General features: G+C 50.1%; 9 protein-coding genes across 18 annotated transcripts in view; 5 read left to right on the top strand and 4 right to left on the bottom strand.

Moving 5' to 3' along the window:
* LOC119524837 (RIMS-binding protein 3A-like) overlaps positions 1-2363 on the bottom strand; it is a 4945-nt gene extending 2582 nt beyond the window's left edge. The window contains exon 1 of the mRNA XM_037823469.1: positions 1-2363. This exon is cut by the window's left edge and continues 2582 nt beyond it. Within this exon, the coding sequence (XP_037679397.1) occupies positions 1-2363 (2363 nt within the window).
* A 6554-nt stretch (positions 2364-8917) lies between these two features.
* UBE2L3 (ubiquitin conjugating enzyme E2 L3) lies at positions 8918-55227 on the top strand. The gene is made up of 4 exons (XM_037823569.1): positions 8918-8975; positions 24905-25000; positions 47446-47632; positions 54371-55227. Exons 1-4 carry the CDS (start codon positions 8949-8951, stop codon positions 54523-54525), a joined length of 465 nt encoding a protein of 154 aa, XP_037679497.1. The 5' UTR covers positions 8918-8948; the 3' UTR covers positions 54526-55227.
* A 3280-nt stretch (positions 55228-58507) lies between these two features.
* YDJC (YdjC chitooligosaccharide deacetylase homolog) lies at positions 58508-61005 on the bottom strand. The gene is given in 6 exon segments (XM_037823618.1): positions 58508-59806; positions 59899-60076; positions 60231-60330; positions 60498-60605; positions 60607-60664; positions 60775-61005. Coding segments are annotated over 6 exon segments (960 nt in total). The 5' UTR covers positions 60939-61005; the 3' UTR covers positions 58508-59454.
* A 1751-nt stretch (positions 61006-62756) lies between these two features.
* On the top strand, positions 62757-66874 carry CCDC116 (coiled-coil domain containing 116). The gene is made up of 5 exons (XM_037823468.1): positions 62757-62953; positions 63079-63223; positions 63738-64262; positions 64390-65025; positions 66073-66874. Exons 1-5 carry the CDS (start codon positions 62757-62759, stop codon positions 66814-66816), a joined length of 2247 nt encoding a protein of 748 aa, XP_037679396.1. The 3' UTR covers positions 66817-66874.
* A 7246-nt stretch (positions 66875-74120) lies between these two features.
* On the top strand, positions 74121-75968 carry SDF2L1 (stromal cell derived factor 2 like 1). The gene is made up of 3 exons (XM_037823623.1): positions 74121-74325; positions 74649-74845; positions 75572-75968. Exons 1-3 carry the CDS (start codon positions 74130-74132, stop codon positions 75851-75853), a joined length of 675 nt encoding a protein of 224 aa, XP_037679551.1. The 5' UTR covers positions 74121-74129; the 3' UTR covers positions 75854-75968.
* A 6045-nt stretch (positions 75969-82013) lies between these two features.
* On the top strand, positions 82014-88481 carry LOC119524835. The gene is made up of 6 exons (XM_037823467.1): positions 82014-82235; positions 82347-82470; positions 84198-84412; positions 84958-85028; positions 85331-85435; positions 88307-88481. Exons 1-6 carry the CDS (start codon positions 82014-82016, stop codon positions 88479-88481), a joined length of 912 nt encoding a protein of 303 aa, XP_037679395.1.
* Positions 88482-89987: 1506 nt separating this feature from the next.
* Positions 89988-136250, top strand: PPIL2 (peptidylprolyl isomerase like 2). 4 transcript variants are annotated; one of them, XR_005214897.1, is made up of 22 exons: positions 89988-90115; positions 91715-91764; positions 92398-92443; positions 94593-94655; positions 95617-95668; positions 113860-113911; positions 116199-116290; positions 117421-117510; positions 118388-118463; positions 119626-119786; positions 120612-120687; positions 121271-121377; positions 121625-121714; positions 121856-121889; positions 123115-123232; positions 128766-128822; positions 129375-129447; positions 129540-129602; positions 129704-129843; positions 129982-130101; positions 130541-132812; positions 133742-136250. XR_005214897.1 is itself a non-coding variant. In XM_037823679.1 (21 exons), the coding sequence occupies exons 1-20, from the start codon at positions 90084-90086 to the stop codon at positions 130076-130078; spliced, it is 1569 nt and encodes a 522-aa protein (XP_037679607.1). In that variant the 5' UTR covers positions 89988-90083; the 3' UTR covers positions 130079-130101; positions 130541-136250. The 4 variants fall into 4 exon arrangements, 1 of the variants encoding a protein (XP_037679607.1); XR_005214898.1 differs by having other exon boundaries at positions 130541-133280; XM_037823679.1 differs by having other exon boundaries at positions 130541-136250.
* On the bottom strand, positions 131723-158611 carry YPEL1 (yippee like 1). Of its 6 annotated transcripts, XM_037823686.1 has the most exons (6): positions 158548-158592; positions 158161-158265; positions 150785-151067; positions 136315-136358; positions 135641-135749; positions 131723-134616 (listed from the first exon to the last, which is right to left on the bottom strand). In XM_037823686.1, exons 3-6 carry the CDS (start codon positions 150899-150901, stop codon positions 134527-134529), a joined length of 360 nt encoding a protein of 119 aa, XP_037679614.1. In that variant the 5' UTR covers positions 150902-151067; positions 158161-158265; positions 158548-158592; the 3' UTR covers positions 131723-134526. The 6 variants fall into 6 exon arrangements, with proteins under 6 accessions (XP_037679614.1, XP_037679609.1, XP_037679610.1 ...); XM_037823681.1 differs by lacking the exon at positions 131723-134616 and having other exon boundaries at positions 135529-135749; positions 158548-158603; XM_037823682.1 differs by lacking the exons at positions 131723-134616; positions 158548-158592 and adding an exon at positions 158415-158503 and having other exon boundaries at positions 135529-135749.
* Positions 158612-170953: 12342 nt separating this feature from the next.
* On the bottom strand, positions 170954-265332 carry MAPK1 (mitogen-activated protein kinase 1). Of its 2 annotated transcripts, none has more exons than XM_037823677.1 (9): positions 265183-265332; positions 206666-206848; positions 204858-205047; positions 198760-198876; positions 192453-192567; positions 192050-192181; positions 182744-182853; positions 180812-180937; positions 170954-175543 (listed from the first exon to the last, which is right to left on the bottom strand). In XM_037823677.1, the coding sequence occupies exons 1-8, from the start codon at positions 265299-265301 to the stop codon at positions 180821-180823; spliced, it is 1083 nt and encodes a 360-aa protein (XP_037679605.1). In that variant the 5' UTR covers positions 265302-265332; the 3' UTR covers positions 170954-175543; positions 180812-180820. The 2 variants fall into 2 exon arrangements, with proteins under 2 accessions (XP_037679605.1, XP_037679606.1); XM_037823678.1 differs by lacking the exon at positions 265183-265332 and adding an exon at positions 211741-211884.
* Positions 265333-282950: the final 17618 nt, after the last annotated feature.

Below are 282950 nucleotides of genomic sequence, written 5' to 3'. Positions count from 1 at the left end.
TCAGGCTCCAAATCGTCCATCTCGCTTGCCGTGTCCATGTCCGGAGCAGAGTAGGATGGCACCGTGGCCCAGGCAGACTCCCTATCCGAAGAGGATGTGGACTGGGAGCTGATTTTCTTGGCCGGGGGCCCGGAATCTGGAGGCTGGCTGTCAGGGACCCCGGCTGGCACTTGGGGGGCACTGTCTGGCTCCCCGAGGGCAACCGGATTTTTAGATAGGGAGGCTTCCTTCTTCTCTTGCTGGGAGAGTGTTTGGTCTTCAGGCCCCGGCTGGGGCTCCGGCCTTCTGCTGCCCCTGGCTCGGGACTGGGGACCCTGGGTGGCCTCTGGGGGCTCCTCGGGTGGGCGGCCAGTCTGGCACTGCAGTGCCCGCATCTCCTCCCGGGCAGTCTGGAGATCAAGCAGGGCCTTCTGCAGGTCGCGCTGCAGCTGCTGCTGCCTGTCCTGTCCCCGCGCTGCCTCTTGCAGCAGCTGCTCCGCCAGCAGGCCGGCGGCGTCGCGCTCCTGGCACGCGCGCTCCAGCTGCCCGCGCACGTCGCTGTTCTCGGCGGCCACTTTCTGCACCCAGTCGGCCTGGGCCTGCAGCCGCGCGTTCTCCTCGGCCAGCCAGGCCCCCTCGCGCAGCGCCGCCTGCAGCTGCGTCTCGGCCTCCTCGCCGCGCCGCCGCGCCGCCGCCGCCTGCGCGCCCAGCTCCTGGCACTCGCGCCGCCGCGCCCCCAGCTCGTGCTCCAGCGCCTGCACCTGGCGCCGCGCCTCCTCGCAGGGTGCGCCCTGGCCGCCTCCCGGGCCCGGCTGCAGCGTCAACTGCTTCTGCAGGCGCAGCACCTCCCGCTGGGACTCGCGCAGCAGCCGGTCCAAGTCGCCCACGCGGAGCCACTGAGCGCCGGGGGCGCCCCCTCCAGGGAGCGGGGCGCTGCAGAGGCCCGGAGCGACGCGCGCCCGCAGCAGGTGGCACTCCTGCCGCAGCTCTTCGATCTGCTTGTCTTTGGCCAGCAGCTCGCTCGCGTGCTCCGCCAGGACCCGGGAGCGCTGGCGGGCGAGGGCCTGGCACAGCTCCAGGCCGGCGCGGCTCTCGCCCGGCACCGGCGCGCTCAGGGCCCGCAGGTTGGTTTCCTGCAGCTTGCGGGCCCGGTCCTCCAGGCGCCGCGCCAGGCCGGTCAGCTCGGCGTTCTTCACCTTGAGCCTCTTGACCTTCTCGTCCCCCTCGTCGGGGAAGCCAGCGCGCCGCAGCTGGATGTTCTCCTCGCGCAGGCCCGAGCAGCGCCGCGCCAGCACCTGCAATGCCTCGGCCAGCTCCGAGTTCTGCTTCACCAGCTCGTGGTAGTCCCGATCGGAGTTCAAGGGGGTCAGGGCCTGGCAGGGCTGGCTCTCCGCGCCTTCTCCTACCCACGGCTGGCTAGGTTTCCTGGGCGCCGTCGCTGGCGGCTGAGGGCTTGGGGAGCCCGGGGTGGAAACGTCTGGCGAGGAGGCCCGCTTCTCTGGTTCGGGGGCCTTAGGGTGACTCTGGGTGGCGTCGAGCGAGCGGGAACGCGCTGGAGCCAGGGAGTCGAGGGAACTGGCACGCGTAGGGGTGAGGCCGTCGGGAAATTTGGGGCAACCCTCCCGCACCAGGTCGAGGGAGCGGGAGCGGATGCGGGCGCCTGTGCTCGAGTTCTCGGCTGATCCAAGCCCACAGGTGGACTCTGGGGGGCGGCGAGGGGCGCGGGAAGTCTCGGGGCGCGGCTCCTTGGAGGAACGCCCGGCCTGGGAGTCGGGGGGCTCGGGCAAAGCGGGGTACCAGTGGAAGTGCTCCAGGATGTACTTGAGGAAGAGCTGGCGCTCCACGTCGAGTGCCGCCTGCAGGTGGCGGATGCGCGCGGCCTGCTCGCCGTCGGTCTCCCAGCGCAGCTGCGACAGCACCTCCTGCAGGCGACAGCGGCACCGCGCGGCCGCCCCGTCGGGCGCCGCCGGGCGGCCGCAGTAGCCGCGGTTGACCAGCTCCTCCGCCAGCCGGCGCTGCAGCTCCCGGGCCTGGCGCACGACGCCATCGCGCTCGCGGTGCAGCAGCTGCTGCAGCTGCCGCAGCTCGGCCTCCTTCCAGCGCAGCAGCTGCCGGATCTCGGCCTCGCGCTCCCGCAGCATGGCCTCCTGCAGCTGCCGCAGCTCCCGGATGCGCTGCGCCTCCCACTTGGAGCGCAGCTGGTCCGCCAGCTGCTGGCGCTCCCGCTCGGCTTCCTCCCGCAGCTGGCGCGTCTTGGCCGCGAAGCGCCGCCGCTCGGCCCGCCCGCGCGCCCGCTCCGCCTCCAGCTCCGCCCGCAGCTTCTCCAGCTCCCGCCTCTGCTCCTCCAGCGCCGCTGCCGTCGGGCCGGGCGAGTCCTTTGCCATGGTGGCCGCGGCCTGGCCCAGGCCGCCGCTCGCCAACGGCCGCTGCCGCTGCCACCGGGGCCGCGGCCAACCGCTCCGCGCGCCCCTCCCGGCGAGCCCTGGGGTCTCCGCGCGCCCCTTCCGCCTCTAGCCGTGTTTCCCCCACCCCCATCCCGCCGGTGCCGTGGCCGCCCCCTCCAGGCCCTTTCCCTGCCCCTGGCGCCATGTACCCTGTGACCCTCCCTGCGCACCCTTCCGGGCACTGTGCAGTTTCTGCCAGGCCAGGGTGCCCCGTGGACAGCCCAGGCTGCTTGCTACGTACCGAGCCTGGAGGAAGGGCAGGGGGTGTGGGTCGAGATCGTGGCTGGGGTGCGAGGGGGTGGGATCTGGCCCTACTGTTGGGGTTTGGCAGGCCTGTTTGGCCTGTGTGGCTGGAACTGCGGCAGGGTATGGCCTCACCTGGGGGTGAGCCCCGGGCCCCTCCCTAGGGCAGCGTGCATCTGGTCGTGGGTTGCATGCTCGCTGGGTGTGCCCTTCCAAGGATACCTGCCTTCCCCGGTTCCTGGGGAAAGGAAAGACTTCTACAGAGAGCCCAAGTCCCGAGCTGTGTTTTTCTTGGTTCATCTTTACATCATCCTGCAAGGAAGCTCAGAGAGCTAACAGAACGTTCCAGAGTCTCACCGCCCAGAAGTGGCTGAGTAGGGGATTCAAAGCTGTAAAATTCTGCCTCCGGGGTCTGAGGTCACAGCTGGGGGGACTCTTTGCAACCTTACTCCCTAAGGAGCTGCAGGAGAGCGGGTCAAAGAACAGCAGGTGCTGGAGACAACAGATCGGAAAAGCACCCAGAGAAGCGAGAAAATGCAACCCATGGGCCCTGCCCAGTCCACCCCACCCCACACTGCTTCCTGGATACCGCAGGAGCCAGAGAAGCTTCCATAGGGCACTGTGGTCAAGTGGCTAAGGGGTGGAGGTCCTTGAAGTCAAACAATCCTTTGGCCTCCTGCCCTGCCTCCCTCCACACCCTCGTCTGTAAAATGGGCTAACACTGCAGCCCACTTCTGGGCTGGGGGCCCCACGTCTGTTTCCTCTGTGCGTGTAGCTTTGATGAGGTGAGAGACCACGGCACCCCAAATGGGGGGATGCTCCCTGGTCCGTAGTGCCCTCTGTTTAGCCCCACCGCCCTCACTCACTGCTAGGGAAGCTGAGCTCTGCGAGATGGGAAAGCTCAGAGAACATGGGTTTCCTTCCAGCCTGTGCCACAATTCGGCTCCCTGCCTGACCACCTACGTGGCTTGGGGAGATCAGGAGCCCTAATTAAACAGGGGCTCCTCCAGGCCCTTCTTGCCCCTGGTTGCTGTTCTGGCTTGCTAATGCTGCCAGTTTGCAAAACACCAGACACGGATTGGCTTTTATAAAGGAGGTTTATTTGGTTACACAGTTACAGTCTTAAGACCATAAAGTCTAAGGTAAGGCATCAACAATCGGGTACCTTCACTGGAGGATGGCCAATGGTGTCTGGAAAACCTACTAGCTGGGAAGGCATGTGGCTGGCATCTGCTTGCTCCCAGGTGGCATTTCAAAATGGCATTCTCCAAAATATTGCTTTTGGGGTGTTTCATCCTCTCTTAGCTGCAGCTGCTCTTCAAAATGTCACTCTCAGCAAGTGTGCAATCTTCAAAGTGTCCCTCTTGGCTGTAGCTGCGTCTGGGCCTGTGTGGCTCGTTTTAAAGTACTCCAGTGATCCAATAAAGACTCATCCTGAGTGGGTGGGGCAACACCTCCATAGAAATAATCCAATGAAAGTTCTCACCCATAGTTGATTGAGTCACATCTCCATGGAAACACTGAATCAGTAGGTTCCAACTTAATCAACAGTAATACATCCACCCCCACAAGACTGCATTAAAGAATATGGCTTTTTCCGGGGGACATAATACATACAAACCAGCACAGTTGCCGAGAGGCTCATAGGAGATGTGGTGGATATGGGGGGTCCATACCTTCTGCTTCCAGATGTTAACCTGGGGTCACATTAGAAAGCCCTTTGCATCTCAGTCCATGGTGAACACCACAGGGCTTCTTGCAACTCGGGCTCTGCTTCTCTGAGGATGGCCATCTAACACCAAGCCGCCCACACAACCCCCCAAAATGAATTCCCCTGCCCCACCCAGCCCCGCTTCTGCGAATGGCCTTCCTGGATTTCTCCCGGGGCAGGACAAACAGAACGACAGTATTACACAGTAATTCCCCAAGGTGGTGGGGCATCTTTTTAATTCCAGATTTAATTTATTCATTAATTCTTATTTACAAACTCTCTGTATGCACCAGTTGAAAACTCCCCGGTCTGCCTTCCCCTGTTCCCTGATAATCTCTGAAGTCTCTTCTGTCTCTGAGAATTTGCTGTTTCTAGTGACATCCTGCAATATGCACCTTGCTTTTTTTATTTGGACATATATTCAAACTTACAGGACCATTACACAAATAAAACAAACCCCATACAGGGAATTCCAGTATATCCCCACCCCACCCCCCAGATACCCAAATCCACAAATTTTAACTATTTTTTTGAATTAAATTCAGTTTCATTGAAATATATTCACATACCATACAATCATCCATGGTGTACAATCAACTATTCACAGTATCATCATATAGTTGTGCATTCATCACCACAATCTATTTTTGAACATTTTCCTTATACCAGAAAGAATCAGAATAAGAATAAAAAAGAAAAAAAAAAGAACACCCAAATCATCCCCCCATCCCACGCTATTTTTCATTCAGTTTTTGTCCCCATTTTTCTACTCATCCATCCATACACTGGAGAAAGGGAGTGTGATCCACAAGGTTTTCACAATCACACTGTCACCCCTTGTAATCTGCATTGTTACACAATCTTCTTCAGGAGTCCAGACTACTGGGTTGGAGTTTGGTAGTTTCAGGTATTTACTTCTAGCTATTTCAATTCATTAAAACCTAAGAGGTGTTATCTATATAGTGCTTAAGAATGTCCACCAGAGTGACCTCTCAACTCCATTTGAAATCTCTTAGCCACTGAAACTTTATTTTGTTTCATTTCGTATCCCCCTTTTGGTTAACGTGTTCTCAATCCCACGATTCCGGGTCCAGATTCATTCCTGGGAGTAATATCCGGGAGTCACAACTCCCCAGACCCTCACCACCCTCTACCCTTTTCTTTGGTGTCCCCTGCTCATGCACCCCCTCTAGATGCGGTGTACTTCCCTCTCTGAACCTGGCCTGAGGCTGAGCCTGTGAGCACCCAGACCCTGTCCTGATGAGAAGGAGAAGCATAAGTGGGAGCAGAAGGAAGTGATGGAGGACATAGAGGAAGGTACCATGCTGACGGGGAGGCTCAAGCTGGTGACCAGGAAAGGCCGGGTCCGAATGAATAGAGACTGGCTGAGCAGAAGCCAGCTGGTGGGACCAGAAGCAAGGTTTGCCAAAAGGAGCAATGAGGTTTTATCCTGCTTGGGGTTTGTTGGGATTCTCGAATGTGCATGTTTGTGTCTTTTGTTAAATTTGGGAAATTTTTAGCCAATATTTCTTTGAATACTCCTTTTGCCCCTTTCTCTCTCTCTTCTTCTTCTGGGACTCCCATAATGTGTTCATTGGTACATTCGATGGTTTCCCACAGGTTCCTCGAGCTCTGTATGCTTTTTCAAATTCTTTTTTTCTTTCTGCTCCCCAGCCCAAATCATTTAAACTGTCTCATCTTCAAGTTCACCGATTCTTTCTTCTGCCAGCTTCAATCTGCTGTTGAAACCCTCTAGGGAGTTTTTCATTTAAGTTATTGTCATCTTCAACTCCAGTAGTTCTGTTTGGTCCCTTCTTAAGATTTCTATCTCTTTCTTGAGATTCTCACATTGTTCATTCATGTTTTCCTGATATCCTTTAGTTCTTTCTCTGTTTTCCTCTATCTCTTTGAACATATAGAGGATCATTCAAAATTCTCTACAGTATGTTCAATGTCTGTTCTTCTCCGTTAACGGTTTCTGGATTTTTATCTTGTTCCTTTGGATGGGCCATCATTTCCTGTTTCTTTTGTTTGTCTTGTCATCTTTTGTTGCACCCTGTACATTTTAATATTTTAAAGTGTTAACTCTGGGATTTAGTCCCTGAGTTGTCTGTTTCTTACATTTGTATCCTGCTAGTGATATGACAGAGATTTCCTTGTGTGCCAGGAGCTAACAAAACCAAATAAACCCAAGCAAAAAACAACTTTCATGATCTTTGCAAGTTGGCTTCGCATTGGCCGCTGCTTTCCTTCAGAGTTTAGCTCTCCTATCAAGCAGATCAGCCCAAGGTGAATGAGAGGTGCAGGGTCCTCTTTTCTGAACCTGCATCTTGTCCTGGGCTTGTGCTTGTTCATGACCTTAGTAATTCCCCAGTTTACAGGAATTCAAATGCCCCTTCTACTCCCTATAGAATCTCTCCCCCTGCTGACATAAAAATATACATGACATAAAAAATCATTTTAACCATTTTAAGAGGCCAGTTCTTTGACAGTAAGTTCATTGACAATACTGCATAACTTTGATTACTATTTCCAGATTATTTCATCATCCTAAAACAAAACTCTTCCTCATCTAGCAGTAATTCCCCATACCACCCTCCCGCCACCCGTCATAACCACTACTCTACTTTCTGTCTCGATGAATTTGCTTATTCTAAATATTTCATGTAAGTGGAATCATACAATATTTGTCAAGTTGTGTCTGGCTTATTTAGCTCAACGTGATGTCTTCAACGTTCATCCACGTTATAGCATGCACCCGCACTTACCTTCTTTTTACAGCTAATATTCCAGTGTACAGATACGCCATATTTTGTTCATCCATACTTGGGTTGCTCCCACCTTTTGTCGATTGTGAATAATGCTAGTATGAACAATCTTGTGCAAATACCTGTTTGAATCCCTGCTTTCAATTCTTTCGGGGATATACCTGGGAGTAGAATTGCTGGGTCATAAGGTTCTCCCACCATTTCTTAAAGTTGCGTTTTCTTGATTTAGCACTCACCCAATTACTGCAACCCTTTAATTGTTTTCTGGAGTCTCAAGGAAGATGGTGCTGCCAGTTTTTGCTAGTTGTTTGGAGATTCTGCATGGGAATTGAACCTTGGAGCACTTATGCCTGCCATCTTGGTCAACCAGAATCTCAAGCAGTGATGGTTCTAGAAGGAAGGGGCCTTGACAATTGGGCAGCTCCTCCACTGGGAATGGGTATATCTCCCGCCTGCTGCTCAGAGCCTCAGTTGTCCACCCACAAAGTGGACGCGTGGGAGCCATCTTGCAGGGTGGTAATGGAGATGAAGAAAGATGATGCAGCCGGGGCTTGTTCTCCTGCACTCGGCCGATCCCTGTCCCACCCTCTGTTTCCAGTTTAGCACTTCAAGTTGTACTTCCCCAACTGGCTTGGAAACCATATTCTTTATATGACCGGGGCCCACTAAGTGCCAGGCCCTGTGCACACAGTAGGACCATGGCGTCAGTCTCCAGGCCCGGCTTCCAATCACCCCTCACTAGGAGTCTGTGGTCCATAAACCAAATGTTAATTGAGCACCTCTTTGGTGCCAGTCCTGGGCATAGATAAAAGGCATGACGCTTACCACTCAGTCCCTACTACATGTGTTCTGAACCTGCACCCTTCTTTCTGCCTTCCCCACCACACCGAGGTCCAAACTACCATCACCTCTTTGCGTGGATTATCGCAAGGGGCTTGTAAGTGGACTGCGCTCTCCTTATCTCCCTGTCTACCCCCATTTTCCATGCTGCATTCAGAGTGGCCTCTTTAAATCATCCATCTGACCATGTGGTCACCTCTCATAGCATCTAGAATTCAAGCTGAACCCCTCCCTTCCCACCAAGTCCTCCACTTGAGCCCCTCTGCAGCCTCACTCCCGCTAATCCTTCTTACTCCACTCTGCCCCCCCTCCATTTCTATCTGTCACCCCAGATGGCCTCGTTCCCACTGCTGGAAGAATTCTCCCTCCAAGTCTTCAGGTCTCTCCCATCAAGGGCTCTGGAGCTAGCAGCCCAGCCCGGAACAGGAGCCAGATCCGCTCTTAGTTAGCAACGTGACTGTGGGCAAATCACTGGTTCTTATGCTTCTGTTTTCAGTGTCATGGGATGTTAACAGTAACCTTTCCATAAGGTGGTTGCAACGATTAAAGAGAATTAAAGCACTAGGCGGACCTGGCACTTTTTAAGTCCCAGTGTTGGCTATTATTATTTGCATTATTTGCTCAATGAGGCTTTCCTGGCTTCCCAATGGAAAGTTACTACCGTCACGTTCATGTCACGTTCGCTGTGCTTCCTAGTTTATTTTATGCAGCCGATATTTATTGTGCACCTACTATGTGCCAGGCGCTGTTGGTGACTGCCACCGGATTGCCCGCTCCAAAAAGTAAGGCCTCTCCCTGCCCCGCCCCCCGTAGCTGGGCGCCCGGCTCACAGTAGGCGCTTTCCGCCCGTGCGCATGCGCCCCCTCTCCCCGCCCGCCCCTCCCCCGCTCCAGGAAGTGCGGGGGCTTTAGCCGCCCGGGCCGCCGCGATGCATTCTGGGGCAGCAGCAGCACCAGATCCAAGATGGCGGCCAGCAGGAGGCTGATGAAGGTAAAGGCCATTCTCCGGCGCCGCGGGGCGGGGGGCGGCGGCGGGGGGTCCGGGCCCTCCGCGGCGGGCCGGGGCGTCTCGGGGCGCGGCCGGCCGGCCTCCCGCCCGCCGCCGCCCCCCGCCCCCCGCCCTCGGGCCGCGCGCCGGCCGAGGGGACTAACGGGGCCGCCTAGGCCGCAGCCTGGGCGGGAGCGCCAGGCCGCGCCGGGAGTCGCCGGCGGCCGCGGAACCCGACCCCGGGGCGTCCACGCTGCGCCGGGAGCCCGGAGCCCGGCCGGGACCGGGGCCGGAGGCGGCGCTGGAGTGTGGGGGGGTGCCCGGCCGGGAGGGAAGGCCCGAGCCCCGGAACCCCGACGGGGGAGCCCGCGCCGCGGGGCCGCTCCGCCCTGGGCCGCAGCGCTCGGGAGCCTCGGGCTGGGGACGAAAGTTGGGTCTGTTAGTTGGTGGGTGCCAGCAAACTGTCGCCTGTGACTGCAGGATCACACGCCGGGCAAGTTCCAACTCCGCGCTGAGAAAGCGTGGGGCCGGCCCCGATCGCGGCGTGGTTCCCGTTCCCCGTCTCCTTTCCCGTGCGCCACTTAGTCATCCCGCTCAGCTTTCCTGATGGGGTGAAGCAGAGGACCATTTTCCGGGGGGGGGGGGGGGTTGATGGGCGTCATCAAATCCAAACCCGCCGAAGTTCATAAAAATAACTTGGGACTTGGCACCCCCCCCCCAGCATTGGGGATCCCACTTGGCTAGCTGGCTCCCCTGGAGAGGAACCCCGATGCTAAATGGGCTTATCCCTCCCCACCCTTGGATTTGCCGGCGTCCGCGGGAAGCGACTCCTCAATGTTTGCGAGTCGGCGGCCCGGGTAGCGCTGCCTGGCTGCAGCGGGCCGGAAGTGAAAAAAAGGCCCAGGAGCCGGTTTCCTGAGCGGAGCTGAAGAGCTGGAGTTTGTCCTGGGCCAAGAATCGCTTGATAGAAGTAGACGTTGAACTTGGGAGTCCCTGCCTCCCAGGGAATGTTTCTTTCCTTTTGTTCTCCGATGGCTAGGGATAAAATTGGGAGTGGATCTAGATACAAAGGAACAGTCAGCACAAGCCAGACCTCATCTCTGCTCGTCTTGGTTAGTGACACTATCTGGTCCCCGGTCGCCCAGATTACAGATAAACTGTTATCGTTTATTTACTTGCCTCCTCTGCTCCCCAATTGCAGTCAGCCATTATGTCTCCTGGGAAGATTTCTTGAGTACATGCTTGCTTTCCTATCTTACTGAAATTACTTGACTCCATAAACTCTCCTCTCATTTGCACTCCCAGTTGAGCTGCCTCCTGGACTTCCCTTCATAGGCTTGACAGTTCCTTTTTTAGAGCAAATGTTTAATCCTTTCACTTGCCTTTATAAATACCTCAGTGGTTTTATTGTCCCGGGCATTTAATCGTAACTTCTTACTTGGCATGCAAGATACCTGCTGAAAGCAGTTTGTTCGGCTGCACCTCCTGCCTCTTGGTTTTTCCTGCTGCCCTTGCACCTAATCGAATAGCTACAGTTTTTCCAAGCTTTGACTCTGTGCAACTCTGGGCTTCATGGGCATGATCACATTTAATCCTCCCTGTGAAGTAGATGAGAAAATAGAATACAGAGAGCTGATTGCTTGCCCCACGTTAGCTGGGGGGAGAGAGAGTGCATCTGCGTTCACTCTCCTTGAGATAGGCTGCTCTCCCCTTACCTCTTCTCTCTTCCAGAGTCCTGGGGTAAACTGAGGCCTTTCCCCCCACTCTTGTTCAGAATACTGGTGTTTCCTTTTTTGGGTGACCACAGCACTTCTATGTTTCTATTTGAGCATCGTGACAAGCTGACTTGTGTTGCAGGCTGTCCTCCCCAATGGGTTTTGAGTTCCTCAAGTGCAATACTCTTGATCTAACACATCTTACTATCCTATAGTCTAGCCTAGTTGACCCAATTTGGTGTCCCCACGATCCTAGGGGTCTCCGAGAGGAGTTTTTGTGGTTTTTGAATTATACTTGTGTTTCCAGAAAACTGGAGCTCAGAAAGGATACGTGAACCGGAATCGCGTTCTTAGTAAATGCTAGGTCATTTTCATAAATTCTTTCTGATCTTCTCTACAGTGCAAGTTAGTTTATTGTCATCTTCATTTTGCAAAGGAGATAGTTGTGAGGCTTAGATAGGTTGGAGGTTTCCCTGAGGTGGAATATAGTATAGTAGTGGGGTGAGTGAGATGCTAGGACTCCCGAGCTCCAAATCCCAAGCTCCATGCCCCCGTCACGCTGCCTCCATTACTGTCACCAGGGCCACATGGATGAGCGGGACCAGTTTCTTTAGTTGTGGTTGGGAATTCTTTCATTCCATTGCAGGAAGGCCTGCTAAATGATGCTGGACATCAGCTCTGAGAGTCAATGTGTAATCTTGGTTAGTTAGGGGGGAAAAGAAAGAAAAAATATTAATGCAGGTTGATCAACAGAGCCTTTCAAATATATGGGGTGGAAATTTTTTAAAAGGGATTTTTCATGGTCAAAATTTGGAACTTAGTTCCTAGAACCTTGCCTTAGGCAGAGCAGGCAAACAGATGTTGAGTGAACAAATGATTTACATCTTAAAGCACTTTAGATTTCTTAAAAAAAAATCTTTTCCGGGAGGCTTTGAATCGAAGATTTCTTTGTAACAATGGACCCTCTGCGAGAGCGTAAAATACATTGTTAAAAGTAGAGTGATTTGCATACATTGAGCTGAAAAGTTATTTTAGGCAAAGTGTGGATGATAAAGTTCTAACTTGGCACTCGACAAAAAGATTGACCTTTTACAGAGCAGTTTTTTATTTTTGGCAATTACAATGTTAATAAAATATTAAATACATTTGAATTTGGAAGCAGCGATTTCGGCATTCCTTGATGGCTACAACCTCTTTGTAGCCATTGCATCAGTCAGGAGGAGAAATGGCTACAAAAGTGAAGCCTGAAGGTTTCACCTAAGGGAATTGGGTTCCAGTCTGATCATTTCCTTTTAGCATCTTAGTAGTACATCTTTCCCCTCAGGGCCCTCCCATTGAATGTCTTCCCAGAGGTAAGGAGGCACTTTTCTCAGGGGGAAAATTCGTGGACTGAAGAGGGGAGGGACATTTTATTAGTTATTACGGTATAACCGGGGCCATCAGGAATGGAGGTTTGCGGCAGTCTTTTAACACTACTTCGATAACTATTTAGATAACTATTTAGATAGGGAGTTTGCTCAGACTCCATATTGTGTATTTTCTCCCGGGGCCATAATCGCATGTGAGTGAGTGGGAGGAGTCGCTAAATAACAGATCATTCCTTGGAAGGCTTGTAACTAAGCAGTGAACTAATTTGCCCTTGAGTTCAGGTTTATATTCTTGGGGGCTGGGTAATTAATAGGGTAAAACGATGAGTGTGTTTTGTGTGTTGTGTGTGTCAGGAGGTGAGGGACTTGACAAGGACGTTATGCCACCGTACATGGTCTAATTCCACTGGATTTGGGAATTACTGCATTTTTTTAATCCCAGTACATGCATTCCAGAAGTTGGGACTATTTTGGCCCCCTTAATAATATTCTTTGTAAATTTTTCTATTCGATGGATGGGACAGGTTCTGGGAAAGAGTGTACTCGATTATTGCGTCATTTGGGACCTTTTCTTAAGGTATCTACTAGAACAAAAACACCTGTTTCAGAGAACCGGATCTTTCTGATCTTGTTACAACTCTCTAAATTAAGACACTATTGAGTTAGCATTTTATTATTCCAGTACGGACAGACAGTAAGCATTCTACTGGAAAATGTCATTAAACAGGGTCCCTTTCTAAAACTATAAAAGTTTCACTCACTAAATTTGTTCTTCAGAAACTTAAATCCTTCAGAGAGCTCCTATGCCAGCCAAGTCCCAAAACCCAGAGGCAACAGCCTCTTCAAGAATATCAACCAGATGAATGTCAACCAGATGTGTCCCCTTCCCCATAATGTCGACACCCCTTTTCAACATGAACAATTTAGGGTGGTCACTGCCTAGACATCTCTGAAGATCGGGAAGGTGATTAAACTAGAGGAAGTGGTAGCAACAGACAAGATGGAATTTAACAAATAATTATGAACATTGAATATATAATTTTCTTATTCTTAGTTGCTAGGGTGTTAGAATAGCTAGAAGGAAAGAATTATAATGGTGGAACTGTAACCAAAAAGCATTATTTGAAATTTGCTCTATAGTACTTGTTAAATCATACTTTGAAAGTTATCACCTTTTTGCGTATGTGTTATAGTTCACAATAAGGAAGTAACTGAAACTGTGGAACGCAACCCATGACATTCTTTGAAATTTGCTAACTACTTGTTAAATCATACTTGGAAAATTGTCACTTCTATGTAAATATATTATATTCCACAATTTAAAAAATATGAATCATTCAACATTCGAGAGATTTTTCTCTTTTCTTTGTTATAACAGTCATTTAGGAATTAAAACTTAGAGAACCACAGAGACATCCCTCCTGAGCCCAGACTCTCGGACCAGCCACCTCAAGATTTCCTGTGGTGGTTCAGAGACCTTTAGGCATCTACCTTCAAGCTCGCCCCGCACCTCCCTCCTCATTGTGGCACTTCTTTTCCAGTTGTGTAATCAGTTGCCCAAGGAAAACCCTGGGGAGCCCCTCTCAACCCTTCTTCCCACATCTAGCCCCTTCCCAGAGTCTGCTGAACCCCGCTATTGGTCTCTTCTCTGCTTGCCTTTTCCCCATCCACACTGCTGTGCCCTCAGATCGGGCCGTCTCCAGGGCACCTGCCTGCCAGGCCATCCCTCCTCTGCCCCGCGTGACTCTGAACTGTGGGATTTGTGTGTGGAGCTTTAGAAAACTGCACGGGTCCAGGCCCTGCCCTCAGAGACTGGTCAAGAACAAGGCTGGGACTCTTAAAAAATCCACGTTCCTACATGTTTTCAAGGCTGATCCCTGCAGCCTTCTCTCCCCTTCTTGCCTGTGGGATCCCCTAAACACAGCACGCACTGAGGCACCTGGGTAACTTCCTGTCCTTTAAGACTTGGCTGGGGGGTCATCTGCTCTGGGCTCTGCTCTTGAGGAGCCTGGTAAGGGAGAAAACTGACATGCACTTGGACAAAGAAATCCTCGTCTGTCCGCTGCAGGCTGGACGTCTGCCGAGGGAGTCCTGGAGCCCAGGGCGGGGAAAGGCCTTCTGCCATCGAGGTGCAGGTAGAACATGGTTGGACCTCTAAAAAACGAGTAGGGTTTGGGCAGTTAAAGAGGAGAGGGGCTGGTGGCCAGCGAGGCCGGTCGCTTTCGTCCCCCGCCCTGGCTGTGGGCAGTGGCTGTCAGGAGCGGCCTCCTTGGTCTCGAGGCCCTGAGGAGCATTGGAGACCGTGTGCCTACCCCGCAGTGGGGCTGGTGGCTTCTGCCCTTGAGCTGGCCCCTCCTCGAGTTTTCCTCCGGCCGGCCCCTGAGGTGCTTTCCAGAAGCGCTGGGGAACTGGCCTGGTTTTACCCAACTGCTTTGGCGTATCCAGCGCACCTGACCCCAGCAAGGGCAGCTGCCGAAAGCACTGTCTCGCCAAGGTGGGGCAGTGCGGAGGGCAGCGCTGGTGGGTTGTGGGGTCAGCTGTACGCTCAGCTGTGGCACCCCGGAAAAGGAGGAGAGGCAGGCCACCCACTCAGGGGTGTTCTCCCTGTGTGCGCTGCCCACAGCCGCTTCCTCTCGGCTCATTCCTTCAGGAGCACAGCCATCTGGGGGGAGAATAGAGCTGGGGTTGAGAGGTCAGGTTCTGGGGTTTGAATCTGAACTGGTCCCCACTTCTTAGCTGTGGGATCTGGGCAAGTTCCTTAACCCCTGGGCCTCACCTACATCATCCGCATGTGAGGGTTAACGGTTAATACATTTATCAATCCTAAAAAGAGCACACGGCACCCACGTTTCTCAGCTCGGGAAGGGGTGAGGGTCGCGGGGTTTGAAGGCAACTCTCGAATACGTAGTTGCAGTCCCAGAGATAGTGCTGTTTCTGTGTCTCATTTAGCCTGGAACAGAAAGCTGGGAAATGCTTCTGGCGGCTGTCCACGTCCTCCTCCTGGCTCTCTCCACAGTCTCTTTAGAACTCCAGAGCTGCCTGGAGCCTGAGGGAGCAGACTCCGGGGGCCTCCGATACAGCCCAGGAGTCTGGGGGCTTGGAGGGCACCTTCGCTGGCTACTGGCTAGCGCCACGGCCAAGCCCCCTGCCCAGTTCTCCTTGCACCCAGGGCCTGCTCCTGGCTTTTGGGTGGCAGTTTGGGGTTTTTAGGGAGGGACAGCGTGGAGAATAGGAGGGTTCACTTCAGGATCGGGGTTTGCCGGGGTTTTGGTTGTGCTGTGTTTGAACAGTTCTGGGTCGGGGTTGATAATTTTCTCCATTTCATCAGCTTGTCAGGTTTTCTTGCACCTTCCCCCGAGCCTAGTTCGGCAGAGGGGTGAAGGGCTTGCCCGGCAGGCACAGCCGCAGCCAGAGCAGCCGCTGATGTCAGAGCCAGCGCCTGCGGTGGGGCTCCCCGGCCTCCCCAGCGGGGACAGTGCCTCTGTCACGGGTGGGGGAGAAGGTGGGACTGGGAGGTTGAGTAGCGTCTGAGCCCCGGCTGAAGTGGCATTTGGAAGTTGCTCCAAACCTGCATACCCCACAGGAAGAAAACTCAGCACACAGCTGGCCAACCCAACCCAAGGAACACGCGTGAGTCTAAATGCCAGTGTAACACGTAACATCTCCGCATGTCCAGGTTTCAACAAGAGGTGACAAAACTCGCGAAGAAACAGGAAGCCGTGGCCCAGCCAAGGAGAAGATTAAAGCATTAGAAAACACCAGTGAGGGGGACAAGAACTGGGACATACCCAAACACTTTGTTACTTTCTTTCTTTATTTTTAATACGGTTTTGTTGAGATATATTCACATACCTACAGTCATCCACAGTGTACAATCAGCTGTTCACAGGACCATCATATAGTTGTGCATTCATCACCAGAATATACTTATGAGCATTTTTCTTACTCCTAAATAAATAAATAAATAAAAGTAGAAAAGAGCACCCAAAACATTCCATCCCCCTTTCCCACCCTGTTTTTTATTTATTTTTTGTCCCCATTTTTCTAGTCATCCATCCATACACTGGACAAAGATACCCAAAGACTTTCAAAACATGGCCCTAAATATGCTCAAAGAGCAGAAGGAAGACATGGGCGAAGAACTAGAGGAAATCAAGAAAATTACAGATAAACACATAGAGACTGTCAGTGGAGAGGTGGAAATTATGAAGAGAAACCAAAGAGAACCGAAGCCCACAGGAATTGAGATTAAAAATTCCCTGGAGAGTATCGGTGGAGAGGGGGTTGGGGTAGGCTGGAGTTCCATGTATGGGTTTTGTATTATTTTTGCAACTGTCCTGTAAGGTTGAATTTATTTCAAAATAAAAAGTTAAAAAAAAAAAATTCCCCAGAGAGGTTCAGCAGCAGATTGGAGTTGACAGAATTCACGAGAACTTAAGGAAAAGCCGATTGAAATCACTCACCCTGAACAGCAGAGAGGAGAATGAAGAACGGTGACCCTCTGGGACATCATCAGGCAGGCCAGTATGCACATTGTGGGGGTCCCAGAAGGAGGAGAGAGAAAGGGGCAGAGAGAAAAGTCAAAGAAGTAACAGCTGAAAACCTCCCAAATTTATCGAGAGCATGTATATAGACATCCAAGATCCTCATCGAACTCCAAACCAGATAAACCCAAATAGACCCGCACCACGCCAGATTATAATCAAATTGTTGAATGTTGATGAGAAAGAAAACTCAGTGCATGAAACCTAAGCTGACAGAAGGATCGCGGTGAGTCTTAGGGCAAACAGATCCTCTGTGCTTGCTCATCCTGGGTAGAGCTCATTGTTGGGTGCTGGCGTGGACAGTTTTGAAGAGGTTTGGCATCCCAGCCCTCAAGAAGCTCTTGGGCTTGGGTAGGGGGATGGTCACTGGCTGCTGGAATGCCAGGCAAACCCCAGACTCTGAGCTGGGGTCTCGGCCCTGGGCCCACGAGTCCTTCAGGCCCGAGCCAAGCACTGGCCCCGGTCAGATCCTCTTAGAAGCTTCCAGAAGCAGGAGGAGCGTAGCGTGGTGATTGGGCAGCAGCGAGCCGAGCACACTTCTTGATTTCTGCCTTTGACTCGTCTGCCTCGTCACCTGATTTCTAAAAAGAGGATAGTGAAACTGCTTCGCTGGGTTCTGAGAAGAGCTAGTTGAGACAGTAACTGAACGTCTGGTGGCTCGTGTGTGGCTGGCCCGGGGAAGGAGTGATGCGCAAGCCTGGGTCCTGCCCGCCCTTTTGAGTGGTGACTGAAAGTGGAGCCTTGCTCTCAGGAGCTCTACAGCCCCCCACTTAGATTAGTAGCATATTAAGGTACTTGTGCGAGTTGGGAAAGTTTGTCTTGTCGTTACAATTAGTCACTTTGCATCATCACAGAAAAGCAGGAAGTCGTCAGTGTCCCTGCCAGTCATGCAGCTGGTGTCTGATAGCTCAGTTTTCTTTAACTGTGATCAATACTGCACTTTTTCTTTCTCTCGAATGTCTGGCTGCATCCGGCAGGGTTTGTTTTGCTGTGGTGTTGTGAGATGGGGAGAGCCTTAGCACGTGCCATGCCTTCTGAAGCAGAAGCAGCTGGCTGTGGAGGGCTGGGCAAATACCGCGTGTGTTCGTGCTGTTATCCCTCTAAATGTTAGGAGGTGCAAATCCAGAGCCAGCGAAGTCCCCCCAGGACCCTGCACAGGAAGCGAGAGCCCCTGCTCTGCTCCTTTCCCCTGGAAGTGTCCACCACCCTGACCCAGGCTTTGCGCTGAGATGTGCACGAAAGAGCCGTTCTGGCTCTGGCTCTAGTTCTCGTCCCACCTCTTTAGTGGTTCTCTGATTGAGCCTCCCTGAGCCTCCGTCTTACCCTCTGTGAAATGGGGCTGATGGGCCAGGCTTGCTGTGAGGTTCAGATCCGTTCCGTGGATCGTTAGTTGGAAAACGCTGTAGAACGTTCTTGTACTCAACTACTGTTTTGTTACGCTGCGCCTGCCTCCCTACCGGTGCTCTATTTCTGTTCTTTGGAATTTTGAAATGTTGACACCCTGAAGAGGAGGGAGGGCGTGGAGGTCATGTGCTGTTGGCAACTTCCCTGCTTTGTTTTCTGGGTTGTTCTGAAAAGTTACCTTTACAACCATGAACATGCTCAGTCTCATTGAAGGCCTTGGGAGTTCTGCTCCCACGCCCGCCACGCGTCTGTGTCATTTATGTAGAACAGAGGAGCACTTCCATGCCTTGAAACGATCTTAGGTTTTAAGAAATGTGGTGACAGAATTATTAAAGGAAATGAAACTGACGTTCATTGAGTTCTGCGGTGTGCTGGGAATCAAGCATGTGAGAGAATGTTACCTGTAATTCTCAGTGCAACCCTGAGAAGCAGGTTTTATGCTCTTTTACAGTGGAGACATAGACTCAGAATCAGGTGGTTTGAGGACCCCCTCCCTTGGGGGGTGCGGAGCAAGGGTGGGGACCCAGGCCCCCCAACTCCATGGGCCCCTTCTCCAGAAGTTCTAGCCCGCTGCCCATTTGGCGGCCATGGTGGCGATCGCCCACCAAATCAAGATATGATTTGTGTGCATAACAGATAAAAAAGTGTTGAGGAGAATGACTGGGGACTGGAATATCCTGATTTTATTGCCTGTAGAGATTTTCAGGGTAGGGAAGGGTAAAACGGGGCAGAAAGCCCCAGGAAGCACGATTCACTGTCTTTTACACTCAAGGAGAAGCAAAACAAACTTAAACTGGGCCTTGGATCCTTCCTTGCTGAGCAGCTGGGCTGGGTGAGCATGGGGATTCTCCATCAGGGCTGCACACGCCGGCCACCTGGGCACGTTCCCCAGGCAGGTGCCCGCCCCGCCCTGGGAGGCCAGCTCCGTGGGTCTGGGGTGGGCCGAGCACCCCCACCATGTGGGCACCGAACACCTCCCACACCTGGTGGCTTCTACCTCCGAGGTCTCTGCAGACATGTCCCCCACACTGCCTAGTGCAGCCCCAGCAAGTGGGTGGCCAGTCTCCCCAAGCCCACAGGAACATCTGGGGCGAGACCGCAGCCTCCTGCTCTCTGACAGGGGGCTCAGGCCTTGTGGGAGTGACATGAAGTGCTGGAAAGTTCTTCTGGCGACGAGCCGAAAGCTGCCTGAGATAACTGCCACTTACTGGCCCTGATTCTTTGTCTTCACTCACGTAGAAAGTTGAGTCCTCCTTTTGCAGGTGACCCCCTTGATGGCTTGAAGACAGCTGTCACGTCCCCTTTCAATCTCCAAATCCCTGGTTCTTTCGATTGTTCCTGATGGGACATGGTCTGCATGATTCTGGTTCTCCTGAAAAGCTTCCTTTTGGTTGGTTTTCTAATGTGTAGTGCCCAGAACTGGGCTGCAGCGCCTGCTTCTGAGTAGCTCAGGGCAGCCCGGACATCAACGCGACACAGCTTTTGCTTGGCTGGCCCAGTCCTCAAACCGCTGCTCGGCCTTGGGTCCCAGGTGACGTGCAGCCCACTGGTCACTGTCTCTGTGGAAGAAGTCCATTCTGTGAATCAAGGTGGTGGTTGGCTGTCAGGGGCGGTGGGATGGAGCCTTTCCAGGCCCCCAGCAGGTGAGCATTTGCCCCTGCCCTGGGGCCTAACCCTTGACCCCTGACCCCACGTCTCTCAGCTTCCATGTCCCTCGTGAACGCTTGATTCCCTCCTGGGGTTCTTCATCCGTTCCGCAGTCTCCCCAGCCCTTCACCCAGCGTCTGTTTATCCGTCTTGTTCGTGAACATCCTCGTGGTCGTTGAGAGAAATGAGCACCATGTCTAGCCAGGGCTCGGGGGCTCTGTAGAGGAGAGGACATTTGAGGCAGACCCTGGAAGAGGGGCGGATTTTGGACAGGGGGCTGGGGGTGGGCAGGGCAGAGGGGAAATCCCTCCAGGAGATGCTGGGAATGACCCAGAGGGAGGGAATCATCAGACACGGTGGGATTCTGCACCGAGGGGTCCTGATTGGGATCCGTGGATGGGAGAAAGGGGGAAGTCTGCAAGATTTTTTTTTTTTAATTTTAACTTTTTATTTAGAAATACTTTCAAACTTACAGGACAGTTGCAAAAATACTACAAACCCCATACAGAGAACCCCAACACAATCCCATCCCCCCATATACCAATTTTTATATCCTGCCACATTTGCTGTACTGTTCTAGCTGTCCTTCCGTTTGTCCTTCAGTGTATTTTCTGAACACTTGAGTGTAGATTGTAGACATCATGCTCCTTGAACACTCGATACTGCACCATGTATGTTTCCTAAGACCCAGAATAGTTGGTCCATGGGCTTATATAACCACTTAAGTACAGTTACCGAGTGTAAGAAATTGAACATTGATACAACACTAACAGTCCATATTCCAGTGTTTTCATCTGTCCCAATAATGTCCTTTTGAGCCTTTTCTCCTCCCTTGTTAGATCCCGTCCGGGATCATGTATTGTATTTATTTGTCATTGTTTGGTTCCTCTTCTTTTTTTGGTGGTGGCATCTATACAACAGAAACTTTCCCACCTCAACCCCTCCGAAGCAGCCCCTTCAGTGGGGTTAAGCACCCTTACGATACTGCAGTGCCCTCACCACCTTCCACTGCTAGAACTTTCCCCTCTCCCCAAACAGAACCTTTTCTACACATTCTGCATTAACTCCCCATTCCCCACCCACCACCCTGACAGCCTGTTCTCTATTTCCTGTCCCTATGAGATCTCACAGTCGCCGATATTTCCTGTGTCGTTACCATGGGGCTGAAATTTAACATCCTGAACCCATGACCATCTTGTTTGGTTTGATACCAGCTTACCTTCGATCGTGTACGCACCTCATATTCCTCTTTTTGTGCTTCTTGTCACAAGTTACATGTTTATGCATGATACGTTAGGAACCATCGATTGGTCATTACGTTTCTTGCATTGGCCTTTAGATCCCGTAGGAAATAAAAAGCAGAGTTCAAGTCGAAGAGACCATGGTACCGACACTTAGATTTACCTGTCGTCACCCTCAGCTCCACGAGGTTTTCTGTGCACACTTTCTGGGGAGCGGGGCCCATTGCTTCTGGCATTTTTCAGAGGACCCTGCTACAGGCTCTTCCTTCCCCACTCCTGAGGGCTTCTCACATCTTGTACGAGGGTTTCCTGGGGGAGATTTTGAACAACTGCTTTTCCAGGCCCCATCCCAGAGCTCCCAGAAAGGAAACATGCACGCGCGCGCACACACACACACACACACACACACACACACCACAGAAAGGCTCTGAAATCCTTCACACACATCTGGAGTGTGACAATGGCAGTCCTCAGCACCCCCTCCTCTCCAGGCGGGCTACAGGCGCCAGTGGCAGGGACACCTGTCCAGTTGCTGCTTGCTGAGCTGTTGGGCCTTAATCCATTCTGTTGTTGTTGTTGTCTTTTTTTTTTAATGGAAAAATCAACACGGTGAATCTTGTGGACGTAGGAATGGAGTTACACATCATACTGCAGTGCCTTAATTCATCTTTGCCTCCGGGGGCTGGAGGCAGTGGGCTGCACTGCACCTTTTGCCTTCTGGAAAAGCCGGGCAGCACCCTTGGGTTCTTCAAGTTCTCCCTTCCCTGCCACCTGCTGCTAGGCTGAGACACTGACCTCCCTTGAGGTGTGGGGCAATGCTCTCTCCCTAGCTCCTCACTGGCTCGGTTCTCTCGCCTCTCTTTGCTCTGCTTTGTCGGGATTACACCATCAGCCCCAAGCAGCTGACCTGGGCCTGGTCCTTCTTGCTCTGAGCAGTGGCCGATTTTGCAAGCACCTGCCATTGGGGGCTTTGGTCTCCCTGATTGTTCTCCCCGAGTCCTTTTCTCCGTCTTTCGTAATAACCTTTTAAAGTGTCACTCCTTGAGTTTACAGCCATCTCTTTAAATTCCTTCTTCCTTTCTTCATTATCAGGATCAGTCCCAATTAGAGGGGCAATATTTGCCTGTAGGTTTGCCACCCCTCTTGGACAGTCTTGCCCCTTGGATCTCAGACCTTGAGAGGGACCCATATTTTCCCCGAACGACGTGAAATCCAACTTCCTAAAGGCGTTTTCCTCAGTGGAGGTGCGATGGACGTTGGGGGCTAAGGGTGTGTGGTTGCAGGACCCTCCTGGCCCCTGGGCAGCCCCCGTGGTGCTTAGCCGGAAGCACAGAGGACCTTGGGACCCCGGGCGGCTGTGGCGTCACTGTGCTGGCATTTAAGGGGCCTTTGAGGGCCAGTGACACCCTGTCAGGAAACTCAGAAGGGGAGGCTGGCGTTCCCCGAAAGGCACGGGGCTGGTGTGCTCGTCTGCTGGCTGGGCTTCTCTCACTTCTGCCTGATCTAGTTCCTTCTTGTTGGGTAGCATTGTGCGAAGGAGGGTGTCTCTTCTGTCTCGGGGAGTTTGATTGCACGGCAAGCTAAGTTAGGGGTTCATTAGACACCCCGCTTTGGACCAGCGTGGCCCAGTGTGTGTCTGTCCCAGTAGAGCAGTGCTTTCCCCCTTGGCGTGTGGCTCCGACATCAGAGCACCGGGATGCATCCCCCACACCCCTCCACACTGCTCCCCGCTCCTCCCCTTGGCTCTTGAGCAAGACTAACTTCCCACTGCCGTCCTGCAATCAAGTCCCATCTTGTCATGTTTGCGTAATTCTTGTGAAATTTATCTTCTTGCATGTGTTACCCCGACTTCTTATTGTTACTGTGTGATTTCTGCAGACATAAAGTGTATTTGTGGATTATTTAGAAATTTGTTTTCTCCTAAAAGTATTGGATACCTTCTCCTATGGTGTCTTTGGTGGTTGTCTGGTTTTAAAGTTCTGTGTGTGTGTTTTTTCTTCCTGGCTGGTGTTTTGTTTGAGACATTCTCGCTAGCTTGGTAGGACTCGGGACTTGGGTGTCAAGGTGTCTTCTGTCCCTGACAAGAATCTTAATCAAGGATCTTAAGCCAAGGACCAGAAAACCAACATACAGCTTTGAAACCGTATCTGTGGAGAATCCTTCAGATCCCAGATCCTTTTAACCCCTCGCACAGCCCCGGATTCCCATCCATCCTCTAACCTGGTCACTGAGCAAAGGCTTGAACAGAACCAGATTGAGGGCTGTGGCATTGGGGCTTCGTGCCCCCCACCCCCTCGCCTGCCCCCCCTCTGCCCCATCCCCCCAGCCCTCCCCCACCTGCCCCTTCCCTTCGGCCCTCCCCCCTGCCTGCTGTTTCCCTCAGCCCTCCCCCTATCTGCCCCCCACCTGCCCCGTCCCCTAGCCCTCACCCCCACCTTCCCCGCCCCATGCCTGCCCATTTGTAGGGGGAGAGGGAGGGTTGACCTGAACCTGCCCAGGTGTCCTAATGTCCAGGGGGCATCTAATGGGGAGAGGGAGTGAGGGGCATTAGCAGGAGGACTGGATGGTGTTTGCCAGTTTTGGTGGCTTTCGGGTTCCATGCTCTCTCGCGCAGGCTCAGGACAGGGGACCAGGACCCGTTGGGCCGGGCCAGGCCAGCCTTCCCCTCCCACTGCAGGGCATCCCCAGCCGTGCCCCCAGCATCGTCCTCCCCACGCGTCTGGTCGCTGCCTGGAGATGGGCTGGTTTCCCAGCAGCTGTGCCTCTCTCCTCTCCCCGTGCAGCTTGTTAAAAATCCCGAGGTGCAGGCTCCACCGCAGACTGGCTGGACCAGAACTCCTGGGGCTGGGGCGACAGGCTGGCACACCCCATCCGCCTCTGTCCTCTGTCCTGTGCTCACTCGGCACGGCTTTCAGCTTGTAGTGCTCGCGCCAGTTCTGCGTGCCCCCCATCCTCTGTGGAATGGTTCCTTCCATGCCTGTGTTTCCCCGTGTGTGGCGGGAACATGGGCTGTGGAGGGGCTTTGGGGCCTGATGTGGGGCTCGGTGCCATCGTGAGCCGCTGCATTACCCAAGGGAGGCCCTTCCCCAGGCCTCGAGCAGGCGAGAGGGGTGGGCTGGGGAGAAAGCAACGGAGAGGTGGGCGCGGCTGGGCGGGGCGCCTGGGAACTCAGAAGGAGAGGCACCTGAGAGCTGTGGAGGTGGATACGTGCCCTTGGACGGGAGGTGACTACAGGGCTTGGGATTGGGCACATCACCGCCAGGGTCCGCGGGTGGAGGACCGACTCGGGCAGGTGGGCCCAGGTGGGAGCCCGCTGGGTGGCTCGGGGTGCATTGCCTGTTGGATGTTCACCGAGGGGACTTGGGGGCACGGGAAACGCCAGGCTGGTGCAGAGGTGGAAGCCAAGGGACAAGACCATTCCGGAACCGAAGCCACCTCGGGGAGGGCCCTGCAGTCCTTGCGGCTGTGGTGCCTTGTGGGGGAAACGGCATCTGCTGTGTCAGCTCAGTGAAAGTTCCCTGTCGCCCCCAGGCTGGACGGCCGTTCCTCTGCTGTGTGCCCAGGCTGAGGCGTGGTCCCTCTCGGGTAGGAAGCCGTGGGTCTGCGTCTGAATCCTGTCCCCGGTCGTCGTGCATCATCCGCGCCTGGGGCTCCGCCAGCACTTTCCCCATCCCCGTCGGAAGCAGCCCGGTTGCGTAGCCTGTTTCTGTGCCCCTGTTCCGAGTCTGGCCCAGGCAGGTGGCTGGGGGCACAAAGGGAGCGAGGCCACCAAACTGACGAGGAGCCGCTTCGCCGATCTGTCCAGTGGGACAGAGGGGCGGGGGCATCGGCCTGGGGCGCGGGCACCCACGAGACATCGCAGAGGGGACGCTCCCTGCCGTCCGTCACCACCTCCTCCGTGTCCGAGCGCTCGTCATCCGGGGTGCCATCCGCTAGTTTGCGGGAGTCAGGAGGGGTCTGGATGTGTGGTCTTTTCCCCAATTTGACACCCCTTTATGCTTTGTTAATCAACAGGAGCTTGAAGAAATCCGCAAATGTGGGATGAAAAACTTCCGTAACATCCAGGTTGATGAAGCTAATTTATTGACTTGGCAAGGGCTTATTGTTCCTGTGAGTATTGAACGCTCCCTCGCTTCCAGATGCTTCCGTAAGGTGACGCGTGTCCTGGCGGGCTTCTCTCTCCTCACTCTTGCTTAGGTTGTCAGCAGAGGAACCAAAGTGGGCCGTCACTCTGGGGTGACAAGTTAGGGACCCGAGTGCAGGTTCCCCGGGTGGACTCATGTCTTCTCACTGGTTTTGTAAAGTTTTCGGGGTCCTGAGCCTGCCTGATCTGGGGGAAGGACTGTGTGTCTGCCCCTCTCTCTTCTCTGCCCTGCTTCTGTCTCCTTGGCTCGTTTATCAGGACAGGGTGTCCTTCTCTGACCTCTCTTGGGGACAGCTGGTGCATCCGTCTGGAGCTTCTCTTTGCTGTCCCTCTTAGTTTCGCTACTGGGGCTCTGTCCCTCCGGGTCCCCGTATTCCAGACTTGCTTCCCGGCACCCTCAACATGGGCCTCCTGTTTGCCTCGGAGCGCTCTCCGTACTCGCCCCCGTGCTCCCCTGCCCCGGCGTCTGCCCCCACAGCGCCAGCTCCCCGGCTCCATCTGCTCTTGATAATGCTTTCCGTCGACCTTTCTTTTCCTTCTCATGCCTTGGATTCCTCTTCCCGTCCTCACTCCAGCTTGCAGTCCCTTGTCACTCTCCCCTCCTGAAAGTGCTTCGGGCTGCCCCCCTGAGCTCCTCACACCCCCCTGCGTCCAGGATCCTGGTGGCCTGCCACCCCCCAGCGTGGTGACCCTGCTCCCTTCTTGCTGTCCTGCTCCGCTCCACCGCCTCCTGACTCCTTCACACAGATCTCGTGTTAGTTTGTTTCTCGGGGACCCTTCCAATAGCATCGTGGGTCATCGCCTTGGTGAAGGGGTCCCCCATCTCTCTGTTTCATCCCTGACCCCGCTCCTGGGGCTGCATCCCCTGCCATGAGGCTGCCTCCCGGAAACCCGGCCAGCCACCTGGGCTCATGGCCACACCCCTTGGCATACCACACCCCTCGGCATATGTGAGCTCCCTCCCGCCTCTTCACGCGCCCACCTTCTCTCTCCCTGGGCATTGCCACCCCCTGGTGCCCCCAGCCCGTGGCAGCCTCAGGCCCTTACCCCACACTCAACCCTGCCCTGCTCTCTGCCCTCCCATCGCTGTGTAAATCCGTTCTCATGGGCAGGTTTGCTCATTTGCCAAAGCTGACTACGAACATAGGGCGTGCTTATTGGCGATACTTTACGGTTTATTTTCATAGTCATTTGGACAACTTAGAGGAAGATGTGCTTTGTAGAAAATGCTCAGAGATTTAAAATCGGGAGCTTCCTGTTTTTGAAGATGAGTTGTCTAATTTTTCCCCTGCTTGGCGGTGGTGGGGTGTGAGCACCAGGTGTGGGTGGGTGGGGAGCCCCTGATGGGGGTCGACCTGAGACCACAGCCCTCACCTGCTCAGGGGCCTGTTGGGGGCCAGGTGGAAGGACAGCCAGGGCCACCCGCCACCCACCCCCTTTCTAATTGAGATTCTGTATCTTCATGACAATTCAGAGGTTACAGTGACTAACCTGTGGAGTTTTTGAAAAACGACAAGAATGAATGGGATGCTTTTGAACGTTAATTGGAAAAGTTGGGCAGTTTATACCTGGGAGCCCGCAGGCCCGTCCGCTTTGCCCTGTGCCCACCCAGTGCCTCCCTTTGGCTTCATGGTGAAGGAGCCTGTTGGCCAGTGGGAGAACGTCTCTGGAAGCCAGAGGTGGGCACTGGCTGCTGGAATACACGGTGGCCGGGGTGGGGGCTCGGGCCTGGAGAGAGGAAGCCGCAGGCCCAGGGCCCCTCTTGGGCCTCGATTCTTCCTATGATCACTGTGGGGCCCTGGGTGGTGTGGGGAGCGTCTGAAGAATGCACAGCTTCCTTTCCCCAGAGTGCTTGAGACCTTTTGGCTGCTGACCTGCCCTGGGTATCCCACTGCACCCCGGGCTTGGCGACCCAGGTGGGTCTGCTCACGTCCCGGGCTGTGCTGGAGTGGGGGCCTGTTCCAGTTTGCTAATGCTGCTGTTATGCAAAATACCAGAGACGGATTGACTTCTCTGCAGGGGGTGTATTTGGTTACTAAGTTAGTTTTAGAGCCATAAAAGCATCCCAACCAAGGCATAAACATGAGTACACCTTCACTGGAGAAAGGCCATTGGCATCTGCAAAATCTCTGCCAGCTCAGAAGGCACGTGGCTGGCGTCTGCTTGCTCCCAAGTGCATTTCAAAGTGGTGTTCTCCAAAGTGTCTCTAGGCTTAGCTTCTCGGGGCAAGCTCTGGGCTTGTACCTCCTAAGCATCAGCAAAAATCTGCTTTCAATGGCCGTCTCCAAAATGTCTCTCTGAGCTGCAGCAGCGAGTTCCTTCTCTCTGAGCTCTTACAGGCCTCCAGTAAACTAATCAAGGCCCACGCCTCCGTGGAAATAATCTCATCAAAGGTGTCACTCACAGTTGGGTGGGTCACATCTCCATGGAAACAACCTAATCCAAATATCCTACGAGATTGGATTACAAGATCATGGCTTTTTCTTGGGGGAGATAACATATCCAAACCAGCACAGGGACCACCTACCCCATCCCTCCCGAGTCTGGAGCCGGAGTCGGGGGCCATCTACCCCAACTCCCCTGAGCCCGAGGGAGCAGCTCAGCCACTCGCAGTCCCGGGCTGTGGTTCCCAGAGGAGGCACACAGAGCCCCCCTGACGGGAGGTGGGGCGAGGATGGAAAGGTGTTTCCTGGGTACCCTTCGCTGTCACCGTGCCCGTCCAGGGCTATGCCCTTTAAACGGGTATTTTTATATAAATTTTTTTCATCTGAAATTCAGAAGTGAAGTTGAAGGAAGAATATATTAACCGCAATCCCATCGTCCAGAAATCCAGTTCAGTGTGTTTTTGAGCACCTGTGCCTTGGGAACGGGGCTACGGTGGTGAGCCTTCTGGAAGCTTCTAGGCCTGTGATGTCTACGCGTAACCTTCCAGCGTACTTCCTCCCAGCCTTTTTTTTCACACAATTTTTAGTAGACCATTTGGGGGCTGGCTTCATTTAATAAATATTTAGTCATTGCAGTGAAACGCTTTGTGAGCACAAGTTTTAACAGGTACACGTGGCCCACAATACTTGTACAATCATTTATTTAATTATTCCTTGTATGGCAGCCGTTTAGATGGTTGCCCACAAACGTCTTTATGTGAAAATCTTAGTCTGCATCCTTGATTGTTTATCGTAGAGTCTCATCTCAAGATAACATCTTCTGGTCATATCACTCAGATGCCCGTAGGGTTGTACAGTCAGATTAGCTTCCAGAAAGTCCTGCCAAGCTCTCCTGCTAGCACTGTCCGCACTGCCTGCTCGTGCCTTCGAGGCCGTAGAGGTTGCCGGGTGTTTTTAAAGGGGATTCTGTGCCAGTTGCTGGCCCCTCTGCCCAGGCTGGCGTCCCAGCCTTGTCCCCGGCTGGCTCGGGGGTCTCGGACAGGCTGCACAGTTTGTCCCAGCGCCCTCACCTCTACAGTGGGGATAGTGCCTCACCTCCATGGTGGTTGTAAAATTAATATGTGAAGCATGGGGCTCTCTCTCTTTTTTTAAAATGCAATTTTATTGAGATATATTCTCATAACATACAATCATCCAAAGTGTACAATCAGTTCTCAGTATCATCATATAGTTGTGCTTTCATCACCGTAGTCCATCTCTGAACATTTTCATTACTCCAAAAAATAAAATTAAAATAAAAAGAACTATCCGAAACATCCCATTCCCTTCCTCCCTCCACTGTTCGTTTACTTTTTAAAATACAGTTTAACTGAGATATATTCACACACCCTACGTTCATCCACAGTGTACAGTTGGTTATTCACAGCATCATCAGATAGCTGTGCGTTCATCACCAGAATCAATTTTTGAACCTTTTCCTCACTCCATAATAAAAATAAAAGCAAAAAAGGACACCTAAAACTTTCCATCCCCCCCATCCCACCCTATTCTTCATTTACTTTTTGTCCCCATTTTTCCACTCGTCCATCCATACACTGGATAAAGGGAGTGCGAGCCATGGCTCTCTTAAGGTTCCTGTGTGGCTCTGGGGAAAGCCTGGGCATATGTAACACAGAGCCTGTGCAACAAACACTCAGAAAGAAATCGTTGTTGCCAGTTGGATGATGCTGAAGGTTCTCTTTCCAGTTGCATTTTTAGATCTGTTGTGACAGTTGGAGTGGTTTTTTTTTTTTTTTTTTTCATTTATTTCTTGACTGCTTGTATTTCCTCTTGTGAAATTTGTTTCTTCTCTTTGCACATTTGTCCACTAAGTTAGAATTTATGTCTTTGTCTAATTGTAGGAATTCCGCATATTAATCCTTTGTATCTGGGGAAAGTATTTTTCCATGTGCTGTTTTTCTGTGTTCAGAAATTCCTAATTTGCAAGTTTTTTTTTCTTTTTTTTAACCGGAAATGAGTGGATTTCATTGAAGGCCATGTTACCATCCACAAAGTTTTATAATATGGTTTTCCAAAATGGCCTGTTTATTAAATCTCTTTTTGCTTTCTGGATTAATCTTCCTTGATGGCTGGACTCCTCTTAAAGTATTCTGTTGCATTAACTCTGCTAGTCTTTGGAGCATTTGCATCTGTGCTCATGTCTGAGAGAGGGTGCTGGATTTTCACTTTTGTGAGCTAGGAGAGTTTGGTAAGATAGTGATACTGGCTTCCTGTCCCATGCAATTAAATTTGTTTTTAAATGTAATTTTGTTGAAATGTATTTGCATACCATATAGTCGTCTAAAGTGTACAACAGTTGTTCAACAGTTTAATCATACAGTTGTGTATTCAACACCACAATCAATTTTTGAACATTTTCATTACTCCAAAAAATAAAAATGAAAATTATAAAAAAAATGAAAGTAAAAAAGAACATTCAAAACATCCCATACCCCTCCCTCCCCCATTTACTTTTTTTTTTAATCATCATTTTATTGAGATATATTCACGTACCACGCAGTCATACAAAACAAATCGTACTTTCGATTGTTTACAGTACCATTACATAGTTGTACATTCATCACCTAAATCAATCCCTGACACCTTCATTAGCACACACACAAAAATAACAAGAATAATAATTAGAGTGAAAAAGAGCAATTGAAGTAAAAAAGAACACTGGGTACCTTTGTCTGTTTGTTTCCTTCCCCTATTTTTCTACTCATCCATCCATAAACTAGACAAAGTGGAATGTGGTCCTTATGGCTTTCCCAATCCCATTGTCACCCCTCATAAGCTACATTTTTATACAACTGTCTTTGAGATTCATGGGTTCTGGGTTGTAGTTTGATAGTTTCAGGTATCCACCATCAGCTACCCCAATTCCTTAGAACCTAAAAAGGGTTGTCTAAAGTGTGCGTAAGAGTGCCCACCAGAGTGACCTCTCGGCTCATTTTGGAATCTCTCTGCCACTGAAGCTTATTTCATTTCCTTTCACATCCCCCTTTTGGTCAAGAAGATGTTCTCTGTTCCACGATGCCGGGTCTACATTCCTCCCCGGGAGTCATATTCCACGTTGCCAGGGAGATTCACTCCCCTGGGTGTCTGATCCCACGTAGGGGGGAGGGCAGTGATTTCACGTTTCAAGTTGGCTTAGCTAGAGAGACAGGGCCACATCTGAGCAACAAAGAGGCATTCGGGAGGAGACTCTTAGGCACAAATATAGGGAGGCCTATTTAACTGAAATATATTCACACACCATGCAGTCATTCAAAGTGTAAAACAGTTGTTGACAGTATCATCATACAATTGTGCATTCATCACTACGATCAATTTTTGAACATTTTCATTACTCCAAAAAATAAAAATGAGAATAAAAATAAAAGTAAAAAGAACACCCAAAATGTCCCATACCCCCCTCCTCCTTATTATTCATTTACTTTTTGTCCCCATTTTCTACTCATCTGTCCCTACGCTGGGTAAAGGGAGTGTGAACCATAAGGTTTTCACAATCAGAAGGTCACCATATAAGCTGTATAGTTAAACGATCATCTTCAAGCATCAAGGCTACTGGGTTGCATTTTGATAGTTTCAGGTATTTACTTCTAGCTATTCTAATAAGCTAAAAACTAAAAAGGGGTGTCTATATATAACGCATAAGAGTAATCTCCAGAATGACCTCTTGACCCCATTTGACATCTCTCAGCCGCTGAGACTTTATTTTGTTTCCATTTTCTTTCCCTTTTTGGTCAAGAAGGCTGTCTCAGTCGCATGATGGCATGTGATTAAATTTTCATTCTTATTTTCTGTGTTCTGATTTGAGAATTTCTGCTTTTATGTCCCCCATAGCAGGGAGGGCAGCAATACTACAGCCCTTTTTTATTGACCATTGTACTATTCAGTCTAATACTATGACCAAATAATACTGGATATACTGCGTTTTATTTGTCTGTTCATTCATTGATGGACATTTGTTTCTACTTTTCAGCTATTGCAAATAATGCGGCTCTGAGCATTGGTGTATACTTATTACGTAAACATGTTTTCATTTCTCTTGTTTGTATACCTGTGAGTGGAATTACTGGGTCAAAGGGTAATGAGGTTTAACTGTTTGAGGACCCGCCAGACTGTTTTCCAGAGTGGCTGCAGCATTTATGTCCCCACCAGCAGTGTATGAGTGTCCAGTTTCTCTGCATCCTTGCCAACACTCGTCCTTTTGATTCTAGCCACCCCAATGGGTGTGAAGTGGTATTTCATGGTGTCGATTTGCATTTCCCTAATGACAAGTGATGCTGAGCATCTTCTCATGTGCTCAGTGGCCATTTGCGGATCTTCTTTGGAGAAATGTCTGCTCAGCTCCTGTGCCCATTTTTTTTTTTTTTCAATTGGGTTATTTGCCTTTTTAGTATTTGAGTTGTAATTATCAGTCAGGTCAGTTTTTCTTTGCTCACAACTTGTTTTATCTTCACTTGGATGCCCTGGAATTGAATCCTGCCGCCTCGATTGGCTGTGAGGCCCTGGTACCTTCCGCTCTTTTAGCCTCTATAAACCATGACTGGTGGTGGGGCATCCAGAGCTCTAGAAATATCCTCTCTTCTGTATACCAAGCCCCAAGCTAGTTCTGAGTTCTCAGGTCACTGTGTTCCAGGAATGTAGAAGTATCATCTTGAGAGCTGATTTTGTAGTCAAAAAGAAGAGCGTCTGGTAGTTCGGCAGTTCAGTTGCACACGTTTCAGGGCTGCTCTCTGGCAGCTACTGGGCTGATGGAGAAGAGGGTCATCAGAATGCAGTGTGGGCTGTGCAGTCCTCAGGACAACAGGAGCCCTCCCTCCGATCTCCCGCCGTGCTTCGGGCCAGCATTGGCCAGGAACTAGGAAGCAGACAAGTTTGGTGGCCTCTGGGCGTCACTCACAGATGGGCTCAGAGGAGCCAGCCCCAGGAGGCAGGGCCTGGGGCCCTGGATGGCCTTGTGCTGCTGACCTTAAAAGGGGGGGTCTTGGGCCTGGTCACATCTGTCTTGGGTCCCACCAGGGATACAGGTGGGCTTGGGGGCAGGGGCCTGTTACTGGAAGACGCTCCGATGGCGGTGTCCCTTGTGGGCTGGGACGCAGGGCCCTGGTGTCACGGAGCATTGTCTCCCGTCAGTCTCCCTCTTCCTGAAGATGCTTTCTCCTCGGGCACATCCACGGCAGGGCTGGGGTTTGTTGGCCTCCCCCAGGAGGACTGGCTGACTCGTGCCTGACGGCTGGGGAACCGGCTGCGGCTGTCTGCCTGCCTGTCATCACAGTGGCGGCAGCAGGGGGTCTCCGCTCTGAGGAGTGTTACCAGATGCAACTAGGGACACGCGGGCTCTCGGGCTCAGTGCAGCAAAGGGTGTTCTCCCGGGGCAGGGCTGTGCCGGAAGCTTCCGAGTGCTCCGTCCGATGTCATAGTATGTGGAACTATGGGGTTTGGCTGGGGGCTGGTTTCCATCTGCGGGGCAGCGCATGAAGCCTTGGGGACAATGGACACTGAGTTTTTGTGTGGTGCGCCCTGCCACTGAGACATGCATGCTGTGGGTGTCCTGTGGGGGCGGGGGGGATGTGCTGGTGGTCTGGGGCTCCTGGAGGGCCACCTGGAGGAGGTGCCAGCATGCTGGCGGCCCCCGCCCCGCGTCCACTGCCGCTCTTCTCTCCTGATTCGTCCACTCTGGTGGGAGGGCTGCTCTTCGGGAAGACCCTGGGGTGCGGAGAAGAAGGGCTGTCTTCTTTATTCGTTTGGAATATCTGCTTCCTCGGAAAGGGGAACTGTGCCCACCGTCCCCCCAGGGCCCAGGGGCTGTCTGTGCACCTGATTCAGAAGTGTTGGTGCCGCCTGCAGGCTTGCTGTGGAATAGCAGGGACCCGGAAGTCTCCGTTCTTCTGCTCCTTGTGAAGGGTCACGAGTTCATTCATTCATTCATTCATCCATCCATCCTTGCCTGCCACAAACATTGCCCAAGTACCTTCTCTGGGCCAGACTCTGAGAATAGAAGAGAGAGAAAGCCAAGACCCTGCTGTTGGAGCACAGTAACTGGCGGGAGGGAGTAGGGGCGAGTGGCCTGGCCAGAGCCAGCCAACCCCTCGTGGGTGCCGAGAATGGAGGCTGAAGCCCAGCGTGATGGTGGGTCCGGCACTCCAAAGGCCTGGCAGGGCAGATCGAGGGGTCTCTGGGGGTGCAGGGGATGAGGGCTCTCGGGGCTGCCGTGGGCTCCACACAGAACTGGGCCGGTGCAGTGGCCCAGCTCCCTCTGCTGCCCCCTCGCCACCCCTGCCCTCCGGCTCAGACATGCTCACGCCCCTCCTGCAGACATCACGGCCTGCAGCTTCCTGGGTGGGGGCTGCGCCTGCTTTCCTGCTGTACCTAGGTGGGGGCCAGGGACCTCTTGGGAAGACACGGTAGCTTTGTTTTCCAATGAAACAGTGTTTGGGGATGTAGATGCTGCTGCAGACACCCATGCTAATGTCGGCAACTTCCTGTGTCCCCGTGAAGTGGAGTTGGGGTCCTGGGCAAAGGAGCCTGGTCGGAGCCACCGTGCCGGGGGAGGACGACGGGAAACTGACTCGGGAAAGGCGGTTACCCACAGACACCAGCACGTTTGGGGGTCCATCTGGGCAAAAGGGGCGGGAGGTCTGTTTGCCGGGTGCTGACTCCAGGCCTCTGTTGGGGAGACGACTGGGCAGTGGGTTTTCTCTTGGGCCTGCCACGTTCCATGTTTTCTCCTGTACACATGGATCCTTCTTATAACGGAGAATGCTGTTTCAGTGAACAGAGAAACCTTTGCTCTCTCTTGGCCCACCTTGGCGGTGGCCGCCTTCTCCCGCCCTCCTGGCCCAGGGCCCACAGCCTCCACTGAGTCAGAACCTTAATCTATCAAGCAAAGTTTTAATGCCTTGATTTTCTGTTTATGACTAACCCTAAAAGCGTGCCGAAGTTAGTGCGTTTGGATAGCTGTGACAGTTGTGCCTTCTCCCTGTCACCCGTCCTCTCTTTTCCTTTGGCCTCTGCTGGTTGGAATGATGTTCTTGATCAAAAGTGCCTGTGCAGTGCCGGGTACCGTGTAAACATTCCCATGTGTTAGCGGGCGTTTTATCTTCCCTGCCCACCTTCCTGCCTCTAGGGGTGCACTGGAGACCTTGCAGTCCCTTTCACCTCTCCGTAGCTGGGTGTGTAATTCCTTTCCATGCTGTAACCCCAACTTCTGGAAGCTGTTCTTCCTCCTGTGTAGAACCCACGGCACTTGCAGCCTGTCCCCACCAGGCCCTTCCTCCCCTCTTCCTGGGGGGCCGTCTCCCTAGGGGTGCAGCGCTGGCCTTGCTCACTCTCCATCCCCTTCTCCCTTCCTCCACCTGCATTAATGAGGCCAGATTTGAGGAGCCCTGCTTTCCGACAAAGAGCTTTTGCTGCCGACCTCGAGGTACCCCAGGGCTGGTTTTAGGGAAAGGAGTGGGCCCTGGCGTTGACCGGGTGCCAGGCACGTGGCTCTGGCTAAGGAGCTGCAGCGGGGCTGCGCTGTGGAATCCCTGGTCCCAGACATTGCGGTGGGGCTCCACCCCAAGGGCGTGTGGCCCGGCAGAGACGGGGCAGTGTGGAGGACAGCCTCTGCACCCCAAGAGTCAGGGCTGTGGGCAGCTTGGCTCCAGTCATGGGAAGCACTTGCAGGGAGTGTGTGTAGATGTGCAGGAATGGGGTCGCCGTGTGCCCCGTGTGTGCCCCGGGGAAAGAACAGACCATGTGGCAGCTGGTTGCGCAGTGTCTGCTGGTGGGTTTTTAAAATACTTCCTCATAACTTCTGTTTGGGTAAATTTTTGGTGTGAATGTTATATATTATGAGAAATAACAATAAGGTTACTTCCATTCTTGGGGGGAAAAGTGAATTATGCCGAGTGGTACGTGTGGCTGTGTGGGATCAGAGGTGTGAGTTCCTGTTGTGTTCAGTTAAAGGGGGATGTGACTTTAAATTTAGATATCATTCGGAAGGTAGTTGACTCATGAAAGATTGGAAAACCAGTTCTAAAAATACTCTTATTCCTGCTAATACTTATTTTCAGAGGGAATTGAATTCTTTCAATGCCGGAGTGTTCATGGCCAAAGAACTATAGTACGCAAAGAGCTTAAGACTCTTAGAAGAATACACAGGTGAGAAACCTTTATAGCCTTGGATTGGTAATGATTTCTTAGATATCAGAGCAAAAGAATGAGCAACCCAAGGAAAAAAATAGATAAAATGGATCTCACCAAAATTTTATTTGTGAAAGAACTGTCAAGAAAGAGAAAAGACAGCCTACACAATGGAAGAAAATAATTGCTTATCGTATATATGATGTGGTTTTAATATCCAGAATATATAAAGAACTGCTACAACCCAAAGACAAACAACCCAGTTTTAAAAATGGGCAAAGGACTTGAACAGACATTTCTACAAAGATTTATAATTGGCCAAGTAAGCACATGAAAAGATGCTCAGTATCATTAGCTATTAGGGAAACTCAAATCAAAACTATAACGGGATACCACTTCACACCCACTAGGGTGACTATGATTTAAGAAAAGAAGTGATGGCAAGGATGTGGAGAATTAGGAAACCTTATACATTGTTGGTGGGAATGTAAAATGGTGCAGCCACTGAGGAAAACAGTTGGACAATTCTTTGGAAAGTTGAGCATAGAATTGCCAAATGACCTGGCAATCCCATTTCTTGGTGTATGCCCAAAAGAATTGAAAGCAGGGACTTGTTCATTGCAGCATTGTTTACAAGAGCCAAAAGGGGGAAACAACCCAAATGTCTGTCACAGATGAATGGATAAACAAAATGTGGTGTGAATATTATTCAGCCCTAAAAAAGAAAAGAAATCCTGCTATATGCTACGACACAGTGAACCTTGAAGACATCCTGTTGATTGAAGTAAGCCAGACACGAAGACAAATGTTGTATGCTGTGGCTTATGTGAAATACTTAACGAAAGCAAATTTCAGAGACAGATAGTAGATTACAGGTTACCAGGGGCTGGGGGAGAGGGGATGGTGAGTTACTGCTTAATGAAAGCAGAGTTTGAGGTGGTTGAAAATATTAGGGTAGTGGGCATTAATAGTACAGTATTGTAAATGCAGTTAATATTGCTGAATTGCACTTTTGAAAATGGTTAGAATTGGAAAATTGGAATTGTCATTAATAAAAAGTTAAAGAAAGATCTAGTTCAGTTCCTCTGTGGCATGCCGCGTTTCAGTTGCTTACCAGCCACGTGTGGCCAGGGACTCCCATTTCTGACCACATAGATGCAGAACCTTTCTATATAGCACCTGGGAAGAAAGTCATCCAAAATAAGTCAAAAGGAAAGTACATGAAGGATTTATAACTATTTATATTTGGGTAACATGTAAACCATCTAAATGTACAGCAAAAGAGGAAATAAAGTATTCTGCAGACATTAAAAGTGGACCTCCTGTAACTGAGAAATTAGGATTGAGGGGATGATTATGATGACCAAATCATTATATAGATACTCGTTTATTTCCTGGTATAATCAAGTAGACTGGGAGAAATACCTAAAACTGAATTGTAATCCAGGTGCCTTGATCTCTGATAATGGTTGTATGGCCTTGATCTCGTGCCCTTGTGGTGGTAAACACCTTGAGACTGACCTTCACTTGTCCATTTTATCCGGTTTTTCAACTTTAGTCTTATGATCACTAAAAACAGACCCTAAGGTTTATTTATGAAGGGCCTTGGGTCAGCCCAAAGCTAACCCACCCAAATTCCAAAACTATCTTGATAACCGAAGCTGGAGCTAACCAAAGTGGGCCTGCCTGACATGCGCAGTGGCTTAGACTTGAACCCATAAGTGACCCACACCTCATTATAATACTAAAAATCACACCCATCATCATATTAAGGCTGACATTTTCTTACATGCGTTCTGAGGCCAAGCATGTCATCAGTCTGCATGCTCAGTAGTCAGATCACCTCTAATTATGTTGTCTGGAGCCATTGTGCTCATTTTCCTAAAACCTGCCCATCTTTTTTTATTAAATTCAATTTTATTGAGATTTATTCACACACCATACAGTCATCCATGGTGTACAATCAGCTGTTCACAGTACCATCATATAGTTGTGCATTTATCACCCGAATCGATTTTTGAACATTTTCCTTATACCAGAAAGAATCAGAATAAGAATAAAAAATAAAAATAAAACAGAACACCCAAATCATCCCCCCCATCCCACCCTATTTTTCATTTAATTTTTGTCCCCATTTTTATACTCATCCATCCATACACTGGATAAAGAGAGTGCAATCTACAAAGTTTTCACAATCACATTGTCACCCCTTGTAAGCTACATAGTTATACAGTCGTCTTCAAGAGTCAAGGCTACTAGGTTGGAGTTCGGTAGTTTCAGGTATTTACTTCTAGCTGTTCCTATACATTAAACCTAAAAAGTATTACCTATATAGTGCGTAAGAATGTCCACCAGAGTGACCTCTCGACTCCATTTGGAATCTCTCAGCCACTAAACTTTATTTGGTTTCATTTCACATCCCCCTTTTGGTCAAGATGGTGTTCTCAGTCCCATGATGCCAGGTCCAGGTTCATCCCCAGGAGTCATATCCTGGGTTGCCAGGGAGATTTACACCCCTGGGAGTCAGGTCCCGCAAAGGGGGGAGCCTGCCCATCTTTTTTTTTTTTTTTTTTTTTTTTTTAATTAATTCAGTTTCATTGAAATACATTCGCACACCATACAATCATCCATGATGTACAATCCACTGTCCACAGTATGATAACATAGTTATGCGTTCATCACCACAATCTATCTCTGAACATTTTCCTTACATCAGAAAGAACCAGAACAAGAATAAAAAATAAAAGTGAAAAAAGAACACCCAAATCATCCCCCCATCCCACCCCATTTGTCTTTTAGTTTTTATCCCCATTTTTCTACTCATCCATACACTAGATAAAGGGGGTGTGATCCGCAAGGTCTTCACAATCACACTATCACCCCTTGTAATCTACATTATTATATAATTGTCTTCAGGAGTCCAGACTGCTGGGTTGGAGATTGGTAGTTTCGGGTGTTTACTTCTAGCTATTCCAATACATTAAAGCCTAACAGGTGTTATCTATATAGTGCATAAGAATCTCCACCAGAGTGACCTCTCGACTCCATTTGGAATCTCTCAGCCACTGAAACTATTTCGTCTCATTTTGCATCCCCCTTTTGGTCAAGAAGATACTCTCAGTCCTACGATGCCGGGTCCACATTCATCCCCGGGAGTCATATTCTGCATTGCCAGGGAGATTTACACCCCTGGGAGTTGGGTCCCACATAGGGGGGAGGGCCACATCTGAGCAACAAAGAGGCACTCGGGGAGACTCTTAGGCACCATTACATGCAAGTTTAGACTCTCCTTTGTGGTAATGAGCTTCATAAGGGCAAGTCCCATGCTCGAGGGCTCAGCACATCAAACCACCGGTCCCAATGATTGTGACAACATCATCACCAGTCCAGGTGAGGATGTCCAACACATCTGCACCTTCCCCCAGATCTTCGGGGCTGGGGAGGGGGAGGCTGTAAATATATTTTTTATTGTCTGTCCAAATTACTCTGGGATGTGTCACTATTTCACTCCAGCCTATACTAACCTACCGTATCTCACTTCCTATTCAAAGTTCCATGCAATTGTGGTGTTTGAACAAATCGAGTGTAGAGTTGTACCGTTTAGAAAATTTAGATCCTGTACCAAATGGATATCTCTTCCCTTGGTCTCACATGGAAGTTGAAGTTTTAAAACACAGTCAGTTTCAACCTTTACCCTTTGGCTTGGCTTGCCCTGGTCTTAACCAGACCTGCTTCATTCATATCACTAATTGAAGTCTGGGCTCTTTTTTAGCATTTTTTTTTTTATCTTCATTTTATTGAGATATATTCACATACCACACAGTCATACAAAACAAATCGTACATTTGATTGTTCACAGTACCATTACATAGTTGTACATTCATCACCTAAATCAATCCCTGACACCTTCATTAGCACACACACAAAAATAATAAGAATAATAATTAAAGTGAAAAAGAGCAATTGAAGTAAAAAAGAACACTGGGTGCCTTTGTATGTTTGTTTGTTTGTTTCCTTCCCCTATTTTTCTACTCATCCATCCATAAACTAGACAAAGTGGAGTGTGGTCCTTATGGTTTTCCCAATCCCATTGTCACCCCTCATAAGCTACATTTTTATACAATTGTCTTCGAGATTCATGGGTTCTGGGTTGTAGTTTCATAGTTTCAGGTATCCACCAGCTACCCCAATTCTTTAGAGATAGGCATTACAATTCAGGGATAGAGTTAACTGCTGTAAGAGCTTACAATCTAGGGACTATTACAATTATTATGTCCACATTAGGCTATGTTCTAAGATTCAATTCTGAGTTTACACATTGTAGTTAGTCCATATTGGTGAGGCATCATCCCTCTCACCATGTTTGCTCCAACACTTTTACTCCTGTATGTATATTTTCCTACAATTTTATAGTTATATTCACATACCATACATTTATCCACAGTGTACAGTCAGTTGTTCATGGTATCATAAAGTTATACATTTATCACCAGAAGCAGCACTTGAACATATTGATTACTACAAGAAAAATTGTTTTTTTTTTTAGCAATAAGAAAAAAATGATAAAAAGAAAAATAACATGTCATACAATACAATATACTAGTAAGGACAGCAAATAACACCACTACCAAGAATCCCGTATTCCTCCCCTATATCCCCCTCATATACATTAAGCATTGGCACATTGCCTTTGTTACATTTAATGGAGGTATATTACAATGTTACTGTTGACCATAGACTCCAGTTTGCTTTGATTATGTTTTTTCCTGAATACCATCCCCTTTTCGACTCTCTACATGGTTGACATTCATTTACTTTCCCACATGCAAAAACATTTTTATATTTGTATATTTAGTAACAGTCATTGGCCACTCCAGTTTTTGCCAAGTTATACAGTCCCAGTCTTTATCATCTGTCTTTACCTCTGGTGTCGTACATTCTCCTTTCCCACCTCTTTCAGCTTTACTCACAGACATCTTTGTTCAGTGTACTTACAATACTGTGCCGCCATCACGCAGTATTATGCTATCTATTTCTGGATCTATGCAATCAATCCTAAATATTTTGTAGTCCTTCAGCATCAAATACCTGCCCATCTTTTGATGCTATAGATCTATCAGAATTATTACAGTTTGGGAAGACAGGTTTTGGGGTCAGTAAGCCATCTGATCCCCTGCTTTGCGTCTAGCAATAATCTCTCTTTGAAACCCCGGTGTCTCAGGAATTGGACATTTGAGCACATCGGACAGAGAACCCCCCACTTTCACCTGGTATCACTAGCAACACAGAAGGTACATATTATAGGTGTATACATGGGGTGTTCAGAAGAAAGAGCCAGACTCTTGATCCCCTTCCCCAAACTGGTTCTCCCCCCAGCCTGGCCTTTCCAGTCAACAGTACCGCTGTCAGCTGGGCCACGCAAGCCGGGAGACCAGCCGAGAGGGCCCAGATGGTGCCGGGTGCTAGAGGGTTGCTGGAGGGTGAGGAGCAGGCGGTAGGGGCTGGAAGGCCGTGCCACACCCCACTTGCCACTCAGGAGCCACTGACCTCAGGCAAGTTCCTCGCCTCTGGCCCCATCCCCTCATCTCCAGCAGCAATATGCCTCCAAGGGTTGCTGGGAAAGGACATGAGTGGACATGGGTTGGCACAAAGCGTATAATCAGTGCTTGGTAAGCTTTGGTCTCTTCTGCTTTACACGCATCTAGAAGGCAGTGTGGAGAAGTTTGGATTCTTAGGGCAAGAAATAGGGTGTGTAAATGTTTTCTTTCTTTTCTTTCTTTGTTTTCTTTTTTTCTTGCTGTACTGCTTATAAAATGAGTGATAAAAACACCTTAAAACCAAGGTCACTTTCTTATACAAAGGGAAAGTAGATAAACAGTCTCTTGGAATTTAGACCTTGGTTGAATGAGAGGTTTTAAAAAGTACTTGGTTGGGTTAACCACCTGCAGCACCATCAGGAAGAAGTTAAATGTAAAGATCATGCACTAATTTAGAGCCTATAAAATTATAAGAGGAAATTAATTTTATATCTCAAAGAGATTCCTTGATACAACAATATTAGCCTAAGAGAGTGCAAGGCATCTCGATTAAGGAAGGACTGACTCAGAAAAACACGGCTCAGCATCATGTGGGAAGATTAAAATGCTGAAATCTTCAGTTAGTTTGATGGTAAAATGATGCTGAAGCTTGTTCTTGAGTTTGAGGCAAATTCCTGAAGGGTTGGATGTTTTTCCAACATCAAAACCATGTTTTTTCCTTAACATCCTTATAATTTCTAAGCTGCCTTCCCAAAGGACAAGTTTAGCTCTAGAATGTTGAAAATTCAGTAAGTGGAGCACTAGGCCTTTATCCAGTGGGTATCTCCTTGTGTTTAACCTTTTTATTGTGGTAAAGTATGCCTAACATGAAAATAATTGAAATCATTTTTCAGTGGACAATTCTGTGACATTAAGTACCTTGACAATGTTGTGTAACTGTCACTACTTCTCATTTCCAGAACATTCTCATCACCCAACCAGAAACTCATACCCACCAAACAATAACTCCCCATTCCTCCATCACCCTAGTATTCTGCTTTGTCTCTCTCAATTTTCTTATTCTGAGTATTCATATAGGAGCAATCAGGTAACTTGCCCTTTTGTGTCTGGCTTATTTCACTCAACATGATGTCTTCATGGTTCATCCATGCTGTCACATGTATCAGAACTTTGTTCCTTTTTATGGCTGAATGATACGCCCCTGTATGTGTGTCACATTTATTTATCTGTGTACCGGTTAATGGGGTTTGAGTTGCGTCTGTCGGTTGGAGGTTGTGTATAGTGCCGCTTTGAACCTCAGTGTACGAATATCTGCCTGAAGTGCCTGTTTTCATTTCTCTTGGTTCGACTGCTGGGTCATTTGGCAATTCTGTGTTCACTTTTCTGAGGAACTGCCAAACTGTTTTCCACAGCGGCTGCACGTTTTACATCCCCACCAACAATGTACCAGGGTTCGTATTTCTCCAAATCCTTGCCAGTGCTTATTTTCCATTTCTTAATACCCAACCACGTGGTTGTGAATAAGTATCTCGTGGTTTTGAATTGTTATGTCTCTTACAGCCAGTAAACTTGAGCATCTTTTCATAGGCTTATTGGCCACTTGTATCCCTTCTTTGGAGAACGTCCTCTGCTCATTTATTGTTTGTCTTTTTGTTGAGTTTTAGGAGTTCTTATATATATTCTAGATATTAAATCCTTGTCAGCTTGTATGATTTCTAAATATTTTCTCCCATTCTGCAGTAGGTTATCTTTTCACTTTCCTTCTAATGTCCTTTGATGCCAAATCTCTAATTTTGATAAAGTGAAATTATCCATTGTTTTGTTTGTTGCGTGGGCTTTTGGTGAGAAGTCTAGGAATCCATTGCTGAATACAAGGTCCTGAAGATGTTCCCCTATGTTTTCTTCCAGAATTTTTACAATTTTTAGTCCCTCTGTTTAGGTCTTTGATCCATTTTTGAGTCAGGTTCCGTATATGGTGTGAAATAGGGGTGCACGTTGTTCACCCTTGGCATGTGTATATCCGGTTTTTGCAGCACTGTTTGTTGAAGAGTCTCATTGGGTGGACTTGGCACCCTTGATAAAAATGAGTTGGCCATAGGTTTGACGGTTTATTTCTGAACTCCGAATTCTGTTCCATTGGTCTATATGTCTATCCTTATGCCAGTACCATACTGTTTTAATTACTGTAGCTTTGTGGTAAGTTTTGAAATCAGGAAGTATGAATGCTCCAACTTTGTTCTTTTTCAAGGTTTTATTGGCATCTCAGGGCCCCTTGGAATTTCATATAATTTGAGGGTCAGCTTTTCCATTTCTACAAAAAAGGCTGCTGCAATTTTTAACTTTTATTATGAAAGACTTTCAAACTTACAGGACAGTTACAGAATAACACAGACCTCATACAGAGAACTCTGGCTGTCCCTATTCCCCCATATGCTGAGATCCCCCAATTTGCCTTGTCTATCTACCTACCTGCCTATTTTTCAGTCTGTTTCCTGAACCCTTAAGTGTAGATTTTATACATCGTGCTCCTTGAACACTGAATCATGCCGTGTACATTTCCTAAGAACAAAGATACTCACTTAGTTAACCTAAGTGCAGTTATCAAGTTCAAGAAATTTAACACTGATATAAAGCTTTCAATTTAAATCCCAAGTTTTTCATTTATCCCAATAATGTCCTTTAAAGCCTTTTCTCCTTCTTCATTAGATCCTGTCCAGGATCACATATATGGCATTTATTTGTCATTGTCTTTTTAATTGCTTTTTTTTAAAAAATTGTGGAACTATATGCAATATAAACTTTCACATCTCAGCCCCTCGCAAGCACACCCTTCAGTGAGGTTAATCACAGTCACAGTATTGCAGTGCCCTCATCACTTTCCATTACTAGAACTTTCCTTCCCTCCAAACAGAAACCCGAAGCCCATGATGCATTAACTCCCCATTCCCCCATCCCCCACCCCTGGCAGCCCTACACTAATTTCTGTCCCTGTGAACTTGCATATTCTTCAGTGTTTTCTTTGCAGTTACAATAGAGCTTAAATTTAACATCCTAAATCTATAACCCTCATTTGCTTTGACGCCAACTTCACTTCAGTAGCCTGCACAAACTATGTTCCTCTACCCCTGCTCCCCCGAGCTTTACATAGTTCTTGTTGCAGTTTACACGTTTATACCTTATGAGTCCAAAACCACTGATTTATCATTATATTTTATGCCTTGGCCTTTTAGATCTTGTAGAAAGTAAAAAGTGGAGTTAAAACTAAAAATACAGTAGCACTGACATTTATATTTACCCTTGTCGTTACCCCCACTGGAGATCTTGATTTCTTCATGTGAGCTTGATCTGCTGTGTGTTGTCCTTTCCTTTCACCTGGAGAACGCTCTTTAAGCATCTCTCATAGGGCTGGTCAGCTTTTGTATATCTGGAAATGTCTTAATCTCACCCTCATTTTTGAAAGACAGTTTTGCTTGATTATAAAATTCTTGGTTGCCTTTTTTTTTTTTTTTTCCTGTCAGCAGTTTAATAAGCCATCCCACTGCTCTCTTGCCTCCATGGTTTCTGACGAGAAATTGGCACTTAATTTTATTGAGACTCCATTATATGTGACACTTTGCTTCTCTCTGGCAGGCTTTCAGAATTCTCTCTCTTGGGCATTGGACAGTTTGATTATAATCGGTATGGCTTGGGTCTATTTGGGTTTATCCTGTTTGGAGTCTCTTGAACATCTTGGATGTGTACATTTGTTTCTTTTGCTAAATTTGGGAAGTTTTCAGCCATTATTTCTTTGAATATTCTCTCTGCCCCTTTCCCCCTTTCTTCTCCTTCTGGGGCTCCCACAATTGTGTATTGGCTCTTGATGGTGTCCCACAGGTTCCTCAGGCTGTGTTCACTTTTCTTCATTCTTTCTTCTTTCTCCTTTTCAGACTGGATGACTTCAGTTGTCATATCTTCAGGTTCTCTGATTCTTTCTTCTGCCGGTTCCAATCTGCTGTTGAAGCCCTCTATGGTGATTTTTATGGTATTGTAGTGTCTTCAGCTATGTTTGGTTATTTTTCATACTTTCCGTCTCTCTATTGATACTCTCTTTGCCTTCTTCTATCATTTTCCTGATGTCTTTATTTCTTTGTCCATATTTTCTTTGAGCTCTTTGAGAATATTTAGGACTGTTTTTTAAAAGTCTTTGTCTGGTATGTCCCAGGTCTGGTTCTCCTCATTGATAGTTTCTACTGTCTTAATTTTCTCCTTTGCAATCTTGTTGAAACCTGGACATTCTGATATTTTAATGTGTTATCGCTGGAGTTTAAGGCTCAGAGGCACCTGTTCCTTCAGCTTGTATCCAGCTAGAGTTATCACATCACAAAACTTTCCTTGAATGCCAGGAGCTCTCAACAACCAAAGGAGGAGGACAAGAAAACACCTTTCCCAGTCTTTGCAGACTGACCCGGGGGCTTCTCTCCTGGGAGCTTATCTACCCAGCGAGCCCAGGGAATGGCTCCAGCCCAAGCCTGGGCACCCCCTGATCCCTTCTGAGCTGCTGCTTGTCTGGCTCACGTGGCCGTGGCCCTAGGAGTTCCCCTGGTTACGTGGGTACACGTGTCCCTCTTCCCTGGGAATCCGTTTCCTCATGGCCCCAGCCGCCGTCCCCTGCCCTCGGCATCCACAGCTGGCCTGCTCCCCACTTGTGTTCCGTGGGGGAACCCCATGAGCCGCTTCTACACGCAGGCCAACTTCTGGGGCTACGAGACCCTCTGGCCGCCACCGGACAGAACAGAACAGGCCAGGCCCCCGTGCTCCTGGCGTGTGCTCCCTGCGGCCGGGACCAGGGATCCACACTGAGATCACGCTGTTCCCAGCTGCCTCTTTCTTGATTTGTCTCTCGTCCTGTTTCTGCCATCCTTTCACTGTTTCCTGGTGCTTGGAGAGAGATGTTGCTGCCCATCTTTCTGTTTGTTGAAAGCTTCTGTTGGATACGGAGTGCTGGGGCTTCTTACTTGGCCATCCTGATTGGGGCGGGGCCTTTAGGGAATTTCTTTTATTTTTGTTACTGGGCTTTGAGCTCCTCACCAGCCACAAGTCGTGCAGGAAAGCTATGTTTTCCATTGCTGAAGCACTGTAAATGACAGTGATTTTTATTTAGCCAATAAAATTTTCATTCCCCCAACAGCAGCAGTAGTCTCTCAGCTTCCCCCACCAACTCCTTGGTAACTGTGGTTCTAGCTCTCCTAGAAACGTGGAGCGGCCTGGGGTGGCCCGACGGGACAAGGCCTGGGAAGGGTCTGCTCCCCCTTTCCCTCGAGACAGGGTTTGGGATGAAGATCATTTCCTCGTCTCTCACGGATGTTGCGGGTTCTCCTCGCGCATAGGCACACTCTGTCTTCATGAGCATCCTGAGATGGGGGTGCCGCCCCCTGAGCCTGGCCCCCGCCCACCCTTCCGGCACCTGCTCTCCTGCTGCCTCTGCCTGGGAGGCCTCTCCAGCCCCCCAGCCTTCCCTCATCTTCCCTGTCCTTCAAGGCCCTGCACCGGGCCGCCCTTCCCCAGGGAGGGGGTTGAGAGCTGGCACGTGCTCCCCTCACTCCGCACCAGAGGATCTCTGCACCCTGGGGAGAGGACGCCATTGAGGTGGGGCTCGTGGGAGCGGGCCTGAAGTGGAGCTGCCAGGAGGGTTCCTGGGCATTCCGGGAGGCCTGACCTTCTTTGAGATGGCGACATGGCAGGCCTGGAAGGACCCAGGAGAGCCGGAGTAGGGGGAAAAGGCTGCACGGGGTGGAGGGCCTCGTACTGCTCTGGAGATGGGGGTGGGTGTGGAGAAGCCAGAGGGGGGCTCTCCTTTTCCTCGAGGCGTGTCTCAGAGGTTCCTGGGGCTATCAGGTGTTGAGGCCCGCCCCCGGGGCTAGATCTGGGGTGGCCCTCGGGATGAGGGGGTGGGGCCTGGCTCTGGCCCTGCTCGGTGGTCAGCTGAGGACCATCTCAGCCCCCTGGGTCCAGCCGGGCACGGTTCTGGGCTGCTCTGCTCGCAGGAGTCCAAGCTTCCAGAATTTGGAGTCTGGGCCCACCTCTTTGGTGTGGTTCTTTACTGTCTCACATCTTGCAGAAAGGTAAAGAGCTTTAGTACCTCTGAGCCCAGGACTGCGATCTCAGGCTTGGGGGATGGATTGCCCTAGAAAATAAGATGGTTCCTGAGGTTGCCCTGCAGGTGACAGGTTACTCACCGCTTGAGATCAGTCAGTGTTAAGTGAAGAGACCATCCCCCACTTGGGTGCAGGTTTGTGAGCTGAGGTGTGTTTATTTTGAACCCTTCTCTTTCAGGACAACCCTCCATATGATAAGGGGGCCTTCAGAATCGAAATCAACTTTCCAGCAGAGTACCCATTCAAACCACCGAAGATCACATTTAAAACAAAGATCTACCACCCAAACATCGATGAAAAGGGGCAGGTCTGTCTCCCGGTAATTAGTGCTGAAAACTGGAAGCCAGCCACCAAAACCGACCAAGGTAAGACACACTGTGTGGCTTTCTTGATGGCGTCTTCTGGGACAGTGTGACAGTGTCCCATGCCTGGACATGGTCCTGCTGGAGTGGACACAGAGCTGCCACTGTCCTCTCCGTCCACGTGGGGAGAGCACGGCTCGGTGAAACTCTTGACCTGTTCAAGTGTCCGAGGAGGTCCTTTCTGTGCCCAGCCCTGGGGTGCTCAGAGCCCAGTGGGGACACACATAGACAAGTCCACAAAGGAGTGTGGGGCTGCCCAGAGGGCTGAGGGGAGCAGGGTTTAAGGTGGCCTCCCATAGCCGTTAGCACTTGAACTCACGCTTGAAGGAAGAAGGGAGTTTGGCAAGGGCCTTCCCGACGAAAAGGGCACTCGCAAAACCCTGTGGGCAGGCAGCAAAGTGCCCTGACTCGGGTTGGTGTTTGTGGTGAGAGAAGGGGGCGCAGGTCAGATGAGGCCTGAGCCCTGAGACGAGAGCACACCATTGGCTTAGCGGGCCTGGAACTCTAGAGTTGGCTGTGGGTGTGTGTGCCCAGGTGCTGGGGCATCTGCCTGAACGTCCACATGCTCATTTTTTCTGGGAAAGAGACTAGATTCAGGACTGTTGTTGGCCTCCTCTTGTCCCTTGGAAGTAATTAGACTTTGTTTTGGACAGTATCTAGTTTTTATTTCTTCATTCCAGAAGTTTCTTTTGAAGTCCTGAATTACCTGAGAGCAAAATAAGGTCTGCTTAGATCAAAGAGAGTGCTCAAGCTGGGGTTTGAGGGGGTACAGGTGGAATTTTTCAGTGACTGATAGCCGTTTTTTCAGTGGAAACCCTGGAAGTTGAAAGCCCTTCACGAGAAAAGTGGCACCTCGCTCATTTGAAATAATGACAGGGGAAGTCAGCATCCCTCGAGGAGCAGCGTCCATCGAGTCTGTGGTCGAGTGGTAGGAAAGGAGTGGCATTAACCTTCAGTCAGAACAGAAAGCTCTCCAGTGGACGGGCTGTGTAGAAACCAACGCCATAAAAGCCTCTCGAAGTTGTTCCTCGGTGCACGTGTCTGATTTTCTGTAGACATTGCTCTTTTGGAAGCATTTGTTCGCATGCCTCATCAGCTCCTTCCACAGCTACCCGGAGGCCTTGCCGAGTTCTGTATTTTAACCGCCATGAGCAGGGAGGGGCCGCCAAGGGGGACGAGGCCCTTGTCCGAGAAGGAAAGGAGAGGTGGAGTGAGGGCAGGGGGCTCGCAGGATGTGGAAGCAAGGAAGAGCCCTGGGCCAGCTCCTGGGCCCGTTGCTCCGGGAGGGGCTGGGTGAGGATGCTTCCTGTCTCAGTTTCAGATCGGGGTGCACAGCCAAAATGCTCTGCTCTTCCCCAAACGGCCAGATAACCTAGAGGAGGCTTCTTTTGCTTCCGTAAAATTTACTGGTCCACAATTCAGGCTCCCTAGGGTAAAAATTTTGGTATGGGTTCTGTTCTGCATTGCAGTGACAGACAGAATTGCTGTGTTCTGATTTGGGACAGTTTAGGATTTCTTTCTAGCAAATCGTGCTGTCCGTTTTTCCTGACACGGCCTGGCTCCCTTTCTCACACGCATCCAGAATGTTGTCCCCAGCTCGTCATGCCACGCTCCCGTGTTTCTTTCTCTCTTACCGTGGCTTGGAGCACTGTCAGTTTATTAGTTCTCTTTCTGTGGGGTGGCTGGGCTCAGCCGGGTAGTTTTAGTGCTGGTCTCTCCTGAGCTCTGGGCCAGGGCTGGGATATGCCAAGCGGGCCTCCCTTATGTCTGTGGCAGTTGGCATCTGCTTGGCACCTCGGGACACCTGGAGCTCTCTCACGCTTCATGAGTTTGGAGCGTTCCTCTCGCTTCGTAGCCTGGTGCCCTTGGTTCCAGGGCAGAGGCAGACACTTCCAGGCCTCGAACTGGTGCAGTGTCACCTCCCTGAACTCTGTTGGCCACACAAGTCCAGACTCAAGGATAAGGAAAATAGACATCCCCTCTTGCTGGGAGGAGTGGCAAGGTCACTGTGCAAGGGGTCTGCAGGAGGGGAGACCTGGCTGTGGAGGCAGGAGAGGTGGGCACTGATGCCGAGGCCCGTCCTGGCCCCTCTGGGCCATCCTGGGGCGGGCGGCTACCCCAGACATGCTGCTGCCTCTGCCACTCGGCACACTCTTCATCTGTTGGGCGCCTGGTTTTTCTGCCCCAGTTTCCAGGCTGCTGGTCTGCTACACACAAAGTCTGCCTTTTTAACTGCCTTGTCGTGCCTTTCGTTCATTTCATGGACACGTCAAGTACACCTGCACTCCCCACTGGCCCAATTTAGCACCCGCTCGCCGTCTTCCCAGCATTCCCATGGATGTCCCCACTCAGGTCCAGCCTGGCCGCCCTGTTCGAGGCGTGGCCTCCAGCCCGCTTCAGTCAGCCACAGGGGTGTCCTTTGGTTGGGCCGTAGACCAGCTTCCTTTCCAGTTGTAACCCCGTCAGAGTGTCATAGATGAGTGTTTCTGTTAGGTAGGTGCAGAGGATGGCAAATGTGAATTAAATGTTATTTAAAGCAGAAAATTAAGCATCAGGGAAATGTACATCAAACCACGTTGAGATGCCACATGGAGTCACACCCCCTGGGGTGGCTGCCCTTGAGAAGGCAGACAGGAAGCAGTGCAGTGAGGACGTGGGGAGACGGGCACCCTCTGACACTGCTGCTGGGAAGGTCAAATGGTGCCGCGGCTTTGGACAAGTCTGTGCCATTCCGCAGGCGGCTAAGCAGTGTTCATAGGATCCAGCAGCTCCACTCCCAGGTGGAGGGAAGTAAAAGCTTATCCCCACGCAAAAACTTGTACACGATGTTTACAGCAGCATTATTCACAATCACCAAAGGTGGACGCAGCGTTAGTGTCCATCAGCTGAGGAGTGGATAAATAAGCTGTGCTGTAGCCGTGTAGTGGAATATCATTCAACTCTGAGTGATTCGTGATTCATAGATGCATCATAACATGATTCATGCCGCAACCTCGTGCCAAGTAAAAGCAGCCAAGACACGAAAGGCCACATACTGTGTGATTACGTTTGTGTGAAATGTCTCCAAACAGCAAATCCATAGAGACAGAAGACGGGGTAGTGGACGGGTGAAATGAGAAGTGACCGCTAATGGATACAGGGTTTTGGGGTGGTGAAAATGTTCTGGAATTTGATAGTGCCGATGGCCACACATCTTTGTGAAAACAAGAAAACCAGCTAATATACTTGAAAAGTGTAAATGCTTTGTTATGTGAATTCCATCTCTATTCTGAAAAAGGAGTGAAGAAACATTATTAATTGAGCAAAAATATCATGAGAAGTCAAGAAACAGTTTAGGCAAAATTGAACCAAACAGAAAGGTGGCAGGAGTTTTCAGTAATAATACCAGAAGAAGAATGTAAAAACTAAATTTACCCAGCATTGTCAGGTTCTAGCTGAGATCTTGGCACTGGGGAAGGGCTTCATTGGTTGTCTGATGAAAATTGCCATGTAAAGTACAGTCAGTAACAAAGGCAGCGTATTTTGAATATGTATGTACCAAACAACCTAACAATCAAATATGTGAAAAACCAAACATTTTCGTAAACTGAATGTTCTAATACTTCATACACTATCATTTTGTAAGAAATCAAGTAGATGTAATTTAGAAAGAGAACTCGAGCAATATAATTAATAGGATTAATATGCATTGGAGTACCTTCCGTGGAAGACTGCTTTGGGCTGGCTGCATTCACATTTTATTTGTTCAGAGTGGTGCATCCTGTATCTTCCCAACACCATGAAAAAATGGAAAATTTACAGATATCGTTTATATCCTCTTTACAAAGAAATGGTCAGTGAGAATGAAAGTGAGGAAATTTTATAGGCTTCCTTCTCTAGTCATATTAAGGTGAGATTAGTTAACTTTTTAAAAAAATCATATTTTTTATTGTAGAATATAACATATATACATAAAAGTGACAACTTTCCAAGTGCAATTTAACAAGTAGAGAGCAAATTTCAGAAAATGTCATGAGTTACAGTGCCACAATTTCAGCCATTTCCTTATTGTGAAATCTAAACATACATGCAAAAAAAAGTAATAGCTTTCAAAGTATGATTTAACAGGTAGTTATATAGGAAATTTCCAAAAATGTCATGAGTTACAGCACCATAGTTTCAGTTATTTCCTTATTGTGAAATGTAACATATATACAAAAAGGTGATAGCTTTCAAATTACAAATTAACAGGTAGTTATAGAACAAATTTCAAAGAATGCTATGGGTTACAGTTCTACCATTTCAGTTATTTCCTTATAGCTATTCTAATATCCTAGCAACAAAGAAAAAAATTATATAGAGATACAGTATTCATAATCCTTTGTCAAATTCCATCTTGTCTGTTCTACCCCTTCCTCTAGTTTAGTTTAATCACTTTCCCGATCTTCAGGGATGTCCAGGCAGTGACCACCGTAACCTGTTCATGTTGAAAAGGGGTGTCGACATTGTGGGAAAAGGGGACACATCTGGTTGATGTTCTTGAAGAGGCTTTTGCATCCGAGTAGTTAAAATTTGATGTGTAATTTTTAAGCCCCTACATTTTGGACGAAAAAAAATACTTCAGAGGGCCCAGTTGGATCAAGGAAGAGATCAAGAAACCAGTGCTGGTGCGTGTGTGAAATAATAGTGAGTGTGCTATCCTAGCCATGAAACAGGACGGGATGGGGCCACAGTTGTGGTTTGAAAAGCCGGCATAGCTCTGGGTGTGCTACCTGGAGAAACAAGTTAAGCTCAGCTGAAGTTTATTGTAATTTAGCTGAGGAGGCAGAAATGAGGAATTGTTGAGATCCAGCCAAATAACTAAACGTAGGTTCTGAGACAGATAGACTTGCAACGCGAGTGTCTTTTGAAAAGCACGTCTTAATAATTAACAAATGGTTTTACTCTAAAACGTGAAGTTACCAACATGCTCACAGAGAGAAGCAGAGAACCTGCACGTCCGTAAGGGAGTTTCGGAAATGCTGAGGCGGCGGCTGAGTCCCCTGTTACAGAACCGTCTCTGATCCTGGAAAAAGGCCGAGGCCCCGTGTTTGTGCTGGGAGGCAGAGCTGCTCAGGGTCAGCAACAAAGAGCCGGACGGCGGCCTCTCCCGTCTGCACGTGGCGTCCAGGTGACACCCCTCCGGGAGCCGGGCGGCTCTCTAGAGAGGCTGTGACCCGTGTCCTCTGGCGAGAGCGTCCTTCCCAGGGCACTCCCTGCCCGGTGGTCACTTGATGGTTCCCTGACGCACGGCTGCTGCTTTTGGCAAATGGAAAGTGATTTCCCCTTTTGAGTTACTAGTAGAACATTTCCTTTCGTTCTAGTACTACTGATATTAAAAAGTGGGGCGCTTCAAAGAAACACAATGACTAAATAATAATTTACGCTATGTATGTAGATACATGGCAGACAACGTTACGTCCGCAGTTGAAGTCAGAGAAAAAGGAACAGAATACCTTTATCGCCGTTTATGCCCAGCTAGGCAAGAAAGGGTAAATCTAGAAATAAAGAGAGGTATTCCTCGAGCATCTGCCACCCCTGGAGCGACAGTGGGGTGCGTGGTGGAGGAGGGGACACACACGCACGCTCCTGCCCGTCACAGTCTACCCTCCTTGCTCAGCCAAGATCCCGGCAGCCATGCATGTGCCCCCCTCCATGGTTGCTGGGATGCCCCGCTGTCCCCGGTCTCACCTGGTGACATGGCTGGGTCACGCTGGGGGGCAGGTGGTCCTTGGAGCCTAGCCAGGAGAGTTTGTGCCTCCCCCTGGTGCTGTTGGTAGGTTGTGCCTTCTGCAAACGGCTGTGTGTGTGTGACTTGGCCGCCCTCAGCATTTAATCTGTTCCTCGTGTTGGTGGGTGAGAAGTGTGGGTCCCCCTGAAGGAAGCTGTGGTGTTGGCCGTCCCAGGGGAGAGATGCCTTCCTGCTGGGAACGTGGCAGCGGGAGGTGTGCTGGGTCCTGGTGGAGGGTCGGGGTGAGTGTGGAGAGGAGTGTGTGGGAAGATATGGGCAGTGGCCTGCACACACACACACACACACACTCACGTGCATGCTCTGCCTTCTCTCTGTCCCAGGGCTTGTCTTCCAGCACATCTGCGACGTTGCTGCACTTTGGGGGAGCCCCTGAGCCACCCCTGGGACCATCAGCCTCCCGAGGGCAGGCTGGGGATGGGGGGGTGGGGGGCAAGGTGAATCTCGGCTGGTTCAGAAGCTCCCAGGCCTCTGCCGGGTGGCCTTAGGTATCTGCCCGCTGCAGGCTGTCCACGCGCAGCCCTGGCCCTGGGTGCAGGGACACACACATCCAGCCCCCACTCTCGAGAAGCTCAGCAAGTGTTCATATACGCGCACGCACGTGTGTGTGTGTGTGTGTGTGTGTGGTTGGGGGGTGTCGGTTGCCTGGCCTGGTGACTCTGGGAGTGACGGGGCCAGGGCCTCCCCGGGGTGTCAGGTCAGGGAGGCTTCCTGGAGGAGGGAGCGTCACTTTGAACACTTCTCCTAAGGTCTTGGCTGCTTGTTGTCCATCCCACTCCTAATTTCCAAGATGAGCGGGGGTGAGTTCTGGGGGTTAAAACTTAGGGTGAAAGGCAGGCTGCTCTGTGCAAAAGCACAACTGTGACTAGTAACTAGTGCTAGTAACTGGTTTCCGTCTCCAGGATCGGCTGCCCCTTGTCCCCTGCCCCTCGTGAGCCTGCTCTAACCGCCTTGCCTTGTCCTTCTCTTGGCAGTCATCCAGTCCCTCATTGCTCTGGTGAACGACCCCCAGCCCGAGCACCCGCTCCGGGCTGACCTCGCCGAAGAATACTCTAAGGACCGTAAAAAATTCTGTAAGAACGCGGAAGAGTTCACAAAGAAATATGGGGAAAAGCGACCTGTGGACTAAAACCTGCCGCGACTGACTGCAGCCAGTGTGAGCAGAGACCCCAAGCCTTGCATCCAGACAGCCCGCAAAGCAGGACTCTGTGGAGAATTGACACGGGCCGCCTGGCGTTCCGTTCGTGGCAGTTACTAACTTTCTACAGTTTTCTTAATCAAACGTGGTCTAGGTACCTGTAAAGAAAGGATTAAAAATTTAAGATGTTCTAGTTCTGCTTTCTTTGTTTTAAAAATCACTGCTTCAGTCTACTTCGAAAGAATTGTGTTTCTTTTCTTGTCCAAATTGATCTAAAATCTTCAAGTTATTTAGCCTGTAAGGTTTAAAAAAGACAAAAGTTGTGTTTCCCCCATTCCCCACCCTTGCAATTCCCACTTTCTCGCATTCAGTTTATTTTTCACTTGCTCACTTCCCCAGATCTGGGTCCCATCTCTTCCACAAAGGAGAAGAGTCGGCTCTGGCATTCCTGGCATTTCTGATGGCCTCTCCTCTCCCGTGGTGCACTGCCCGGTGTGAGAGTTGGTTCAAAGTCTCCCGGCTCCAGTTGATAATCTCCTTTTTAAAAAATAACACAAGCAACAGCTCACCCCACCCTGCCTGCCCCCATCCCATCCCCACCAGGACATAACAAGGGAAGCCAAGTTCTTGTAAAAAAAAAACCTGGCTGATGTTACCACCATGCTGTCTGTCGATTAAACGGGCAAACCCCAACATCTGCGTGTGTCGTCGACTTCCAGCTTGGCGCCCAGCCTGCTCGGGAGCCCTGCAAGCCACAGGTCCCGGGGTGACCCGGGCGGGAAGGCCTGCCGCCGAGGACGCTGTCCACACGTGTGAGGAATCTCCGAGGCCAGAGGCTGCCACTCCTCTCGCCAGCGTTGTAGCTGCTAACAGTGGTCACTGCAGACAAAGCTCAAGCCGGAACAGCCATTCAAAATGCCAGGCTCATCTGCCACCGAGCTCCCGCTGGGGGTGCCGTGGAGCTCGCTGGCTCTCCAGCGCCTTGGTGTGGCAACCCCACCACGACCTCCCTCGGCACGCGTGACCCTCCGCGGTCAGGATTGGCAGGGCCCGGCCCGCGTGCAAGATCGCCTCCCCTCCCCTGCGGACTCGGCCTCTGTGGAAGTCGCCCTCCACTCGAGGCTCATTGAACCATATCCTTTAAATGGGTTTTATATTGTTTTGATTGCCTTTTTTTTTTTTTATGTAGAAATAAAAATTGACCTTCAAATTTATTGTCAGGTGACCGTGTGAGGATTTGAATGTTAATGTCTTTTCAAAAGCAGGTGGGCCTGTCCCTCAAAGAGTAGAGAACACGTTCCCTGGAGGCCCCGTGCTGTGGTGTCACCAGCTCTGCTCGGCCCTGGTGGCTCCCTCTTGACCAGCGGGGGGACAGTCCTGTGGAGAAGATGACTTAAAGAACTTTGCTTCTGTTTTCACTTTCGCGCCCTAACTGGAGACCTTTCTAGGGCTTTGCCGACTCGCAGGACAGCTTGGCTTTAACTGTGCCGGGTGAGGAGTGGTCCCGGAGCCGGGGTCTGCCGGGGCAGCTTCTGGAAACTTCGTGTGCCTGGGGATGGCTCGTGCGTCCGGGACGGCGTTTCACTCCCTCTCGATTTGTAATAAAATGCCAAGCCCTGTCAAAAAGCCGTCCCAGCAAACCACCATCGCTTCCCGCCACTTCTCTGGACCCAGAGACCCTGCCTCTCTCGGAAAGCGCCCCGCCTCTTCGTCTTTCCGCCGGCGTGGCCCTGCCTGCCTTCGCCACCTCACCCCTCTGCTCGCCACGCCGGCCCACCTGTGTGCAGCATCCTCTCAGGGACCCTCAGTGCGGGCTCTCGTCCCCCTCCAGGGTTCGCCCGCTCAGCAGAGGCCTGGCTCTCGGAGAGTCGCCGAGCCCCTCGGGCTCGGAGCACACGGCTGCTCCAAATCTAAAAGGCTGTGTCCTCTGGAGAAGGGGAGCTGCTGGGCGGCCGCCGCTGGCCCGTGCCCACTCAGGAATTCGCACCCGTCTGCTTCCTTGGAGTGTGCCCGGTCCCCGCCCTCCTCCCGGCCCCCCACGCCACCCCTCAGTGGAGAAGAGGCTTTCCAAGATGCCCGCGACCCCCATCTGCTGTCCTGAATAAAAGCGCTCTCTTGACACCCACTTTGGACGTGTCGATCGCTTCCTTACGGGGCCTGTGCCTTCGGACATTGGGGCAGGGGGTGTGCTGTGGCCCAGGACCCCCAGAGGGCCCCGGCGAGTGTCTCGGGTGGGGAGTGGGACTTGCACGTGTGGGCACAGCATCTCGGCCTTGTCAACCCCAAGCCGGTGAGATGATGCACATCTGGCCCCAGGGAGCACGGCTCTCTCTTTTTTTAAATCATGTTTTTTTAAGTGTAGGATATAACATATATACATAAAAGTGATAACAGTGCAACTGCAATTTAACAAGTAGCAGTTTTCAAAGATTGTAGGTTACAATTCCACAGTTTCATTTATTTCCTTGTTATGAAACATTAACATATGCAAAAAGTTACTATCTTCTAAAACATGATGTAACTAGTAGATATACAGGAAATTTCCAAAGTTGTTATGAATTATAGCACCATAGTTTCAGTTATTTCTTTATTGTCTAACATATACAAAAAGGTATAGCTTTCAAATTATAGTTTGACAAGTAGCTATATAACAAATTTCAAAGGATGTAATGGGTTAGTGCCACCATTTAAATTTTTTTCTTTTTAACCTAATATCCTAGCAACTAAGGAAAAGAAAATTATATAAAGATTCAGTATTCATAATCCTTTGTTAAATTCCTTCTTGTCTGTTGATGTTCTTGAAGAGGCTGTTGCCTTTGGGTTTCGGAGCTTAGCTGGTGTAGGGGGACTCTGAAGGATTTGTTTCTGACGACGAGCGTGGCTTTCTTGAACAAGGTCACAGAACTGACAAGAGTGTCCTTGAGGTCAGAGGCTAGACCACTTCCTCTGTGACCTACCCCAGGCAGCCCCCTTTCCCAGCTCCCCTGCGGCCCAAGCTCCCTGTCTGGAACTGGACGCCGCTGAGGCCTGCACTTCTGAGCCAGGTCTTCAGGTCCCCGTGGGAACAGCCTTCCCCGGGGTGTCCTCACCAGGGTCCTTCCCGCTGGCCATTGGTGGGACACCCTCTGTTGAGCCCCTGCCACAGCCTGGCACTCTACTCCAGAGCAGGCCCAGGGACACCATTATCCTTAGTTTTACAGAAGACGAAACTGAGGGTCAGAGCGGCTTGTCCAACGGCACCTGGCTAGCGTCTTCACAGTCGCTGTGACTCGAGCCTGGCACTTTCCACCAGTCAGCCGGTTCCTTGTGGGGGCTCCCTTCCAGCCCAGATCCAGCCACAGCACCCCCCTCCCTGAGCAAGGGGCCCCTAAGATACCCTCTGGCCTCCCTGGCCTTCCTTACTCCACTATTAATGGTTCAGCTCAAAATATGTGCCTGCTTCGTCTCTTGTGCCTGTGCGCACCGCAGCCTGGCTCTGTCACCCTCCTGTGCCCTGAAGCGCCTCTGTCAAGGGCCTTAGGACATCCTTGTGGCCAAATCCATGGGCAGACAGGCTGGCTGTGTTCCTGCTTGCTTCATTTGGTAGCACCTCCATGCTCCACCCAGGGAGGTGCAGGGAGCAGTCTCCCCTCGCCACGCCCTGCATGCCCGGTCAGGGGCAGCACAACCCAGGCAGGAGTGGGGCTCAAGGGTGGTCCCCCAACCCCAGCACCCCACAGGGGCCCTCCTTGAGGCCCAGGAAAGGGAAGTCGCTTCTCTGGAAAGCGTTGGGTAAGGAAGAGTTCCCTCTTCAGCTCGACGCTTTGCTGGACTTTCCAGTTGCCACCGAGTGTTACCAGACTGTGTCCCTTGCAGGCCCCCCGTGTCCTGGCTCCCCGCTCTGGCGAGCTGCAGAGCTGGCCTGAGGACTAGATGGGGAACTAACGGCCAAGGAGTTTTGCCCGGGCCACCATGTGCAGCACGTTTGGCCTAAAAAAAAACACCCCCAGTCTAGCCACGGCCCCTCTCTCCATCTCTAAGGTGGTCCCCCAGGTCTGGCTCATTCACAGCCAACCTGGCCCCACCCCCAGCCCCCCAGGAGGAGAAAAGGGGCTGGAAGAGCCAGGGTCAAGGGTGGGGTGCCTGGGGCAGGAGAGCACTCTTGGCACCCTAAGAGGGGGTGACAGTGCCTGCCTCACAGGCAGTTTTACGGGAAATTAAAGGAGACAAGGAGCAAGACCAGGTGGTGCCCAGTACCTCCCCATCCTCCAGAGCAGAGCCAAAGTCTTGGTGCTCTGGAGAATCCCCTGCCCCGTCTGCTCCTGCAGCCCGGGGACCCCAGTACAGTGGACACCCACACATCACCAGGTCCAATTACCATGGAAGGCAGCCCTCTCCTAGGAAAATATTAAACACACTCGTATGAGCTTAGAGTGTCTGCTCAGATCATCCCCTAGGATGGCAGAGGGCTGCCTACTTAGCAGGAGTGATTTCCTTTTTAATCGAAAACTGAGTCGTGTAACATGCCTCCCAAAAGGCAGCGGGTTGATTGAGACAAACCAGGGATCTGCTTTGCTTCGCTTTTCTAGAATATTGACTTGGTTTGGGGCAGGTTCTGTGTTCTTGTTTCTTGGACAAGTTTATAAACTTGGAAGTCACAGGTGATCTTTTATTAACAGCCACCGCTCCCCATCACCCTTAAGTCACTGCAATGTTTACACAGTAACTTTAAGGGGCACCAAACTCTGGGTAGGCCCCACCTGCAGCCAGAAGGAGCTGCAGAATTTGTGGGGGACACTCTGGGCCATGAGGGTGCAGCCTCCGACCCTGGAGGTGCCAGTCCTCGCTCCAGGCTCTGCTTTCAGGCTGCCCCGTTGCCCGTTTCCCTGGCAGGCCCTGCTTCCCAACCGAGGAACCTGCATGCGGGGCTGCCCAGCGGGGTCAAGGCGGGGAGCTCTCCAGGGGCAAAGGGGCCCACTCCTCGGGCCTCTTGATGGCCAGCTCGTCGAGGGCGCAGAGCTGCACGCCGTCCTGGGCCAGCCGCGCCCGCAGCGTGGGCGCCGTGAGGACGCGCAGCTCGTGCAGCCGCTCCCAGGAGCAGGAGAAGGCATCGGGGCCCTCGCCGCAGCCCCCGGCCGGCGGCTCGCTGGGGTAGCCAGGGTGCGCCATCAGCTCGGCCGTCAGCGCGTGGCCCAAGGGGACGCCCTCCAGGGCCCGCGCCAGCGCCCTGGACACGCGGCGCGGGGACATGTGGCGGCCGCAGGTGCTCAGGCCCACGAAGGCGTCGGTCCACCTGCGGGCGGGGACGTGGTCAGCGACCCGATGGGCCCGATTGCCGGAGAGGGCGGGGCCTGATCGCCGGCCCGGGACCCGGGGGGCGCTCACCGCAGGCCGTGGCGGGAGAAGGGGCCCACGGCGGCCCGGGCGTCGCGCTCCACGGAGCAGGCGAAGGCGCGCGCCGCGGCCTCCAGCCACGCGCAGCCCCCCACGCCGCGCTCCAGCGGCAGCCGCGTGAAGCTCACCCCGGAGGCCTGCAGCGTCTCGGCGAACACCTGGCACACACCTGCGGGCGGGGCGGGGTCAGGCCAGGCCCCGCCCCCTACGCACACCTGTGCGCACATGCACCCCCGCCCCCACCGCCTAGGAGGGGGCCCCCTCCTCCGCCTGGGAGCGGGTCCCCCAGTCCCCTGGCCCCGGGCGCACTGCACCCCGTTTACCTGGGAGCACGTGCACGTGCTGGTGCCCGTCCACGTGGGTGGGCTTCCGGCCCATCAGCTCTCGGAAGCGGCTCAGCTGCGCCTCCAGCTCTTCCCGCACCTGGAGGGGGAAGGCAGCCTCCTGAGGCGCTCTGGGTGGGATGGGGTTGTCACCCGGACGGAACCCTCCGCGGGGCCTTGCCTCCGCCCCCGCCCTTGCTGAATCAAGATGCCCACCGCTCCCCAGGGGTTCCCCGCGAGCATCCCCCCGCAGCCCCGCCTCCGCACCTGGGCCATGGCTACAACTCCGGCCGCCACCGCCTCCCGGAACCCCATCTTGCCGAGGAAGAAGCCCTCGGGGCTGAGCAGCGACGACGCGCCCGGGGCGAGCGTGACCACCACAGGGGCGGCCCTCCGACAGGTTGGCGTGGAGGACCCGTGGGAATGCACGCTGCCTGCGGGGGAGCGCGGGCGCGAGCACCGGCATCCCCCGCGGGGCCACCCCCCCCACCCCGGCCCGGTCCCCAAGGGGATCGCCCCCCTCACCCCGACACGCACCCCTCACCTGCGGGCCAGCTCGGCCGCGCTCTCCGCGGTGGCGCCGTTGACCAGCAGGGACACGCTGGTCACGGTCCCGGCCAGGAAGGCCTCCACGATGCCCTCATCGCGCCGCGGGCAGTAGCCAAAGTCATCGGCGGTGACCACCAGCCGCACGCGCGCGCCAGCCATGGCCTCCGTCACCCTCCCGCCGCCCCGCCGGTCCCGAGGGGGAGTGGGCCGCGCCGTCCAGCCCCGGGGCCCCCGCCTCCGACGCACACGCCCGCCCCCGGTCCCCCGATCCCCGCCGCGTCGGCGCCTTTGTCCTCGCCCCCTGGCGGCCCCGCCGGGGCTCTGCAGCCACCGCGCCCGCCCCGAGTCTCCTGCAACGCCGAGCGCTCCCTGGCTGCAAGCGCCATCAATTTGAAACAATCTAGAGAAAACAATGCGCCCTGCCTTCCCAGGCATCATCACTGTTAACTTTCTGGGTGGTGTCCTTCCAGTATGTTCCATGAGCAAATACTCTTCCTCCACGCAATGGATCTTCTGTTGTTTTGAGAGGATGATGATGCTTTCTCCATCTTGTGACATAGTCAGAGCTTTGCCAGTGACTAAGAAACTTTTCGTGTTTTTAGTAGCCATTCATATTTCTTTTTCAAATTGCCATTTGCAAAAGCTCTAAGTAATAAGAAACTGGGCCTTTTCTGTAAAATGTGTGATTTTGCTCAGTATGACAATGGCTTTTCACTTTTGTTTATTATGTGTTTTGGGGGATTGAAAAATAAAAAGGTGAAGGAAACCCTGAAGATTAAGGGCTTGGTTTAAGAAAGCCCTGTTTCCGTCTCTGGAGCTCTGTGCCAGGCTGTGGTTTTACATATGTAACCTCAGTTTTCCTCTAGGGCCCAGAAAGGCTTTCCTTAGCCATGACTAAAAATAGTCACTGTGGCTGACCGTCAGTTTTTTCATTGTGATGTAACCACACTGATAATCCGTATGGCAGGTACGGCCTTAGTGTCCAGTCTGTGAAAGCTGTGATGTCATCATTCCTGTCTTACAGAAGAGGAGACAGAAGGTCAGAGAGGACCAGTGTTTTGCCCAAGGTGACCCTGCCAGGAGCGGTGGGACTGGGGACTGGCCTGGGGACTCTGGGGCAGAGCAGGCAGAAGGACAAATGATACCCACATGGGGCGTTGGCAGAGCCCTTCACCCGGGTCCTGGCTCGGGGACCTGCGTTCCGAAAGCTCACCCTGACATTGGGGATTGGGGGTTGAGGGTAGTCGCCTCAGTTCCGGCCCCGGTGGAGCGCCATCTGGTGGACACATAAGGACCAACCCCGAGTGGCCGAAGCGGGGATGGGGTTGGCGGTGAATCCCCGTTGGGGCTGGGGGGCCCTCCGGGAAGGCTCCTCGGAGGAGGTAACACCCGAGCGGGGTACGGCCTGCCGAGGAGGGGAAAGCAGAGGAGGTAGAGATGTCCGGGGCTCCTAGGGGAGCCGGGTGTGTTGTATAAAATATTTAACCCCCACCCTGCCGACGTGGGAGGCGCTGAACCCCACTTTCACACGAGGCTGCACCCAGCAGATCCAGGCATGGAGCGGGGTGTGCGATTTAGAGCAGGGGCTCTTCCCACCGCGCTCCGGGGGGCCTGCGGGAGGGGACAGGGCTCACAGCGACCCTGGGCGTGGACAGGAGGCCCAAGGAGGAGGCGGAGCCCCAGGTCTGGGGGAGCTCCCGGGGCTGCGAGGAGAGCCTCACACCCGCAGCCCGCGCGCACCCCGGACTCTGCGCGAGTGTGGGCGGGGCCCAGTCAGACGCTCTGGGGGAGGAGTCCGGGTGGGTCCCGCCCCCAGCCATTGTGCCGAGGGGGGAGTGGCCCGCTGTGAGCCAATCAGGGGTTGGAATGCAAATGAGCCGGCGGGGCGGCGGGGGGCGGTGCCCGCCGCATTGTGTCGCGGGGCCTTGACCGCGCGCAGACGGCGCGAACCGCGCAGAGGGTGAGCCGGGGCGGCCCATGCGCGGTGGGCGGCGAGGGGGGCGGGCCGGGACCCCCAGACCCAGGCCCCAGAACCCAGGCCCAGACCAGGCCCGGACCCAGGCCCAAGCGATGGCCGGAGCCCCGCCTGGGACCCAGCCTCCAGGGGACCCAGCCCCGACGGCTCTGGACGCGCACAGGCCGCAGGCGCTCCGGGGCCAGGAGACGCGGGATGCGTGAAGGCCTCGGGGTGCGGGGGAGCGGGGGGGCCCGCGGATCCCGGGACCGCTGGCCGGCGGAAAGGACGGACGGACGGACGTCGGGGTGGGCCCTCACGCCGCCTTCTCCCCTCCTGGCGCAGAGAGGAGGCGGCGGGTGAGCGGCAGAACCCTAGAAAGCCCAGGCGGGGCGGCGGGGCCTGCCCCCATGCACCACTGGCCAGGTGTCGCCACCACTCGGGATACTTGGCTGATGACGAGGCTGGCCACACCGCGCACATGGCCCGGGTGAGTGTGTGTGGCAGGGCCTCAACCTGGGGGACCCCCCTGTGAGCCCCCCACCTGCCCTCGGGCTACACCCCAGACCCCTGCACCCCCTTCACATTTCCTGTGGACCTCCTCATCCCCGTGGAAACTCCTCTGATGGCTAGTAACCTTCAGTCTCAGGCTGGTGTCCCCCGGACCTCCAGTGACCCAGGAGGGGAGTAGACTGGGACCCCAGAACGGGCACCTGGAGACTACTTAGGTCATAGAAGCAGCCCTGGGCTTTGGGGTTCCCTGGCCAGGTTTTGGCATATAGAGCATAAGGTGTCAGGGTGTCTTCACGGTGACCCATTTTGCAGACGAGGAAATTGCACCTCCAGTGGGACCAACTTGTCCCAACCAAACCCAGGGCTGCCTGATTCCAAAATGCAGCTCCCTTGTGTGCACCCCGCCCAGCTTCCCTGGCCCTCGGGGGTTCCCAGGGACCCCCTATGGTGCATCCCTGCCGACTGTGACATGCCTGTCTGCTCAGGTGCAGCCACCCAAAAAGCCACTGTTCCCGGAAATGGGGCCGGCCTCCAAGCGGGGCTACGTGCCCCACCCACCGCTGCTGGACAGTCCAGGGGGCAACCCCCGTCGCCACCGCCCGCGGGGCCCCCAGCCCTTTGGCAACTTCCTGGATTTCCTGACCGAGGGCCAGGTGTTGGACAGCCTGCAGACGGTGGTGGAGGAGGCCACCGAGCGCGTGGCCGCCATGAAGACGAAAGGCGGGGTGCCCCTGGTGGAGGTGCAGGACCCGGTGGAGGAGCCGAGCCGGCAGCGGGCCCGGGTGCGCCCCAGCCTCAGTACGGTGCACCGGCACTGTGTCCGGCCAGGCCTCTGCACCGGGCACCCCAACAACTACCCGTCCCGCTCCAGCTCGGCGTCTGACTGTCGAAGCAGCCTCTCCGCCGGCTGCCCAGGAGACCTGGGTGCCCGCGGCTCTGGCCCGCTGCCACCCATGAGGGACCGGCTCCTGCTGGAGAAGAACCTCAAGCGGCTGCTGAAGCTGGAGAGAAAAGGGGTAAGGTCTGGGGCCACAGCCCCAGGGTGGGAGGCAGAGACCCCCCAGCCCAGAATCCGGGGCCAGGCCTGGCTTTGTTGCCAGCTGCTGGGCATCTCCCAGAAGCCCCCTTGCCCTCTCTCCACAGAAAGGTCTCAGCCAGTCCTACTCACAGAGAGGCTCCCTGCCCTGGGACTCACTGGGCAGCCCGGCTAGCGGCCAGTGGACCCCGGAGCAGCCCCTGTCCTGGTTCTCGGGGCTGCTGGGCTCCAGCTCGGGCTCGCCCGAGGCGTCAGAGCTGGGCCCTACTGAGCGTGAGCTCATCTTCCTCAAGCGTGAGCTCAACAAGGAGATGCAGTCGTGGCTGAGCCGCCCGGAGCTCTTCGCCTTGCCCGGCTACTGCGCCCTCCGCGAGCCACATCTCACGCTGGACTTCTTGGCCAAGCACCGTCTCTTCCCCACCCTGCAGCAGGTGGTCAGCCAGGCTGTGGGCAAGCTCAGCGCCGCCCGCCGCCGCGACGGCTGTCCCCTCTTCCCAATGGCCACCGCCACCGCCGCCGCCACCACTGCGGTGGACGCGGATCCACTGCCCGACCCAGAGCTCCTCGACTGCCCACCCAAGAGGAACCCTGCCCGGGAAGAGCCTTACGAGCCGCTCCCCACCACGACCTCCAGCCCCAAGACAGCTGAGAGAAGGAGCACCAAGACAAAAGGACGGGGCAAATTCAAGGAAGGGGGCTCCACTATAGCGGACACCCAGGTGGCTACCAGATTCAGGCTGAAGGTGATACCCACAGAAGACTCCAAAGGTCCCGGGCCCTCACCGCCACCCCCTGTGCAGGAGGCATCTGACCCAGAGTTCCGTAGTCAGAACCCCACCCTGCCCACCTCCGCATCCCCGAACCGTAACCAGACGGCCCAGCCCTGGCGCAGCCTGCACCTCACGCTGCCCGGCCCTGGGGTCGTGGTGGACCTGCCTGCCGGCCAGGCCCAGCTCTCCTCCCCAGTCGAGCCTGCATTTGCCTCCCCCTACTTCTTCTCCTCACACCTCCTCCCCATGCGCTCCCCATCTGACACCCTGAGGTGCCCGGAAGTGATCTCCGTGGGGGCGGGGCGGGGGGGCTCGGGGACGGATCTCTAGGTGGGGATTGGCTCCCTCATGTGCCACTCCTGGCCTGGCAGCTGTCATCACCAGGTTTCTTTCCCCACCCTGTGGAAACCTCCTGGGCAAGGGGGGACCGGGGATCTTGGCCTAATAGATGAATAAAGGCTGTTTTTTATTCTGGGTATTTTTATACATATATATATATATTTGTATGTGGATCTCGGGAGGTCCTCCCACAGGTGCTGTCCCTCGTGGACCACAGAATTATCTCAGAGAGGGGCCCCCTCCAATAAAGCCCTCTATGCTGGGGAGGGGAGGTTGCCCAGGAAGGGGACTTAGGAGACGGAGGCTCTGCCCTGATAGGTCCTCAAAACAGGCCCCCCTGCCCACCACCCATCAAGGCCCAAGCACACTTCTCTGCACCTGGGCCTTGGGTGGAAACTTCTGGAAGCTCAGGGGAACCTGGGTTGCTGAGGCTCATGTTTGGCGGTGTGGTGGGTGTGACGACGTGGGGAGTGTGAGGGTCAGCCGAGGTGCCCAATGTGTGCCTGACGGCTGAGCGTGACGGCAAGGCCACGCCACGAGTGTGCTAGGGTGGCGTGTGTGCAGGGAACGGGGGAGCCGAGTGGTTGACGGTGGTGGGTGCTCCAGGGCTTTGAGGGCCCTCACCAGGCGGCAGGAGTGGGAATGACGTGTTTCCTTTCTGCCCCCCCGGCTGCCGTCCAGAGCCCCCATTTCAGGTTCCTGAGGAAGAAGCAACTGCCCTCCATCTCATCCAAGTCGGAGGCGTCCCACCCCTCTGACCCCTGGTACAAGGAGCTGGTCGACTATCTGATCGAGCAGGCCGTCTCCCTGCTCATCTACAAGTACAAGTTCGAGAAGAACCTCTCCAGGCAGCTCGGCTTCATCTCCTTCCCTGTCACCGAAGCGCTCATGGACCTCCTCCTGGGCTTCAAGAAGGTGAAGGGCTCCCATATCAGCCTGTCCTCGCAGATCGACTGGACCTGCCTGCTGCGCAAGCTGGAGGAGGCCGAGTGGGCCCGGCGCAACTCTCAGCAACACGGCTTGCAGCGCAGCACGGAGCCCACCTCCTTGCTGCCTGAGCCGACCACCGAAACTGACCGGGACGAGGCCACGGAGACCAACATTACCGTCGATCCAGAGTCACCTGACCAGCAGCTGCTGGCCCTCCAGGAGCCCACGGATGGTGGGGAGGAGGAGGACAACAGCTACGATAAGGAGCGTGTGGGCTCAGTGGACCCCAAGCTCTCCGTGACCTCGAGCACCAGCCTTGGCTCCATTCCCCACAAGTCCAAGGAAGCGGCGAACATCCAGGATACCGAGACCAGTGACAACCTCGAGGACAGTTACTCCTTGGGGGATGAGGGCACATCCCAAGGGCTCCCTGAGGCCACGGTGGAGTCCGTGTCCATGGCCTCCACAGAAGTGGGTCACGGGGAGCCCCCCTGACGTCCCTGTGAGCCGCACCCAGCACTCGATGCCCTGCTCCTCCTCCTGCTCCGTCAGAGCTGCTGCCCACCCCATCTGGCACCCAGCCCTGAGCAAGGGTCAGAAGGAGCCGGAAGGCCCAAGAGAAGCTTTGCTGAGTCTCAGGAGAGCCAACAGGAGAAATAAAACTTGTGTTTATGGAGCACAGTCTTCTTGTCCTGAGATCGCAGCCTCTGTTTCCAATCCCTCCATACCTGCCCCTGGGCTCCCTGACAGCTGGCCGGGCTCTGGCCTTCCTGAGTGCCTGACCCAGATTTACCAACTTCTAACATTTCCCCACATTCACTATGTCACTCTATCTTTCTATCTCTATCATTCTATCTATGTCTATTTCTGTATTATCTAAACATTTTCGAGTAGGTTGCAGACATCATGATCCTTGACTACTTAATCCTGCTATGTGCACTTTCTACAAACAAGGATATTCCCTTATGTAATTATCTTAAGTGCAGTTATCAAGTTCAAGAAATTTGACATTGATATAAATCTTGCGGTCTATATTCCATCCTTTTCTATTGTCCCAATAATGTCCTTTCAGGCATTTTCTCCATTATTAGATCCCATCCAGGATCATGGATTGCATTTAATGCCATGCTGTTTTTTGCCCTCTGGGCTGCGTGGCTCTTCCCTCTAGACTCATCCTCCTGGCTCTCGGTCCCCACTGGCGTGGGATGCTGTGCCGTGGGGGGTTTGCTTCTGGGTCTCTTCTCCTGCCAGGATCAGCTCCCTCCTCCCCCTGTCTAAATTTTTGTCAAATATACCATAAAATTTGCCACTTTATTTTTTTTTTTTTTTTGTTAAAGTAGTCACAGGTTATAGAAAAAGCATGCAGAAAACACCAGGTTCCCAGCTACTCCCCGACACACACAGCTTTCCCTAGTATTAACACATTGCATTAGTGTGGTGCCTTTGTTACAACTGATGAAAGAATATTATATTGTACTTTATAATTATAGTCTATAGTTTATATTAGGATCACTGTACTGCAATCCTGTGTTTTTCAAATCTAGTGACATATATACAACCTAAAATTTCAGCCTTTTAACCACATTCAAATATATAATTCAGTGCTGCTAATTACATCCATGCTGCCATGTTACCATCACTGATATCAATTACCAAAACTTCTCCATCTCCCCAAAGAGAAGCTCTGTACCCATTAAACATTAACTCGCCATTCTCCCTCCCCAAGTCCCCTGCTAACCTGTTACATACCTTCTTTCTCAGTGAATTTGCCTATTCTAGATATTTCCCATAAGGGGAATCATAACGATATTTGTCCGGCTTGTTTTGGAACATGGTGTCACAGCTCCTCCATGTTGCACGATGTATCAGAACTTCGTCCCTCTTGACGCCTGAGTGCTATTCCATCGAACGGACGGACCATGTTTCGTTTATTCATTCATCTGTTGGTGGACGCTGGAGAGGTCCCAACCTTTGATGGAGAAACCAGGCTTCCACCCTCTTGATGCTCCTTTGGCTCCCCTTCTTTTTATGTCCCAGCTCCCTCCCAAGAATCTGGCATTTCCATGCACCCCATCAGGCTGTGGATTGGCTGCCTGACACACAAGGCTGACTTGCGGCCCGAGTGACCACATACAGGCCTGGAAGGGTGGACAGTTCTCTAGAAGTCCCTTAGGGCTCAGCCAGGGCTGTGACTGATGACTGTTGTCTCCGAGGCTCCGTGGGGCTGCTCGCCATCCCCGGACACCAGCTCCCGTCTCCCCTCTGCCTTCCTAAGGCAGTCTGCTTGCCTGCCCCTCTGGCAGGGCCTCAGGGGTGTCTACCCATGGCGATATCCTCTTCTGCCTTCCCTGTTTGAGCTGCCAATAGCAGGGAGCTGGGCTCCCTCCCACCTCCCTCTGGAGCCCCATCCCCGGTGCAGGGAGGCCAGGCCTGCTCAAGCCAAGCCTGACCACACTCGGTGGCCCAGGCGTGAGGGCACGGCCACCACAAAGCTCCCTCCTGAGCTGGGTGGCGAGGCCCCTTTGGCACCGTGCCCATGGTGGGCAATTTGGGGAGGAGGACTTTCTCGGCCATCGATCCTATGGTGCCTGGGTCAGGGACTCATGATTTCCCTGGAGCCCTTGTGGCAAGGATCTTTTCCTTGTAACATACACACAGCTCAAAATTTCCCATTTGAACCATTCTCACATATGCAATTCAGTAGCATTAATAATATTCCCATTATTGTGCCACTGTCACCAATATCCATTACCCCAACTTTCCCGTCACCTCAAAAATAGAATCTGCACCCATCGAGCAATAACTCTTCCTTCCCTCTCTCCACCCTGGTGGGTAACCTGTAACCTATACTACCTGTTTCTATGAAACTCACATCTTCAAGGTATTTCCTATAAGTGAGATCTTGGTTGTTTTGTCTCTGGCTGCACAGACACTGTTTGTTGGTCCAAGTGGATCCCTTTTCCAAGCTCAGCTGGGCAGATTCTGTTCTTGGACACTGCAGAAAGGATAGATTGGGAGATTCTGTTTGGTTTGCATTGATCACCAGAGACAAACTTGAATGGCGGAGAGCAGCCACCTTCCCACACCTGCCCAGAGAGGTGGAGAAATTCTTGTCAGCAGAAAACAGCCAAGAGCCAGAGCTCAGGGAGAGAGAGAACAGCTGACCCAAATCCTGCAGCTTCTCAGTTCCCATTGCCAATTCCTTGAAGGAGAAGAGAATGGATTCCCAACCCTAAGAAGTACACTCCTAGGGAATATCCCAGGGGTGGATACAGCCTCTTTGAAAACCACCGATCGACTGTGCTAGAGACAACTCTCCTTAGCTCCTGTTGCAACAGCTATCTAGTGACGTGTAACAAACAGTTCCAAAAATGTAAGTGGCTTCCAATGAAACAATTTATTATTTGGTGTGATTCTGAGGACTCACAGGTTCTCTGGGCAGTGGTGTAGGCTGAGGTCACTGGTGTGGCTGGTGGGAGCTGAGCTGAGGCTGAGGGAGAACATTCCAGATGGCCCCTCACCCTCCAGGGTTCCTCTCACGTGGCCTCTTGCCATTCCGCAGTCTAGCCTGCACTTCTGTACAGCATGGCGGTGGGCTAATGGTCAAAGCCAGTCGTGATGACTCCCCAGATTCAAAGGGAGGGGAAGTGGACTCCATCTCTGGACACTAGCCTCCCCACTCCTCCAGCTGATTGCACCATTTGTAGCCCCTGGACCCAAGTTGAGTTGATCAGACTCTTTCTTGATAATTAGAACCCAAAGTCAAAGAAACTGTGGCCAAAAGTGAAGGGCAGTGGACCTGCCAGGATCAGCCCTGAGCACCTGTGCCTTGGGTGAGCCAGTGAAGGTGGGCTTCGGGGGGGGGGATGCACGAGCAAGAAAGAGGTATTAGAAGCCACGAGGCCCCAGGAAAGTCAAGGCTGAGCCACACTGGCTTCTCCCACTTGGGTTCGGGGCTCTCAGCTCTGCTTAGAATCCTGTCTTTGTCTGTCACAGACAATGTCAGTGTCCTCTGGTCCTAAGTGCAATGGGAAGCTGTCGGTGGCTTTTGGCAGAGGACTGGTGTGATCTGATTTCCACTTTGAAAGCATCACCTCTTTCCTGGGTGCAAGATGCAGGGGGAGGGTCAGAGTGGCAGAAGCCAGGAAGCATCCTGCCAGCACATTCCAAAAAACTGACCGTCACATCCCATGAGATACAGATGGCCAAGTGTCTGCTGCTGCCCGGCAAGCTGGCCAAGCGTGCTGTGTTGGAGAGTACCAAAGCAGTCACCAGGCACACCAGCTTGAAGGGCATGCAAGAGATGCCCGGGTTTGGGGCCAGAACAGCTGGGGAGTGGAGGACTTAATGAACAAGAACCAGAAGACTGGGGGGTGGAGGATACGAAGAATTCTGGGTCCCAATGAACTGTAGCAGGACTCATCCCAGAAGGGGAAACGGGGAAAGATCCAGCCCCAAACCACCCCTCAGTGGGGCTGGTTGTGATTCTGAAGAAAGAGTGCACTGGTTTGGATGTATTACGTCCCCCAAAATGCCATGTTTTTTGATGCAATCTTGTGTGGGCAGAAATATTAGTGTTGATTAGGTTGGAACCTATTGATTGTTTCCATGGAGATGTCATTCAATCAACTGTGGGAAAGATCTTTGATTGGATAATTTCCACGGAGGTTGTGCCGGTTTGAATGTATTGTGTCCCCCACATGCCATTATCTTTGTGGTCTTGTGGGGCAGACGTTTTGATGCTGGTTAGACTTGCTTGGAATGTGCCCCACCCAGCTGTGGGTGATGATTTTGATGAGATGTTCCCATGGAGGTGTGGCCCCGCCCATTCAGGGTGGGCCTTGATTGGTGGAGCCATATAAATGAGCTGACTCAGAGAGAGGGAACGGAGTGCAGCTGCGAGTGATGTTTTGAAGAGGAGCAAGCTTGCTAGAGAGGAACGTCCTGGGAGAAAGCCATTTTGAGGCCAGAGCTTTGGAGCAGATGCCAGCTGCCTTCCTAGCTAGCAGAGGTTTTCCGGACGCCATTGGCCATCCTCCGGTGAAGGTACCCGATTGCTGATGTGTTACCTTGGACACTTTGTGGCCTTAAGACTGTAACTGTGTAGCGAAATAAACCCCCATTTTATAAAAGCTTATCCATCTCTGGTGTTTTGCATTCTGCAGCATTAGCAAACTAGGACAGAGGTGTTACCCCACCCATTTGGGGTGGGTCTTAATTAAATCACTGGAGCCATATAAAAGAGCTGACAAACAGAAGGAGCTCACTGCTGCAGCTTAGAGAGACATTTTGAGGATGGCCATTGAAAGCTGATGCAGACATTTTGGAGAACACCATTTTGAAATGCAACCTGGGATCAGCAGACGCCAGCCACGTGCCTTCCCAGCTAACTGAGGTTTTCCAGATGCCAGTGGCCTTTCTCCAGCGAAGGTACCCGATTGTTGATGCCTTACGTTGGACACTTAATGGCCTTAAGACTGTAACTTTGAAACCAAATAAACCCCCTTTATGTAAGCCAATCCATTTCTGGTGTTTTGCAAAATGGCAGCATTAGCAAACCAGAACAGAGGCACAGAACATGGGGTGATCAGCCTTTCAGCCTTTATGAGGGGATTTTACTTACCGAGAGCTACAGGTACCTTGCGATGGACGATGAGATGACACTTGAGTGTGTCTGTGCCCACGGCATCAGCTCTACAGCTTATATATGGTTGAGAAACAGAGATGGCTAAGTGAGCACATCTTGGGAAAACACTTTGGTATGTGCTCTTTTCTCAAAACAAGATGTGTTCGGGGGGGGGACAAAATTAATGCATATTGGTGGGCTTCTGGGGTGTCTGAGGAGTGCAGGGGCGAAGTCGACTCTTGATCAGGTAGGAGGTGCTCTGTGTACCACACAACATGTTGATTTTGAGATGCCTATAAAGGAGATGTCCGTTGCTTCCAAGATCAAACTCAAGCCTCTCTCCCAGTCCTGTACCAGAGGCCCCTCAAGTGTGGGATCTGCCAAATCCTTTAGCCAAATAGACACCCTAAATGCAGAAAACATCAAGATGCCCTATCCCGTAGGTAATTCAAAATAAAAACAATATTAAACACGAAAAATACCAAACTAACTGGTTGCTAGAGTTCAAGTGGTTTTCTCCTGGATTTTTCCAAATGCAAAATTCTGGATAATTTCATTATATGTGAATTTTTCTCCCTGCAACAGGTAATGCAGCCCAGAGCCGATTCCCCTGTGGTCCCCAGCACAGGGCCTGGAGGGTAGTCAACAAGGATGCTCCTTGGATGAATAAATAAACAGTGGTGTAAATTTTCCTCCCTGGCTCACTGAGCTGGCAGCCAGACTGGGACCCTCTCATGTCCAGGAAATCTGGGATTGCCAGACAGCCACTCGGGCCCTTTTTCTCCTTGGGCTCTGGATTCTGTTGGGGGAATGTAATTAAAAAAAACAAAAAAACAAAAAACTCCCGTCAAAACCAGAAAACCTCTCTACAAAAGTAGAGGAGAAAGCAAACAGTTTCATTGTTGAACAAGCATTAAACCAGAATGTGATGTGTTTCACTGGCAATCTGCTAAAGAGACTGCAGTGAAAGAAAGGCAGATACAAGCCAATTGTATAAATGTTCTCAAGATAAAAGATAACTCGTCTTCAAGTAAGATCACCACTTTTCATGTATCCCTAAAATATATCCTAAATTCACCTGGCCATTGGGGTAGCCAATGCTTGGTTGATTGCCTTTACCCAAAGGAAAAATAAAATTTATCGTATCTGTGAGACAGGAGGTAGATTTGTAACCTCAGTTGTACCCTTCCATGGAAAGTGGGTGATAGGGGCGCTATCTTAAACCTTGATAATTCCACTTCAAAGAGATGGCTCCCAGGTCCTTGAGAAGGATATCCTGAATTATAAAGCTGGCAGGAGTTTTATTTAGCTTTTTTTTTTTTTTTAAAGATTTGCATACATCTCAACGGAGCAGAGGGTTCTAAAGAAAATGTTCTAAAAAAGGAGCGTGTGTGCATCACCAGGGAATCTCTTTCCCATTTTGCACCAGGGAAAATTATTATTATTTTCTGTTTGTATTTACCCTTCCAGTTCTTAGAACAACAGCTCTGGGGTTTTCTGGTGAGAACCTGCCCTGATCCTTAACCACAGCTCCCTGCTGCCCTCTGCTGCACGATGGCCAAGTGGCCAGGGAATTCAGAAACCTCAGGGTCCAGTGACGGAGGTGACCCAGTGTCCGACAGTGACTGGGAGGCTGATTGACCCCGGGGTCGACCCCGGGACTAAGAGACCAGGCGATTCAGTAACTTTGGGGTTCATTGACTTAGTGACCTGGAAACCCCAAGCCCCTGCAGCTGCGGGCTCAGGGTCCGAGGGAGGGACTGATGACTGAGGGCCGGGGTAGCCAAGGTCAAGGGGCTCCGGGGTCACGATCCCGCGGGCCCTCGGACTCCCGGGCAGGCGTCGGGGCTCAGCAGCCGCCGCGCCCGCGCCCCTACGCGCGCCTCCACGCTTTCCCCTGTTTGCCACCGCCCCCACCCTTCCCTTGGCACTCATTGGCCAGTCCTCGCCAGTGTGGACCAATCAGAATCCTCCTCGTGTCTCCGGCCCCCTCCCAGACACTCCTCCCCGAAAGCCGGGGGGGCGGGTCTCCTCCACGCCGGCCCAATGGCAGTGCAGTCGGAGCGCCGCGCCGGCCGCCGATTGGCTGTAGCGGGCTGGCGCTGTCAGAGCGGGATTGGCCGGGCGGCGGGACCCGGAAGCGGCGCCAGGGGCTCGGGCGACTGGAGCCGGCGCCGGCGGGATGCGGAGCGCGGCGGGTCGGGACCGGGGCCGGGCTGCGGGGCCGGCGCTGCTGGGGCTGCTGCTGGCGCTGGCGCTGCGGTCCGGCGGGGCCGCCCAGGCCGGCGCGGGGCCGGTGACCTGCGGGTCGGTGCTGAAGCTGCTCAACACGCAGCACCGGGTGCGGCTGCACTCGCACGACATCAAATACGGATCCGGTGCGCGGGGGCTCGGGGCGCCCGCCGATGGCGCCTGGGGGGCGCGGGGCTGGCGGTGGGGTCCGCGGGGGTGGGGACGCCGGGGGGCGTTGGGGGATTGGCAGCGCGGATGGTGTCGGGGTAAGGAGATGGGGGGGAGCTGCAGGCCAAGAATTTGGGGTGTGGGGGGGGAGGTCAGCCTGGAGCCAGGGGTCGGGGCTGGGGGCCGTTGGGGTCGTCGAGGGGAGTTGGGGGGGATCAGATTGATGGCGACCCAGGGCTGGGTGGGAAGGGTCCAGACCTGAGGCAGTGTCGCCCCCATCCCCGCACCCACCCACCCCCAGGCAGCGGGCAACAGTCGGTGACGGGCGTGGAGGCGTCGGACGACGTCAATAGCTACTGGCGGATCCGTGGCGGCCCGGAGGGCGGGTGCCCGCGCGGGGTCCCGGTGCGCTGCGGGCAGGCGGTGCGGCTCACACACGTGCTCACCGGCAAGAACCTGCACACGCACCACTTTCGGTCGCCACTGTCTGACAACCAGGTGAGGCCCCAGCCTGGGGGCCTCTCAGAAAGTGGGGTCCCCCCCCCCCAGCTGGGATGGGTGAGTGGGCATAAACGTTGGCAGAACCTGGAGTTCCCAGCCTAGATGCCTCCTCTCACCTTACTCTGAGCCTCAGTTTCCTTGTCTCTCAATTGGGAATTTCAGTTCAGAAATGTTTACTGAGCATCCCTCTGGGGAGACAGTGGTGACTGTGCAGGGATCCTGTCCCCAGGAGCATCTAGGGGACAGAAAAAGAGCTCTGTCCGGATAACACCTCTCCTGGGGGCAGTGGAGAATGGGAAACATCACAGGGAGCTCTCAGGCTGGGCGGTGAAGGATAAGTAGGAGTTCTCTGGCACACAGAGGGGAGAAGAGCTTGTGCCCAAGCAGGGAGGTGATTGCAGCTTGAGTGGGGGTGCTTTTGGGGAGTCAAAAGAAGAAAAAGTTTAAGATAACTAGAGACTTTAGCTGTCAGCCTGGAGGGTTGGAGTTTTGGCTGAGGGTGGGTCAGAGGGGTGAGGATTGGCGAGCATGGAGGAGAGAGAGAGAGTTGGGACACGCAGGGATCTGTTGGAAGAGCCCATGTTTGGGGTGCTGGGGTGTGGGTGGCTGTGTCCCACTTGCAGCTGTGGAAGCTGGGGCTCGGGGAGCTTTCGGGCTAGCAGCTGCAGGGGATTCGGAGTGTCCTCTGCAAGTGACTGCTCCCCCACCCCCCCACTCTCCAAGGAGGTGAGCGCCTTCGGGGAAGACGGCGAGGGTGACGACCTGGACTTGTGGACGGTGCGCTGCTCGGGCCAGCACTGGGAGCGAGGGGCCGCCGTGCGCTTCCAGCACGTGGGCACCTCCGTGTTCCTGTCTGTCACCGGGGAGCAGTATGGGAGCCCCATCCGGGGGCAGCACGAGGTGCATGGCATGACCAGCGCCAACACACACAACATGTGGAAGGCCATGGAGGGGATCTTCATCAAGCCCAGCGTGGAGCCCTCCGTGGGTCACGACGAACTCTGACCACCTGGATGGGTGGATGAGGGCGGGCAGGGTCCCGCGGGGCCACGCTTGGTGGGGACTTTGGGTATGGGGGGGATCCGCAAGTGCCTTTGTGATTAAAGAACGTTCTTCTGTGGTTGTGGTTCCCAGTGAGCCGGCCAGGTGCACGGCCTGACCCCCGAACCCCGCCAAACCTTGCCCTCCAAGGCGGATCCACTCTGGAGATCACAGCCCCTCTGTCCGCCCTTGGGTGGTCTGAAGGAAAGCAACCCCGGTTCCCCAGTCCCTGCGCTGCGTGAACCTTCCTGTTTAAGAGACAGGGCCAAGGTCTCGGTTGGTTGAGCAGGACCCCTACTCCCTGACAGCCGGGATGGGGCCCAAGCTCCAACCCCCTTCTCCCTTGCGGTGAGGCCCCTGCCCCTCTCATAGAACCCTGCCCCTGGCAGTTGAGACCATCTTGACACTTGTCATTGATCCAGGGCTCTGAAAATCTGCTGAAAATTAGCATCATGTGTTTCCTGGCTCTTGGAACAGACTTCACTTCTGGTGCTTTCCCCCTACACAAGCCCACTCAAGCATCTGGTATCTCTGGCTCCCACCGTGGCCTTCCCTGGTCCGAAGGAGATAACAGGACTTCATCCTGAGGGAAGGCAACTGCAAAGAAGGGTGCAGAGCCCTGAGGGCTTCCTGGAAGAGGAGGCACAATTTGGGTGGGCAAAGCATGGGGGCTAGAAGACAAGCACAGGGAGACGGGAAGGTGACACTCAACAGTTTTGCTGGTGCACGGGTGACCTCTAGAGGTGAGGGCAGAGATTGCAGGCTGCTCGGATTAGCTAAGCCCCTCCAGGTTGGGGCTGTGTAGGAGGGGGCTGCATAGACTTGTTGGGAGAAGGGACTTGAAGGAAGATAAAACACAGAACCCACAGAGAGGCTGGGAATGGCAGCTGGCTGGAAGGGAGGTTGGAGCAGTGTGGACAGAGCAGCGGGCATTAATCAATTTTCCTTATTAAAGAATGGGGGTGGGATGGGGCAGGGGGAGAAAAGCTCTAGCCAGTCGTGAGGCCTCAGGGGTGGGAGGGTGACTTGTAGGCCCCTTCCCCACCAGCTCCTGCTCTGCTCAAACTCAGCCCCTGGCCACTCCATGGCCAGCCTTCTCGAGCTTTCTGCAACTCACCTCTCCCATCACCACTCCTTGCAACAAGGATTTGAGTGCTAGGACATTCTATGGGAGGTGATTCCAGAACATACTGGTAGGAGTGTGAGAGGGAAAGTGAAGGCAGCTAAGGAAGGGTGCACAGCCAACCATGGTGCAGAACTTGCATCAAAGTTCTCCAAGGGGTGAGGAAGAGGTTACTTAACCACCAAACTCTCTTTATTCGTTGGTCGAGAGCTGGTGGTTGTGATGGTGGAGTGGGGGGCACTTCTGCTTGCCCCGCGCTGAGCTCTGGCTAAGGCACTCCTGCAAACCAGAAAAAACCCCCAGGCAGAGATGCAGGTGAGCAGCCTTTCTGTGCAGGTGGGCGCCCAGGGGATGTGGGAGGTCTACACCTGAATCCCCAAGAAGCATTCTTCTGGTGGAACCTGGCACCTCCAGGCTGTGATCCTCTATCCCACATCAGGAAGTGAAGTGAGGAGCATTCATTGAGAGCAGAACCCAAGAGTACTCAGCTTGTAGGAATCCCTGGGCAACTGAGGCCCAGGGAAGCAGAGAAGATGGCTCTGAGCAGAATGCAGGACCAGATAAAAAATAAAAACAGCAGCCAGCAGGGCTCACTTTTATTACTAAGCGCCAGGCGCTGGGCCAAGGATTTAAATAGCGTCTCATCTGCTCCTGGCAACAATGCTACAAAAGCAGGTTCCATGATCATTTCAGATTTTTCAGAGGAGGAAACCGAGGGTCAGAGAAGCTACGGAACTAGCTTCAGGTGACGCTGCTGCTAAAGATTCACAACCAGTTGAGCTTGTCTCAAAACATGTGCTCCTGCCGCTGGACTGAGAATAAAATAGGAGGGGTCCGGGAGGGGTGCGCACCCCTACTGGAATTGCAGGGGGCCCGGGCTGAGTACATCCTTCCCCTTCACCAGCCCAGGCTTGGCGCTCAGTGAATGTTTATCCACAAGGCGGGTTGCAATCACGCGGAGACCCAAGCAGACAGCCCCTCCCCGTCCCTCGCCCAAATCCATAAGGTCCCCCCAAGACTCAGGACAGAGCCTCGGCAGCCCAGCTCTACCCCGATGGCTTCCGGCAACTCTTCACTCGCGTCCTGCCGGTCGGAGTGGGGGGTTTGGTGGGGAGGGGGCGGCCCCAGCCCAGAAGCAATCTCAGCACCCCAAACCGGACAGCCCGCGGGCCCCGCTCGGCGGAGGGCTTGGCCGGGGGTTGGGGTGGGGGTGGGGTTCCCGCCTCCACCCCGGGGGTCGCAGCCCCCTCCCCGGGTGGGCTCAGCCCCGCAGCCGCCGCCCCCTGCCGGGCTTTGCAGGCGCTCCGGCCCGCGCCGCGGGAAAACTCGCGGCGATTGGAGCCGAGAAAAGGCGGGCAAAGCTCCTTTTGATAAGTTATGAATGGGGAGAAAGTGCGTGCGCGTAGGACTCATTGTTAAAACCCCGGAGCCCGAGCCTCGGCCCCGGCCGGGCCAATCGGAGCCCCGAGGCTATTTTGAAATCGCTGCCGTCTCAGCCAACCCGCGGGCGGGAGGCGACGCCCCGCGCCGGCGCCGGCCAATGAGCGCGGCGCTATGCAAATGAGCCGGGGGCCGGCCCGCCGCCTGTCAGCCGGTTAAAGATGGAGCCGGCGGGCGGGAGGGCGCCACGAGGTCCGGGGTCGTCCGGGGTGGGACCGCGGGGGTGACGGCGGCGGGCGGCGGGCCAGGACCCCGCTCCCGTTCACCTGCAGCGTCCCGCCGGGCCCCAGGCCGAAGGGGCGTCGGGCCGCGTGAGTAGCGGGGTCCCGGATGGGTGGGGGGTCGCGGGCAGGGCGGCCCTCCCCGGCGGGACCGTATAGAGGGGCGCAGTCGGGACCCCCCTCCCAGCGGGTTGTCGAGAAGGCCGGGGAGCCCCCTGTTCCTGGGCACAAGAATCTGGGTTAGGACCGAACACGGATCCCAAGTCCGGGTAGAGGGGCCAAGGATAGGGGGGCTCCGGGGTGGCGCTGACTTTTGAGGGCGGGTCAGGGCGCGGGGTCGTCGGGCGGTACCCACCCCGGGCCAGGCCACGAGTGGGCTTCGGCCTGCAGCGGGAGCATGGACCCCTTTCCTTTGTGTGTGCGCCCCCTCCCCCGTCTGGCCCATCCGCCCGCCTCCCTCCAGTCTGGGGTCTCCCCCCACCCCAAGACTCTGGCCCAGGAGGGCTTGGGACGGCGATCGCGGGCATATTGGGGAGGGTCCGGGTGGCCTGAAGTCCTGAAATGGGGACCCTCCCCCCACCCCGATGTCCTGCACCACGGCTCCGGCCCCACCCACCCATTCTTGGATGAGCTTCCCGCCCTGCTGGTAAAGGGGGCATTGGGGATCCCCCCCCTGCGGGCCCCAGGCGCTCTGACGAGATTGCACTACTGTGCTCCGAGAAGCAGTGCAATGATATTGTCAAAGCATCCGGGACCAGCCTTGGGGAGCCCCTGGCTCAGCACCCCCACCCCTGCCCTCCTCTCCTGGGCCTGCTGGCCCTCCCCTCCCCCCCTGCCCAGCTCGCTCCCTTCCCCATGGAAACTTGAGATCCCGGCCTGGGCAGGGGCCTCCCGGGTCAGAGGGCACCCTTCCCCCAGACAGAGGCCCCGCCCCCACCCCGGAGCCCGCATTCCAGACCCCAGACCTCCCTGGACCACCGGGAGAGGCGCTGCCAGGCTTGCCCGACACTCTTTCCCTGTTGCACTACTGTGGGCCGCTGGGAAGCAGTGCAATGATGAAAGGGCATCGGTCAAGCCCTGGCCCGACACCCTCAGCGCCTGGGAGCCAGAGGGTTGGCTCCACATCCCCGCCCAGGAAACTGAGGTTCCCGGATGGTAAGTGGGTGCCTGGGACTGGTGGAGAAGTCAAGGATCACTGCTTTGCATGGAGGGTTGTCCCGGCCTGGGGCCCTGCTCAGCTCTGATTGTGTGCAGGTAAGCCAGACCCGGCTCTCCTCGAAGGTTCTGGATGGGGGGTTTGGTTGGGAGCAGAGCAGAAGTTAGGGTGTCCTGTCTCCCCGGAGCTCAGCAGGAACAGCACTCTCTGGGAGGATTTGGGATATGAAGCTTGCAAATGGTGCCCATCACCCAGCTGCCAGCTTGTTCTCTTACAGGGAGATGTGTCCTGGGCCTTCAGGATGGGCTATGTGTGGGGTGCTTGACATGCCCCCCTACTTCCAGCTGGAACGAGAGGGAGTTGGTGCTGAACTTCCAACGAGCCTGGCCCGAGGGGTGCCCACAGGGCCACCTCCACCATCTAACCAGGACTGCTGTCCACTCCGGACCTGCCACAATGCCAGAAGTTTCCATATGTCCAGTCTTGCCAAGAGGAAGCCCAGGCCTCCAGAGGGCTCAGAAACACCCCTCGTCTGGGGCACACTGGGATACTGGCTACACCCCAACCCTGGAGGTGGAAGCCCTGGCACCCACGGAGAGGATGATGGACAATGACACATGTCCCTTCGCCGCCTCGACCTGAGCCATGGGGTTCCCCGACTCAGGATGACCCTCCCTCACCCCCTGCCCATAGGCCCCCTGCCCGGGGAGACTTGGGATCTCAAAGCTCCACTTAAGTGCCTTCTCCGGGCCCCCTGGCACCCAAGGGTCCCTCTGGCAGAGTCTATTGGATCACAGGGCTGCAGCTCCCGTTCCTTCTGACACGAATAAATGTATAAATTGTGAAGTATGGATTTCAACAAGACGTAATATGGGGTGGGGGCGGGCCGCTTGTCCAAAGTGTGATTGACTCAGGGGCTTGTCTTATTTGAAAAAGGGACATCACATCCTATATATTATAAAGTGTCATTCTGTAAGTCTCAGAGGTGACGGGAAGAGCAGAGGTTTGAACCCAGATGTGTCTGACGGAGCCGATGCTAGGTGCACAGAACAGACCTCATCCGGCCTGGGTCTCCACCACTTTGTCCTCTCCTGGCTCTCTACCTTGTGCTCTGACCTCGAGGGTGTGAGTGTGTGTGGGGCCGTGGGGGAGTGAATGTCATCTGCTCTGTTGAGGGCTGGTGGCTTGGAGGTGGGAGGTGAAAACCATCGATCGAGGGGACAGGGAAGACGCTGTCCTGGATTCACGTCCCTCCTGAGTGGCTAGCGTGGATGGTAAGCAGCAGAAAGAGGGTGAGCGTGTGGGGGGAGAGGCAGTGTGCGAATCTGGGTGAGCTCAGCGAGAGGTGCCCGAGACACGTCCCAGGTGGACACCTGGATAGGGCTTTGGGGGGAGGCGTGAGCCTGCCCCGCTGATTTGGGTTGGGGGAGACAGCTTCTGGGATGTAAGCAGGACCTAGTGGGTAAGATGGAGAAGAAAGGACATCGGAAAGGAACCGGAGGGGCAGGAAGGAAAGGATGCTGGGAAGAGCCAAGGGTTGAGCATAAACCCAAGAAGTAGGGGTGAAGGGAGAGGACAAGCTGGGGAGAGGCGGGTTTAATGCTGGATTCTGGGAAAGAAGGAAGGGTAAGGAGTTGGGACGGGGGGCGCGGCGTGGGGAGGCCGGAGGAGGGGTGGGGGGCTTCAAGAAGTGGGGTGACACGGGCCGCCCACTAGTTTCCCCCGCGCAGCCCTGCGCCCCGCGTTCGCGCCGTCGGCCCCTCGCAGGCGCCAGGGCGCATGCCCGGAAGGGCTGGCATTGTCACGTGCGCCGCCGCGCGGGGTGGGGCCGCGCTCCGGGGCTCGGCGGGGATTGGCTGGAGCCCGTGCGGGGCGGGGCTTGCGGCCTTCCCCGAGGACCCTGCGGCCGCCGTCGGGGAGAGAGCGGGTGCGCCCCGGGGGGTGGGGATCCCCGACGGACGCGCGGCCCCCGGGCTTCGGGAGCCCCACCTGGACCCCGGACCCCCGTTGTCCTCGGGAACCCCACCCAGACCCCAGAAGCCCTGCCTCGGGAGCCCCACCCGGACCCCGGTCCCCAGCCACAGCCCAGCGCGCGCGGGCTCCTAGGCGGCTGCAGGAGCCCGCCCCGACGGCCCCTCCGCCCCCCGCAGGCCGCCCGGGCCCGCCAGCAAGCCGCCCCCCGGGATGGAAGTCCTGGACGAGTTTGACCACGAGTTCCCCCAGAGCGTGACCTTCTGCGAGCCCATCTCCGCGGAGGCCTTCGAGAGGCAGGCGGCCACCTACACGGAGCGCGCGCTGCGCCGCCTCTTCCGCAGCGTGGACCGCAACCCCGCGCTGGCCGAGCGGGTGGTGCGCAGGGGCAAGCAGGCCGAGTGCGAGCAGCGCGGGCTCCTCTCCTTCCTGCGGGTGCGGGGCCGTGGGGGCCGGGGGTGCTGCAGGGGGGCGCGCCCCCGCCGCCGGTGGGCTCACGTCTCGCGCTTGCCTCCCTCCCCGCCTCCCCGCGCTCGGTGGGCGCAGGCCAAGTTCTTCCACGCCGTCCAGGGGGAGCTGAACTGCTGCAACCGCGTGGGGGCCCTGGAGCTGCGCCAGCGTCTGGAGCGCCTCAAAAGGCGCATCCACCGCGTGCATCTCTACTCCCAGGGTGAGGCCCGCGGGGTGCTGGGGTGACGGGCCCGCCCCCCATTCTCTGGGTGGATTTGCCTTCTCTGGGCCCGGGCTTTATGGGGGGGTGGGGAAACAGGGAGGTGGGGACGAGCTCCATCTTTGGGAGAAGATTCAAGGATTCAAGTCCAGTTTTCCGATGGGGAGGCCCCACTTCCCCACGGCCAGTCTAACCTCTTGGCCCTTTTTGTTTGTTTGTTTTTAACTTAAATGCTTACTTTTAGAGTTTTCCTAGCGAAAATTAACAGACACAAAACTAGAGAGTACTATAAGCACCCCAAGATCCGATTACCCAGCTTGAGCGCTCTCCCCAACTTGCTCTATTTCTTTCTCCCCACCCCCTTTGTTTTTTTCTGGAGCGTTTAAAGGGAAATCTCAGACATAAATTTCCCCCTAAATACCTGAGAAGGCATTGAAATAAGAAAAGTCGTTTTCTTATATAGTCTGGATGTCATTGTTACTCCTAATCGTTACCCCTTGATGTCAGCTGATTCTTAATCCATACTCCAATCTTCCAGGTTGTCCATGAAATTCTTTTTTCTACAGTTGGTCTGTGGACACCAGGATCCGACGAGGCCCACATGATGCGTTTGGGTGTTGGGACTCTTAGGTGGCCATCGGATTTTTGGGTCCACACTGGGACACTTGTGTGAATGTTGGGGCAGTGTGGACAACTGTGCAGGGACAGTGGCTATCAGTGGGGACCGATGGTCACTTCTGCTTGTGTTTCATAGCCTTATGGGTGGAATGACCCCTCTTTCTCCATGCCCTTGTCTTTCAAATAACAGTGCGTGTTGTCCTGGGAGCACCTCAGTTTATGGATTTATTTGACTGTAGTCAGGTCCTGGTGGAATTTGCCCGGTTTCCCGCTCACTGTATTTCTCGGACAGTAGCTCTAAAGCGTTGATTAGACTCAGGTTCCTTTTGCTGCATTTGTGTTGGGTGATCACGCCTTGCTTTTGGGCTGCTTGGTTCCTTCTTTCCGTATCACCTTCCAGAGACCCAGATCACACGGGGTGGGATCCAATCTCCCATGCTACTCAGCGTGACCCTCCACATCCATGTTTCATCTGATGGCTGGACTGACACACGTGCAGTTCTTAAACCCAAGACTGCAGAGATAGCTTCCGGGCTCTTGATCCCAGGTTTAGGGGAGAGGAAAGAAGCATGGGGAGGTGAGTCAGCGTGCTCAGGGTCACGTAGTAGTCAGCCTTGGACTTGAACTCAGGTCTGGGTTGCTCTGGACTTCGGCTCTCAGCTCCGTGTGGTGGTTGCACGAGGAGCTCTTTGACACCTGCTTTGCTGGCAATCTGCAGCTTTGAGCAGTCACGACAGCCAGCCTCTTTGAACACAGGAGGAAGACTTAAAGCTGAGAGAGGGGAGCGGGCTGGCCCCAGGGTCCTGCCCCTCAAAGATGCCTTCTCCCCGGATCCTGCCTGCACTTGGCATGGCTGGAGTCTCACTTCCGCTCATGAGATGGGGACAGACGTGCCCTGGCTCCCTGCGGTTGTCGTGGGGCCAGCGAGGTGATGCATGTTGGCGTCTGGCGGCCGTGGCTGTAGTTATCGTGACACAGTACTTTGGGGTCCTGCCTCCCCTCCTAGGTGGAGGGACGGTGTGCAAACCTGCTCCCTGCACGGCCACGTTGGCCCCGCTCTCCTGCGTTCTGGCCGTGGGGGCGGCCCTCACCGTCACCTTTTGTCACAGACGCCAGGAAGAAGAGAAGGAAGCCCAAACCGAAGAAGCCAGAACCCATCCTCCGGCGGGAGCGGGCGACCTCCCCGTGCCTGCCACCCACCCCGCTGCCACCTCTGCCTCTGCCGCCACCTGCCACCACCATGGTCTCCGTGGTGGCCTCGTCTCCGCCCGTCTACACCATGCCCAGGGTGTTTGGCCCGTTCCCGTCGCTGCCCAACAAGTCGGTCAGTGGACTTGTCCCCCCCGCCAACTTCAGGTGGAACGGCCCCCCGCCACTCTCCCGGGGCCCAAACCAGCAGTCCTTGGAACTTTCCTTTAAGAAGCACAATCCCCTCTGCAGACAGTCCTGGGAACTGCGGAGGATAAAGCAGATAGAGGGGGGCAGCTCTCCTGGAAGGTGGGAGTGGGGATTGAGGACACACGGCTTCTAGATCATAATCCTGGGGTTCCCAAAGGAAGGTGGAAAACCATGCCCAGCCCCCTGTCCCCAGTTCCATCTTGCCTCTTCTTGGGGATCTGGCTGCCCACGCCAGCTTCTGATTCCTGCTGATCTGCTGCATCTCACTTCAGGATGCTTCCTCCTCCAGGCAGCCCCCCATCCATCGCCCAGCCTGGGGTCAAGCATGTCCCCAGTTATTCCCCCCACCCCGCACCCCCAACACCGAGCCCAGGGTGGGCACAGACGCCTGGCACAGGTTCTCTGCCTAATGTTTTTCTCCCCAGTGAGCCCTCACGAATGTTCCTTAAGACTTTCCTTTGTTTCCTGCAGATGGAGAAATTGGGAGTTTCCAGTTCCGAAGTGAAGTTAAAGTGGACTGGTCTGTCATCCAACCCCAAGAGGTGGAAGGAATTTAGTCTGGGCTCAAGGGATGCTGGAAAGGAGCATTTTTTTGTTTTCTTTTTTTGAGCACCTACTCAGTTGCCATCTCTTCCCCCATCCCTTGGTTAATCTTCCTGGCAACCCTGAGGGGTTGGTTTTTCTCCCCGTTTTATGGGGATGAAACATTCTGATATGTAACAGAATCACTGTACCCATTTCCTAGGTGTAGACGGACAGACACTGAGGCTGTGGAGGAGCCCCGGGCAGAGCCAGGCCAGCGTGGGGGCCCAAGGCTGATGCCACCTTCCGCCCTGTCTTGCAGGCACATGGTCGACCTGACGCCGTTGGTCCTGAACCCCAGAGGCTTCCATTTTTCCTATCTGTCGGGCAACGGCACGTGCAAGCTCCAGTGTCCTCGCTTCCCCTGGTGAGCCTGCCTCGGCTGCTCCCCCAGGCCGGAACCCACCGTCCTGGCCCTGGCCAGCTCCCCAGGGAACCTGTCCCCTCCCCTGCGTCTGATGGCACCGTGGCAGTGTATACAAGCATCGGAAAGAGGCCCACTGTTCTGGTCCTTTCCACTTCCAGAAACCACCCTGCGGATGTAATCAGGGGTAGCGGAAAAGCCGTTCACCCTATTGTCTAATTGTGAGGAATCGGAAACAATCTTCCCAAAATCCCAACGGGTCTGTGATTTGTACACGTGTGTGTGTGTTTTTGCAAAGTAAGGATTTACTGAACGTGGCTTTCATCACCTGCTTTCTTTACACGTGCTGCTGCAAAGCATTTCTCTTGTCACTGAATGTTCATTTTGTGTTTCATTGCATCAGGTGACTTTATGTAAGACCCTCACATGTTTCTGCAAAGACGATTTTAAATTCTCAGCTAACAGAGTTGATCCGAGTGTAAGCCAACCTTTTAAAACTGATCCTGGCTCTTGTAGTTATGAAGGGATATTCAGTTATGATTGCTAGGATGTATGTTATATGTTTATCAAAAAGCCCGAAGTAAAGAGACTGATAAAATCTGATGCCATCTGGACTTGAGGAAGAGATTCTCATTTTTGCTATTAAAATATTATAAATTGGGTTAGGCCTTTTTATTTTAACAGTTTTATTGAGATGTAATTCATCCATCAGACAACTCACCCGTTCAAAGAGTAGAAGCCAATGGTTTTCAGTATGTCCACAGAATTGTGCAACCATCATCACAACTAATTTTAGAACATTTTCATCACCCCAGAAAGAAACCTTGCACCTCTTAGCCATCACCCCTCAACCCCTGGGCTCCCAGCCCTTTCAAATAGACAATTCAGTGCTGTTTGTTATGGTCACAGGGTTGGGCGAGTATCACCTCCATTTATCACCAACGTTTTTCTATCACTTCAAACAATCTCTGTGCCAATTAAGCAGTAACTCCCCATTCCCCACCCCCAACCCAGCACCCAATAACTTATAATCCAATTTCTGACTCGGTGAATTTGCTTATTCTAATTATTTCAGTGAGGTCATACAATATGTGTCCTTTTGTGTCTGTTATTTCACTCAACGTGATGTCTTCAAGGTTCATCCACGTTGTTGCATGTATCATAACGTCATTCTTCATTTTTTACGGCCAAATAATATTCCACTGCTTACTGTATTTTATCCATTCGTCTGTTGATGGACATTTGAGTTGCTTCAGACTTTTGGCAATTGTGAATAATGGCACTCTGAACACCGGTGTGCAAATATCTGTTCCAGTCCCTGCTTTCAGTTCTTTTGGATATATGCTTAGAAGTGGGATTGCCAGGTCATATGGTAATTCTATACTTAACTTTCCGAAGAACCGCCATCCTGTCTTCTACATTAGCGGCACCATTTTACATTCCCACTAGCAATGAATACATGTTCTTATTTTTTCACATTCTCTCCAACACGTGATTTTCTGTTTTTCTAATAGTAGCCAACCTAGTGGGTATGAAATGGCATCTCGTGGTTTTGATTCGCATTTCCCTGATAGCTAATGATGTTGAGCTTCTTTTCATGTGTTTATACCCATTTATAATATCTTCTTTGGAGAAACGTGTATTCAAGTCTTTTGCCCAGTTTTCAATTGGGTTGTCATTTTGTTGTTGAGTTATTTTTACATTTTATTTGAGACTTTTGGATACAACCTTTACTGGCTGTGTAACACAACCTGTGGTGTGTGTATACCATCACTTACGTTGCTCCACTGGGAGACACAGGATGTTTTTCTAATTTTCTAGTAGTGTGGTTCATGCTGTGATTACTATCTTTACGTGCAAATCTATTCCTGATTTTCACGTTAGTTCTTTAGGATTAATTCCCTGAAGTGGAATTACAAGGGAGAGGGTATGGAAACTTTTCAAAAGAACTATTTTTTTTTTCAAATTCATTAGATGATTTGAAAACTACTCAAAAGCTTAAAGTAGATACAGAAATCACTTATTCCCACCCCCAGAAATAACCACTGTTAACATATAACTATATTTATGTAGGCTTTTCCCATGGATACACGTGTATACATAGAGATAGTAGTTTTTACATAGTTGAGAATCTCCTGTTACTCAGTTTTGCAGTTTCTTAGTTGGGTCTGGACTGTGAATTTCTTCCCACACCATTGAAAATACCTTTAAATTCAATGATGATAAGCGCAAAATGTTCTATCAAATGGATGGAACGTTATTTACTTAACCGTTCTTGTTGACATTTTTCACTGATGAGGAAGTTCCCTGGCTCTTGGTTCACATTGCTTCCTGAGGGAGCTGTGCTGTCATCGGGCCAGCTCCAACAAAATGGCTTATTTTTAATTTGTTTGAAAAGATTTACAAAAGCAGGAGGATATATTCCAATACAGAATACGAGTAAAGTAAACACAAGAGCCTCCCTCGTTGGGAAATGCTGCTAAGACTTGGCGTGTACCCAAATGTTTTGTCCGTGCACACATACACACGTGACTACACCGGTAAAATTGTTAACCAAGGTAGGATCATTTTGCAAACCCTTTCCAGCAACTTGCTTTTTTCCCATTAGTGTGCCATCTTGAATGCCTTTACTTGTTGGAATATACGGTTCTAGCACATTCCCTTGAACACCGTGTGGAGTGGATCGATTTGATTCAACAAGCTGATGGCCAGATTGTTTCCCGGTGTTTATAATCATAGACCTTGCTGCAGGAACAGCCTTCAACCCACATCCAGGGGAGAGATTTATGGAAGTCGAAATGTGTCCCAGGGTGGCAGTGGCCCAGTGTGCTGGCGCCCCACCTCACAGACATTTCTTGGATGTCTCCCGTGCAGGAATCCCCACTGTGGTGGCTCCCCCAACACCAAGGAGGCTCCGTCCCCACCACTGAAGACCTCCATCTTCACCCCGCCAGTCCTACTGAAGTTCCAGGCCATGCCCAGACCCAGTGACGACTCGGAGAACGATTTTGGCAACACGGAGTCTGTGCCTCATGGCAGGAGCCCTTGACCACTTCCCTGCAGACGATGGCCCTAGGAACAAATAAAATTCCCGTGGAGGTGCCTAGCTCGTGCTGGGGGCTGGGGTGCGGGGCTCCCTGGGTGATTTTCCTACAAATGGCCCCTACACCCAATCTTTGCTGGTGCACAGGTTTAGAAACTGTGATGTGTTCCCTCCCTGGTGGGAAAACGAGAGCTGGCGTGTCCCCACCTTCCTAAGGAATTTCAAAGCTACAGGATTCTTTATTGTCACCCTACAGGCTGACCTTAGAACCAAACCTGCTTGTGAGGTGTGAGTCGTCGCTCAATGCTTGATCGAGCCCTTGTGTGTCTTGCACTTTGCTCGGGAATGGAGACGATGTAATAAACCAAGAAGTTTAGGTCCCCTGCCCTTTAGGAGCTTACTTACATCCATCCTCCAGAGTGCACGTATGTGGGAGGGGTGGTCAACTAGTACACGGGTACATAGATCAAATCACTACAAGGTGACAAATTGCGCTAAGTCTTATGGGAGCTGTGAAGGGCATGTTTGGGGAGCGATCTGGGATGGGGTGGTCAGGGAAGCTTCCTCTGAGGTGTCATTTGAGTTGAAATCTTGGGGGCAAGAATGAGCCAGCCATGCAATGAGAAAGGGTGAGGACAACTGGTTTGGGGTTGTCTTTGTCTTCACATAGCACTGACAAACCAAAGGCTTGCTTTTTCCCAGGGTTGGTAGCCCTCTGGCTGGCTGGCAATCCTTGGGATTCCTTGGCTTTCTGTCCTATGGCAATGTCCTCCTTCTTCTCCGGGTTCCCCCTGACTTCTGGCTTTGTGTAAAGCCCATTAAGATCCATCCTGCTTCAACTGACCACACCTTAACTAAAAATAATGTTTCCAAAGGCTCTATTTACAATGGGCTCACGCCCACGGGCATGGGATTCAGATTAAGAACGGATTTGGTTCATGGGTGCATAATTCAACGGACCACAGGGCTACCTGGGTAGCAAGGAGAGTGGGGGAAGGAATGGAGATAATGGTGCTTTGGCGGGCCACGTTAGGCTCATGTGATCAGTGGGTACCCAGGTCGAGCTCAGGGGTCTGGAGTGGGGGGATCCCGGTGCAGGACCAGCCGGCGCCTGGGGGACGCGGGGACCCAGGCTGCAGCTGGGGACCCCTGGAAGTCCTGATCGGGTCGTGGGGAGGGGTCCGGTGGCCCCCCGCCCGCTGGATTTCCGAGGGAGAGAGGCCGAGTGGGCGGTGAGAACCGGAGGAGAGCGAGTGTGGACGGCGCCTTGGAGCGGAGCAGAGATGGGGCGAGGCTGGTGGGACTGGGGGGCTCCGGGCGGGTCCGAGCAGGGATGCGGCTGAGCCCGGGCTGGGAGCGCGGGCAGGCAGGACAGACGGGAACAAACGGACACACTAAGCGAAGTCTAAGAGGGATAACCGGAAACGCGCCTGCGTCCATCGGGCATGCGCGCCCGGCACCGGAAGCCCGCCTCCCGGCATGCCCTGCGCCCGCTTCCGGGGCGGGGCCCGGAAGCAGTTGTGGCGCGCGGGTGAGGTCCGAGCGGTTCGTCGCGGACTTGTGCCCTCTTCAGCCCGTCTCGCCGCCGCCGCCTCCTCCACCTCCGCCATGGGGAAGCGACAGCACCAGAAGGACAAAATGTACGTTGAGGCGCAGCCGGGGGTGGCGCCGAGGCCCAGCCCGCTCACAAGCGAGCTCCTGTGGGTCCCAGGGCCCGTCTCGAGTGTCACCTCCTCCCGGAGGCCCTCTCCTCTCCCCGGGCGCGGTCATTACTTCCAGCCCCCGCGGTCTCCCCGCATCGCGGCTCTCAGGCCGTCGGCTGTGGACGCTTGAGCGCCGCCCCTCCCGGCTCCGCGCCGAGGCCCCTCGCTTTTCACTCGAGAGCTGTGCCCCCCAAGTTAGTCTCTCCCGCGTCTGCTTTTCTCCTGGTTCACGCCCCAAAGCGTATGCACCTGCTGCAGAGTCTCCCCCATTGAAACCAGCCGACCCTGCTTGGCCCCGTGGACGCTTCCAGCTCCCACCCTGTTTCTTTGAATCGTTTGGTAATAAGATGTAAAGCATCTGCGTCTCCTTGGCTGTTTTTCTGCTTTCCCTGGAAAGCACCCCATTTGGACTTGACCCCTCACTGCTGCTCTTGTCAGGGTTTCCAGTGGCTTCCGTGCTGCTGAATCTAATCAGTCCTCATTTCGTTGTATTTGCAGCCTGTGACTTACCTCTGATTCCTTTCGTTGGTATCCGGGATACCACGTGCTCTTTGTTTTCATTCTACTTTGGTGGCTTTTCTCAGTCTCCTTTGCTGGACTCACTGCCCCTCTCCCAGACTCCTGTTAGTTGGCGTGCCCAATGTCTCTTCTCTATCTGTGTTCTCCCAGGATGATCTCACTCGGTGATCCTGGGCTTGTCAAAATTGGCTGCCTACCTGACACCCCCCACTTGGAGGCTTGATAGCTCAAATTTAATATGTCCAGAATGGAACTCTTAATTTCCAGCCCCTGAACCCGCTCCTCCTCCACTTTCGCTGTCTCACTGGTCATATGCTAAGGCCAGAAGTCTGGATGTCAGCTTTGATGTCCCTTTCCTGCAGCTCTCTCAGCTCTGACCCTCCGTCTATTGGCAGGTCCTGCTGGCTCTTGCAGGAACAGACCACTTCTCACCTGTCCACGGCTCCAGTTCCTTCTTGGACCTTTGTAGTTGCCACCTTGTGGGTTTTTCTGCTTCCTGTCTTGCTTGTCCCCCAACACAGAGCAGCCAGAGTGATCCTTTTTTGGATTTTGTAGATCGTAGCAGGGCCCTGCTCAAAATCCTCCAACAGCCTTCCATCCTGAGAACAGATCCAGAGTTGTCTCTTCCTTCACCTGTGTCACTCTCCAGTGACGTCCCCTTTCTTCTGGGGCACGCCTAGCTTTTCGCTGCCCCAGGGCTTCTAGGTGTGATATGTCTGCTGGGCCTTTTGCCTGGAAAGCTCGTCCCCCAAATCTTCACGTGACTTGCTCCTTCTTATTCTCAGGTGTTCTGTCAACCTTCAGTTCATCTTCAGAGCAAAGCTAGACTGTTGGCAGTTGTTGACTAGTTTGTCTGTGAATCCCCCAGTCTATTGTGTTCAACACTGTGTGCCTGGCACATGGTTGGTGTTTGATAAGCATTTACTGAATGAGGGAATGATTGTCATCCATGAATTCTAAAGACTCTGCCCTTTTTCTAAAGGGTATAGTGGTGGTAACTCTCTCTCTCCCCTTCAGGTACATTACCTGTGCTGAGTACACTAACTTCTATGGTGGCAAGAAGCCAGGTAAGGCATTAGGTCTCTCTCTAACGCCAGGGGCAGCTTATTAAGGAATGATGTCTTCACTCTACAGTGAGCCTGTAGAAATTGACGAGAATGCAGGAACTATAGTAGACAAATGGAGCGAGGACCCAGGCAGCTCATGGAAGAGGAAATGCAGCAAGACATACAGCAAAACATTTACTCTCAGTAATGATTTTTTGTAAGATAGTTTAAATTATGTTTTTTTCTCTATCAATGAAGAGTCAAGAAAATAATAATACCCAAAACTGCAGTAAAGAGAGCATTCTATCAATGAAGAGTCAAGTAAACCATAGTACCCCTTAGCTGCAGTCACACATTGCTAATGGGAGTAAAGTGGCACAGTTGTCTTAGAAAGCAAAGCACTAGAACACAAGCCTTCCTCAGGATTGTAATGGAAACCTGTTGTAGTGGCTTAAACAAGTGTATTCTTTTTCCTGTCCTTTTGGAGTACCTCGTATAACTTGGGTATAGCTATTAAAAGTGTTTTCATTTACAGCAGTTGCTGCACTAGTGGATTTAAATGGTCTCTTTCTTAAAATGTAATTGAATTGTTGACGGGAGCACATATTTGAAATTTGTTTACAGGATGCATTTTGTTTTTTCTATTTTAAACAGATATCCCACAAACGAATTTTCGTCGTTTACCTTTCGACCACTGCAGGTAAGATCTTTAAAAGTTTACTTTTCCCTGTGTTTATTCTCTGATACTCAGTTGTTTGATAAAAAATCCGATCCTTGGAGATCCAGTTGTGGGCTCTGTCTGGGTTTCCCCACCTCGATCTTCCCCAAACTGGGAGAAGCTGTATCCAATAGTGATAACTGCAAGTGATTATTTTCTGCCCATTGTGTCTGTGTTCACGTGTTGTCGTTTTAGCTTCATTCCACCTGCCTCATCAGGTGGAGCTTGTTGCTAAGCCATTTTTACAGGTGTCATATCCAGGAAGTGGTGCCACTGAGTCTGGACCCAGCTGTCTGACTCCAGGCCTCACCTTTAACAAGATCCCTACAGTCCAGATTCTAAGTAGGAGCAGCAGCAGTGACACTAAAAATACTGGAAGGCCCTTCTCCCCGTCACCTGGGAACTTGGATCATGAGTGGGGGTGGGGGGGACCCGGATGCGGAGCCATTGAATGCTTCTTCCCGACCCTCATGGCTATGTGAGCAGAAGGATGCGGCTCTTGGAGAACAAAGGAACCCCCAGAGTGAAGGGACCGTGGGAGTGGGCAGATCAGGTGGTCCTGTGGACCTGTGTTTCCCCAAGCGTGAGGCTTAAGGGGCTCCCTGCCTAGCGCAGGGTCTCCTGGAGGCTCTTGAGGATGTATGTGTCCCCACAGGCCCCTCTGGGTGAGCCTTGACCGTGCAGTGCGAGGAGGGCAAAGGGCTCTGTGCCCAGTTGTGCAGCCCCCCAGGGGGCCTCCCCTGGATCCACCCAGGCCCCCCGCAGCCTCCCATGCAGAGTAGAGAGGCCCTTTCCACTCACCAGCACCTGCAGGGCAAGTGGTGAGGCCCAGGCATCGTATTTTTAACCAGGGTGCCTCCCCACCCCCACCAGGTTTGGTCACTCAGGTTTTTTTGTCACCTCGTAGGAAGGAGGTCGTACCCAGGTTGAATATGGGGCTCAAAGTTGTGGAAGTGATTTCATTCTTGATTCCCAGTTCCTCCAAAGGGCCTCTGATCTGTGTGTGACCTAGTTTTAACCACCTTGGGTTACGGGTAAAAATGTGTTTTGGAAAGTGCTCATTCAGCTCATGCTTGGGAGGAGTCACATGGTCATCATCCTGGCATCTGGAGCTTGCTTTGGTGCTTGGTCCTGCTCTGGGTCAGTCACCAGCAGCACCGCCACCACTGCTGAAGTTAGACCAGATAGTTGTGCTGGAGAGGGGGGTGGTAAGGTGGCCCAAAGGGGGCTTTCCAAGGGGAGGACCTGATCGTAGCCTGGCAGGCCCAGCTGCTGGGGACCGACCTGTGCTGACCAAACTCCTAGGTGACTGATGTACAAACCAGAAGCCAGGTCGTCCAGGAATCTGGATGGCTTGGGCAGAAACCCCATGCAAGAACAAAGGGTATTGGCTCAAGGAAGTCACCAGGATGTAGTCATCTTGTGACTCTGCTCTCCCTACATTGGCTTCTTTCTTGCCCACCCTCTCCATGAGGTGGGAAATAACACATGACAATTCTGGGCCCGAGCATGCCCCTCGACCCCCGTGTCCATGTCTCGGAAATCACTGAGTGCTCCCGGCGACGCACGTCCTGCCTGATCACATGCCCACCTCTTGGACCCAGCCGTGGATGGGGAAATGTGGGGGGACTGTGTGCACACTGGCCCCACCAGAAGCTCTGGGGATGGGGAAGGGCCATTCCCAGTGCAAAGCTTGGCCCACCTGCCACATGAGGTTTCCGGAAGTGCCGGCTGTGTCTCCCCAGGATCACAGCTGCAGTCACCACTTTTGGACTTGAACACAATAACAAAACAGTTACGCAGCTCAGCTGAGGACGCAGAGGGGCCTGGCTGCGGGCTCCCCAAGGCTCCCACAGCACCTCCCCTGGGCCCCTGGCCTTGTGCTGGCCGGCCGGTGATGGGGGCACAGACTGGGAGCTTCTCAGGGGCAGAGTGGGGTGGGGTGGGGGTCACCTCTGGTCCTGTCACCCAGCTCAAGCTGTGCCGTGGAGCTCCAGGAACGGCTGAAGGGATGGCGGAAAGTGGGGGAAGCACGGGGAGGTCACAGGAGCTGAGCGAGCATGGCTTGCTCAGTGCACCATGTGACCCTGTGCTCAGCGGCCGGCCAGGAGTGACACGTGTCCTCTCTCAGTCTCTCTCTGCAGCCCTTCGTCTACCCAGTGTGCACCCCCGAAGGCGTTGTCTTTGACTTGCTGTGAGTTCTCCCTGAAATTTTGAGGTTGTTGACACCCACTAAGGAAGGGGAGGTTGGGCCAACTTGAGGGCTTGAGGCTCCAGACCTGGACATCACCAAGGTCACCAGGCCCCGGGTGGGTCTCTTGGGGGTCCCAGGAGGGGCTGCCAGGGCCTCGGGGATCTGGCAGAAGAGCCGCTGTTTTCCCAGTAGATAGGTGCTGCTGGGTCTCCCTGGAGTGGGGTCCCGTGGGGGCTTGTGAGTCTAATCGGCACATCTGTACATTTTTTGGATTTTTTTTTTCATGGAGTATCTTTGGCTTTTCAAAAGCAGAGCCGTGATTAAGGTGTGTGCCTTTCCAGTGCTGTTTGGGAGCATTAATGCCCCGTTTCATGTTCCAGCAGCTGCCAACCAATATAATTTTCTCATGTTTCAGGCTCATTTTAGAAAAGGAAAATACTACAAAGCAAAAAGGGAAGTTTTACCCTTATCCCACTATCAGAGATAATGTCACTTTTAATATTAGCACTTTTCTTTTTCTATAATTTTACTTATAATAACACAGTTAGGATAATACTGTGAGGATGGTTTTGGATCCATTCTTCTGTCAGTTATGATGAAAGACTTTTTTCCCCCTACATCATTGAGATTTCTCTGTAAATATAATTTCTAATGCTGGCCAGTGTTTTCATTGTATGAACGTATCAACGTTTATTGTCCTTTTTTCCTCTAGTTATGGTTTTTTGTTATTTATGTACAACTATAATAAGAATCCTGAACGTACTTTGAAACCCATTTATCCAGAAGTAGTGCCCACTTTTTCTGACGAGGCAAGGAACCTTCTACTTGGCTCCTGTTATTGAGAGAGTAGGTGGAGCTGAACACTTCCCAAGACTTCCCTGTAGCCAGCCCTCTGGGACGCGGAGGAGCTAGCTGGCTGAGCCTAATACTGTGGCATTATTTGTGTTCTCTCACCCCTCAGAAGCATCGTGCCTTGGCTGAAGAAGTACGGGACCAACCCCAGCACCGGAGAGGTGAGTGGCCATGCAGGGCTTTAAGTGACGCTGGTGAACACTCCTCCTGCCTTTGATTTGTTCCGGTGGTTTCCGGGTGCCCACATGGATGAGGTGGAGAACCATTTGCGGGGCACAGCAGGAGGGGCTCTCTTTTCCCTCCCAGCCCACACACCCATTCCTCTCCGGAAACATTCCCCACCTGCGCGTGTGTGCCCAGGTGTGTACATTCCCTGCCTGGGCTGTGGGCGGGGTTCTGCTGCTCCTGGCTTGACCTGTCGGCTGGAGGGTCTGGGGGATCTGCACTCGCTAGTGCAGGATGTGCTCTCTTACTCCTTGCTGGCTGCCTGGAAGTTCTCCACGTGGGGTACCATGTGGTTTAAGTCGGGTGTAGTGAGCAGCAGTGGGGTGGGGAGTGTCCCCGTGGGGGCTTCGTGGGGCACACGGGCAAGGATCTGGCTGGAAATGCAGGGTCAGAGGGTGGCTGCCTTTTAGTTTTAATAGCTTTTGGCAAATTGCTCTCCAAAGAGGTGGCACAATTTTGCATTCTATAAGTGGTAGGGAAAAGAAAATGCCTGTTTTCCCACACCCTCAGTAACGCTGGATATCATGTTTTTATTTTTAACTTTTTAATTTTTAAATAATTCAAACTTACAGGACAGTTGCAAAAATAATACGAACCCTAGACGTAGAACTCCAGCATACTCCTACCCCCAGATACCCAGATCCACCAATTTTAATATTTTGTCACATTTGCCTTATCTTTCTATCTTTCTCTCCACCCACCTGTCCATCCTTTCCTTCATCTGTCGCTCTGCCCATCCGTCTATCTGTCTTTCTAAACACTCGAGAGTAGCTTGTGTGCATCGTGCTTCTTGAACCCTTAATACGTCCACGTACATTTTCTGAGAGGGTTGTGTATTATTATTATTTTTTAATTTTTGCTAATCTTTCAGGCACAATTTTCTGTTTGTGTTTTTATCGCAAGCTAAGGTTAAGCAGCTTCAGGTGTGCTGTGCGGACAGGTCCAATGTCGTCAACTCTACCACGCAGGAAGAATATTCCTGGATCAGGGTCTTCAAGCATAATCATTGTTTCACCCCACCAAATGCCCTTACTATCAGAAACTTGTGGTTTTCCCATATTTTAATCATCCTCTCTAGTTTTGGTCCCTTTGCTTCTCAGAGCTCTCTCTCCCCTCATGCTTCAGTTCAAATCTGTTTCTTCATTTGTTCCATCGCACTCGTTCGTTCTGGAAGGAAGAGTTAGTCCTGTGCTGGGCCTGACGGACGGGGCAGAGGCTGTGGGAGAGATGGACGCCCAGCGTGTCCCTGAGAGGCTTCCCGAGGGGCAGTGGGAGGAAAGAGGATGGGGCGGATGTCCCCCTTTAGCAGCACCATTTAAGCTGATACTTGGGGACGAGAAGCCAGCCGAGAGAGTCGTGTCACAGGCCGGGAGGAAGTATTGGAGGGGTGTGTGTGTGTGTGAGAGGCTCTGGGCAGAGTTTGGGGTGCCCAGGAGTCTGGGGAAGGCCATGGGATGGGAGCAGCATAGCCAGGGAGATGGCAGCTGATGGGCAGAGCCTGTTTCGGGGGCCTCGAAAGCCCTGGGAAGAGTGGGTGGCTCTGGGAGGGTGTCAGGCGGGAACGTGTCATGGTCAGCCCTGGGTTAAAGGCTCTCTCTGGCTGCGGGAGGAGAAGGGAAGCTAGGGGACATGGGCCAGGGGTGGCAGAGGAGATGGGCAGAACAGCCGAAGCCAGGACGGCTCTTGGAGATGAGACAAACGGGACTGATCCATGAGGCAGGGCCTCGGCGGAGACCTTCTGCTGGAGAACGCGGAACATTCCAGAGGCTGTGAAATGGTATCTCCTTGTGATTTTTTTTTTAAATAATCTTTCCAGTTAGAGAAGTTGTCGGTTTATAGAAAAATCATGCAGAAAATAGAGTCTCCATATATCTCCCGAATCATGAACTCTTTGCATTAGCATGGTAGCTTTGTTACAGCTGATGAAAGAGTATGACTATAATTGTATGGTAACTGTAGTCCATAGTTCACACTAGGGTTCACTGTTTGTGTTGTACAGTTCCACAGGTTTTTCTAAAATTTTGTATTCTAATAACACGTATACAACCTGGAATTTCCCCCTTTTAACCACATTCAAATACGTAATTCAGTGCTGTTAGTTACGTTCACGATGTTGCGCTGCCATCACCACCATCCGTTACCAGAACTTCTCCATCACCCCATCTGGAAACACTGTACCACTAACTTCCACGCTTTCTCCCCACTGTGGCCCCAGGTAGCCTGTACTTTAGTATCTGACCCTGTGAATTTGCTGATTCTGATTATTTCGTATCAGTGAGATTGTGTGATATTTGTCCTCTTGTTCTGGTTTCTTTCACTCAACATGATGTTTCTGGGGTTCTTCCATATTGCCGCATGTATTAGAACTTCCTTTTCACGGGTAAATAATATTCTGTTGGGTGTGTAGACCACATTTTGTCTGTCTGTTCATCTGTTGATGGACACTTGAGTTGCTACAACCTTTTGCAGTTGCAGATAATGCTTCTGTGAACATTGGTGCACAAATACCTGCAGTCCCTGCTTTCAGTGCTTTTGGATATACAGCTAGAAGTGGGATTGCTGGGTCATATGGGCATTCTATTCCTAACTCGCTGAGGAATCGCCAGACCCTTCCCCGGCAGCTGACCCATTTTCCATTCCTGTCCATGATGGACGAGGGTTTCTATTTCTCCACGTCCCCACCAACACTTGTTATTCTCAGGTTTTTTTGTAGTGCCCATCCTAGTGGGTGTCTGGGGGACGCGCTCTGTGGTTTTGATTTGCATTTCCCTGATGGCTCATGACGTCGAGCATCTCCTGGCCCAAGCTTGATGGCCTGAGCTTGAAGACAGTGAGCCGGGGGGTGGCCAGCTCAGCCTGTGGCTCAGACAGTCCCCAGTGGAGACTGATGTGGAGATGATCATTGGCAAGGCTCAGGGTGGCCCGGGTGCAGGGACACCTGCGGGGAGGGAGCCCAGGCTGGTAAGAGGACACGAGCACGGAGGCCGGGCAGCCCACTTGGCGAACCTGGCCTGTCAGTGGTTAGGCCTTTATTTAGATTGTGGTCTTGTCATCTATTTTGTTTTATTATAGTAAATCATCAGCATGTTTATAAGGGATTCTAGAAGTTCATTCACAACTTCAGTTACACAGCATAAGACCTGAAATGCCTCCGCTTAAACACTGCCAGCCCTCTTCAGGTTTTGGGGTGCATCTTGGAGTGGAGGGCGGGGAGTGCCTGTATCGGACCCCATTACTTGCCCCTAATGTTGGACTTGCTTGCGTTGACCTCTTTCCTTTGGCTTGACTTGAGCACCAAGCGTGCTGAGGCGATGGAGAGTCAGGACTCCAGAAAGTTCCGGGGTCCCCACATTGGAGCCGTGGGTGGGGTTCCGGGCAGACCAATGGCCAGAGCCAGAAGGGAAGCAGGCCCAGGAAAGGGAGATCCTGTGACGGTGGTACACCCCAGCGCTGGGCCCGCTGTCCTGCAGCCCTCCTGCCAGTTGGGGAGGGGAGGACTCTGGGTCGTCTTCAGGTGAGGCTTGTGGTTCGGCAGCATTTTCCATCCCTCCCCTTTGAGGGAAAGAGCAAGCAGGCAAGGAGCTGAGTTTGCGGAGGGTGCTCCTCTCAGGTCAGCTGCGAGGGTCTGCTGGCTTTTCCCTTCTCAGCTGTGGGTGGTGGGCTGCTGCTGGTGGCCGCACTGCCTTGGCGGAGGGTGTGTTCTCTCGGTTGCACCCTTCCTCAGTCTTGGCGATTTGGAAGGGTCCGGCAGTGTTTTTCCACGCAGTTTGCTGTTGGGAGCCACTGCGGGCTCCTGGGGTCCCTGGGGAGAGTCCTCTGCAGTTTTCCTGGAGCGCAGGCCCCCTTGCTGCCCGCCGGGGGCTCCAGGACATTTTCCTGGGTGTCATCGAGGCTCTGCCTGCCCCTGTGGTACAGCCCAGGGCCTCCACTGCTCTGTGTTGTAGTTTCTGACCATGAATTTGCATATTCCATTTAATTCATGTGAGAACCTGCTATAGTTGTCCTTTTGTGTCTCGCTTACTTCACTCAACGTGATGTCTTCAAGGTTCATCCCTGTTGTCACACGTATCAGAACTTCATTCTGTTTTACAGCCAAATGATGTTCCATTGTATGTTTATATCACATTTGGATTATCCTTCTTCCAGTGATGGACACTTGGGTTGCTTCCACCTTCTGGCAGTTGTGAATAATACTCCTGTGAACATCAGTGTGCACACGTCTGTTCAAGTTCCTGCTTTCAGTTCTTTGCATGAATTCCTACGAGTGGAATTTCCGGTTGATATGGTAATTCTGTACTTGCTGAGGAATGGCCACAGTGTTTTCCACAGTGGCTGCATTATTTTATAGTCCCACCAGCAATGTAGAAGGATCCCTGTTTCTCCACATCCTCTCTCTAAACATTATATTTTCCATTTTTTTTTCAGTAATAACCATTCTAGTGGGTGTGCAGTGATATTTCATTGTCATTTTGATTTGCGTTTCCCTCATGGCAAACGATGTTGAACATCTTTTCATGTGCTTATTGGCCATTTGAGTATCTTCTTTGGAGAAATTCAGATCTTTTGCCCATTTTTAAATTGGGTTGTTTGTCTTTTTGTTGAGTTGGAGGTGATCTTTATATATTCTGGACATTTACACCCTTATCAGCTATATGGTTTCCAAATAATTCCTCCCATCCTGTGGGTAGTCTTCACTTTCTTGATACAAGTCCTTTGATACACAGTTTTTAAATTTTGATGAGGTCCCATATAGCTGTTTTTTCTTTTTGTTGCCCATACTTTCTGTGTAGTCTATGAAACCACTGCCCATCACAAGGTCCTGACGATGTTTCCCTATGTTTTCTTCTAGAAGTTTTATATTAAGGTCTTCTTATATTTAGATCTTCTCCCCATTTGTTTTCTACATGATGGTTTTATTTTTATTGTTTAGATGGCTGAGTTATAAATCCAGTAGTGTGCAGTCATTCCATAATCTTTAATAGGCTTACCTGCAGTAACATTGTGACTGTTCCGTATGGTGGTTTGCCACACGGTACTTAGAACAGCTTTATTGTATTTGGTCTTCAGGTAAATAATAAATGCTTAAAATTCCCTAAATATAACATTTGAGCCATTTCATTCCACCAGGAAATCACAGGTTTTTCCTCTTTAAAAAACAAAATTAAATTCCAAATAACTACATTTAAATATATAATGTTATGATGATGACATTAGAAAAATGTCTTTCTGTTTTCTTGGCGGCTCGGCCCTCACTGCCCGTAACTCTCAGGAAAGGCGAGTACTTTTTGTCCTGAGGTGCGAGGGCAGAAGCGACGCCAGGCCTTCCGCTGCCCACTCACCTCTGCTTCCTTTCCTCTCGCTTTTATTTGGTGGAGAGAAGGCAGCTCTGGGGCCAAATTCGGTTCAGGAAGCTCGAGGGGGATTTCCTGTGGGAAATCAGGAAACAGCCTGGATGTCTTGCACACCCATCTGCTGGGTGCTGGGTTCCAAGGACTCCTCCCCGTGAGCAGCTTCTGCTCCGCCCGAGCGGAGGAAGGGACAAGGGGCAGTGAGCGGATCCCCCAGCCGTGCTCGCATGGGCCAGCAGCCAGCCAGCCCCAGGAGCTGGGTGAGCCCACCTGAGATAGCCAGAGACCACGGAGAGGTCTTTGATCTTCATTTGAAAAGGGTGTGTGGTCAAACATTGGATCTTTTTTCCAGACAAATAGTAATAGCTATAGTAATAGTAGTAATAGTGTCGTTTTAAACACACGCAATCCTTAGTGAGACTTGTTTTAAGGAAGAGTGGAGAATTATGCAGGGGACAAAGTCAATAAAGAGAAACAACGAAAAGTAGCAAGAAAGAGAGAGAAACTGAAGTGTGAGTTCCTGCCGCCCGGCCCGGATCCTCGTGGTACAGTGGCAGGACACATTCTATCGGGACATACCGCGGCCTCACAGCAGCTTCGTCTGAAATCTCGCAGGACCGTCACAAGCCAGCCTTTCCATAGGCTGAAAACAAACAGCAAACACAAAAACTGCATTGTTTCTTTTCCCCAAATGGAAAGCAAGCACCATGTGATTCCAAAATTTCCAGAGGAGAGCTGGGAGGGATTTGAAATGTCAGCTCACATTATTTTGTTAAGAAAGAGAAGTACCCCTCAAAATATTCTAATTCCACGTTTCACAAAATCCAGTCTGCCTCCCGCACCTGCCGTGGTGGGTCACGGAGGGCTCCACGCTCTTCCCTACCAGGCCACCGCCTTGGGAGGCCTCTCGCTCACCTGAAATAGCCACAGACCACGGAGGGAAGCAGCTGGGGTTTTACCGTCATCTCAGTGGAGCCCTCAAAAGCAGACGGGGTGCCCGGCCGGGGAAGGAGCCCACGGCTGCCGCACGAGGTTTGTGGTGTGTGGTTTTTCTGAGTGTGATTTCTATTTTTAAATTACGGAGTTTTAAGGCCATCTGGGTTTCGTGTGTTCGGTGCTGAGAGGTGAAGTCAAGCCCAGGGCCCCACCGGATGAGGCCGTGCGCCACCTGAGAGCAAATGTCTCCTGTTGGCACCACAGTGCTGGTGCTCCTCAAAGGATGAGGTGTCTCCCAGGCTCTACTCCGGATATCCTTTCCCCTGCACGGCGGTGACGACGCTCTCCCTGTCCTCCATCTCCATCTGCTTCCGTCCCAGCTGCTCCGACTGGCTGACGCTTCGTGGGCAGGGAGGTCGAGCCCCGGCGTGGGTCACCAACACGTGCAAGGCTTGCAGCCGCGTTGTTCTCCTGTCCTTGGGCCGTGACGGTGATGGGCACAATGTGAGTCCCGTTCTCAGTGTCAGCTTTTACAGGGAGCTGGTGCTGGCTTCGAGCAGGGATAGGCTCCGCTTTTACTTTGACTTCCTGGTGGTCTCCGCTCTCTGCAGCTCTGCTTTAGGAAGGGGGCCGTGGCTGCTTGGGCAACCACGGTTTGTCCGGCCACAGTGTACATGTTGGCAGGGGCTGGCCCAGCCACGCTGGGGTGAGGCCGCTGGTGCCTGGGGACCATGTGGACCGTCTGCAGCATGGGCTGCTGGGAAGACGAGGCTGCTACTGTGGTGGTGACGGGCGTTAGGGACCGCGGCAGCTGCTGCTGTACAGTTATTAAAACTGGCCGATTAGAAAGAGTGACACCTGCAGCGCACTGGGGAACCATGACTCTTGGAGGATGGCGAGTTGGGGATGTGGGGCTCTGGGGGGCTGGTGAACCTTCCTGTGAGAGGCTTTTGGGGGTCTACGTGCCATCAGGGTGGGCAGACAGCTCTCCAGCATGATCAAGAGGCTGGGGCACTTCTGGGAAACAGGATCCAGAGGGGTTTAAAGCAAGGCCCACCCCTGGGCTGTCTCTCCTATAAGCCAGCTCTCTTGGCTTGCTTTCTGAGGCAGGATCTACACTCCAGCAGGAGCCTTTGCCTGATTCTTCCTAGGAATGTGGCACTGTGGTGAAAGAATGATTCAGAGAGAGACTGTAGTGGGTTTAACTCTGCCAGCCCTTATCCGCCATCCTGTGGTACGGGTAGTTTTTAGTGACGTGTGTATCAGTTCCGTTTAGGGTGAGCTGTTGATCAGGAGCCATCGTAGTCGCTTGCACTGTTAGTTGTGCCTGGGAGTAAGGTGACTTTGAGTCATCCCTTGGGCTGTCTCCTCCTGAAGCTTCCTTTTCATTTTCCGGCCTTGAGATCAGGTGGAATTACTTGGCCCATTTCGTACCCCGAAGACCCCTATCCACGGGAGCTGGGTGGGCAGGAGTTTGTTGAGCTGATTGTCCCCGGGGGGGACGGCAGGGGGCTGCTGAGGTGGGCCATGGTGTCTGGAATGTGGATGGTCTGGGGCTGCACTGGACAGCGTGGGGAATGAGATCTCGACGTTTGAGCTGGGAAACCTGAGTGCACACGTGCGGCAGCTGCAGTGGCTACACCGCACGCCTCTGGAACACGCCAACCACAAACACGCCATTCTTGCCAAGGCAGTGCAGGTAGAAGTTGCTGCTGGTGCCGTGTGTGGCCAGGGCTGTGCGAGGCCCATGTGCACTCTCTGCCCCTTCCGTCCACTCGGAGTTGATTTCTGGATATGGTGTGAGGTAGGGGCCATGTTCATTCTTTTGCATATGGGTATTGACTTTCCCTAGTGAGTGAGTGGATATGGCACCCTTGTCAAAAATCAGTTGGCCATAACCAAAAGGGGAAAGATAAATGAAACAAAAAGTTTCAGTGGCTGAGAGATCTCAAATAGAGTTGAGAGGTCATCTTGGAGGCTATTCTTAGGGATTATGTAGGTATCCCTTTTTTTAGTTTTTAGTGTATTGGAATAGCTAGAAGGAAATACCTGAAACTGTTGAACTGCAACCCAGTAGCCTTGATTCTTGAAGACAGTTCTATAACTTTATAGTTTATCCTGTGTGGCCATGTGATTGTGAAAACTTTATGGCTCTCCCTCCCTTTATTCAGTGTGTGGACAGACAAATAGAGAAATGAGGACAAAAAGTAAATGAATAATAGGGAGGGATGGTGGGTATGGGATATTTTGGGTGTTCTTTTTTACTTTAACTTTTATTCTTCTTTTTTCTGTGTGGTGATGAAGATGTTCAAAGATTGAGTGTGGTGATGAATGCACAACTATATAATGGTACTTTGAACGATTAATTGTACACCATGGATGATTGTATGTATGTGAATATATCTCAGTAAAATTGAATTAAAAATCAGTTGGCCATAGATGTGAGGACTTATTTCTGCACTCTCGGTTCGATTCCATTGTTCTAAATGTCTGTGTTTGTGCCAGTACCATGCTGTTTTAATTACCATAACTTTGTATAAAGTTTTAAAATCAGCAAGTGTGAGTCATCCAACTTTGTCCTTTTTCAAGGTGGTTTTCGCTATTCTGGGCTCCTTATCCTTCCTTATGAATTTAAGGATCAGCTTTTCCATTTCTGCAAAGAAGGCTGTTGGAATTTTCTTTGGGATTGCATTGAATCTGTAAGACTGCTTTGGGTTGAACTGACTTCTTAATATTTATCTTCCAGTCCATGAACATGGAATGTTCATCCATTTGTTTAGGGCTTCTTTAATTTCTTTCAGTAATGTTTTATAGTTTTTCTATGTTTAAGTCCTTTACATCCTAGCTGAAATTTATTGCTAGATATTTGATTATTCTAGTTGCTCTTAGTAACTGGAATTGTTTTCTTGATTTCCTCTTCAGACTGATCACTGCCGGTTGTAGAAACACCCCTGATTTCACTATGTTGATTTGGTACCCTACCACATCGCTGAATTTGTTTATTAGCTCAGGTTGCCTTGTTGAGGATTTTTCAGGATTTTCTCTATCTAGGATCATGTGTTTGCAAATAGGGTGAGTTTTACTTCTTCCTGTCCAATTTAGGTACCTTATTTATTTCTTTTTCTTGCCTAATTGCTCTGGCTAGAACTTTCATCTCAGTGGTGAATAACAGTGGTGACAGTGGGCATTCTTGACTTGTTCTTTATCTCAGGGGAAAAGCTTTCAGTCTCTCACCATTGAGTACGCTGTTAGGTATGGGTTTTTCGTGTATGTCCTTTATCATCTTAAAGATATTTCTTCTGTTCTTAGTTTTTGGAGTGTTTTTATCAAGAGGGGGTGCTAGATTGAGTGTTTTTATCAAGAGTGGGTGCTAGATTTTATCAAAACCTTTTCTGCATTGATCGAGATGGTCATGTGGTTTTTCTTCTCCATTCTATTGATATGGTGTGTTACATTAATAGATTTTCTTATGTTGAGCCAGTCTTGCATTCCTGGGATAAATCCTGCATGTTCTTGATGTATCATCCTTTTACTGCACTGTTTGATTCAGTTTGCTACTATTTTGTTGAGGATTTTTGCATGTTTATTTGTAAGGGATATTGGTCTGCAATTTTCTTTTCTCATGATATCTTTATCTGGTTTTAGTATCAGGGTGTTGCTGACCTTACGGAATGAGTGTGGAAGTGTTCCTCTTGAATTTTTTGGAAGAGTTTGAGCAAGATTAAATGTCAGTTTTTCTTGGAATGTTTTGTAGAATTCAGCAGCGAAGCCATGTCATTCTGGGCTTCTTTTGGTTTGGAGGTTTTTTGTTACCGATTCATTCTCTTTGCTGGTTATTGGTGTGTTGAGATCTTCTATTTCTTCTTGAGTCAGTCAGTGTAATTAATTTGTGTGTTTCTAGGAATTTGACCATTTCATCTAGGTTATCTAATTTATTGACAGAGTTGTTCATAGTGTCCTTTTATAAACCTTTTTATGTCTGTGGGGCAAGAAGTTAACGTCCCTCTTTTCATTTCTGATTTTATTTGCGTCCTCTCTTTTGTCTTCCGTTGTCAGTCTAGCTAAAGGTTTGTCAATTTTAATGATCTTTTCAAAGAACCAACTTTTAGTTTTGTTGATTCCCTCCATTGTTTTCTTTGTTTTCTATTTCATTTTTCTCTGCCCTAATCTTTGTTATTTTCCTTCTTCAGCTCACTTTGTGTTTAGTTTGTTCTTTTTTTAGGCCCTCTATTTCTGAGGTAAGGTCTCTGATTTGAGAGCTTTTTTTTTTATATGTAACCATTTAGAGCTATAAATTTCCCTTTCAGCACTGCGTTTGCCACATCTCTCAAATTTTGGCATCTTGTGTTTTGTTTTGGTGAATTTCCGTTTCTAACTCTGCTATTGATTTGATTTCTATTTTCATTCCATTGAGGAATGACTGTTGTGCACTGGAGAAGAATGTGTATTCTGTTGTGTAAAGTGCATTAAATAGATCTGTTATATGTCTGTTTACGGTATAGTTGTATTGTATACTGCTGCATAGTATGTTCTCAGTCCCGTGATGTTGGGTCCAGATTCATCCCTGGGAGTCATATCCTGCGTTGCCAGGGAGATTTACACCCCTGGGAGTCAGGTCCCATGTAGCGGGGAGGGCAGTGAGTTCACCTGCCAATTTGGCTTAGCTAGAGAGAGGGGCCACATCTGGGCAACAAAGAGACACTCAGGGGAGACTTAGGCACAATTATAAGCACGTCTAGCCTCTTCTTTGCAGTGACGAGCGTTATAAGTTTCCCTGAGCTTTTTTTTGTATAGGAAGTTTTTTTTTTTAATGCATTTTTTTGTGGACTTTAACACACATATATATATACACACATACATATATAAAACAGTGATAACTTTCAAAATACGATTCAACAATAGTTAGAAAGCAAATTTCAAAGAATGTCATGGGTCACAGTTCTACAACCTCAGCAGTTTCCATTATTGTAAAATATACATACAGAAAGATGTCAACTTTAAATATACAGCTCAACAAGCAGTTATACAACAAATTTCAAAAATTGTCAGGGGTTACAGTTCCACAGTGTCAGGTCTTTCCTTATTATGCAATATAGGATATTTTGAAGACTTTGAAAGCACAAGTCAAGGAGCAGCTACAGAGCAAATTTCAAAGGATGTTACAGATCCCCCATGTTATTTACCTCCTTCCAGCTATTCCAACACCCCAGCTGCCAAAAATACATATAGACACACAGTTTCAGTATTCATAGACCTTTGTTCGGGCTGATCTTGTTTGTTGCTACCCTTCCTCTCACTTACTCTCCGTCTCCATCTTCGGGGGTGTCTAGGCAGTGAACACCCTAACTTGTTCATATTGAAAGGGGTGTGCACAGTATGGGGAAGGGGGCTGCATCTGATTGTTGTTGTTTTTTTAATTTTTAAATAGATTTAATATTTAGAGACACCGTAGGTTCAACACATTGTGCAGAGAAGACAGAGTTCCCATATACTACTCCTCATCCACACACACATTGCTTCGTTTTAGCATTTTGCCATTAGAGTGGTATATTTGTTACACCTGATGAAACGAGATTGATACATTGTTATGAATTAGAGTCCACTGTTACATTCAGGTTCATTCTCTGTGTTGTACTTGTCTCGGAGTTAAAAGTGCAGAATACATGTATCCACCACCGCAGTATCTCACAGAATGCTATATTCTGTTCATTTTATTGCCCAAGAAGATGCCTTATGCTCCACCTATTTGTCTCTCCCCCAAACCTCTAACTACTGATCTTTTTACTATCTCTGTAGTTTTGCCTTTTCCAGAAGGTCCTGCAGTTGGAATCACATGGTATGTAACCTTTTCAGGCTTCCTTCTTTCACTTAGGAATATGCATTTAAGGTTCCCCATGTCTTTTCATGGCTTAAAACTTCACTTTTTTTTTTTTTTCCCATTTTTTTTTTAAATTGTAGAATATAACATGTATAGATAAAAAGTAACAGCTTCCCAAGTGCAGTTTAATCAAGTAGTTAGCAAATTTCAAAGAATGTTATAGGTTACAATTCTAGTTTCAGTTATTTCCTTATTATGAAATATATATATATAAAAAAGATAATATCTTTCAAGATATGATTTAACAAATAGATACATAGGAAATTTCCAAAGTTATTGTGAGTTACAGTACCATAGTTTATTTGCTTATTGTGAAATACAACATATATACAAAGAAGTATAGCTTTCAAATTACCATTTAACAAGTAGCTATAGAACAAATTTCAAAGGGTACTATGGGTTACAGTTCCACCATTTCAGTTCTTCCCTTCTAACCTAATACTGTATCAACTAAGAAAAAGAAAATTATATAAATATTCAGTATTCATAATCCTTTGTTAAATTCCGTCTTGTCTGTTCTCCCCCTTCCTCTAGTTCAGTCACTTTCCCGATCTTCAGGGATGTCCAGGCAGTGACCACCCTAACCTGTTCATGTTAAAAAGGGGTGTCGACATTATGGGAAAAGGGGACACATCTGGTGGATGTTCTTGAAGAGGCTGTTGTCTCTGGGTTTTGGGACTTAGCTGGCATAGGGGCACTCTGAAGGATCTAAGTTTCTGATGAATAAACTTAGTGAGTGAAACCTTTATAGAGTCTCAGATAGGGATCCAGGTATTCTTTAAGTTTTTCGGGACTACAGTTGATCTGGGCTTATACTGTGGTCATTTGGCATATCTAGGTGAAGCTCGCATAGTAGTAACCTCCGGGACAGCCTCTCGACTCTGTTTGAATTCTCTTAGCCACTTAAACCTTATGTTGTTGCCTTTCTTTTCCCCCTTTTGGTCAAAAAGGCATTCTCAATCCCTCAATGCCAGGGTCAGGCTCATTTCCGGAATCCACGTCCCACGTCACCAGGAAGGCTCACTCACCTGGAGGGTCCTGTCCCGCGTTGTGGGGAAGGTGATGAATTTATTTGCAGAGTTGGGCTTAGAGAGAGGAAGTCCGCATTTGAGCAACAGAAGAGGTTCTCTGGAGATGACTCCTAGGCATAGTTACAGGTGGGCTCAGCCGTAAGTTTCACCAGAGCAAGCGTCAAGATCAAGGGCTGGACTTCCAAAGCAGGGGCTGCTAGGTTCACAGCATATTCTGTCCTTGACACTCCAGGGTGCTAAGTTTTGTGAATGCCTCTTTAGCATCAGTGGAGGAGATCTTGTGATTCTTCCCTTTTAATTTGTTAACATGTTGTATTTTCTTGTGTGGAACCACCTTTTGCTTTCCCAGAATAAACCCTACTTGGTTGTGGTGTATAATTCTTTTAATGGGCTGTTGGATTTGATTTGCAAGGATTTTGTTGAAAATTTTTGCATTTATATTTATTAGGGAGATTGTCCTATAGTTTTCCTTTCTTGTATCTTTATCAGGTTTTAGTATAGAGTGATATTAGCTTAATAGAACGAGTTAGGTAGTGTTCCTTTTTCTTTTTTTGGAAGAGTTTGAGCAGGTATGGTGTTAATTCTTTTTGGAATGTTTGGTAAAATTCCCCTGTGAAGCCATCTGGCCCCAGGCTTTTCTTTGTAGGAAGGTTTTTGATCGATATATGTCTGTTACGTCTAATTCATTTATCATATTGTTTAGGTTCTCTATTTCCTTATTAATCCTCTGTCTGGTTGTGCTGTCTATAGAAGAGAGTGGTATATTGAAGTCGCCCACTAATATTGTAGAAATTTCTATGGCTCCCTTGTTTTGCCAGTTTGCTTCATGTAATTTGGAGCGCCTTGATTGGGTGCATAAACTTTTATGATTGTTATTTCTTCATGGTGAATTGTCCCTTTTATTAATACATAGTGTCCTTCCTTGTCTCTTATGATGTCTTCGCATTTAAAGTCTGTCTTGTCTGATACCTGCTTTCCTTTGGTTACGACTTGCGTAGAGTATCTTTTTCCATCTTTTCACTTTCAACCTATTTGTATCCCTGGGTCTAAGATGAGTTTCTTTTAAACAGCATATAGATGGATCGTATTTTTTAAATCCATTCCGCCAATCTGTATCTTTTAATTGTGGAGTTCAATCCATTAACATTCAAAGTTATTACTGTAAAGGCAGTTCTTGATTCAACCATCTCATCTTAGGTTTTTATTTGTCAGATCTGTTTTTTTTCCTCTCTCTTTTTATCCTTTAAGTTACCCTAATACTCTTCAGTTCTGTGCCCTTCTCCAGAACTCTTTCTCTCTCTCTCTCTCTCTCTCTTTTTTTTTTTTTTTTTTTAATCACGAATCTCTCTTTGGTATTTCTAGGAGGGCAGGTCTCTTGTTGACAAATTCTCCCAGCATTTGTCTATGAAAAATTTAAAATCTACCTCATTTTTTTAAATCATATTTTTTATTGTGGAATGTAACATATATGCATAGAAGTGATAACTTTTCCAAGTGCAATTTAACACGTAGTTAGAGAGCAAATTTCAGACTGTTATGGGTTACAGTTCCACAGTTTCAGTTGTTTTGTTATTGTGAAATATAACATATATACGAAAAGGTGGTAACTTGCAAATTACAGTTTAACAAGTAGCTATAGAACAAATTTCAAAGAATGCTATGGGTTGCAGTTCTACCTTTTCATTTCTTTTGTACTTCAGTTTTGTACGACAGCTTTGCTGGATAAAGAATTCTCGGCTGGCAGTTTTTCTCTTTCAGAATCTTAAATATATCACTCCGCTGCCTTCTCACCTCCATGCTGACCGCTGAACAGTCAGTACTTAGTCTAATGTTTCCGTTGTATGTGGTGAATCGCCTCTCTCTTGCTGATCGGCTCTGCTCTGTGTGCCCCCTTTTCCCGAGGGGAGCGTCCCCCAGGCTCCCTGAAAACCCGGCGCCCGCAGCGGCCTGCCTCAGGGTCGGGAAATAGGCACTGGGCACCGCAGCGAGGTCTCTGCATTTGGGTAAACTGAGTCTGCTAGCTCCCTGGGCCCATGCAGGAGCTCCCAGCTGCAGAGCTGAGAGGGAGGATCCCCCCAGCTGGCTGTGGCAGTGGGAGTGTGGGAGAACACGGCTCCCCTGCCGCTCAATCCAGCTGCTTTGCCGTCACGATGGAATAAATGCACCCCGCCTTCTCAGTCATAATCTCTCAGCTTTGTCATCCTTGTCCTCCCTGTACAGGGTGGAGGGCCCTCTCTGGCCGCTCGTTTTCTGCCTGCTCTCTAGTTGTTGCATGGAGGAGTGCGCTCTGCCTCTGCTAATCCACCACCCTCCCAGAGGACCTAGCATTACTTTTTATTCATTTGCATTTTAGAACCTGTAAGAAATAGCAAGTGTAGTGACATACCAAAAATGTGACAGTAGTTCTGGTGTGTATCATAACCCATGTGGTTACCTCAGCTTTTGCTTGTCTGGGAAGATCTTGATTCCACTTTCATTTTTGAAAGAACATTTTACCAGATACAGAATTCATGGTTGGCAATTTTTTTTTTTTTTGCTTTCAGCCATTGTGTCATCCCACTGCCTTCTTGCTGCCATGGTTTCTGATGAGAAATCTGCACTTAATCGTACTGAGGCTCCTCAGTTCCTTCTCTGTGGCAGGTTTCAGAATTCTCTTTAGCTTTAACTTTGGCATTTGCGAGTTTGATTATAACCTGCTATGCTGTGGGTCTATTTGAGTTTATCCTGTTTTGGAGTTCATTTGGCATCTTGGATACGTATATTCCTGTCTTTCATTAAACTTGGCAAGTTTTCAGCAAACATTTGGATATTCTTTCTGCTCCTTTCTCTTTCTCCTCCTGGAACTCCCACAATGCGTATAGGGTGTGCTTGATGGTGTCCTACAGGTTCCTCGGGCTCTGTTCACTTTTTTTTTTTTCTCTTCTTTCTTTCTGCTCCACAAAGATTTCAGTTTTCTTGTCTTCAGGTTCTGTGATTTTTTTCTTTTGCCAGATCCAATCTGCTGTTGAACCTTTCTAGGGAATTTTTAATTTCTCTCAGTGTGGTGTCTTCAACCCTCTTTGGTTCCTTTCATGCTTTCTGTCTCTCTAATCAGTATTCTCTCTTTGTGTTCATCTTTTATTTTTCTGATGTCTGTTGGTTCTTTGTCCTTGTTTTCCTTTAGCTGTTTGAGCCTACTTAGGACGATTTTAAAAAAAGTCTTTGTCTGGAATGTCCCAGGTCTGATCCTCCTCATGGATGGTTTCTCGTGCTTTAATCTTCTCCTTTGCCTGGGCCATCACTTCCTCTTTCTTTGTATGTTTCATAGTAATTTTTTGTTGAAACCTGGACATTTTGGTATTTTCGGGTGTTACCGCTGGAATTCAGACTCAGCAGCATCTGTCCCTTAAGCTTGTGTCCAGTTGGTGTTATGACGGAGCTCTCCTCAATTGCCAGGAGCTGACAACAACAACAACAACAACAACAACAGCGGAAAGCAGAAAAGAAAACACCTTTCCTCGCCTTCTATGACAGGCCTGTGTGGGCACTCTCTCCCTGAGCTCGTCTGCACAGCGCGTCCAGAGAAAGCTCCAGGCTCCTGATCGCTCTGGGCCTGTGGCCCTGGGAATTCCCTGGGTTTCACAGACACGAGTGTCCCCCTTCCCCAGAAGACAGTCCCCTGGTAGTCCCAGGCAGCTGGATGTGACGGCCTCCCCCAAGGTTCTGCAGGAGGGCCCGGGGCGCCACCCCCTACCTGCTCGGCAGGTTCCCCAGGCCACCAGCACACAGCCTGGGCCCAGCGTCCCTGCTCCCGGTTTGTGCCCCTCTGCTGCTTCCGGAACAGGCACCGGGGGTCTGCCCTGGGCCTGGGGGCCGGTCTGGGCTGAGCCGGGGAGGGCTGGGGGCCGCCAGCGGGGTCACCACTTCCAAGTGGCCGTTCCCTGGACTTGCCGCTTGCCCTGTCACTGCCATCTTTTAACTGTTTTCCGGAGATTTGAGAAAGGTGCTTCCTCCGTTTCTTGCTGGTTGTTCAAAGCTCCTGTCGGGGTGGATCTGCTGTGTTCTTCTGTTTGGTTTCTTTTTATAATTTCTCCTTTTCACAATTCTCATGTCAATCACTTATCGTTTTCCTGATATCCTTTGGTTCTTTCTGTGTATTGAAACATATTGAAGATTATTTTTTTTAAAATCTGTGTCTGGTATATCCAAGATCCACTCTTCTTCGATGATGTTTTCTGAAATTTTTTTCTTGTGCCTTTTGATGAGTCACCCCTCTCCTTGTCCCGGGGCTCCCTGCAGCCCACCCTCCCTTCCTCTCTCTGCCGGGACATTTTTCCTTTATTGTTATTAACATTTCCCATTCTGGAAGAGGTGAGCTGCAGGCGGATCACAGACACTTTGGCAAATAAGGGTTCCACGTCATCACTGAACGCAGGCACTCTCAGCATCCTGGTGTCTTTGTTCCTTCTTTTCCTTCCACTCTAAGGTGATATTTGCCCTAAATATTCATGCAACAGAGTAGTAGGGTGAAGCCAAGTACCCACCACCCAGCTTAAGAGATGCATTTGTCTTTTCATTTCACTAATCGTTAAGCATAAAAAATAATGTAAACGTTATGAAAGTAGGACACAAACCTGTACCCTGCAGCCTCCTGCCGCAGCCCCGGGGTGACCCCGTGAACGGGGTTGGGTGTGGGAGCATTTGCAAGCCCCTGCTCAGAGGCTGCGGGTGTCACCTGTCAAGACCACCGTGTCCCCTGCTCCGTGTGGCTCGTATCCTGGTCAGCCCCTGGGGCCTCTTGACCTCTTTCTCGTTCTTGATTACAGCTGAGTAGGGTTAGATGGTTTCAGCGAATTTCCCCAACTCCCCTCCCCACCCCAACTTCATAGCCTCAGAATTTGTTCACAGCAGTCACTTGCTGATTAATAATTAAAGGCTCTTGCTTCTTCCTCCAGAAACTCGATGGGAGGTCCCTGATCAAGCTGAATTTTGCAAAGAACCAGGAAGGTGAGTGGTTCTTTCACAGGCACTGCCAGGGGTGGGCCCGTGGAGCCCAGGCCCCTGCCCTCACCCAGTTCTCGAATGGAGTCGTTCATTCCTTTCTGATTGAACCAGACACCTGCATCTCATTTCTCAAAAATGGTGGCGTGAGTTTGTCCTCGAGGCCCAGGTGTTGGCCCTTCTTCCCAGAGGCGGCCTCGGTGGGCTCGGCTGGGCCTGGTACCGCTGGATGCAGAAGCTGCTGAGACCGGGTCGCTGGGGCTGTGGACCCAGGGCTGGCAGAGGGCCTGTGACCATGGGCCGCCCGGCGGATCTCAGTGCTGCTCATCAGGCCCCAGCCCTGGTGTCCTCCAGGTGTTATTGTTCTCCCACGCCCCGTCTGGCCAGACGCTTGAGCAGAGCTGACAGGCCCCCCAGCCTCTGTCCTGAGCGGGATCCTGCTCTGAGTTTTTTGCGTGTTTGGCACAGCTCCTCCCCCATGCAGGTGCTGGGGAGCAAGTGGTTGTGTTCACTGATGGCGGATGTTCTGGGCAGACACTCCTCCAGTGGCTCCCGGGGTGCCGGGTTTCCCGGTGGGTGAGAGGTAGCATCGTGGGGAGGAAGAGGCAGCACGGTGCTTCGTCGGCTGTGGAGGCGGGGGAGCCCCGTCCCATCCTGCTCTGGGGACCGAGCCCCAGGGCCTCTCCCCTGCCTGATCGGCTGCTCTGGAAGGGCCGTGGCAGGTAGTTAACCCGGCGCCTGCCTGCTATAAATGGCAGAACAGGGGAGGCCCCACCCCACAAGGAGCTGACATTTTGGGGGGAAGAAACTGGAAAGCAGTGACCATAGGTGTCAGGTGCCGATTTGCCATGGACAGGTGTAAAGCAGGAGGAGCGGAGAGGGTGGGAGGAGGGTGTCCTGACCAGGAGAGGCTTGGGCGGAAATCGAGGGGAGGGGAGGGGCTGGGGGACACCTGGGCAGGAGCGGCCGGGGCAGAGCCCCCGGGGTGGCGTCGAGGGGGCCAGTGTGGCATCCATTTCACTTTTCCGGCTGCTGCACAGGCCGTACAGTGAGTTGTCTCAACAGGGATTTACTGGCTCACGGTTTCCGAGGCCGGAAGGCTTGTTTCCTCCTGGGGTTGGGGTCTTCAGGCTGGCATCAGTCTTTGGGGTTCCTCGGCTTCTCTGTCCCATGGCACTGCGCGTGGCGGCTTCTCTCTCCTCCAGCCTCTGGCTGCTCCCGGGGCTTCTCCTCCCGTGTCCGCTTTCCTTTGCCGTAGGGTCATCAGCGATATTGGGGTTAAGGCCCCCCCCGTTCGGTGTGGGCACCTTGACTAAACGTCTTCCAAGGTCCGACTCACCCATGGGCCCACACCACAGGACCCGGGGTTGGGACTGGAACCTGCCTTTCGTGGGGGCAGGATTCAACTCCAGCAGTGCCCCCGCCCCGTGTGTGTGTCTGCCACGTGGCTTCGTTACCGTCTGCTTACTGTATCTGTGTCCCCACTCTGCACCCACCTTAGACCATTTTGAAGCAAATCCCAGGTGTCGTATCATTCCATGCCTAAATAATTCAGTATGTGTCTCTACAAGATAAAAAAGGTTAAAAAAAAAAATAGCCACAATACCCCTATTGCATCTAAAAATGACAGGGCTGCCTTACCGTCCTCAAGTATGCCTTCAGCGTTCAGTTTTCCACCGTTATTATTTTTCTACAGTTTTCAAAACAGGATTGATTTAAACAAAATCTAAATGCCTGTGGCTGGATGTCTGTCAGCCTCCTCTCTTGCAGGTCTCCTCCTTTTTGGAGGCTTACTTGTCGGGACTCGCTTGAACAGGGGCCTGACTGCGGGGTGGGGAGTGGACCGGGCAGGGCAGGCGGCTGGCGGGGGTGGCAGCAGCCCTGGCTGTGGTGAGGGAGGTCCTCGGTGCTCTGAAGGAAGAGCCCATGGGCTTGCTGGGGGCTGCTGGGGGCTTGAGAGGTGGAAAGAGCAGTGAAGGATGAGCTTCTGGGAGGAAGGACAGGCCATTTCCTGAGGCAGAAGGACATCGGGACGAGGAGACCAGGGCTGGGCTGTCGGACCAGACTTCCCCGAGGATGGAGATGCAGGGTTGGGTCTCGTGGGGTGAATAGGAGGTCCCTGACGGGATGGCGGGAGGGGCTTGAGCTGCCCCTGTGGCCCTGCTCTGAGCTTCCACCTCTCTCTCTCACCTGGGCCCGGCGTCCCTCGTGCCCTGGCCCTGCGACCGCCCTTCTCTGGGTGTTTGGGAGCCCAGGGTGGTGGACTGGCCTCTCATGTGTGCCTGCTCTCCAGGTAAATACCACTGCCCGGTGCTGTTCACCGTGTTCACCAACAACACCCACATTGTGGCTGTCAGGACCACTGGCAACGTCTACGCGTATGAGGTGCGTCCTTGGCTCTGAGGCATGGGAGAACCGTGGGCTCCGGGGCGGGTGAGAGCCGTGGGCCTTGGCCGTGGGCTCTGGGGCGTGGGAGAGCCGTGGGCCTCGGCCGTGGGCTCCGGGGCGGGTGAGAGCCGTGGGCCTCGGCTGTGGGCTTCGGGGCATGGGAGAGCCTTGGACCTCAGCGTGGGCTCCAGGGCGGGTGAGAGCCGTGGGCTCCGGGGCGTGGGAGAGCCGTGGGCCTCGGCCGTGGGCTCCAGGGCGGGTGAGAGCCGTGGGTCTCGGCCATGGGCTCCGGGGAGGGTGAGAGCCTTGGGCCTCGGCCGTGGGCTCCGGTGCTGTGCAGTGAGGCCCGTCAGATGTGCTCTCTGGAGATGAGCTTCAGCACCCCGAGGGCCGGCACCAGGTGGGCGCTGGGTCAGGTGGGCCTCGTGGGGTTTCAGCCTGAGAGCTGAGCTGCCAGGTGTAGCCACAGCTCTGCCAGGCAGGTGTCTGCTCTCAGATGAGGGAAAGGCCGGCTTCCCTGCAGCCTCCAGAAGCGGCCTCTGGGCTTCTGGCTGCTGAGCAGGGCTCCTGGCACCCCAGAGGGCCCTCCCCAACGTCTTCCCCAGCAAAGACCCTCATGAACCAGACCTGGGGGAGAAGGCCCAGCCCCAGGGCTGTGAGGGGCTGTGTGCCCACCTGCCCGCTCGGCTGTGGGAGCAGGGTGGGGAGAGAAGGTAGCTGCATTGCCACAGCCCACCCTGCTGAGGGAGGCGAGTGTGTCAGCAGAGGGACAACAGCGCAGTGGGAGAGCTGTTCTCTGTGCCGGTTCCCTCCTCAGACCTGGATGTTTCGGGGTCCAGGCTGGGCTGGCTCTGTTCTGTCCACTAGACCATGTGTGCCCCAGGGGCTGCCCGGGAGGCTGGGTGCCCGGGGGCCTCACTGAGCCCTGTGCTCACCTGTAAACTGCTTGATGAGAGCCCCCGGGAGGCATTTTGCTAAGAGGGCCGAGTCCGAGTCAGGGGCCTGCTGGGGTGGGACAATCTGGCGAGTGCCCTATCTTCTCCCACCCTTTCCCGGCCTCCCTGCTTCCGGGTTCCCATGCTGGGGTTGGGACAGGCCCTGAAACGCCAGCTTCTGCCTGGCTTTAGGCCGTGGAACAGCTGAACATCAAGGCCAAGAACTTCCGAGACCTGCTGACGGATGAGCCCTTCTCCCGGCAGGACATCGTCACCCTCCAGGTGGGAGCCCCCCCCCACTGCCACGGCCCTTCCTGTGGGGGCCACCGCGGAACCTTCACTGGGCTCCCCCTGCCCGGCCCGGTGGTCTCCTCTGCCAGCCCAGGGCAGCCCCCGGCCTTGGCGTGGCTGCCTCCTCACTCGGACCCCACCCGCCTGTCTTCTCTGGAGCCCTCGCCCCGAGCTGGGTCAGGGCCCTTGTCTCTGCCCCCAGAGTCATGTCGTGGCACAAGAATGGCTGCTCCGCAGGCCTGGCTCTCTTGCCTCCCCGAGAGCAGGGGCTGGTGGCTGTGTACCCCAACACCCACACAGGGCAGGCTGCGGGTGTAGGTTGTCCCCAAGCACGTTCACCGAAAGACTGCAGGAAGTTAGAGGGATGCCCGGGTGGCCTGGATGGCAGCCGTGGGCCAGGCCCCGTGATGGCGCACACAGGAGCTCCAGCTGTGTCTGCTGGTGGTTGGGTCTGTAGCACAGAGGGCTCCCCACCCTGAGGGCCCCGAGGTATCCATGGGGTCCCTGCTGTGAAAGCCTGGGGAGAACGGCCTGGAAGTGGCCCCACATCTACCCACCTTCCCTGACCACAGGTGCTCAGAGCTGTGCTCCCAGGACGAAGGGGACACAGCTCAGGCGCAGCCGGCCAGTCTGGGCCACCGTCCCATCCCCACCCCTCCTTGTCCTCATGACCTCCCCCCGCCCTGCCCAGGGTTCCCCAACCCTCACCCGATCTTCCCTGCTCGGGCCCCTGGGGCCTCGTGCTCTCTCCTGGCCCCTTGGACCCCTCCGTGGCCCCTGCCCGCGGCTGCCGGCTGTGAGGCCTGTGGGGCGGGCACCCAGCCCCGAGAAGCAGGTCACTCTGCCGCGTGTTTCCTCTTCGCTGCAGGACCCCACCAATTTGGACAAATTCAACGTCTCCAACTTCTTTCATGTGAAGAATAACATAAAAATGACAGACCCAGGTGTGTGTGTCTGGGAGCTGGGCGGGGCAGGGGGGTGTGGGTGAAGCTGGTCCTTGCTCCCCGGGCTGAGCCCCTCCTTCCCCTGGCCGCTCCCCACTGTGGGATCCTGTGGGTGACGGGTGCCAGCCGGGGCGGTCAGGGGCCTGGGGCCGCACAGCCGATGAGGTGGGGGCCGGGCAGCTTCTTTCCCTCTCGGGGCCCCCCAGACCCCCCTTTGCTTCTCAGGAACCATCCCTGCCCTGGTTCTCGTCCCCACATGGGGTCCCTGGGAGGGTTGGGGGTGCACATGCCACTCAGCCCGTCTTGGCCACAGGATGGGGCCTCGGGGTCGGCAGCCCTCCCTTTGCCCTGTCGAGGCTGGGGCTGGCTGGCAGCTTCCACTGCCCTCCCGAGGTGTTGCCTCAGTTTCCCGTACCCGCTGCTCTCAGCCCCCTCCCTGTGGCCACCTGGGCCCTCAGTCGCCCTCGCCCTGGCATGCTGCCGGGCCTGATGGGGGCACCCTGAGGGGATTGTCACGTGCACGGCCACAGGCTCCTTGGCTTAGGGGTCAGACAGGCCCTCGAGCTGCCAGGCACTTGATGAGTTGCGTGGCAGAGTCTGGCGCCTGAGCCTGGTGGAGAGGCAGAGCTGCGGGCTCAGGCCTGGCTTCCATTGCCTCTGGTGGGTGGGCTGCCCCCGGGAGCCCCTGTGCTTTGAGACAGGTGCTGCTGTCCTCAGAGGGTGTGATGGGCCCGGCAGGTGGGGTGGGTAGCCTCAGCCCCTGAGTGGGCCCAGATGGGCATCTCACACCCAGAAAGATCCCAAACACTTTCATTGTTTTAAATAACACTTTCAATTATAAAAGCAGAACACATAGCGTATGTAGAAAGATTGGAGTATACAGATAACGCATAAGGAAGAAACAACGAAGCGTCCCCAGACACCCCCAGTCCCCCCGAGCGCTGGCTGGGGACAGACCCCGCGGCTGTGGGTGGCACACGCCAGCCTGGCTCTCACCTCCCCGGGCTGCATGTGCTCGGGTGGCAAGTGGGCGTCTCTGCCACCTCCTGCTGCACCGCTGTGCCCGGCCTGGCGGCCCGTGGGTCCACTGCTGCCTTCCCCTCACACGTCCCTGGGCGAGTCCCTCGGGCTGGGCTGCTCAGGGCCTTGCCGTGTTCCGTAGATGAAGAAAAAGCCAAGCAGGACCCGTCTTACTACTTGAAAAACACCAACACTGAGACCCGGGAGACCCTGCAGGAGCTCTACAAGGAGTTCAAGGGGGACGAGATCCTGGCCGCCACCATGAAAGCCCCCGAGAAGAAGAAAGTGGACAAGCTGAATGCCGTGAGTGGGCCCAGACCCCACCTGGTCCTGGGGAGGGGGCCGTGGGTGCACTTGGGGGGAGGGCAGGGTCAGGGGTGCTTTACCTGGTGACCCAGCAGTCTCGGGGTGAGTCTGGGGTGGCCCGTGGGAAACAGAACTGCTGCCCTGGCCAAGCAGACCCCAGGGGAGGCAGCAGGATGTTTCAGGGCTGCTGGGGGCCCGCCCTGCACCCCATAGTCAAGGCTCCCAACAGATCTTTGGGGGACCCCGAGCCCCCGTCAGCTGGGAGTGCCTGTCAGCCCCAAGCCCTCCCTTCCCTGGTGAGGCAGGGCCTGGGGGGCTGGGGGTGGCAGGAGGGAGGGGAGCCTGCCCCACTCGCCCACGCCCACCCGCGCCCTCACCGGCTGCCCTCCTGGGCCTGTGCAGTGGCCTCTGCAGGAGCCCGGGCAGCTCCGTCCCCCTGTCCTTGTCTGGGTCCCCCTTAAAACGTCAGCTGGGAAAATCTGCTTGTGTTTCATCTCCAGGGTTTCACTGGGCATGGGGAGAAGTGTCCTCTGACGCTGCACAGGGTGGGCCCCTTGTTTTTGGGGTGCAGTCTCCCATCCTGCCTGGCACACCCCGCACCCTGGTTTCTGCCCCCTGCCATTGTGCCCCTTGTCTGGGGGCAGCGCTGGCACCGGTTCCTGCCAGGCCAGTGCCGGCCGGGCCTTGTCCCTTGTGGGGGCCCCCGTGGAGCCAGTGGGCGCGTGGTGGGGGCCTCCTGGGGGAGAGGCCGAGTGCGGGGCTGGGATGGGTGACGTGCCCTCCCGGGGCACTGCTGCTGTACCCACGGTGCCTCTCCCGCAGGCCCATTACTCCACGGGGAGGGTCAGCGCGTCCTTCACCTCCACCGCCATGGTCCCTGAGACCACGCACGAAGCAGGTAGCCGCCTCCGCACCTCAGTCCAGGGTGACGGGAGAGGGAGCCCAGAGGGCAGCGGGAGAGGACGGTGCCCGGGTCTCCCAGATGGCTCAGCAGAGGCAGGCGGGGCCGGGCCCTACCCGAAAGGGGTTTCTGTGCTCAGCCTGCTCGGGAGGCCTCCCCATGCATCCTGCCTGCCAGGGCGCCCACCTCAGGCTCCAGCCAGCTGCCCCTCTGGCTTCCAGCCTCCTGCATCCATCTGCTCCCAGGCCGCCCACGGGCACCTTGCCCGCCAGCCTCTCTTGCCATCTTCCCAAGACCCTCCTCCCGTGTCCTGGCCTGTCCCAGAGCCCCGGACCCTTCCACTGCCACCCCAGCCAGCTTCCAGGCTTTTCCATCCGCCCTTCTAACTGCCGAGACCCTCCCTGTCCCAGGCTGCCCAGATGAGCCTTGGGCTCCGACTTGGTGTCACCCCAGAACTGGGCTTGCAGCCCAGGCTACACGCCCGACCCCTAAGCTTGTTTGTGCAGAGCCTGGGCCAGCTTCCCTGGGTGGGGTGCAGGTGGCTGTGGGGTGGCAGCTGAGCTCAGGCCCTCTCCCACAGCTGCCGTCGACGAGGATGTGCTGCGGTACCAGTTCGTGAAGAAGAAGGGCTACGTGCGGCTCCACACCAGCCGGGGCGACCTCAACCTGGAGCTGCACTGTGACCTGGTGGGTGGGCGGCCCGGGGGCCTGTGTCTGACCGTTTCGACAGCCAGATCCCCTGGGTCTCGGCGCTGCAGGGGTTTGCCCTTTAGCTTCCAGGCCCTTCCTCAGCCTCCCTGGGCCTGCTCTGAGGGCTCTGGGGCTCTGAGAGGCAGGCGGCTGCCTGTCTGCTGCGTGATGAAGGCCCCGGTGGCCGTCTCAGCCTCCTTTTGACTTCTGCCTGCTTCACAGAAGCATCTGGGCTGTTTTGCAGACTCCAAAGACCTGTGAAAACTTCATCAAGCTCTGCAAGAAGCATTATTATGACGGCACCATCTTCCACCGATCCATCAGGAACTTTGTGGTGAGTGAATCCTTGGCCACTGGCCTGGGGGGCTCTGTGGGACGCGGGGCCTGGGGTGGGGAGGCCTCAGCAGAGTCGGGGAGTGGGCAGGAGCCCCTGGGTAGCGGAACATGGCTGGCTTATTTGCTTCTGTTCTCACAGATCCAAGGGGGTGACCCCACCGGCACAGGCACAGGTAGGTGCTGGGGCTGGCTGGTCCCCCTTCCCGGGACAACTTTGGCCGCCCTGTGGGGCATTAGGGGAGGGGGACACGCAGAGACCTCTGGATGTGGACTCAGGTCACAGCTCAGCGACGAGGCCCGTCCCTCAGTGCTCTCAGCTGTGACGGGGCTCTGAGGTGGTCGTTGGGCCTGAACGACAGTGGGGGGCTGGAGCATGTCGTGCCCTCCGTGGGCCCTTTCGGGGGCAGTGGGGAGCTGCATTGTGGGTCACTGCAGGGGCAGGTCTGGTTGGTCCCGGCTGCTCCTCCTCGGGTGCCGCACGTGCCAGCGGGGCGTGATTCTGGGGTGGCGCCGTGTGTGTGGACGGCCCGAGCCAGGCCAGGCCAGCCTCCAGCCCACCCCCGGCAGTTTCTGTGGAGCAGGGTCACAGAAGCAGGCTCCTGCCAGGAAGGCCTGAGGGACCCCAGGGTCCTCCTGCTGCCGTCTAAGTGCCCACCCCAGGTCGGGGTGTGATGGGCATTTTTTGACAGAGGGAGTCAAGGGCTAGAGAGAGGCAGGCCTCTCCCCACCCTCAGAGCCCACCTCACCTGTCGGCTCTGGCCAGGCCCTCTCCCCGTGGGCCACTCACTCTCAGCCACGTGCCTTTCCTTCCTGTTCTCTGGGGTCAGGCCCCACTCGGGGACTGGGGGGCAGGAGAGTGAGCGGTGGTGCCTGCCTGTCAAGGGGTGCAGGGCCTGGGGGCCTGGGGAGGCTGCGGGTCAGGCAGGGTCAGGGGAGCTTGTGATGAGGCTACCCCAGGGCCTGGGGACCGCAGGAGGCGCTTGTTGTCAGCTGGGGCCCGTCGCTGCTCCCGCTGAGTTCTCCAGGGCAGGTAGTGACACGGATGAAATGAAAGGCACCCAGAATCAGTGTGATTCAAACACGGCAGGACGGGCCAGCTGTCCTCATGGCCGTCCTTTCAGCGTTGCTCACTTCTGACATTGGAGGGCTTTTGAGGCTTCAGCAGGGGAACTGGTCTCTGCACAACTGGCAGGCAGAGTTTTTAAAATATGCAAAATAGATACGTCCAAAAAGGCCCTGAAACGATCCGAGCCTGCCCTGGGTGGGGGGAGCAGGCACTGCAACAGGCCTTGCAGGAGGCGGTGGAGACGGTCGGGCAGGGTGGGCCCGGGTCTGCCGGCGAGCTGGCCCCCTCCCCTGGCGTGGGGTTCACCCACCGCGGTGCTCTCTCCCTTGCAGGTGGCGAGTCGTACTGGGGCAAGCCCTTCAAAGACGAGTTCCGGCCTAACCTCTCGCACACGGGCCGGGGCGTCCTCAGCATGGCCAACTCGGGGCCCAACAGCAACAAGTCACAGTTGTGAGTCCCCCGCCGTGAAGGCTCTTCCTCTCCACCCCCGCCGTGAAGGCTGCCCTTCCCTTGAGCCCAGTTCCCAGTGTGCAGCCCGGTGGTGGGGAGAGGAAGGGGTGCCCCTCGAGCAGGTCAGCAGGCAGGACTCCACCTGGCGATGGATGCTCGTGGGAGAAGACGGGGCAGCGTCTGCCCAGGGGCTTCAGAAAGTCTTGGATGAAGGTGGGGTGGGGAGTGAGGAGACAGTACCAGGGGCAGTTCAGCACGTTCACAGTGGAAACGAGACTGTGTGTGGGGCAGGGGCTGCCCACCAGGCACTGCAGGGGAGTCCTAACTGCCGAGGGACGCACGGGGGCTTCAAGGGAGATGTGACGCGGCTCGGAGTGTCCTGGTTGTTGTGGATGGGACCTGCGTGTGAGTGCGAGGAGGCAGCCTGGAGCAGGAGGCAGCCGGCTGGGGAAGGGCGTGCACAACCGCGAGACAGGAGCTGGAGGGAGACCAGGAGGGCCTGGTGGGCGGCCATGAGGACGGGGTGGAAATGGGGCTAGCTGGGAGGGGCAGGAAGTGCATCTCAAATGTTTCAGCTTCAAGCCCGTGAGCCCCCAGCTGGGCTGCCCTGGTGGATGGTTTGGTGCCGATCGGGTGGGCGTAGGTGAGATGTTACGTATATAGGGTCATGTCATCTCCAAATGGGAAGTTTTACTTCCTTTCCAACGTGGATGCCTTTTCTGTCTTTTTCTTGCCTAGTTGCTTTGGCAGGAACTTCTGGTACAATATTGAATAACAGTGGTGACCGTGGGCATCCTTGTCTTGTTCCTGGTCTTAGAGGGAATTTCATTCTTTCCCCACTGAGGAGGACGTTAGCTGTGGGCTTTTCATGGATGCCCTTTATATGGTTGAGGAAGTTTCCTTTTCTTCCTGCTGATATAAGGGTTTTTATATAGAAGCTATACTGGCTTTTGTCAAATTCCTTTTCTGCATCGATTGACGTGATCATGTGTTTTGCCTTCAGTGTGTTAATCATTATTACATTAATTGATTTTCTTACGTTGAACCAGCCTTGCATACCAGGGATAAACCGATTTGATCGTGGTGTATATTTCTTTAATATGTTGTTGGATTCAGTTTGCTAGTATTTCGTTGAGGATTTCTGCATCTGCATTCATAAGAGGGATTGGTCTGTCATTTTCTTGTGGTATCTTTATCAGGCTTTGGTATGAAGGTGATGTTGGTCTTGTAGAATGAGTTAAGCAGTGTTCCCTCTTCAGTTTTTTTGGAAGAATTTGAGCAGAATTGGAGTCAGGTCTGCTTGGAATGTAGGTTAGAATTCCCATGCAAAGTCCTGGCTTTCCCTTTGTTGGGAGGTTTTTGTTTGAGTTTTTTTGCTTCATCAATGGGAATGGATTGTCTTGGGGCTGTGGAGGCTGGAAGGCTGGCTTCCTCCTGGGCCGGCCAGCAGTCCTGGGGTACGTGGCTTTCCCATCACGTGCGACATCCTCTCCTTTCCTTCCGGGTTCTGTGGACCAGCTCCCTGTGGCTTTCTCTCCGTAAGGCCTCCGGTCATGGATGAAGCCCTATCCTGACTCAGTTGGCCACATCTTACCTAAAAACGTCTTCCAAAGTTCCTTTTTATAATGGGTTCACATCTACAGGAATGATTAAGATTAAGGACACATCTTTTTTTCTGGAGTACATAATTCAATCTGTCAGAGTGATGTCAATTTTCTTAAAAATGTAGCTTTGATACCATTTTTAAAAATTATTTTCATACTCATCTCAAGGTTTGCTATCATAAGAAAAGACTCGCTGGATTGAGATGTATAGGTCCTTGTCAGTGTTGTTTTTTTTCCACACATCTTTATTTTCTTACTCATCTGCCCACATACTGGATAAAGGGGGTGTCCGTCACAAGGTTTTTACAATCACACGGTCACAGGGTAAAAGCTGTATAGTTACACAATCATCATCAAGAATCAGGGCTAACGCATTACAGTTCAGGGTTTTCAGGTATTTCCTTCTGGCTACTGTAATACCCTAAAAACTAAAAAGAAAAGTCTATAGAATGAGTCAGTAGTCATCATCACCTGTTAAATCCTAACTTCTCTGTTACAACTCTTTGTTGGGAGGTTTTTGATCACTGATTCAATCTCTTTGATTCAAATCTCTTTACTAGCAGTTGGTTTTTGAGATTTGTTTTTTGCATCATTGTAGGTTGGTTGTTTCTAAGAATTGGTCCATTTTATCTAGGTTATCTGACTTATTGGCATACAGTTCATAGTATCCTCCTAGAGTCAGTGGGATCTGTAGTAATGTCCCCTGTTTCATTCCTGATTTTTGCAATTTGTATCTTCTCTGTTTTTTCCTTTGTCAGTCTAGCTAAAGGTTTGTCAATTTTATTGATCTTTTCAAAGAACCAACTTTTGGTTTTGTTGATTCTCTCAATTGTTGGGCCCAATTTTTGTTAATCACTTTGAAATACTTTTTTTTAAGCCTTTGGCATCTGTGTAAGTGAAGTTGGCCTCTGTTTTCCTTTCTTGTGTGTTCTAAGTCTGTTTTTGCTATCAGGGCCATACTATCCTCGTTGCCTGTTTTCCGGAGCAATGTGGAGTGATCTCTCGCTGCAGTGTTGGATGGAATTCACCTGGCAGGGGCCTTTGTGTTCCAGTGTCAGCATTTCAACTACGGCTTTAATGGTTTTTGGTCTAGTCAGGTTTTCAGTTTTTTTTAAAGTCAGCCTTGGTAGATTCCTTCTCAAGGAGCGTTGTCATTTCATCCAAGTGTCGTACATTATTTTAAAAAATCTTGTTCCCACTTGTTCTTTTGTCATTTGTTTTACCTTTGCCCATTTTCTTTTTTAGGTGGTTCGTATTTTTCTTGTCAAGAGCTTTGTAGATCTGATAAGTCATCTATGTTCCAAATGTTTTTTTCCCAGATATTTTGACTGAAAGATATCATATTTTTTAAAACATTATTCAAATCTGTCTCTCTTAGAGTTTGAGTTTTCAGTTGTATTTAAAAGCCCCTTCCCTCACCGTGATTGTAAATGTGGTTTCTTGGAATTTGGGAAGGTTTTAAGTTTCATTTTGCACATCTATACGTTATTTTTGTATAAGATGGAAGTGGGGCATGTTTTTTCTTCAGATGGATAGCGAGGTGTGCTTGCATCATTTAGAAAATTCGTCTTCCCATTGGGTTCTGCTTTGCTGTCAGCTGACACAGGGAATCAGGCTGTCGAGTTGGAGAGCTTGGTGTCTTGTCTGCACAGGTGGGGCCGGCGTGCACTGCTCCGGGTCCTTCCTCACTGGTGCACGGGGGGGTGTGGACATGGAAACACCTGCTGTGGTGACTTGGCCGAGGCGGCTCTCCTGGGGGCCGGGGCCCATCGATCCCACACATCCCCAGCCAGGCAGGCAGCAGGCCCCCGGCATCTCTCTCTCCCTCCTCCCGGGCTCCGTTCCGTCCACCTCTCCATCGCTTCACCATTGGTGCCCTAACTGGATTAGAGCGGCTCCCTCCAGCAGGTTCTGCTGGGCAGGTCCCCTTCCTGTTTTTGTGATTATTGTCATTATGTTTCTCTTTTCTCAGTTGTTTATTCTCTAATGTGAACTTTAAGAACTTTTTTTTCCTAAAACGTGGCCCTTTCTCTGAGGATTCTAATTGGAATTGACCTGGCGCCTGTACCTGGAGGACAGATGTGCATCCCACAGCTTCCCTCCGAGAGCGCAGCCAGCCTCTCCCTCCGACTGTCTGGTTCCTTTCAGAGCGGCTTCCGGCTTCCCGTCCCGGGGCCCCGTGTCTTCCTGGATACGCTGCTCCCTGAGGACTTCGTCATTTGTGGTATCATCATACCTGGGATTCCCTCCCTGTTTCCGGTCCTAGGTGATTACTGCTGCTGTAGAGAAATGTCTGTCCAGGTCTCTCACACTTCAGGCAGAGCTGTCTTGGGTCTTCCAGCTCTTCAGGCCTGTCCACGACAGGCAGTGCCCTCTTCTGTTTCCCGCAGCTCCCGCCAGGCCTCCCCTGATCCAGGCCAGCTTACATGAAGGAAGCGGCTCCTTCCTTTTAAGGGTTTTGCCGTCTGATAGGATTTGTTGTTGGGCTTCTTTATTTTGGGGGGGGTGGGGGGGGTGGTTACTGAACTTCAGGTACCATTTTTAGCATCTGCTGCTGTGATCACATTATGCTCTGTTTTTCCCGTGGAATCTGCGGTGGCCCCACTGGGTTGAGCAGTCGCGTCAGGCCTGGTCTCGCATTGCCTTTGTGTTCCTGGAATCAGCCCTGCCTGGCTGTGGGGGTGGCAGCCCCTTCTCATTCCCTCTTGTTGGGCCTAGGAAGGATTGTCTCCTGTTTCCGAGGAGGCTGTGTCTGTCTCTTTGTGGGGTGGTGGTTTGGGGTCACCTTTTGTTTTTTTATTTCTCTTTGGTTCAAATAGGCTGTAAAACCACTGCAGATCTGTGGTGCCCCCCCCCCCCCCCGTTTATTTCTCACATCCTTTTCTGCTCTCTCTGACAACTCTTCCAGTCTTTTCAAGCCGGCTTCAGACTTTATTTCTGTTGTCTTTATTTTCCCATTCATTGGTATTTTTTATTTCCCTCCTGTTTTCTTCCGGTTTATTTCACTCTCTTTCTAGCTTCTGAACTGGGTTAGAAATGAGCAGCAGAAGGGACATGCTGCTGGGAGCCTGGCTTTGACACCGTGGAGGGTTGTCCAGTGGCCCAGCACGTGGCCGGGCGCGTCTGCTTGGAGGGGCGGGTGCCCGGGGGTCGGTCAGCTTATCCATCCTGGAGGATCTCCGGCCTCCCCAGGTGCTGTCCCTGCCATTTGGGGCAGCCCCGGCTCTGGGGACTGGATCACCTGCCCCGCATTCACCTTGGGCCTTCGTCTCCTCGGATCGCTCTCCCTCCTTTCACTCTCAGCCATCAGAGCCGTCTCTCTGAGGCACAGTCCTGGATTATGGCGGCCTCCAGTGTGTCCCCAAGGGGCCGGTTGTGTGCCACGTCCTCTTCTCTCTCGTCTTGTGCTCCCTGTTTACTCTTCTGTATGTTTCCTTTCGTTCCCTCCTTTTTTCCTCCTCCTGGTTTGGAAGTTAGATTTTTTACTTCTAGGCAGATGAGAAGCGCATCCAGTTGAAATCTAAACTGAGTGACTCCCCCTCCTCCCAGACAAGATCCGCAGAGCGCGGTTGCTCCGGCCACCTGCCCGTCGATGTGTCGGTGGTGGTGGGTGTTCTGATTCCGCCCCATCTTGTAGCTGCCACATGGGACGGTGTCGTCTGCCTGTTCTGTGCCTATTGCCGTACCCGGGGCCCGGACCCCGTCCCCTGTCCTCCTTGCCTTCACCACCTCCTCTCTCCTGGTCCAGGTCCTCCCCAGGCCCCTGCACTCGGCTCTTCCTGCTGGGGCTCGGCACAGCCGGGGGCCCTGGAGCGGGGCACCTCCCTGCACCCTCTCCCTGGGCAGGGCTGGGGCACACCCGGTGGACGCACAGGCCCGGGTTCCAGGGCGGCTTGCGTCCCTCCTCACCCTCTCGCCTCCCCTCCCAGCTTCATCACCTTCCGCTCCTGCGCCTACCTCGACAAGAAGCACACCATCTTCGGGCGGTAAGAGGAGCCGCTGCGCGTGGTTGGGAGTCGCTTGGCCCGGGGTGGGGTGGGGCTCCCTCCCCGGCTGGGGCCTTCCCTGCCCTTGCCCAGCCCTGAGCCTTACGCTCACCTCACCTGGGTTCCCGTCACCCCCGGTGGAGGCTGTGGCCTGGGGACGTGGCCTCTCCCGGATCTGCACCGCGTTGCAGCCCTGCTTGGCCGACTACCCCCGGCAGCCACCTCCTCTGCTTGCTCACCACCCCTTCTTCTCTGGGCCAAATCAGAAACTTGTTGTCCTCTCGTCCACGACCGGTTGGCCTAGTCAGCTTTGTGGACACACGGCCTCTGCTCACCTCTGCGTGGTGGCTCACGAGCAGCCACGGTCAGTGTGGAGACAAGGGGATGCAGCCGTGTTCCGGTCAGGCCCCCAGGCTGTGGTGTGCAGGGCCCGGCCCACCTCTCAGCCACCAACTGTGGGCCCCGTGCCTGTCCCAGCCCTGCCCGCGCCTTCCAGGCCTCCTTCAGGCTCCCAGCTGGCACCGTCAGACCTGCCTCCACCCTCTCCCGCAGGGTCGTGGGGGGCTTTGACACCCTGACAGCCATGGAGAACGTGGAGAGTGACCCCAAAACTGACCGCCCTAAGGTACGTGCCCAGGCAGAAGACGGGTTCCCTCCTGCTCCTTCCTGGCTACGGCGGCCCCCTCTGACCTGACTGTCCCCCTGCTCTGCTGCCAGGAGGAAATCCGAATCGACTCCACCACGGTGTTCGTCGACCCCTACGAAGAGGCCGACGCTCAGGTGGGGGCCGTGGAGCTGCCGTGGGGGCCGGGGCTGGGCGTGCGGGCGGCACACTCGGAGCCCAGCGCTGTCCCGGCAGCCACAGCCCTGCTCCCCCACAGATCGCCGAGGAGCGGAGGAAGACGCAGGAGGAAGAGGAGGCCCCGGAGACCACGGCGAAGACCAGCCAGCCCAAGGCGAGCAGCCAGGGCCCCCAGGCCTTCCGCCAGGGCGTGGGCAAGTACATCAATCCGGCGGCCACGTGAGTGTCCCAGCGATGCCAGGGGGCAGTTGGGGGCGGGGAGGGCAGGGCAGACCTGGGCTCAGTGCTGGCCGGCGAGGAGGGGCCTCCCCGGGTGTGTGCCTGGTGGCAGCTGGCACCCGGCTCTTCTCTCGGTAGGAAACGTGTGGCCGAGGAGGAGCCATCCAGCAGCACGGCCATACTGGGGGCCAAGAAGCGGCCCAGCCGGGGCTTCGGGGACTTCAGCTCCTGGTAGTGCAGCCTGCGGCCCCAGGCCTGGTAGGCATGCCAGGCTGGGGGCCGGGCCCAGTCCCTGAGCATCCGGAGGCCTGCCTGGACCCCTGCTTCTGAGCATAAGAACCCCACAGGCCCCCGAGAGCCCACCAGCCTCCCCAGCCCCTGCCACGTGGAGTCCAAGGCACACGCCGTCCCAGGCAGCACGTCTTGGCGGCCAAGTTATTTTGACAGCTAGTTTAGCAAGGACAGTGTCCTGATTTTGTCCTTCCTCCATTCCTGTCACCTCCTCAGGGGGGCTGTTTGCTCAGTGTGGCCCCTGGAACCTGTTGGAAACATGGATGCTTGGGGCCTGCAGGTTGTGCTTTAAACGAGCCCCGTGGCATCCGGGCCGGAGCCCTGGCTTGGCTTTCAGGGCCCTTTTCTGAGCCTGGCGCCCCTCCCCACCGGCTGCCTTCCCCTAACCGTGGCTCATCCCTTGCAGGTTCCACCAGCCGCCGCCGCCTTCCCGGTCTCCTTTGTCCAGCTGGCCGTCTGTCTGTCTGGAGCCCACCCTCCCCCCATCGACCCCACGCCTCATGCAAGCAGCCGGCCCCACTGCTCCTGGAGAAGGACCACCAGGCCCTGCAGGGGCGGGAACCCAGGCCCCCTCCCCTCTGGCCTCAGATGTAGCCTTGCTGCTCCCAGGGGTCTGTCCTGTGCTCGTAGACCCCTGCTCCCTTGTCACCTGTGCTCAGTGGCTCCTGGGCCAGCCGCATGAGCAGTCCTGAACTTGAACCCTCCTGTGACCCCATTTTTCTGTAAAACATCTTCAAAATGATCCTTGTCTGTCCTCCGTGCTTTTCCTTTGTTCTTTAGCCTTGCTAATCTGCCTTCTGTCCTCTGGACCTGCAGAAACTGCTGCCTTGGGTCCTGCCAGAGGCTCCTCAGCCGTGCCAGGCACTGCTCACCTGTCCTGCAGCCTCGGGCCCTGAGCACGTCCCCTCCCAGCCCACCCAGCCCATGCGATAGAGATTCTCACTTCGGCTCACCTTCTCCCTCAGTCCAACAGCAAGTCTCTGCCACTCCTCCTCCTAGAACGTGTTCTGGTGCCAGAGCCCTTGGCTCACGCCTGGGTGTCCCCCTGAGCTGCAGGACCCTCAACTGTCTCGCTGTCTCTGCCCATCACCTGCATCCCACAGCTGCCACATGATTGTCATAAACGCATCGATCCTTGGCCATCTTGCTGCAAACCTGCTGTTCTGCACTGAGCATGAGCCCACACTCCTCACCTGCACTCGGTGCCAACCCTTCTCTCCCACGGAAACACGGCTGGGGCCTCTGGGTCCGCTGAGGGCTGGCACAACCACTCCTCTGTGTTCCTCACCCCCAGCAGATGTCTGGGCATCGCCCACGTGCACGGGTGCAGCCACTGCCCACAGGCTGCCCGGGAGGGAGAGTGGGGCTGGCCCAGGCCCAGGAAGACTGGGCGACACACAGACGCCCCAGGCGAAGCAGTGGCCTGAGCCTGCAGCCCGACAGCAGTGGTCTCTGCTGTTTCACTGTCTTCTCGCCACCGAGGCCCGGGATGCAGCGGTGAGCCCAGCACAGGGAGAGGAGCCAGCTGCTCCCGAGATGGAGGGCAGCGCCCGGTGTGGGCTGGTGCTGGCACTGTTAGAAACGAGACTTCATCTTCGAAAGCTTTATTTTCAATCTCACAGATACAGAGAGGATCAGAGGCTGGCAGGGCCTTCCCCGTCCTGCTGAGGCGAGCTGCAGGTGTCCCGGGCCCGTCCCTGCCGGCCGTTCCACCTGGGGGGCCTGGGGACGCCCCCCCCTTGCCGGCCCTCGATGGCTCAGACCTGCTGCTCAGGACAGAGGCGGCAGCACCGGGCACCGCTTCAGAGCCTCGGACAAACACGTGTTTACATTTCTACATTTCAGAGCTCAAATCCCAGTTTTTTTAGATATACATCACTTGGATTTTATAAATACCTGATGAGGTCATCAGATCAATTAAAGAACTTGTGAAAAAATTCCCATTTCTGATCCTTTCTGATAGATGCCATCAAGAATAAGTGTTAGGTATAAAAATACTATATATATATATAAAATGGCAACAGAACTGAACTAAAACAAATTGCTCTGCCACTATAGTGTCTTAAGTTAAAAGGTTTAAGTTAAAGACATAATCCTGGCATCACCTTCTGTTCTTAAGGAAAAAGTGTTTTAAATAATTTAAGTAGGACCGGATGATGGCTGTTGTTTAGAGATTTAAGAGGGCGGAACGTTCCAGCACGCGCTCCCCAGCACGCCTGGTGGGGGGGGTGTTGGGAACCCCACTTCCCTGAAGCCAGCTCCTGGTGGGTTCATTTGGTTTAAAAAGGAGCTTGGATTTTGCTGAAGACCAACAGAAAAAGTGATAAAGGTTTTGTTGGCATCAATTACAAAAACAAATACAAATCGAGTCAAAAGATCACCAGTAGAAAACTGTGTCACCACGAGAGACAGTACAAGAAACCAAAGTGCTCACAGCGAAGGAGCCGCAAACGCCCGGAACATGGAAAAACTCTCACATGTATGAAAATTGGTCATTTTAGGAGAGTCTCTTCAATTTAAACGGAACATCTGGTTGAAAAGAGGTCAGCAGCCAGCACCGGGTCTGGACACGGCCCCCCAGACTGCCCCCTCCAGTCCCTCGGCACCCCCGGATGTAGCACGGACGCTAAACTCCCTCTTGGAAGAGAGACTTGAGTAGAAACAAATGTCAATTTAAGGTAAGTTTTCAATTATTTGGTACTCATTGCTCCATCAAGGAAGACGTCTTTGTGTCTCAGTCCCTCCAGAGCCCCGAAGAAGGCACCGGAGCCCGCAAGCTTGGCTACCGCACGTGCCACCCCGGCTGCAGGGTGGAGGCCTGGCCAGCAAGGTCACCCTGCCGTCGGGGTAGCCGCTCTCGAAAGCCTTAAGGCTGGGTGCCATCGTTAGAAACGGGGAACGCACTGGGACAGCCTTGTCTGCAGAAGGGAACCGACAGCGAGAGAAGCTTACAGAGCTGGACACAGATTTCCTCCCCTTCCCAAGCTGGAGGCGGCTTCAGCAGGGCTCTCTCCCGGCCTTCACCCCTGCCGGGCCAGGGGCTGGGAGAGGCATGGGCTGGCGAGGACCTCGGAGAGCCCAGAGGGGCTCACAGTCTTTCCCCATGGCCGTGGTCGTCATGCTCGGGGCCAAGAGAAGGAAACTGGGTGAGGATTGTTTCCCTGATCTGTCCCCAGCCAGCTGCACTCGGCTCCCGAGCTACCCCGTGTCAGGGCCATGACACTGGGCTGGGGCTGGGCCCACTGCATGTCCGTCTCCCTCAGGGCCTTCCCCTGCCCCTCTGCACCCCTGTGCCAGCACCTGTGGCAGCCATGGGTCAGGCCCATCAGTGAAAACCTTGAAAACGAGAGAACTAGGGCACCTGTTCTCTACAAATCGGCCCCGGCGTGCCGAGACCTCCTGTAGCGGCCCCAAAGGGCCCCGGGTCCACACCACTGAACCAGGCAGCACGGGGAGAGCTTCCCCGGCAAACCACACACCCTCATTCACAAAGTTTAAACCTATCTTGCAGTTGTAAGCTTTTCTGAAAAAACTTGGGGGGGGGAACCCCACAAAAGTTCTGGCCTCTCTCATATGCAAAAATGATTCTTTTTCTTTACCTCCATAGTGGGAAATGAAATCCGATTTTTACTCTGTCCAGTGCATTGAAGTGTAACTACACAGAACCAGCACAGCAACTTACCAACCCGTACGTTGTGATCCCCCTTACGAGGGGAGCCCCAAGGCCAGAGTCCTGCCGAGACCGGACACGCTGGCAACGCCGCCGTCCCACAGCCAGTTCGTGTGTGCACCGGTGAGGAATCTGCTGCCTTAAATCAACGTTTCCATCAGACGCGCTTCTCTAGTTACAGCTCCTCTAAAAAGTTACCAGTGATGACCTTTGTACGTTTGAACAAGGCTAAAAAAATACCCTTGATGTATAAATTCACTGTTTCTGGAAATTTCCTAAATGAGCACTACTGTCCTTAACAGTTCATCTGCCAGAAGAACAACACATTTGTCCTTTTGCGATGGAAAAAAAAATGCTTGTGAGCTCCTCCCTCTGAAGAGGGAGCGGTGGGACGTTGTCTCCAGATATCCTGCTGAACAAAAGCAGGCACAGCCAGAGTCTACGTTAAAAGGTTAAGAGAAGGTATCAGCTAGACAGAGGAGTCATCAGTTGGTTATCTTTCTGTAGAGCTCGAGGAGTTAGGAAAAGGTCATCGGGAAACTCCAGGAACGACCGTGCACACGAGGGGGTCGCAGTCCGGAGGGGACACCTCACCCGAGGAAGGGGCCGCGGGCCTGCAGTGTGCAGCGCTGGGGTCCAGTTCAGGAAACAGCGTCGCCGGGTGCCCCTAGGCCTCCGTCTCGGCTCCAGTCTCTCTCACAGAATCGGACGGAGCTCTCACTCTACTCCCAGCCATTGTCTTTGATCATGTGGGCAAGCTCAATAATAAACTTGCCTTCTTTATATTTCTGACTGCTCTCAAAGGCGTGTTCCTTGAAAAGAAAAAACAAGTAGAGAAGGTTTCAGGACAGACTCTTTCATTTCTCAACTGCATAACCCTCTTGGCAGAAGGAATACATTGCAGCGCTGTCTGCACGCGGCTGCTGGCTGCGTGGGTTTGCTTGTACTTGTCCTGAAGTTACAATTACACACAGAGGAAAATGTTAATTCAACTTTGTGGACTGAACATCTAGACCTTGGGCGAGACATTCCCTTCCAGGAATTCATCTAAGCAGATCAGAAGCCCTCCTCAGCCGGTCCCTGCTGGATGTGCAGCCCGCTGTGGAGAGGCACACGCCGGGCCTGTCCTGGGAAAGGTTTCTGTACAGGGGACCCAGACAGGGAACCCCGGGACGGGCCAGGGGACAGCCTCTTGCCGGTCCTGACCCTAAGCTGCAGAGCACCCACCTGACAGGGAGACCAGGAGAGGTCAGGGCGTCAAGGAAGGAGCTGAGGCCGTGACCTGAGGCCACCCAAGCTGGGCGGGTCACGGGGGGCCCCTCGCGCCTCCCTGATGGGCAGGAGGAGGTGAGGCATGGCCCAGCACTGCATCCTCATCTGTCTCGGGCAGGGAGGGGCCCAGGAGTCTCCAGCAGGGTCTCCAGCTGGCTCCCAGAGAGGCTACGTCCCCAGGGCTGCAAAAAGCAGTGCCACCCTGGCTACCGGCTGCACCGCGCGCATCTCTAGACGGGGAGGCCTGGAGAGTCCTGCCGGGGTCCCTGCCCCTGGTTCAGTGGGGCCCTCAGCGCCAGAGGGCAGGGGCTGCAGGGCGAGGCTGCTGGAGAAGCGGCCGTGCCCACCGTGCCCACAGACCGGCGCAGCGGGGACACTGGCTTTGTGTCAGCCCCCGTGACAACACGCATTTTTTACTGGCTTTGAAAGAAGTTGTTTTAAATAGGTTTTCTTTGACATGACCTAGCACACTTCCTTGCAAACTAATATGGTGTCCCCCTGTGATGTTTTATCTATTACAGTAAATCCGTGCATTCTTTGAAATGTTAAAAGACGGTTACTCACGTATTTCCAGCCGAGCGTGGTTTTGCAGTTTTCACAGTAGATGTCCGCGACAGCGTGTAAACCAGTGAGGAGGACCCTCTCCTCTGCGGGCCCGCAGCCCACGTTCACCCTGCGGGGAGAACAGCACCCTCCTTGGGCCTGCCCCCAGCTGCAGCACCCCCCCGCCCAGCCCCGGCCCATCGGGGCGCTGCCAGCTCCCCACCCGCCTCCTGCCTTGGGTGGTGGGTTCCCAGCTGGTCACCGGAGATCAGTGATACACTTTTTCAGCAGTTTTCCTTCCCAGCTCCCCACCTCCCCTCCCCTCTGCCCACCAGCGCCTTTTTATTTCCCCACAAGAACCCCAAGATGGGATAGGATGTGAGGGGATGGCCACAGTTTCGTTGTAGCCTAGTAAAAATCATGATCTGTTGACAATGAAGAATGATTAAACCAAAACGTTGGGGGGAACTAAATTCTCAGATAAAAGAATTAAACTTTCGTGGAACTCCAAGGCTAGGGAGTTAGCATTCTTTAAGATCATAAAAGACACTGGGTAATTCAAGATGAGTGGTGGAACTCAAATTATTAAAAGCTGGAATTGGTAAATAAACAATTACATGGATGTACAAAAGCAGGGCGTGTGCTTTGACAGTAAGTGGACACGTCTACAAATCCACTGACAAACAATTACTCACACGGAATTGAAGAGGTAGGCGCGTCCCTGGCTTCCCTGAAAGGACTGCAAGGAAAGAGGTTATGAGATTTGTTACGGTAAGACCAAAAGCCACGGTGAATTTTGCATTAAAAATCCCAGCCCAAGACGCATCCGAGCTTTTCCCATGGTCTGCACTGACATACTCACCCAAGGAAACAGTATAAGCTAAAAAATAGCTCAGCGTAGGTTAACTATTCTTAAAGTCAGGTGATTAAATGCAAATCACCTCCCTGACATGATCCAGTGGGTCCCAAGACAGATGGCCCAGAACTTCCATTCTCTCCCAGGAAGACGAGGTCACGCAAGACAGAAGGGCTTGTCGGCAACGTGCCGGCACAGTGACCGCACAACAGGACTGGCCTCAGAAATACTCCCAGATGTGCAAACCAAATAAAAAACACCATCACCTTAGCAAACATAAGATGATGAGGAGACTGCTGATTGGAACCCAATTTGACAGTATCACAACGTCGAATGCACACCCGTGTGACCTGTTTCTAAGAATTTACCATGAAGAACAAACCAGCTTCTGTGCATAAGGATATGTGACAAGAATGTCACCACTGCAGGGTTCATAACAGCAGAAAACTCGGGAGACGCCTACTCGTGAGAAAGCGAGTAAACGAGCACCCACGTTCAGCCACCAAGAGGCGAGCGGAGGCCCCTCAAGCAAGACGGCAGAGCGAGGGCTCCAGGACAGAAGCTTTAAGCAACAAGAACTGGAGAAACGTTTTTCTCCAATCTCCAGAAAACAAAGGGTCACAGTAAGAGGACAATTGCAGGATCAAGAAAAGGCAACTTAAAAATGGGCCCTTGCTGGCCCCTCCCCCCGGGGTAGTGCCCCCTGTGTGGTCCCCAGGTCCGGATGTGGAGGGAACACGGTATCTGCTGTGCACATCCCAGAGCAGCTGTGTGTCTCGGCTAATCCATCTGGGGACAGCTGAAAGGCTGTCACATCCCAGAACTCGCCCTGGGCCTAGCGGCAGCTCGTGGAGCCCTCCGAGTGGGCAGTCAAATCACAACTTGCTGAATGAGGACATTTGTATCCCTGTGAAAGATGGAATTCCTAGGACCACCAGCCCATGCCCAGGACAAGACATGTATGAAAACAGACTGTGGAAGACCCTACACATCACCTTGGGTGATCTCTAAATCCACAATTAGGGTGGCTACGTTCTGAAAGAGGGCACTTGTGCAGGCCAATCCACCAAGCCAAGGCTAGGAAAGGGACTTTTTCTTTACTTTTCTTTTTTGCCCCTGGCATTCTAGGAAGTCTCTGTCATAACACCAGCTGGATAGAAGCTTAAGGAACAGATACCTCAGTGTCTAAATTCCAGAAATAACACATGAAAAGATAAAAATCTAAGTGCAGTAAAAGGTAAAACAGAAAAGATAAAAGGTAAAAGAAACTGAAAACACTAGTCTGTGCAAAGTAGAAGATGAAAGCATTAGAAACCATCAGTGAGGAGGACTGCCTGAGACATACCAGAAGAAGCCTTAAAAAAAAATGGTCCTACAGCAAAAGAAAGGGGTCATTACCGAGAGACTGAAGATGCTAAGCTGTTGGCTTTGGGGACAGAGGCAGGACCATGAGCTTCTAGAAGCTAGAAAAGCAAGGAAACAGCTTCTTCTCTAGAGCCTCCAGAAGGAACACAGTCCTGCCAACATGTAATTTTAGGACTTCTGACCTCCAAAACTGTGAAATAATAAATGTGTATTGTTTTAAGCCATTTGTGATAATTTGTCACAGCAGCAATAGGAAGCTATTACAAGTATAAACAGTTTTTATGGTGGTTTATACCATGGCTATTTTTCTTCTGTTAAAAAACAGGATTTATTTTGTTAAAATACATTTTTAAATGATATGTGCATTAATATTTGTAGTCCAGTATTACTTCACCATTTAGATGTCATAAAAAAACAAAGTGCAGTAGAATTTAATATGTTTTCGGATTAAAAAAAAAAGGTCTTAAATATGTTCAGAGAACTAAAGGAAAACACAGACAACTAAAGGACATCAGGAAACCTATAGATGAACACAAAGAGAATATTAATAAAGAGTTAGAAATCAAGGAGAGAAAGCAAGCAGAACTGAAGACCAGACCAGAGTAACAAATTAAAAATTCCCTAGAGGGGTTCAACAGCCGATTGGAGATGGCAGAAGACAGAATCAGTGACCTTGAAGATCAGACAATTGAAATCATCCAATCAGATACGCAAAAGAAGAAAGAATGAAGTGAACAGAACCTGAGGAACCTGTGGGACACCATCGAGTCCCAGAAGAAGAAAGAGAAAAAGGGGCAGAGAATAATCAAAAGATTAATATAACAAAAGACATGATCATACACATGAAAGAGCTCCACAAACGCCAAGCAAGAGAAGTCTAATCAGAAAAATAGCACGGCCTATTATAATCAAACTGTCAAATGGCAAGATAGAATTCTGAAAGCCACAAGAGAGAAGAAATACATCATATAAAAAGTAATCTCAATAGGACTAAGTGCTGATTCCTCCAGAGAAACCATAGAGACAAGACCGCAGTGGGGTGACATATTTCAAGTGAGGAAGGGAAAAAAAAATTGCTAACCAGGAATTCTGTATCTGGCAAAACTGTGTTTCAAAAAAAGTGAGGACAAGATTAATACAGTACCAGATTAAAAAAAATAATTAAAAAAAAAGGCTGAGGGAGTTGATCACTGCTAGACTGGCCCTAGAAAAAGTAGTGAAGGCAGCTCTTCAGATTCAAAAGAAAAGGCTAGACAGCAGATTGATGCAGCATAAAGATCTCCAGTAAAGGTAACTACACAGGTAATCATAAATGTCAGTAATATTGGACTTTATTTTTGGTATATAACTCCACTCTGCTTAATAAACAAATATGTAATTTGTGACAAGAACTATCTAAAATGGGGGGCTAGAGGGGTACAGGAACATCGTTTGTGCATGCAACTGAATGAAGATGGTGTCGGAGCATATGCGATTGTTAGAGATTTAGGATATTTAAGCTCCATGGTAACCATAAAGTTAATGTCAGAAAAATATTCACAGAAGGAAGAGAAGGGATTCTAAAAAATTCACTGCAGTAATGGAGGAATTCAGGGACCAAAAGGGTATGAAACTTACAAAAATACAAAGAGTAAACTGGCAGAAGAAAGTCTTTCATGAACAGTAATTACTTTCAGAGGCAGAGATCGGCAAAATGGACAAACAAGCATGATACAACCTTATACTTTTTACAAGAGACTCACCTTAAATTGAAAGACACATGTAGGCTACAGGTGAAAAGATGGAAAAAAACATTCCATACTAACGATCAAAAGAAAGCAGGGGTGGCCATACTAACACCAGACAAAATGGATTTGAAGTTAAAAAAGGTTAAGATGGACAAAGAATGGCACTATAGAATGAGAGAAAGTTCAATTCATCAAAACAATACAACTCTGATGAATATATATGCACCTAAAAACAGAGTTCCAAACAGGTGAAGCGAATGTTGGTAGATCTGAGTGGAGAAATGGGTGGTTCTACATTAATAGTAGGAGACTCCATACACCACCTTCACAATGGATACACCATCTACACTGAAGATCAATAAGGAGAACGGAGGATGAGAATATAATAAACAAACTAGACGTCACAGACATACATAGAACATGTCACCCAACAGCAGCAGAATACAAATGATTCTCATGTGCACACAGATCATTCTCTAGGATTGACTGTGTTAGGTCACAAACAAGTTTCAATAAATTTTAAAAGATTAAAATCATAAAATATTTTCTCTGACCACAAGGGATTGAAGCTGCAAATCACTGACAGGAGAAATGAAAAAGCCACAAATTTGTGGAATTAAACAACATAAACAACATACTCTTTAACAACCCATGGGTCAAAGAAAAAAAAATCACAAGAGAAATTAGGAAATGCCTTGAATAAGAACACAGCCTACCCAAACTTACAGGACTCAGCCGAGGCCGTGCTCACAGGCAGATGGTGGAGCAGCGGACCTCCGGGACTCAGTCCCTGCACCAAAACAAGTGGCGGGAGCTGTCTGAATCAAGCATTTTGGGACTCGAGTCTAGTGGAGCACTGTGCAGCAGCCAGGGAAAAGCAGGAAAGTATTAGTGACTTTCACCCTCCCTGCCGCGGACACCGTGCCTCATCCCCATGACAGGCTGCAGAGGGGACTGTTCAGACTCTTCCAAAAAAAAAAAAAAAAATAAGAAGGAGGGAATACTTCCTAATTCATTCTATGAAGTCAGCATCACCCTAATAACAAAGGCAGATAAAGACTTCACAAGAAAAAAAAATTATGGACCAATACCCCTTATGAATATAGATGCAAAAATCCTCAACAAAATACTAACAAACCTAATCTGACTGCACGTCGAAAGGATTCTAGACCATAATCAAGTGGGAATTTTTCCAGAAATGCAAGGGTAGTTCAACATAGCAAAATTAATGAATGTATTGCACCCCATTGGTGGAATGAAGGAAAAAATCCCACGTGATCATTGCTACTGATGCAGAAAAGACATCTGACAAAATCCAGCACCCTTGCTTGATAATAATACCAAACCTAGGAAGAGAAGGGACTTCCTCAATATGGTAAAGGGCATATGTGAAAAACCCACAGCTCGCTATCCCTATTCACTGATGACATGATCCTATATCTAGAAAGCCCAGGAATATCTAAAAGAAATCTATTAGAGCTAATAAATGAATTCAGCAAACTGGCGGGGTACCAGATCAAAATACAAAATCAGTTGTCATTTTATATACCAGCAATGAATAACCTGAAAAGGAAATCAATAAAACAATTCCGTTTATAATACCAAGAATGTTAAGGACTTATGGACAGAAAATTCTAAATCATTACTGAAAGAACTTAAAGAGGACCTGTATACATGGGAAGCTATTCTGGCTCACAGACCAAAAGACTTACTATCATTAAGATATCAACACTAACCAGAGTGAAGTACAGATTTAACACAATCCCAGTCAAAATTCCAACAGTCTCCACAGATATGAAAAAGCTGATTATCAAATTAATATGGAAGGACAAGAAATATTGAAGAGCCAAAACCATCTTGAAAAGGAAGAACAAAGTTGGAAGACTCACAGTTCCTGATTTCAAAATTTATTACCAAGCTATAGTAATCAAAACTGTGTGGTTTTAGCACAAGGACACACGTATATGCCAGTGGAATAGAAATGAGAGTCCAGAAATAAATCCACACATAGATTTCTGAGAAGGGAGCCAAGTCCACTCAATGGGGAAAGAAGAGTCTCTTCAATGAATGGTGCCACAAAAACAAGATATCCACATGCAAAAGAATGAAAGTTGACCAAAAATTAATTCAAAATGCACCAATGACCTAAAAATAGAAAACGCTTAGAAAAGGAAAAAAAGGAAATATCCTCAGGACCTTGTATCAGCCAATAGATTATTAGATTTTACACCAAAAGCATGAGCAACATGCTTAAAAACTTTTGTGCAAAGAACATTATCCAGAAAGGGAAAAGACAACCTACAAAATGGGATAAAATATCTGGAAACCAGACATCTGATAAGAGTTGAATATCCAGAATATATAAAGAACATGTACAACTCAACAACAAAAGACAAACAACCCAATTAAAAGATAGGCAAATGACTTAAACAGATAATTCTCCTAAGAAGATACTTAAAAGGCCAAATAAAAACTAAAAGTCCTCAATATCATTTGCCATTAGGAACACACCAATCAAAAGCACAATCAGGCAGCACCCCACACCCACTAGGGCGGCTGTTGTAACAACTTAGAAACTAAGTGCTGGCAAGGATGCAGGGAAACAGGAACCTTAGTACCTTGCTAGTGGGAATGTAAAGTGGGACAGCACCTGTGGAAAACAGTTTGGCAGTTCCTCAAAAAGTTAGACACAGGGAGTGAGGACTGCAGGGAAGATGGCGGAGCAGGGAGCTCCAGGAATCAGTTCCTCCACCCAGACAACCATTCAACGGGCAGGAAGTGTTTCGATCAACTACTTTGAAAGTCTGGAGACTAGTGGAACACTGTGTGTCATTCAGGAAAGAGTGACAGGAAGAGGCTGGTAAACTGCCATAATATGGGGCTTTTCCCCGCTGTGCGGCATGGGGACCGCTGCCCGGGCTTCTCGTCCTCCAGCACCTGGGTGTGGCTGGGGTCTCATCACTGACCACTGCCTCGGATCAGCTACTGCAGGCGGCTGAGGGGCTGCTCGGGGGGTGGCCATTGTTCTAACCCCCTTAAGTCAGAAGTGGTAGAATTTTTTTCTTTTAAACCTTTTGCTCTTTCCATTCCCTAGGGTACAAAAATAGTTTGGAAATGCCACAAATTGGTGGCTCCAGCCCTGCACAGAACAATACAAAAAACTTTGCAATCCCAGAGGACTGGGAGAACTAGATTTCTAGAATTATTACACCATAATATTCAGAATGTCCGTTTCAACAGAACATTACAAAACACATAGAGGGAAGGATGATCCATTCAAAGGAAGAAAGCGTTTGCCAGAAACCAACCCCAAGGAAGGTCATACATTAGAACTGTAGTCAAAGACTTGAAATAAACTGTCTTATGATCAAGGAGGTAAAGGAGTCCATAAACAAAGAACTAAAGGAAATTAGGAAAACATTATCTGAATAAAATTAAGAGTTAGAAATTATAAAAAGGAACCAAACAAAATTTGGAGCTGCAAAGTACAGTAATTGGAATGAAAAAGTCACTAGGTGGATTCAACAGCAGGTTTGAACAAGCAGAAGAAAGGATCAGTGAACTGGAAGACAAGGCAATTGAAATAATCCACTGCGAGGAGGAGAAAGAAAGAATAAGAAAAATGAGCAGAGCCTGAAGGACCTGTGGGACAACATCAAGCCTACCCACGTACACATTGTTGGAGTTCCAGAAGGACAAGAGAGAGAAAGGGGAAGAAAAAGTATTTAATGGAATAACAGTTCAAAACTTCCCCCATCTGATGGAAGACGTGAATATACATATCCAGGATGTCCAATGAATGCCACGCAGGATACACTGTAAGATCTACACCAAGATATGCTAGAGCGAAACCGTGAAAATCCAAAGACAGAGAGAGGACTGGGAAAGCAGCAAGAGAGGAGCAACTTGTCACAATCTCCCTGGGGATCCCTTGAATAGATGTGGATGGGCTCCTCATCAGAAAACATGGAGGCCTTAAAGAAAGAAACTCAACCAGGAATTTCATATCCAGCCAAATTATCTTTTGAAAATGAAAGAAAATTAAGACATTTATTTTCATTAAGTTGAAAGAGTTCATTACCAGGAGACCTGCCCTGCGGGAAATGCCAAAGGGAATCCTTCAGGCTGAAATAAAAGGAGACTATACAGTAACTCAAAGCCATAAGAAGAAATAAAGAGCAGTGATAAAGACAATTACAGAGGTAAATAGAAAATCCTTTATTGTTGTCATTTTTGCCTTGTAACTGCTTTCCCCTTCTTTTATGACTTACCGGGCAAATGTGTAATGCAACACTCTGGTCACGCAATGTACAAGGATGTAATCTGAGAGGATAACAATATAAAGGCAGGGGGTGGAGCTACTTAGGAGTAGAGTTTGTGTACTCCCAAAACTATGTTGATCCTAGTTGCTATTAGTTTAAAACGTTCATTATAATTACAAAGGTAACCAGTAAGAAGATAACTAAAAATACAGAAGGAAAAAAGGGAATCAATATGATACACTAAAGCAACCAAATACAAAAACAGATATAATGGCATACTTGCAATGGACTTTTTAGATTTTACACCAAAAGCACAAGCAATAGAAGAAAAAAAAAAAAATAAAATGGATATCAAAATTAAAAACGTATTTGTATGGTGTGTGAATATATCTCAATAAAACTTCATTAAAAAATTAAAAACATTTGTACAAAGGACATTATCCAGAAAGTGAAAAGACAATCTACAGAACAGGAGAAAATATTTGGAAACCGTATATCTGATAAGGGTTTAATATCCAGAATATATAAAGAACTTCTACAACTCAACAATAAAAAGACAAACCACCCAACTAAAAAATGGGCAAAGTCTTACCAAAAGTAGTCCCCAGATACCTAGGTCCCTACCTGATATTCTGTAAGAGATGCACTCACTAAGTTTTATCTTTCAGAAACTTAAATCCACTAGAGTGTTCCTATACCAGACAAGTCCTAAAACCAACAGCCTCTTTAAGATCAACAATCAGATGCAGCCCCTTCCCCATACTGTCGACACCCTCTTTAATATGAACAAATTAGGGTGCTCACTGTCTAGCACCCCTGAAGATGGAGAAAGATTAAGTGAGAGGAAGGGGTAGAAACAAACAAGATAAGATTGAACAAAGGTCTATGAATACTGAAACTTCATATAATTATATATACATTTTTGGATGCTGGGGTGTTGGAAGGGCTGGAAGGAGGTAAATGGTGAAACTGCAGCCTATAGCATCCCTTAAGATTTGCTCTATAGCTGCTCATTAAATTGTGCCTTGAAGGACTTCACCTTTCTGTATATACCTTTTATTGCATAATAAGAAAAGAACTGAAATTGTGGAACTGTAACCCATTAACAATTTTTGAAAATACCTATGACTGCTTGTTGAGCTGTATACTGAGAGATGACACCTTTCTGTATATATATTTTACAATGGAAATGGATGAAGTTGTGGAACCGTGACCCATGACATTCTCTGAGATTTGCTCTCTACTTGTGAAATCATACATTGAAAGTTACCACTGTTATGTATATAAATGTTAAAGTTCACAAAATGGAAAAAAAAATGGGCAAAGTGGAGAACCTAAGATGGTGGCTAGGAGAGACAGGGCAAAAAAACACCTCCGTGAAAAATACTAGATAAAGCCAGAAAGTGACCCAGAACACCAGTTCCAGCGATGCACCAGCCGGACAAGGTCTGCTAAATCCACAGGGACCGTGCCCTTGGTGAAACCAGGATCTGCCTTCTGAAACGAGTGAGTGAGCCACTGAATATCCGGCAGCCGTGCTGTGGCGTGGGGAAACTGTGGGTTGGTGTTTGGAGATGGACTAGTTCTTTTTTAAAAAAAAACCAGGAGCGGCTGCAGATACGGCAGCAAGAACCGTACAGTGAAGTGCAGTGGGAACGGTCTGTGCGAACGCCTCAGTAGCTCGTGTGGAAGATAGCCTTTCACACGCCCACTGCTAATTGTCTCGGAGCGAGGAAAATAGAGGTTAGCCAAAAGGGGAAAAAAAACCACGCCCCTTGCAGCCATCTTCCCAGCGGGCTGGGAACACTCCTGCCCGGCCCTGGAGCCCCGGACCAGAGCTGCACCAAGGGGCCCAGTGTGACGGGAAGTGTTTCCCACAACACCACACACATGCCACAGTATCGGGCGTGGACAGTGGCCTTTTGTGCACCCACAGCTGGTTGTCCCGGAGCTGGGAAGACGGAGCTGTGCAAAAAGGGGGAGGTTAACACGCCCCATTCAGCCATCTTTACAGCAGGTTGAGAGCGCCCCTGCACGGCCAGGCGGTCCAGGGCTTCCCTTGAGGGACAGCACACACTTGTGACATAGCACAGCCTTCCCTCAGCAGAGGTCCTGGAAGAGCATGGCTGAGAAGGGGGGCCCGCTCGGACATCCCAGGGATGCTACGTCAGTGCCGGGGACTTGCGGGTCAGCAGCAGAGAAAATCCGTGGTGAGACCGAACTGAAGGCTTAGACTCTTGCAAGAGCCTTAAATCTCCAGGAACACCTGGGAGGTTTGATTATTAAAGCTGCCCTCCCTCCCTAACCACTCAGACACACGTCCCACATTCAGGGCGGACAGCTCCAACAACATACCCAAACTTGGTGCGCCAATTTAACCCCACAAGAATCAGACCCCCACACACGACAAAGACAAAGTTGGGGAGAACTGACTTGAGGGGAATAGGTGACTCGTGGACGCCATCTGCTGGTTAGTTAGAGAAAGTGCACGCCACCAAGCTGTAGGTCTGACAAATCAGAGATTGGGGTTTCAATAATCCTTCATATCCTAAAAGAACACTATCAAGTCAAGCAAATGCCAAGAGCCCAAAAACAACAGAAAATTTTAAAGCATATGAAAAAACCAGACAATATGGAGAACCCAAACCCAAACACCCAAATCAAAAGATCAGAAGAGACACAGTACTTGGAGCAATTGATCAAAGAACTACAGACAAACAATGAGAGCATGGCACAGGATATAAAGGACATGAAGAAGAGCATGGCACGGGATATAAAGGACATGAAGAAGAGCATGGCACGGGATATAAAGGACATGAAGAAGAGCATGGCACAGGATATAAAGGACATGAAGAAGAGCATGGCACAGGATATAAAGGACATGAAGAAGAGCATGGCACGGGATATAAAGGACATGAAGAAGAGCATGGCATGGGATATAAAGGACATGAAGAAGAGCATGGCACGGGATATAAAGGACATGAAGAAGAGCATGGCATGGGATATAAAGGACATGAAGAAGAGCATGGCACAGGATATAAAGGACAGAAAGAAGACCCTAGAAGAGCATAAAGAAGAAATTCCAAGAGTAATAAAAAAATAGATGATCTTATGGAAATAAAAGAAACTTGACCAAATTAAAAAGATTCTGGATACTCACAGTACAAGACTAGAGGAAGCTGAACAACGACTCAGTGACCTCGAGAACCACAGAATGGGAAAAGAAAGAACAAAAGAAAGAATAGGGAAAAAAATCAAAATAGACCTCAGGGATATGATAGATACAATAAAACATCCAAATATAAGAGTCATTGGTGTCTCAGAAGGGGAAGAGAAGGGTAAAAGTCTAGAAAGAGTATTCAAAGAAATTGTTGGGGAAAACTTCCCCAACCTTCTACACAATATAAATACACAAAGCATAAATGCCCAGTGAACTCCAAATAGAATAAATCCAAATAAACCCACTCCAAGACATATTCTGATCAGACTGTCAAATACTGAAGAGAAGGAGCAAATTCTGAAAGCAGCAAGAGAAAAGCAATTCACCACATACAAAGGAAAGAACATAAGACTAAGTAGTGACTACTCAGCGGCCACCATGGAGGCGAGAAGGCAGTGGCATGACATATTTAAAATTCTGAGAGAGAAAAATTTCCATCCAAGAATACTTTATCCAGCAAAACTCTCCTTCAAATTTGAGGGAGAGCTTAAATTTTTCGCAAACAAATGCTGAGAGATTTTGCTAATAAAAGACCTGTCCTACTTCAGATACTAAGGGGAGCCCTACCGACAGAGAAACAAAGAAAGGAGAGAGAAACATAGAGAAATTTAACAGACATGTATAGAACATTACATCCCAAATCACCAGGACACACATTCTTCTCTAGTGATCACGGATCTTTCTCCAGAAGAGACCATAGGCTGGGACATAGAACAAGCCTCAATAAATTTCTAAAAATTGAAATTATTCAAAGCACATTCTCTGACCACAGTGGAATACAAATAGAAGTCAATAACCATCAGAGACTTAGAAAATTCACAAACACCTGGAGGGTAAAAATGAGGGGGAGATGAAAACATTCCCAAATAATCAAAAGCTGAGAGACTTCATCACCAGTAGATCAGTCCAATGAGAAATGCTAAAGGGAGTTGAGCAGGCTGAAAGGAAGGGACACTAAACAATTGACTGAAACTGCATGAAGAAAAAAAGATTTCCAATAAAGATCACATGGTAAATATAAATACCAATACTACTGTATTTTTGATCTGTAACTCCACTATTTACTTCCTACAAGATCTAAAATATATAAAGTGTAATGATAAATCAGTGGTTTTGGACTCAATGTAAAATACATAATTTTTGACAAGAACTATATAAAGGTGGGGGAATGGAGGAGTATAGGAACATAGTTTATGTGTCCTATTGAAGTCAAGTTGGTATCAAAGAAGACAAGATTGTTATAGATTTAAGATGTTAAATTTAAGCCCCACAGTAAACACAAAGAAAGTATCAGAGAATATGATCATAGAGATGAAAAGATGAGTATGGGTTATGAGAAGTGGGGGAAGGGGCAGTGGGGAGTTAATAAGAAATGAGTGTAGGGCTGCTGTTTGGGGTGAAGGGAAATTTCTAGTAATGGATGGTGAGAAGGTGATAGTATTGCAGCATCTTAAATGTGATTAATCCCACTAATGGAATGCTTGGAAGGGGTTGGAATGGGAAGATTTATGCTGTATATATGTTTCCACAATTGGAAAAAAAGTCTAGATAGATAATGACAATTAAATGCCATAGATGATCCTGGATGAGATCTAAGAATAGAGGAGAAAAGGCTCAAGAGGACACAACTGGGACATAAGGAAAAAAATGGAATATAGATTGCAAGCTTTGTATCAATGTTAAATTTCTTGAACTTCTTAACTACACTTAAAGTGATTACATAAATGAATATTCTTGTTCATAGGAAATGTATATGTGAATTACATTATTTGTTCAAGGATGTGTGCAACTTGCTCTCATATCTCATGTTCACAAGACAGAGCAACAGATGATGGGTGGTGGACAGGGAGGGAGGGAAAGAGAAACGGTGAAGTGACAAAATATTAAAGTTGGTGGATCGGGGTATCAGTGGAGGGTTGGGGTATGCTGGAGTTCTGTGTATGGGTTTGTATTATTTTTGCAACTGTTCCTGTAAATTTGAATTTATTTTAAAAAAATGGGCAAAGTATTGAATAGACATTTCTCCAACAATGATATTCAAATGGCCAATGAATATATGAAAAGATCAACATCATTAGCCATTAAAGAAATGCAGATTAAAACTACAAGATACTACTTCACACTCACTAGGGTGGTTATTACTTTAAAAAAAAGAAACCGGAAACAGTAAGTGTCGGCAGGGATGTGGCGCAGCGGGACCCCTCTCATTACTGGCAATGGAAAACGGGGCCGCCCCTGCGGAGAACAGCTTGGCGGATCCTCGGAAGCTCAACATCGAATCACCACGTGACCTGCAACTCCACTCCTTGGTTGTACCCCAGAACCGAAAGCAGGGACTCGGACAGACTTTCCTACACCAGTGTCCGTTCCAGCCTCATCACGATCATCAGAAGGCGAAGCAACCCGAGCCCTTCAGTAAATGAACGGCCGGACCACGAGTGTCCTCTCCAACCGTGACGGCATCAAGCTGAGGGAAACCAGCCGGCCACAGGACAGACGCTGGGATTTTGCTTGCATGAGGGACCTAGAATAACCAGATTCATGGAGACGGACGGCACAGTGCGGGGAGGACACGGGAGCCGTCGCCCGGGCAGCGTGAGCTTTGGTTTGGACGATGCACATGGCCTGGAGCAGGCGGTGGTGAAGGTCACGGGGGATTGCCAGTGCCCCTAACGTCACAGAACCGTCCGCTTAAAATGGTCAGAATGCTCCAGTTATGTATGGTTCACCACAATTAAATACATGATTTCTAAAAAGTAAGAAGTTAAACCTGGAGCTACCACATGACCCGGCAACCTCCCTTCTAGCCAAAAGGATTGAATGCGGGGGCTCGGACAGACATTTGCAGACACTTGCACGCCCATGTTCATTGCAGCGCTGTGCAAAACAGACCTGGGTGTCCATCCAGGTGAACGGACAAACAAACCGGGCTCCCTCCGTGCGATGGGCCTCACTCAGCCTCAAAGAATGGAGTTCTGGCGTCCGCCACCACATGGGTGAACCCAGAAGGCACCACGTCGAGTGAAATGTGTCAGGCCCAGAGGACAGACACCCTGTGACTCCACGTACACAAAATAACTAAGACACGCACATTTGTGGGGGCAGGAGTCGAGTGCTGGCCCCCGTGGCAGGGGAGCGGGGAGCAGCGAATGCGTAAGGGGTGCAGGGGTCCATGTGGGGCCAGAGAACCTTCTGTAACTGTCCTGTAAGTTTGCAAGTATCTCAAAACAAAAACTTTAAAACCATTCTTCATTCCCTTCTGTGTTACGCCATTTCCACAGACACTCTGCACCTCCCTCGTTCCTTCCACAGCCTCTGTTTTTACATTAATTTTACCGCCCTGACCAGTAACCAGGTCACCTGGCTCGTCGTCACCTTCCGGAGTGCCAGCCGCCCCTTCCGGTAACCTCCCCGCGGTGCCCGCGCCCTCCCACCCGCCGGCCTCCCCTGCCTGGCCAGACTCGAACCTGTCCCCTCTCGCGTCCCGTGCCGGCCCAGCGGGTCCCGGGGAAGGTCCCTGAGCCGCAGACGCCACGGCGGCCCTCCCCACACACAGGCCGACCGCTGCCCCTCGGGGCCCGGCCTGCCCACGCCACGTCCTCAGGCCGCGCCGCCGCCAGCAAACCGCCCTCTGCGCTTTCTTGAACGCGACAAAGGGAAGATGACAAAAACCTGCCCGCGCGTGCCAAGATCACGGCCACGGTTGTGCGGCCACACCTGAGGACGCCCACTTGCCTTGGAGATGAGCTCGTCGTGGGCGGCCAGGTGGGCCCTGCAGTGGATGCAGCTGTAGGTGCGGTGGCAGCTGGGCAGGTAGGCCTGGAACGTCTTGGATCTCGTCATCTTCACCATCTCCGCCGGGCGCGGCGCTCACGGCTCAGGGCTGGCGCTGGGGGGGCTGTGGCTCTGCTGGACCTTCCGGTAGGAGAGACACCGGAGCACGCAGGCCAGGGTGGTGGTGGGCGCGAGGGCCTGCAGTGGTGGCCACCGCGGCGGGAGGGGACGGGAGCGTCACGGCCTGCGGGCGGAGAGACAGAGCCACGCGCTGCGGGGACGAGGCGCACGGGGGCCACGGGGGCCACAGGGTCAGAGGACGGGCGGGGGACGGGGCTGGGGCCGAGGTCGGGTTCTCTCCTGCTGATGTGACAGAAGACGAGGACCGGCACCTGGGCAGCATCTGGCCGTTCTGAATTTAACTGGACGTAGCGGGCGAGCCACTTACACATCCAAATAGTATGGAAAAACCTTTGCTCAGGTCCCCACCAGCCCAGACGTGGCTCAGTGACTCGGCACCGTGACAGGCACCGATGCGAGGGCGGACGCGGTGTAAAGCCACCACGAAGGAGTCACGTGTCATCAGAAGAGGGGGAGAGACAGAGCGAGCGAGCGAGCGACTCAGCACCACTGACGCCGAGGGGCTGCTGCCTTGTTTTCTGGGCAACTTCTCAGTCTCCTCGGGACGGGAGCTCTGTGGAGGGTCGGGCACACGGGAGCAGGCTCGGGAGCAGGCTCAGGAGCGGGGCTCCCCCGGCCCTCGGCGAGCCCAGGCCCAGCTCCCCTCCTCCAGCCTCCCCCAGAGCCGCGGGTCCTCACCCCGGTGCACGCTGCACTTCTCCGACCCGGGGACGAGCCAGCCCCACCTCTGACAGCTGCCACCTCCCGCCCCCCACATCCCACCGAAGTCCCTGGTCCCACTTGCCTGGAGACCCCCCGGACTGGCGCCGCCCTCTGCACCCCACCTTCCCTGCAGGAGCCCCCGCCCCAAGTCGACCTTCTGCTCTGGCCCCGCAGCCACCTTCCCCAGCTCTCCCAGGGAGCCCGACCTTCCAGGACCTTCTGGCTCCTTCCAGCCTCACCAGCTCTCGCCTCTGTGCTCACTGTCCCCAAAGCACAGCTCACCATGCATTGGGGTCAACTTGTTAAATTTGTGAATTAAGTTTTAGACAGAAAACATGTCTGCAAACCAGCGAGCAGGTACGACACGGGACGGTCACGTGCCCACCGCCCGGTGCAGGCCCCGCTGGCTCCCCAGACCCTGCCCGCTCACTTGTCCTCATCCCATGGCCGCGTGTCCCCACCATCCCGATCCCTACAGAAGGGGCCCGTAGCTGGGGCAGTGCCCTCCTTTTCCAGCGTCCCTCGGGCTTGGCTTGGACGGCTTCCAGGCCTGGCTGCCCCACGGCACGCAAGGTGGGGACTTTGCCGGGAGAGGCCTCAGCGCGGAGGGCCCGACACGGAGGCCGGGCCCAGCTGCAGCGTGGAGGGACGGCCGCATGTGTCCCCGGGGCCAGCTGGCAGGGGTGACACGGGCCGTCCCCCGGGCTCCACGTGCCACGGCAAAGACTCGCCCCGGAGAGCACCGTGCACGTGTGAGCTGCTCACGCTTCCTCGTCGGCCCTTTTCAAATGTTCTGCTGCAGCTTCTCTGGGGTTGCTGAGCCTCCGTTTTGCTCTGTGGGGGCACAAGGCCTATTCTGAAAACTAAAGCAACACATTGTGGAGAATTCTGAAAACCTGAGAAGCTGGAGGCCGACACCGTTCCCGTCACACGGACGGACGCGTACGTGCACGACGGATACATTTCAGAGTGTGGGTGCACTGATGGGCCTCACGTTCTCCGAGAGAAAAAGTCCAACTCCAGTAAAACTAAAGTCAATAAGGTGCTTACAAGGTACAGTCCAAGTAAAAAGATAAAAGGTAAATGAGAAAAAAAAGATGGCTTAAGATTTAAATCAATTTCCATTTGTGAAGTGATGATGGGCCGAGTATCTGGACCAGCCTCCTGCTGAGAACCACCGAGATGCTGACGCAACAAAAAGACATTTTCCTCAAGGCGCCAGGGAAGGACACGCAAGCAGAAGCCGGAGCGAGACGGGACCGTGGCTGCTCCTTCCTGAGAGCACACGGCGCTCCCGCCTCGGGACCGAGCCACGTCCAGGTCAGATGCCGCGAGGCAGCCCTTGGGGGCATCCACAGCCCGGATGCTCACAGACCAGGAGGCCAGCGTGGAGGGGGCGTCCCCACCCCACATCTGAAAAAGGCCCATGAGGAAGTTTTCAAGGACAAGGAGCAACATGGTGAGAAACAGCCAAGCACTCGAGGAAAACAGGCACCATGAGCAAGAGCTGGCCGAGCCGAGCAGAGGGAGAGCCACGAAGACGCAACACTAACGACCACACACGGATTAGGTGACTCCTCTGCTTACAGACCCCGAGGAAATAAACCACAAGCCTGAACATGCAGGCCGGGAGGGCAAACCACAGAGAGCGATGTGCAGATTTCGGGAAAAACAGACAGTACGTCTACAAATAGCCAGCATTAAACTCGACGGGTTTAACAGCAAGTGAGATGGATGAAATGAGAATTGTTGAACCGGAAGACAGATCAGAATAAATTATTATTTCATTCATAAAGTGGAAAATATGAGTATTAACTAAGAGGCCCAAAGGGGAGCGGGAAATTATTTGTGTGGCCGTGTAGGAGGGGAAGCGAGAGGAAAATGGGGCAGAGGCATTATTTGAAGAGCTGATGAGAGGATTTTCCTGAATTGATGAAAAACACCAATCCACAGACTTAAGAGGCCCAGTGAGCCGAGCAGGAGAAATGAAAATGCAGCTACCCCTAGACACACCCTAATGACAGTGCAGAACATCCAAAAAATAAAAAAATTTAAAAATTTTAAAAAACTAAAACAATAAAAGCTGCAAAAGTATCCAGCAGGTGGAAAGACAACATTCTCTACAGAACAACTTTTGCAGCTAGAATACTGGAACCCGAAAGGCAGAGGGAGAGAGAGTTTATCTTGAAGGTTCCGAAAGACAACACTGGCTGTCCCAGAATTCCGTACCCAGTGAAAACATTCAAGACCAGGCCCGCCCGCCAGCGTGGCTGCGGTTTACCGACGAGTGCTGGAGGGGATGCGGGGAAACCGGAACCCTCACGCGCTGCTGGTGGAAACACAAAACGGTGCAGCCGCTGCGGAATCAGGGCCAGTTCCCCAGAAACAGAGACTGACCCCGTGGCTCGGCAGTTCCGCTCCTGCGTGTCTTTCCCAAAAACCTGCGAGCAGGGACTGTGAACGGGGGCTGCACGGTGATGTGCGTAGCGGCGTTACTCACAGAAGCCAAAAGGTGAATGCGTGAAATAGGGGATAACCGCGCAATGGACAGGAAGGAAGGAAGTACCGACACCTGCTACGACGTGGGTGGCCTTTGAAGCTACGACACTAAGTGACAGAAGCCAGACTCCACCTACACGAAATACCTGGAAAAAGCAAATGCAAACAGACGGAAAGTGGCGCAGAGGCGAGCAGGGGCGGGGGGAGTGGAGAGCTGGGGTCACGGACGGAGGTGACAGCAGCACGACACGGGGAACGTGACCGAGCGCTGAGCTGTGCGTGTGAAGGATGGTGACGAGGGAAACTGTAGGACGTATATATGTGACCACAGTTAGAAAAAGACGAGAGAGCTCTGTGAACGGGTCCAGGTCTGTAGGTTGTGGTCACCTCCCTTCTGAAGGCAGCGACACTGAGGAACAAAACCCAAACCCAGCGGTTCCCGAGGCCGAGGGGGACGGGAAACGGTCGAGGGCTCCGTGGACTTCCCTTCCATCTTTAAACAACCCTCGGTCCCCACCCCACAGACGCTTCGAGCTCGCGCCTCTCCACCCCCTACCCCACCGCCTGTCCGTCTCTCTGTCTGTTCTCTGTCCTTCCGTCTTTCTTTCCCTCTGCTTGAGCAGCTCGCGGTGTCCCTGGGCCCAGGCGACGGCACGCACGAGGCCGGGTGAGGCCAACTTCCACGGAGGCGTGCTGATGTCGCAGACGTACGCAGATGCTTTTGTGATTGAAAAAATGTATAAATTTGCTCAGGCGTTACCAAACTCAGCCGTTTTCATCTGTGGGCATGAAAGAGACTCAAGGGCCCCTTACCGGAAGATTCTCCGGTGCCCTGGACCGCCTGGCCTCCAGAGCCCACCCCGAGAAGGGGCCGTGACCCTGGCTCGGTGGATTTACGTAGACAGGGCTGAGCTTTAATTTGGAAACCAGGAAAGCAGACGGGAAAAGGGCGTCTGTGCCCTGCCCTGGGCGACCACGAGCCCCCGTGAGACGGGTAAGACACTGTGTGGACGGGGAAGCCGACGGGGCAGCACGGCGTGCCGGGATTAAAGAGATGACGCAAAAGCCACAGAAAGGGCCGCCAGGACCCCAGCACTGGGGAAAGATGGACAACAGATACCACCACCAGGTGACAAGAGACCAGGAGTGGACGCCCGAGCTGTCCTCGCAGATTCCCAGGCGAGCCCTGACGAGTTGACAGTGACGCCAAGAGGAGAGTGGTCCTACGAGGCCCATCATCCAGACGGGGAGACTGAGGCCCACAGAGGACAAGTGGGTGAGCAGCCAGCAAGCCGCAGAGCCGGGGTTCCAAAGCCGGGGACTCTGCACCCCAGTCCGCGATGCCCACAAGCAGGAGCAGATGCTCAACTTGGCTGATGGACACCAACGAGAGTCCCGCTGATACCCACTTCCCGCCTCGCAAGTTGGAAAAGAATTTTTTAGAAGTCCAGGACACCACCGGCAAGGGCCCCCGAGATCTGGTGATTCGGGGGCACCCAGACACAGCACTGGACGGAGCAGTTCTGCCTCAGTTTACCCTCCAGGCGGACAGGTCCCTCCCCACCCGGGGAGGAGCTGATTGTTACAGTAGCGCCTGTAACGTAACAACAGAAGATTAGAGACGCCCTCGAGTGTATCCAAGAGGGGAGCGTCAACCAGCGATAACCAATAAACGCTGAATGCACCGGAAACCTCGTCCCGGACGAGGGGCACGGGACAGGCAAGGAAAGGGCTGGGAAGCCGTACCCCAAAGGCCGACAGCCGGGGTACACTGCTTTCCGGCAGCACTAGCTGCCCCTCTAACTGCAGGTAAACTTCCACCCTCCTTGAATTACAAGACAAGGGCACCCACCCCAGAGTGCTCCCCGTGCCCATACCTGCCTCTTGGGGGGCACACAGGGGGGCCGGCTCCCCCACCTCCAGGGCGCGTGGCCCGGACACCACGGTCACCGTCTCTCCCGGCCACAGCCCCCACCTCCCTGCAGAGGAAGGTTTTCACACCGAGCCTTACTTTTCTAAGAACCTTCCTTTTTGTTTCCGGCCACTGGCAACAAAGTTTCCCCAGCACCGGGGCACATCCTGGTAGGAGGTGAGGCTGAGGGGCACCACTGGCGAGAAGACGGGCAGGGCTGGGGGACGGCATGCTCTCGGCCCCCCTTTCCAGTCCAAAGGGGTGGGTCCCAGACCCAGAAGACTGGGTTGGGGTGGGAGGAAAGCGGTTTGCAGGCTTAACCTATTCAAGCACCTGTGAAATAAAACGCAAGCCCACTGTGCAAGCCCTGGGTGAGGGCACGGAAAGAAGAAACCAGAGCAGAGCCGCAAAGAGGAATCAGAAGGTGGGGGGCAGGTGAGGGGCAGGTGGGGGGTCCCGCAGGGAGGTGTCACAAGAGACTGGCACCCAGACAAAGCTGCAGGCGAGTGTGGCTCGCTTCGAGTGTTTTCCAGGGTTTGGCTCAGCGTGTGCCGTGCATTCGCTGAGCCATGCAATCCGGGCTGTGTCCCCTTTTCTGTGAAATGGGGTAACGGGCATTTTGCAGGGTCTCAGAGAATTGAACAAGATGTCAAGGGGGGAGTATCCTGGGTCCGAGTTGCTGCATCTCACGAGGGTGTGCAGGGGCCGGGCAGCCGCCTCCCGTCACTCTTATGGAGCAGTGTGTGTCCCCAAGGGGAAGCCTGATCCTGGCTCCAAGCTCTGCAAGTCTGGAAGGTTCTAGAATGGGGGTGAATCCCTTCCCCAGCTGCGGATGACGGAGAATCAAGCTGGGAATTTCCCTGTGAACGTTGCCAGCTGAGCGACTGCAGCAAGGCACGTCTCAGCTGCCTCTTATCCCAGGCAGAGTTGATTCCGCCTGGCACAGCCCTCTGGAATCCAGGGTCCTTAGCCTTCCGTCTCAGGGCTGGCCAGAACTTTTCCCAACCTCCCCACCAATCCCTCAAAAAAAAGTCCTACTTCCTCCCTGGGAGCTTTGCTGATTATCAGATCTAACTCCTTTAAATTAAAAAAAAAAAAAAAAAACTATAAACCCAAATGAATCTCTAAAGAAAAGTGCCAGAGAATGGCCTCTTCCTATTGCTGCTTCAAATTTCAAGTCATTGTCTGTTTCTGTCTTTTCTTTTTATTGGGGAAGAAAAATAACCTCAAATGACACGGCAGCCCCCCCCTTCCTGCTCCCACCCCTCCTGCACCTTTTCATGGGGTGCCCTGGGACTTGGTGGGGACAAGCAGGAATTAAAGGTGAGACGTTAGTGCAGACAACACAGAGAAAGAGCTCTGCAAATTTGAGCACTTTGCACAAGGAAAGACAACGTCCGGAGTTTAGCGGAAAGAACGCGCCCATGTTGATTTCTCCAGTTTTGGCCGATGTGCCACGCGACACGGACGTCACCACGGGGAAACCGGATGGGCAGCCTTCGGGCCTGCCCGTATTGCCTTGGCAACTTCTGCGTAAATCCAGTCATTCCAAAATAAGTTTACTTAAGTCACAACTGCTCAGATCTGTAATTGGGACTTATCGGTTACTATTATTTTTGTAAGCGTCCAGCACGCCCGACCCTGTGCTCTATACTGGGATAAAGTAGGATTCTGCTCCCAGCCCCCAGGGGTTCTTCGCACCCCACAAGGAGACCCCCCCCCCCAGGTGAGGGGCGTGAGCACAGGGGCTGGGAATCCCCAGTATCAGTGGCCCTTGGACAAGCCGACACCGCCTCCAAGAAGCCCACCGGGGATGCATGATTATACGGCTCAGGGACACCAGGTGGGAGCTCCTGGCACTGGGCTTCTGACGGGAAGCAGAGCCTGGAGGGCTCCCGGGAGGAGGCAGGGGGCAGCTGCTCAGGTGAAGCCCCTGGAAAGGGTCCCCGGAGGAGGTTCAGCCCTGGCCCTGGGGCTCCGGGAGGAGTTTGGGGAGAGCGAGGGGCGGCAGGGGCTGTGGGGAGAGAATCGCGTTCTTGCAAAGGCGACGCCAGGTCCAGGTGAGCGGGTTTGGGGTGGGGACCTGGCTGTGGGCGCAGGGCCTCCTCCACGGCGGCGTTCCCGCGTCCCCTCCCGGCGAGGCTGGAGCAGGGCGTGTCAGTCAGCGGCAGGACCGGGCGGCGGGGCCCTGCGGGCAGGTTCGCGGCCTCAGGTGTCTGCGGTCGGTGCACCACCCCTCCCCGGGCCCGGGCCGCGGGTGGGGGGACCGGCGGGGACGCTCCCGCCGGCCTGCAGGGGTCCCCGCCCCTCGGGGGCCTCTCCGTGCGCCCTCCTTACCCCCGCTGCCCCGTGGCCTCCCCCGCGGGGAGGGGAACCTGTCAGTCTGCTGGCGCCCAGAACTGGGGGTGTGCGGGGCCTGGGAGAGGGGTCCGGGGGATCGGGCGCAGCGCCCCCGCGGCCCGGTACTCACGCCCATCCGCCCCGGGACGCGCTCGGCCGTTGGCGCCTCCGCGGGGCGCGCGCCCGGGGCCCCGCCGCCCGCCTTTGTTGTGGCGCCGCCGCCAACGGCCCCCGGCGCGCGCCCGGCCAATCAGCGCGCGCCCCGCCCCGCGCGCGCCCCCGCCGCCCCCCGGGGAGGGGGGAGGGGCCGGGGGCGCACGTGCCGGGCGGCGCGCCGCGCTCCCATTGGCCGGGCCCCTCGCCGAGCGCGCCCCGGGGAGGAGGCGCCACCGCGCAGCGCAGCACGCAGGCGCCGGGGACCCCCCCAGCCCGGCCTCTGCGCGCTCGCTCTCTCCTGGAACCCCACATCGGGCCCGCCGGACCCCTCGTGCCCCCCCCAACCCGCTAACGCGCGGCCGTGGTGGTCCCACAGGCTTTTTCAGGCACACGCCGGAGAGCCAGGGTGCGCTACAGCGTGCGCAGCCGGGTGCACACATTAGCCTCCTGCAGCCCGGGTTCTCCTCGGGTGGGTGTTATTTTTATACACAGGAACATTTCGGGAGCAGATCTAGGTTTACAGAAAAATTGCACAGAGTGGAGATCTCGTACCCCCTCGGCCCCGCACACACACACACGTTAACATCTTGCATTAGTGGGGGGCACTTGTTACAGCTGATGAACCAAAGTATTGATACATTTTTAGTAACTGGATCCACAGTTTACATCGGGGTTGGCTCTGCGGGTGCAGGTTCCGCAGGTGTTGACAGTTATGTGATGTCCCCGGTACTGTATCTTACAGAAGAGTTTCATTGCCCTAAAAATGGTTTCAGCTGCATATTGTGAATGCAGTGAGGACCACTGATTAGCACACCTGAAAGTGGTTAAAATGGGAAATTTTGAGTTGGGGATATGTTACAAGTAAAAAGTTAAAAAAAAAAAAATAGCCCCATGCTCCACCCAGGAATCTCTGCGGCACACCTGCCCCTCTGTAGCAAATACTGATCTTTTTGCTTTCTCTGTAATTTTTTCCACAATGTTATATGCTTGTAATCATACAATACCTAGCTTTTTCAGGCCGGCTATTTTAATTTAGCAGCGTGTATTTAAGGTTCCGCCATGTTTTTTGGTGACTTGATAGTTCATTTCTTTCTTTTCCCCTTAATTTTTATTGTTAATATATATACAATAAATAATTTCCCATTTTAACCAATCTCAAACGATAGCTGATTTCTTTTTATCACTGAATAGTATTCCATCCTGTGAATGTGTCACAATTTGTTTATCCACTTGCTTATAGAGCATCTTGGCAATTTGGGGCAATTAGGAGTAAAGATGTTATCAACATTTGTGTGCAGTTTCTCTTGTGGACATAAATCTTCTACTCCTTTAGGTAAATACTTCGGAATCAAATTGCAGGATCACTGAAAGAAACTGTCAAACTGTCTTCCCAATTGGCTGTTTTGCCCTCTCACCAGCAATGACTGAGATTTCTTGTTTCACATCCACGTCAGCTTTCGGTGTTGTCAGCTTCTGAATTTTAGCCATTCTAACAGGTGTCTGATGCTATCCTATTGCTTTAATTTCCGACTCCCTGATATGATGCCGAGCATCTTTTCACATGCTTGTTTGCCATCTGTATATGTTCTTTGGTGAAATGTCTGTTCAGCTCTTTTGTCCATTTTATTTATTCTTAGATACTTCCCCTTTCCCCTCCCTCCATCCCAGGAAACCTCTATGTCTGCAATTTTGCTATTTCTAGTCATCTCTTACAAGTGACATCATACAGTATTTGTCCTTATGTGCCTCATTGCACTGAGTATAATGTTTTCAAAGTTATTCCATGTTTTTTTTGCAGCAAGTCTCAGAACTTCATTCTTTCTCATGGATGGATTCTATTCCATTGTGTGTATGCACTGCATCTTGTTTATCCATTTATTTGTTGATGGACACTTGGGCTGTTTCTACCTTTTGGCGATTGTGAATAATGCTGCTATAAACATCGGTGTGGAAGTATCTGAGACCCTGTTTTCATTTTCTTTGGGCATGTACCTAGAATTGGAATTGCCAGGTCATGTGGTAACTCTATGTTTAACTTTTTGAGGAACCACCAAACCGTCTCCCATAGCAGCTGCACCATTTTACATTTCCAGCGCACGAGGGTTTCTGTTTCTCCACATCCTTGCTGTGGTGGTTTGAAGCTGTATGTGACCCAGAAAAACGTGTTCTTAAATGTAATCCATTCCTGTGTGTGTGGAGCCATTGTCAAGAACCTTCCGATGAGGTTACTTCAGTTTAGGTGTGCCCACCTCAATCAGGATGGGTCTGATGCTATTTCTGGAGTCCTTTATAGGAGAATGAAATTCAGACAGAAAAAGGGAAAGCCACAGAAGCAAGAAGGTGAACTCAGAAGAGAAGGGAGAGACCAGGAGACAGCGCCATGGGCCTTGCCACATGACAAGCTAAGGACCCAGGATCGCCCCGGAAGCCACAGTCTTTGGGGAGAAACCATCGCCTTGATGATGCCTCGATTTGGACTTTTTTTTAGCCTCAAAACCATTAGCAAATAAATTCCCATTGTTTAAGCCGAACCATTGCACTGGTATTTGCTTGAGCAGTCTAGGAACTAAAACACTTGTCAGCACTTGTTATTTTCCATTTTTTAGAAAAATAGTAGCCATCCTAGTGGTTGAGAGGTGATCTCTCTCTGTGGTTTGGATGTGCATTTCCCTAATGGCTAATGATGTTGAGCTTCTTTTCAGGTGCTTCTACTTATTTTAATTTTATTGCCAAACTTGTGGTCACGGCCCTCTAAGTGACCTCACTGCACGCCCGCCGGCCTTGGCCTGTGTCTACCACCCACTACCGTCCTCGCCACCCTCCCTCCCCCAGCCCCGAGCACCCCACCTGCTCTGGCTCTGTCCCTTCAGCATCTCAGGTGTCTTCCAGTCCACCAGGAGACACAGCCCACTGTCCCTTCCACCTGGTTGTTGTCCTCCGTCCCTCCTGTCCTCCCTTCCCCCTCAGCCCCTCTGCCACCTGGCAGCCACCGAGGCAGACGGACAGAGGGGAGGCCAGACGCAATGGCTGTTGTCCTGCGGCAACCCCAGACCCACTCCCCTCTCCCGTCCGTTCAGGTCCCCTTGCTCCTGGATGGCGATTTCCTGCCTCCTCACCCTCCACTTTCCTGAGAGCATGGGAACAACCGGGAGAAAATTCCTCCTGGCTCCCGCCCCAAAGCCTCCCCCCACACCCCGCCAACCTCCACCCCGTGACCATGCACGCTTGGCTCGTGCCCCCCGCCCCGGTTCCCCTGCAGGGCCACTGAGTCCTGTTCTGACTCCTTGACTCCCCTTTCCCATCCGGACACTGGATACGCCATAAATGTCCACTCCCCTGGCCTCACCTCCTGCTTTCGGGGTCCCACCCGACCACCCCCCCCAACATGCTGTCCAGCCTCACATCTGCGCCCGGGAGCATTTTGTCCTCTGGCTGCTCCTTCCCAGGCTTCCTTCCCCTGGGCTCTGGGACCCCCTGGACCTTCCCCACATCCCCTCACTCTCTTCTCTCTTGATCCTGGAGCCCAGGGTGGGAACCTCGGGCCTCTCCGTCTCCCCTCCCATCACGGGGGATCTCATCCAGTCTCGGGCCTTCAGATGCTGTCCCCACGTGCTCCCTGCCCCAAATTCCAGGCGTGGACACTGAAACCTCACCTGGAGGTCCAGGAGGCACCTCAAGCTCAGCAGGTCCCGTTCAAGCCACAGCGTCCATCATCTCAAGAAAGGGCGCTGCCGGCCCTCCAGCTCAGGCTGCGAGCTTGGAGCCCTCGATTCCCAGCTCAACCCACAGCCCCTCGGGGGACGCCAGCTCCTCGGAAGTCCAGTCGGCTCCCCTGGCACCCCCCGGGCCTGAGCCACTTTCTCCTCTGCCCCGACGGCTGCCAGGGCTGACGTGGTCCACGGCCGGCAGTGTCCCCTCCGCGTGGCCGTTCTTTGTGGATTGACTCTCTTGGGATGGAAGGCAGGTGTGTCACGCTCAAGAACCTCCACTGGCTTCCAGTTTCACCTCGAGTCAACGCCACAGTCTGTGCAGTGGCCTGCAGAGCCCCACGCCAGCTGGCTCCTGCCACCCTCTGACCCCATGGCCTCCCTTCTGCCCCCAGTCTCCCCGGCCTCCCCGCCTCTCCTTAGACTCGCCCATGTGCTCCCTTCTCACAGCGGCTTTGCACTGTGTTCCTGCCCCTGGACACTCCTCTCCCAGGCCCGTCTCGATTTGGGATTCAGCACAAACGTGTCCTCATCGAGAAGCCACTTCCTCCGTGTGGTGGAGACCAGCAGCCCTCACCCACCAGAAACTCTCTCCCCTCACCCAGCTTTAGTTTTGGTTTGTTGTCCATCTCTCTGCTGGGGTCCCACAAGGCAGGGACGCGGCTTGTTCTGTCTGCATCTTCAGTGCTCGGGACGCTTGCTGAGTGACTACGGCAGGGCGGTTGAGCTCTGACGGTCTGAGATGCCGGGCACAGATGCAGTGGCCAGGAAAGGCTTGTCTTCCTCTTGAAGCTCAGCTCTTTCCTCTGAGGAGAACCCACGGCCCTGGAGAAGACAGCCCTGTAGAGGAGAAGGGACACGGAGTCGGGCTGGAGAGGGCAGAGGGAGTGAGTGGCACCACAGCTTCCCATCATGTTCTAAAACAGCAACCGGCGCGGTGTCCACGGACTCAAAGCCCAGCCTTTAGGTGAATGGAGCCGGTTACATATTCCGGAAACAGATGCTACGTGTCCCAGTTTGCTAAAGCTGCCGTTATGCAAAATACCAGAAATGGATTGGCTTCTATAAAGGGGGTTTATTAGGTTAAAAATTTACAGTCCTAAGGCCATAAAAGGGTCCGAACTAAGGCATCAACAAGAGGATACCATCACTGAAGAAAGGCCGATGGCGTCCGGAACACCTCTGTCAGCTGGGAAGGCACGTGGCTGGTGTGTGCTGGTCCTTTGCTCCTGGGTTCTGGTTTCAAAATGGCTTTCTCCAAAATGCCTCTGTGCTTCTGTCTCTCTTAGCTTCCCTCTCTCAGCTCCTGTGCATCCTTGCTTGTTCTCCCAGGGTGTTTCTCTCTAAGCGTCTGGGGGTCCTTTCTGAGCTTCTCTGGGGTGAACTCTGGGCTTCATCTCCTAGCTTAGCATCTCCAAACGTCCTTCTGTCTGCATCTCCCAGTGTCTCCAAGCGTCTGGGTCTATATCAGCTCTTAGCTTCTCCTGGGGGCAAACTCTGGATTATATGTCTTAGCTTCTCTCCAAACTGTCTCTCCCAGCTTCTCTGAGCTCCTTCTTTCTGTGAGCTCTCTTAAAGGACTCCAGTGATCTAATAAAGACCCATGCAGGATGGGCAGGTTCACAGCTCCACAGAAATAGTTTAATCAAAGGTCTCACCCACAGTTGGGTGAGTCACATCTCCACGGAAACATTCAATTAAATGGCTCACCCCACAAGATTGGATTAAAAGGTCATGGCTCTTCTGGAATCCATAAGTTTCAAACCGGCACAATGGGGATCTAGAAGATCCAGAATTGCAATTGGCCGAGTGCCCCTTGGAGGCTCTCCAGTCCCCATACAGCCGACACTGACCTTGATGGAGGGGCTTGAGCTGGGACCTGGGTACAGAAATGTACAAAGCACAGTCAGCCTGCCTGAGATGCTTCCAGTCTGGCCGGGAGCCGCAGCAATTCTACAGGGTCTTTCAGCCTGCCCTCCACCCCGACATCCTGCCTAAAATCCTGGAGTTGGCCAAGAGCAGCCATCCTGCCAAGGTGCGATTTCAACGTGCTGGAGTATTTGCAAGGTACTTAAACTCCCCGGCCCCCAATCTGCCCAGTGAGGGACTGGGGTCGGTAGTCTCTGCAGCCTCTTGAGTTCAAAAATTCCATGATTTTCCAATGGTTTCCTTTATCGTCTTCCAGCCCCTTCCTAAGTCCACGGCTGCTGTTGGCAAAGCAACCACAAGCCGACTTAGGTTCTTTCCAAATTAAACATTTTCCAGATGAGGGCTGAGGAGAGAAAGGAGTGAAAGCAGGGAAGACATGAAGCTACCGATGGGAGCGGTTGCCACGCCGTCACGCCGTCCATGGGGCCTGCCAACTGCCAAGTGCCGTCTCCATTTTTGCTGCCAATGAAGGCGTCTGAGGGACGATAAGGACCAGCCTCCTACGGCGAGGCGGAAAAAAACAAGCAGGTGTTTTCATTAGAAATAGAACCCAATGACAGGGGATGTGTGTTTCAAGAGTAGGCATTTGCCCAACATTCAGGATTCCTGGAAACGTGGATAAATCGCCGGGGGATGTGGTAGAAGGGTGGACGCTAGGAGGTATGTCTGGGAGGGAGCCGAGAGCCTGGAGTTTCTAACAAGCTGAAGCTGGCCCAAGCCCACCCTGTGAGCATCAGGTTTTAGTGGGGGGCCCCAGGTGGACAGCAGACGCCCCAGGGGCCATCACCCCAGTGGAGCGGACTGGAGACCACCGGATTCGGAAATGCACGTGGGATTTGTGCGTTGCAGGATCAAAGCAGCAGGGAGGCAACGTGGAGGAACCTAAAACTCTGGTAACTGCTGGAGTGGCTTGCACAGTTTGCTGGAACATTCCCCAACGCTGGGCGTGGAGGTTCTTTTGGCTTGTACAAATAACGCTGGTGTAAGCAGCTCTGGACATGTGGCTTTTCCCTTTTGAATTATTGTCTTGGGGGAAAAAAAAATCCCGGTAATGGATTTACTGAGTCAAAACACATCTTTTCATTTGACTCTGTCCCGATATTACGGGCAGCCCACGGATGTCACGAATGTGATTCAAAAAGAAATATTTTAGTTGTGGTAAAATACACATAACCTAAAAATCAATTTAGCCATTTGAGTGGCTAATTCTGGGACATTAAGTACATTGTCAATACGGTGTAACTTTCACTACCCATTTCCAGACTATTTCTATCATCCCAAACCAAAACTCATGCTCATTTTTACCAGTAACTCCCCATTTCCCACACCCCCACCCCTGTAACAACTCTCCTGCTTTCTGTCTTATGAATTTGCTTATTCTAAGGATTTCATGTAAGAGAAATCCTACAATTTCCGTCCCTTTGTGTCTGGCTTATTTCACTCCGCAGGATGTCTTCGAGGCTCACCGCGTCGTGGCCCGTCCCAGCACGTCACTTCTTCCCACAGCCGAGTGATAGTCCATCGTCTGAACAGACACGTTTTGTTTATCCATCCACCTGCCGGCGCTCGGGTGGCTTCTGCCTTTTGGCTTTTATCAATAATGCTGCAGTGGACATCGGTGTACAAATATCTGCCTAAGACGCTGCTTTCAATTCTTCTGGGCGTATACTTGGGAGTGGAATTGCTGAATTCTATGTTTAACATCATGAATGTGATTTTTTTTTTTAATTAGAGAAGTTATGGGTAGTGAGCGTGACTTTAGGTAAAAGCCTCATCAGGAGTGGTCCCTTCTCCGGCCTGGGTTTCGTGTCTTCATCACGTGCCTTCCTTCCTTATGATCTAACGCCCTGTGTCTTAGACACTGCCTTGCCCCTCTCCCCTGGAGACTTCAGTCTCTGTCTCTGCCACCCCGCTGTCCTGCTCTCCGTGCAACTTGGGCTTGAAATCTCTGATAACTCCTCTAACAGATGGGCTTTTTTGAGGAGTACTTCACCCACTCGGGAACTGCACCCCCTCTTTGGCAGGCCCCAGGGCTGGGTGTCCTGACTCCCCAACCCCCCACCCCCACCCCCGTCTACCCCAGGGCTGCTTGGGGCCCTTGGAACTTTCCAGCGTACACCCCCCCTGCCTGCAGCTCAGCTCAAAACCCTACGTTGTGTGGTCACACTGGCCTTTTTCAATTCTTCAAAACGACTTCTTGGGGACTCCAACGATGGCGCCCCATTTTCAGTCCTCTCTTCTAATTCCTCTGCAGTGAGTGGCCCACACACGTTTCATTACTTAGGACGAAGCTCCATTTTCCGGCAACTTCTGCTTTCCAAAGCAACTCACGTCCGCCGTCGTCACTGACCCTCAAACACTGGTGTGAGGTGGGCCAAGCAGAGCTGTGTCCTGCAGGGGAGTTTAGGGTCTAACTGTCGTGCATAATTTGTAAATTACATGTGGCCAGAATAACCGGAGAAAAACAAGCACTGCCACAACTCATCTTTTACTAGACTCCAGTCAACCTCTGCCAGATTCCATTGCACTCGTTCATCGTTCCATGAGCAATTTTCCATCCCCATGTCACAAAGTTTGGCTTTTATGATTTCTCTTATGGTAAAAAAAAAAAAAAAAAATGTGTGTGTGTGTGTGTGTGCAAGAGGACTGCAGCTTTAATTTGCATTTACAGCACTAGATGCTTCTCCCCCTGGAAGCAGACTGTGTTCTTGGTTTGGCCTTCAGTCGGGACGAGACGACTTCACCATCAGGCAAGATGCTGGTGGCCACGAGGTCGTCTGCCCCGGGGCTTTGGTCTGGGGGGAAACCCAGCCCTGTGCACGCTCCACTCACACGTCCCAGTTTGTCCAAGGCCAGGGGTCTTCTCCAGCTCCCGCCGTTCGGGAGGCATGTTGGAAGGGCATCGGGAAAGCAAAGCCACGGATGAGCGAGTGGGCACAACTGCCGGGTCTGGTGGCGTGAGGAGCTCCTGGGGGATTTGAGAACCACCATCAGCGGGAGACGCGGACACCCCGTGAGCTGCTTTTGAGATTTTGCGCAGGTGGGGTGGCATGTGGGAATCCTGGATTTTACACGCGATTGTTCTGTGAACAATTTATCTACTAAAAATTAAGAAAAAGACTTCATGCATATATTAAGTCCTGGAAAGTGGAATAATATGGTCTTACATAGAGCCTGATTTTTGCACAAACAGAAGAAAGCATCAATGGAAACAGGTACAGCGGAAGAATGTTCCGGAATGAGCAGTGCCTCTGTGTAGCCCGTCCACCGACATCACATCTCCCAGGATGTGTCTGCTAGTTTAGTTTACACCCCCTGCCCCCCCAGGATTACCAGGAGTGTGCTCCCTGAAACTGGGGGCTGCTGGGATGACTCAGGCCGTGGTCTGGGGAGGGGTCCGCTCCCCCACACTCCCCTCACCCTCCTCTCACCCTCCTCCAGGTGGCTCCAACCTGCAGCTCCACCTGTGGGCAGGTGAGGGGGTCTCCCTGAGGCCTGGAGGATGGGGGTGCTGGAGGGGGAGAGCCCGGAGCAGCTGGGAGTGTGGGGCACCTCGGGAAGGGGCTTCGTGTGAGACCACCATGGCCAGGTGGGTCCGGCTGCTAGCGGGGAGGCAGGGACGTGGTCCGGACGGCAGCGGGGTGTCCGCCCAGGCCGGGATGGTCCTCCGGGATTCTGACACGGCTCTGTTTCCTGCAGGAACTAGAAATGCACATCTGTCACCTCCAAGGAAAAACGAAAAGCAAAGCAACCAAAAGATGATAAGGAAAGGGGAAGATGCCGTGCGGGACCCTCTGCAGCTGCAGCTCGACCCGCCGTCTCCCAGGCCTCACGCCCACACAGCACAGCACCCCAGTTTCTCCAGCAGAGAGGCCCAGTGAGCCCAGCGGTGCCAGAAGCTGAACTCCTCCAGGCTCCTCCGTGCATCCTCGGGAGGGTCCACTCGTACCAGGGCTGGTCAAGGGCTACGTCCAGTGCCCGACCACCACCGAAGGGGGACTGGAGCATGTGTCTGTCTGTCCTTTTGTCCATGGAGAGCCCATCTCCCCAGCTTGTGTCGTTAACGGGAGACGTGTGGCTTCTGTCCCCCCACCCTGGCCTCCCCAGGTCAGTTCAACCACATCTCACCTTCCTGGGAGACAGGTGACCGCTGTAACCCACCCCCGGGTGCCAAAGGCCTGCCGAAGCCCCCGGTCTCGAGTGCGAGGGTCCACGTGGCAGCCAATCTAAGGAGCCACATTGAACCTGGGGAAAAAATTCTCACCGAACCTTCCCACTTTGACGGTCCTTTTCTGGGGAACCCTTTTGTCCTTTAGAGAGATGTCAGGCAGAGTTAAACTGGGCCCTGCCCCAGCTACCCCTGTCCCCGGGTCCTGGGAGGGACCCTGTGTGTGCTGGCTGCACCCCCTCTCGCCGAGACCCCGGCTTCCGTCATTTGTGATGAGCGAGGCAGGAGCTAAGGCTGTTTCTCGTTGGTCGTGACACCATCTTCCTGTCCCCCCCGGCCCTGGTTCCCCGACCCCCCCAACTTCTTTTAAGTGTTCTTTGTTGTCTGCACGTTGCCAGGAGCAGCTGGTCCCCTTTCAGGGTTATTCTTGAAAGCCTGGGTCCCCCACTTTCAGGGCTGTGCCCCTTTGGGGACCCTGTGCCTCCTCCCGGCTTCCTTCACCCCCTGGGACAGGAGTTCTTGCTGGACGTAAAACTCTTTCTCCTCTTTGAAACCCGTTTTGGCCCAGCATTTCCTTCTCTAACCAAGAAGGAGTGAAAGACGGAACGGCCCGGGCTCCGCGGTGCAGGTTTATGCCTCTCCCTGGGTTCTGCTGTGGTGCTTTGGTTCCCATGGGGAATTCACGTCAAGCTGCTCCGTGGGAGGGAGCCGGATCCGGCTGCTGGGCCGCCCACCCTGGCCGCCTCGGAGCAGGTAAACGTCACCGATTCATTTCACGGAAGGGTGCCGGGGATAAAAATATTTGACAACCACTGCTCTGTGGGATGTGCAAGTGCAAGCAAAGGCGTTCAGAGGCATTTTGTTTTTTTAAACAGTTCTTTAAAAGAAAGGAGCCTTGGCTTCTTGGAGTCATGTTTGTGTTCTCCTTTGGGTCCTCCTCCTTGTGCATGGGGTTCAACCCCGCAAAACCCACATTTTCTAGCCCATGGCCAGTAGGGTAACACTTTACACTAGTGTTTTCAAGGGAAGGAGTGGCAGCTCTGAAAAGGATGTGAAAGCATCCTCCGGGGACTAGAAGGAAAAAGGGGCACGCTGGTCTCCAGGGTGTCGACGGCCCCTGGGTCCTCAGAGCTGGCCTGGTGGGAACCACATGACGACAGGGGGCCCACACCGCCACCCCGCAGCCAAAGGCCTCGTCTGTGCCCCGTGCACACCCCCACGTCCGTGTGTGCGACGCGCCACCCACGAGGGGCCCTGCCTCCCGCTGTGTCCAAGGCTGATGGCCAGCTTTGGTTACCTTCTGGTCTTGCTGAAGAGGGCGGCTTTTGAGAGGAATCCTCTCCGGTACCCACCCGGGTAGCAGCTGCTGCTGAGCACGGAGCTGAAACGGTGCCAGCTGGCTCAGGGCAGGGGCCTCGCTGCCAGTCGGTGAGGGGACAGCATCTCCAGGCTGCTGTGGGACGGCAGAGGGTCACCGGAAGAATCTCCTTAGGCTCCTGCCTTTGGAAAGAAGAGAGAAGGTGCACATCAGGAAGGTGAGGGGCGGGGAAGGAGCCAACAGCGGAGAACTTTTCCAAGGGGACGGTGGCCCCAAGGCTCTCCAGTGGTCCCCTCGGGAAGACGGAACTTGGCTTTCAGAGGTGGGATTCCTGGTTTTCACACTCTGTGGTAGCCGTTCAGCTTGTGGATGCAGACAGAGATTTTGATCACACGCCCGATAGCTGCCCTCCCTCGGAGCCCAGTGCCCCCAGGATTCCCTGGAAGCAGGGGCTGTGCCCCTCCCCCCCCCACAGCTGGCCCCAAGACAGGCACTACCCGGTGTTTGCTGACTGACCTGGGAGCCGATGAGCAGGCCAGCCCGGAGCCAGGCAGGAGGAGACGCACACGATGGGTTTGTTCCACTGGGCGACTCGACAACTGAAATTGAACAGTCTCTTCCTTCCGTGCTTCTGCTACCAGTGGACAGGGTGTCAGAACCCAGATGGGTGCCACGTCCAAGACGCTGCCTCAGTTTTCCTGTTCTCTCCCCATCCCTTCAGGAAGCCCCATGGATACAGTCAGACTCCTGTTGTGTTGAGAGGAGCGTGAAGGACCTGGATGTCCCGGGGGTGTGACCGTGGCCCCACACCCGTCCACCCCACCCGCCAGCCCTCGCCAGCGCCACCTCATGTCCGTGGTCCTCGGCTCTGCCCGGCCCTGGGCACCACCCTGACCGCGGATCTGCACAGCTACGTGTCCTGCCTCTCCAGGGGAGGCCCTCTCTGCGGCCGATGGCCCGTCCCTCGTCCCTGCTTCTCAGGGTGGACCCCTCATCTGACTCCCACCTCCCTCGAAAGACTCCCCGGGGTGCGGGCACAGCGTTTCTCCCTCCCCCCCCAGAGACGGTGTCTGCAGCCACCCTTGGAGCCAGGCTCAGGGAAGGAGGCCCCTCTCCTTCGAGGCCCATGGCTGTCGCCCCCACTAGCCCTCTCCCTCCATCTGTTGCTCTTGGGGGTCTACACTGCCCACCCTCACGCTGCCCTGTCAAGGCGAGACGCTCATCCCGAGTCAAGTGGAAGAACGAGATTAGACTCCCATGCCGAGCAAGGAAAGGACTGTTTTAATTGCTTTCTACAGAACGTGGACGCCAGCGAACAGTGTCCCCCTTTCAGAGAGAAAGCAGCACATGCCCACGAGTGTTTCAAATACCCACCCAAAGCGTCCAGTTTAGGCTGGATCAGCTCATTTTCCTGATGAAGTATCTGACGCATCTGCCTTTCTCGTACTTAACAGAGCACAATTACTTCCGTTAGCAGACATTTTAGTGTCATTTTGCATCAAAATTTTAAAAAAAGCATTTAGGAGGATCTGCCATTTATGAAGTGTGTTTTTTAAGCATTTACTATGTGTAACACTTTAAATATATTTATAATCTTCACCGCATGCAAGGCAAGAAACACTGGTTCTATTTGGCAGCTGAGGGACCAAAGTGGAGACAGGAGCTCCGAGACGCCCACCACCCAGTCCAATTCTGAATCAGTTCTCTGGTTCCAGAGTCTCTGCTCTTTGTGTAATACGACATCAAAACGTCCTCCAGTGTTTCTGTCTCATAACCAAGTCATTACTGATGCCCAGTACTGACCAAAGAGCCAAACATCCGAGAGTCCTTAACGTATTCCTAAGTGACTTCTTGGTCTGGAAAAAGGGGCGCCCAGGGCATGTACCTCAGGTATGGGTTGCTCGGGCTCCACGAGAGGAGGGGGCCAGGGCATGCCCTGGGAGGGTCCCCAGCCCGCCTCCTTCCCCTTGGACCCCGAGGTCTAGAGAACCACCTGGAAGGACCTGATGATGTGGAAACCCCCTTCTACTGCTGAGGGCTGGATTGGGGAGACACACTTATCTGGGAAGTACTATAAGAAAGGGCTAGACACTTTCCTATTTTCACATATGAAATTCCAATTAAACTATACACGCACAGAACTATGTTATTTTGGTAATACAGAGACACAATTTAATGATTCTAAGTTATTATTTTTTTTTTGTAGTTTTCTTTTTTTACAAGTCAGGTGCCATAAACATTCAAATAATCCATCGTTTAAAAAGTACGTTTACAACATCAGAAGAATTAGGATGAAATATAAACCTTTCTACTTACAATTTTTATACAGATTAACCAAATCACGAATGCCACAAATAAGTGTTAAATTGTAACAATATAATGAATAAACATTCAGCTTCTTAATAAAATCTTCCTTTAACATTTTTAAACTTACCGTTATACTAAATAATCTAAGCAGGGTTCTGGGGTACAATACCAGAAGGCACCAACAGTACAAAGCAGATACGAAGCAGTTTCAGAACTTTCTTGAGTGCGCTATGTGGAGCAACAGCACAGAAAAAGGCAACGAGCTTTAAGTCCACCTGGCGCAGCCCTTGAGAATATTCTCTGAATTCCCAGGCCTTCCTGAGCCGTCCTGTGGCGCGATTACAGGAGGAGGGAGCACGTGTTGGCTTGGCTGTTACATGCGTCTTATCGTCACTGGATGAGTCTTGAACGTCAAACACCAGCATTACAAGTTTAAAGCATGGATGCTTTAAGAATGTGTAAGCAAAAGGATTGCTCGGATTTTCAAAACCACAACATTTACAAAAATATTTCCCTTAAACTTGGGATTGCTCCAAAACAGTGATTTACAAATATAAAAGTATCACGGAAGGGCCCAAAAGCAGGGGTGCATACGTGTGTGTGTGTGTGATGACATACGGTCAGCATTCTATAGAAAAGTCACCAATTTTAAAACCGGATCAACACAGAAGCAAAGAAACATCTGGATGGCTGAACGCCAGGCACAGGCAGAGAAGGCAACACCTTTACGAGTCCTTGAAGACCACTGCCAGGCCCTGGGGGGCTCCCGAGAACAGACAGTTCCCTCCACAGCCATCGCCCGTGCGTGAAAACAGGAGTCCGGTGACCGTGCCATGCCCGGTGGCCTCCGAGAGCTTCGAGGACGCGGCCAGCAGGGCCGGCCTGACCGACTCCTTCAGCTGCACCCCACTCCCGTGTGGACAGTTTGTTTCACACGAATGACAGGGCTGGAATGTTTCACCTGGGGATCTTTGCTTGCATTTTAGACACCAAGAAAACCATTAGTCTGAAGGCTTATCTGACGCATGACTAATGGAGGCGTTTGGTATCACCAATATGAATTTAGATGACCTAATCTCTACATTTTTAGAAATGTAAGAAGATTCAAAATGAGAAGCCTATTACACATCATAGCTAGTACTTTTCACGGGACAACCGCAGACCTGTTAAATTACATTTGGCATGATCAATAAAAAGCACACAACTTACGGCTACGGTGATTCCAGAATGCGGCTCGTGGTTTCATGCCAATCGGGTGCCATAGTGACAGCAAGGGGGGCGGGAAAGAGCTCTCGGTCCCAGGACTCAGCCTTCCTACTTAGAAGGGGATTGCAAAATTAACTTCATGGCAACACTGACATTCCAAGAAAGCATGAAGAAACAAGAGTAATTAAACAAACGGTCAGTGCTCCTTTTAAATGAAAACCGACCTCTCCCGGGACCAACTCAGTCAGGCCTGTGTGTTGTCCGTGCTTTGCGCCCTCCTCGGGGCAGCCCGGAGAAGGCAAGTGAACACATGGACTCCAGGGCATGGGTGGTTCAGATTTCCGAGGAGCCAGAGGTCCTCGTCCGGCCACCAGCATCCGGGCCGGGGGCTACGGCCTGAGGGGCGCCCGCCTGTGCCCAGTGCCTGCTCTGGGGAAGCAGAGACAAGCCCTCTTTAGAAAGAACCAGAATCCAACCCGAGACATTTGCCTTCTTCCTCAGGGTTGGAAAGAGTGTTTTAGCCCCATGATCTGGAAAAGGGAAAACGTGAGAATCGATTCTCTGCAGTGCAGCGGGAAAAGGACCCTACCGGATTGACTGCACATTGTTGCTGTTCTGGGTAAACCCGAGTGGGAGGAGGGCTGGGGTGGGGAGGTGAGGCCCAGCAGCACTTCCGTTCTAAAGCAGAAGCTGACCGTGCGTGGCCGTGCGGACACACGAGCCAGAGGAAACCACCACTGAACCTTAGCATGAATGAGGAGAGAGAAGATGTACATTTATTTCCATGAATCACAAGTGCATTTCTGATCACAGTAGCCCATTCTCCACTGCTGTCAAAATCAAACAAGAAAAAAAAGGACAGCTGAGAAACGAAAAGTTAAAAACAGAACTGTTTTTCCTAAGTGACTGCTGGAGAGCGTTTTCTGTGAACACAGCTCGGAGGTGACAGGTTTTCCGTCTCGGTCACAAGGCATGTGGCACTCGGATGGTCGTCTCTGCACAGGGAGCCGCGACGGCCATGCGAGGGCACGGGAAGCACTGGACGGGGCGGGGTCCTCACCACAGGGCAGAACGGGGTCGAGGGCGCAGTGCAGGGATGGGACACCGAGTCCACTCCATGGCTCACAGGGTCGGGGGCAGATCCTTGGACAGGTCGGGAAGGGGGGGGACAGCTTCAGACGTGACCTGGTGCCAGCGTGCCACGACGGCCTTTACTCGGCGGGGTCAGAAATGTGGGCGCGCTTGACAACAGAGACGCCTTCATGTCACAAGCTCACGGAGGCTGATGAGAGATTATCTTGTAGTTGGAAAATGAACTTGAGGTGCTGACATGCTGTTGGAGGAAAGGGGTCGTACACTCTCTCATTTGAAGACGCAGTGTTCCTCTCGGCCGACTCCTCAGGCACTGACTGGGCACTGAGCTCCCGAGGACTGGCCCGACAGGCGCCTGGGGCCCGTCTCCTACCCTCCTACCTCCCCAGAAACTCCCCCGCACAGTGTCGGGGCCTCTGGACCTCTCGCTCCAAATGCTGAGTGAAGCCGCCACGTTGAATCTCTTTGTGTCATTCTGGCAAACACTCAGCACCATGCACAGCACACATTTTGGCAAGTGTTACACGTCTATAAATGATACAGCGAATCATAGTACACCTACTGGGTGAAATTGCTGGGTGCTGGGTGCAGGGTACGTCTTCCTTTTTAATTGGAAAAATGACCGAATCTTCTAGAAGCTGGGCAAACAGCACATACCTTAAATATGTTAGGGACTAACGTGAAAGTACGGCTGGCAAGCACCCCCAGAGGGTTTCCGAGATGGGTGTCCCCGCAGCAGCCTGCCTCGTGACCCAAGGGCGTTTGCACGACTCCTGCTCTGAGGAGACGGCTGTGGTCGGAAGTCCAGGTGCACACGAGGGGCCGTCCCGGACTTACAGTGCCCTGGGCAGGAGCCTCCCCGTCACAAAGTGGGACCCCAGTGGCAAGGAAAAGGCCTGTGTCTGGCGAGCCTGCCCGGGTCAGCAGGGTGGCGTGCAGGAGAGGACTCGGAAGAGGAGGGAACCACTGCATCTTTCAAACCAGAAAGCGATTAGTGACGGAAGCAACGGCGAGCAGCAGGTGCGCCGGAGCACACACCGCCACTGCCACCGCGGTGACACACAGGGGCAGGGACACTTCTCTGGACTGAAGGGATTCTCTGAAAGCATAAAAGCCACAACTACCAGAAACCACCCCTCAAACAGCTCAGGGGAGTCAAGGTGGAGAAGCCGAGACGGGCTGGAGACAGGCCAGGGATCAACAACTGGAGGAACTGAGCACGGCGAGTCCTCGGAGCCTCGTCCTAGAGAAACAAAAACACACTTCGGTGGGTCAGTGCCGGCAGCGTCAGGAGAATGGGAAAGGGAAACTGGGCAGCTCGGAGGGGCCGGGGCCCTGCCCTCCCTGCCCCCCTCCCACGCCCGTTGCCCCCAACCCGGCACACGCACACACCCAGGCCGGCTGCAGCGCCCCCAAGATGCCTCGGTCAACCACATGCCTACCCACCCCTCCCGCGTCAGAACTAAGCTGGAAGGTCTTTGTACAGTAACGCATCTATATACAACAAATCTCCCGCCTCTTCCTGCTCTCAGCAAGGCTCTTTCTCTGGGTGACCAGGTGGGTCAAACTCAAGCACACAGAAGTGGAAAGTGTGTTGTTGTAATGCTCAAGTTTTCTCTGGCTGGAACAAAGCAAAATAAGCAGAACGAGGCCCCAGCTGGCAGCACAGGGCCGGCCGGCTGGGATTCTGGGAGGGCAGCGAGGCCGGCACGGTTCCCAGGGGGGTGGAGACGGTTTGGACCCTCAGGTCAGAGGTCACCGGGTGGCTCCTTTCCTGCCGGCCTGTCTGGGCAGCCCTGAGAACCAGTGCCCTGACTGGGGTGCTGCCCCTGCACGGGGCCCACCTGGCTCCCCGGATGTCTGCAGGGGGCCGCGAGAGGCCCAGCAGGAGGGCGGAGGGGCACGTGTGGGAAGCACACTGCCCCTTCTTTCCAGCCCCATCGGCCCTCACCACTTGCAGCCTTGTCACCCCTGCCAGCGGGGACTTGTGGCTGCGGGCCTGGTGCTGTGTGTTCCCGGCGCTTTCCGAATGCAGCCCCAGGCTCCCCTCCCGGTGTCCAAGCCACGATGCTCGGCACTGGGTCCCGGCCCCTCTCCCAGGGGCAGGCCAGTCAGAGGCGGTGCAGAAAGAGCAGAAGGTAACGGAACTTGGGATCTAGAAGACATGGATTCCCCACCTGGCTTCGCCACTGATGATGCACGTTTGTGAGCAAATTCCTTACACACTCTGATCTTCAGTTTCCTCAGTCATAAAGCTGGGGACTCCACCGTCTTCTGACAGTGCTGCTGTGCTACTCAGAATGAAATGTTCACGAGAGAACCTGGCCTCTGGTTTAATAAATGCCTCCAGCTCCACCTACCTCTGGATTCACTTTTACACTCTAGTTGACCAAATTATAATCCCAGATTACTCTGAAACGCATAGAAAACGTACGAGGGGTTGATAGGTGGAAAGAGGAATTAATAGACTGACATGGAAAAGTGAGCTCGGGAGATGCTAAGTGTAGAATCTAGGAGTGGGATGAGGGTGCCCACTGTCAAGTCCCCTCAACTTTTCAGAATAGGTGAAAATTGCCTTGAGAAACTTGGTCCAGAGGGGCCCCCTCAGCGTCCGTGTGCCTCAGGCACCCCCAGAAGCAGTTAACTGGAAGAGCGTGGTTCCCCAGCGGCCCTCCACGGGACCACCACACCATCCGGGGTCTCCGACTGGGGGGCCCAGGGAGAGGCTCTGACCTGTCTGAGACACCAGCTGCAGAAGCTGGCAACCGCACGAGGCCCCGAAGGCCCCCCCGATGTCTCCCTTGGCCCCCTGCCCTGCGTGCTCTCTAGGGTCCCCTGCTCGCCAGAGTCACCTCACGTGACCCCTGGGAACCCCCAGCTACCAAGGGGAGTCCGGGTCCTCACCCCCAGGCTGCCCATGTTCACGTCCCCCCGTGCCTGTCAGCACTTACCCCCGGACCCCCAGAGGCAGCTCAAGCCCCGCTTCTGAGCTGTCCCGAGCATGCTGCAGCCCCCCGCCCCTGCACCACACCCTGTGGTATCCATTTCCTGCTGGCAAACTGCGGGAGAGCCAAGGCCGGGTCGTGCGTCTCGTTTCCCTCACACCTGGCACCAGGAAGGGCTCGACGCTGACGAAATGCGTGATGAAAATCTGACAACCACCCAACCCCAGACCCTCCCTCTCACCGAGGGCGTGCCCGGTGCCGTGTGTCTGTCCCCCCACCAGGCTGCATGGTCCTGAGGCCACGTCTGGGCCCTGCCGGTTCTCCTCCCCCACGGGGCCCAGCACCGAGCAGGAGTGAGGTACATGTGACCCGGGACTGGGAAGAGATGGGGGAAACCGGGGTCACCCACGGGCCTTGGGACACTGGCCTCCCCAAGGGCTGTGAAGGAAGGAAAGCAACAGAAGGGAGGACGTCGGGCCAGGGCCGGCAGGCGTCGGTGGAGGGCCAGGGAGTGACTACTGCGGGACTCGCAGGACACACGGGTTCTCGGCTGCAACTACCCAACTCCGCCCGAGGCCAGGCCCACCAAACTTCACTCACAGAGCCGGGCCGGGCAACCGCACCTGGTGCACAGACTGGCTGAGGGGGCCCTGGCGCCCCCGAGAAGGGAGCCTGGGCTCTGGGGAGAGGAAGCTCCAGACGGACCGGCACGGCAGCTCAGGTCCAGGACTCGGGTCCAGGTGTGGAAGCGGCCGGATCCCGGGGACAGGCTTTCCGTCGGTGAGTGTGCAAGTCACGCTATTTCATGAACACTCCCTACGAGACCACCGTCCCGCCCGTCCCTACGCTGTGCTCCCCGGCCCCTGCTCACCCAGGCTCCCCTCTCACTCACACACTTCCTCAATGCCTCACTCTGGTTCGGGTTTGTCTTTTCGGGGTGTCTCCTGGCAGCCCTGGGATAAGCACAGCCTCGGGGGGCAGCCGCACCCCTCCCTGCTGCTGGGGGTCTCCAGGCTCTGCCTTCCCCGTCTCCTGACAGCACCATTTCTCCCCCACAGCCTGACTCAAGTCAAAAGCCCCTTCTGCCAGGAAGACGAGGGGTTTAGGTTTACTGATCTTCCCGTCCGCATTTCCCCCTTCCACCCCGCTGCTCTAACGTGAGACTCCCTCCCACCGTCCCTCCGCCTGGCCCGGGAACCCCTTGCCCTGGAGGCTCTGCTCGTCATGACCCTCCAGCCTCACCTTTACCCCCCTCTGCTTTCCCTCCTGCCGAGAGGCACCCGGAAGCCTGCCGAGCGCCCTGCTGGCCGTGCTTGGTGCTGGCTCCCGGGAGGGGCCTCTCAGTGGCAGGCACTGACGGGAGAGCCCTGCTCTTTCCTGTTCCTGCTTCTAGAGGGACATGTGGTCTCCAAGAGGAGCTGGGCTGCTGGGGCCTTCGGGGCATCTGACAGTGGCAGTGACAATGTGAGGTGGCTCCGGCACCCTGGCCCCCAGTGTATCAGAGGCCGAACAGACCCCTGGACCCCTCCTCAGCGGTGGTAACGGCTCGACCAGCCACAGCTACGGCAATGCTGCAGACCCCACACCTGTGCCGTGACCGAGGACCCCGCTGACACCCTCTTCCTTTCGGGCCTTCAGCTGGAGACTGGGGGCAGCAGCTTCCTTCCTGCAGCCGGCAATCTGCAGTAACCCACCTGACCCTTTCTGCTCTCCAGCCCTTTTAACACCTGCTGACCAATTCCCATGCCCTCGGCGGGAAACACCTAGAGCAGCTCCTGCTTTCCTGCTTTCGGGCCTGGGGGCTGACCGAGACAGCCACCCAAGGACCAGCCTGAGCCGCCACCTCCGGACACCAAGAGATGACCACAAAAGGGAGCACGGCACGGAGAGCCAGCTAACAGCGACCCCGTATGACACGGCCACAGGAACTGCACTGCAGAGTAACCCGCCGGTCCCGTGACCCCGCCCGAGCCACCCCGGCACACCAGGCCCACCGCATGGGCCCTCTGGGGGACACAGCCTCCAGCTCCTCTCTGCGGGCTCTGTCCACAGCCCCCCTCCATTGACTGCTCCAGCCCTCGGCCATCATTCTTTACCTCATTGTGCATTTCTACAACCCCAGTCTCAAACCCCAGTCTCTCTCCTCCTGCCACCTGTTCTCTGAAACTGAGATTTGTGTTTCCTTGTTTTGAACACTTAAAAAAAGAAAAAAACACCATCTACCAATCTCATCACATCTCCCACCACATCTCAGGACCGAGGCTCCCACAGCTTCCACGCAGGCCCAGGGAAAGCCCCCCGGGGCCAGCTCAGCCTCCCCGCTCCTTGCTCGGCCTGCCCGCGCTCGCGGTCTACACCAGGCAGGGCCTGGGCCACTGTGCACAGCACCAACCGCATACCTGGGGAAAGACCCCTGACTCGGCGTCCCCTTTCTCTCTCTCATCAGAGGTGGCAGGTGCAGAGGGCTCCGGGACACCGTGGCTGTGCTTGCCACGGGAGGGAGGGAGTCTGAGGCTAACCCTTCCCGAGAGAGGCTCAGGTGCTGTAAAGATGCCCCGGGACAGGCCAGAAGAAAAGGACGAGAACCGAAGTGGACCGATCCATAACATCGAAACCATCACATTCGCTATCCTTGAGGGACTTCTAGTTCCCAAAAAGAAGGGAGGAGGGGAGGAGAGATATTCCTACAAGAATACATATTGCTTTCTAAATGATTTTTAATTCTAAATTTGGAAAAGAAAGAGACAAAATGACAGACCTCTCGTGAGAAGGCAATGTTTAAAGACTCAGATTAGAACGCCACCCGAGGCCAGTGCCCATGGGGTTTCCCCCGCGGAGAACGCATCAAACCCAGAAACACCCTCTTCACACAGCCGGTACCACGCGCTCTTCTAAAACAGGAAGCCACGCTACAAACCCTGCGTCTTGGTAATGGCCCCCACGCATCTTCCCTTCCTACTCCTGCGATGTGCCTCCCCGTTCCTTCTCTGCCTGTTTCCCTGCTCTCTTCTTGGGTGATTCTTCCCACACGACCACTGTCCTCCTTTCTCTCTGTGGCTCTGTCCGGACGGGCTGCCAGGGGTGCACTGAACTCGGGCAGGTATCAGATACAATTCTAAGTTCTCGAATCTTAGGAAAAAGGCCTCTGCACCCCAAAGTTATACATTAGAATTTCTGAACACTTAAAATGCATGAAGTGAAAAAACAAGTATTTCAGTAAGGAAAACCTCAAACTTGTTTCCACAAGTTTATTTTCACAAAAATCTGCTTTAACCTCTGCGTGAACACCCAAGTCCCACTGCAGCTATTATTCTGTGAAATGCCACTTCATTTCACGTCCGCTTCATGTGGTAATTTATAGGTAACTATAAACTGCCAAGAACGAGAGATTATCTTCTGAACAACGGTGAAGAACAAAGTCGAATCAGTTTCTCCAGCTTTAAACCATGCAGCAATCAGTACTACAAAAGCTGTGTTAAAATGATTTTTTTTTCTTTTAAATCTCATTTAAACTTATCCTCCCTCTCCCGCGTTAGGGTTTACCGTATGGTCACAGTTCTGGGTACCTGACAGATTTAAGATCTGTATCCTGGCTGGAACCTGGCGGTCTCTTCGAAGATGAGTTCTTTGAGTTTTTCCTTGGGCAAGTCATCCAATTCCATGTCAAACTTGAACGGTGCTTCGGCAATAGGCTTTAAGGAAAAAAACAGCACATTTAACAGGCAAAAGGTGTTCCAGTTAAGCAATGATGTACTGATCCATAGCACCACCAAGGCTTAAAGTTCTGCAACTTATGCGACAGGGTTAGCGTCCAATCGAAAGCAAAAACTGCGCCCAGCGCCCCTGCCCTGGGCCCACCGAGGCGACACTTCTCCCAAGTATCAGGAAAAGCACGGAGGCCACTCGGCTCTTCCACGAGTTTTTCTGAACACATCACAGATCCTCGAATAATTTTCAAATATAAATGCGAAGGCACTGAAAGTTAAAACAACAGAAATCTGCCTGAAATTGGAGGGGGGTGTATGTCCATACACTCAAAACCCATGATACAAAAATATATGCATTTGCTTAAATAAATGACGGTAACTTTCTACGGACACACCAAAAATGAGGCTGCAGAGAAGATGGGAAAATGCTCATGTTTGTGTTAAGCACAATGAAGCCTACTTTATTTAAAAAAACTAGATAAAGTGATGAAGGACTGGGAAGGAAACAGACCAAAATTTTACCAATAATGACCACGTAACAGGATTAAAAAGTTACCTTTCTTGTATTTTTCTGCAAGTTCCTATTGTTTTTTTTACCACGAACCCTTAGTCTATGAATAACCTGTTATTTAAGTATGTATTTGTCTATTTATATCAAAGACAACTGGACACAACTGTGACCACAATAAAATCAATCAACCATGGAGCATTTTCATCTTGTGATATCACCGCCCCACCCTGGGCCCTCTGATCTCTCCCCACGCCCTCTCACCCCGCTTCTCTAGAGGAAGGCTGGCCCCAAACGCTGCCCTGAGCGTCGGCCACCAGGAGGGGAAGAGGACGTGTGGACACACAGGACGAGCCACTGCCTCCCCTGCTGGACGGCTCCCCGCAGGGCTATCCGAGGCTCCCGCGCCGGCTCTCCTGATTGACCACTGCCCACCCTGATCGGGACGGGGGGATGTGGGGAAGCCCCGGCTCGCAGGGCAGGGCCCGAGCACAGGCTGCCCACCACACGGGGGGCATCTCTGCCGGCCGCCTCAACCGCTTCCAGGAGGAGGGGAGTCAGGGGTGACGCAGCGGCCGGCTAGCAAACACTTCCTCTTTTTCACTTCTGTCTCCTTCCTCCTTCATTCATCGGCTTTTGGGGTCCGTTTCTCCTGTCCTACTCCATTCTCCCTCTTTCAACAACAGGACTGGGAAGGCTTACTGTCTACGCATGAGGCAACCAGAATGATCCAAAAGTCTGGTTCATCTTGCATTTTTCTGGAGAACAGAGTTGAAAACTGAACCCCCAGAGGAGCCAAAGCCCTGACGAATGAGGCCTGCCCTCGAGAGGACACTGAAGAGCAGTCTCTCCACCCGGAGCCCTGAGCGCTCTGGCGACTCTCCCCACACCTGGGCTCACCATGTCTCAGCTGCCTCAGCCTCCTGGGTCCCCCATCCATGGCTGGACCCTGGGGCGGCACCTGGGCCTCCCTGCTGGCCGCCCCTCCCCAGCAGGCAGCCCCCTCCTCTCCATTCTCAAGCCAGATCTCCCTCCCGCCATGACAATGGCCTCCCTGGACACTGCCACCCTGCGCCCCTCACGGGGAAACTGCTCCCCTTTACCCATCCCCTCCCCTGCTCCCACCCCGGCTGCAGGAGGCCTGGAGGAATGTTTCCAGGACAGAGAGCAGGGGCGGAAGCTGGGCTTGTCGGGGAGCCTCGCCCAGTGCCGTGTACCTCGTGGGGCAATCAGCGCACGGCACAGGGCCCCCCTGAGAAGCAGCCGGAAGCCCGGGCTCTCACCTCGTCACTTGGGTCGTAATACTGCTCCAGGTACGGGTGGGCCAGAGCCTGCTCTACCTCAATCCTCTTGTGCGGGTTGAACGTCAACATTTTATCCAGCAGGTCCAGAGCTACAGAGAGAAAATGGTTCACGACAGTGAGGGGCAGAAGGAACGGTCACCAAGATACTTTCCGTCTCCAGACACGTCAGCCGAGCCTCATCGTGGGGAAGCAGCAGCACCCAGGGTGCCTTTGTCCCTCCCGCCCCCCGAGGCCCTGGGTCGAGGCAGGTACTGACCACCTGACAGTCAGACCCCGAGACTCAGCCACAGGCCATGGAGCCCGAACGTGCAAGCACCAGGATTCAAACCCAGATCTGCCTCCAAAACCCGGGCTTTTCCCAAATCAATACTCTGCTTTGCAGGCATCAAAAGCAAAGTTTTAGGCAAGTGCGTCTCTCAGATCCACACATAGATTGCTATGGTCAATCTGTCTCTCCACACACGGAAAAGGCCGGGATGCCGAGGCCAGAAGGAAGCACCACTGGCCCCCTGCTGGGTCAGCCTCTGCCCTCCAGGCCCTGGCCGAGCCGCCGGGAACGCAGCATGCCCGGCCTACTCTGCAGCCTGGAGCCTTTCTCCAGGGCTAAAATCCTCTCCCGAGCTGGCCCACGTGTGGCAGCACGGTGCTTCCGTTACGTGGAGAGGGCAGCAGTTGGGAGTGAGCGTGGGATCTGCGTGGACTGACAGGGGTGGCTACCGAAGAGGTCACCTGCTGGCCTCCGAGAGGTGTCCAGGATCACCTCCAGCCCCAAGAACGGCCACAGGGCACGGCGAGCAGCGGTTGGGACAAGAGTTAAGGGAAATGTGACAAAATGACTCTTATGTTTAGCATCTGGAATAGGTGTCAAAGAGAATGCATACATGCTAGAAAATACATTATTATTCTGGCCAAGAGACAGCAAAGGGAGAGTCTTTTAAAAATATTTTATATCTCCTTGCTCACAGCCCAAGGCACCCCTGAGAAATCCAAGGGCTCAAGAAACACATCTGAAACCTAACAAGTCTGCAGAATTACCTGCCAATATAAGGAACACACATATTTCAAGACTGTAGTGACACTAAAACAGAGCAAAATAAAACAAGAACAAAAAACAACTGGCATCTGTTTAAAAAAGCTCGTTTTCTTACAATGATAATTTCTTACTAGGTTATCTGAACATGGAACCATCAACCTCATTCACCTGAAAATTAGCACAACCTATTAGGCCCTAACAGAATGAGGTGTTTCTTTTACAAGCAGTTTTACTGAGATATATTCCCATACTATGAAATCCATCCAAAGTGTACGATCAGTGGTTCACGGAATCATCACAAGGTTGTATATTCCTTGCCACAATTAATTTTAGACCAGTTTCCCTACACACACACACACACACACACGCACGAAACACAAAAAACAAAAAGACAACAACAAAAACAAATTCCAAAACCCCTCAACACATCCCATACCCCTTATCCACCCCCCATTATTGACCCCTAGCCTATAGGTACATTTGTCACTGTTGATGAAAGAATATTTAAATGTTACTGTTAACTGGAGACCGTAGTTTGCAGGAGGTATATTTGCCCCCATATGTGATCCTATTATTAACTCCTTTTAACAATAATATAAGTTTGTTCTCATTCATGGATGAACAATTTTATATTTGTGCTGTTTATCAGTTACTGTCCACCGCAGGGCTCAGCGTGGTACACAGTCCTCCCTTTAATCCTCTAGCTTTCCTTCTAGTGGGATACCTGACTCTAACGCTCCCCTATCAACCATGTCACCCACATAATTCAGTGCAGTAATTTACACTCACCATATTGTGCTACCACCGCCTCTGTTTCCCAATATTTAAATCCAACCTAGTTAAAAATTCTGCACACATTATCAGCTCCTCCGCTCCTGAGAATGTTTTCTTTTTAAAGCATCATTAAATAATCAAAATGTAAAATTCGTGATCAGTTGAAGAACTTCTTATGAAATAAGTTTCAGTCATGTCATCGCTAAAGCACTCGTTTTACCTTTGAAGTTTCTGTTCAGGTGCCGGAAAGTCAACCGGGATCTCCAGTGGAGGCCGAAGAACCGCGGCCCGGCACAGAGGGGCCGACCCCGACCGGTCACTTCCCCCGCTGCTGCCACCACAGGGCCACCCCACACCTCCAGGACAACAGGAGATAATCAATAAGGCAAACCACACATTTCTCTCATACCGAGAAAGTCACCAAGACCTTTCTCGCACCTTAAGTGAACTGTAAAAAAAAATTTTTTTCAAATTTGTTTTTGCTTCCATCTACCTTTTTGGTACACATTCACAAGTGTACGTTAAGGAATTATGGAACGGTGACACTTTTATTTACAAAGGCCTTTTCAGGGCACAGAAGGTTCCTGGGGACCCAATGTGCCCAGCAGAAGAGGTGGTGAGTGCCGCAGCCGTGCCAGTGCTGGGGTGGGGTGGCCACGGCGGTCCCACAGCTCAGGACCTCGGTCAAAGCCCAGTTCCATGGAATACCTGGTAGCGGGTGAACCCGGGACTTGCCCCTCCATGAGCTTTAGATCCAGTTATCTGTAATACTGGTAATAAAACCCACCACAGCCCCTGCCCCCAACCAGCTCAACCCAAAAGAGCCCCCCGACATTTCCCTAAGGCCTCTCCTGGGGGCAGGTTGAAGGTCACTTAGCCTTTTGTCCCACTAGACACCACCTGGGTCAGGAGAGCCCAGGCGGGCCCGGCCGCGTGCATGACCTCTAAACTCCCCTCCAAATCCTGTTGGTAGTAAAGTGACTACAGAAGCACATCACACCAGTTGGCTGTTTTGCAGCTTGGGAATTTCTATTTGAAAAATAAACGTGTCTGCAGCCTCCTTTTACTGCAAGTGCTATTTCTGCATGATCCCCAGCTACAGCAGGGGACAAGGAGGGACGGGAAGCAGCCGGCAGGAGTGCCCAGCCCTCCCCTCTGCAGCCCACCCAGCCAGCAGCCGGCACCGCCAGGCCGCCCGCCACCAGCCCTGAAACAGGGCCCGCTTCCTTGGCTGCAGGTTTTGTCTCCCCTGAGGGCCTGGGTCACATCCGACCACCAGCCCTGGTTCCTCCTGCTGCCCTCCCAGAATCCCACACCTTCTTAACTTCAGAAAGACTGTAGCAACCCGGGCCCCTGCTTTCATCTGGTCCTGAAGTGTCTTTTCCTTCCTGTTCCAGCCCGGGCATGGAAGCAGATGATCTGGTGGGCTCTCGGGTCTGCACCTGCCCAGCAAAATCCCGGTGCTGGACCAACGCAGCGACTGTCCCTTCTGGACTCGGTGGCTGAGCAGGACCCGAGGAAAAGACCTAACTGCCACTGAAAGAGGGGACCTCACTTTTTTTTAATCTCAAGACTCCTTTACACTCTTAAAAAATTGGGAGTATTTAAAAAAAAAAAAGCCAATGCAGCTCAGAAGGCAGACGACTGCACAACTGCCTTCCCTCCGGGAACCCAGTGTACTCAGCAGGCACTTGGGGATGACTGAGTAAGATTACTAGTCTCTGCCGCTTCATCCGGGACACTCGAAAGGGAGGCTGGCATCTGCAGTTGGAGGGATCCGACCGCCACGCGTGCCCTTTGGGGCCACGGCCTTGATTTGTGTCAGGGGCCAGGCTGCTCAGCACTGAGTCTGCACCAGGAGTGCAGATGTCAACACAGACAATGATGTAAGTAACACCCTATCATGACTGTGAAAACAGTGTTAACCTCACGGTCACACTGAAGGGGTGTGGGGGACTCTCAAGACTGGGTGCCTCACTGCCTTGGGAGCTCCAGGAGACCCCTGGTTGGGCCCCTCCTCTACTCCAAGGTCCTTCCCACTCTCATCACATGCGCCAGGCCCATCCCGCCACTCACCCTCACTCCTCTCCGAGACCACCAGGCCCTCCGTCCACCGGCTCCACACACGTGTACCCACCTTTTCCAAGATAGCGGAGACCTCTTGCTATTCAGAGCTACCCTCCCTGTCGTGTGTGCCACTGACTGTGCCTCCACTCTCCATTTCCAGCGCTCCACTCACACTCAGGTCTCAGGACCCCTGACTCGGAAAACCTGCCCCCATTTCTCCGCCTGAACCCTACTAGACTGTTCTGCTGCACGGACACTAACGAGCATGCCCTCCCCCTAGAGTGCCTCTCCCGCTCTGGGAAATCACAGTGCTACTTCTTTTCTGCCCACTCTCCATTCTTCGAGGGGCCCTCTTCCTCTTCTAGAGCCCATGGAAGGTTCTCCAGGTTCTTACCAGCTCATTCTCCCACCTTTTCAAATCTTGCATGATTTCCAATGCCAGGTGCTAAATAACTCCCGTATCTATCTTTAGCCCAGAACTCTCACCCAAGCACAACGCCCTCTGGGTATCAGCACACTGGATGCCCCGCAGCCCCATTTATGATGACTTCATGTCCCTGTCCGGGCAATTACAGGGCATGGACGGCTCTGTGTCAAGCTGGACGTGAACTGCTGAATGGAGATGAGCTTGTGACATACAGGAACAGAATTATTTTTATTTAAAAAGAAACAAAACCAGAGAAAGAAGACCTCACGTCTCCTGGTTCTGCCCGCTGGGGCGCCTGCCCACGTGCCCTGCCTGTGCTGAGCGTGCCCACATGCCCGTGCTCCCCTGGCTGGCCAGAAAGAGGCAGCGAGTGTGCACCCCGGGACCTGGGTTGACACGATTAACAAACAGATGGGTGTGAGCCTGGAGCTGCTGGTGGCTGCGTGGCCACCTCAAGAAAAGAGGCTGCCCGACGATACAAGACAACAGAGGACGGCAACGCCGGGTGACGGAGAAGTCCAGCACCTGCACTTCTGGACTTCTCTGTGTGAGCGCTGAAAGTCCTTCGGGCCTGAGCCAGGCGGCCTGTCGTGTGGAATGAGAAAGGACCCACCAAACCTGCCCCTCCAGTCCGTGTGAGCCACCCACCCCTGCTCCCTCGGCCCCACCGCCCGCAGCCCCCCACTCACTGTGGGAACTGCTGCCAACGTGGGAAGGTTTTTCACTCATTTAAGTGGGTGAATCATAAGTTACTCAACCATTTGATCAGCAACCGGCATTTTGGTAGTGTCTAAGGTCCAGCAGATGTCTTAAAATTTAACATGGCCCAAACCGAACTCTCACCCTCTGTCTCCCAGCCTGCCCGTCCCATGGCTCCCCGCGCCCGGGGCTTCTCTCTGAACCCTGTGCTCATCCTTCTCCGAAGCCGGGGAGTCCTCCCTGCTCGTCAGACACTGGGAAGGTCAGTGGGAGCACAACATCGACAACTAATCCTTCACTTAACCTTCCTACTTCTCCTCCGACGGAGGAGCTGGTAGGAACTACCATATGCTCCGATTCTGAGTTAAGAAGTTGTGGAATGGAGAAGTTCAATAAGCCGTCCAGAGTCAAAGCCCAAGCTGGAACTCAGAAAGCAGATTCTAGAACTCTGCTGCCTGCAATGTTACCCCAACCTGGATCCTTTAAGTATTCCTCAATTTAGTACATTTCATACTTGTTACTGACAGCTGACTGCTCTCATCTTTTTAAAATTTTACACCTTTATGTGCTTCAATCTACTGTCATCTCTGCTTTCTTGGTTTGTATGTTTTTAAAGCTTAGGATGACAGATCTTTCTCCATGCAGAGATCAGAAAATTCCAAAATACACTAAATATTTAGTTTTTAATGGTACAGTTTTTAAAAAAGCATTTAATCCTCCATTCTTGTGGAATTCATTTTGACATGAGTAATAATCTAAAATGATTTTCTTCCAAACAGCTATCCAACTATTCCAGCACCACCTGCTGAATAATAATTTCTTCCCCCTCACTGGAGTCACTCTGGAGAGATTCCTCAACTAGACTCCTTTGAAGAAAAATCTACAACACTACTGGTGCAAGGGACTCAGTAGCTGGCAACTTCCAACACACATGTAAGAAAATATTCAACCTATCTCTCAATGAAAGAAGACCAAATTAAAATGCCACTTCCCCCATTTGGCTGGCAGACCCAAAAGTCCAACACCCAGAACTGAAGAACAAACACCACGCGACAGAACTGCCAAACCGCCCAAGACTCAGCCAGTGCCATGCAGGCCAGCCGCCCCCGAGAACGCCTGCTTCCCCACAGCCCTCGCTCAGACACGGCGGCCTGTCAAACTCTGTCATGCTCGCTGCTCCGAAGAGTGAATAAAAAAGGGATTATTAACCTTTCAGTCTACACACCTTGTATTATGAGTAAAAATGAATACCTTTTCCTATATTTAAGAGACATTCACGTCAACTTTTCTGTGAATTGTCATTAACCTGACCTAAAAGCCCCAGTGCTTTGGCTTCAAAGCTCTAACTCTTGGACTCCCGGTCTCCTATTCATTTCTGTCGCTCTCACACACACGGAGGCCATCAGCTCCCTGTGGGTGGGTTTGCAATCAGTCCAATTGCTGTTGTGCGTCTGGGGCCTTAGAGTCCTTGACAGCACAGAACAGACGCTCACGTGTATTTATTAAAGGAAGGAACGTATGTATGTCTGTTGAAGTTAAAAATGAGGAGCAACCTGGTGGCAGAGGACATGCGACCACAAATTCTTTGCAGCTCCTCCACCGAAGCGGGCGGGTTTCTTTCTCCACCCCGCGAATCTGGGTGGACCCCGTGATCTGCATTAACCGTAAGAATGTGACTGAGGTGTCACTGTTGTGTGACCCACCTCAAGGGGACTTGGGGCTTCTGCCTCGACGGGCCACGGCCCAGCCCTGTTCACTGCAACTGCGCAGGGGACCGACTGCAGACGGCCCAGCAGCCCCACCGGCCCGGGGCTGTGGTTTTAAAGCCCTGAGGTTTGGAGAGGCCTATTAGGCAGTGAGACAGCGGATGTGAACCCAAATGGCCAATATGACCGTTACACACTTATGGGTCATCCCTTCCAGGGAATGCTGCCGAGCCCCACTCTACAACCACAGCTATGCCAAGATCTCCCAGATATGGAAACGAAGGAGCCGGAGTCTTGAGATCTCAGAATCGAGACCCACAAATGCCAAAGGTGCGGCTATTCAAGCAAAACCTGGAGATGCGGGTCCTATTACCAACCTCATTTTACAAATGAGGAAACTGAGGCCAGAAAGCTCAAGCGGGCTGTCCGAGGTCACACAGAGGGTCCGGGCTGGGCTGTGGAGGGAAGCCGGGAGCTGTCCCAGTACACACGGCTGCATCATGGCTCGCCCGGCCCCGCCAGCTCCCACTCCTCCATGTCCCTTATTTCATTCATGGTCCCTCCCCACTTGTTTTCTTACATTCACCCAACACTCACACTCCAAAATTAACTTCCCAGATTCAAGTGATGCTAATCACTATCTGAATGAAGCAACCTCAAGGGTTCAAGACCTTAGTTCACCTAAGGAAAATAAGCTACAAAAGTGATTTGAGTCAAATCACAATGGATTGTAGAAAAGAGGAGGAGATGAACGGAGAAGGGAAGGCTGGGGATAGAACCAGCTACTGCAGAGTCTTCCAGAAGCAGCGTGGCTACGTATTTACACCTCTTTAAAAAGGTAACAGAGGAAATAAGATTGAGGTGATAGCTTAGGAAGATCCAGTATACAAGCCAATCTATTTAGTCACGTGAACCATGCATGTGAGAGCCTAAGAAAAAATCCCGCTGTCAGAACGCATTACATAGTTACACCAAGGAGGCAAAAGCTGAGCACGTTTTAGAATGGCAAAATGTTACAAGTTATTTTGGTTTTCTGCTAATTAAGAGTATTTCTTATTCTTTAACCTATTCTTTCTATTCTTCAAACTGCCTACAATGATACTATACTACCCTTGTATCAGAAATTTTAGAAGATTAAAAATACAAAACATAAGCCAGATCTATATACACAGAAAGATGTGCAGTACACAGTGCTATTAACCATGACGTTCAGGGGACATGTGTAAAAGAATTTCACCTTCTCAGTTAAAACTGCCTATGATTATTAGAATTTTATCAAAAAAGTAACTAATATACTTGCTTTGAAAAAGTAAATTTTAGGTAAAAACAGACACACATATACAGATGTGCATGCAGGAGGAGGAAAGCAGGACAAGCCCCAGGGGCTGGTGAGCTGCCACCTCCCTGGCCCCCTCGCCCCCTTGTAAGGAGCCCTGGGGTTCCTCTGGGCCACCAGGATGAGCCAAGAAAATCTCCCTATTTGCTAAAGGGTCAGTAATCCAAGATACTCACAGGTTCCTGGGATGAGGATGGACGTCTCATGGGCGTGGTAGGTTCATAATAATGTGAAGTTTTAAAAAATGGCTGCCTGTCTAAGTGACTAGATAAAGTGGATACAATTACTAAACAAAGTGAACTGGGGAGGGGGGAAACAAACGACCACATCAAACAATAAGACCACTTCCTCATCTTTTCTTTTCTGGACTGTGCTTCTGGGGTTGTACGTAAGGAATCCTCTCCTAACATAAGGCCATGAAGACTCCATCCTCTGACTTCTTGAAGTTCCATCGTTTCAGGCTTTACGTTTCGGTCTGTGTTCCATTTTGAGTTCGTTTCTGCCTAAGGTGTGAGGTATGGGTCAAGTTCACTGTTTTGCACATGGACGTCCAACTGCTCCGGCACCATCTGCTGAAGGGACTGATGCACGCAGCAACATGGAGGAACTGAAAATGCTTTATGCTGGCAAAAGAAGCCAGAGACAAAAGGCTGCACTGCACACAATTCTGCTTGTATGACATTCTGGAAAAGGCAAAACTATAGGGACAGAAATCAGATCAGCGATTGTCAGGGGATGGAGACACAACTGCCTCCAAAGGAGCACAAGGGAAGGTTTGAGGCTGATGGAAATATTTCCCATCTTGACCGTGGTGGCTATGAGTGCACAGGTTTGTCAAAACTCAGACCTGCATGCCTAAACAGGGAGAATTCTACTGTTCTGTACATTGTTCTTTGATAATAAAAAGAGTCACCAAATGACGACGAAAACCAAAAAGGTGTAATTATTATTTTGTAGGCTCCTCGACTTCCAGAACCCTAAAACTGTGAACTTAATCCAAGTTAAAAAGCAGCAAAGAACCCAAAAGGTGGAAAGTGAGACAGTCACCCCAGACACTCCCATGCCTACTGCCACTGCCCCCCAAGAAAAGGGGAAGAGAAGCAGTGAGGAGCGAGCACTACACCAGGCATCACCCAACAGCTAACGGAGCAGCGACAGGCTAACTGCGAAGGCCAGTGACCCGACAGTGTAACAAATAAAACAAAAAGCTAAGCCTAAGAATCATCATCAAGAAAACATTTACCTTTGGAATCAGCATTCGGGAACAGCCTGTTCCACGGCACCTTATTTTTGTGGGGAAGAGAGAGCAAATAGTTTCTAGCTTTCAAATTTATTATACAGTTCAGGTCCTCCTGTGATGGGGATCCAAGAATACCTGCAGGTGAAACAAAAAAAGCAACCCACTGCACACCATCAGCTGGGGACACAAAGAGCCTGGTAATGCCTTTTTACCACCTCCCAGTGCTTACCTTTCTTAACAAATTTCTTAAAAAGCATCTTTAACATTTTCAATCGGAGAACGTTACGATTCACGTCTATCTAAAGTTTAGCTCCGAGCACTTGTCTCGATTTAAAGCCGCGACTCTGAGGGACACCGTGGGCAATGCACCGAGCGAACGCGGTTCCGGACGAGCCGGGAGCCTTACCCAGAATGTGGTTGAGCTGGTCGAGATAATGCTTTCCCGGGAAGATGGGCCTGTTGGAGAGCATCTCGGCCAGGATGCAGCCCACCGACCAGATGTCAATGGACTTGGTGTAGCCCTGCGGGAGAGAGGGACAAGGTCAAGGAGGATGTCTGCAGGGGCTGAGCTCACAGGCGACCGACACGACAGGCACGCGGCTCAGTCTCAGCTTCCCCTGCGGCGCTGTGACTCAGAAACACAGGCAGTATCATGACAAAACAATAATCCGGGTTTCTTAGAAAGTGCTGAAAAACCAAGATGATTGGATTTTATTTCTTCCTTCAAAGTTCATTATCCTATTGTTAGATTAGAATTTTTGAAAGTATACTTCATTCCTTTTTCACAAGGTTTGAGGGAAAGAACTAGAATCCTCATAAACCGGAGCTGGAAGAAGGAAAAAGGAGTGGTACTCACTGCTGTGGCCCATTTACTCATTCCCAAAACTGGAAAGAAACTCAAAAGAGGCACTACTAATGGGGAAAAAACAAGAAAAAAAGAAAGGGCACTGCTAGTCTTCTATTTGGAAAACATTTTCAAAAGAATCAAGTTAAAAAAAAACCTTGACCTTGGGGGTGAGGGGTACTATGTGCTGGCTCCATTGTATTTTGTCAATTCCTATTTTCAAAATTCTCATCTTCTTTTTCTATTGGTTTTTCAGGTATAATTTTTGTTTAAAGAAATTCTGCAAAGAAGCAGGGAACAATCATCTATCTCACACAACAGTGTAAAAATAGATATACGGTGTTAAAAAAAAGATGTTTCTCCAAGAAATGTGAGTTTAATAGTATGGAGATGCTATAAATGGAAGAAGAAATGTGGAGAATAGCTAGAAAGAAAAAACTTCAAGCCATTAGGGTAGTAAAGTTTAGGGAAACTCTGGGATACTTTTTTTGGAAAATGAAACAAGCTAAGAATCAACGGTCAGATTACAGTTACGATGAAAGGAGGTTGAATTTTTAAATAATTCCTTCCCAAATTCTTGTAATCCAGAGTAACAGTCGCTTTGGGCCAAGGCTATTTTAAAAGGGGAACGTTTACAGCACACAGAAAATAAGTAACTCAAAGGAACCAAGGCCACTCCAGGAGCAGTGCAGGGACAAGCCAAGGTGGCTTGGAGCAGCTCGAGTCAGAAACCAGGGGAGCACCCAAGACGAACGGGACGTGACCAAAGGGGCTCCGCTGGCCAGATCCGGGACAATTTCAACATTAAAATACGCCTGGTAAGAAAGGATTACAACCCACTGAACAAAACAACCAAGAATAAAGACAAGAAGAGAACTAAAATACAGAAGGAAAGATGAGCGTTATAAAACCATCAGTGTGTGGTAAAGCTAACGGGTGACTGTTTGATGAAGAGGATACTCACCTAATCCCAAAGCTCCCACCACACTTCATTATGAATTACAAGGGGGAGAAGAGGTGGCCTACGGTGGTGACCCGAAGGACACTGCCCTCACCAAAGGACCAACATGGGCGCAAACCGGATGTGTCTCCTGACACGGCACACAGAGAAGAGCAAAAAGTCGTTTTCTGGTGTCCGTACCACAAACGCACGGCACAAGCCTGAGAGGCGCGCTGCCAAAGGGCTGACCCGCAAGTGCCAGAGGCACCAGGGCCACGGAGTGACCCCTCCAGAGTGGAGGGGCTAAAGAAACACGGCGATTCAGTGCTTGATCCTGGACCACGCCGGAGAGAAGCCAGAAGGGTCATTATTGGGACAATACCCCAAATCTGAATGTGAACCGTGCATCAGACACTGGATCAATGTCCAATCTCCTACTTTTGATGACTATGCAGTGGTCCTGTTAGAGAATGTTCTAGCCCAGAGGCAGGCTTTTCCAACCTCCAACCACTGACACGTGGGGCCAGATTCCCCTCAGCAGTGGCAGCCGTCCTGGCACCATGGGCTCTTTCAGCACCCCTGGCCCCTACGCACGAGAAGCCAGTTAGCGCCCCTGCCACCCCCACTATGACAACCAGCAATGTCTGCAACACTGCAGAACTCTCAAATGAGAGCATGTGTAATGTACGTGCACAAGCACACATGGGGAGAGAACGAGAACTCAAATGGGGCAAACGATACACAGCTGGAAGGAGTTCTCTCCAGCAGTCCTCCAAAGGTGGTTCAGAAAATCTACGGAACTGGTTCCCAGGGGATCCAAGAACTACTTTCAGAGCACTACCACAGGCTTTCTGCCTTTTTCACTCATTCTCTCAAGTGTACAGGGGATTTTTCTGGAGGCTACAGAAGTGTGATATCGCCCATGAAATGGGACAACATTTGGAAGATCTGTATAACTCAGGGAACCAATATTTTCCAAATAACTAGTGCTTGATGTTAGAAAATCACACATGGGGGTGAATGCAAGGTGTACCAGTGGATTTCAATAAAACACGAGTCCGAAAAGCTCACTGGCATGTTTTCAGATCCCACATAACAAACCTTTAAAGAAACTACCACTTGTTGAGTCCTGGTAGAAAATCAAAGAGTAGTCACAAGTAGCCAAAAAGTCTACTACAACAGTCCCCCCTTTCCAATTATGTATCTGTGTGAGGATGGATTTTCTTCATTAACTTTAACTAAACTAACATATTTAACCGAATGATACAGAACCAGATGAGACTCTTCTTTTAAATCAGATATGAAACTGTTACAGTAAAATGAATTAATACATGTCTTTCAAGTTTCAGTTTTAATTTCTATATGGTAAATATCAATAGGCATAACCTATGCAAACAAATGCTGCTTGGGGTCTCTGATGAGTATTATGAGATTAAAGGGATTCTGAGGCCAGTTCTGAGAACTGCTGTGCCCACTTCTCCGCAGGCTGAAAGGGCTGTCAAAATAAAATGCTGCACACACACACACACACACACACACACACACACACACACACAGCGCTGCCGGCTTGCCAAAACTGAGACAAGAAGTATTTAAAAAATAACCATGATAGTGGACAGCACATTAGACAAAAAACAGACCCATGAGTCCACAATTGTGCTTTAAAACTAAAGGTGGGAGAGCGAGGAAGAGAAAGGGGAAAGAGAAAGCGCCTCCTCATGGGGAACGCCAGCGAGGAGCTGTGGAAGGGACACCACCCGGGAAATACCATTTTGGAACCCCCCAAATCATAACCAGTGTGGGCTACACCCCTGGGTGAGGGGCTGCAGGCACACTGGGTGCTCACACGCACGCCTCGGAGAAGCGGGGCTGCTCTCTCTGGTGCACAGGGTCCAGGACGTGCGCCATCTCGGCACGAGTGACTGCACTCCGCAGGGAATTCACGTCCTGGAGCGGGAGGCAGGCGGGAGGACTGAGCCGGACGGGGAGGGACGCACGGGCTCCAGCAGGCGAGCACAGGGCGCGAGCCCCGATTAGACCACGGACTGCAAAAACCACCACCGCAAAAAAAAAACAGCCGTGAAGAACTTTTTTGGGGGACAATCGGGAAACTTGGGAATGGACTAACGTGCTGGATTGGCTCAGCTATGCTCAGGGCAATAAATGGGAAAAGACCCCCTTTCTAAATAAGAGTTATGCCTAAAGAGTCTAAGGATAAAATTTTGGTTTGTGAAGTGTCAGATGGTTTGACAAGCGGGAAGAGAGAGAAGAGAAAGAGGAGGGGAGAGAGAGAGCAGAGAGGGAGAGAGAAAGAAGGGGAGGTAGGAGGAAGGGAGAAGAGGCAAGAGAGAGAGGAAGCGGAGAGAGGCAGAGATGGACGGACGGGGCGGGGATATACGGCCAGATGTTACCGCTGGCGATCCCAGGATGGGGACTAGGTATTTGCTGGGCTCTCAGTACTATGGGCTCGAACATTTTCTAAATTAATAAAAATAAAATAAAAAAAAAAACCAATGAATACACTGCTAGAAATAACATTTCAGGCTAGAGGTACAGCAAATGAAAAAGAATTATGAAAAGTTTAGTGGTTCCTCAAAAAGTTAAGCCTAGAACTACCATAAGGCCCAGCAATCCCACTTCCAGGTCTGCAAATTGAGAGCAGGGACTCAAACAGGTATTTGCAAACCGGGGTTCACAGCAGCATCATCTCAATGGCCAGAAGGTGGAAGCCACCCAAGTGTCCATCAACAGATGAACGGATGAGCAAAATGTGGTGTATACACGCAATGGAATATTATTCAGGTGCAAAATGGAATGACGTTCTGATACATGCGACAACACGGATGAACCTTGAAGACCCTGTGTTGAATGAAATAAGCCAGACACGAAAGGACAGATACTTATATGATTTCACTCATATGAAATAACTAGAATACGTAAATTAAGAGACAGAAAGATGATTACAGGTTAGCAGGGGTGGGCTGGTGGGGAGTGGAAGTCAGTGCGTAATGCATGCAGGGCTTCTGTTTGAGGTGACACAGAAGTTTTGGTAATGGTTGATGGAGAAGGTAGCACAATATTGTCAACGTAACACCATCCAATTATATGCTTGGGAGTGGATGAGGTGGGAAATTTTAGGTTGTATATTACTAATTTTTTATTTAAAGGAGACCAAACAGACAATAACAGTTGTATATAATATAAGATCCTAGGCTGGATCTAGACACGGAGGAGCAAATGGCCAGAAGGACATTACTGGGACACTGGAAAGAATCGGAATACAGACCGTAAGCTTTCTAGCAATATTAGATTTCTTGAACTTGACTACTGTACTTACTATGGTTACATAAGCAAACATCTTTGTTCTGAGGGAATGTACAAGGCAGTGTTACATACCAAAGGAGCATGATGTGTGTCGTCTACTCTCAAATGCTTACAAAACAGAATGATACAGCAAACCCATCAAAATGTTAGAAGTTGGTAAATCTGGATATATGGGTAGAGGGTATATTGGCGTTCTCTATGCTGCCTTTGTATTATTTTTGCAGCTTTCCTGTAAGTTTGAAATTATTTCAAAATAAAATTAAAAAAAATTTTTTTAAAGCAGCCAGGGGCAGAGGGATGGAGGGATGGACACTCAGTTTTCTCCACGGTGGACCTGAGGCGAGGGGTGAGCTGGTAAGCCAGTGGACACAGAGCCCCTCTCCTGGGCCACCTCCCCCTGGGGGCAGCTCAAGTCCACATGGAGGCTACAGGATGAGGATGGCACCAGGACAAAAGGCACAGGGATGGCTTTCCCGTACAAGCAGCACCAACACTGCTCGCTCCGGGTGTGGGACAGCTGTCCTGGGGATGGCGCAGGGAGAGAACATGCTGGGTGGGGTTATTTGTAATCCAGAAGAAGAAGAGAATCAACAGAGCATTTTCTTCTTTGAAATATCTGTTACACCAAATCCTTCTTTATAAGGGATTTCACTTAATGGAATTTTACTTTCATAACTAAACTTAACAAATGTAGGATATTTTAAAAAAAAACCAAAAACCTGCCTCAAACAAATTCCATTTCCTCATGGGGTGGCCCACCCCAACCCGATATGCTCGGAGGAGGCGAGGAGGGCCGGAGCCCACTTCTCCTGCTCCTCTGTATGTATCTTCGTGTTACAGTATTATGGGAGGTGGAACTGAGTTTGAGACTCTCAAGTTCTTGAGAGATGAGATAAAGGAAGTTAGCAGGCCCACCTCATTCCCTGATTTTGACATGTTACTCATATAATATTTGCCAAAGCAAATGACATATTCCGCTCACTCTCACTCTCCAGCGCAGACCTCAATTTTCACAACCTGGCTCGCACCAACGAAGATGTCACATTTCCAATTCTCTTGCTCTCACAACCACTGGATCCCTTCTCGTGGCCCAGGCCCAGGCCGTGTTAGCGGAGCCTGTGTTCAGCGTGGCGGCCTCTCCACAGCCACTGGCAGGTGCGGAGGGACACACATCTTTGAAAGCAGGACTATCATACAATTTTGGAAGAATTTATAAAATACATTTAGCAGTGCCTATTCTTCCCACACTCGTCTTCTCTTGAAGTGTGATAACTTACGCTACCATCTTGCTCAGAAGCACCCTTCCGTCTCAGGTTAGGTCGGGTCCTCACGCAGCAGGCCTGGCCCTGGTCCGTGGACGCACACGCAATTAGATACCTCGGTCACCTCACCACAAACCAGGCCGTGCCCGCAGCAGTCGCCGTGGGACAAGAGCTGCCACAGGTGGGCCCTCCAGGGGCTGACCGAGGGGTGGGACACAGACCACCTACTCTGTCGATGACCAGAGCCCAAACGCTCAGTGACCAACAGGAGGCTTCAGGGCAGCGCCCTGGCTGTGGCAGGCAGGCCGAGCATCCACGCCAGCGGCAGGAGAGCCGCCCTTACCTTGGAATTCAGCATGATCTCCGGAGCCCGGTACCAGCGCGTGGCCACGTACTCCGTCAGGAACCCCGTGTGATCGTGGTCCGGGTCTGCGACGCGGGCCAAGCCGAAGTCGCAGATCTGAGGGAGGGAAGGAGAATCCTCTTAGAGTCTGGTCAACTGATACCAAAGCATCCCAACCACAAGAGTGACCACGGCAGTCACGACGACAGTAAGTGGTTGCTGCCGTTTCTAGGTGGCAGGCACTCGGCTGGGAACTCGACAAACTCATTTGTGTCATTTAATCTTCACACCAACCTGAGAGGCAACGACAACAAGCCACATGTCAGGGATGAGGAAATGGGCGGCAGGGCTCTTGAACACTACACGTTCTCCACCCTTTGTTACCTGCTCGGGCCACTGCAACCTCACTTAGTGCACGTGACAACAACTGTCCCAGGCAGGGTCACCAACGGCCATCCCAGACCCTTTCCTGGTCCCCTCCTGCTGGAGCCCCGGGGCCTGTCTTCCTGCAGAGCAGCTTCTCCATTTGCACCTGTCTTGTTAGTTCTCAGACTTCACGTCCTGCTCTTCTTGCACCTTTTCATGAATGCAGGCATTTCCAAAGGTTCTTCCTGCTTTACTCCCCTTCCGTGCAAACTCACTCACAAAGCTTAAAAAAAAAAGTTGCACATACTGAAGATGCTTCTCCAACTTCCAATTTGCTTGTGACCCACACAAGTTACCTGCTGGCCTTTCACCCACCTGGTCATCCAAATACCCTGCAGCTGCCATGTGCCAGGAATGTTGCCAGGCACTAAGGGATATAAAATGCTATTATAAAGCACTTAGTCAGCATTCAGTTGCCCCTGAGGACCTAGCCCGAGAAAGGCAGGGACATGTTGACAAAGCCAGGACAGAGGATGGCAGAAGGCAGCCTGGCGGGGACCAGCCTGGAGGCCTACTGAGTTAACCCAGCCAAGAGGGGATAAGGTCCTGAACTCGGGCCATAAAAACAGGGAGAGAAAGAGGGGACAAGTCTGAGAGGTACATGCAGGACCTGGAGCCCATCCGGACAGTGGTCTGGGTTTGGGTGCCTCGTCAGCACTCAAACTCAGGAATTCGGAAGGCTCCCGCCCCACTAACACATGTCCTTCCCTAGCTCTCCCCATCCTGGTCAAGGGCACCACCATCCAGCCCCTTGGCTACCACTGGCACTGCCACTCGCTCCAACTGTGGAATTTAAAAAAGCTGCCCCTATCTGCATGGCATGATGGCCCCTTCTTCTGGCACACAGCCACTGCACCTTCAAAAGGAGCAACGACCACATCTCCTCGTTACTCTTCCACGGGGATGCTCCTGGTTGACTGGTAGGGAAATCCTGTGTCCTCTTCTGCAGCTCTCACAGCTGACTCTCCACCTTCCAAAGGTGGCTCGCTTGCTGCGGCCATTACACGCCCTGACAATTGGGGGTCTGGCAGAGGAGCTGGCAGATGAATGGCCATAAGCTTTGGAAGGAGATTACGGGAAGTTCTAGCTTTTGCTTGACTGAACTTGAGGCTTTCGACGCACCTGTACCCCATTTGTTTCTTTAGAACCCTTCAACCAATTCCCGTGGTGCCAACTGTAGGAAGGCGTCCCAGCATTCTTGTGCAAATGGCATGTGATCCCATTTGGCATGGTTTCCAGCTCAGAGAAGCAAAGAACCATCTAGTCCTTTTACATCTGAAAGGGAGTCCTCCAAGCCACACAAAGCCACCTCTGGTCACACTGCACCATCACCAATCCACTCAAATTCTACGTGGCTTGCATTTTTCAATATTATCTGTGACCCACTGTTTCTCTTTTTGCTGGGCTGATTTGACTTCATCTTTCGCCTCACGTTCAACCAAAGCTCTCCACTCAGTCCGACGTGTGGTGCAAATGGACTGCACCACGTTTTGAAGCACGAGGTCAGAGAAGAAATACTGCACCTGGACAGCAGAGCAAAACCAGGGCAGATCCCAGATGGTGACCCCAGATCCTTCACCACCCTCTGCCCAGTCGGCTTCAGACTCGACACACAGCTTTTTGTGGCTCAGCTGAATCACAAAGCAAGTCCCATATAAACAAAAACCCAGAATATGAGCAATCCACAGACCCACAAGGCCAAGGGTTGAGGCCAACATCTCCAGGTTCCCGGTCCACAGAAATGGGCCAAAGAAACGGGAGCTGTGGTGGAGCCTGATGAGCCGAGCTGACTCTCACAGGGCTGTGAGGGGTTTCAGACTCGGCCGAGGCGGACTACACCAGTATAACCCACGCCCCACCTTCTTCCCACCAGCTCTCCGGCTGATTTGTATCAAGAGGTGGGTCTTATCTTCTCTCTTCTTGAATGTGGCTCTCTGGACCTGTCCAGATCTACAGAAAACAGTGGACACAACATTGTGGGATTTCTGAGGCAAGGTCTTAAAACGCAGTACGGCTTCCAGCGGGTGCTCTCCACGGAAAAAGGAAGAAATGACTGCCCGCTAGAAAATCCATAAAGACTTAAATCAAGAGTTGCAAACTGTAGGCGCAGGGGCATCACTGTCACCACAAGGTCCTGCGGGTGTGGTGGGTGTGCATGACCGCACAGCTCGAGCGGAGAAGCCGCTGGCCACTGGTGCCCCCTCAACCCTCTCTCAACCCTCACCCGTGCCCCCGGCACTGCCGCTGGGCCTCAACCCTCACCCTCGGATGGGCTCGCTGTGACCAGTCAGTGACTTCGGTGCCACACCCGACTCACCTGTGGAGTGAGACTCACTCCTGAAAGCACGCGCACGTGACGGGTGCCCACCCGCGCCTGTGTTTTAATGTGGGTGAACGGTACTACTCTAAGCACCTAGACCAGCCTGCTGGGCTCCTGCGTGTGCTAACTGGGTGTTGAAAACAATGCCCGGATCACACAGATGGCCAACGAAACATATGCATCAGTGTGGGGTTAAATTCTGGGGTGTAAAACAGTCCTACATAAAGACGTGTCTATAAACACAGAAGAGAGAACACAGAAAGGAGTCCTTGTTCTGTTTGCATTTCTGAAGGATGAACATTTTCAAGCAGAAATAAGAGTTGACTTTTCCCAGAAGTAATATATACTTACAATATTGACTGAGAACACTGCTCTAAAAATAAACTAAAGCAATCTGTGCTAACACGGCTGTGATGCTAAGAAAACCAAAAGGAAAAAGAAAAGTACTAGGAGATGTAAAAAAAATTCAGTCGTTTTTAGAAGAAAATCACTAACAAACAAAGAAGTCCGAGGCCACCCTAAGAGCAGCTTTGTTTGTGTGCCCGGGCTGGCTTTTAGATGCGCAGTTCCACGAGAAGGGCCATGACCCTTACTCTGCCAGGTTATGGCCCATGTGGAGTGTATACGCATCTCAACTGGAAAGACCTGGTGCCAGCCGCCCTGTTTCAAACACCCTGTGACAGTGGAGCAAGCTCACCGCCTGATGCTATAATCCAGAAGGCTCCCAGGTGCACTTCCAGCCAGCCTTTCCCAACTGCTTGGCCAACGGTGCAGTCAAACACAGGAAGACTGCATCCACCCTGTGCCGGTCTGGGGGTATTATGTTCCCCAAAATGCCATGTTCTTTAAGGCAATACTGTGGGGGCAGATGTATTAGTGTTGATTAGGTTGGAATCTTTGGATTAGGTTGTTCCCATGAGATGTGACCCACCCGACTGTGGGTAATGCCTTTGATTAGATTATTCCCACGGAGGCGTGGCCCCACCCATTCAGCGTGGGTCTTGATTAGTTTCTTGGAGCCCTAAAGAGGCTCAGAGAGGAGCTCAGTGCTGCTGCAGCAGCCAAGAGAGACATTTTGGAGATGGGCACTGAAAGCAGACTTCTGCTGATACTTTGGAAATGCTAGTCCAGCGTTTGCTCCGGAGAAGCAAAGAAAGGGCAAATCACTCCAAGAGCAGAGAGAGAAGCTGGAACACAACCAGGGATCAGCAGCCACCAGCCATGTGCCTTCCCAGCTAACAGAGGTTTCCAGACACCATTGGCCTTCCTTTGCTGAAGGTATACTCATGTTAATGCTTTAATCTGGCCATTTTCATGGCCTTCAGACTGTGAATTTGTAACCAAATAAGCCCCCTTTATAAAAGCCAATCCATTTCTGGTATTTTGCATAATGGCAGCATTAGCAAACTGGAACATACCCCTTACTGCTTCCTTTTAGCCACTGTTCCTTCTGCCTCTGACACTCCAGGCCCAGTGCAGCCACTTGCCTGTCGGATGCTTCCCATCCTTAGAGAGCCAATTCACAGCCTGGCCAGAAGTGAGCTACCTCTCTCCTTCGCATGTGCCCTGTGCTCTTTTCAGTGTTTCAGTTACAGCACACTTTATTACAAATCACCTATTATCCTATAAGAGTTCCGACCTGATGGGGACAGACACCCACCTCACTGGCCTGGTATAGCTTACAGGGCGCTTCTAACACAAGTCTGTTAAGGTGGAATTCAAGAAATGACTATTGCTATACATCTATAAGCATTTTAAAAATAGCTTTATTGAGATGTAATGCATATACCATACAATTCACCCATTTTTAAAAAGTACAGTCCAATTCAGTGGTTTCCGTATTTCATTTACAGGACAACAATCACACAAACCATTTTAGAGCATTTTCTTCACCCAAAAAGAAATCCTGTATCCACTAGCCATCCCTCTCACCACCTCCCCTAGCCCTGCCAGCCCCAGGCAACCACTAAGCTACTTTCTGCACCTAGAGGTTTGCCTATTGGCACACTCTTTCCAAAAAAGAGCCAGCTGGAGCTCTGATAGGGATTTTGTTCCATCTGGAGATCAGTATGAGTAGTAGGGTACTGACATCTTAACAATATTACGTCTTCTGGCCCATGGCGATGGGATGTTGTGCCGGTTTGAATGTATTGTGTCCCCCAAATGCCATTATCTTTGATGTAATCTTGTGTGGGCAGACGTATCAGTGTTGATTAGATTGTGATTCTTTGAGTGTTTCCATGGGGACGTGCCCCAGCCAACAATTGTGGGTGATGACTCTGATTGGATAATTTCCATGGAGGTGTTGGCCCACCCATTTAGGGTGGGTCTAAATTAAATTACTGGAGCCCTATATAAGATCAGACAGAAAGAGCAAGGAACAACAGCCAAGAGGGACACTTTGAAGAAAGCACAGGAGCTGCAGATGAGAGACATTTTGAAGACGACTGTTGAAAGCAGACTCTTGCTCTGGAGAAGCTGAGAGAGGACAAATACCCCAAGTGCAACTAAGAGTGCCATTTTTGAGGAACTGCAGCCTAGAGAGGAACGTCCTGGGAGAAAGCCATTTTGAAACCAGAACTTTGGAGCAGACGCCAGCCACGTGCCTTCCCAGCTAACAGAGGTTTTCCGGACACCACTGGCCATCCTCCAGTGAAGGTACCTGATTGCTGATATGTTACCCTGGACAGTTTACAGCCTTAAGACTGTAACTGTGTAACCAAATAAACTCCCTTTTATAAAAGCCAATCCATCTCTGGTGTTTTGCATTCCGGCAGCATTAGCAAACTAGAACAGATGCCTTTCCATATTAAAGATGCAGGGCTTCTTTAATTCAGTGCATTTGCATTAGACTGCACCCATGACCTTCATCACATCTAGGGCACTCCTAGATTTCCCTCCTTATTTAGCTTTGCCAACCGTTAAAATAGAAATACATAAAAGCAGCAAATTATCATGAGAACCCCAGGGACTGTAAAGGATCTGAGGTTTCCCTGGTGATTTTTGGATAAAATTTACTGAAGAAAAAGGTCACCAATGAAATTCATGATTTTTAAACTTACATACAACGCACGTCATTCATGTAACATGTAAATATCAAAGGACACATGTATGAAAGGGCAAAAAAAACGTTTAAAAGAGCATACACCGTAAAAGAGCAGAGAGCAGTGGAATGGGATAAAAGTGAAGAGAACAAACACTGCTTACTTGCACTTCTTACGATTAAAGCGTTTTCACGTATTTTTGGTGTAATTTTAAACATGAAGAATGACGAGAGTTCTAGCTAAATAGAAATGTGCCCGAAAGGTTTTCTCTCAACGCACGTCACCCCGAGAGAAAACAGCCCGCTGACCTTGAGATCGCAGGTGGTGTTGAGCAGCAGGTTGGAAGGCTTGAGGTCACGGTGCAGGACGTTGGCTGAGTGGATGTATTTTAACCCTCTGAGGATCTGGTAAAGAAAATAGCAGATGTGGTCATTGCTGAGGTGTTGTGTCTTCAAGAGCTTGTAGAGATCTGTCTCCATGAGGTCCTGTACTATATATCTGTTTGGACGGGTTAAGGTAACACACCAAATAGCTGCTTACACTGAGAACAAAGCACACCTCTTCTGACCCTATTTCTAAATGCTCCATTAGCACATCTAGAGGCCCGTGAATGAAATGAGAAACTGAAGACGTGGTGAACCTGCGTGGACGGAATCTGAAGTGGTTACCAGCTCCCTTCAGGACCTGTGAGTGGATTACGGGTCTAGAATAACGTCGGACACAGGCTATGCCGGAAATACCGGCCGACCTTGAGCTCTCATCTCCGTGGTCTCCAGGCTGTCCACAATCAACACTCCCCTCCAAAGCCTGATGGAAAGGGTGGGAAAGAGTGGTGGCCAGCAGCACCACACACCTCCTCTTCAACCTGGCCCAGCAACAACTTGCACTGCCACTGTTCTTTTCTTCCCTTGTTGCCCGCTCCCCCAAACTCTCAGGAAACAACTATAAAACTTTTGGAAATAGTGGTCTAGAACCTGGCACGACTAAATCCAACATTAGTCTATCTGCTTGAATCTGCGGTTACTGTTAAGACCCTGAATAAATGAAACGATGGGGAGTCATGCCAGAAAGGGGCTGGGGCCGGTCTGTTCCTCTTGCTTTCTCACCCAGCCGTGCATCTAAGCACCAAGAATTTCAGCTACGGGCACCTTCTTTGTTACAGAAATTAAACTACAAAGGCCTTGAACTTTTAACCTCACCATCATGTTATTTCATAAGCAGTGTTTTGGTATTTCTTTTATTCATTTCTGTCTAGTTATTATTCTATATATTCTGTAGATTCATATGAGATGCAGCACAGGATTCAGAGGAAACATGGCATGAAAAACTGTCATCTGAGACCGACTTAGTTTTCAGGGCAAAAAGGAAAGCAGGACCAACAGGTGGTAGCAGCCGGCGGCATTACAATTGCACTTAAAATATCACAACTTAGTACCGGCACTGTTTAAAAACGGAAAGGGCTGCCTGGAGACAGTGAGCTACCCCTCCCTGGAGGGGCAGAACGAGAGGTGGGCAAACTGGCAGGAAGGACAACGCCCCTCTGCTACAGACACCCTCCAGGATTCTTACTGCCTGCGCCCTGCCAAGTGGCCCTGACCCAGGCAGCATCCCCTGGGCCTGCGGAGCCCCGATTTCTAAATGCTGGTGACAGCGAGTCACGTGATTCCAGAGTTTCATGGGCCTGAGTGTTAAACATGAGGCAACTGGGACCCAAACAGGTGAGATGACGCTGTCCAAGGTGAGGACAGTTCAGAGTTGCCCAGGTGGCTATCCAGGGCACCTGTTTCTAAGTCTACTACCCTCTGTTTTTCCTTTTTACCATCAGAAAAAAACCATACCTTGAATGGAAACACATAACTGGAAAAGGTATTAACTGAGATTTCCATAACTATCCTTACAGGAAATCCTCACTGCAACTGACAGTGAAAATACTGGTTTTACTCCAAAAATATTACAAGGAGTTACCAACAATTAATGAAATGAACCAGAGAAACATTTTATATGATGCAAGTATTATAATTTCTCCTTAACTGTGTTTTATGCATGTTTACTTTACTCTAATTAGTCCAGGAAAATTCTAATTATATTTACTCAGGAAGGTAACGGAAAAGGATACACATCTTTCATTTGCTCGATGGTTGGCGCTCGGATAATATCATTGATTCCGATGATATTCTCATGTCTGAAGCGCAGGAGGATTTTTATCTCCCTCAGTGTTCTCTGGCAGTAGGTCTGGTGCTCAAAAGGGCTGATTTTCTTGATGGCTACGCGAACTTTGTTGATATTATCATAAGCAGAGCTGAAAGAGAATGAGAGAGTGAGAAAAGAGATGGCGTTCAAAACAGGCCCGAGAACATCTCGGCAGAAAGAGTGTGAACAGTTCAAGTATGAACCCTCTGTGTACTACAGCGCATGGCACGGCGTGTTGTCCCCTTGCAGCCGGCATGTGTGGTGTCCACGGGAAGGCTTCGGAAGTCAGGGAGGAAGCCGTGGACCTGACTGACCGTGTGCGGAGCCTCACACCGGACGCACAGTCCTGCTTAACACTGGGGACGCCCATTTTCATAAAGTCTCTCTAACCCGTTTCTTATCTCTCCCTCTCCCCTCCCCTGCCACACGCAAAACATTTTTTCCCTGTTTGAAACAGCAACTGCCTTCTGATGAGAGTCATCATCTCAGCCTTCAAAACAACTGCCTCCTGTTGGATCAGGCTCCTCTGACTCAGCGGAAACACCCAGATCACCACCAACCACATCTCCACCCCCGGCAAAATGGGGCCCAAGAGGATGCTTTGATCTCTTGTGTCATCTCTGTTTCTCTCTCTCTTTTTTGTTCCAAGAAAACTAACCAAGGTGTTAGGGTACTCTGATAACAAATCCTCTAAAGTATTCTTCTAAAAAATCACCCTTGTAACCATAACACAGGGCCCCCGTTCGTCCACAGTTGTCCTTGAGGTCTGATTTACAAGAACTCCAAGAAGAAATGATAACAAAGATTACATCTTCCATTGTGTGATGAATTTATATCATGGCTTTTACTACTAGTTTTATGATCATATTCTAGTGAAATCTTTTCAGTAAGTGCTTTGCATATTAATAAATATTAATGTCTGGTCGTTGACCAAAAGCAGGTAATAAGACACTACTGGTTTCCTCCGAGTGAGTGCAGGAAATATAAAACAGTAAAATATCTATAATCTAAACTGTGTGCTTCTAAAATGGCATTTATCAGCCTGGTAATTATTAGAATTACTGATGCATTTGTCTGACTCCACCACAAAACCCTGCTTCTGGGACTCATCTTCAATTTTCCCATGTGCCATTAATACATTTTACACAGGTGCCCCCAAATACTTTGCCATGAAATATATTTTCTCAGATAAAGGAATCGCTACTCAAATGTCATTTTGCTTTGAAGGCATAAGCCACCAATTTTCTAGCTTTATTGTAACACGGTCGTCAAACACAGCCATAAATTTGCTTTTAAGAACGAGATTGGGGTGGAGTGTGTATACGTTTGGGGTGGGGGTCAGTTTGTCCCTCTAACTATACCAACACTCAGTAAGGAAATAACCCCTGAGCTCACCCGCAATCCCGCACGCCTGAAACGTGTGATTCTGGCAGTGGAGTCTGGGCTGCTCCACCTAGTCATTTTGCTGCCTTTTGTGATTTACGTAATCTGCGATAGAACTGATTGCAAGAGGTTACAATCTTCCACCACAATCTAAATCTGCGAGTTTCTTCTTGCATCTCTCAGTTTTGTTTTATATATTTTGCTCTGATACTTGGTAAATTTATTGGCTTATCTTTTACATGGACCTTTTGGTCTTTCTTAATAGTTTTTCTTTTTTTTAAATAATGTTGACATTACCAACCCTGCTTTCTCTCTTTTTGTCCTAAGAATTCACTCCTTGCTCACCTCTAGCACCCCACCCTACCCCGACCATACTGCCTTGTTTTTCTTTAAATGTCTCTTGTAAACAACTTAGGGTGGCAGTATGAACTTTTAATCCAATTTCTGACTACACAGCCTTTAGATGGGAGATTTAAATTATCTGCTTTTAACTGATAAATCTGCTCTTTTTAGAAACAAAAATAAAAAGGTTACTTTGTTCAAGGTTAAAACAAACAAATCCATGAGGCACTTCCTAGCCCATGCTATTAAGGCTAATAATCTTAAAAATAATTCCATTTACAATAGCACCTAACAGAATAAAATATCTAAGAATGAATTTAGCCAAGGAGGTGAAAGATCTGTACAATGAAAAACTACAAAACACTACAGGAAAAAAAATTAAAGAAGATCTAAATAAATGGCAAGACACCCTGTGTTCGTGGATTGGAAGACCTAATATTGGTAAAATGTCAATACTACCCAAAGCAATCTAAAGATTCAATGCAATCCTGAACAAAATTCCAGCAGCCTTTTTTGCAAAAATGGAAAAGCCAATCTTCAAATTCAAATGGAATCACAAGGGGCCTCAAAGAGCCAAAACCACCTTGAGAAAGAAGAAAGTTAGAAGACTCAAACTTCCTGATCTTAAAACTTAGTACAAAGCCACAGTAACTAAAACAATGTGGTACTGGCATAAAGACAGAAATACAGAGCGACGGAATAGAATTGAGAACCCAGAAATAAACCCTCACATGACATGGCCCAGTGATTTTCACAAGGTACCAATCCCATCCAATGGTGGAGAGAATAGTTTCTTTTAGAAATGGTGCTGGAAAAACTAGATATTCATAGGCAAAAGAATGAGGTTGGCCCCTTTCTTTACACCGTATACAAAAATAAACTCAAAATAAATCAAAGGCCCAAATTTAAAAGCTAAGACTATAAAGCTCTTGAAAGAAAACACAGGGAGACATCTCTGTGACCTTGGCTTTGGTGAAGGGCTCTCAAATGTGACAGCAAAAGAACCCACACTTCTCACGACCCAAAACACCTCATAGCTACAAACAAACAAACAATGACAACAAAAACAAACAAACAAAAAACAAAAAGAAAAGAACAAGATAGTAAGGGTATAGAGCAAATGAAACCCTTGTGCACTGACGCTGGGAATCTAACGTGGTACAGGGCTGTGGAAGACAGTCTGACAGTTTCTCAGCAAGTTGAACCTTAGAATTACCACCTGCCCAGCAATCCCACTTCTAGGTATGTACCCAAAAGAACCGAAAGCAGGGACTGGGACAGAGCCTTGTATGCCAACGTTCACAGCAACACTGCTCACAAGAGCCAAAAGGTGGAAACAACCCAAGTGTCCAGGGACTGACGAACGGATAAATGAAATATGGTCCTATACATACATACGGGGGGCATCACCCATTTGTAAAAAGGAAAGGAATTCTGGTTCATGCTTCAACCTGAATGAACCATGAAAACATGCTGAGTGAAATAAGCCAGACACAAAAGGCTAAATACTTTATGATTCCATTCATATGAAATACTTAGAATCAGCAAATTCATAGACAGAAAGCAGATTAGAGGTTACCAGGGGTGGAGGGGAGGGGGGAGCTATTGCTGAATGGGTGGAGAATTTCTATATGGGCTTATGAAAAAGTTTTAGTAATGGATGACGGTGATTGTAGCACAATATTGTGAATGTAATGAATATCACTGAGTTGTATGCTATAAAAATTATTAAAATAGGATATTTTGTGTTATATGTTTCCACAGTAAAAGTTTTAATTTTTTTTTAAAGAGGTGACATGAATCTATGGATGATAAAATTGCATACACCTAAACATACACAAATCTAAAACTGGTGAAATATCAATATGGTAGGTAGATTATATTAACATCAATTTCCTAGGTGTTGTATTACAGCTGTGTAGGATGTTAGCTTTGGGGAATAATGAGATTTCTCTGCATTAGGTCTTAAAATTGCAGGTGAATTTACAATTATCTCAAAGTTAAAAATTTAACTCAAAAAATGTCCTTCAGTAGGGGAGTGGTGATCCATACAACAGAATACTATGTAGTTGCAAAAAAGGGATGATGCAGAAAGAGCTTCAAGATCTAGTTTCAAGCAGGGAAAAAAAAAAGCAAGGTCCAGAATAGTAGACAGCATGCTATCTTTTTTGGTAGCAAAACCCTTCCCAGAATAACTCTTTATATTGTTTTAAGAGCCATGTAAACTTCATCAAAAATTAAAATAAATATTTTTATTTATTAAAATACTTTTAATTTTAAAAAAGGGAGAAATACCAGTGTCATATTCCTTAAAGGACAAACACAATTATTTTAGAAATTCTGACCAATACAAAAACACTCAAAAGAGAAATAAAAAGTAATTATTGGAAGAGGGTGCAAAATACCTTTATTTAACCATGTCCCCACCTGAGAGACTAATCTTTAAAACTGGAATTGTGAACATGCTTAGAAAAGGACAGAATAAAGCATAAGTTTAGTGCCTTCTGTATACCAAGGATACAAAGACAATGAGTAAAACTCGGCCCCTGAGGAGCGCAAAGACAGTGAGAGCACCCAGTCATCGTCCACGAGCTCGGCCTCAGGTCCCAGGTGAATACTATCCCTAGAGTCATAAAATCGTGGAGAAGGGAGGTGGAGAAAACTGGAGGTGAGCACATCTGACCTCAATTTTCAGATTAGATTCCTACTCTTCAGCAATAAAAGGATATAAGCAACATAGAGGAAACTCAAAATAATTCTGCTGAGGGGAGCCAGGCCAAAAGAAAACGACTTCCATTTATGTGAATGCAAATGGCTCCAGGGGGAAAAGCAGATCGGGGGGCTGCCGGGACTGAGGGGGTGCTGAGAAGGGAGGGGTCCGAGGAAGGAAGTGAGGAAACTTCTAGAGGTGAGGGACGATACGGTCATTATTTCAACTGTGGTAAGAGTTTCACGGTTGTGTAAATATGTAAAGATGTATCAAACTATACACATTAAAATATTAAAATACCAAATATGTGCAGTTTACTGTGTATCAATGATTTTTCACAATAAAGCTGTTTAAGAAAAATAAAGGAACAGGGCTCCTTGGATTTGTGGTTCACTCCAGGGCTGGGGCGGGTGGGAAAAGAGAGATTCCAGAAAGTACTGAAAGTAAATGTGGAAGTAGAAGCCCACAAAATTCTAGAGTAGATTATCTAACAGACTGCTGTGCTCACTTAGGGAAGACAAGGGAACCAGCATGAGTCAATTACGACCCAGTCCTGCTACACTCACCCCGCTTCCTGTTTTGCAGGGGTTACCACCATATGGCCAGCGAGGCTGGAGCTGCAGGGAATGGACTGAAGACTTCCCATCTGTGTGGCTTCCTGTCAAGATCGGTGGCTGAAACAAATAACGACCCTGCTCTTAAGAAGCTTACGATCTAGTGAAGGAGTCAAGAACACGCTCCACATTGTGCCTTTTAGGGCAGCTGGGAGGATGAATTCCCTAAAAGGGCACTAAGAAGATGAGGCAAATAAACCACATCCTGAAGGACGAGCAGGATCTGATCTGGACAGACGGGCGAGGGCACAAAGAACAATGAGAGGAAGCACCTGGGATGAAGTGACCAGGACACGGGTGGGGACCGCTGGCCTCGCCCCTCCGTGCCCCTCGCCCCAAGCGGGGGGGACTATGGGGCCAGGGGAACAATTCCCTGCAGCCTGGATCTGCTCCTCAGGGTGTGCAGGGGTCGCCCCCAGAGCCGAGTGCGCCTCCAGTGTGGCCAAGGGCAGCGGCTGGTGGCCCCGGGCAGGCCGGGGGTCCACAGGACGTGCTCCAGCCTCCGTGTGGGCAGCGCTGGGGCCGGGGAGGGGAGAGCTTTGGGCTGGAAGCCTGTTCTCCTTGTACCGCCAGCACGGACTCGGAGGAGACCGGAGATTTTCAACTAGAAGCCAACTTTCTAGGTAATTAAGAAGGTGCATCTGCCATGATAGGAGGACAGAACGTATCACATTTAATGTTTCTTGGCTTTATTTCCATGGTGTGCAGGGCTCCAGGCCTTGAAAACATTGGGGGCAGGCCTGGGTTTGAGAGGTACAAAAGGAAGATGCGGGGGTAAAAGGAGACTTTTGAATCCTTAAATCCTGATGTAAAGATCTGAGACGCTTGTGGGTGATTCGGGTGGAGGAAATGAAGGCTCCTTGCTTCTAGCGTACGGAGAGAAATCAAGGTTTTGGAGTAAGGTTACTAGAAGCGGAGAGCAGTGCCAAGGAGAGAGAATCTCGAGAACAAACTTGGGAGCAGTCAGTGGGAGAGGGACTGGTCAGAGAGAGGGAGAAGGCAGTGAGCAGTGATGGCGACAATTTACTGGGTGTGTGCTGCCTCATTTAATCCTTATCATAGTCTCTGAGAAAGATACCACCAGCCCACTTTACAGATGAGGAAACCAAAGTTCTCAAAGATAAAATAGGCTGTTAAAGTCACACTGCTGGAAGTGGTGGAGCCGGAACGGGAACCCTTGTTGTCCAACCCCAGCGCCCACATGTGAGCACCAGGAGAGGGGTGTTTCAGAAGCCAAAGCCGGAAGGAGCTCCCAACAGGAGACTGAGAAAGACACAAGCTGGAAAACGTCACTCAACTTGCAGTGAGGCGACTGGTGGTGACCTTGATGAAAGTAAGTAAGTGGAGGGGAGGGTGCAGGAATGGAGAGAGTGTAAGTGCTAAGAGGGAGAGAAGAGGAGGACAATGGGAAAATGAAGGTGAACCACTGAGACAGGTCTGAGGGTAAACGGGAGCCACCGAAGGATTTTAAGCAGAAATTTCTGGCACAGCCAATGTCTATATTTGTATTAAGTCCTCCCAGGCAGCAGTCTGTTAGAAGAATGGAACGGGGGCTTGGCGTGGTGGCACACTAGCTAGCCCAGAGACAAGGAGGCCCTCTCGCCAACCTGGGAAAGACACTGCGAGCCAAGGCAGCGGCTCGAGCAGCCACGGGCAGATCCAGGGCAAGAGGTACCCATTCCACAAATCTGTTTCCTGGCTGGGTCTCGTTCAATGTGCTCCACCCATCAGGCTAAACATTTCCCAAGGGCAGAACTACATGCTCTAAATGGTCCCTGTCTTCTTTCTAGCAGTTAGAACCAAATTTGCAGGGGAGAAACAAACTGTTATGCTCATCTAACACTTCCCGATGAAAGAACTGCTACTAAAAAGCCTGTGGTTAAGCCACGAATGCACCGCAAGGAACGGCGGGGGGGGGGGGGGGTGCAGCTGTCAGCCACAAGCATTCCAGTCTCGACAGCTCGGCTTCCACTTGCCCCAGCCCCTCAACCCTGTAATACCAGAGTCCCAAGACTCTTTCCAGTGTCCAAGGAGATGTCAAACGTCGCCATGAGCCTGAACCCGGCACCCGACGGGCACGGCACACTTGCTAATGAAGAGCTGTCATCAGACTGAGCAGCCAGCTCTGGTTCGTGTCTGAAGGTTCTGACAACAGCTCGAGTACTTCCTGCTCTTCTACTAAGTCAGTTTACTAACATTTTTTCAGATATTTTGTATTAGAGGGTTAAAAGTATTCTAGTGCAACCAGGGCCCAAATCTTGGTTTCTTAATACCATTCTCCAACAAAGGGAACCAGCGCTGTGAGAAACGGCCAAGTCTAGGACCCAGGCAGGGAAGAGACAAGATGAGCCTGGAGCATCTTGTAGTCCCAGAAGGGTAAGGAAATGCTCAAAATAATAAACCACAAACAAAACAACAAAGTGGGGGAAATAAGTAGTGTAGTATTAAATTATAGCCCAAAGTATAAAATACATATAAAGCATAAAATAAATGTAAATAAGCCCATACTGACCTAAGTAAATGGAGAAGAGAAAACTCTTCCTAACAGGGTTCCAAATAATGGATGTAGAGGCTCTCCCTCCGGAAGGAGGGGCCTGCTCTCCTCTGCACCCTGGGGGGGCTGGGTTTAGTGATTCCTTCCAAAGACAGATCATGGAGAGGGGGAAACAGTGACTCTACTGGAGAGAACCTGGCTGACACACTCCACCCTTCAGGGTCCAGGGCACCCCCAGGGACACCACATGGACCCCTCACTCCCTGCTTCTGGGGTATTTTTCTCCCAACCTCTAACCCCTGTCTAGAAATAAGAACATCAGACAAACCCAAATTGGATTGCTACAAAATACGTGACTGGTCCTCCTCTAAAACTGTCATGATCAGGAGAAAAAAAGGAAAGGCTGAGAAACTGCCACAGGCAGAGGGGACGAAGGGGATGGGACAACTAAAGGCAGTGTAGTATCCTGGACTGGGTTCTGCAACCGAAAGGACAGTAATGGAAAAACTGGGGTGATCCCAATACATATATCCAGAGTTTAAGTAACACATTAACGTTGGTTCTTGGTGGTGATGAATGAACTGTGGTCATGCAAGATGTTAACAGAAGCGGAAAACGAAACTGGGTGGGCAGCATTTCTGAAAATTTAAAATTATTCCAACATAAAAGTTTATTTTAAAAGTATTCCACTAAATGATACCCCCAAATCAAAGAAACAATTAGCATGTAGATTTTATGGGCTTAATTTACTAAGTACAAGGAAACACACACATTTCATCGTTATTTTAATCTCCCATAAAAACAAAGTGAATACTTGATGAAATAAAACGATCACCAAAAAGATAACTGAAAACGCCACCTAACTGAATTCTCTAAATTAAACTCCACCTCGGCTGTTCAATGCACACTCACCGAACACGTGCGCGAGCGTAAAGTCCGCTCTGCGAGCGAGCCGAGGAGGACGTCCCTCCGCCGGCCCTTCTCCCTGGGCGCCCCCTTACCAGCAGACAGTGAGACGCTGCAGCACCGCCCTAAGGAGCAGAACCTGTTCCGTCAGACAGGAGAAGGGCCTACGGAATGCTAACAGGACACGTCATGTGCAGCCCCTGAAGTGATGAGGATGATCGCGTTAAACTAAAGGTGAGACTCACAGTGAAATCACACTGATTCCAGTGTAAACCCTCATCTGGAGGAGGTGGTAGACACACAAGCTAGGACAATTTTCACCATTTTTGTCTATTCCCCATCGTGAGAAAGAAGAATCCAGTGAAATGCAGGTTATGTAAAACAGGACAGCTTACAATTAAGAAATGAGGCGGGGGAGGCCTTGGAAAGGAGCAGGGAGGGCCCAGGCCCCCCGGTACACAGCTGGAAACAGATGCCAAACACAGAAAGTATCGCCTCAGCAGTGGGCCACGTCAGCCTCCACTTAGGCCATTCTAGACCCGCCCAAGAAACCTTAAAAGGAAGCCTCAGGAGGAGCAACTGTTTCCAGGTAACTTAACTGCATCCCAGAATGAAAGCTCAAAAGTATTTTAAGGCCCACCAAAGAATCTGGCATGCAATGACGTGACATTCACAATGCCTTGCATCCAATCCAAACTTACTAGTATCCTCCAAAGCAAGAAAATACAGCCATAATGAAGAGAAAAACCAATACAAAAAAAAAAAAAAATTCATAAATGACACAGACAATAGAACTAGTAGACAAGGATGTTAAGACAACTATTATAAATAAATTTCCTGTATTTATAAAGGAAAGTAGAGAAAAGCCTGAGCAATAAGGAGAGTCATGGAAAGTATAAAAAAGACAGAATCAAACTTCTAGAGATTCCACTAAATGATACCCCCAAATATTTCATACTTTAAATATTTCAGACCTATGAAGATTATTGGTTGGTGTTTCTTGTGACAAGTTAAACAAAAAGAAATGCCAAAATCTATTAAATCATTTTCTCATTTTGCTCTGATGAAACACTTACACCAGTGTTTCTCAACATTCAAACCTAGGTCAAAATAAACTTAAACCTGAACCATTTATGCATTCACATTATTTTATACTTGCTTACACTTAATGATAGACTGCTTTGTCTTGTTCCATAAATATAAATTACTCAGAATGTTCATAGTTTATTTATTGGGAACCAAGTGGTGGTGATACTGAAATAAAATTTTGTGGCTAATTACTGAGTGCTTATTATATGTCAGCCATTGTTAATATCGGTGGCCCTCTTTCAGAACGTGATATATTTTTAAAAGTGTGGCTTAAAAAGCAGGCAGGATTTCACCAGGCAGTCCAAGAAAAAGCATTTAGAAAGAAGGCGCTGCAGGAGCTAATTCACGGGACGCTGAGTTCAAACATGGCTGCAGTTTTTTTTAACATGTCCTGGGGAAGAGCCAACGGTGACGTGATGATGACAGTAACGTCAGGCTGAGGAAGCTGAGAGAGCAACGCTCTACTCTGATAACAGAAATAAATCCCAGGCCACGAAGAGTGACACAATCAGAAATACAGGTCTAAAACAGACTGAAGGAGGCTAAAGTAAGAATTCAGACCAAGGAGAAGACTCTAGTTACGATTCTCGAAGTATCATTTTTACACTCATCACTTCTTTGAAATTAAAGTAGTTCTTAGACCTGCTGCCTGAGATTGTTTCTCAAAGCATTAATAAAGAAACACATATTACAGGTTTTCTTAACATTAAAAAAAACATTTCAACATAACTGATTTCCTTTGAACTCATACATATTTTATTTTATCCATTTGAAAGCATTAATCTGAGAAAGAGCCACAGGTTTCAGCAATTTCCTAAGGGATCCATGGCACAAAAATGACTAAGACCCCTTGTTAGAAAGGCAATTTAAAGACTCGGGGGAAATGGTGGAAACAGAAAACAAGGACAGAAGTTTGTATTCAAGAGAAAAGAGTGTCAGTCTGGGATCTTGAAGGAGGTACACTGATAAATTAAAAAAAAACACTCAAATGTTAAAGTCAATTCCATCTCTCTAATCGATGAAAATAGAAAGCTCCTGACCTTTATAAACTTGATAGCAGGGGGGAGACGGAGCCGCCTATGGGTGTGTGTGCACATGTGTGTGTGTGTGTACGACTGTATACTGCAAGTATGCAAATTATAATGGGTGCTAACGGGAAAATGCAAAGGGCAAAATCAGTGTAGTTATAGCTAACTAGAGAACGTGGTTTAAATTAGGGGCTCAGGGAGGGCCCCTTCTCTCCAAGGAACTGGCATTCAGACAGACCTGAAGGAAGAGCAAGAATCAGCCGGGCTGAGGGGTGGGAGGACAGACAGTATCAGGAGCTGGGAGGGGTTAGGCAGGCCCCGGATCCTGGAGTACTGGTGGGCTGCTGTGGCTGGAGGGAACCGAGTAGCGAGAACATGGCTCAGGAGGAGGGTGAAGAAATATCTGTCTGGCCGACAGTTGTGCTAAGGATTTAAGATTTCCATTAAATGGGAAGGACGTGGTGGTCGCTGGAGGAGAAGACAGAGCCCAGCAGACACCACCCTGTGCCCTGCCACGTGGCCAGAGGAGCCCAGGATCACCGGCAGCCGGGCTTTGGGAAGAAAGTGCTGCCATGAGGAAGCTTTGGTTTGTCCATTTTCCTGGACTCCAACCACCCACCCAACTCAATTCAGAGGCTACCGCTCAATCACAGCAGAAGGAAATGGAGAAGGAAGGAGACATTCCAATGCCAACGAGTCTTCCAGCAGCAAAAGGCCAAGTGCTCAAGCCCATGTTTCTTTCTTCAACATGGGCTTGCTTGGCCTCCCGAAACTGTTGACAGGCCACCAGGCAGGAGACCCCAGAGCCCACCTCACCACCCAAATGGACCAACAGGGGAAAGGAGACGAGCAACGGGCAAGGTCTGGGGTGGCCGTGGGTACCAGGGTCTGCCAGTTTGGTTGTATTATGGCCCCCAAAATACCATTATCTTTGATGCAATCTTGTGGAGGCAGGCGTATTAGTGTTGATTAGGTTGGAACCTTTGGATCAAGTTGTTTCCATGGAGATGTGACCCACCCAACCGTGGGTAATAACTCTCATTAGATAACTTCCATGGAGGCGTGGCCCTGTTCATTCAGCATGTGCCTTGATTAGTTTACTAGAGCCCTACATGAGGGCTGAGACAGAAGGAGCTTGGAGCTTCAGCCAAGAGAGGGCAACCGAGAGTGACATTCTGAAGAGCAGCTGCAGCTAAGAAAGGACAAAATGCCCCAAGAGCAACATTTTGGAGAACACCATTTTGAAACACAACCTGGGAGCAAGCAGACACCAGCCACGCGCCTTCCCAGTGAAGAGGTTTTCCGGACACCATTGGCCATACTCCAGTGAAGGTACCCCATTGTTGATGCTTACCTTGGACACTTCATGGCTTTAAGACTGTCACTGTGTAACCAAATAAACCCCCTTTATAAAAGCCAATCCATCTCTGGTGTGTTGCAGTCTGGCAGCATTAGCAATCCGGAACAGGCGGGGTCTCTCAACCTCAGCCGGGGGTGCTGCGGGCCAGTGAGGGGCTGTTCCGTGCACTGTGGGACGCTCAGCAGCGCCCCAGCCCTCTGCCCTCGAGATGTCATTAGCATACCAGTGGATGTGATCAACACAAATGTCACCACTGTTGGCTGTCAGCATGGGGGGAGGGGGGAGGAACTTACCCCTGCAGACAACCAACTGTTTACAGATTTGAGAACAAAGAATGTACAGCCAACCAAGTTATCATTCATACGTGAAGGAAAAAGTTACTTAAGGATGTACTCCAATCAGCTGAGTCATGAATCAAGTATCAAGTATAGAAAAGGGAAGTAAACTGTGAGCAATAAAACCAGTACAGCAATGACCTTCATTTTCACAAGAAAAAGAAAAGAAAGGAAAAGAGAGAAGAGAAGAGAAGAGAAGAGAAGAGATGAGATGAGATTTGGCGGACTGCATAGAGAAAACGTGACAGTACCTTGCTGCAATGGGACGGCTGAGACATACCAAGAAAAGGACCAGACAGGGGTGGGGTGGGGGCTATGACTTAAACTCAGTTTGGGAGCAAGTTTTAAGCCTGCAATGATGGAATTAACCAAATGAAATGCCAAGTAGACAGTGGGACATCCACGTCTGGAGATGAGAAAGCTGGGGGGATAAATTTGGAGTGGATATTTAAAGTCATGAGGTTGGGTGTGATCACGCAGGAAGAAAATGAATACAGAGCAAGAGAAGAGGGAATGGACCTGAACCCCAGGAATGCAACACCCCGAGATAAGGGCAGAGGAGAGGACAGCAGGACTGAAAAGGAAAGGGTACCAAACAGGACCTAGTGAACAAGATGGGTGAGCAAGACAGATGACACATCGGGGTCCAAAATGACTGTGCAGGTGGGAGAAAAAAAATTGCAACATGTAGGATTTGTATTTGGAATATGTAAAGAACTCTTAAATTTCAAAATAAAAAGACAACCCTATTTTTAAAACAGGCAAAAGATGGGAACAGAGACACTTTTTTTGGGTAATGAGTACATGAAAAGAGGACTAATGAGTCATCAGAGAAATGTAAGTTAAAACCAAACAACACCCATGAGAATGGCTAAAATAAAAAAGACTGACCATACTAAGTGTTGGTGAAGATACGGAAAAGCTGGAACTTCATACAGGCTGGTGGGATTGCAAAATGGCACAATCACCACAGAAAAGAGAATGACAGATGCTTACCCAACCCAGTAACTCCACCAAGCATTTACCTAAGCAAAATGAAAATACATAGCCTCACTGACTGTACACATACGTTTGTAGGAACTTTATTCATAATAGCCCCCAACTGGGAACAATCCAAATATCCAGCGGTAAGGAAAAAGCCAACAGACCACGTGGGGCATCCACACAACGGAAACAGGGAAAGGACGACTGCTCCACGCAGTAACAAGGACGAGTCTGAAAACCACCACACTAAGTCAAGAAGCCAGACCCAAACGTGTATATGTGTTTTTATTCCATTCATAGGAAATTCTACAAAGGCTAAAACCAATGTACAGTGGCAGAAAGGTGACCTGTGGCTGCTGAAGGGTCACCGGCAGGTGACGTACACGCCCCACAGCTTCACTGTGGTGATGGTTACACAAGCGTGTACGTCTGTCAGATTCACAGAGCTGCACAATTAGAAAGGCTGCATTTTATTGTACATAAATTATACCTCAATAAGTGATTTTTCAAAAAATTGAGCTGTGCCACAAAATTATGGGGTTGATTTTCTTTCATGGCTCATAAATTCATAGCGAAGGCAATTTCAAGGGAAATAGTCCAAGTAGGTTTTGGGCAATGGTGATGATTTGAATAAATGCCCAGGCGTCCACGGTGACTTCTGGAATTCTCAGGTTTTCTGCCATCCTGCCGCCCCCACCAGCCTCCCATCATTACAATACCTTACAGCAGAGGCCCAATAACAGTTGTTGATAATAAGGTTTGTCTGAATAAAGTGGCTACCTCATCATGCTCAAGCACCGTACACTGTACACACTGTTAAGCAGCTAAAATGCTACCTATCAACTGTGAATGGGTTATTTTTAGAGAAAGCTATTAAGCTGTTCTCGAAGCTACCCATTTTGGTGAATTTTAATTATCTGAACACAAAACTACAGTACTTCGTTTCACAGATAAAAATTAACTTGTCTTCAGATGCTAAGTAAGTTTGACTGATCTAAATTAATGTTCCAAAAATAAGTAGGTAGATAATACTAATGACACTGCTTTAAAGGAAAATGAATTCCTTACTTTAGTTTGGTTCTCTTCTATTTCACGAAGCAAGAAAACCAGAGCAAAGGGTTTGTTGGAGGGTCCAACTATTAAGTGAGGGGGGAAAGAAATAAAAGATGGTCAAAGTCATCCTAGTTATAAAACTTACCTGGGTAATGGTAAATATTTTGTTCCAGTCCTCCAACACACTACAGGTAACGTAGCTTCAAATCTGACGTCATCAGCACTGTTACCTCTCAAGCAACAGACGTATTAGCGTTGATTGGGCTGGAATCCTTGGACTGTTTCCATGAAGACTGACTCAATCAAGCTTAATCCCAGAGCTCGAACTAACCTGGCTGGCCACATGCGTTTTTCAATCTCTCCAGTAATAAAACAGGGGCAAGAGGGTCAGACTAGGTTGAAATTCTGGCCCAATCCCTCACTAGCTGAGAGACACTGGTGGAGTTAATTTAACACCCTGGTACAGCCATTTGCTGAAGATTGAGGAAACTGTAAGAGTTGTGAGAATATAAAGATAGCAGATTTAAAGCCTGAAAGATATCAGGCCTTTAAAAAGCGGCAGCCATTATGATTAGTATTATTAAGTGTATTTTCAGTGGAGGCTGTAAAAAGGAAGTGACACCAGAAAAGAACACCCAGCTTTGGCTCAGGAGGTCCGAGTTCTAGTCCTAATTCTTCTATCCCCTATATGTGTGCACACTGTCAAGTTTCAGCCAAGTGACAAAAAGGGGAAGATTCCATTATTCTATGTTCAGGCTTCTTCCACACATAAGAAACGTGAAATAAAAATTTTAATATGTATTCAAGAGAAAAAAAATACCCACACCCCGTTACAGGGCGGAATGTGTGCATGGAGGTAGAAATAGGAAGACGGAATCTTTCAGTAAAGGCTCCAGAGTTTTGGGGTGGACTGAAGTACACAAGTCATTAAAGGAGAAAGTGTTTCCCTGCTCAAGAATAGGAAAAAAAGGGCCTATCTTACTAGATTTGAGATGCCCTCTCAGGATTTGGTATTTTGACAATCATCCTCCTTAAACCCCACAGTCTAGAGACTGTCTCATCTGAAGAGAGTGAGGGCAGCACACAGTTGGATCATCCTTGCAGCAGTCCCTCCGTCCCAAGCAGCACGGTTCAGCAGGGGTCTCTGGGCTGCACCATGTTCTGCTCTCATCCCAAGAAGGAAGGTGTGCTGGTTTGGATGTATTATGTCCCACAAAAGCCATGTTCTTTAATGCAGTCTTGTGGGGGCAGACGTATTAGTGTTGACTGGGTTGGAATCCTCTGATTGTTTCCATGGAGATGTGACTCAATCAACTGTGAGTAAAACATTTGATTAGATTATTTCCATAGAGATATGGACCCCGCCCATTCAGGGTGGGTCTTGAGTTCATCACTGGAGTCCTATAAACGAGCTCACAAACAGAAGGAGCTCAGAGCAGCTCAGAGAGACATTTTGGTTTCACTGAAACCAGACTTTCGCTGACACTTTGGAGATGCTAGCCCAGAGTTTGCTCCGGAGAAGCTAAGAGAGGACAAAATGCCCCAAGCACAACATTTTGAAGAACGCACAGGAGCTGAGAAGGAGCCGGAACACAACCCCAGATCAGCAGACGCCAGCCAAGTGCCTTCCCAGCTAACAGGTTTTCTGGATGCCATTGGCCTTCCTTCACTGAAGGTACACTTTTGCTGATGCCTTAACTTGGACATTTTCATGGCCTTCTTACTGTGAATTTGTAACCAAATAATCCCCTTTATAAAAGCCGATCCATTTCTGGCATTTTGCATAACGGCAGCATCAGCAACCCGGATCAGAAGGCACCCTGATGCAGCAACTGGCTGCCCATATCTTGACCGTTCCCTCCCTCCTTGGTTATTCCCTCCCTCCCCTACTGGGCAGGACTTTTGGAGTGGTCCAAGGGAGGCTGGCTGGTAGGGAGCCGCAGCAGCGACAAGCACGAGGAGCACCCTGTCACCCCAGGGACAAGCACGCAGGGAGGGGCCTGCGACAGTGAGAGCATTAGGAGGGCCCTCATCACACACGACGACTGTCAGTTACTGAGCACGTGGCTCAGTGCAGAAGGCTTCCGGAAAACCCTGTCCTTTTATCTGTACCACAATCCTAGGAAGCATCATCCATATTTTATACATAAAGAAACTGGGGGACAATTAACCTGCCCATGACTCCTTGACTAGCAACTAACATAACTGAGGTTCAAACCCAACAGTGCTGACCCTCCCCTGGCCCCACCCTCCTGGTGGTGATGGGCCAAGCTCAGGCCCCTAAGTGGCCCTCGGGCCCAACAGGGTGCTGGGGACAGAGCCGGAGTCTAAGGGGCCAAGGGAAAAGAAGCTGAAGAATGCACGCAGTGACGATGAAAACAAAAATAATCATCATGACCATGATACAGAAAATGCACCACTTCCCAAAGCAGCCTACCCATTTAAAAGTTCTGGCTACTTAGGGCTTTTTCCTCAGTATGAGCCAAAAAATGCCCGTGTGAAACAGGAGGCAGGTATGTGCTCACTGTAATGAGGTGTGGCAGTGGGAGAGCGGGCCTGGAGGCGAAGGTGTCAAGGCAAACCAGAAGGGAGGTAAAAAGGGACCTGAATGAGGGCAATGAAAAGACCGTGCTGACGGCACAGTGGCAGTGAGAACCCAGAGACTTTTCTGTGGTGCCAGTTGTGACGATTAAGTGATTTTCTCCAGTACATATGCAGCCTGGGAAAAAGATCACACAAAATAAACAACTGGATTCTTGCAGAGTGGGAGTGGAAGGAGCTTGAGAATTGAGGGTCTGGCTAGAGCGGAGATGTCAGCAGACAGAATCCAGACTGGGTTAGGAGCGAGCAAGGCCAGGGAGGAGCACGGATTGGGAAACCTGGAAGGCGAAGGTCTCGAGCCAGGAGGCAGGGCAGAGGGGGGTAGGAGGACGGGGAACTAAGCTCTGAAAACAGGACTATCAGGTACCACTTCCTAAGGGCTATCCTTCCATGAGTCCCTATCACTGAGGCCTAAAGGAATCAAGAAATGCCAAGTCTCTTGTGAACTGTCTCCCTGTCAGAAATATTAAGCACCTCCTTCAGACGTGTGGAAAAGGACTCTCTAAGGCAGGGAAAGTGTTTAAACTAGAGGTACACAGTATTACCATCTAAGTTGGAGAGAGCTGCTTGCACAGCTAAGCAGGTGGTGAGACGTTATGTAACAGCAGCTAAACTAGGTAGAGTAGGAAAATGTAATATGTAATTATAATTCTAAAATGCCAGAAAGTCTCCAGTTCACTCTGAAAAACTAATTTTACTGCTTTCCATTACAAAGTTTCTGCAGTTAAAGTTTTTTTTTTCCCCTAACACATCATGAGAGAAGGGGAGGTAGACAAGGAAAGGAAGACTTGGAACAAAATCGGATAATCGCTCGTGTGTAGGTGAAGTTTCAAAATAAATGCAAGTAACTCTCTTACATTGCTGGTGGGAATGCAAATTGTACAACCCTTCTGGAGAGGAATCTGGCAACATCCAACACAATTACACACACATGCGCACACGCACACCTTTTGACCCAGCAACCCCATGCCTAGGAATCTATCTTCTAATAAGAAAATCTCTAAGAACTAAGAAGGAGTGATTTCCAAGATATGCTGTGACGTGAAAAAAGCAAAATACAAAAGAGATTTATTTGTATACTTGCAGCTATCCTTCATATAAGATAAAGGGGAGGGATCAAAGAAAATGCACATGTAACTGCTTATTTGTACAAAAGATACACAGGCAAGCTAAACCCAGAACTCGGGAGGCCGACTACCTCAGGGAGTGGGTGGGAAGGGGGAGAAGCCGGGGAGAGCGGGCATGGTGGGCGGGACGAGCACGGAGCAGCCCTCTCTGCACAGCTCTGACTCCTAGAACACAGTCATGGATGACATGCCCCCCAAATCAAACAATGAAACCCAACCAAGCAGTGGGAGGAAACCAAAACGGAACAGAAACAGTGACGAATGAACCTAACTATATTACAGATGAGTAACAGAACCACACTGAAAGTGGGAGGGAAAGAAGAAGTAGCCTAAGTAACTTTGGCAAACACTATTTGGACTGGATACTACAAAGCTAAAATCAAAAGGAATTGCGCTGTAATCTAGGGAGTAAATGGTTTTGTCACAGGGATATGGGTTAGTAGGACTGAAAAAAACAAAAAAACAAATGGAGGCTAATGAAAGCCTGATTGGTGAAAGAATTACAAATGGGGGGTGGGTGCTAAAATAAACCACATGGGGATGGACCAGAACGAGAGGTGGAGACTATCTCTATCTCTCACTATATAAGCAGAGAACTCACAGTTCTCAACATACATACAGACGGGGAGATGCAGAAATAAATACAGCTGGGTGTGAGCATGGCTTAGGCCATTCAAGTTTCCCAGCTCTGTGGCTGGGAAGACCTAGAAGCAATGGCATCCCAGTAGCAATTAACACACTTGGCAATTAGATCTTGATTTTTAAACATGATTCCCCAGTAAAAGAAACCCAGACTTCTCGGGAAAGAGGTAGATTCCAGGGTTGGGTGGGGAAATGACAAGATGAGCTTTAGACCATCTTTAGGTGCCAGAAGGTAAGACTCTGCTCAAAAAGCGACAGGGTTCGGTGACAGGACCTAGGAGACAACGGGGAGTCCCGAAGGTCTAAGCTGTAGCTATGTGAGCAACCAAATGAATAATGACAGTATTGGATTATAACCCACCGAATAAAATAAATATTACATCATACTGATACAAATAACAAATAAACAAACAAATGAGGGGAAAGAAACAGCTCACCAAACTCCAATTAGAAAATGCAGATGGAATGAAGGAAACAGAAAAATCACCATTAAGCAAACACCACAATCACAACTGTTTCAGACAAGAACCAGGGGTGATGCTCAAGTGAAAACATGAGAAGAAACAGGGTATCTGCATCGTCTCAGAGTAGCTCTCCCAGGGTATCTGTTAATTCCAACGGGACGAACGGTAACCGCCGGAGGAGTGGGGAAAGTCGGCGCCTCTGGGAACAAGGCGTGCGACGCCCGGAGCCCGCTGCTTCGGTGCACTGAGAAGGGCACAGCCTCACTCCTGAGGTTCTCCTGCCAACAACGTGCGGCCTCATTTTTACCATGGGAACACGGCAGGCAGACCCAAACTGGGGGACGGTCTACACCCAACAGCCCAGTACTCTCCCGAAGCGTCAGGGCGTGAAACACAGGGCAAGGCCAAGGGGGCACTACAGCTGAAAGGGAGAGCGGAGACGCAACAATTAAATGCAAGATGGGACCCTGGGGGCCCTACGAGAGAAAAAGGACACTGGTGGGCAAACAGCGAAATCCAAGGACGGTCTGTGTTTTGTTAATAGTGTGGTACCGATTTTAATTTCCTGGATTTGGCCATTGTCCCATCGTTATATAAGAAGCCAGCGTTAAGGAAACCTGGTATACGGGGACTCTGCACTATCTCGGCAACTTTTCTGCAAGTCTAAAATTATCTCAAAATAAAAAGTTGGAAAATAAAAATTATTTGCTCATGTTAAAAATCGGGTATATAAAACAAAGATTTTATAAAGAAAGAAAAGGGAATGGGAAGGAAGGAAATGAAAAGAAAGAAAGAAGGGAACCAGGTTAGAAGCAAGTTTATTGGTGACAAAAAGGTAACAGTAAGAGAAGATAGGGAGGAAAAAATTAAATAAGGGACATAAAACGCCAAGAATAGTGTCTGGCACAAAAGTAAGCATTCAGTAAGTGTTGGCTATTGATTCATACATTAAAAAGGGAAACGAAATAAAAAGGAAGGTGGGCAAAGCTGCGAGGCTGCTGGGTTTCCTGATGCTCTAGCCCAGTGTTCTCACAGTGACCACGCATGGGAATCACCCACAGAGCTTTAAATAAATGCCTGCCCCAACACCCCAAAATTCAGATTTATTTAGTCTAGGGTACAGTTTGGGTGTCGGGTTTTTTTTTTTCCCAAGGAAAAGTGCTCCCTACAGAACAGAAATGAGTCAAGGGAACGTCAATTTTTTCCCACCTCCCTTCAAGGCCCATTCCCTTCTCTTGCCTACCAGCATGAAGTTCCACACCGTTAGGCTGCCGAGAAAAATGAACTACATTTGCATGCTCAGCACCAGAAGCCTACATCACTTCACAGCTGAGCAACCGGATCACAGAACAGGGTAACCCTTACTGGTTCTCAGTATCGTCAAGTTTTTGGAAATGAAGAGGTATTTGTTGGTTTTCATTTTTAATTGTTAAGCTGAAATGTTTCTTTAAACATTTTAATGTGTGGAAAGTTAAAAATATATAAATTTTTTTTTAAAAGGTATGCATCTTGCTTCCATCACTGTCTCCATCCACCTCAACTGTAACCATTTTTATCAGTTTCTTATTTATCCTTCTATCATTTCCTTACACAAATACGAATATGTACCAATTTATTTACATCTGTTGTAGTAAAGTGCTTTCCACATCTAAGTAAGAATCAGGATCTTCCAGAGAGCCTTTTTAAATTGTGGTTGCCCCATGTGCCGGTTTGAATGCATTTTGTCCCCCAAACGCCATTATCTTTGTGGTCTTGTGGGACAGACTTTTGGTGCTGATTAGATTTGCTTGGAATGTGCCCCACCCAGCTGTGGGTGGTGACTCTGGTGGGATACCCCTATGGAGGCGTGGCCCTGCCATTCAGGGTGGGCCTTGATCAGTGGAGCCATATAAATGTGCTGACTCAAAGACACTAAACGGAGTGCAGCTATGAGTGACCTTCTGAAGAGGAGCAAGCTTGCTAGAGAGGAATGTCCTGGGGGAAAGCCATTTTGAAACCAGAACTTTGGAGCAGATGCCAGCCACGTGACTTCCCAGCTAACAGAGGGTTTCCAGACGCCATTGGCCATCCTCCAGTGAAGGTACCCGATTACTGATGTGTTACCTTGGACACTTTGTGGCCTTAAGACTGTAACTGTATAGCCAAATAACCCCCCTTTTTATAAAAGCCAATCCATCTCTGGTGTTTTGCATTCTGCAGCATTAGCAAACTAGAACACCCCATTTCTATCCAGAGCCTGCGACTGAACAAAACCTCTGAGGAGCAGAGCCAGGTACTGCTTTTACACAGTTCCCCCCGGTGATTTCTGTAACAGACCCCATTTAAGGTCCTGTCCCCCTGCCCACAGGAATGTGCCCCACTGCCCTGTCTGACTGCGTTCCCTGAGGGTGCCACGGCCGCCCCTGGCCCCAGCGGCTCAGTACACCCAGCCCAGGGGGAGCACCCAGGGGCCAGGAGCAGGCCACAGACTCCAGGTCAGATGGCAGAGGTGTCAGGTGGGTGGAGGGCAGAGGTCACCGGGAGGGAGCAGGCCGCCCAGAGAGAAATAAAAAGGAGACAAAGAACCGCAGAACACAGGCCTGCTGCTCAGGAGAGGACGTTGGACGCGCTGTCTTGGTTCTTACAGCTTTCCAACTCCTCCACCTGGGCCCCCGTGAGGACTGCTTGCTTCTCCCGGCCTGCGGTCTGTGTTTCAATCCACCGAGCGTGTACACAGGAAAAAGCCCTCCAGAGACTGACACGGGTTCTTAGTAGGATCTTGGCAAAGCAGAATTAAGAGTTTTTGTGACATTACTCAAATTTTTCATTGCTCAAGTTGCAGAAATCTTATTTCTGAATCCACTTACTTCCTTAGTTACATCCCCTCACTTTCACCCTTGAGTAATAAATAATCTGTTCCCCAACAATCGAAGCCCCAGCAGTAAACTATTTGGCCAGAGAGGTGGGCAATGGGGCAGCTGCTGGCCCAGGGCCCACTGGGAGCCAACAGAAGGTCTCCGGGACAGCTGTGGGACCCAGGCTCCCCTCAGTCCAGGAAACGAACCAGGTGCAATGAAAGAGGGACACACATTTAAGAGAAAGCCTTGAATGACTCGAGTTTTATCTGGGGACAAGTTAGAACAGAAAAAGCAGTGGTTTTGAGAGCTCTCAAACCTGCACTCACGTCCTCGGATCATCACAACCCTGTGTTGGTAAGCTTCGGCTAGTCTCTTAACCTTGCTGAACCTCAAAATCTTCCCCTATAAAATGGAAAGAACACTTTTCTCTCAAATACAGGATTATGTGGAAGGAAAAGTAAGTATCTATGAACCTATTTGAAAAATTCAATACAAATGCAAACCATATCATTGCCACCAAGAAGACGACACTTTTACCAAACTCCATCCTCAACAATCTCATTTTTTCTTATTACCATCAGGCCAATAATACTGTCGATCACTGTAAACCTTGCTTTATTTTAATTTTCCTTATATTTCATTAAATATAAAAATTATGCTAATTTTAAAAAACACAACTATATGAAACTTCAGAAGAGGTAAAGTCCTACCACGAAACCTAAGTGATTCGGTCAAAGCCACCCGACAAGAGAGGAAAGATAACCAGCTAGCCCCTCGGTCTACGCCCCCACTCGGTGTTCATTCCATTACACGAGAACGTGCCTGCAGGACCTCACACGACAGAACTCGGGGAAGCAAGCTCAGTGTGAAACGGTTCAGAAGGCCTCCTCCTTCAAAACCCAGCAAACACGTTATAAACAAAGAAAAAAGAGAAGACTCAAGTGCAAGCAACCCAGCAAGCAAATCTGAAAGGGCAACCCAGGACCCGGGAGCAGAAACAAAGTACAAAGCAGAAAAGCCCAGGAGAAAAGGAGCAGCTGGGGCAGAATCAAAAGTCTCTGAAAACAGGGACAAATAAAGATGGCACCAGGCTAACTACTATATTACAAGTGTTACATATAAGAAGAATGCTAAGTATGAAGAGATCAGAATAAACACTGCAGAACTATGACACATTACAGGAGAATTTTATAAAACACCTATGGAGACAGCAAATAGCAGAAACAGGATAAAAAAAAGAGTGAGCCAAGCAGAATATAGATTATATGCCTAATATTAATAATGACGGAATCCAGGCCGTTTAAATAGAAGAAGGCAATGCAGAAGAAACCATCAGAGCTGGAAAGCAGAGAAGAATTAATCTACGGTAATCGAGGCCCACAGAAAGGAGTTCAGATGAACTACTTAGAAGTCACAGAAAAGAAAAGAATCAAATACTATTTTTGAATTTAAAAAAAAAAAAAAAAAAAAAAAAGGACATCAGTGAGAATGAAAGAACAGAGTGTTCTTACCAGTTGGGGTCAAACCCAAGAGGGAGAAGCTCAAAAAAGCGGGAGAGAAAACAAAATAGCAGGGAGGAAAAAATAAAGATCTGAGAATGCAGAAAGAGAGAAAGCAAGCCCACGAGGGAGACGCGCTGGCAGGGCATGCACAGCGAGGAGGACAGGCCCCCGCTCCTCGAGGGGACACGCTTTCAGAAGTGACATGGGTTGGCGCCCCATGTTGGGGGTGGGGTGGGGTGGGGTGGAGAGTGACCGCTAATGGGTACGAGGGTTTCTTTTTGGGGCAATAAAAATGTTCTGGAATTAGACAGTTGCAGAACTTGTGCATATACTAACAATAATGGAATTGCACACCTTTAAAGGTGCATTTGTGGTATGTATATTATATCACAAGAAAAAAAGACATGATCTATTAAAAAGCGTCCCTCCTTTTGTCGGCCTGCTATTTCAGCTGCTAACACCTAGGAGCCCAACTTGAGGGATCCCTCCCTGCTGGAGAATTAAGAGCAGCCGAGTCAGGCAGCAGAGAAACAAACAGGCTCCGGGTTTTGGGGGTGGGCAAGAGGGAGCCAAATGGCCTCTTCTTGGGGAGCCCTTCTATCTTGGCCATGCCGGTTCACCACAACAGGAAAGCTGACAAGGATTTCAGGCAGAAGCCCTGACAAGGAATTAAAGGGTAGTCATTTGGGGAAAACAAGAGAAAAGCATTTGATAATGCAGGTTAAGTAAAAAACAATAAACCAGAGTGATGGAACAAATAGACTGCAGAAAGGCACGAGTAAATATCCTTAAGTTTACTATATCAACTCATGTGAAATGAGACAGTGTGCAAAGTAATTTAATGAAATACTGATAAAACATACTGCCAATGTGGAGTGAAATATCATATCTAAACGCAGCAGTACACAGGTTAAAAGACCCTGCTAAGGAAAAGGGGGGAGAAAAGCCTTAGCGTATGGCATCAATTCTGAAGCAAGTACACAGTAAAGAATCAGTTAATGAATTTGGTTATATGAATATTAAAAGCTTTCCGAAAATAAAGATTAATACCAGCTTCTAAAGAATCAATGGTCTAAGAATTTGAACACCGTTCAAACAGCAGATAAATGAGTGAAACTTGAAAGAAAAAAGGTTATACACGATAAACTCAAAGCAAGACAAATACAAGACTCTGCCTGCAACTATAAGCTACTGCCTCACATAGATTCAATTATGGTAAAAGGATAAAGCCATTTGTCACAGAAAGAGGGACTGGGTTGAGCAAACCGGGATGCTTTCAACGATGAACAGCAGCAGCCTAAGTGCAAATGCTATTTCTGGAGACCAAGCTGGCCACACACTACAAGAGTTTTACTTTTGACCTGCTCATCCCATTTTTGGGAAATAGGTTCCAAGAAAATTGCTCAAAAGGGAAAAAAAACCTGTTTGTACCAAAAAAAATTTAGAGCTGTATTATTTAAAAATGGTGAAGACCGAAGCAATCTAAAAGCCCGGCCCGTGGGGAATGGTTATGTAAGCTACTTTAATAAAATGTTATTCACAGCCAGCTCCTCTCAAGAACGTGCTCCCTGCTTTCCAAGCCTCCCGAGCATGCTGCTTCTGCTCACCGCAGCCCGACTTCAGCCCTCCACCTCACGCGGTCCCCAAACTGCCGCCATGCCCCCTTCTTGGCGTGCAGTCCTTCCTTTCAGCCTTCGGCTTCTCCCTAAAGGTCTTCAATAAAATTTACTGTCATGTTCCTTTAGTGTGGGATTCACAGATACATGAAAAACATTAAAAGGGGGGAAACAGAACATGACAGTATTAGCACACACGTTAAGTAGGGAGAGAGAGAAAAACAGACCAACCTTGCCAAGAACTGGCCCAGCAGAGAAAAAGGAGTGGAGGGCACTCGTGGGAAGGAGGGGGGCACAGTGAGCACAGCCAGCTCCACCTGACACGCTGGCAGGGACATGGGGACATGGAGAGAGAAGACAGTGGCACCTGGAAGGGCGAGGAGCAGTTTGGCTCTGTTCTATTTTTAGGATGGGAGTCATCGATCCCTGGTATTTGGATGAGGTCACCCGGAGAGCTCTACGAAACGAGAAGAGAGCCAAGGAACTGAACACAGAGGGTCCAAGTCTTGGGAAAGCCAGGAGTGTTTCAGGAAAGCAGTGGAGGTGCTTGGTCTACAACACTGAATGTCCCAGAAAGCTCAAAATCCCCAATCGGGGGTAGGGTGGCAATCACACACCTTCAGGAAGAAACCGAAGGCTACAAGGAAGGGCCTGCACAGCAAGAAGCAGGCATGGCAGCAGTCCGGGACCGCGCGAGACGGGGGCCGAAGTCGGGCTGCAGGGAGGGTCAGGAAGCAGGGGGCACGTTCTTGAGAGGAGCTGGCTGTGGAGGGTCAGAAAGCAGAAGGCTCACCGTCTCGCTCGTTCTCTTTTTCTCTCCATCTTTCTCTCTCTCTCTCTCTGATTCTGGGGCCGGGCATAGGAAAGTTCAAGACTAAATTAGTCAATGAAAAAACTCTTGGGTGGGGTAAAACACTTTTCAATACCAGCACTGTACAGCAAAAAGGTTTTGTGATTTTTAAGTCTTTCACTATAAACCTGGTTAATATAACTCCAGAAAAATAAAAATATAATTTTAAAATAAAAAAACGAGTCCTGCACCAATCCCTAATCACTTTGAAGCCATTTAAAAGCTGAACCTTGGTCATCTCAAAAGACAGAGAAAAAGCTTCTGAAAAAGCCAACACCCTTTCATGATAAAAACAGCCAACCAACTAGGAACAGAAGAGAACTCCTCAGCTTGATGAGGGTAGCTGCGAAAAACCCACTGCCGGCATCTTACCTAATCGTCAACGACTGGATGCTTTCGCCAAGATGAGAAACGAGACAAGATCTGCTCTCACCACCTCTAGTCAACACTGTACTGGAGGTTCTAGCCCGGGCAACTAGGTAAGAAAAAGGCACCCAAACTGAAAAGGAAGATAATCTATCTTTATTTGCAGATGACACAGTCTGGTATGTAGAAAATCCAAAGGAATCCATTTAAAAACTATTGAAACTAATACATGAGTTCTGCAAGGTTGCAAGATAGAAGATCAATAAAGAAAAACCAACTCTATTTCTATAAACTTGCAGTGAACAACAGCATCAAAGAGAATAAAATACTTAGGAATAAATTTAACAAAAGAAGTACAAACTTAAAATCTGAAACTATAAAACATTATTGAATGAAATTAAAGAAGCTCTAGATAAATGGAAAAGTGGGAGAACATTCCACGGCCGTAGATCTAATATTGTTTTAATATTGTTAAGATGATAATACTCCCCAAATTGACATCAGATCTAACACACTCAGAATCTCAGCTGGCTTCTCCGTAGAACTGAAAAACTGATCCTAATATTGATATGGACGTGCAAGGGGGACCCACAACAGCCAAAACAATGTTGAAGAAAAATGACGGTGCAGGACTCACGCTGCCCAATTTCAAAACTCACTGCAAACAAAACAAAAACAAACACAAAAGGAACCCAAATTATTTTGATGCAGAGCAAGTATGGGCATTAGGATAGACAGAGCAACAGAACAGAATTGAGAGCCCAGAAATGTGTCCACGATCAACTGATTTTCAAAAAGGGTATCAAACCCACTCAATGGGAAAGATGAGTTTTTTTAATAAATGGTACTGGGACAACTGGCTGGCCATATGCAAAACAATGAAGCTGGATCCTTACCTCACACCATATACAAAAATTAACTCAAAATGGATTGATGACCTAAATGTAAGAGTTAAAACTATTAAAAGAAAATAAGGGTAAACCTTCATAAGCTTGGATTTGCTAGGAGATTATTAACTTTGACACCAAAAGCATGAGGAGCAAAAGAGAAATAGGTAAAATGAACTTCATCAAATTAAAAACTCTGTGTTTCAAAAGACATCTGGAAGAAAGTTAGAGAAAAAAAAATAAACCCAACCCACAGAATGGGAGAAAATATTTGCTCATCATATATGTGATAAGGGGCTTATTATCTAGAATATATAAAGAATTCTTACAACTCAATAATAAAAAGATAAACACCCCATTTAAAAATTGGTAAAGGAGCTGAAAAGACATTTTCCCAAAGAAAATACACCTATAAGCACATGAAAATATGCTCAACCTCATCAGTCATCAGGGAAATGCAAATTAAAACCACGGGCTGGAGCCACTTTTACAGAAGAAACCCCTGAGCGTCAAGCCCGAGTCAGCCGAAGGCACCTTCAACAACGGCCCCGGGAGATGAAGAACTACCTAGAGCACTGGGGTCTGGACTCAAAGGCCCACAGGGTGTGTGTGGGGACCACGTCAGAGAGCTGCGGAAACACTCTGATCTCATTACCATGCAAGAATTTTTGAAGAAAACACAATTTGGTCAAGAGGCGCAAGCCATGTATGTATCTGGGAAGGAAAACCAGTTGCCGACCAGGAGCTCCTGCAGAGCCTGCCCTCCGTGAGGACTGCCAGTCCGGGAGCCAGCTTGGACCACCTGGATGTGAAGCTCACTGCCAGCCTTGGCGTGACGGTGGCCAACGCACTGCAGGCTGTTTCAAGCCCCCTGGCAGACGAGGGAATGGCCTTGCTGCTGGCTTCAGCTTGGGGAGCAAGGGAAGGTTATTAGCTGGCTATTTCACCAGACACAAAGAACTTTCCTATCAACTGGATGGATCAAGAAGTGACAGGGGCCACTGGGGATCAGAATGAAGATTCTGCAGCACAACAGGAACTGCAGGTATAACTCAGAAAATGGACTTCTGATATTAACCGAGCTGAACCATCCCTGTCTTAAGTATTGCTTGGATGTACTTCTCCTCCACTTTTCATCAGACTTCCCTACTCTTCTCTCCAAGAAGTAGAACTGATGACCAAGTGCAGGACCACAGCACTTTGAAGATCACCTAGAAATGTGGCTGTAACTCCTTTCCACTGAAAAAATTTCACTGGGAAGAAAAGAGATTCAAACTCACCCACACAATGTGTGTTTTTTATCTCTAAAGTGATTTTCCAATCTTGGGAGATGCTGTCCACACCGGCTGAGCAATTTGATTGGTTCCTTTAATACTGAGGTATCACTCTTTTTCCAAAGCGTTTGAAACTTATACAACTTCCCAAACCAGTGAGCAAGAACTGTCCATTTGGGAACCTGCAAAATTGTCATGTATTTGTGTCTCATTTGCTCATGCTAAATAAGGCAAAAGCTTTCTCTATGGCAAAGTTGTGGTTTCAGGGGAGATTCTCACCACTTGAGGGTATGTTGCTTTGCTAATGACTCTGAAATTTATATTTCTCAAAGCTTTCCTCTGGGCTCTCAATGTAAGTAACCAACTGCCTTTCTGAAATGTGGATGTCTTATACTTTAAAGTTCCATAACCAAAATTGCCCCTGCTTTCAATCAAGTCTTCCCCACTCTGGTGAACAGCACCACACCCACTCAATTATTCCATCTAAAAACCCAGGAGTCCTCCTTGGTTTCTCACTTCCTTTCATGATCCAGTTCCTCTAATACCAAGCCCTACTGATTCTGTCTCCAAAATAAGCCTTGCCTTTGTCTGCTTCCCTCTGACTTCACTGATGCCGCCTGATTTCCAGCCACCATCATTTCCACTTGCATGACAGCCACACCCTCCTAAGGCACCTCCTCACGCCCACTGGGACCTCTCCAGCAGCTGGATGGTGGCTGTCTCGGTCTGCCAGGCGCCATTGTGAACACCACACAGTGTGTTAGCATCAACAAGGGGAACTTATCAGCTTTTGATCTTGAGGCTGAAACAAGTCCAAAATCAAGCTACCGGCAAGGCTTGCTTTCTCCCCCAAATCTGGAGCTTTCTGGTGCTGGCTGCTGACAGTCCTTGGGGCTCCTTGGCTTCTATCTCTGCCTCCATCACACGGCGATGTCTGCTCTTTTCTCTTCCAGATTCCTACTGGCCTATTCCAGTGGCCTTCTCTTTATCGGGTCTCCAGTGATCTGGATGGAGGCCCACCTGCTTCAGCTGGCCACACCTTAACTAACAATAATGTCTTCAAGAGGGTCTGCTGACAGCAGGTTTACCCCACAGGGACCGGGTGAAGATCAAGAGCACTTCTCAACCAGGGATCATTCAATCCACCATGGTGGTCATCGCTTAAAATCCTCCAGTGGCTTCCCACAGCAGGCAGAATAAACCCCGATTTCCTTACCAATGTCCGCAAGACACTCAGAACCTGGCCCCAGCCTGTGTCTCCCAGGCTGCGCAACCGTTTTGGGTCCCAGACCCTGCTGTCAATCTGATGTCATCGACGGCCCCCTTCTCAGAACAATACTTTTAAATGCATAAAATAAAATAGGTTATATATCATATTGCGTATTGCCAATCACACTGAAATATATTTTTCAATATTAAAAAAGGGAATCATGTTTTTAAACAAATAACACCGTTTGAATACTAGGTCAAAACCACCAGGATAACTAGAGTCAAAAAATCAGGTAATAACAAGCATTGATGAGGATGTGGAGAAACTTACACCCTCATACACTCCTGGTGGGAATGCAAAATAGTGCAGTCACTTTGGAAAACAGTCTGGCAGTTTCTCAAATGATTAAATGTAGAGTTACCATATGACCCAGTGTTCTAGTTTGCTAATGCTGCCGGAATGCAAAACACCAGAAACGGATTGGCTTTTATAAAAGGGGGTTTATTCTGGCAACTGCTCCAAAGTTCTGGTTTCAAAATGGCTTTCTCCTAGGACATTCCTCTGTAAGTTGCAGCTTCTCTCCAAAATGTCACTTAGCTGCTCTTGGGGCATTTGATCTCTCTCAGCTTCTCTGGAGCAAGAGTTTGCTTTCAACGGCCATCTTCAAACTGTCTCTCATCTGCAGCTCCTCTCTCAGCTTCTGTGCATTCTTCCAAGTGTCCCTCTTGGCTGTAGCAAGCTTGCTCCTTCTGTCTGAGCTTATATAGGGCTCCAGTAAACTAATCAAGGCCCACAATGAATGGGCCGGGCCACGTCTCCATGAAAATTATCCAATCAGAGTTATCACCCACAGTTGGGCGGGGCCACACCTCCATAGAAATTATCCAATGAAAGATCTCGCCCAAAGTTCAGTGATCACATCTCCACAGAAACATCCAATCAAAAGTCTCCAACCCAATCAACATCAATACATTTCCTGCCTACGCAAGACTGAATCAAAGATAATGGCGTTTTGGGGGACATAACACATCCAAACCAGCACATCCAGCAAATGAAAACATTTGTCCACACAGAAACTTATATACAAATGTTTATAGCAGCATTATTCATAAATAGCCAGAAAGTGCAAACAACCTTTGCATTCATCAACGGATGAATGGATAAACAAAACAGGGTATATCCAAACAGGAATATTATTTGGCCATAAAACGGAATAAAGTAGTGAGTGATACATGCTACAACATAGGCAAACCTTGAAAGCATGCTAAGCCAGTTACAAAAAAAAACAAATTATATGACTCCATTTACATCAAATGTCCACAACAGGCAAATCTAGAGTCAAAGAGGGGAGTAGTAGTTACCTAGTGCTGGGGGAAGGAGAAATAGGGGGGTTATAGTTAAAGGGTATGGGGTTTCTTTTCACTTCTGTTTTGAAATACTTTCAAACTTATAGGACAGTTACTAAAATAATATAAACCCCATACAGAGAACTCCAACATACCTCAACCCCCAGATACTCAGATCTACCAATTTTAACATTTTGCCACATTTGATGTATCATTCTATCCAGCCAGCCAGCCAGCTGTCTATTTATCAATTCATTTTCTGAAAACTTGATGTAGGTTGTATACCTCAGGTTCCCTGAACACTTAATACTGCCATGTACATTTCCTACAAACAAGGATATCCACTTATGTAACCCCTTAAGTGCAGTTATCAAATTCAAGAAACTGAACACTGATCTAAACCTCAGTCTATTTTCCAATTATTTCATAAGTCCCAATAACACCCCTTTGAGCCTTTTCTCCTCCCTTGCTACTTCCCATCAAGGATCATGTATTACATCTACTCGCCACTGTATCTTTTACTGCTTTTTCTTTAATTAGTGGGAACATACATACATGAAAAAACTTTCCCATTTCAATCACTCCCAAGAATACCATTATATGGGATTAATCATATTCATGATATTGTGGTACTTTGCCCACCATCCATTCCTAAAACCTTCCCCTCTCCCCAAACAGAAACCCTCCACCCATTATACGTTAATCCCCTATTCCCCTTGCCCCCCACCCCTGGCAACCTGTAATGTAATTTCTGTCTTTCCGAGTTTGCATAGTCTCCAATATTTACCATGGGGCTTAAATTTAGCATCCTAAATCTGTAACAATCTCCTTTGCTTTGATACCAATTTAATTTCAATAGTACCCACAAATTATGTTCCTAAACCCCGTTCCCCCACCTTTATGTAGTTCTGGTCACAAATTAAAGGTTTATATACCATGAATTCAAAACCACTGATTTACCATTACTTTTTATGCATCTGCCTTTTAGATCCTGTAGGAAGTAAAATGGGGAGTTACAAACCAAAAACACAATAGTATTGGCATTTTACATTTATCCCCTTCATCTGTATTTCTTCATGTTACTTTGATGCATTGTCTGTTGTCCTTCCCTTCCAACCTGCAGAACTCTCTTTAGCATCTCTTGGAGGCCCAGTCTAGTGGTGATGAAGTCCTCAGCTTTTATTTATCTGGGGGATGTCTTAACCTCCCCCTCATTTTTACCAGATATAGAATGCTTGTTTCGCAATATTTTCCTTTCAGCACTTTAAATGTCATCCCACTGCCTTCTTGCCTCCAGTTTCTGATGAGAAATCAGCATTTAAACTTATTGAGGCTCCCTTGTATGTGAGACACTGCTTCTCTCTTACAGCTTTCAAAATTCTCTTTGACAGTTGACAGATTGATTACAATATGCTGCAACATGGATCTACTTGGGTTAATCCTGTCTGGAGTTAGTTGAGCACCCTGGATGTTATATTCCCATCTTTTGTTAAACTTGGGAAGTTTTCAGCCACATTTCTTTGAATATTCTCTCTGCCCTCCGGAAGAGTCCCCCTTCTGGGACTCCCACAATGAGAACAGGGTACACCTGATGGTGTCCCACAGGTTCCTCTGGCTGTGTCCACTTTTCTTCATTCTGCTCCTCAGATGGAAAGATTTCGATTGTCTTATTTTCAAGTTCTCTGATTCTTCTGCTGGCTCCAATCTCCTGTTGAATCCCTCTGGGCAACTTCTAACTTCTGTTATTATGGTCTTCAGCTCTGTTTGGTTCCTTTTCATAATTTCCACTTCTCTTTTGATATTCCTTGTGTCCACCTATCATTTTCCTGATTTATTTCAGTTCTTTGTCCATGTTTTCCTTCAGCTCTTTGAGCATATTTAGGACCATTTTCAAAAGGCTCTGGTGTGTCCCAGGTCCTGTCCTCACTGATGGTTTCTAAGGCTTTACTCTTCTCCTGTGCTGGGCCATCGCTTCCTGTTTCTTTGTATATTCTGTAATCTCTTGTTGAAACCTGGACATATTGATGTTTTAATGTGTTGTCACTGGAATTTACATTCTGAGAAGTCTGTTCCTTAAGTTTGTAACCAGCTAGTGTTATGGTCCTGGGCATTGCATGTATGTTCTATAGCCTTTAATCCCTTGCTCCAGGCAGCCACAACGTGACTGCTCTCCCACAGTGTTCTGTAGGAGAGCTCGGTGAGGGCCCTTCAACGCACAGGGCAAATTCTGGGATGGCAAGCTTGCAGACGAATACCCTGGTTCAGTCCCTCAGGCCGCCACCAGAGAGAGATTGGGCCAGAGACAGAGAACCCCAGGATGTGCGTGGGGGTTCCTTTGTTCGCTCTGGAACCAGAACCAGCGCTAAGCCAGTGAGGGGTGGGGGAGGGGCTGGCCCAGGTGCCGTGAGACCCCACAGCCTTCCAGGAGCCTTCTTCTTGATTCCGCACCTGCCAGGCACTGCAGTCCTTGAACTGTTCTCTGGAGCTTGGAAAGACGTTTCTGTCTGTTCTTACTGGTTGTTCAAAGCTTCTGGGGGAGCACAGAGCCTCTTTATTGTGCCAGAATTCTGGGTTTCTTTTTTGAGGTGATGAAAATATTCTAGAATTGATTGTGGTGGTGATTGCACATATCTGTGAATATACTAAAAACCACTGAGTGGTGCACATTAAATGGGTGAATTGTATTGAATTATATCTCAATAAAGCTGTTTTTAAAAAAGTTAAGTCCCTGGGGCAGGAAATATACAACATAAACCTGAAGCATCTTGTAGGGCCAGAAAGTAAGGCTCTCAAAAAAGAACAGTGAAGGGATTCTGCCAAAGGGACACAGGGCCAAGTAAGGGGCTCCCAAAGCCCAACGGCCAAAGCCAAAGCAACCCAAGCAGCAAAATCCACAAAGTAGTGCTGGATTATAAAATAAATATCCTTGAGTCCATGCTCATATAAATAAATGGGGAGAAGAAACAAATCTCTGATGCAGAAGAATTCCAAATAATTGATGCAGATACTCTGTATCATGCTCTGGTCAGAATTATTAGGAATAAAATGCAATCAAATGGTTACAGAAGCGGTGCGTAACTCCCTACCTGTTATGTGTGGGCTACACATAATGACTCACTTCCAAAGAGTACATTCCGGAAAGGGGAAGAAGAGTAATTTTATAAAGGGAACACCTGACAAATACGACCCCAGCCAGGTGGTCAAAGATAACACCCAGAGTGTTAAGTCATACTGGCAGTACGCAAACTTGATATAATGTGAGGAGGACATTTCATTTTTTTGGTCCTCCTTCCAAAAACTTATAACTCCAGTCTAATCCTGAGAAAAACACCAGACAATGCCAATTGGGGGGCAATCTACAAAATACCTGACCAGTCCTCCTCAAACTGTAAAAGTCATCAAAAAAGAAGGAAAGTCTGAGAAACAGCCAAGAGGAGCCTGCGACATGCTTACTAAATGTAGCACTGAACCCTGGACGAGATCCTGAAACAGGAAAAGAACAAGAGCGGAAAACGAAGGAGACCTAAACAAGCCACGAACTTTAGCTGGGAACCGTGCACCAGTGCTGGTTCTTTCGTCATGGCAAGCGCACCACACCAATGTGAGACACGAAGCACAGGGGAAACTCGCTGTGGGAACGCTGCACAATTTTTCTGTAAACCTAAAGCCATTTTGATTAAAAAATTTATTTTAAAAGGTTACGCCCTTTTTTTTAGTATTTAAATACATGATTATTTTTTAAATGCATGAATGATGACAGTTTTAAAAATCATGACTGTTTTAAAGAATGTTTAGTAGCCTGGAAAATGCATATAATGTAATCCCAATTTTATCTGGGAAAAATGTGCCACGATGTTGACAGTAACATCCCTACAGGTGAATGGTTTTTTTTTGGTTGGTTGGTTGGTTGTTTTTTAATGTGTATGTGCCTTTCTGTATTTTCTCCATTTTCTATAAGAAAAAACTGACACAATTTTCAAATTATATTGTTTGTTTGAGGGAGTTCTGGAAAAGAACAGATTCATTAGCTCTTAATTGAAGGCCTTGGTATTGGGTGTTCTGGAATGCTGTAATCTTCAGATTTTTAAAACGTAATATAGTGATTATATACACGTATCACACAACACCCCTGGCTGGGTCTCCTACGGCAGCCAGCAACCCAACACACTGATATTTCCACAGCAAAATTTCTGAATAATCACCCTAATGGGAAAACTAAAGACTATAAATAACCTCATGACAGTTCAGGTCAGGTTTTGCCCTGAAGGAATTACAAAAGAAATCCAAAAAACTCTGAAAACCTGCACTGCGCACCTGCACAAGGGTTCTGACCGAGGAGCAAGCTCCAACCTTGAGAACCAAACCCAGTGATGACGGACCCTCACATCACGACTCTGCTGAAATAAGGGGTGCAGTGGGGCAGAAGGGACACTGCAGGCCTCTGGCGGCTAAGCCACAGGCAGGACTGCTTCTGCCTGGTGGTCTCTCCTGGAGAGCGCCGGGCCAGCCACCCTGTGGTGAAGATGCTCAAGCAGCCTGGGGAGAGGCTTCCAGCGGGGGACTGAGGCCTAAACCGCGCCCCATCAACAACGGGCACCACCTTGCCAGCCAGGAGTCCTCTGGCCCCAGCCGAGAGCTTGACTGCACCCTCATGAGACCCTCAGAACTGCCCGGCTAGGCCCACTCCTCAATCCCGGACCCATGGAAAATGAGAGGACCAATGTTTCCTGTTGTTTTAAGCCACTGAGTTGCAGGGTAGCTTGTTACGCAGCAATGGAAGGAGAAAAACAAGATAACAGCGAACTCTGCAGGTATCGATGGGATGGGAAAGGAATGGAGAGCGTATGAAGACTGGCCAGGGAGCTCTCCTCCCAGAACCGGAGAGTTCCAGAGCTGCAGAGCCATGGCATCAATCACAGGGACGTGGAGAAAGTCCTCTCCCAGGCTGTCAGCAGCGTGCTTTAAAAACTAATTATAATATGTAAACTCACAGACATGAAATATAAGGTACCAAGATATAGGATGAGGCTTAAGAATGGGGAGTGGTTGCTTAGTATGAGCAGAATGTTCAATTAGGATGAACTTAAATGTTTGGAAATGAACAGGGGTGTTGGTAGCAAGATGTGAGAATAACTAACAGCGCTGAATGGTGTGTGAATGAGGAGGAAAGGGGAAGCTCAGAGTCATATATGTCACCAGAAGGAAAGTTGGAGGTCAAAAGATGGGAATGTATAAAACTGAATCCTATGGTGGGCAATGTCCATGATCAACTGTACAAATACTAGAAATCTCTTCCATGAACCAGAACAAATGTATGACAATACAATTAGAAGTTAATAATAGAGGGGCATATAGGGAAGAAACATATACCTATTGCAAACTATATACTACAGTTAGTAGTATTTCAACATTTTTTCATAAACAGTAACAAATGTACTATACCAATACTACGAGTCAACAATTGAGGGGGGTTGGTTAGGGATAGGGGAGGATTCGAGTTTCCTTTTCTTTTTTTCTTCTTTCATCTTTCACTTTATTTCTTGTCTGGAGTAATGAAAAGTTTCTAGAAATTGAACAAAACTTAAGTGTGATGGATGCACAGCTGTATGAGGGTACCCAGGGGCAAGTGATTGTACACTTTGGATCTTTGGATGATTGTGTGGTATCTGAACAATCTCAATAAAAATGAAAAAAAAAAAAAAAGGGGAAATCTTAATAAGCTCTGTAGATTGTGCCAAGGTCAATTTTCTGGTTTTGACAGTTCATTATAGTTAAACAAGATACTTCTGTTGGGTCAAGAGCGTACAGACATTTCCTGTACATTTCTTTGCAATTTCTGTGGATGAAAATTATTTCAAAATAAAGAGTTTTAAAAAAACTGTAAAACAAATAAACAGAAAAACCTTTGATTCAGGCTTTTCAGGATCTTATCTTCCCTTATGGTCTATATCATAAGGATTAATAATCATGTCACTGTGAGTATAAATAAAACATTCAATAATAATGTGCTAAATACACCAAAAAAAAAAAAAAAAAAAAAAAACAGATAAAAACAAAAAGTAAGGCAATGCCCCACCTCGATGGTTGCTAACATGCCCACAGACATAGAGGACTGGTGGTTTGATGGACTGAGCCCTCTACCACGGAATTTGCCCTTGCGAAGACTGTTGCTGCAAAGGAGAGGCTAGGCCTCCCTATAATTGTGCCTAAGAGCCTCCTCCTGAATGCCTCTTTGTTGCTCAGATGTGGCCCTCTCTCTCTAGCTAAGCCAACTTGAAAGGTGAAATCACTGCCCTCCCCCCTATGTGGGATCAGACACCCAGGGGAGTGAATCTCCCTGGCAACGTGGAATATGACTCCCGGGGAGGAATGTAGACCCGGCATCGTGGGACGGAGAACATCTTCTTGACCAAAAGGGGGATGTGAAAGGAAGTGAAATAAGCTTCAGTGGCAGAGAGATTCCAAAAGGAGCTGCGAGGTCACTCTGGTGGGCACTCATGCACAATTTAGACAACCCTTTTTAGGTTCTAAAGAATTGGGGTAGCTAGTGGTGGATACCTGAAACTATCAAACTACAATCCAGAACCCATGAGTCTCAAAGACAATTGTATAAAAATGTAGCTTATGAGAGGTGAAAATGGGATTGGGAAAGCCATAAGGACCACACTCCCCTTTGTCCAGTGTATGGATGGATGAGTAGAGGGGTGGGGGAAGGAAACAAATAAACAAACAGACAAAGGTACCCAGTGTTCTTTTTTACTTTAATTGCTCTTTTTCCCTTTAATTATTATTCTTGTTACTTTTGTGTGTGTGGTAATGAAGGTGTCAGGGATTGATTTAGGTGATGAATGTAACTATGTAATGGTACTGTGAACAATCGAATGTACGATTTGTTTTGTATGACTGCGTGGTATGTGGATATATCTCAATAAAATGAATAATAATAATAATAATAATAATAATAATAATAATAATAAAAGTAAGGCAAGCTCTAATGTGTGCAGAATGTTTATGTAGGCTGAACTTAAGCATTTAGAAATGGACAGAGGTGACAGTAGCATGTTGTGAGAATAACTAACAGTGCTGAATGGTGTGTGAAGGTGGTGGAAAAGGGAAGTTTAGAGTCGCGTATGTCACCAGAAGGAAAGCCGGAGGTTAAAAGAAGGGAATGTATAAAACAGTGAATTTTGCAGTAGACAATGTCTGTGATTAACTGTACAAATATTAGAAATCTCTTTCATGAACTAGAACAAATGTATGACACTACAACTAGAAGTTAACAATAGAGGGGTATATGGGGGGAAATGTACCTACTGCAAACTATGTACTACAGTTAGTAATATTTTAATATTCTTTCATCAACAGTAACAAATGTACTATACCAATACTATGAGTCAATAATGGAGAGGGGTGGTTAGGGGTACGGGAGGATTTGAGTTTTCTTTTTTGTCTTTATTTCTTTTCTGGAGTAATGAAAATGTCCTAAAATTGAAAAACAGATTAATTGTGGTGATGAATGCACAACTATATAATGGCACTGTGAACAACTGAATGTACACTCCGAATAGCTGTATGGTATGTGAATGATCTCAATAAAATCGAATTTGGAAAAAAAAAGAAAAACAAGTTTCAACGAACTACAAATATATTTAACAACGTGGTTGACCCTCACGGGGCTGAAAGAAAGGAGCCACAGAAGACAGAGCACATGATTCCATTCACATGAAGAACAAAAGCAGCAACAAGCCTGTGCTGCGGGAGGCAGGGTGATGGCTACTCCGGTGGGTGGGGGTGAGGGTGGGATGGTGTGTGAAGGGAAGCTCGGGGGCAGGCTTCCAGCACCTAGGGGTGCTGGGGTGCGAAAATTCACTGAACTGAACAATTAAGATGGCTGCACTTGACTTATGTATATTTAAAAAATTTTAATAGGCAAAGTATTCTTATTGGTATTAATAATAAAAATTGAGCCCACAATCAACTTGCTCTTCTTCAGCTATGCGCTGCTCATGAAAAGCTTGAATACCACAAAGCAACGGCACTGCAACCACAAATACCAAGTTGGTATTAAACCCCAGGAGCAAAGAGCAGACGGTCCCGCGTGCAGAGCGCTCCGTGAGTCCGTCCGGGGAAGGAAGCCCCCCACCCCGTGGCGCCAGCGTGCCAGCTCCCTCTGCCCTGTGGGGGCCACCGCCTCTTCCTGCCCCTCCCCTGCTGGGGCCCTGGCGGACTGGGCCCGTGCCCACCACCCCCTCCTCAGGGAGGCCGTCCGGCCCGCCACCCACAAGGCCTGCAGCCGGGGGAAGTGCGGTTCTCGGGGAGCTGCTGAAGCCCCCCAACGAGGCTGAGGGAGTCGGAAACTCTCCCAGGCCTTCCTGCTGCCTGCAAAAAGCAGCAGCTTCCCCAACGGACTCGACTGTCAACGGGACCCTCCAAGCAAGTGGCATCAGACACAGACTCTACTGCTCTCCAGAAATGCTACAAGGAATTATGAGTGGCAGGTATTTAGGAAGTCTAGTGTTACAAATAATTGGAAAATCCATTACATGGAATTTCAAAATTCCATGAAATCCCAGGGAAGAAAAAAATGGTCCTTTCGATCTATACTGTCATTAATTCATTACCAAGGGTGATACTGTATGAATATTTGGCTTAAGAAGCACTATTATAATTTTCTAGGAACAAAGGGCATACTTGGGGGGAAATCCCACAAAGACTTCTAAGTTGTAAGTTCCTTACCATGTTTCTTGAAGAACCATCTGAGGTAAGGGCTGATATTTTTAAATACAGTATTTCCTCATATTTTTATCACAAACAGTGCTGAGGAGTCAGTTTGCCTTTAGCTGCCAAGCATCCAGTGGGCCCGATAGCGCCCCAAACACTCAGGGCCCAGCACCCACCAAAACCAGCCAGGAAGGAAGTCATCTGCAGAGGTGTCGAGCCTGTACCCACAGCCATTCGTCTTAATGCTTTATTCTCCAGCACCATATTGGGATGCAAGAAGAACTGCTGTGAGGATGAGATATGACTTAGCTGACAGTCATTTCCACCCTCCAAAGGCACGATCCCTGCTCCCCCAAAGAGTAAAGGAGACTCAGAAGTTAAACGGTGTGCTCTACATTACCCAGCTGTCAGTGCCAGAGCCGGGACTTACAATGCAGCTTTGACGCTGCTAAGAGACATGGGCTCTGCTGTTCTTAAAGAGACTTCCAGCTCATTCCTTCATCCACTCACGTGTTCAAATAACATAAGAAAGAGAATGAAAATGTGAGGGGAAGGTGAAGACTGTGAGGACGGCAAAGCCGGCCAGGTTCAAGGTAGCATCCCTGGAACAATCACATCTGGATGGTTCAACAAATACTCCCTGAGCACCTACCATGTGCAATGCAGTGTACCAGGTGCTGAGGACAGAGAAAGGAACAGAGTGAGGGGCTCAAGGAGCTTACCAGGAGTGGGGCCAGTCCTCTGACTCATCTCGAGCTGCCCTCCAATCACACACCTTACCCCTCACCACAAACCTTCTTCACACCCTCTAAGCCTTCGATCCGTCGCGCACCCTCATCAGATGCCCGGCCTTACTCGGCAGCTATGGCCACCTGGCACAAAGCCCTGGCAAGCACTCAGGCTGGCCCGTGACTACAGCACCCTTGCTTTCTTCTCCTGAGCAAAGGGGGAAGAGCTCCCCTCTCCTTCCCACCTTGCCTGGGTCTCAGTTTCCCCATCTGTAACAAAGAAATAACTGTGCCTTAATGATCCTACAGAAGAGCCAAGGTTTGCTATGACAGATGTGAGTTGTGCGGGTCTCATGACAGGCGTGAAAGCAATTTTAAGAGTATAAAGCACTACATAAAAGAGGACATTTTCCTTATTATTCTGGATATGTTTACTCCAGTGATTTCAAGGTTCCTACCCAAGCAGGTTTTCTAACTCGCATGTAAGTAAGCAAAGACGCAAGTCAGTCCCTCTCCACAGAAATAGAATTTACCCCCCCACCCTCCCCCAAATTCCATTTTCTTTTATTTAATGTTGCTCTCAAACTGGAAGCCTGCAGGGCTCCCAGTGGCATCAAGGGTTCTTCTGGAATTTGTACAAAAAGCCACAGCAAGGAGGGGGCCTGAGCAATCCAGGCTTTCAAGAGGCCGGGTGGAATAGAAGTGCATCCGAGCACAGCTCCAAGTGTGTTGCTGAGCTCCTGCAGAGGCCCCTGCTGAGGCAGACATGGGGAAGTGAGGCCAAGTGCTCGGAGACAGAGACCATATCTTATTAAGCTGGTATCTGCCATGATATGGTGCTCCTCACACAGTGACAGCCGTGAGACACTGGCCACCCCTACTTCCCAGACACCCACTCACACCTGGAAATCTGACTTTCTCCCCACCATTAGAAATTCCAAATCTAAAAGGATTATCATGAGGGAAAACTCAAATTCACCTGGAACTGGCAATTTGTGGACACAGATGTGAAGTCCTGGAAGTCTAGACTCTTAGAGTGGATGGGAAAAACAGAAGCCTTCCATCTGGCCCCTCCCCAGTGTTCCCATGTGTTCTGGTTTGCTAATGCTGCTGGAATGCAAAACACCAGAAATTGATTGGCTTTTATAAAAGGGAGTTTATTTGGTTACACACAGTCTTTTGTTTTTTATTTTCATTTTTTTTTTCTTTTTGTTTTTTTTTTCACAGTTATAATCTTAAGGCCATAAAGTGTCCAAGGTAACACATCAGCAATCGGGTACCTTCACTGGAGGATGGCCAATGGTGTCTGGAAAACCTCTGTTAGCTGGGAAGGCATGTGGCTGGCGTCTGCTCCAACGTTCTGGGTTCAAAATGGCTTTCTCCCAGGACGTTCCTCTCTAGGCTGCAGTTCCTCAAAAATGTCACTCTTAGTTGCTCTTGGAGTGTTTGTCCTCTCTTACCTTCTCTGGAGCAAGAGTCTGCTTTCAACGGCCGTTTTCAACTGTCTCTCATCTGCAGCTCCTCTCCCAGCTTCTGTGTATTCTTCAAAGCGTCCCTCTTGGCTGTAGCTCCTCTTCAAAACGTCACTCTCAGCTGCACTGAGTTCCTTCTGTTTATCAGCTCATTTATATGGCTGCAGTGTTTTAATTTAGACCCACCCTGAATGGGTGGGGTAACACCTCCATGGAAATTATCCAATCAGAGTCATCACCCACAGCTGGGTGGGGCACATTTCCATGGAAACAACATACTCCAAACGTTCCAACCTAATCCCCACCAATATGTCTGCCCCCACAAGACTGCATCAAAGAACACAGCTTTTTCTAGGGGACATAATATACAAAAACCGGTACACCATGTCTGCCATCCCTTGCCAGTCTCCTTGGTTGGGAAACGCTGGATACGGGGAGATGGTCTCTAAGCCTTCTTCCAGTTCCAGTATTCCAGGGTACTGGGAATGCAAAGGCAAACACCAGGATAACAGTCTGGTCAGGGAGGGAAGTGCAAGAAAGAGATGAAGATGATGGACAGAATCCAACCAAGGCAACTTCACGCGGGCCTCTGGACTGGACTAGGGACGGAGTTGTCATTAATGACAGTCAGCATCATTAGTGAGATACAGACTGCCACCCTATCATTAGACAGGTAAGCTGAACGGGGGTTGTTCCACAAAAAACCACACATGGGTGACTTCAGCATGGGCTGCTCTTGGGTTGTTACTGTGCACTTGTGCTTAGTCTCTATTTTGCCGAAAGCAAAGCAAGGTGATAAAACCACTTTTCATTGGGAAGAGAAGCTGGAGCGTGCGTGAACGGCCTCCCCACTCCAGGAGCTCCTGTGCAAGTGAGCAGGGACATCTGAACAGCCTCTGTCACACAAAGGAGAAGACGTCAGTGCCCCAGTCCTGTCCTCACTGATTTAGCTCGAGGTGGACTTGACCAAACTGGAGACTGGTTAAAATTTGTAGACATGTTAAAACTGGCAAAGTTTTCATTTAAGCTTGAATTTTTGTAAAATGTTTAACCAAATGTGCCTTTGCATTATTTAGTTAACACTGTTGGAAAAAAAAAGTTTCCACTGAAGTTTCAGCTCCCTTGTTGAAGTGTCCCCTTCATGCCCACGGTTCCAGTACCCCAGGTCACGGGCCAGCTCCAGCTTCGTGCCCATGACGCCCCCACATGGAAAACAACATGCAACCGCCAGTAATCATCTAGAGTCTCGTCTGACAACTTGCAAAATACTTTCTATAGATACATGCTGCAAATGAACATGCTGTAAAGCTGCACATCCTCTCAAGGTTTTAAAAAGCCAAAAGGGAAGGAAGATGCGCACACTCTGATGACGACAAGCTACTTCTGTGTCGGAGGCCCGCAGTGGGCAGAGCAAGCAGTCCTCAGAGCAGCAACGCAGGCAGGGAAATCCACCCAGGGGTCTGGGAGCGTGCAGGCGCCACTCCACGGCTGGTCCGAGATTATCGCTCTTAATACAGCAGCCAGAAAAGAGGGACAGCAAACATGATGGTTATCTTGCTATTCCAAATGATCGCTAAAGGTATACACCTTCGTGCAGTCTGTCACGCAGCTTTTCCTCTCTAACATTTTCATTAGTAAAGACTTCATGTTCACGTTTTATAATGTGCACTACTGGAAAGATTACATTAAAGTTGACTTTAAAATTAAAAAAAAAAAAAAAAAAGAATGAATCAAGAAAATGCCCTGGACTTCTGTTCCCAGCAATATGTTAGCCTAGAAGTTGAGAAAAATCCTGCCCAATTCAGCTTACCTGATTGTGGTCAAGAGTTTCAGCAAAAAGGTTTTGAAAAGAAAAAGGAAATTTCCTGCAGTCTCACAGTGCTGAGGGGTCTGAAGCTGCAACCTGCGATTCACTGGGGGTGAAGGGTCCAGGGCCCCAGGCTGTCGGGCAGGCGCAGATGGCTGTACCCTAGCAGGGAGGGAGACCCCGAACTGGGGGTGTGTCTGGAGAAACTTACTGGGGAACGTTCAAGAGTGTTCCCAGGAGCACTGTGTGTGATGAGAAGCAACCCAAAGGCCCATCAAACGTACTATAAAGGATCAAACGTACTATAAAGTGATACAAAGGAGGGAAAACGAAAAACTATACTCAAAAACGTAACGATGAGTGGAAAAAGTTAGCAGAAGAATCCACACACGGTATAATTCCACTTACATAAAACTCAAAACCAGGAAATGCTAAATACTGAATCGTTTAAGGATGTGAAGGTTCTTTGTAGATAGTAGGGCTCAAGGGAACAGCAGCCACGGTGGTGGTGGTGGCAGTGGTGATATTACCTGGCAGCAGGATGAGAACAAACTGTGAGGCAAGTGTAACAGTGGAGAGAACAGACAGAAACAAAGTCTAGGGAAGAACAAAATCAAGCAGGCCCATGGTTTCAGAGGAAGGGAAATTCCACCAAACACTTAAGATAAGGGAGTCCCACTGCTATTCTAGAGCACAGAAAAACATAGAACATTTCTCAATTCATGCATGAAGCAAGTGTAATGGTAAACCCCAAACCTGACATAGATGGCACAAAAAAATAGATACTGTAGACCAATCTCACTTAGGAATATCAATGCAAAAACGTTCCAAATATTAATGAACAATCTAACAGCATATTTAAAAAAATAATAAATACAACATAACCAAGCAGGATTTACTCCAAGAATATAAGGCAGGTTCAACATAAGGAAATCACTTAATATGATCCTCATATTAATAATGCTTAAGAGAAATAATATGATCATTTCCATGGAAGGAGAAAAGACAAAAATTTGACAGAAGAAAGAACTTGCCAAAACTCACCCATTTATATTACAAATGACAAAAAAAAAAAAACAAAAAAAACAAAAAACAGCTCTCAGCCCAATGAGAAATTGGGGGAAATACTAGAAACTTTCCTTCTAAAGTCAGAATCACACCAAAATATTTTCAAATTTATATTTTTATAAGGAAGTGTTAAATTCTAGGTCACTAGCAAATCATTTACCAGTTCTGCAATGCTCTTAGGAGTATGTACCCAAGAGAAACGAAAACTGTGTCCAGACAATCGTGTATATGAATGTTTAAAGCAGCATTATTCATAACAGACAAACCTAGAAACATCTCAAATATCCATCATTTGCTATATTCATTCAATCAACTACTACTTGACGACAAAAAGCAACAAACTACTGATCCCGGCAACAACATGGATAAATCTCAAAAAATGTCATAACTGAAAAACAGCCCATACCAAAACTACATCTTCTCTGATTCCTTTTTAATGAAATTTCTAGAACAGGCAAATCAGAAAGATGACTAGTTGCCTGGGATTGAAAGTGGGTGTGGGGACTGACTGCAAATGGCAAGAGGGAACTTCTGGGAGTAATGAAAATACTCCAAAACTGGCTTGTGGTGGTGGTTGCACAACTCTGTTAATTTACTAAAAATCACTGAACTGAACACGTACCATGGGTGAATTCTATGGTATGTCGATAAAGCTGTCTTTAAAAAGAGAGTAAAAGGCTAGAGACAGGCTTCTTCTGCTTGCTGACTGGCCAATTTTAAAAATCAGTTTAATATAAAGGGGTGAATGTGGCTTTACCCTGTGTGGGGAACTGAGTCTTCCATGTTGCCTGAGGCATAACTGGGGTGGTGACTTGGAACGCTGAGCCGCAGGCCTGCACAGAATGCCATGCAGGCCCGCCCTGTAAAGAGGTGTCTCGTGACTACCACTGTCTTAAACCTGGATTGTATGCACCTGATGTAAATACACCTGATGTAAACATAAGTATCTGGTGGGCTCTCCCCCACCTGAGCACCTTTAGCATATACACCTGATCTTCTGAAATAACTAGCTGGAGCAAGGCTGCATTGTCGTCCACTTAGCACGAGATGCAAGTGGGCCCCCTGCTCCCTTAATTCTTAGCTTTGTGTCCCTGTCTCATTCCTGCGTCGCCCTGTCAGCAATAACCCTATAAGGAGGATATAAGCATTTTAAAAGAGGCTGTTAATCCAAATTAAGGTCCAATCCGTGAAATGCAGTCACTAGATACTTGAAGGGAACTACATCTTCGTATTTTCTCAATTTCCCTGGGCTCTGAAGTCTCAAAGGGAGTTCTTAGCATCAGCCATCCCCCGGCACCTGGGCAGGAGGCTGTGGCACTCAGGGCTTGCAAATACAAACCTGTCAATGTCAGTGATTCATAACATTGTGAGTCAGAGAAACAGACAAAAAAAAAATGTACAAATTTGTATAGAGGATCCTGACTGGTTGAGAAAGATACTAAATTTTTTCAGTTAGGACTTTCCCACTAAATTTTTATTTGTCAACTATATGATTCCTAAATAGGAGGACAGTTACGCCCTCAAATTCTCAAACTATTTTAGGGGACATACAGAAGAAAAAAGAAAAACAAATATGATCTGCTTACTATTGGAACTGGTCAGAGGGCTTCCCGTCCATATAATATAAATAGAAAGATTAAACCACTTAAAAAATAGGTTTGTACATAAGCCACTTTTTATTAGTTTTTAGTTGTCCAAAAGCAGAAAAATGGAAAGGGCCATTCAAAATTAAATGACACGTCAACAGACTTTGAAAAAAGTCTTCTGGACCCGTGTTTGTGGTAAATGTTGGAGAGAGGGAACTAAAGCGGAACTCTTTACAAGGTCCTGAAGGCCACCAGCCCTGACCAAGCCCTTCTCTTCCTCCCCGGGTCCCACCACCCTCTCCTCAGAGCACTCCCGCTGGGCCGGGCAGCGCAGACTGCACACTCCCTGCAGGCTACGCCTTCTGTCCGCTGCTCCACCTTCAGCACCCAGAACAGCGCCTGGGACGCATACTGTTTTCTAAATCCGTGGGAGCCCCAGTGGAGCTGGCGGCTCTGTCCCAGTGATCCTGCTCCTCATCGGCCTGTCCCCAACTCTACACCACAACAGAGGGACGATAAAGCCCTGGCCCAGGGCCTGGCCCGGCAGATGCTCTCTGGCCGTAAGATCAAGCAATAGGAGTGTGAGCTGCCCAGGACCACAGAGCTAGAACACCACACGCAACTTCCCTGACAGCAAGTCTAGTATTTTACTTCTACGTGGGTTGCTTTATGTTTCAGAGACGGCAGCTGGGGGGATCCAGGTACCAACAGTTAGAGCATTACAGAGGAACTGAGTGCTGTTCTCTCATGCTGCCCTCACCACACGAGGAGAAAACCAAGGCGCAGGCTGGGTTGCATGCCCACAGACACACGAGTGGTGTGCCAGTTTGAATGTATTATGTCCCCCAAACGCCATTATCTTTGATGTAATCTTGTGTGGACAGACGTTATCAGTTTTGTTTAGATTTCCTTGAGTGTTTCTTTGGAGATGCACCCCACCCAGCTGTGGGTGACGACTCTGGATATTTCCATGGAGGTGTGGCCCCACCCATTTAGGGTGGGCCTTGATCACTGGAGCCATATAAAGGAGCTGACATGACAGAAGGAACTCAGTGCAGCTGTGAGTGACGTTTTGAAGAGGAGCAAGCTTGCCAGAGAGGAACATCCTGGGAGAAAGCCTTTTGAAACCAGAACTTTGGAGCAGACGCCAGCCACGTGCCTTCCCAGCAAACAGAGGTTTTCCGGACGCCATTGGCCATCCTCCAGTGAGGGTACCCGATTACTGATGTGTTACCTTGGACACTTTATGGCCTTAAGACTGTAACTGTGTAGCCAAATAACTAACCCCCCTTTATAAAAGCCAATCCATCTCTGGTGCTTTGCATTCAGCAGCACTAGCAAACTAGAACAAGTGGTCAAAACCCATGCTGCTCTTACCCACTCCACTGTACAGACTCCCAGGAAGCAGCTGAGACCCTGGGGTGAGGGCTGTGGTCAGGGGTCGGGAAAGATGGCCTCAGAAAACCTGGTCAAGGCACTCAGTGGGCGGTGGGGTCTTACATATTTACTTTATTGCTAGCCTGCAAAACTTGCATATATGTCACATGTGTTTTATGTGTGTCAAATATTAAAGAATAAATGTTGTCTTAGCTCCACCGCAGCTGCTCCTGCTTCCCTCCTCTCCTCTCCTTTCCCCCCTTTGCCAGATTCCAACAGGAGTGAGTGGTTCCAGCCTGGGAAGGGTGAGAGATACAGCACCAAGACCTTCAAACTGGAAGTCAGCCCTGTCAACAGACACGTCTCCCACTAGGCCATCGCCCCCTCGGCATCACAGGGGTCCAGCCTTGAGGGGTAAGTGACCCCACCGTGGGCCTTGGGTCACCAGCCTGGGGAGACACGACCCCAGCTGGGTGTGATTCTCTTTCCCAGGAGTCGGCTTCAGAGCGTTCTCGGTCTCCGGGTGTCAAGTGAGCTGAAGGCACCTACCTTCGGGAACTGGTGCACTGTGAGGTGGGGAAAGAGAAAAGGAGAAGACGATGACAGCCGTGCAGAGGTGGAGGGTGCAAGGGCTTATAAAGAGGAAGGGAGGGAGCTGCCCCGGGTTCCTGGGTCCAACCGCACCTGCAGCTGTAACTGCACTTCCTGTTCCTGATTCCACGAGGAAGGCCCCTGGAGCTTAATCGTCAGGGCCTTCTTACCCAGGCCTGTCCCAGGGGAGTCTGCACCTGCAGTCCAGGGCGCCCTGCCCGTCTCCCTCCATCATCCCACCCTGCAGTCCTTCTGCCACCCCCACCCCTGCTCCGCAGCAGCTGTTTCCCGAGTCCCCTTGCTCCAGCAGGCAGAGCCAGGGACACTCCAGCTCCCTGCCCGCCCTCCCACCAGGCTGGCTTCAAGCCAATCCTCAGATCCCAGCTAAAACCACTTTCTCCAGGAAGGTCTCCCTGACCACACCCCAGACTATCTCAACCTCACCTCTTACCTTCCCTGGTAGCCCCTGCACTCAGCAAACTTTCCCACAGGACTGTAAGCTCCGAGAGTAAGAACCACGTCTGCTCCCCACCGTGTCCTCGCTGCCCAGCATACAGGTCAAGTGCACAGCTGGTGCTGAACACTCAGTAAATGAGTGCAACTCACCAAACTGATGCAGGTAAAGGAGAAGGGGCGAGGGTCACCCACCACCAGTCTCCTGACTATATATATCTCAAAGACGGGGACTACGTGAGAATGAATTCAGCTTCAGGGTGCCCAGAGCAGAGCGGGTCCACAGCTAGAGGTCGGCAGGTGACCACGGCAGAGCCCGTGCAGGCGCCCTCCACCCTGTACCCCACTGCCCAGCTCCTACTGGCCACTGGTTCAGAACCCAGAGCCTGCCCTAGGTCTCCGAATCAGAGAGGAACCTAGAGAGCATCTGTCCCATTGGTGCTCCAATATTTCTGAAACAATTAAACTCTTTCCCAAAGGGAATCTTGTAACCCCAATAGGTAGGTATGTGAGGATGACAGAGAGAGAGGGAGAGATGACAGATGAAGGAAAGAAAGAGGGAGAGAGGGTGGAAGAAGGGAGGAAGGAAGGGAGGGAGCAGAGCAAGGAAGAAGCAAGGAAAAGAAAGGAATGCAGGGCTTCAGCTCAGGAGAGGACCCGCTGCTCACAGGGCTCTCCCCGGGGGCGGGGCCTGAGGCGGCACCGACCCCACAGAGACTGTCTTGAGAGCTAAGGATAGAGCCTGACTCATTTTATAGTTGATGAATCAGGACCTTCTACCACTGGCCATAATCTGTGTAGCTGCCTGTGGACTCTCTGCCCCTGTGGCTCTGCCTGGGGCCCAGAAAGCCCGGGGTCGGAGCCCTCTGGAACCCCCCTTCCTCCTCCTGGCACAGTGGGGGCCGCGTGTGCAGCCTACACCCCGTGGCAGGCAGCGCGGCAGCTGGCCTTCCCGGGCGGGTGCGGGGTGCGGGGTGCGGCTGCCGGCTGTGCTGCCAGGCCCCCTCCCGTGTGGGCGGCCTCAAGAAGCCGAGGAGACGCAAGCAGGGGGCGAGGCCGGTGGGGGGGCGAGGCGGGGACGGGCAGCTCGGGTGTCTGCGGGGCACCAGGGCTGCTGTCACCGTGAACAAGGCGAGGCATCACCTACACGTGGTTCCCGGGAAAACGCAACGTGGACGCATTTCGTGAAAATGTTGGCATCCACACCTGAGAAGGGAGAATAAAAACTCCACGGGAACGGCCTTAGTTACAGCTCACTGCCATGAGCACGTTAATGCGGTGCTATTAATATCACAGTGATTTTTCTTCTGAGTTTCACTTGCACTGTGAAGGCTGTTCAAAAATGTTTGCTTTTCTGTTGCTCATGTAAGCTGGTCTCACAACTTTGAGCTCCAAAAAGCACGCAAGAGGCCTCTTTACTACCAGCTGATCTAACGGTCAGCAAGCAAAACTAATGCCTGCATCCCAGTCTCTGTCCCTGAGTCTACACTGCCTTCCCATGCGATGCCTGCGACTGCTGCTCCTGCCCGTCACACAGGGGGCCCGACGGCAGCAGAGGGCGCGGGGCGGAGGGAGGGCGCAGCGGAGGACCCCGGGGAAGCTGAGGAGACGAGCCTCACAGGGAGGCAGGCCTGGAGAGGGCGCGGTTTGGGGGAGCGGCTGCACCCGGGCACCTGAGGCAGGCCCGCTCCTCTGTGGAGAGCTGGCAGGCCGTGCAGCATGCCCCCCATCAGTGTGACGGCAGCAAGCCAAGGCCCCACTCGTTTCCAAACGCCCCTGGAGTGGGGGCGGTGGAATCACTCCCACCAAGCATGACTAGATGGTTAGGGAGAGAGAGACCCGTGGGCAGGAAGCAGAGAGAAACAACCAGGGGAACACAATGAACACCAGGTGATGGGCAAAGGGCCAAAAGGAGGGCTCCCCTTAGTGACTCTCTCACCTAGAGGACCCGATCCACACTCCCTGCCCACCACGCCCTCCAGCCCTCTCCCCAAAGCACCCTGCCCTCCGGCCACCCCAAACACCTTGCGGTTTTCATGCTTCTGTGCCCGCCCCTGCACGTTTCCCCCTGCCAAGAACACACTTCTCAAGGCAGAGCCCTGGGCATGCTTCAGCACCAGCTCAAAGGCTGTGGAGCCCTGCGTGCCTTACACCCTTTACCTCACAGCAGTTCACATGCTCCCCTCTACTCCTGCCCAGCTCCAACTCACCATGCAGAGTAACAGCTACGAGAGAGCAGGGGCCCTGTGAACCCTGGCCCACAACAGTTAGTCGGGAAGTGTTTTCTGAGCAAATGCCTTTGCATGGAAACTTCTGAGGAAGGCCAAAAAGCGATACAAGCAAAAGCAGACAACAGATCTGTTCTGTTCCTGAAAGCACCCATCTCTCAATTCCCATCTTCGGTGGAGGATCACTTAGGAACCAGACAGACTGGGGTGCCCTACCGCGTCCCGGCTGGGTTACTAACTTCTGTGCCTCAGTTTTCATCATTAGTTAAAACACACATACATACACACACAAGTGTAACACAATTTGCAGTGCACTTATGAAGACTAGTTAACCTTGAAAAAAAAATTCAGAAAATACTGAACAGTAAACGGTAGTTCTACTTCTGCCATAAACCACAGAAACCTTATAAAGGGCAGGATATTGTACCATCAGGAATATGACTACAGTGAAACTGCGGCTGGAACCATCTGTAGTTTTTAGGAAAGTCGAGGTCGACAAATCCAGCAGCTTGTCCTCCGCCCGCCCTCTCCAGCATTAATCCCAGCCTCTTCGAGGCCCTGCCTCCCCGGCCTCCTGGGATCATGTGCTCTCCTGGTTCTCCCACCTCTGCCCTCTTCCAGAACTTAACCTCTATCGACACCTAAAGGCAGGCAGCCCTTCGGCACAGCCCTTTTCTCATCCACTCTCAAGGCTTTCGATTACTATCTTCAAGGAGTTGACCCCATGATCTCTCTGCCAGATTCAGAAACAATCTTTCCAACTCAACTTAGCCAAAACAGAGCCTTCTCATCTTAGTAAGATGACTAAGCATACAGCATCCATGTCTCCTCTCCCTCCTTTTTCCCCTACCTCTTCTCTCACACACATCAGGAGACCCAGGTCCCTTGGCCTGATTCAAGGTATTTGTTTGCAAGAGTTACTTCTTTGGTCTTTTTGTTCTACCTCAGTGGTTCTTAACTTTCTGGGATAATGACCCCTTTGAGAACCTATTCAATGCTATGGGATTTACCAGAAAGATTAACACACAAATGCCTTCTGCTCGCAATGTCACCCAACCAACAATCCCAGTAAGAACCTCCATTCGTCCACTCGACTTCAGCTACTGATTTCCCTGCCAACATTGAGGACTGCCAATTTGGTGGGCCGAGCCCTGGATCTGGGGGCCTTCCCCTGTGAGGCTACTTGCCACAAGGGAGAGGCTGAGCCCACCTATAACCGTGCCTAGGAGTCCTGCCCAGAGAGCCTCTCTGCTGCGCAGATGTGCCCCCACCCCCCAAGCCCACTCGGCAGGGGAACTCACTGCCCTCCCCCCTATGTGGGATGTGACTCCCAGGGGTGTGAATCCCACTGGCAACCTGGGAAATGACATCCTTAGTTGTAAATAAGGATGAGTCTGGAGCCAGCACTGTGAGATTGAGAGGATCTTCTGGACCAAAAAGGGGAAGAGAGATGAAGCAATGTAGGGTTCCGGTGCCTGAGAGATTTCAAATGGAGTCGAGAGGTCACTCTGGAGGGTATTCTTATGTGCTACACGGTTACCACGTTTTAGTCTTTAGTGTGCTGGAATGGCCAGAGGGAAATACCTGAAGCTGTCGAACTGCAACCCAGTGACCTGGACTCCTGTAGACTGCACAGTGTGCCTGTGTGCCTGTGAAAACTTGTGGCCCACACTCCCTTCAGCCAGTGTATGGACAGATGAGAGGGAAAATGGGGACAAAAATAAGATGAACAATAGGGTGGGATGAAGGGGATGGAAAGATTTAGGTATTCTTTTTTGCTTTTATTTTTGAGTAAGGAAAAGGTTCAAAAATTGTGCAGTGCCTGAGAGATTTCAAATGCAGTTGAGAGGTCACTCTGGTGGACATTCTTATGCGCTATATAGATAACACCTCTTAGGCTTTAATGTATTGGAATAGCTAGAAGTAAATACCTGAAACTACCAAACTCCAACCCAGCAGTCTGGACTCCTGAAGACAATTATATAATAATGTAGACTACAAGGGGTGACAGTGTGATTGTGAAGACCTTGTGGATCACACCCCCTTTATCTAGTGTATGGATGAGTAGAAAAATGGAGATAAAAACTAAAGAACAAATGGGGTGGGATGGGGGGATGATTTGGGTGTTTTTTTTTTCACTTTTATTTTTTATTTTTGTTCTGGTTCTTTCTGATGTAAGGAAAATGTTCAGAGATAGACTGTGGTGATGAAGGCATAACTATGTTATCATACTGTGGACAGTGGACTGTATACCATGGATGATTGTATGGTGTGTGAATGTATCTCAATAAAACTGAATTTAATAAAAAAAAATTTTGATTGTGGTGATGAACACACAACTGTATGCCAGTGCTGTGAATAATCGACTGTACACTGTGGATGACTGCAGGGCGTGTGACTATATCTCAATAAACTGTATTAAAAAAGTAAATGAATAATGGGAGGAGGAGGGGAATGGGATGTTTTGGATATTCATTATTTATTGTAATTTTCATTTTATTTTTTGAAGTAATCAAAATGTTCAAAGTTTGACTGTGGTGATGAAAGCACAACCAAATGATGATACTGTGAACAACTGATTGTACACTTTGAATGTTTGTATCTCAATTAAATTGCATTAATAACAAACAACAACAACAACAGACTTCAGCTACCCAAACTATGGAATGGAAGAAAATAGTTGTACATCATGTATCTGTTAAAGGTTTAATATAAAAAGAACTCTTACAACTCAACAACAAAAAGACAAACAATCCAATTAAAAAGTAGGTAAAGACAAAAGGTGGAAACAACCCAAGGGTACATAAACAGATGAATGGATAAGCAAAAAGTGGTACTCACAAATAATGGAACAGTCCTCGGCCATAAAAAGGAATGGAACCCCCAAATAAGCATAATTTTAAAAAATGTGAATATAAATTTTGTCAACACTTTAAACATAATTTTGCACTTAGAATATTTTAAATGTAACATTTGACCATAAAACAATAAATGTGCCACCCAAATGAATTACCACATATAATAACTCATGTAACTTAAAAATTACATTACCAATACTTTGCATTTATCTGAGTTCCTCTCTTATCCCTCCCTACCCTTCTGATCACTCTTTTTAACCCTTTTATCCCATATATAAAAGGCCTAAAACATGTATGTACCCTAAAATGACATTTTTTTTAGTTTTGCTCCTTTTTGAACTTTATAAAAATGGTACACTGTATATAGTCTTTGAGGATTTAATTTTTTCACTCAACATTGTTTCTAAAATTCATCCATTTTGTAGCATGTAGCTGTCATTCATTTTCATCAATGTATAATATTCCATTGTGTGCCTGTATTGTTAGGAGATAAATACTTAATATAATAAATTATACATTTTTTAAAACTTTAAAAAAAAAAAAGGAATGGAGTTCTGACACATGCTGCAACGCAAGATAAACCATGAAAAGACCGTGCGTATGAAACAAGAAGGCACGTGAGGCCAGACACTGTGATGTCACTCATATGAGACTTCGAGAAACAGCAAACTCACAGAAACAGAAAGTAGATGAGTGGTTATCAGGGAACGGGGACAGGGAGTATTTTAATTTCCCAGCTGCTAAAACAAATGCCATACAATGGGTCGGTTTAACAACAGGAATTTATTGGCTCGTGGTTGCAGAGGCTGGAAGGCTGGCTTGCCCTGGTCAGCACCTTCCGGGCAGCCCGCGATCTTTGGGGTTCCTTGGCTTTTCCCCCACACGGCCATGCATGTGGTGACATCTTCTTTCTCGTCCGGGTTCCCCTGACTCCCAGTTTCCGGGTGATCCCCATGGCTTCCCCTCTCTGTGGCCTTCCCCAGAAGGCCTCCAGTAATAGGATAAGATCCACCCTGATTGAGTGGGCCACACCTTAACTAAGTCACCTCAACAGAAGGCCCTATTTACAGGAATGGATGAAGATTAAGAACATGTTTTTCTGGAGCACATATCTCCAAGCCACAAGGGGTAAGGGGAAGTTTTTGCTTGGTATGTATAGAGTGCTCGTAAATAAAAATTAATTTTTAAAAATGGGCAAAGGACTCGAACGGAAATTTTTCCAAAGAGGCCACACAAATGGACAATCAGCACTTGAAAAGATGTTCACCATCATTATCCATTAGGGAAATGAAAATCAAAATCACAACGAACTACCACTTCACACCCACTAGAATGGTGACTACTGAAAAACAAAATAACATGCATTGGCAAGGATGCAGAGAAACTGAAACCTCCATGCATTACTGGTGCAATGTAAAACTGTGGGAAGCAGTATGGTGGTTACTATAAGAAGTTAAACACAGAATTATCATGCGACCCGGCAACTCCACTCCTAGGCATAGACCCAAAGAAATGGAAAACAGGGACTCAAACAAATATTCCTACACTTATGTTTTAGCAGCATTATTCACAATAGCCAAAAGGTGGAAATACCCCAAGTATCAGTAAACAGATGAGTGGATAAACAAAACACGGTGCCTGCACACAATGGAAGACTACTAAGTCAAAGAAAGGAATGGATTTCAGAGACATGCTGCGATACGGACGAATCTTGAAAAGAATGAATGAAAGAAGCACAGCACATAAGGACAACTACTGTATGATTTCACTTATATGAAATATCTAGAAATAGGAAATTTATAGAGACAGACAGCAGATTAGGGGTCACCCAGATGTGGGGGGAGAGGGGGCTGTGGCTTGGTTGGAAATTTAAGAAAACAAACACATGAAAAGTCTTCAGCTACCATTGACACGAATTTCCATCTCCAGCCTGCCCCCTACTTACTAATTTCAAGATACCCTCTGGACACAGCCTGAATGACCCACAGGCACTCTAACCATCATCAGTCCAAGCCAGAACCCACTACCTCTCCCTGTTAAATCCACTCTGCCTCCCATATTCCTTCTCTCAGTTAAGGGCCCCACCACCCTCACCCTCCCCGGTTCCCCAGCTAGAAGCCTTGAGCTTAACTTACCCAACCCGCCACCAAGCCCCGTCTCTTTCTCAGAAACCCCTCTCAAATCCAGAACCCACCTCCCTCTGCCCCTTACCCCTTAAGGCCTCAGTGTTTTCTGTCTCTGCCCCTGCTTGCCACCCCTCTGATGAGTGCCCTGGTTACCGATTCTCTCTCTCCAGGCCCCTCACCTCCATCCGCCCTTTGGCAAGTTAACTAACCTCTGCTCAACTCTTCCACTGCTACTGTATTACTATGTCTCCAGATGGTTACCACAGCCACTTCGGTTTCTTTTTCTACCACTTCTATCAGTGTTTATTTATCTTAAAAACAAAAAATAAAATAAATAAAAATTGACAACATGACTGCCTCTTTCAAAAATATTGCTGCTTCCCATTACACAAACACAGAGTGAGACTCAGTTCGGCCTTCAGAGCCCTTTACAGTTTGCCAGGATGAGATTCCAGGGCTCAAGTTCTCACTTGCTCCTGTTATCTCCCTATCAAAATCATACACATTCTTAAAGGCCCAACTCAAAACCCATTCTTCGTCCTTATTTAACATTTATGAAATGTTAATAACGTGCAATGTGGAAGATTAAATTCTTACTACCGTATATATTCAACCCGAAGATACAAAAGGCTTCTGGACCCTAATCATGTGGATTCGGATTTTACTCAGTAAGGAAAAATCACAGGAAGAAGACTTAGGATTTCACTTGGAGACTCAGAAAGTCAAATAAGTCTACAGCAGTGATAGAAATGGTTACCAGATCAAAAATCTGCAGACTAGTAAAAACCTTATCAGATGGGACAAAAACAGAAAAACTTTCAATAAAAATGTCTTAAAGATTTTTCAGTCCTCATTTTAGACAACTTTCACAAGAAGGACCAAAGGATTTGAAGGGGAATTCTGAGCCTCTCCTAACGAGAGAGGATCACTGGCAGACTTACCAGCAGGTGCCATGGCATCGAGATGTGTGACAAAAGAGAAGCTGCAGGCAGTGCTTTCTCTCCGTTATTTTTTAGGGCCCAATTTCTTTTAGGCCTGACCTATTTCTCTTTTAGCTCCTAAACCTGTGAGGCAAGTTATTTTTTACAGTTGTATACTGTGAAGCATTCTGCCTCTCAAGAGAAAGTATTCAAGATCCAATTAAAATCTTTTACATATGATGACACTGTGAACAACTGATTGATTGTACACTTGAGTAAGTGAATACACCTCAGTAAGATTGCATTAAAAAATCTTTGAGAGAGGAATTTCAACTAGTCGTTCTATCTAGCCAAGTTACTTGGAATAAACGTGCCCATTCAAATCTGAATGCGTTTTGGGACAGACTTGCTAAGAACAGTAAAATACGCTGAAACCATTAGCAGCCTTATGTAAGGAAAGCAGCCTGTCATAGAAAGAGCTGCAGCATTTCACATCAGACCTCACTCTGAACCAGAAGGCCAAACACTTTCTCGCCTGAGAGAGATCTACCACCCCCCTCTCCTCCCCCAGGGTGGTTGTTCAAACCAAATGAGGTAATGCAGACTTAGCACAGGACCTGCCACGAAGCGGTGGGTTCACACTCAACAGAGAAAACACACTCACAAGAAGATGCCTGAGTAAGGGAAGTCTACGTTTCCACAAGCCTTCAGCAGCCCAAAACACTACAGCTCCTTAGTTCTCATACATGATAATAATCATCATCATAATAAACACCATCAGCCTCTCCTTCAACAAACGTTTCTGACTCGGGATGAGGGAGCACGTACAGGATGGTGCAAGAACTCCACCAAGGCTGCAGAAACCGACCCCTAAAACTCCAGCGAGCAGGGTCCACACGGTAATTGTGCTAAAACGCCCAGAGAAAATTTATGCAGCTCAAAGAGAGCCCGTGGGGTCAAGGGAAAAGGGAAAAAAAAATCAAATTAAGTCCCACTCCAAACTAATCTTGGAATAAACCACAGACAGCCGAGCTGGCTCATCCTTCCCGAAAATCCATCTTCAAACCTCCAGACCCCCCACCGCCGACGCCGGGGTCCCTAAGGCTTTGCGGAAGGCCTGCGCCGGCGAGCACCCCAAATACTGAGCGAAAGCCGTCCGCGGGGAACCGAGCGAGGGGAGGAAAAGGCCTTATTTCGGGCTTCTCCGCGCTGCCGCCGCCACCCTGGGGGGGATCGCCTGGTTTGGCGATCGGAATCGCAGAGTGAAGACCCCGATGCCGGCGAATAGGGGACAAGGGGGCTTCCGTTCGCTCCCCCGGGGGTCCCGGACCCCCAACCCCTCCCCGCGGCGAGAGGGTCGGCGAGGAAGAGCCGCGAGCCCGCCGCTGTCCCCCGCCACCCACAGCAGCGACCCTCCCGGAACCCCGCCCGGGGTCGGGGTCAGAGGTCAGGGGTCAGGGTCGGGGTCGCGGCGGCGCGACCACTCACCACACCATGCCGTAGGCCCCCTCGCCGATGTACGAGAGGTTGGTGTAGCGCGGCCCCACGTCGAACACCTGCCCGCGGACCATCTCGGGGCCCGCGCCCGCCGCCGCCGCCGCCGCCATGTTGGCTGCCGGGCCGCCGCCGCCGCGCTGGGCTCGACGCTCCGCGGCCGCCGCGCCGCCCGGGGAGGGGGAAACCGCGCCGCCGCCGCCGCCCGTGCAGCCGCCGCGGGCCGTGCAGGAGGCCGGGAGGGCGCCGCCGAGGAGCGCGGGAGGACAGGGCCGGGCGCTCGGACCGACTGCCTACTGCTTGCCTCCCTGACGGACGGGCGGGCCGGCGCGCGGAGGGCGGGGAGCGCGCCGAGGAGGGCGTCGGGGCGGGGCCACGCGGCGTGCGCGCGGATTGGCTGCCCGCGGCCGGGGAGGGCGGGGCGTGCGCGCGCGGGCGGAAGCGGCGCGCGCGGGGCGGGGCACTGCGGCGGTCGGCGGCGGCACCGCCTGGCGCGGTCACGTGGGGCGGCGGCGTGCGCGGAGGGGCGGGGCCTCGAGATGCTCCCGGAAGACGGAGGGGTGGGGACTGGCTTGGGAATCCGGGGTCCCTCTCTCCCCGCACACCCCAAACTCAGGCTCCTGGGCAAGGACAGAAGCAGGGAGCCATTGACACAGTGAGAAAGTGTGAAACTCAAATGTCGATGCCAAAACCAGAGATTCTGGGAGGATGCTCTAATCAGACAGGTTGCTTCAACAAATATGGGTAGCACTGTCATCCTTCTTGGGGATCTGGCACTGAAAATTACAAAGAAAAAAAATTAATTAAAAAAATATATATATACATCTTTCTAGAGGTTATGCTCTAGACGGAGGAAGCACAGAAATAAATATATATAATACTCAAATTGTGGGAAGTACTACAGAGTAAGGGGTTAGAAAGTAGTGGTTTGAGACACTAGAGAAAGACTTAAGACTCAGAATGACACTCCCAGCCTTTCTAGGGGAGGAGTAAGGGCTGCAGACCCTGCACCAGGTTGTCTGGTGTTGAGATCTTTAAAGCCACCAACTCTGGATTTCAGACATGAACAGAGATGAGCTAGTCAACTTTAAAGATTAATGAACAGCTTTTTTTTTTTAAACCCTGTGGAACTAAATATGTGGCACGTGAGAAAAGGAATAAAGCGCTAGAGCCAAAAATTACTCCTCTGAAATAGGTTTAGTCCATGATGCAGAACCCAATTTTAGAAAACACTTAATTCTTGTTCTGGATTAAATGAAGACATTGCAGCTCTTAAAGAGCAAGCCAAGATAAATGGAGAGTACATGGAATTAAAGCCACAATGGCTAAAGTAAGAGCAATGGTCTAAGCAGTAAAAAGCAGACTTGACAATGCAGAAAAGCAAATCAGCAATAGAGAAGGTAAACTTGAGAAAATTTTCAAGAACACAGAATGGAGTCAGGGAATTCTCTAAATAAGAAGATAATGGAGATGGAGAGCATCATGGAGATTTAAACTATAGGCATCTCCCAAAAGAAGACGGAGCAAATCAATTAGAGGGAATAATCAAAATTATAATAGAAAAAAAAACTGTCCTCTGGTCTGAAAAGATTTGAGGTGGGGATGGAAAATTAAGTGGCTTCACTGAGATCCAGAAAAATGAACAGAAATCAGTTCCAGGATATAAGATGGAAAAATTCTCAAATCTCAGGGATAAAGAACAAACACTGTATCCAATCAGGAAAAAAAAAAGTTATTTATTAAAAAGCTACACACTGTTGGTTCCTCCTCCCCCAGATTCCTCTTCTGCAATAAATAATAAATGCCAGAGGAAAACGGAACAAGATTGACAGCTGGTGACTTTATGTACCCTCCCTGCGTGATGATGTCATTCACTCCGTGTCTTCCTTCCTCCCAGATCTTTAGCCACTGGTCAGAAGATCTCTTCTGAACTCCAGGTTAGCACATCCACCTGCCCACTGGACCCTTCCGTGGAACATTCCGCAGGTGTTTGACCTCCACATATCCAAGACGTCAATGACTAACTGCATAAGTTGCGCACTCGGAGTGCCGGAGGGTTTGAATCCGAATGACTCTACTTACTACTTGTGGGACCCTGGCCTCATTTTCCTCACACTTGAAGTGGGGATCACAATAGTACCAACCTCATAAGTTCGTTGGGCAGAGTAAATGAGATGACATGTATAAAGAGCCTGGCTCCTAGTAAGTCACCAATAAATGTTACCTGTTACTATTCTCTTTGCCACGAAACCTGTTCCTCATCTTGGATCTGTGAATAGCATCACCCTCCACCCAGAAACTCAAGTTGGAAATTTGGGCATGGCTTTTCTCTTTTTAATCCATTATAATATTTTTAATGCAATTGTATTGAGATTTACTCATACACCATTAAAACCAAAAACCCTGGCTCACAGTATCATCACATAGTTGAGCCTGCATCACCATGATCAATTTTGGAACACTTTCATTATTCCAGGAAAGAAAGAAAATGAAAAAAGAAAACCCAAATCTTCCCATACCCCTTATCTGCCCCTATTATTGACCCATAGTATTGGTGTGGTAGATTTGTTACTGTTGATGAAAGAATATTTGGATATCACTGTTAATGGGTCATAATTTGCAAAAGGTACTTTTTTTAAATTCAGTTTTATTGAGATATATTTACATCCGACGTGCACAATCAACTGTTCACAGTACCACCATATAGCTGTGTATTCATCACCCCAATCTATTTTTTGAACATTTTCCTTGTACCAGGAAAAGTGAAAATAAGAATAAAAATAAAAGTAAAAAAGAACACCCAAATCATCCCCCTCATCCCACCCTATTTTTCATTTACTTTTTGTCCCCATTTTTCTACTCATCCATCTATCACTGGATAAAGTGAGTGTGATCCACAAGGTTTTCACAATCACACTGTCACCCCTTGTAATCTACATTGTTATACAATCGTCTTCAAGAGTCAAGGCTACTGGGTTGGAGTTTGATAGTTTCAGGGATTTACTTCTAGCTATTCCAATACATTAAAACCTAAGAAGGGATATCTATATAGTGCATAAGAATAACCTTCAGAGTGACCTCTCAACTCCATTTGAAATCTCTTAGCCACTGAAACTTCATTTCATTTTGCTTCCCCTTTTGGTCAAGAAGATGTTCTCAATCCCACGATGTCAGGTCCAGGCACCTGACTTTTTACAATTCATTCTACCTCACTCCCAGTGCCCCCACCTCCCCACCCTCTACCACCCACCTGATCACAAACTCCTGTAAATTCTATTTCTTTAATATTTCTTGTTTTACCACTCAAAGTGTGGTCTCCAGATCGACAGCATTAGCATTGTCAGGGAGCTTATTAAAAATGCAGCCTCTCAGCCTCCTACCCCAGATCTATGAATTAGGATCTGCAGGTGATATGTATGCATATTACACTTTATTATTATTTTATACTTTTAATTATGAAAGCATTTCAAACTTACAAGACACTTGTGAAAATAACATGAAATCCATCTGGAGAACTTCAACACCCACCCTCACCCAAATACCCAGGTCCAGCAACTTCTAACTTTGTATTAAACTTTGAGAAGCAGTGCTTTAACCATACCCACCTCATCCCCACGGGCACCCTGCTGGGTAAAGCCTCCTCCTACAGCTCTCTCACCCAGGCTACTATAAAAGTCTCCACTTCTCCCAGCTCTCGATGTTGCCCAAGGTGAGCTATTGCTTCTGCACACCATATTCACAGGAGTCTTTCCATAAGGAAGCTGATGAGGGTCACTCCCCAAGGTAAAGCAGATCAGTGGCTCTCCTTGCTACAGGCGTGACTTAGAGCTCTACACCCCAGAAAAACACGTTCTTAATCTGAGTCCATTCCTGTGGGTGTGGACCCATTGTAAATAGGACTTTCTGATAAGGTTACCTCAGTGAAGGTGTGGCCCCAAAACCAGGAGGGATCCTGATCCTACGCCTGGAGGCCTGGAGGAAGCCGGGAGTACCAACCAGAAGCAGGAAGTCAACAGAACAGGAAGGGAAAGAAGAAGACGCCGCCATGTTCATGGCCGTGTGATGGGAAAACCAAGGGACCCCAAAGATTGCTGGCCAGCCAGAAGATACCGATCCCGGGACGAAGCCAGCCTTCTAGCCTCTGAAACCCTGAACCAATAAATTCCTGTTCTTAAGCAAACCCATCGTATATTTTAGCAGCCAGGAAACTAAAACACTAGACTACTTCCAGTTCTCTCTTGCCTTCTGGTCTTTGCACAAACCAATCTAATCCATATCCCTATAATATGCTCTCTCTGCTCTCTTCTGGCATTTGTGGACATATTTTAAAACCACCACACCGTCATAGCATGAGGCATCTAGCTACTGATTTTCTCCAGAAAACTCTTACCCTGTTCCTACAGGCACTACGCAACCTCATGTATAGAATTTGGCTTAACTTGTGGTTTTCTGACACGGAGAGGGCAGTGACCAGAGGACACCCCTCTTTAGCTCCTGTGGTAGCTCCCATTCATTCTAAGATGGGATTATGGGGTTTACTTCTACACGAGCCAGGCCCGGGGGGAACCATCATCCAGCTGCACGACAACCACAAACTTCTGGAAGCACGAAGCCAAGAACCAGGCTCTGGGGCTCTGTGAAATGCTAAGGCAACATCCAAGCACGAGGTCCCCCAAGTTTCAAGAGTGAGCATGTGATGCAAAGCTCCCCAATCAGAGTCACAGACGTTGGTTCAAAGGATGTATATGTGGCGACACTCAGCCCCAGACTTTTCCAGAAACCACTGGGAAAGGGGGTGCTCCTTTTCGGCTGACACACTAGGGCAGTGAATGAGTCTGTACCCCAACTTACCATCCTGTGAGAATCCCTTCTGAGAATGAAGGCAAGGCATGGCAAGGAGAGCAGAGTCAAGAGATGGAAAACAATTTCCTGATGACACAGTTTGACGCCGTGTTCAGTCGAGCCTGGACCTTACGGGTTCATGAGCCAATCTGTACCCTTTGTTACTTAAGTCGATTTGAGTTAAGCTTCTCTCACTTGAAACCACGGGAGTTCTGACTAATATGCTACCCAATTAACTCCCTTTTCTGCAAAACTTGCTCAGAATTGTACAATAAATCACTGGGACATGACTCAGAAACTCATGAATGATGAGAGAAAAGAACTGGCAATGAGCCTTGAAACTAGCTAAAGATAGAGAGATAACTGAATAAAAACAGCCCTCAGTAGAGACTGTTTGATGCTGATAAGTCGGAATAATTGTTGCTATGGTAACAAACACAGAATGCAAAAGACAAAAAAAAAAGTTGAGAAAGAGAATTTTTTTTAAACAGCAGGGGTTTTAACCTCAGATTAATGCAGTGAAAACCAGGGAGGAAGAAAAGAAAGTAGAGAAAGCAAGGCATCAAGTCTTTTTTTACACAAAATGAAGAGAAAGTTATTTTTTTAAATAGTATAATTTTATATTGTTTTTTCAGTGCAAATAGCTTTAAAACAATCCTGTAGAATGTAAAACTGGATTACTTCCTTATAAATTATTACAGGAGATAAAGGGGAAAATATAATTCATATGGCAAAAATCGGGAGTATTTATGATGTGCCAGGAGATGTCCAGACTCTTTCCCTACAATTATAAATGGAAAGGAAATGGCAAGGAATCCTAAACAAACAATATAAAAACACCGGAAAGTGAGATGATTGGAAGATAGACTAGGTGTAACAAATAAGACCAATGCAAATAAATAAATATATAAGGAAATGGAAATAGCTAAAATTCCTATCTAAAAAAATACAAAATTATCAAATCAGATCAAAGGGCAAACTCTGAATTGGTATTATTGTGAAAAAGGATGTGCCCCCAAATATATATATAATATAAAAAGAGACATTGTGAAACTAAATGCACCAAACAACACAGTAACACAAAACAAGAGCAAAAAACTTTTAGAAATACAGCTAACAGAAACATAGCTATAGGAAAAGATATTGCACACTGCTATCAGACTGTGGCACATAAGTAAACAAAAATAAAAATAGACATTAAACAACAGAATTAATAAGGCATATTAATATAAAATATTCAGCATAAAATACATGATGAATTCCACCCCTACATAAAATACATCCCCACCACCCCAAAATCCTCGGAGGATTTACCAAAATGTGTCCTACTCTGTCCCAAAGAAAGTTCAATAAATTCCAATAAGCAAAAATTTCTCAAATCTTCTGATCACAGTGCAATTTAAACGAAAATCACACAAACTTAAAATGTCAAATCCCCAACTGGGAAATCAACAAACATTCTACTAAATAATGTTTCAGTCCGGGAGGAAATGTGAACACACAGTAACACACTCTTCAGAACACCGTGAAAATAAGATTATCACCACCAAACCCTGGAGGATCATTTCTTTCACATTAGGGTGCAGCTAAATTGGCAACTAGCACCATCATTATATAACATTGTTCTGGCCAGAACAGAGTAGCTGGTTTTCTTCTCTTTTTCTGGGTTTCTCTTATCTGTCCCTTCCTTAAATTTCAGTGTCCTCCATGTTAGAAGCTTTCAGCCACAGCCCTGACCCTAACAGGTCAAGCAGTAGAAGGAAAAAAAGAGGCACCCAGCATGCAACCCTCCGTCTCCAGCTCATGCAAGTGCTGCTCTCCCAAACCAAACTGGACATGTGGTGTCTCCCCTAACAAGAGTCCCACAGGAGGGCTTTGGCTCCTTTATGCGGCCCTTTTCTGAGCTCTTCCTTCCTCTGAGTGTTGGCATCATCCTCAGGCAAGTAAGGGAGATGGCTGCAGGGATTCCAGACATCACACGGGGCCATGCCATTCAAAGGCGGAAAGGGACTGTCTCTTCAGGGATCTCCTTCTTGGGGTGGAGGACACTCCTAAGAAACCACCCAGCAGTCTTCCCCTCCCTCCTCGCTGGCAGACTGACTCTAATCTTCATCAAGAAGAAAGGGACTACCCTGAGGGTCTTGGACTGATTAGATTAAGATTTACCCTTGGAGCATATAATTAACAGGAATACCATACTAGTGCCACACAAATATGAGGAACAAATAATTGAGGGCTGACAAGAGCTTTGGGGTGTTTGGGGTCATGAGAATTGTTTAAAATGGAGAGCGATGAGGATTGTACAACTAAGTGATGATAATGTGAGATACGGATGGATTATCGTGGATATAACATACGCTATGTGAACTTAGGAACCCCCTACTTTGTAAGTCAAGTCCTCAGTCTTGAGGCTTGCTCGGGTGAAACTTATGGTTGTAAAGGGGAGGCTGAGCCCACCTATAATTATGCCTACAAGTCACCTCCAGAGAACCTCTTTTGTTGCTCAAATGTGGACTTTCTCTCTCTAAGCGCAACTCTGCAAATAAATTCATCACCCTCCTGACGTGGGACAGGACCCCCCAGGTGACTGAGTCTCCCTGGCAATGTGGAACACAGATTCCAGACATGAGCCTGACCCTGGCATCGAGGAATTGAGAATGCCTTTTTGAACAAAAGTGGGAAAGGAAAGACAACAAAATAAGGCTTTAGTGGCTAAGAGATTTCAAATAGAGTTGAGAGGCTGTCCTGGAGGTTAATCCTATACAAGCTTTAGCTAGATATGCCAAATGGCCACAGTATGATGAACCCAAGTCAACAGTAGTCCCGAAAACCCTAAAGAATACCAGGGTCCTTATCTGAAACTCTATAAAATTTTCACTCAGTAAATTTATTCTTCAGAAACTTAAATCCTCCAGAGAGCTCCTCTGCCAGCTAAGTCCCAAAACCCAGAGGCAACAGACTCTTCAAGAACATCAACTAGATGTGTCCCCTTTCTCCATCAAGTCAACATCCCTTTTCAACATGAACAGGTTAGGGTGGTCACTGCCTGGACATCCCTGAAGATCGGGAAAGTGATTAAACTAGAGGAAGGGGTAGAACAGACAAGATGGAATTTGACAAAGGATTATGAATACTGAATCTCTATATAATTTTCTTTTTCTTAATTGCTAGGGCATTAGAATAGCTAGAAGGAAAGGATTGAAATGGTGGAACTGTAACCCACAGCATCCTTTGAAATTTGTTCTATAGCCACTTCTTAAATTCTAATTTGAAAACTATCACCTTTAAAATGTTAGATTTCACAATAAGGAAATCACTGAAACTGTGGAACTGGAACCCGTAATAGTCTTTGAAATGTGCTCTCTAACTACTTATTAAATTGCAGCTGGAAAGTTGTTACTTCTATGTATATATGTTATAGTCCACAATAAAAAATACATGATTAAAAAAAATTTACCCTTGGAAACCACGAAAGGATGACCGTCTCCTAGATGCATGGCAGGGTGGGCAACCCAACCAGGTCAGGGCTCCGGCATCAGGAAGAAAGAGGGCTCAGCCTTCAGCCCTCTTCTCACATGATCTAACTCATCTTCTTGACTCAGGTACCACTTGGCCACCCACCAAGGTGCCCAACTGTCCCTCTCCAGGCTAGATCTCATAGATGACTCCCCTTCTTAAATATACAACCTCTTGCTACGAATCTCCACTTGAACTCCCTACCTGCCCACCATCTGTTTCCGATCTCACCCAAGAGCCCTCCATCTTCCCAGTTGCCCAAGCCAACACCAAACTCATTCTTTACTGATCCCCACATTCAACTCGTGTCCACATCCTCCTCCCTGGCTGGCCCAAATATTGTTTCATTTTCTAGTAAACTTGAATTTTTAGAACAGCTTTAGATTTACAGAAAAACTGAGATGCTAATAGAACCAGTTCCCACGGGCCGCACACTGAGTTTCCCCATTATTAACATCTTACATTGGTATAGTACATTTGTTACAATTAATGAAATATTGATCCAATTTTTATTAACTGAATTCCACACTTTACACAGATTTCCTTAGATTTTACCTAAAGTTCTTTTTCTGTTCCAGTAGCCCCTTCGGGTTTCCACATTCAGTCAGCGTGTCTTCTAGGCTCGTCTGGTTTGTGACAGTTTGACAATCGTGATGGTTGGGTTCATGTGTCAATTTGGCCAGGTGATGGTACCCAGCTGTCTGGTCAAGCGGGCACTGGCCTGGCCATTGCTGCAAGGACATTTGTGGCTGGTTAATAAACCAACAGGCTGGTTTATTAAATCATCAGTCAGTTGGCTGCAGCTGTGACTGATGACGCAACGAAGGGTGTGTCTTCCACAATGAGAGAATGCGGTTGGCTGGATTTAATCCAATCAATCAGTTGAAGACTTTTAAGTTAGACAGATAGAGGACCTTCATTTCTTCTTCAGCTAGCCAGCAAAGCATTTCCTGAGGAGTTCGTTGAAGTTGCCAGTCCATTTCCTGAGGAGTTCATTGAACGTCTTCATTGGAGTTGCGTTTGCTGCCTGCTCTGCAGAATTTGGACTCGTGCATCCCCACGGTTGTGTGAGTCACTTCTATAAATCTCATATTCATAGATATCTCTCATTGATTCTGTTTCCCAAGAGGACCCTAACTAATGCAACAATCTTTCCCTGCCTTTGATGAATGACAGTTTTGAGGAGTACTGATCAGGGATTTGATAGACTGTCCCCCCAAAAGTGCCATTTTCGTCACATCATATCAAGAGTACATACTATCGAAAGCACAGGTTATCAGAAGGTAGAAAGAGGGCAGAGATTGGGCAATCGATGCTTCAGGAGTACAGAATGTTCAAGAAGGTTGACTGCAAAGGTTCGGAAATGGACAGCACGATACTGTGTGACGGTAACACAATACTGAAAGTGTAATTAGCAAAGCTGAGTGTGAGTATGGTTAAAAGAGGAAGGCTTGAGTGGTGTATGTCACCAGAAGGAAAGCTAGAGGATAAAAACTGGGGCCTTACAACTTAGCAAAACTTAGGGTGGACAATGATGGTAGTTAATTGTATAAATACAAGAAAGTTCATACATGAACTAGAACAAACATGTCACTATTACAAGGTGTTAACAATAGGGTGGTTTATGGGAAAAATACAATTAATGTAAACTAAAGTCTATAGTTAGCAGTATAGTTATAATGCTAACAGTTGTTAACCCTGTAATATTCTTGCATTGTTACAAAGGCACTATACCAAAGCTAAATTTCAATAATAGGGGGATACAAGGGGTATGGAATTTTTTTTCTTTGGCAGAAATGAGAATGTTCTCATATTAACTGAAGTGGTGAATGCATAACTATGGGATTATACCAACAGCCGTTGATTGTACACTTAGGATGGATTGTATGATGTGTGTTTAAACAAAAAAGGCTTACATACTATTAACATAAATCTCCTTCTTCCCCTTTCCATATTGTACACTTTGGAACAAAGTCACTATGCACAGCCTATACTTAAGAAGAAGTGGGAAGTTATATTCTACCTCCTTGAGGGCAGAGTATTTGCATACATTATTTGGAATTTTTCTGTTTGGCATGTGAGTCTGTGATACTGCTTGAATTTTATAATTTATTTGGAAAGAATCTAACATGTAAAAGCTGCAAGAACGGTAAAAATAACTCCCATATCCCCCCCCCCCACGCACACACATATGGCTACAAGCATATACAATATATACATATGGAAACATTATCGTCATTCTTTTTCTGAACCATTTGAGAGAAAGTTGGAGAGACGATGCCCTGTCATCCCTAAATACCCCTGTGGTGTTTCCCAAAACAACACAGAGCCACAAAACAAGGATCAGAATCAGGAAATGGACACCGAGACAACACTGCTATCCAGCCCGCAGATCCCACTCAAACCTCCCCATCTGCTGCCCGGTGCCTCTCTCTCTTTTCTGGTCCAGGATCCAATCACAGGCATGAGTTTCATTTAGTTGTTACTTGTCTGTTTCCTTCAGTCTGTAACACTGCCTTGGTCTTTCCCCGTCTTCCATGACCGTAATTTTTATTTTTTTATTGAACTGTTTTCATTTTTTAAAAAACCTTTAAATTAACATACTGTAAAATGACTTGTTTGAGGCATATAGTCCTAAGAGTTTTAACACATGTCTAGATTTGTGTAACTACCACTACAATAAAGTTATAGAAAGGTTACAAACCACAAGTATGATAATATGGGATTTTATGTTTACCTGTGTAGTCACCTTTTCCAGTGTTCTAATGGCTTCAAGACACTGTCTAGTGTCCTTTTATTTCAGCCTGAAGGATGCCCTTTAGTGTTTCTTGTAGGGCAGGTCTACTGGTGGTGAACTCTTTCAGCTTTTGTTTATCTGTAAGTGTCTTAATATCTCCTTCATTTTTGAAACATGATTTTGCCGGATATAGAATTCACGGTTGAGAGTTTTTCCTTTAAGGACTTCAAATATATCATCCTACTGCCCTCTGGCCTCCATGATTTTGATGAGAAGTCTGCTGTTAATCTTATTGGGGAACCCTTGTATGTGACAAGTTGCTTCTCTCTTGCTGCTTTCAAAATCCTCTCTTTGTCTTTGGATTTTGACAATTTCACTCTGATGAGTCTTGGTGTAGATCTCTTTGAGTCTACCCTGCTTGGAGTTCATTGAGCTTCGTGGATGTGTATATTCGCGTCTTCCATTAGTTTGGGGAAGTTTTCAGCCACTTATCTCCAAGCACCTTTTACCCACTTGTAACAATGTTATATATGTTGCTTTCAACCAGCAAATGTATTTCAAATAAGTCAAGAGGAGAATAGTCTGTTACATTCTGTTGCACTTCCTTCACTCCTGATATCCCAAGTTTCCTTCTAGTATTAAATCCTCACTATCTAAAGAATTCTTGAGCATTTCTTTTAGAGCAGATCTGCTTACAATAAATTCTTTTCTTTTTCCCTCATTGGAGAACATCTTTATTCCAACTTCATTTCTGATGGATAGTTTCACTGGATATAGAATGCTGGGTTGATACTTTTTTTCACATTCAGCAATTTAAAAATATTATTCCACTTCCTTCTGGCCTCCGTGGTTACTGATGACATTTGAATTGTTGTTTCCCCTTTAAGTAGTGCACTCTTTTTCCTTAGGTGTTTTCACTATTTTTTTTTTTTTTTTTTTTTTTTTTTTTTTGGTCCATGGTTTTCAGCAGTTTGGTTATGATGGGCATGGATTTTTTTGAATTATTCTGTTTTGGTTCTGAGCTTCTTGAGTTTGTTGGTGTATTATTTCTTTCACCATATTTTGGAAGTTTTCAGTCATTATCCCTTCAAGTACTTTTTCTGCCCAGTGTGATTTCTCTTCTCCTTCTGGAACTTCAGTAATGCCATGTTAGACCCTTCGGTGTTGTTCCACAGATCCCTGACTCTCTGTTCATTTTTTTTCCAATTTTTTTCCTCTCTGTTGATCAGAATGTAAAATTTTTCTTCTTCTATCTTCTAGTTCACTGACTCTTTCCCTTTCATCTCCATTCTGCCATTAAGATAACAATGAGTCGTTTATTTCAGTTATTGTATTTTTAAGTTCTAATTTCTGCTTGGTTTTTCTTAATATCTTCTATTTCTTTGCTGACATGTTCTATTTTTCTATTTATTTTCATTGTGGTTGCTCTTATTTGTTGGAGCTTTTTTAAATAGTACAGTGAGTTTGTTATTCACAGTAGTTATGTTCTATAAAATCACCATCGATACCGAATAAGCAAATACTGAATCACTGGTCCCAAGGCAAATACAGGGTTAGGTTCCTATAAGCCTCTGGTCACAACATGTTAATCAACTAATCAATACATAATCTTCTTTTATGTGTGCTTCTGTCTGAAGACACCATATTAACAGACAGTTTTGATTTGTTAACTTTGGACAGCCTGAATGAAGCTTATCTAACAAATGCATTTTCTAAGGCAAATAACAGCCTTCTTGTGCTTAGGAACAGTAGACGGCACTTCAGTGCTACAATTAGGGACATTTTAAGCAGCAAAATCACCAACAAAAGGCACAAAAATGTGAAAAATGCGGCACTGAACGAACCATGAAAGGAACGCTTGTTTACAGTAAGAGCTGAAACACGAAGGCAGAACGTTGCCTTCCCTCCTCGTTTGGCCTAAGCTAGGAATGCGTGCATCAGGAGACAAAAATTTTTGCTACTCTTCACATGCCCATGGATGACTGGGAAAGTGCACAGATATTGGTTTGGGGGTTGCAAATGCATTTTAGAGAGTAGGCGCATTCGCAAATACGGAATCTGCAAATAACGAGGATCAACTGTAGCTGTTTTAAAGTCTCTGTCCAACATCAGTCACTCCAGTTTTTGCATCTGTTGTCTTTTCCCAGACAAGCTGAGATTTTCCTGACTCTTTTTGTGCTGAGAAATACATGCTCATTGTTGCAAATTCATTGGATTGTATCCTGGACATTTTGAGTGGGTCCTGTTTAACTTCCATGGAGAATGTTAATGTTTTTGTTTAGGCAGGCGATTGCCTTGGCTGGGGGCAGGCTACGAGTTCCAATGGCTCTTCTGTGGGCTGCAGTGTCAATTCAGCTCGATCCTGCAGGTGTGCTTTCCAGTGTCTAGTCTAGAACCTCAATCGTGGTTGTGCTGGTTTTAATCTATTATGTCCCCCACAAAAGCCATGTTCTTTCATGCAGTCTTTGTGGGGGCAGACTTATTAGTCTTTTGATTAGGGTGGGACCCTTTGATTAGGTTGTTTCCATGCAGGCGAGACCTTTTGATTAGACATTTGCATGGATGTGTGACTCCACCCATTCCAGGTGTGTCTTGATTAGATCACTGGAGTCCTTTAAGAGAGCGCACAGAGAGAAGGAGCTCAGAGAAGATGAGACGGACATTTTGGAGAGGAGCTAAGATATGTAATCCAGAGTTTACCCTGGGTGAAGCTAAGAACTGACACAGACCCAAATGCTTGGAGACGCTGGGAGATATAGACAGAAGGACATTTGGAGATGCTAAGCTAAGAGATGAAACCAAGAGTTTGCCCCAAGGAATCTAAGAGAGGACAACCAGATGCTTAGAGAGAAATGTCCCAGGAGAGAACTGAGAGGAACTAAGAGAGACAGAAGCTCAGAGACATTATGGAGAAAGCCATTTTGAAACTAGGACGAGTAGACACCAGCCACGTGCCTTCCCGGCTAACAGAGGTGTTCCAGACACCATCATCCTTTCTTCAGTGAAGAACAGCTCTAGCAAACCAGAATAGTGGTCTCCCCGAGTTCAGTAAAGCATGCCGTTTAGAGTCAGATCCACACAAACACAGCTTGGAGGTGAGCCCAGGAGTTCATAAACAACTTGACAATCCTCCTAGTCCTTTCCAGTTCCCTCGGGCTGCCTTTAAGTCCTCTGGCTGGGAAACTGTGGCTTTAACATCCTCATTTTGCTGCCCCACTCCCCATAACTGGACCCATATCTGAAGCCAAGCAGTGGACAGAGAGGAAACAGAGCCCAGCCCTCTTGGGATCACAATTCCTCTCACCATGGATGAAGGTTCCCCTTCTACAGAATTTTAGGCTCCTCCAGGCCCCCATTGCCACCACCCTCACAGAATTGCCTGGGGGTGGGGAAAGGGAGGCTGGAAGGAAAAACAGAAAGAAAATGGGGATGGATCTTCCTCTCTCAGCTCTGCATGTTAAGAGATTTCCTTCCAGTTCTCCAACCAGAATTTGAGGCTTCTCCTGGGGCTCTCTCTGTCCATGCTGATGAATACTCCCAGGTTTCAGGCTGCACTGAGTCCAGTCCGGGGGATGCTGGAATGAAAAAGGGGGAGGGAGGTTTTCACTACCAGTTCCGTAGTACTTAGAATTCTGGTTTTCTTCTCCGATCTGCCTGTTGTCTTTTACTTTTCAGAGTCCTCAGTTGGTAGCTCATATATCCATCCAGGTTTCATAGTTGTGTTCAGTGGGAGAGACGGGGTACAATAGGCTGACTCCAAACCCAGGATGCATTATGACTTTGGCAGGCCCTAGGCACTTCTGCCTTCATGGGCTACCTCCTCCAATAAAAAATAAACTAAAATGCATTTATGATTGCATTGGTTTCAAATGAATATAATCCAGGTTGGGTTCATGGTTTTTATATTTATTTTTTGCTTCTGATTTTAAAATAAATTGAAGTGAAAGCATTTCCATGAGCCCCTAAATGTATTGGAAGTTGGTCCTGACTCTGCGTTGGTCTGGTCAGTGTTTCCTCATGAGAAGACCCAGGCCTTCCATTCCTGATGGGAACGCTATGGAGATGATGCCGTGCTCTTCTCGAGGAATCACGGTGGCAAGCTCACGATGATGACTTGTCCCAGCATTGGTCACGTTACCATCAATTACATGCTGAAGCAGGTATCTGCCAGGTTTCTCCAGCATAAATTTACCATTTCCTCCTTCATCATTGATAGTATTTTGGGGGGAGATATTTGAGACTATGTCAATGCTGATAAACCATCGTAGAATTTAGTGACCCCAAAACCACCTTTGTAGGAGGTGGGCAAGATGGCGGCATAGGGAGGTGTGGAATTTATTTCGTCCTCTAGGGCAACTAGTTAAGTAGCCAGGAACAACTAGTAAACAGCGTGGAACAACTGTTGGGGGACATCCGTGACTGGACACACATCGTACACCAGCCTGGAGTGGGGGGAACGGCTGAGATCGCAGCGTAGAACTGAAAGGAAAGCCCCCAAACTGCAGGGCTGGTGTCCCTCCCACACCAGCATGGCAGGCAGAGTTGGAAGACTTCCCTGTGGGAAAAAGAAGCGGTCTACTAGGAGGAAGGGAAAATAGCTCAACCAAGCTCCAACTGAGGTTTTAATTTAAAAACCTGGACTACCAAATACAAGCTATGAGCACAGATAAACCCAGAGCAAGCAGGAAAGGAACTCTGAGATCTCTCCCGGCTGAGAGGAGGCAGAACTGAAGGAAAAAAAAAAAATAATATTCTGATTTGCTGATGCTGCCATTATGCAAAATACCAGAAATGGATTGGCTTTTATAAAGGGGATTCATTAGATTACAAATTTACAGTTCTAAGGCTACAAGTGTCCAAACTAAGGCATCAGTAAGAGGAAACCTTCATTGAAGAAGGGCCGATGGTGTCCAGAACACCTCTGTCAGCTGGGAAGGCACGTGGCTGGCGTCTGCTGGTCCTTTGCTCCTGGGTTCTGGTTTCAAAATGGCTTTCTCCAAAATGTCTCTGGGCTTCTCTCTTAGCTTCTCTCTCTCTGCTCCTGTGCATCCTTGCGTCTTTCTCCAAGGGTGTTTCTAAGCATCTGGGGGTCCTCTCTTAGCTTCCCCGGGGCAAACTCTGGACTTCATCTTAGCTGAGCATCTCCAGGCTTCTCCAAGCATCACATCAGCACCTGTGTTGGCTCCTGGCTCTCTCAAATGCTCTAGTGAAGGCTGAAGGGGCAGGACACACCTCCGTGGAAATAACTTAAAAGGTCTCACCCACAGTCGGGTGGATCACATCTCCATGGAAACACTCAATCAAGAGGTTCCACCCAACAAGTCTGAGTTAAAAGATCATGACTTTTGTGGGGGACAAAATATGCACAGGGCGTGTTTCCCCGGGGGGCTCAGCCCTCCTGGAGGTCTGGCAGCTGCTGAAAAACAGCCTCATAAATTAAGACCTAATTCCTGGAGAACAAGCTGATGCAAATGGAGAAGAGTTATTGTTTAGGGAGGGAGTTAAATGTCCCAAACTGCAGCCTACTTTTGTTTTCATGAAATACAGGTATATAGTTCTGACTCTAAAATGTACAGCTCTTATGTTTCATCTTTTTTGTCTTCAACAACCTTCCCGTGTCAAATTTCTTTGGGCAAAAAGATGCCATTCATTTCAAGAGAATGTTTACATTAAAACAAAACAAAACAAAACACTTAGCTTGGTTATTTTGTTGCACACCCAGAATCAAAACTTGTTTGCTCTCTTTTCCAAATTTTGGCAAACTGTTACTTTCGTAATGTAAGAAGTGCAGAATAAAAACAAACATTTTAATCACTGTGTTAGTTCAAATTTCTGCACTCCATTAATAGTGTTGATCAGAAATATTCAGGTAACAATAATTGTCGATATAATGCATTTGAGCAACCCACCTTGTGCTGGGCTGCACATTATTTTTCACAAAAGCGAGCACGGCCACCAGGGAGAGCCTGGGACGGACGTGAGGCCACCGCGGCCCCCTCGGCTGCACCTAGAGCCGGGGCTCTCCCGAGGGCTGGCTCCAAGGGGGCCGTGTCTACTCCCCAGCCTCCGACCACCCCAGTCCCAGGGGCAGACCCCAGAAGCGGCTGGCTTCGTGGGCCAGGGGGCCTGGGTCCCCCCTGGCTGAGACCCTCCCCTTGAGCGAGCTGGAACCAGCTCAGCTTCAGAGCACCCAGGAGGCCAGCCCAGCCCAGCCCGCTCATGGCCAGAAATAGCCGGACAAAGCCGAGAGGGACGTGCAGGCCGAGAGGGGGCAGCTGGGGTCTCTGCGAGGGGGACTCGTGTAGGGACAGGCAAGGGCATCTGCTCTCCGGTTGGGGTTCCCTTGCCTGGGGACCCAGGTTTCCGGGCTCCCTCCCCTCCACCCTTTGCTGTCCATGCTGGACGTGGCTAGAGGCCCGTCCTGCTCCGGCTGAGAGCCCAGTGCTGGCTGCCCACCTGCCGCCCTGGTCTCCAGCTGCTGGGCAGTGCCAGCCCCTGCCTGCTGATGGGGCCACGGTCCCTTTGCAAACCAGCCCCCCCTGCCAAGAGAGCATGCTTTCCGTGGCTCCCAGCTCCGTGACAGTGGGTCGGGGGGACAGTGACATTGCCATCTCGCTGCGAGACTCATCAGGGCCCAATCCAGACAGGGTGTACTTTCGCAATGACG

This window comes from Choloepus didactylus (assembly GCF_015220235.1).
Source record: "Choloepus didactylus isolate mChoDid1 chromosome 23 unlocalized genomic scaffold, mChoDid1.pri SUPER_23_unloc1, whole genome shotgun sequence".
NCBI classification, from domain to species: Eukaryota; Metazoa; Chordata; class Mammalia; order Pilosa; family Megalonychidae; genus Choloepus; species Choloepus didactylus.
This window is presented reverse-complemented; position numbering and strand designations above follow the sequence as displayed.

What these genes read in the sequence shown, in the direction of transcription:
- YPEL1 (XM_037823684.1), bottom strand. Translation starts at nt 150,901, where the DNA reads ATGGTGAAGATGACGAGATCCAAGACGTTCCAGGCCTACCTGCCCAGC. An exon ending in ACGACGAGCTCATCTCCAAG is followed by an intron (nt 136,359 to 150,784) that starts GCAAGTGGGCGT and finishes CTTTCCTTGCAG; the next exon opens with TCCTTTCAGGGAAGCCAGGG. An exon ending in GCCTACCTCTTCAATTCCGT is followed by an intron (nt 135,750 to 136,314) that starts GTGAGTAATTGT and finishes TTCTCCCCGCAG; the next exon opens with GGTGAACGTGGGCTGCGGGC.
- SDF2L1 (XM_037823623.1), top strand. Translation starts at nt 74,130, where the DNA reads ATGCGGAGCGCGGCGGGTCGGGACCGGGGCCGGGCTGCGGGGCCGGCG. An exon ending in CGACATCAAATACGGATCCG is followed by an intron (nt 74,326 to 74,648) that starts GTGCGCGGGGGC and finishes ACCCACCCCCAG; the next exon opens with GCAGCGGGCAACAGTCGGTG. An exon ending in CGCCACTGTCTGACAACCAG is followed by an intron (nt 74,846 to 75,571) that starts GTGAGGCCCCAG and finishes CCACTCTCCAAG; the next exon opens with GAGGTGAGCGCCTTCGGGGA.
- MAPK1 (XM_037823677.1), bottom strand. Translation starts at nt 265,301, where the DNA reads ATGGCGGCGGCGGCGGCGGCGGGCGCGGGCCCCGAGATGGTCCGCGGG. An exon ending in CCAGCTCAACCACATTCTGG is followed by an intron (nt 192,182 to 192,452) that starts GTAAGGCTCCCG and finishes TTTCACCTGCAG; the next exon opens with GTATTCTTGGATCCCCATCA. An exon ending in CCCGAATGCTGATTCCAAAG is followed by an intron (nt 182,854 to 192,049) that starts GTAAATGTTTTC and finishes TTCTCTCTGTAG; the next exon opens with CTCTGGACCTGCTGGATAAA.
- LOC119524835 (XM_037823467.1), top strand. Translation starts at nt 82,014, where the DNA reads ATGGAAGTCCTGGACGAGTTTGACCACGAGTTCCCCCAGAGCGTGACC. An exon ending in GGCTCCTCTCCTTCCTGCGG is followed by an intron (nt 82,236 to 82,346) that starts GTGCGGGGCCGT and finishes CGGTGGGCGCAG; the next exon opens with GCCAAGTTCTTCCACGCCGT. An exon ending in CGTGCATCTCTACTCCCAGG is followed by an intron (nt 82,471 to 84,197) that starts GTGAGGCCCGCG and finishes CTTTTGTCACAG; the next exon opens with ACGCCAGGAAGAAGAGAAGG.
- PPIL2 (XM_037823679.1), top strand. Translation starts at nt 90,084, where the DNA reads ATGGGGAAGCGACAGCACCAGAAGGACAAAAT. An exon ending in CCCCACCGGCACAGGCACAG is followed by an intron (nt 121,890 to 123,114) that starts GTAGGTGCTGGG and finishes TCTCCCTTGCAG; the next exon opens with GTGGCGAGTCGTACTGGGGC. An exon ending in CCAAAACTGACCGCCCTAAG is followed by an intron (nt 129,448 to 129,539) that starts GTACGTGCCCAG and finishes CTCTGCTGCCAG; the next exon opens with GAGGAAATCCGAATCGACTC.
- CCDC116 (XM_037823468.1), top strand. Translation starts at nt 62,757, where the DNA reads ATGCGCGGTGGGCGGCGAGGGGGGCGGGCCGGGACCCCCAGACCCAGG. An exon ending in TGAAGCTGGAGAGAAAAGGG is followed by an intron (nt 64,263 to 64,389) that starts GTAAGGTCTGGG and finishes CTCTCTCCACAG; the next exon opens with AAAGGTCTCAGCCAGTCCTA. An exon ending in CTACCAGATTCAGGCTGAAG is followed by an intron (nt 65,026 to 66,072) that starts GTGATACCCACA and finishes GCTGCCGTCCAG; the next exon opens with AGCCCCCATTTCAGGTTCCT.
- UBE2L3 (XM_037823569.1), top strand. Translation starts at nt 8,949, where the DNA reads ATGGCGGCCAGCAGGAGGCTGATGAAG. An exon ending in CCAGCAGGAGGCTGATGAAG is followed by an intron (nt 8,976 to 24,904) that starts GTAAAGGCCATT and finishes GTTAATCAACAG; the next exon opens with GAGCTTGAAGAAATCCGCAA. An exon ending in GGCAAGGGCTTATTGTTCCT is followed by an intron (nt 25,001 to 47,445) that starts GTGAGTATTGAA and finishes CTTCTCTTTCAG; the next exon opens with GACAACCCTCCATATGATAA.